This window comes from Nycticebus coucang, chromosome 22 (genome assembly GCF_027406575.1).
Source record: "Nycticebus coucang isolate mNycCou1 chromosome 22, mNycCou1.pri, whole genome shotgun sequence".
NCBI lineage: Eukaryota > Metazoa > Chordata > Mammalia > Primates > Lorisidae > Nycticebus > Nycticebus coucang.
In genome coordinates, this window is record NC_069801.1 from 35,894,390 (window position 1) to 36,182,747 (window position 288,358).

Here is a 288,358-nt window from a genome sequence, read left to right on the forward strand (position 1 = left end):
CTCACCCCCACTAGAAAACATTTGGCAACATCTGGAAACAGGTTTTTTTGTTTGTTTGTTTGTTTTTGTGTTTTTGAGACAGAGTCTCACTCGGTTGCCTTGGATAGAGTACTGCAGTGTCATAGCTCACAGCAACCTCAAACTCTTGGGTGCAAGTGATCCTCCTATCTCAGCCTCCCTGGTAGTTGGAACTACAGGTGCCCGCCACAATGCCCAGCTAATTTTTCTATTTTTAGTAGAGACCGGGATTCACTCTTGCTCAGGCTGGTCTCAAACCCCGGAGCTCAAGTGATCCACACACCTCAGCCTCCCAGAGTGCTAGGATTGCAGGTGTGACCCACTGCCCTGGCCTGGAAACAGTTTTGATTGTCATTATCATGAACTGGGAGATGGGATAGGCCACTGGCATCTAGTGGGCATAGGCCAGGGATGCAGCTAAACATCCTACCGTGCCCCCCACAACAAGGAACAATTCGACCAAAGAGGCCAGGGGTTAGGTGAGCTCTCAGCTCACTCTGCACTCATTGCTCATTCACTCCTTCCCTCCTACTTCCTGGTGCCTGCTCCTTTGTCTGCACCAGTGTTTTCAACCTTTTTTATCTCTCAGCACACTTGAACCTATAGTTAAACTTCCACGGCACACGAGTAAAAAAATATACTTACTGTACTTTGAACTTCTTTTGAAAATTATTTAATTAATGATCTTAATTAAGATCCTCTCACAGGACCCCAGTTGAAAATCACTGATCTACACTGTCAACTGTGCCAATTAGAGACTAACAACCTGGGCCAGGTACAGAGGCTCATGCCTATAATTCTAGCACTCTGGGAGGCTGAGGCAGGTGGATTGCCTGAGCTCAGGAGTTTGAGATCAGCCTGAGCAAGAGTGAGGCCCCTACCCCCATCACTAAAAATAGCCAGGCCTTATTGCAGGTGCCTATAGTCCCAGATATTCAGGAGTCTAAGGCAGGAGGATTGCTTGAGCGTAGGAGTTTGAAGTTGCTGTGAGCTATTATGCCAAGGCACTCTACCCAGGGTGACAGACTGAGACTCGGTCTCAAAAAAAAAAAAAGAGACTAACAACCTACTTAATGCCATCAGTCCAGCAGACGGGTCCTTACCCAGTGGATGGCCAAGCCCGGAGGTGGGGTCAGGGGGAATTCCACATTTGCCTTGGAGGTAGATAGGGAGCCAAATGGCATTTGCCTTGGTCTGTATCCTCCACCTCCAGCTCCCCCACACAGACACACCAAGAGGCTGTGGTATGGAATTCAGTCATTATTTTCATTGAACACTATTGCTGAACATCATTAAAAACCTCTACTCGAGGAAGAAGGGCAGTTCACCAGACCGTGAACAAGCACATTGTTAGCCTGGCCCTGTCAGCCCAGTATTCCTCGCCAGGAGGCAAACTGGAATATGCATGAGACAGTCTGACTTCCCCAGGGAGCTTGACAATGAAGTGCCACCAAGCCTGGGCCCAGAAAACACCAGCGCTCCGCCTGCCTCAACGCCCTTTCCCTCCTCCATTCTCTGCCAGGGAGGCTGGCGAGGCTATGTGACAGCATCACTGAAAGGCATTTATTCTTTAACGCCCTCCTCATTTTAGAAGGTTTGGGGAACACAGCTCAGCACAGAAGGCCCAGAACAACACATTTGTAAATCGGGAAGCTAGACTGAGGTTTGAAGGGACTTCCCCAAGCTCTCCCCAGTGGCCCTCTGAGCAGAAACACCTCCCCCACTCCCACCCTGCCTATGTTCTTTGGGGGGATATTTGGTTAAAAGGCTCTTCCCAGGTCCTGAGAAAACAAGGGAAGTTTCTAGTATGGGGTCTGACCTGCACTGAAAATTTCATTTTTAAAAAATAACTTTTTAGGCTTGGCACCCATAGCACAGTGGTTATGGTGCCAGCCACATACACCGAGGTTGGAGGGTTCGAACCCAGCCCAGGGCCAACTAAACAACAATGACAACTGCAACAACAAAAAAAGAAAAATAGCCAGGCTTTGTGGCAGGCACCTGTAGTCCCAACTACTTGGGAGGCTAAGGCAAGAAAATCACTTAAGCCCAAGCGTTTGAGGTTGCTATGAGCTATGACACCACAGCACTCTACCAAGGGCAACATAGTAAGACTCTATCTCAAAAAAAAAAATAAATAAAATAACTTTTTATTAGGCAGGAACCTAGAAGATCCTGAGTTGAACCACCATGGACCTCCAAGGGCCACCAGTTCCTCACTTGGCAGCTCCTGACTGTTGCTGTTTAGTTCTGTATTGAGGTATAATTGACATACCAACAATGGAGATAGTTAAAGCACACAATCTGATAAGTTTGGACAAATGAGTATACCTGTGAAACCATCACCACAATCAGGATGGTAAACATATCTTTTGCTTCCAACGTCTCCCCAAGCCCATTGGGAAAGCCTCCCTCTCTCCCTCCACCCGAGGGCAACCACCAAGTGGCTTTCTGTTCGTATGGACTGGCTTGCATTTTACAGAACTTTACGTCACTGGAATCACAAAGATACACTCATTTTTTGTCTGGCTTTTTTCACTTAGCATAACTACTTTGTTGTGTGTTCTTTTTATTACTGAGTACTATTCCATTGCCAGGACACAGCAAAATTGGCTTATCCATTCACTCAATGGGCCACTGTGAATATTCATGTACAAGTCTTGCTGTGGACACGTGCCTCCACTTCTTTGGACTAGAAATGGAGGAGGATCCTGGGAATGACCAGGATCATAGGGAAGGTATAATTTTAACTTTTTAAGAAATTCCCAAATTGTGTCCCAAAGCAGCATTCCACGTCACGTTCCTAACAGCATGTGGAGTTCCAGTTGCCCCACATCCATGCCAAAGCTTGGCGTACTCCCTCTTTTTAAATCTGGCTATTCTAGCAGGCACGCAGTATCTCAAAGTGGTCTCAATTTGCATTAAGACCATAAGGATTAGTGTGCTGTCTGTGTGCTTATTTTCCACCCATTTATCTTCTTTGCTGAAGTGTCCACTCAAATCATTTTCTCATTGTTAAAAAATATTTTTTATTTTTTTTTCCTATTGTTGCCTTTTGACAGGACTTCTGTGTATACTCTGACACAAATCCTTTATCAGATATGTGATTAGCAAATATTTTTCTCAGTCCATTTCTTATCTTTACATGCTCTTAATAGCATCTTTTGAAGGACAAGTGTTCTTAATTTTTAATTAAAAAAACACACTGACTTGTTCCGCAGATGTTAGGGGATACTTTAGGACTGCATGTTAGATATTGAAAATGGGGTCTCTCATCCCAAACCAAACTTGTTGAGCAGTCTGCACTCATATGGAGCCTCTCAAGAGATTTCTCTGTGCTTCAGTTTCCTCATCTGTAAAATGAAGATAATAGTAACACTACCTATTTTATAAGTCTGATGAAGGAATTAAATTAGTTAATACATGTACATTGAAAGCTCTTACAACTCTGTCTGGCACTTAGTAAGTGCTAGCTGAGTATTACCCCAGTGTTATTACTTCACACTAAGGATTTCCATGCAGAACAAATACATCACCTTGGGGCAAAGTATCCATAGTCTTAATTATTGTTTCGGAACTTACTAACATTTGTTAATCTCTTACACCCATCCTGGGCTAAGTGCTTTGCTTGGCTTACCTATTGCAACAACCCTAAGAAGGAGATGCAACCATTACCCACAGCTTAACTCTGAGGAAACTGAGACCCAGCATGGTTGGGGAGTGGCTGGGCTAGATTTTAAACTGAGGACCCTCTGGCCCAAAATACATGCTGTAAGTCATCCATTCACGCTGACTTTCCTCCCAAGAAGAAAGTGTGCTAACCTGTAAAATGTGCCATTCCCAAGGCTAAGGCTGTCTCCTGTCTCTGGGCCGTGCTTAGCCACTTGTCCTGATGTGGAATCACAGACCCACCACAGAAAGAGAAAGAGGAGAGGCACCAGCTGTGTGTCCTCTGGGCCTTTTAAAAGTCATGGCTTTTGAGCCATGTTCCTTTGGTCACATGCATGTGAATCTTCAAGAAAGGGGACACTGTAGATGGCCAAGGAATAGGCCCTGTCAGAAAAGGCATGCCCCCAGATGTTACACCGCAAAACCAGAAGAGTCTGCAGTATCATTCAGAGTGCTCTTGGCTTTAAACATATGATTTAAGGGCAAGACTCTTGCCAAGAGAATTTATAGTGGGCTTATTAAGTGCTCTGAGAACCGAGATAACTTCCTAAGACACATAAAGGAAAATGATCTGAGAAAGAAGGAAGCCAAAGAGAAAGGTACCTAAGTTCAAGTGAAGCACCAGCCAGCTCCTCCCAGTGAGGCGTTCTCTGCGAAAAACAAACAGAAAGGAGCCGGAGCTGCTGGAACCTATTCCCTATAGATCCAGGGCTGTATAGGTGTAGAAAAGAAATAAAAGACCTCTAGACTGCAAAACACAGATAAAAATTAAAATCAAACATTTATCGAGCACATTCTTTTTGTCAGTACTAGGTTAGGCATTTGGGGGATGCAAAAATAAATAAAAGACAGTCCTTAACCTTGAATAATGACGGCTTATACTTTTAGAGCTCTTACTATCTGGGAGGCTCCAGGCATGTCCTTCACATAAATTAACTCATTTATTCCTTGGAGCAGCCTATGAGAAGGTTACTCTCATCACCCCCACTTTACAGATGAGGAAACCAAGGCAGAGAGGCATGAGAACCTTGTCCAGGTGTCACAGTCAGTAAGGAGGGAAGCCAGGATTTGGATCCTGGCAGACAGGCTGCAGAGTTCACACCACCTCACTACATGGCCACTTGGGAACTTGAGCTTTGGAGGAAGGTTGAGAGGGAAATGAACTTACAGCTAGAGGATGCATCTGGAGGACAAGCAAGTACCCACTATGTACTCACAAGCTCAGAAGTGTTCCATTGAAAAGGCTGCATACATCTTCTCCAGAAAATGTCACCTTCACTAGATCATTGGTTCAAGAAATGCTCACTTGGCACATACAGGGTGCCAGGTGTGTGATCAATGGTAGAGAAATGGCATGGGCACATGAGACAGGGTTCCTGCCCTTCCAATGGAGAAGACATGTCCAGGCTGAGAATCTCAAAGGGAAGCAGAGGGATTTTGGTATAGTATTGTTGGGAGACGGACCTCCTCCTAGAGTCAGGGTCAGCTTGCTAGAACAAGGGAGATTCAGCTGAGAGTTAGCTATGCTCTGTGGGGAGGGGGCATTCTAGGCACAGGGAAAAGCAAGAGATAAGATTGTGATGATGGAGACTCCTGAAGCATTTCCAATGGAACTAACACAGAGAAAGAAAGTGGCAGTCAGAGGAGGTGGAGCAAGATGGCGGCCAACTAACAGCATCCCTGCAACTGGGCACAGTGAGTCTGGGGAGATAAGACTCCAGGCATCTCTGGCTGGTGGGATCTGCCTATAATCATCCCTTTGAGGATACGGGAGTCAGCAAGGAACTTCTGGACCCCAAGAGGAGGACAAAAACAGTGGAAAACAGGCAAGTGGTTGCGTGTGTTCGATCAACCTAATCCCACCAGAAGCCATAAGTACAAGCAGCAGTGAGACTGCAAACCGGAAAGGCCTTACTTGTGAACTATTTTGGTGTTTTTGGACTTGGCACTCAGTTGAACTGCCTTGGGGAGAGCTTGAGCAGGAGTACGGAGAACTCTGGGCATTGTCTAGGGCTCCAGACTGAGCCACTGAGCCGGACGGAGCTAATAGTGTTCGGCTGTGGGCCGCAGGGAGCCATTGTGAGAGAACTGCCCCGGCAAGCTCCACCCTCAGGGTCGCAGAGTGACTGAGCACCCTAAAGGCAGGAACTGAGCTGCCTTACAGCCTTAACCCTCAGAAGCAGAGGGAGACTGGTTTTGGCACATTGGAGCCTCGGGCTGTTGCCCTGGGTAGAGTGTCATGGCATCACAGCTCATAGCAACCTCAAACTCCTGGGCTTGGCACCGCCTGGACCTCCATAAGAGCTGCTCCATGACCCCTGACCCGAGACCTGTGCCCGCTGGGCCTCCGCATGCCCTGACCAGGAACTGTTGAAGCCATGCAACCCTGCGTCCTCCCTCCTGTACCCTCCCTGCCTCCACACCAGCCCTCTCATCTGGCCAGGGACTCTGGTAGCCGTATGCCCTCCAGAACCCTCCCTGCCTCTGTGCAGAGCCCTTCTCCTGGCCAGAGACAGCTAGAACCTTGGGCTCTCTGTGCCAAAGTCACTGGGCACCAGGAACTACCAGAACTGTGCGCACCATCTCCCTCCCTGTTGCTGGATCTGGGTGTGTCACACTCCAGAGCTGTTTCCACAACCAGAACTCCCTGGCTGGGGCAGCCGCAGAGGAACTACAAAGGGTCACTACCTACAAAGATCCAGCAACAATAGAGTGATCCCGCTGGGATCTAATCTTGGAGAGACACCTCCCCAACTCTGAGGATGGCCAGAGGCAACGGTGAAAAACAATCATGAGGCGAAGTCAACAGAAAAACTCTGGAAATATGAATAATCAGAGTAGATCAATTCCCCCAAGGAGCAATGGGGCAGACACAGCACAAGATCCCATGTACAAACAAATAGCTGAAATGTCAGAAATCAAATTCAGAATCTGGATAGCAAATAAGATCGAATTAGAATTCCAAGCAGTAACCCAAAAGATATCTCAAGAATTCAACAAATTCAAAGACCAAATGGCCAAAGATTTTGACACATTGAGACAAGAAGTTGCGGCCCTCAAAGATCTGATAAACACAGTAGAATCCCTCAGTAATACAATGGAGCAAGCAGAAGAAAGGATTTCTGACATTGAAGTCAAAGCTTTCGAAAGCTCCCAAACTCTCAAAGAGGAAAAGAAATGGAGGGCAAAAACAGACCACTCTCTCAGAGAGCTCTGGGATAATTCGAAGAAAATCAATATTCATCTTATAGGGATCTCTGAAAGTGATGAAGTGGCTTTGCAAGGCACAGAGTCTCTTTTCCATGAGATTATGAAGGAGAACTTTCCAGACATGCCAAGAGATTCCAAAATTCAGATAGCAGACAGTTTCAGAACTCCAGCACGACTCAACCCAAATAAAACATCCCCCAGACACATCATAATCAATTTCACTAAAGTTAATATGAAGGAGAAAATTCTGAAAGCTGCCGGACGAAAGAAAACCAACACCTATAAGGGCAAGAATATTAGAATAACTGCAGATCTCTCTGCTGAAACCTTTCAAGCTAGAAGAGGATGGTCATAGACTTTTAATCTCCTAAAACAAAATAACTTTCAACACAGGATCCTGTACCCAGCTAAACTGAGTTTGACTTATGATGGAGAAATTAAATACTTCAGTTACATTCACATGTTGAAGAAATTTGCCATAACGAAACCAGCTCTCCAGGATATTCTCAGACCTATCCTCCATAAAGACCAGTGTAATCCTCCACCACAAAAGTAAACCCACCCAGAAATTTTGATCAAATTCCAACTTCCACACTCACAAAAGGATTAAAAATGTCCACCAGACTCTCAAAAGGCTTATCAATATTCTCAATTAATGTGAATGGTTTAAATTGTCCTCTAAAGAGGCACAGGTTGGCTGACTGGATACAAAAACTCAAGCCAGATATCTGCTGCATACAAGAATCACATCTTACATTAAAAGACAAACATAGACTCAAGGTGAAGGGATGGTCATCTATATTCCAGGCAAATGGAAATCAGAGAAAAGCAGGTGTTGCAATTCTATTTGCAGATACAATAGGCTTTAAACCAACAAAAGTAAGGAAGGATAAGAATGGTCACTTCATATTTGTTAAGAGGAATACTCAATATGATGAGATTTCAATTATTAATATTTATGCACCCAACCAGAACGCACCTCAATTTATAAGAGAAACTCTAATAGACATGAGCAACTTGATTTCCTCCACTTCCATAGTAGTTAAAGATTTTTTTTTTTTTTTTGTAGAGACAGAGTCTCACTGTACCACCCTCGGGTAGAGTGCCGTGGCATCATACGGCTCACAGCAATCTCTAACTCTTGGGCTTATGCAATTCTCTTGCCTCAGCCTCCCGAGCAGCTGGGACTACAGGCACCTGCCACAACGCCCGGCTATTTTTTTGTTGCAGTTTGGCTGGGGCTGGGTTTGAACCCGCCACCCTCGGTATATGGGGTAGGCGCCCTACTCACTGAGCCGCAGGTGCTGCCCATAGTTAAAGATTTTAACACCTCTTTAGCAGTGCTGGATAGATCCTCCAAAAATAAGGTAAGCAAGGAAATTTTAGATTTAACCTTAACCATTCAACATCTGGACTTAACAGACATCTACAGAACATTTCATCCCAACAAAACTGAATACACATTCTTCTCATCAGCCCACGAAACATACTCCAAAATCAACCACATCCTAGGACACAAATCTAACCTCAGCAAATTTAAAAAATAGAAATTATTCCTTGCATCTTTTCAGATCATCATGGAATAAAAGTTAAACTCAATAACAACAGGAACCTGCATACCCATACAAAAACATGGAAGCTAAACAACCTTATGCTGAAGGATAGATGGGTTATAGATGAGATTCAGAAGGAAATCACCCAATTTTTGGAAAAACACAACAATTAAGACACGAATTACTAGAACCTCTGGGATACTGCAAAGGCAGTCCTAAGACGGAAATTTATAGCACTGCAAGCCTTCCTCAAGAAAACGAAAAGATGAAGTTCATAACTTAATGGAACATCTCAAGCAACTGGAAAAGGAAGAGCACTCCAACCCCAAACCCAGCAGAAGAAAAGAAATAACCAAAATCAGAGCAGAATTAAATGAAATTGAAAACAAAAGAATTATACAACAGATCAATAAATCCAAAAGTTGGTTTTCTGAAAAGATCAATAAAATAGATAAACCTTTGGCCAACCTAGCCAGGAAAAAAAGAGTAAAATCTCTTATTTCATCAATCAGAAATGGTAACGATGAAATAACAATACTACAACAAACTCTACTCTCAGAAATATGAAAATCTGAAAGAAATCGACCAATACCTATAAGTACGCCACCTACCAAGACTTAGCAAGAATGAAGTGGAAATGTTGAACAGGCCTATATCAAGTTCTGAAATAGCATCAACTGTACAAAATCTCCCTAAAAAGAAAAGCCCATGATCAGATGGCTTTACATCAGAATTCTACCAAACCTTTAAAGAAGAACTAGTACCTATATTACTAAACCTCTTCCAAAATATAGAAAAAGAAGGAATATTACCCAACACATTCTATGAAGCAAACATCACCTTGATCCCCAAACCAGGGAAAGACCCAACAAGAAAAGAAAATTATAGACCAATATCACTAATGAATATTGATGCTAAAATACTGAATAAGATCCTAACAAAAAGAATCCAACAATACATCAAAAAAAATTATACACCATGACCAAGTAGGATTTATCCCAGGGTCTCAAGGCTGATTCAATATACGTAAATCTAGAAATGTGATTCAGCACATAAACAAACTAAAAAATAAGGACCATATGATTCTTTCAATTGATGCAGAAAAAGCTTTTGATAATATCCAGCATCCCTTCATGATCAGAACACTTAAGAAAATTGGTATAGAAGGGACATTTCTTAAACTAATAGAGGCCATCCACAGCAAACCCACAGCCAATATTGTATTGAATGGAGTTAATTTGAAATCATTTCCATTTAGATCAGGAATTAGGTAAGGTTGCCCATTGTCTCCTTTGCTCTTTAACATTGTAATGGAAGTTTTAGCCATTGCAATTAGGGAAGAAAAGGCGATCAAGGGTATCCATATAGGGTCAGAAGAGATCAAACTTTCACTCTTCACAGATGATATGATCATATATCTGGAAAACACTAGGGATTCTACCACAAAACTTTTAGAAGCGATCAAGGAATACAGCAATGTCTCAGGCTACAAAATCAACACCCATAAATCTGTAGCGTTTATATATACCAACAATAACCAAGCCAAAAAAAAACAGTTAAGGACTCTATTTCTTTCACAGTAGTGCCAAAGAAGATGAAATATTTGGGATTATACCTAACAAAGGACATGAAAGATCTCTACAAAGAGAACTATGAAACTTTAAGAAAAGAAACAGCTGAAGATCTTAACAAATGGAAAAACATACCATGCTCATGGCTGGGAAGAATCAACATTGTTAAAATGTCTATACTACCCAAAGCAATATATAATTTTAATGCAATTTCTATTAAAGATCCATTGTCATACTTTAAAGATCTTGAAAAAATAATACTTCATTTTATATGGAATCAGAAAAAATCTTGAATAGCCAAAACATTACTCAGAAATAAAAACAAAGCAGGAGGAATCACACTACCAGGCCTGAGACTGTACTATAAATCGATAGTGATCAAAACAGCATGGTATTGGCACAAAAACAGAGAAGTAGATGTCTGGAACAGAATAGAGAACCAAGAGATGAATCCAGTTACTTACCGTTATTTGATCTTTGACAAGGCAATTAAAAACATTCATTGGGGAAAAGATTCCCTATTTAACAAATGGTGTTGGGTGAACTGACTGGCAACCTGTAGAAGACTGAAACTGGACCCACACCTTTCACCATTAACTAAGATAGACTCTCACTGGATAAAATATTTAAACTTAAGACATGAAACTATAAAAATACTTGAAGAAAATGCAGGGAAAACTCTTGAAGGAATTGGCCTGGGTGAATATTTTATGAGGAGGACTCCGTAGGCAATTGAAGCAGTATCAAAAATACACTACTGGGACCTGATCAAACTAAAAAGCTTCTGCACAGCCAAGAACATAGTAAGCAAAGCAAGCAGACAGCCCTCAGAATGGGAGAAAATATTTGCAGGTTATACCTCCGATAAAGGTTTAATAACCAGAATCCACAGAGAACTCAAACGTATTAGCTACAAAAGAATACATGATCCCATCTCAGGGCGGGCAAGGGACTTGAAGAGAAACTTCTCTGAAGAAGACAGATGCATGATCTACAAACACATGAAAAAAAGCTCATCATCCTTATCATCAGAGAAATGCAAATCAAAACTACTTTGAGATATCACCTAACCCCAGTAAGAGTAGCCCACATAACAAAATCACAAAACCAGAAATGTTGGCATGGATGTGGAGAAAAGGGCACACTTCTACACTGCTGGTGGGAATGCACACTAATACGTTCCTTCTGGAAGGATGTTTGGAGAATACTTAGAGACCTAAAAATAGACCTGCCATTCAATCCTATAATTCCTTTACTAGGTTTATACCCAGAAGACCAAAAATCACAATATAACAAAGACATCTGTACCAGAATGTTTATTGCAGCCCAATTCATAATTGCTAAGTCATGGAAGAAGCCCAAGTGTCCATCCACTCACGAATGGACTAGCAAATTGTGATACATGTATACCATGGAATATTATGCAGCCTTAAAGAAAGATGGAGACTACCTTTTTCATGTTTACATGGATGGAGCTGGAACATACTCTTCTTAGCAAAGTATCTCAGGAATGGAAGAAAAAGTATCCAATGTACTCAGCCCTACTATGAAGCTAAATTATAGCTTTCACATGAAGGCTATAACCCAACTATAGCACAAGACTATGAGGAAAGGGCCAAGGAAGTGGAAGGGAGGGGGGAGGTTAGGGTACAGGGAGGGTAATGGGTGGGGCCACACCTACGGTGCATCTTAGAATGGATACAGGCAAAATTTACTAAAGGCAGAATACAAATGTCTACATACAATAACTAAGAAAATGCTACGAAGGCTATGTTGAACAGTTTGATGAGACTATTTCAAATTGCATATGAAACCAGCACATTATACCCCTTGATTGCCCTAATGTACACAGCTATGATTTAACAATTAAAAAAAAAAGTGGCAGTCAGAGGCCAGATCTCTCTGGGATCTTCATCCTGAAGCAGTGAAGAGGGTCAAAAATTAGTAGAACACTTCAATTGGGGTCTGTGAAACTGCTTTTACATATCAACTCCAAATGCACCACCATTCAATCACAGTGGAAATATCTCTCTTACTCATATAGCAGTCCAGGGCTTAGATTCATTCCTGGTTGGTAGGCTGCTTTATCAGTTATCTGTTGTCCTAATGCTGTGTAACAACCAACCACAAAACTTCAGTGACACATAGCAATAAGTGTTTACTTCTCAGGTGTCTGCGGTCAGATGCAGAGGGGTTAGATAGCTCTGCTGATCTTGCTGGGCCTGTTCATGTACCATGGGTCGCTGGCTGAAGGTTGGTCTGAGCTGCATAATCAGAGTGGCTTGACTGCATCCCTTGGTCTCTGTCTCCATCAGAACAGTCAGGAATATTCTTATGGAGCAGGAAAGGGGCAACAAACAGGCAGAACCATGCAGGGTCTTTTGGGATTTAGGGCTGGAACTGACACACCATCGCATTTCCTCATTTTATTACGGTAAGGCATATCCTCCATTGCTTTGGTCAGCGTACCCTCCCCTTCATAGGAGGAGCTCTGAGTTCACCTGGCCAGACACAGATACAGGGACGGGTGAGCTGTGGAACCACATTATGCACTCTATCTACCATGATCCCCATCACAAATGTGTTGATGCAGAGACCCTGGCTCTGTCCCTCTTGTGATGCTGCCATCCCAAAGAGCATTGTCACCATCTGCAACCAATCAATAAAAGGAGAGAATTAAGGATGGAAGACACAAAGCATCCCTTAAGAATCTTGAACTACTAAGCCACACATCACTTCCTCTCACATTCCACTGATGCAAAGGAGTCACATGGCCAAGTCTAGCCACCAGTCCCTGGCCAGACAGCTGCTCTCCAGCCATGACTGGTTAGCATAGAAGGAGACAATGAATTTTGATGGACAATGAGCCATCCCTGCCACAGGAAGAGACCCATCATTGTGCCACCCTAAATTCCTAAGGGAACAAGGATAAGAGTAAATCTTTCTGCTTTATAGCACGGCTCCCAGGCATAAGTGATGGCAAACTTGCCATTGTAGCTTTAATCATCCACCAGATGTGTCAAAAGGGCACCAGAGAACAGTATGCATGCTCAGGCATCAGCCTGTGGGGTTGCTGCAAAGAAGCTCATGTTTGCAGATTCTAATAGAGCAGATAGAGAAGGGACATGTCACATTGTACCTAGGCTTTACATACCCTCCCAAGGACACACTAAGTACCTGGTGGGACTTGGTGAAGAGAATCCCCCTCCCCAGCTGCAGAGTCCCCTCTCCCACCTCCCACAGAGAAGCTTCCAGCTAGCACTTGGCACGCCCAGCTGAAAGGGGAGGGAGAATCCCAGCAACCCCTGCCCTGCCTCCCTGTCAGCATGATGCCCATGGGAGTGTGAGCCTCCAGAAAGCCACGGGTTGGCTTGTCAAGCCTCTCTCCAGAAAACAGAGACACGAAGTGAATGCCAATGATCCCCCACACCCGTGAGGAGGGAGATGCAATTATAGAGAATTCTGCTTACAGTTCAGATTTAATATTTGGAAGGGATAATCCTGAAATAAGAGATTGTCTGATTTCTCTCCCAAGCCTATGAATGGTTCATTAGCTCCTATTTGACATTTGATGGTTCAGTCTGATTGGCTTTATTGTGGAGTTGGACTTTAAGAAGTCCCCAAGACAGAGCAATCAAGTTTCACAATGATCCCCAACTGCAAATTTGAAAACATAAATGGCAGCTGTGTCTTGGACACCAAGCTGATGAATGCTGCAGGGGATTTGTGTTTCATCCCCACTTAATGAAACTCAGTCCTGCTTGGCAAATCAGGGCCCCTGACTCAGCAGTTAGGACCTCCTCAGTGGTTCAGCTGGGGTGCTGCAAACAAAGAACCCCCAGATGCTGTGTATCCTGATCTTGGGGAGGGCCCCTTAGGCACTGGAGTCTTCGGGCCATGTGAGGTCTTTGAGAATGGGAAGGAGGCCACACCCTCTGAGAATGTGATCTCACTGTGGAAGTGGATCGCTTGCACCAAAAAGAGAAGCTATAAAGATAGCAAATGCCCAGCACCACAGTGGGGACCCAGGGCTTGCAGGAGTCCCCAGAAGAGGCAAGCAGGAAAGGCCATGGCCTGGGCTGGCTTCCTGGAAATGGGGTGCTTGAGCAGGACACATACTGATGGGAGGCACCTCAGGCAGGAGAGGCTGGCACAAACTGTCCAGGGCTCCCCTACTGCCTCGCGGGAGGTGGCACCTCCTCTGACTCCCAGCGTCTCCTGAGCCTCCCCCCTCACCGCATCTACACTGCCCTCATCTGTACTCCCCAACCACAGTACTTTGCAAGTCCTGGTACCCAGCGCAAATGTGGAGCTCAGTAAATGTTGGTGGGTTGAAAATTCCTACCTAACCATGTCCCACACCCTCAGTACATTATTCTGATCCCTGGTGGGAATGGTATAATTACATAGACCAACATCCCAGTCATTTCTTTGAGCAATCAGGAATCCAGGGCCCTCTGTGGGGTGGTGTGCATGGAGTTTATGAGAAGGACTGACTCTTGCCCTCAATTGTTTCTTTTAACTCCTAGAAGGGACATTCAGAGGAAAGGAGGGATAAGGGGACACCTCTTAAGGATCTAAAATGTGCCTAGCACTGAGGGGAGAGCTTCACGTCTACTTACCGCACATACAGGCCAGGTGTGAGGTGATCATGACACCAGTAGGGAGCTCTGCCCTTTAGAAGCTGTGTGTTCTTGGGCAAGTTAGTAGACCTCTCTGTGCCCTGTTGCTGTCCTCTATAAAAAAAAGAGGGAGTTCCATACTGCCCAGGGCTATGTGAGGAATCCACCTTGCAAAGCCCTTGCATCAGGGCCTGGCATGTCACAGCCTCCCAGCAACACTTGCTGGCGCTACTGTGCTCTCGTCCCGCCCTCCCTGCTGTCCCCATTCCATGGCTGAGGCGTGCTTCTTCCAGCTCACAACTGGGGGAACTGACACTCAGGGAAGTGAATGACTTACTAAGACTCCACACTAGTGGGACCTCGGATCTACCTAAGTCCAAAGCCACTGTATCTGGGAAGCTGCTGGAGGGAGATAAGGGAGTTGAGGAAGGGAGGGTATTCTGATCTGAGCTGCAAGGGCTGGACACTTTCCTGGCTCCTCATGAATTCCCATCATTAAGGCAGCTTTGAGAAGGCTCCCTTGTCCTCCCCCGTGCTCCTGGCCGCAACACTCAGGAGGCCTCCTCCCTCAGGCCCAGACCTTGCCACCACTTGGCCCTTCTCCCCCACCAAGCATTTGTGGCCTTCCTCCCAGCACCCATGCATACTCACACCCCCTCACCACCCGCACATTCGTGCACCCACACACACAGATCCCAATGACTACACTCACACTTCCATATATAACTCACATGCACACTCACACTTGCTTACACACATCTGCACATATACATACTCATACACACACACACACACACACGGCATACATACAGGTACAAACAGACACAAAACACATTCCCATGTACACATGCTCCCACACACCAACACACCATTTTCATACATGCACTGACACACATGTTCACCCACACGCATGGGTGCACACTCATGCACACATATTCACGCTCTCACATAGATAACACGTTTCCACGCGCATTCTCATACATGTTTGGGCACATACACACAAGCTCACTCACAAACACACACACTCTCATCACATATGCCACTTGACCAGGGTGGGGAAGCCAGAAATGTCAGCAGAAGCCCTCACACGGTCTCCCTCCTCCTAACAGCCCCGGGGGCCCACGCGTGCCAGCCTAGTTCTTCTCTGTATCAGGCTGCACCCTGGCTGCCCCGCGAGACCCTATGTCAGTGCCAGGTCCCACAGTGGCCTGAACTATCTCCTCCCCTCCTCCCCACTGCAGCCGTCTTGGCCATCAGGAAGCCACAGGACTCAGGCATCAACAGGGACTCTGCCATAATGACTCCACACACTTGCCCTTCTGGAACTTCCGAGGAGCATCACTAACGGCGACCGTCAGGGAGATGATGGTAGGGCCTCAGTCAAGGAGACAGAGAGGCTTTTCATGACACCCCAAATCAGAAAGTACAGAAGTCCCATCCCCCCTCGGAGGATGCGCCTGGAGAAATGGATCACTGAACCATCCCCTGTCTCCAGTACCCCGCACCCGCCACCAGAGGGCAGACCTGGTTCACACTTGTGCTAAATACCTATTTACAAAGGCGCGGTGGCTCTGGAGAATACTACAAGCAAACGCGAGACAGGTGCACGTGTGCCTGAATAACAAGATCAATACAAACTAGGTTGGATGGGGAAATGGAAAGTGGGAGCCAGGCTGAATGAGATTCAGTGCAGTTAACAATTTGGGGGCAAAAACTTGATTCTGAGTTTCCCTGTGGCAAGAGCAAAAATAGAATGACTCATTAAGTCACTCACCTCTCCAGGGAAAAAGCCAAGATTAATTTGAGGGCTGCTGAGAAATCCACCACACCTGGGTTTTCACAGTTCCTCCTGCAGGGTCTCCAGGTCAACTCCACTCTGATGTTGCTTCTTAAGATCTGATGTGTTGATCCTTTAAATTTGTCACCGCTCTGTTTTACTCTTTGAATTAAAGTAATTGAAGGCCAGCTTCACTTTTTGTCCACCTATCTTTTCCTGACCCCATTCCAATCAGACTTTCCTCCTTGCCACTCTTGGAAATGGTTTTATCTTGCTCCTGACATACTTTCTTCACTTGGCTTCAAAGACATAAGTCTTTTTTTGGTCTTCATTGGCTGCCCCTTCTCCACCTGCTCTGCTGGCCCCTCCTCCTGTGCCTCGTGTCCAGCTGTTCCTACAACTCAGCCCAGGACTTCTCCTCTACTGGCAGTTGCTGGATCCAGTTTCAGGACTCAAGTACCAAGTACAACATGGGGACAGAGAGGCTTTCTATGGAAGTCTCTGCTCAGCTGTCAAAAGCCATCTCACCCTTGACATGTTCAAGTTACACTCTTGATGCCTGCACCTGGCGCACTCACTCCTGATTCCCATCTCAGTAAATGGCAGTATCCGTTCACCTGGAACAGCCTTATGTCCTATACTCCTCTCTTCATTCACCTTTTTACGCCCAAGTTCACAGAAAATCTCATTAACTCTGACTTCAAAGACTAAAATCCAACCTCTGTTCAAGTCACCAGACTGCTTTACGGACAGTGGCTTTGTCTGTTTTGCTAGTTTCTGTATCCCTTCTGCTAGCACGTAATAGGCTATCAGTAAATATTTGTTGACTAGACTGGTGCTTTGCACATAATAGGCTATCAGTAAATATTTCTTGATTAAATTATTGGATGCCTCTACGCACACAAGACACAAAAAGCATTCCATTTCTCAACAAACAAATGATTTCACAACTATAAAAATAACAAACATTTTTTTTGAACACCTGCCAAATGGCAGGAAGATGCTAGATGAGGTGATTAAAGCTCAGCAAAATAGGAAATTGTCCAAGGCTAGACATCTAGCGCTTGGTGAAACAGATTTTTGGATCATATCCATTTATTCCATTCATCGAATATTTGTTGAGTACCAGTTATGTGCCAGGTACTGTTTCGGAAGAAAAACAAGCAAATTCTTTACTCTAATAGACACGAGATAGTAGAAGAGAGAAAGATGCAAGACATTTACAACCATTTTAAATTGCACACGAACTTTATGGACACCCTGTATATAACAGGTGTTATAAGAAAGCAAGTTAGGAGAATTGGCAGTGATAGAGGAAGCTCTTTGGGGTGGGGTGATCTGGAAAGATCTCTGAGGAAATAGAATTTGAGCAGAGAGACCTGGGTGAAGTGAGGGGTTTGGAGAGACATTGAGGAAGCTTGTGCGGCTGAACCCAGAGAGTGTTTGGAGTTGAAGTCAAAGACTAAAACTTTGCCTTTGTGGGCAGAAGCCTTCATATTTTACCCTGAATGAAGTGGGAAGCCATTAGTAGGTTTGAACAGAGAAGAAAAGCAATCTGATTTATATTTTAATAGACCCCCCTGGCTGCTGTCTGGAGCAGGATCTGAAGAGGGCTAGAAGTTGGTACAGAGAGATCTATTTGGCTGATTTTATATGTCAGCTTGATCAGGATAAGATGTCCAGTTGTTCAGTCAAATACTAGCCTAGATATGTTGCTTTGAAAATATTTTTTGATGTGATAAACATTTCTTTTTTGGGGGGGGGTTCTTTTTATTTATTTATTTATTTATTTTTTATTGTTGGGGATTCATTGAGGGTACAATAAGCCAGGTTGCACTGATTGCAATTGTTAGGTAAAGTCCCTCTTGCAATCATGTCTTACCCCCATAAAGTGTGACACACACCAAGGACCCACCCACCTCCCTCCTTCCCTCTTTCTGTTTCCCCCCCCATAACCATAATTGTCATTAATTGTCCTCATATCAAAATTGAGTACATAGGATTCATGCTTCTCCATTCTTGTGATGCTTTACTAAGAATAATGTCTTCCACGTCCATCCAGGTTAATACGAAGGATGTAAAGTCTCCATTTTTTTTAATAGCTGAATAGTATTCCATGGTATACATATACCACAGCTTGTTAATCTGTTCCTGGGTTGGTGGGCATTTAGGCTGTTTCCACATTTTGGTGATTGTAAATTGAGCTGCATTAAACAGTCTAGTACAAGTGTCCTTATGATAAAAGGATTTCTTTCCTTCTGGGTAGATGCCCAGTAATGGGATTGCAGGATCAAATGGGAGGTCTAGCTTGAGTGCTTTGAGATTTCTCCATACTTCCTTCCAGAAAGGTTGTACTAGTTTGCAGTCCCACCAGCAGTGTAAAAGTGTTCCCTTCTCTCCACATCCACGCCAGCATCTGCAGTTTTGAGATTTTGTGATGTGGGCCATTCTCACTGGGGTTAGATGATATCTCAGGGTTGTTTTGATTTGCATTTCTCTAATATATAGAGATGATGAACATTTTTTCATGTGTTTGTTAGCCATTCTTCTGTCGTCTTTAGAGAAAGTTCTATTCATGTCTCTTGCCCATTGATATATGGGATTGTTGGCTTTTTTCATGTGGATTAATTTGAGTTCTCTATAGATCCTAGTTATCAAGCTTTTGTCTGATTGAAAATATGCAAATATCCTTTCCCATTGTGTAGGTTGTCTCTTTGCTTTGGTTATTGTCTCCTTAGCTGTACAGAAGCTTTTCAGTTTAATGAAGTCCCATTTGTTTATTTTTGTTGTTGTTGCAATTGCCATGGGAGTCTTCTTCATGAAGTCTTTCCCCAGCCCAATATCTTCCAGTGTTTTTCCTATGCTTTCTTGGAGGATTTTTATTGTTTCATGCCTTAAGTTTAAGTCCTTTATCCATCTTGAATCAATTTTTGTGAGTGGGGAAAGGTGTGGGTCCAGTTTCAGTCTTTTACATGTAGACATCCAGTTCTCCCAACACCATTTATTGAATAGGGAGTCTTTCCCCCAAGGTATGTTCTTGTTTGGTTTCTCAAAGATTAGGTGGTTGTAAAATGTTAGTTTCATTTCTTGGTTTTCAATTCGATTCCAAGTGTCTATGTCTCTGTTTTTGTGCCAGTACCATGCTGTCTTGAGCACTATGGCTTTGTAGGACAGACTAAAATCTGGTATGCTGATGCCCCCAGCTTTATTTTTGTTACAGAGAACTGCCTTAGCTATACGGGTTTTTTTCCAGTTCCATACAAAACGCAGAATCATTTTTTCCAAATCTTGAAAGTACGATGTTGGTATTTTGATAGGAAAGGCATTGAATAGGTAGATTGCTTTGGGAAGTATAGACATTTTAACAATGTTGATTCTTCCCATCCATGAGAATGATATGTTCTTCCATTTGTTAATATCCTCTGCTATTTCCTTTCTGAGGATTTCATAGTTTTCTTTATAGAGGTCCTTCACGTCCTTCGTTAGGTATATTCCTAGGTATTTCATTTTCTTTGAGACTAAGGTAAAGGGAGTTGTGTCCTTAATTAGCTTCTCATCTTGACTGTTATTGGTGTACACAAAGGCTACTGACTTGTGGACATTGATTTTATATCCTGAAACATTACTGTATTTTTTGATGACTTCTAGGAGTCTTGTGGTTGAGTCTTTGGGGTTCTCTAAGTATAAGATCATGTCGTCAGCAAAGAGGGAGAGTTTGACCTCCTCTGCTCCCATTTGAATTCCCTTTATTTCCTTGTCTTGCCTAATTGTATTGGCTAGAACTTCCAACACTACGTTGAATAGTAAGGGTGACAGAGGACAACCTTGACTGGTTCCAGTTCTAAGAGGAAAAGCTTTCAGTTTTACTCCATTCAGTAAAATATTGGCTGTGGGTTTGTCATAGATAGCTTCAATCAGTTTTAGAAATGTGCCACCTAGGCCTATACTCTTCAGTGTTCTAATTAGAAAAGGATGCTGGATTTTATCAAATGCTTTTTCTGCATCTATTGAGAGGATCATGTGATCTTTATTTTTGCCTCTGTTAATATGGTGGATAACTTTTATAGACTTGCATATGTTAAACCAGCCTTGCATCCCTGGGATGAAGCCTACTTGATCATGATGAATGACTTTTTTGATGATAAGCTGTAATCTATTGGCTAGGATTTTGTTGAGAATTTTTGCATCTATGTTCATGAGTGAGATTGGTCTGAAATTCTCCTTTTTGCTTGGGTCTTTTCCTGGTTTTGGTATCAGGGTGATGTTTGCTTCATAGAATGTGTTGGGGGAAGATTCCTTCTTCCTCAATTTTTTGGAATAATTTCTGCAGTACAGGAATAAGCTCTTCCTTGAAGGTTTGATAGAATTCTGGTGTGAAGCCATCTGGACAAGGGCATTTTTTGGTTGGAAGATTTTTTATTGTGTCTTTGATCTCAGTGCTTGAAATTGGTCTGTTCAGGAGCTCTATTTCTTCCTGGCTGAGTCTAGGGAGAGGGTGTGATTCCAAATATTGATCCATTTCTTTCACATTGTCAAATTTCTGGGCATAGAGTTTCTGGTAGTATTCAGAGATGATCTCTTGTATCTCTGTGGGATCAGTTGTTATTTCCCCTTTATCATTTCTGATTGAGGTTGCTAGAGATTTTACTTTTCTATTCCTCGTTAGTCTGGCCAATGGTTTATCTATTTTATTTATTTTTTCAAAAAACCAACTCCTTGTTTCATTAATTTTCTCAATGATTCTTTTGTTTTCAATTTCATTGATCTCTGATTTGATTTTGGATATTTCTTTTCTTCTACTGAGTTTAGGCTTAGATTGTTCTTCTTTTTCTAATTCCATAAGATCTCTTGTGAGATTGTTGATGTGCTCTCTTTCTGTTTTTCGAATGTAGGCATCTAAAGCGATTAATTTTCCTCTCAAAACTGCTTTCGCAGTATCCCACAGGTTTTGGTAGCTTATGTCTTCATTGTTGTTATGCTCAAGGAAGTGAATGATTTCCTATTTTATTTCTTCCTGCACCCATCTGTTATTCAACAGAAGATTGTTTAATTTCCATGCCTTTGGGTGGGGTCGAGCGTTTTTGTTAGAGTTCAGTTCCCCCTTTAGTGCCTTATGGTCTGAGAAGATACAAGGCAAAATTTCAATTCTTTTGATTCTGTTGATATTTGTTTTGTGTCCCAGGATATTATCAATTTTGGAGAATGTTCCATGGGGTGATGAGAAGAATGTATATTCTTTATCTTTGGGATGGAGTGTTCTATATGCGTCTATCAAGCACAGTTGTTCTAGGGTCTCATTTAAGTCTCTGATATCCTTGTTTAATTTCTGTTTAGAGGATCTGTCCAGCTCTGTAAGAGGAGTGTTAAGGTCCCCTGTTATTATGGTATTATCAGATATCATATTGCTCAGACTGAGTAAGTTCTGTTTCAAGAATCTGGGAGCATTTAAATTGGGTGCATAGATATTTAGAATTGAAATGTCTTCTTGCTGTATTTTTCCCTTGACCAATATAAAGTGACCATCTTTGTCTTTTTTGACTTTAGTTGCTTTAAATCCACATGTATCTGAAAATAAGATTGCAAGTCCTCTTTTCTTCTGAATTCCATTTGCCTGAAAAATTGTCTTCCAACCCTTGACTCAGAGCTTTAATTTGTCTTTTGAAGCCAGGTGTGTTTCTCAGACAGCAAATGGATGGCTTGTGTTTTTTAATCCAGTCAACCAATCTATGTCTCTTCAGTGGGGAATTCAAGCCATTAACATTTATTGAGATAATTGATAAGTGTTGTAGTATTCTATTCGTCTTATTTTGTGAGAGTCTATTGATTAGTTTTATCTTCTGCATCAGTGTGGAGGTTAGGTTCTGTCCTTTAATTTCTGAGTTCTTACTTTGCTGCTGATCCATTGTGGTGGTCAGTGTGCAGAACAGGTTGAAGTATTTCCTGTAGAGCTGGTCTTGTTGTGGCGAATTTCCTCAATGTTTGTATATCCGTAAATGATTCGATTTCTCCGTCAATTTTGAAGCTTAGCTTAGCAGGGTACAGAATTCTGGGCTAGAAATTTTTCTGTTTAAGTAGATTAAAGGTAGATGACCATCGTCTTCTTGCTTGGAAAGTTTCATTAGAGAAGTCTGCAGTCACTCTGATGGATTTGTCCCTGTAGGTCAACTGGCGCTTACTCCTGGCAGCTTGCAGAATCTTTTCTTTTGTCTTGACTTTGGACAGGTTCATCACAATGTGTCTTGGAGAAGCTCGGTTAGAGTTGAGGCAACCTGGGGTCCGATAGCCCTCTGAAAGCAGTGTGTCAGAATCTTTGGTGATATTTGGGAAATTTTCTTTTATAATATTCTCTAGAATGGCTTCCCTTCCTCTGGGGCATTCTTCTTGCCCTTCTGGAATTCCTATAACTCGTATGTTGGAACGCTTCATAAAGTCCCATAATTCTGACAGTGAACATTCTGCTTTCTCTCTCTTCTTTTCTGCCTCTTTTACTATCTGAGGTATCTCAAAAACTTTGTCTTCTACCTCTGAAATTCTTTCTTCTGCATGGTCTAATCTGTTGCTGATACTTTCCATTGCATCTTTAAGTTCCCTGATTGACTGTTTCATTTCCTTCAGCTCTGCTATATCCTTTTTATATTCTTCATATCGTTCATCTCTTATTTGATTCTGTTTTTGGATTTCCTTTTGGTTATTTTCCACTTTATTAGCAGTTTCCTTCATTGTTTCCATCATTTCTTTCATTGTTTTCAACATGTGTATTCTAAATTCCCTTTCTGTCATTCCTAACATTTCTGTATAGGTGGAATCCTCTGCAGTAGCTACCTCATGGTCCCTTGGCGGGGTTGTTCTGGACTGGTTCTTCATGTTGCCTGGAGTTTTCTGCTGATTCTTCCTCATGGGTGATTTCTTTTATCTGTTTCCTTGCCCTAATTTTCCTTTCACTTCCTCTTGCTCTTTAAGTTCTCATGCCTGTGGACTAAGGGTTACAGGACCAGAAGGGTGAGAAGGTTGAAGAGCAAAAAAGGGATGAAAGAAAGGAGGACCGAGTGATAAGAAAAAATAAATAAAAATAGAGGAAGGAGAGGGGGTGGGTAAAAGGAATATTGACAAAAAGAAGAGAGGCACAGAAAGAGGGAGACAGAGCAATTTAGGTGTACAGTAGGGTACTTTGATACAACCTTAAAAAAAAAAACCACCTTCTGGGGGTGCCCAGTTGGGTGGTTCCCTTGAGGTCAGCAGCTCTTGGCTAACCTGATCAGACACAGTACCCCACCTCCACCAAGAAGAGAGGAAAGACAAAAATGGTATAAATCAAACCAAAACAAGCAAACAGAAAACTTTATGGAATAAAATTGGCTGGAAAAACCAAATAATAGCGGTAGAAACACTAACAAAAATGAAGTTCTAATTATTGAAATAGGCAGCAATGGGAAATTATGATTAAACTAGAAAAATTGAGAAAGGAAAAGGATCTGTATGGAAAAGGTTGAACTTAAAAAACAAAACAACAATCCACAACATCAAAATAACCAAAAAAACAACCAAACCAAAAAAAAAAAAAAACACAACCAAAAACAAAGCAGTATGTATATGTTATTGAATATTGTCTGGGCAACACGTGGTCTTCTGGGGTATGAGATGTTAATCACAGTTCTGATACGACTGGAGGCTGCTAGTTTCTCAAACCCCAGCAGGTAGACACCCTAAATCTCTCTTCAGCCCACTTAAAAGGAACTTTGAACTTGTTCACTTACTGAGCAGAAGCTTTCTCAGGGAAGTGCTTGTCGCTGGAATCACTGCTGAAGTGGCTATCCACTTACCCTGTGTGTCAAAACTGGTCTCCCTCTGCCCCGGAGGGTTAGGGCTGCTAGGCGGCTCAGACCCCGCCCTTAGGCTACTTGGTCACTGGGTTACCAGCTCCCACCCAATTCCAGCTCTGCGACCCTGAGGGCGGAGCTTGCCGGGGCAGATCGCTCACAATGGCTGCCTGTGACCCAGAGCCAAACACTATTAGCTCCGTCTGGCTCAGTGGCTCAGACTCGGGCCCTAGAAAAAGGCCAAAGTTCTCCGCACTCCCGCTCAGGCTCTCCCCAAGGCAGTTCAGCTGAGTGCCAAGTCCAAAGACACCAAAACAGTTCACAGGTAAGGCCTTTCTGGTTTGCAGTCTCGCTGCTACTGAACTTACAGTTGCGGGCGGGTTTAGACGGATTGAACACACGCGACCACTTGCCAGTTTTCCACTGTTTTAGTCCTCCTCTTGGGGTCCAGAAGTCTCTCGCTGACTCCCTGTATCCTCTCAGGGGTGATGATAGGCAGATCCCACCAGCCAGAGATGACTGGAGTCCTATGTCCCCAAACTTACGGTGCCCAGATGCAAGGAAGCTGTTACTTGGCTGCCATCTTGCTCCGCCCACCATGATTAACATTTCTAATCAGGAGACTTTGATTAAGACAGATTACCCTTCGTTATTTGAGTGTGGGCTTCCCATCCAATCAGTTGAAAGCCTTCAGGGCAAATCCTTAATATAAAATAAATAGATGATAGACAGATAATAGATAGAAGATAGATAATAGCATACATATATGTGCTCTCCTGTTAGTTCATTTTCTCTGGAGGGCTCTGCCTGATACAAGGCTGTTGCAATAATTCATGTGACCAATGATAACCTGGGACTCGGTAGTAGCAGTGGAGATTGTGAGACATGGTTAGAGTCTAGAAATAATTTGAAGGCAGAGCCAACTGTATTTGCTAATGAAGTGAATTTGGCACATAAAAAGAAAGAGAGGCATCAATGATTGCTCCCAGATTTTTGACCTGAGCAACTGGTAAATGGTAGTACTATTAACTGGTGTGACGAAGGCATTAATTACTGAGTCTGGACTGAGGGGAGAGGCCAGGCTAGGGAGTGAACAGGGTATTGGTGGCATGAAAATCCTTGAGACCAGCTAAGGTCACCAAAGGCAAGATTATGGACAGAGGAAAGATTTCCAAGGACTGAGCCCAGGTGTTCCCAGGGCATTAAAGAGAAAGATAAAACAACAAAAGAAACTGAGAAGATGGGGTCAATGGGATTGGCAGAAAATTCAGAGAGTGTGTGTCCCAGAAGCCAAGTGGAGAAAGTATTTTATTCTAAGAAAGATGGAGAGGTTCATCTGTGACAAATGGTGCTGGGGAAATGAGGCAGGGAGCATCAGAGGCTCTGGGACAAGCACTAGGCAGAAACTCAGTGTAGAGAGAGGAGAAGCCCAAACACACACATGTGCTGTCACCTGCCTTGAGTCTGTCCAGGCTGGCATGACAGCTATTTCCCATGTCCATAAAGAAGGAAATGGTGGCATTTCCTTGATACCACGTCAAGCATGTAGGAGGTGGCAATGAGGACTTACGTCTGTGACCAAGCTGGTTTTGATAGATGATGGGTAATTCATGAAGAGATTAGGAGGAGGTGGGTTTGAAAAATGAATTTGAGTCATGTTAAGCAGATAGGGAAGTCACACCTGGTTCCCAGGGAAGACTGACACGTGACGAGCTCTGGCTGGAGGAGCCAGGGTCAGAGAAGGGAAGGAGACCATGGCCAAGGGTCCTCCAAACCCCACAGGCTTGCCCCTTATCCCCTAGATGTGGATCCAATGGGATGGGCTTCTTTTGGTGGAAAAAGTGTGGATTTGGGCATCAGGCAGCCTCACAACAACTTCAAACACTGGAGACTGGTCAACTTTTTACAAATAAGAAACTGAGATCACAGGGTGGTGTCACTTGCCCAAGGTCGTACAGTTGGTCAAACCCAGAGCTGGACAGAATGGCACAGCACCAAGTTCAGCCCCTGTAGGTCAGAGATCAGTACTGTTTCAACTGCAGTTTCAGAGACAGCTTGTCAGGGGTGTGCTGTGGAGAAGAAGCGTATGTCCCTGGAGGCCAGGCACGTGCGGGGAAATGCTCAGTTTGGGGATAGGGAGAGTCACAGGTTGTTTATTATTTTCTCCTCTTTACTGGTGAAGAAATGAAGGCTCATAAAAGCTGAGCAATGTACCCTCAATCACACAGCAGCAAGTGTTGGAGTCTGGGTTTGAACCCAGCTCTCCTTGCCTCCATGGCCTGGGTTCCTTTTTCTAGAACACCACAGACTAGGCAGAAGTGAGATGCCACACTGGAAACCTGCTTCCCTCTCTCACTCCCAACAAACATGGTGCCTCATTGAGCCTTGGGTTACTCATCCATACCTATAAGATTCAGTGGAGTTATCACCCATAAAACAACATTGTGCCCAACACATAGTACTCGAGAACTAAGAGCTCTGATTATCTGATGATTATTTTTATTTTATAGATGAGAAGGCATGTCAGATTCCATTAATTTCTTCATACTTTAAAGAGTAAAAGCTGAAATCTGGATTCAAGTAAGATATAGGACATTCCAAAGTTCACGCAAGTTTTTTTTTCCATTTCGGTCCAAGATAAGAAAGAGGAAGATGGACATTTCAGGTAGGTGGAGTGCAAACCAGCAAACACCTGATATGGGAGCAGGTGTGTGTGTGTAGGGCTGGTGTGTGGGAACAAGATGACATCAGATCTAGCCATCAAGTTGGAGTTTTACCTTAAATGCCAAGATGGGCTACCAGGGCCTCAATTTGATGGCATGCACGGGGAGCTGGCCACATGCCAAGGCCTAAGCCTGGCAGAGCTGAGCCCTGGCACAGGCACTGTTTATAGCTGCCTGGTCTGGCAGTGGTGATATTGCCCTTAGAGACTTTGCCCTTTTCTCTCCGACCCAGCCTTTAACCTCTGAGGTAGTGGGTTATGCCTTGCCTAGAAGGCACCTGTGAGATTCAGATGCCCGTTACAGATGGATCATCCAAGGGATTAGGGCACGCTCAGGTCCCCCCCACCACCACAGCAACACTATGCAATGGGCTCTGTGATGTGCATTTGATGGAAGAGAAAACCGGGGCTCAGTCAGACTTGCCCAAGTTCACATAACTATAGCAGGACTAGGATTGGAACCCAGGTCAATCGGTCTTCAAGGCTAGTGCTCTTTCCTCCATGCTGCATCAGGCTATTGGCTTCTGAAAGGCACAGACCATAGGTGGCTCAAACATGGCCTGAGGGCAGCCAGGCATAGGTGGGAGATAGCAGGCAGAGGCAGGGTGAAGGGCTGGTCCAGGACTGGCCAGAAGAGAGGACGAGTGAGAGAGATATGGGTCTTGGGGAAGTGGGATCAGTTGTGTCCAGCCACCTTGACATGGGTCAGCCTGTTTGTCTGTATCCTTCATCCAGAGAAAGAACCAGGGGCTGACCTGGGCCAAAGACACTGGCTGGATGCCATGCTCACCACTGACTGGCTCTGTGGCCTGGGGCAAGTCACTTTACCTCCCAAACTTCACTTTACCTGTCTGTGAAGTAGTCTCCCTACCACTACACTCACATGGGCAAATGGAAAGCACTGTGGCCCAAGGGAGCCTCACGCCACCCAGGCACTGACCTGTGCACACCACATTCCCGCACTCTGGGCTCCTGGCCCCCACCTGGGAACCAGCCCGGGCTTGGCAGAGAGCCAGCCACTGTCAACCCCACCCCACGGGCTAGTTAATGAGTGACCCAAGTTCTGCAGCCTGGTCTATAAGGAGCTGCTAGCTGAGGAAGCAGGTGGGAGCCAGGTGGCCGGCGTGGTGGGAACACGAGGAGCAAGATGGGCTGCAGGGCTGCGTGGGGGCTCCTGTTTGGGGCAGCCGTGGTCCTCCTGGGGCTGCTGCAGAGCACACAGTCAGTCTACATCCAGGTGAGCTCTTCTGGCCAGCTGGCTCTTCACCTGAAGGTCCCCACGGTGGGTGGCTAGACTAGAGAGGGTATGCTGGGAATTCATAAGGTAGGGGGGTAGCACAAGGTTCAGGACTCAGCCCAACACCCATCACCACTCTGGGACCAAGACAGCTGGCAGGTGGGGGCAGCTGGCATTGATGGCAGTGATGATGGTGCCGGCAATAGCAAAGGCACATACTGGGCACAGAGGTCAGTGTGTGGAATGAGACGTGGACCCTGCCCTGGAGGAGCCCAGAAGGAGCTCTGTATATTCACTCATATATGGGTGGATGGGGACAGTCACCAGAACCATTTCCCTAGCAGGTAACCCTCGAGGTGACATTGCAAGATGAGCAGACAGTTGCCAGGGCACAGCACATGCAAAGCCCTGAGGCATGACAGCGAGGGGTTGCAGGTGCTGTTCTGGGTGCCTGTGAGGCCCAACCAGGTCATGAAGTGGGGACTGCCTGCCATGTGGCAGGATGCTGCTGGCCTCACCAAGCTCTGCAGAGAAATCTGGAGCTGGCTGTCGCATCCTGACTCCGGGCAGGAGTCCCAGCAGGGTTTCAAGAGACTTGGCCTCCCCTATAGCCTTGGCCTTGGGGCCTGGCCAGCTTGGGGTTGCTAGCACTTTGCTGTGTACGTTCAGGGGTGAGCTCACAGTTAGTGAGTGTGTGATGGCACCAGCTCCTGATGGGAGAATGCCAGATGAGGGAGCTGGGGCATGTGAACAGTGGTCTTCCTACCTGACACCAAGCCTCATGCCTGACCCACTGTGCTCTGCGGCCTTGCTGCTTCTTCCTTTGCCAGCTCCTTGGCATGGTGGGATGCCAAGGGTATATGGTGGGAGGAGACCACCTCCTACTCCCAGCTGCTCTTTCCAGCATGCTTGGTCTCTCTGTGAGGACAGGGAGGGGCCCAGGGAACCCTGGGTCTCGTGGCAGTGCCTCTGGCTGGGTCTTGATGCCCTCCCATCTCCTCTCGCCAAGTACCAAGGCTTCCAGGTGCAGCTGAAATCTGTGAAGAAGCTGAGTGACCTGGAGCGGCAGTGGGCACCCAGCCCCCGCCTGCAGGCTCAGAGCCTCCTTCCTGCTGTGTGCCAGCATCCAGCACTGCCCCTGGACCTCCAGACTGTCTGCACCTCTCAGGAAGCTACCAGTATCTTCAAGACTTTAAGTAAGAGCCCCAGGTCCCTGCAGAACTTCCTGGCCCTGGTGGGTCTCTTCTCACAGCCCAGCTTCTCTGCACCAGGTTGTTTTTGCTGAGCATCCAGAGGCTGAGGACAGGGACAGTCAAGAAACTCAGCCCCTGTCCCCACCAGGATTTCCTGGTTCGGGCACTGCAAGGCAGATATGCCCAGAGCCTCTTAGTGCCAGAAAGTCCCTCAAGGGCTTCACAGATGGGAGGGAAGGGAGCACAGATGGGTTTTCTCCCCACTTAGAGACCATCGCTAAGGACAACTGTGCAGACCAACAGACACGGTTTCATGGAACCTGGGGAGAGCCGGCTCACATCCAGGGGGAAATAGGTCTGGAAGGCTTCCAAGAGGAGGAGACAGCAGGAACCTGAGGGCTGAAGCAGAACAGGACAGGAGAACCAAGCACCCAGCTGTGTTTACTGAGCACCTGCTGTGTGCTGGACCCTGTGTCTGTCCTGTCGCCTGAATTCTCTCCCTGCAGTAACCCTGTCAGGTTGATGCTGTCCGTTTAGCAGACAAGAAAACTCAGGCACAGATAGTGTGACAGACTTGTCCAGTCACGCTTCCTGCTGGGAAGAAGAGTGCCTGGGACTTGAGCCCAAGCCTCTCACTCGGCCTCCAGAGTTTCATGCTCCTGCGCTGAGAGCAAGATGCCACCCACTCCTACACAGGCCTTTTCAGCCCCCTGGCCAGCTGCACCCCTGGTACCACAGAATGGGGGTTCAGGTCTGCTAATGCATTTTTATCTTCACCCAGAGACCATCGCTAAGGACAACTGTGAGCTATGTGAGAACATTGCCTGTACCGGTTGCCTCTGAGATGGCCCTCAGTGCCCTAAGCCCACCTTGGACACCTTGCCCCGTCAGCCCACCGCCTCAGCAGCCTCCCATCTCTATCCACACTCAGGCGGGGCCCCTGGCCACCACAGTCATCACCGCCCTCCAAAGGCCCAGGCAGCTGGATTTGCATCTGGATCAGACACACGGTGGGAGGAGAGTCTGGTCCCAAGTCAGCTGAACTCTGGAATAAAGATTCTACACCCAGTCGGAGTCTAGGTTTCCATCTGTCAATTCCCAGGAATGATGCATGGGTGGAGCTTTTTGGGAAGCTGGGTGGGTGACTAGAAATACCAGGCAGGAATTTCCCTGAATTTTCCGAGGACTGAGGCGTTGCTTCATCTAACCCCACTTCTTCTTTTTTTTTTTCCTGAGGCAGAGTCTCACTATGTCCCCCCTCAGTAGAGTGCCATGGCATCCTCAAACTCTTGAGCTGAAGTGATTCTCTTGCCTCAGCCCTCCAAGTAGCTGGGACCACAGGCGCCTGCCACAATACCCAGCCATTTTTTGGTTGTAGTCGTCATTGTTGTTTGCCAGGCCTGGGCTGGTTTTGAACCCACCAGCTCCGGTGTATGTGGCTGGTGCACTAGCCACTGAGCTACAAGTGCTGAGCCCTAACCCCACTTCTTATTGGAGAATGTCCAGGCTCAGGGAGGAGATAGAGCACCCAGGATTGCAGAGCTCAAAAGCCACAGACCAACATAGACCCATTGGAGCCCCAAGCTGAGCTCAAACCTTCTCGGCTTCAGAGCAAAAGCATCTGTGCTTCTGATCTGAGGGTGGGCAGGAGTTGAGACTGACGGGGTAGATGAGGGAAGGATCAGTTGAGCCCCTTCCCAGGCTGTAACTGGGGCTGACTCTGCCCCAGGCCTGCCTTAGCCTAATCCTCACTCCCTGACCTCCCTCCTCCCAGCTCCCGGGGGTTATCTGGTCAGCACCAGCAGGAAACCTTTCTCCATCACTGCATCTGGGTGGTGCTGTTTCTTAGGCACCATTCTAAGCACCATTATGAATTCACAGAGTCTTCACAAAAGTCTGATGAAGTGGACACCGCCATTATGACTGTAAACACCCCACCAACAAGGAGAGTCACATACAGAGACACATAACTGGCCCAGGATCACAGACTGAGCAAAGTGGCAAAGCAGGATCCTTCCCAGGTTGTCTGGACCACAGTCTGTGGTCTGACTACCATGTTACTGCCTTCCATGTTGCTGGGCCTGGGCCCATGGTGCATAGTGAGGGGGTTGGTACAGCCATTGTCAGTGCCTTGACTCAGGCCAGGAGCCATGCTGAGGGTTCCCAGGAGCAGGACCTTTCCAGAGGAGGCTCCTCCTCAGCGTTGGCACTGGGCAGCCAGGTAGGGAGAAATCTGGGTGCAAAGGAGCCATCTGAATTCAGCCTAACAAGGCCACAGTCGCTCTTCCAGATAGCTTCCCTCCCTGCCTGCCCACTTCTGCTCACGAGTCCTGCAGGCTCCCAGGTGCCAGCTTCTTTCTCAATCCCACCACACAGGCAAGACTGGCTGGGGGCCTCTGTGGTGCTTCCTGTGGCTCTCTGGGCCCCTTCTCATCACTCACTGGGGCCCTGTGCCACTACCTTCTGTCAGGCCACAGCTCCCTTCCTGGCCCTGTGTCCTGTGGGCTTTCCATGCCCACCATGCCAGAGGAACGCCCCAGCACTGTTCTGATGGTCCCTCTTCTGTGGCTCCAAAGAGCCACCTCTCAAGTCTAACTCCAGCCCAGGCACCACATCTCCCACTGTCCCTACAGCTACGCTGGCTCCCATCTTCCTAGTGGAGACAGCAAAAGGACCTGCCACAGACTGAGCTCTTATCAGGTGCAAGGTACCTTTTTTTTTTTTTTTTAGATTCCACATATAATTAAGATCACGCAGTCTTTGACTTTCTGTGTCTGCAGCATAATGTCCTCCAGTTTTATCCATTTTGTCACAGACAACAGTATTTCTTCTTTTTTAAGGCTAAATGGTATTTCCTTGTGCACATATATCTCATTTTCCTTATCCATTCATTTGTTGATGGACATTTAGGTTAATTCTATATCTTGCCTATTATGAATAATGTTAAAATAAACATAAAAGTGTACATATCTCTTTGACATACTCACATCATTTCTTTGGATATATATACCCAGTAGTGGAATTGCTGGATCATACAGTTCTATTTTTATTTTTTGAGAAAACGTCACATTGTTTCCCATAATGTTTGTATTAATTTACAGTCCTGCCAACGGTGTGCAAAAGTTTCCTTTTCTCCACATCCTCATCAGCCCTCGTAATCTTTTGGTGTTTTGTTTTTAATTTAATTTCTTTTTCTTCTTCATCTTTTTTTCTTTTCTTTTCTTTTTTTTTTTTTTGAGATGGGCTTTCACTATGTTGCCCAGGCTTATCTCGAACTGCTGGGCTCAAATGATCCTCCCTCCTTAACCTCTCAAGTAGCTATAGGTAGGTGCCCCTTTGCCTGGCATCTTTTGTTTTTTGATGAAAGTCATTCTTATAGGTGTGAGGCCATATCTCATCTTGATTTTAATTTGCAGTTCCCTACTGATTAGTGATATCAAGCAACTTTTCATGTAACTGTTGGCCTTTCGTATGTCTTCTTGTGAGAAATGTTTATTCAGGTCCTTTGCCCATTTTTTAACTGAGTTATTTGTTCTCTTACTATTTAGTTCTTTAACTTCAGATATCAACTCCTTATCAAATGTATAGTTTAAAATATTTTCTCTTGTTCCATGGGCTGTCTTTCATTCTGTTGATTTTTTTTTCCTCAGACGTGCAGAAGCTTTTTAATTTGATGCAATCCCATTTGTCTATTTTTGTTTTTGTTGCCTTTGCTTTTGAGGTCATATGTAAGAAATTTTAGCCAAGACCAATGTCAAGATTTCCTTCCATGTTTTTTTCTGGTAGTTTGTTTTTGTTTTGAGGTGAAGTCTTACTATGTTGTCCAGGCTGACCTCAAACTCCTGGGCTCCAGTGATCTTCCCACCTCCCAAGTAACTGAGACTATAAGTGTTCACCACCACACCCAGGCTCTTCTAGTAATTTTACAGTTTCAGGTCTTAAGTTTAAATCTCTCTCTTTTTTTTTTTTTTTTGAGACAGAGTCTCACTTTGTCACCCTCAGTAGAGTGTCATGGTGTCATAGCTCACCACAACCTCAAACTCTTGAGCTCAAATGATTCTCTTGCCCCAGCCTCCTGAGTAGCTGGGACTACAGGTGTCCACCACAACCCCCAGCTATTTTTTAGAGACACAATCTTGCTCTTGCTCAGTCTGGTCTCAAACTTGTGAGCTCAAGCAATCCACCCATCTCAGCCTCCCAAAGCATTAAGTCTTTAATCCATTTTGATTTTATTTTTGTATATGAGGTGCTACAAGTGTCTCTCTTAACTTTTCTACATGCTGCAGCACCATTTATTAAGGAGACTATGCTTATGATCTTAGCACTTTTGACAAAGATCAGTTGACAGTGTGTGGATTTGTGCTGCAACTTTACTGAATTTGTTGGTGTCTAGAAAAGCTATTAATTTTTGTATGTTGATTTTGTATGCTGTGGCTTTACTGAATTTGTTCTCCCTCTATTTGATTCCATTGGTCTTCACTTCAGTACCATGCTGCTTTGATTACCACAGCTTTGTAGTAAGTTTTGAGATCAGGTACTGTGATAGCTCCAGCTTTAATCTTTTTTGCTCAAGATTGTTTTGGCTTATTTGATGCCTTTTGGGGTTCCATATGAATTTTAGGATTTTTTTCTATTTCTATTAAAAATGTCATTGGAATTTTAATAGGGATTGCATTAAAAATCTGTGGATTACTTTGGGTAGTATGAACATTTTAATGATATTAATTCTTCCAATCCATAAGCATGGGATATCTTTCCATTTATTTGTGTCTTAATTCAATTTTTTTCATCAAGTTTTATGTTTTTCAGTGTATAGTTCTTTCACATCATTGATTAAATTCATTTTAATTAAGTTGTTTTTATTTTTGTTGCTCTTGTATTATTTCCTTGATTTCATTTTCATTCTAGTTTATTGTTCGTATATAGAAAAGCTACCAATTTTTATATGTTGATTTTATATGCTGCAACTTTACGGAATTTGTTTATTAGTTCTAATGATGTTTTAGTGGAATCTTTAGGTTTTTAATATGTAAGAGCATGACATTTACAGAGAGTATTTAATCTCTTCCTTCTGAGCTAAATGCCTTTATTTCTTTTTCTTGCCTAACCGCTCTGTTTAGGACTTCCTAACTATGTTGAATAAAAGTGGCAAGAGCAGCCACCATTGTCTTGTTTCTGATCTCAGAAGGAAAGTTTTCAATTTGAGTCTTCTCTCTTTTTTTCTAGTCTAGCTAATTATCAATTTTGTTTATCTTTTCAAAAAGCCAACTGAATTTCATTGATCTTTTTTCTTGTTTTTCTAGTCTCTAGTTCATTTATTTCTGCTTTCATCTTTATTTTTCCCTTCATTCTACTAACTTTAGGCTTGGTTTTTCTTTCTTTTCTCTAGTTCCTTTAAGTGTAAGATTAGATTGTTTATTTGAGGTCTTTCTTTTTTATTATTTTTTCTTTCCTTCTTTTTTGATGTGGGTGTTTATTGCTATAAATTTCTCTCTTTGAATTGTTTTTGGTGCAACTCATAAGCTTTGGTGTGTTGCATTTCCTCATTCATTTATCTCAAGATATTTTTCAGTTTCCCTTTTTAATATCTTACTTGATACACTGGTCATTCAAGACCAGTGGACTTTTAAGAATTTTTCCACTATTACCTCATTTACTCTTCACTCAATTCTATAATGTAGGGATTCTTGTCGTTCCCATTTTACAGACAAGGAAACTGAGGAAAGAACAGACCTTTCTTTCTTACTGCCAAAAGTCACACAGCTATAAAAGGCAGAGCCAGGATTAGGGCATAAAGAATCTGGCTCCTGAGTTAGGACATTTTTGGTTTTAGGTGGAGTCTCACTCTTGCTTGGGATGGTCTCAAACTCCTGAGCTCAAGCCATCTTCCTAAGTCCTAGGATTATAGGTACGAGCCACCACACCTGTTCCAGAGTTAGTAAAATGATTCTACTCCACCTCACATTTATCAAATCCCCTAGCAACTCTGGGATGCTGGATCTGTTGTCCCCACCTTCAGATAAGAGAACCAGGTCTCAGAGGTGCACACAGTTGGTGAATAACAGTCAGGCTCAAACTCAGTCTTGTCTGTTTCCCAGGCTTCACACTATCTTGACTAAACCATTCCAGTCCCTCCGTGTGTGCCTATAGCATCTCTACCTTCTGGAATACCCTCTTCCTCCCTACTTACACAATGGTTTTGAAATTCTATCCATCCCAATGCAAATCCCAAGAGCTATTGAAAACGTACCCCTCTTCCCCTTTTACATAGCCTTCCCAGATCTCAGCCACAAGAGGCCTTACCCTCTATATTCAAAAGCCCTGAGAAATCCTCCCTGAATCCTTCTGTGGTGCACCCCCTGCTCCCATTCAATACACACACCCTCCCCCCAAGAAAGACCCTGGCTCCCTCCTCTTTCTTTCCTCCTTACCTCTACCTTTGCCAACTGGCATTACTTCCATGCCTTACCTCCTCAACCCTGTCTAAGCCTGACCCTAGTCCCCTTTTCTCTGGTTTGTTTTATCATTTACTGAATTCTCTGATGTTCATTGTGTCAAGCCTGGGAGGCAGGAAGTATTCTTATCCCAGGTTACTGACAAGGAGTCTGAGGCACAGATAGGGAAGCTGACTTTCCTAATATTATACACTACTTGGAAGACCTGGGTCTGGAACCCATAGCTAAGACCATGTATCCCCTGCTTTTGCTTAGCCCTGTGTTATATGCTTATGCAATCATCCACGTGGCTAGACCTTGCCAGCTCTGGGGGTCAGAGAGGCTTCCGCAGGCATAGAAGCTATAACAATAGTAGGGTGGCCAAGGCTGTGCAAGTGATAAGGGTGATCACGAAGGACAGAGTGGTAATGTTACCCATTACCGCCCTGAGAACACGAAGGACAGAGTGGTAATGTTACCCATCATCCTCTGTTCTGTGCTTGGGCACAAAGAATTGAAAACAAACCCCAAAGCAGCAAAGCAACGTGAAAGTTTATTAAGCAAATACACCTCCAGACATGGAAGGAGATGTCAAGAAAGATTAGCAAGTGACAGTACAGTCCAAAAGAGCGGTAGAAGTGGGCACACATCACAGCAAGCAGTGGCCTTGGGGTCTCTTAGATCTGTATTTTTCTTTCTTCTGACTTCCTCATCCTTGTGTTGCTGTCCCCCTGGTTAACAAAAATGTTATCTCCTTCATCTGTTGGGTAGGGGAGTTTTTAACTTTATTTATTCAGACTTATCGGTGCCATGGCTTCCAAAATCCATGGGGGAGGAGCTTCAATGCTAATTTATGGTAATGGTGGTATAATGAAGTCAGAGTCATTTGAAGACACTATTGCCCTCCAGCACCTCCTGCAGGACTTTCCCCCAAACTGGAGCAAGCGAGGTGTATCTACAATGGGTACTACTACAGCCCAACCATAGCTTTTATTTTTATTGATCTGTACCCCTGATTCTGTTCCTATTGTTCTGTGCCACCTGTGTTCCCTGTCCTAGTCTTCTGGGGAGATCAGGAAGATGTTTGAGAAGAAGCCACAGAGCAAAGCCTGAGTGGGAGTTTGCCTGGCCAGGAGTGTGGGAAGAGAAGCAATGCAGAGAATATGGCCAGAGGTGGTTTGGGATGGAGTCATGGGGGTGGCAGGAGGCCATGCTGGCGTGATTAGTCAGTGGGAACCAGATCCTGAGGCACCTCGAATACCCAGGAACTTGGCACTAGTCTCCCAGTGGAGTGTCTGTGTTGGTAGTCCAGCTCAGAAGGCTCCTGTGCTCCCCTGCGACTTAGTGACTTTGGTGACCTCAAAAGATGTGAAAGAAAAGCAATGCCAATCCCCACTGATGGTCTGGAGGCTCAGGTTCCCTCCATATCTGTATGCAGTGGCAGCCTCAGGGGATGTAGGTAGCTTAGCAGGGAGATAGAGGTCTTTTAACTTACCACAATAAACCCCAAGCTTCCCAGGGCAGACTGATGGATGAAGGAAAAAAGGAATGCAACACCAAAAGTACTCCAAAACCTGATTTATTGGAGGGTTGCAGTGGATCAGGCAAAGAACAATGTTAAGGATCGGGCCTCCGGTCACCCAGCCCCTCCCCCGGCTGTCCTTTCCTCACTCCTCCATTCTGGGCCAGGGTAGGGTTGAGCTGGGACTGGGAGTATAGTGGGAAGCCCCCGCCCCCCAGCAGGAGAAGGCGCTTCCCTGAGGTGGGGTGGGGAAGAAGGCAGCAAGCAAGTCATCCTAGCATCCGGCACAGGCAGCGTAGGCACAGATCTCACATGTGCTCGGGTCCTCAGCGATGCCCTCTGGACAAGAAAGATGAGCCTTGTGAGAGCCAGTTTCTCCTCTCTCAGACCCCCTTGCCTCCTTTTAGCCAAAGCTTGGACATCTGCCACCCAGCCCCCAGGAGAATCCCTACAGGTGCGTCCTCTCTGACCCACAGGGCTTTTCACCCCAAACCAGGGCACGTGGATAGCTCAAGCCAGTGACCTGAGATCCTACCCAGAAAGGAGATACAGCTAAGACCAGATGGACCAGGCACAGTGCTACCACCCACCTGTCAGAATGAAAACTTTCCTAAAGCCTCACCTGTTACAACTTAAAATTATTTGGAGTGCATAACAGATCCACCAATCAGAGCCAAGGTCCCTAGTCTCACCAATCAGAGACAAATCCCTCCTCAGACTCCTACCAATGAGAGCACACTATTCCTCAAGAGCCACCAATCAGAGAATTCCCTGAGCCCCGCCAATCAGAGAGGAGGCTGCTTACCCAATCTCTGAAGTATCTCCTCAGCGTTTGGCTCCTTGCACAGAGGTTTGAGTTCTTCCGGAAACATCGGGTTGTTACACACTTCGGGGACCACAGATTCACCAGGCGTGGGTTCAAGCTTCCTGAGTTTCCCAGCTCTGGGCTCCTGGAGCTCCCGGAGGTCTTTGAGTTTCTTCACTGACTCCAAAGGAAAGGAGAAATCTCCATCCTGAAAGGGACAGCCAGAGCACATGGGCCAGGTGCCACCTGCTTCCCGGCTGTGCCCCTTCAGGCGGCCCTCAAAAGCACCTTTGTGGCATACGGGAACAGAAACTCCACTGTGGGGCACTGTAGGGGCAGAGCTCGAGCCTCCAATCCTGGTTTTGCTCTGTGACCCTGGGTGCTTTGGAAGCCACAGGCTCTGCATGTGGTATGAGGAATGAAGAAATCCCCAGGGATACAACAGGTGCCTCACAAGTAGGAGCCAGTGTGCTGTTTTTAGGGTGAGGTGCAGGCACCAGCACCCAGGCATCACAGCTCCACCTGGCCACACCAAGGTTGTCTTCCCCACCTCAGGGTAGTTCTGGCTGATTACTGGGCCCCCTCCACCCTGACCTAGTTTTTGTTTGAGAAGCAATAAAGGGCCGCCAGGGGCATGGCTCTGCTAGACAGCAGGCCCCTGCTGGGTGCCAGCCTGTCCATATGATTCCTGGGAGCCAGATGGTGCTCTGGCTGAACACAGAACATGGGAGTAAGGGCTGGATTTGAACGTAGCTCCTTCCAAGCTGTGTACCCATGGCCTGTTACAGAACCTCCCTGAGGCTCAGTTTGCCTCCTATGGAAATGAAACCAATAATTCCATCCTCCCAGGGTGATGATGGGGCAGCAGCAAAGTACTAGAGGAGGAGCCTGCACCTGAGAGGCCCTCAGTAAATTGGCTTTTCCCAAGGCAAGGAAACCCCTTGCCTTGGAAGACCCCAAAGGAAGAGACCCCAAATGGGTCTCTTCTCTCTACCTAGCATTCTTTTTCCTCCAAATTTGAAGAGTTAAAAAAGGCATATGTGTTAGGACTGAGAAAGGGGTCCCTGATGAAGGACAAGCCTCAGAAGGCCCCCCACTCAAGCCCCAAAGTAGGGGTGCTCTTTCAGGGGATAGGCCCTGGGTGCTGGAGGCAGCGAGCTGGATGGGCTGAGGGAGGGACTCACCTGCACAATGACCCCCTCTGCCATGGAAGCCCAGGCTCCCAGGAGGCAGAATGCAGACAGCAGGAAGGTGTTCATGGTAGTGGTGTCAAGGAGAGAGGGTGGCTGGTTGGATGCCAGGGGGAAACAGTGAGACTTTTAAAGAGGGCAGGGTTACTGAGTAACCCAGGAGCCCTTGTCAGTCTCATCTGCTCACCTGTTAGCTCTCATCAGATAAGGCTGAAGGCAGCCCTGGGAGATAAGAGCCTGGCAGGGTTCAGCCACTCTCTGGGAACCCCCTTTGACCCACAGCTGGACTGGGTCCTTCATTCATTCACCAGCCATGTGCATTTGCTAATGACTTTCCTGGACCCATTTGTGCTGGGGTGGATATGCAGACCCTGCCCTTAAGGGAGCCCCAGACCCAGACCTGTGGCCTCTCTCAAGGGGAAGGTCTGCATATCCAAGATGGCTAGGGTGAGGGTGTGTGACAGGGCTGCACTGGGGCAGGGGAGCCTTGAGGGGCCACCTCACACACCCTGGGCAGGGCAGTTCAGGAGGGTTTCCTTAAGGGGGGGGTCATGCTAGTGCTAAACCTGGAGAATGGGTGGAAATTTTCCCAGGGAAGGGGCATTCAGGACAACTAAGAAGTGAGACAGGCCTGGAATATAATTCAGACCAGAGGAGTAGAGAGGGATGAAGTGATTCCAAAGGCAGAGCTGAAGCGCAGACGGGCAGGTGCCAGGCTTGGCTACTATGAACTGAATTTAAATCCCACCTACTGCTCCCTTGTCATGTATTGTGAACTTGAACATGTTTTCCCTTCTCTGAATGTCCTGGTCCCTTTTGTTTTCTGTGGGGAATCAACAATACCCACCTCATGGGGTAAGTATTATTGTTTTTAGGATTAAGCAAGGTTCTTAAAATCCTCATCTGAGTGCCTGGCACACAGAAGGCGCGCGGTAGAAAGCCATTCGGTTATTATTATTAGCAGCTACACCTGGTCCCCTGATGAACCCCTGCCTGTCTGACCCACAGCATGTCCTCATCTTGTACTGGCTCCACTGTCCTGCCTGTCCTTTGACCTAGAATGAACTCCCCCACCCTTGGGGCCCCCTGGCTCTGAAGATACAGTCCCTTGTTGGGTGGGATTATGTGATGTGTGCCTGTGCCTCTCTGGGCCAGGTGTGTTCATTGAGCTGTTGTGAGTGGGGCTCCCCACTACGTCAGAGAAAAGGGAGCCCTGGAACCTTCGCTTTCTACTCTGCAAACCTGGCTGGATGCCAGGACAGCTCAGGGGCGGGGAGTTGGGGTGGGATGGGATCCCTGGGTAGGGAGAGTCAACACTGAGGAGCTGCAGGGAGCACCTGCGGAGAGGGGCGGGGAACACTCAGAGAAAAGCGGGACTTTCCTCCCCTCTCTGGGGTATGTGTGTGTGAGTGTCTGTGAAGGTGTGTGTATTTACTCTAAGATGTGTGTTTTGAGTACACCAAGATGTGTGCATGTGTGTGTGTGCACACTGAGAGTGTGTGCATGTGTGTGTGCCGAGGCCTGCATATATACCCTAAGGTGTGTGTGCACACTGAGGGTGTGTGTGTGCCGAGGCCTGTATATATACGCTGACGTGTGTGTGCACACTGAGGAGCGTATGTGTATTGATGTATGTGTGTTTGTGTGTATACTGAGTGGTGTGTATGTACAGTGAGGTGTGTATATCTGTGTACACTAAGGTGTGCATGTATGCTAAGGGGTGTGAGTTTTATGTGTGCACTGAAGTTCGTGTTTCTGTGCATACTGAGGTGTGTGTATACACAGAGGTGTGTGTGTGTCCTCTGAGGTCTGCATGCAGCTCATCCTGCCACATGGTGGCCCTGCTGGCTTGTGCAGGCTGGAAATGGCTGGGGAATGCTAGGACAGGAAGGGGCTGGAGAGGCTGCATGGACAGGGGTGCTCAGGAAAGGAGCAGTGATCAGGTGGAGTGGGGCCCTAAAGGGAGATTAGAAGGACAGTTAAGGCTTGCAGGTTGTGACACTCCAGATGGAGACGCTCAGGAGCTCTGCATGGTCTGGCAGGACTGGAGCTGGGCTAAGACCAGGACAAGGCTGATGTAACAGGTAGTGGTAGGGCTCAGTGAGGCTTCAAGTTGGGGTCTGGATTCAGGTCAGAAATGGAGTGGAGCAAGGTTGGGGAGGGGTGAGTGCCTAGGGTGGGCTTGTACATGGGGGTGCAAGAGGGACAGGAGGCTGGTCTGGGCTAAGGGAAGGCTTCCCTGGCAGGATTAGAACTGCAGTTGGTTTGCAGCTAAAACTGGAGGTGTGGTTGGGGTTGGGTTTATGATGGGGGTGGGTCTGGGTTTAAGTATGAGGCTAAAGCTGGGTTGGGATTTGATTTAGCATTAAGGTTGGGGTTTGGTGGGGCTGCTAGGCTGAAGGAGCCCTTTTTCTGACTCTATGGTTTTTCAGTCTTTCCCACTTCTAAGGTGTGGAAGGATTAAGGGTGAAGGGTAAAGGTGGGTTTTGGTCCCCAATGCCACTTCCTCCCATAGCTCCCGGCCAGGGCCTGCCTGGTAAGGCAGAGGTGGGGAGTTTCGGAGTGATGTCCCTCCAGGCAGTGGGAAGAAGGAAGTGGCCCTTAGGTGTTGCCCTTTGGGTCCTGCCCTACCCAACCCCACCTCTGACATCTACCCTGGGAAACAGAAACCAACACCCCTTCCTTTGTTCTACCCCTACCCCAGCTGGGACCCAGCTGTGGGTTCAGGTTCCCTCTATCTTCTCTAGAGTACCTGGGACCTCAGAAGCCTGCACTGAAGCTTCTGGAAGCTGGATCTTGAGATCCTACCAGGACTTCAAGGTTCCTGGCCCCAGGCCCACACCTTGAGTGCTCAGGCCTTGGTCCCAGCCCCCCAACCCCTCATTATTCCCATCTGAAACTGTTTGGGTTTCCATTCCCCAGGACCACCTCCTTTGACAAACTCTTGCTGTCTGCATCTTTCCAGCCACCCCAGCTTGACTACCTGTCTGATGCCTGGAAACCCATCAGCAGCCTCTGCTGAGCCCTCCATCTAGAAAGCAGACCAGGAAGTAGTGGCCCAAGCCTGGGGTTCTGCAGGCTACGGAGCTCAGGCTATGGACCCTGTGTTTGGATCCAGCTCCATCATCAAAAAGCTGCATGATCTCTCTGAGCCTCAGCTTCTGCATCTGGAAAGTGAAGACAATAACGGCTACATGGCAAAATTTGGATTTTCTAGAAAAATTTTCTGATCAACACCCACCCCAGCAAGCCTGGGTTAGGACCATTTCCACTCCTGTGTGCCCCACCAGTCCCTATAGCTTTATGATCATAAAACTGACTCTGCTGTCTGTCTTGCCCACTGCTCTGAGTGCTGCTTAAAACAGGGACTGTTATTCCCCATTGCTGAGGCCCCAGTGCTCACAAGATCTGTCTCTTAGTGGAGCCGCTAAGTTGGTGACGGATTAAGAAGGTTGTAGTGTGGGGGCAGTGCCTGTGGCTTAGTGGGTAGGGCGCCAGCCCAATATACCCAGGGTGGTAGGTTTGAACCCCACCCCAGCCATCAGTGGCAACTGCAACAAAAAATAGCTGGTGTTGTGGCAGGTGCCTGTAGTCCCAGCTACTCGGGAAGCCGAGGCAAGAGAATCACTTAAGCCCAAGAGTTGGAGGTTACTGTGAGCTGTGATGCCACAGCACTCTATCAAGGGTGACAAAATAGGACTCTGTCTCAAAAAAGAAGGTTGTAGTGTATGTCATAGTCAACACATTAACAGCAGCAAGTCTCACTCTACACGGGCTCTGGGCTAAACACTTTATGAGTGTGGAAACCTAACTTTCTCCTAAAAGCCTGGCCATCCTCACCCCACTGCTGGCTCTGCCCTGCTGTTGGGTAGCCCTCTGGTCTCTGTGAGGACAGTTATGCTGCCCCTTTAGGCCAACAGGTTGCTTAACTCTTCTGTTAGGTGACTTCATTGTAGTTCTAGTGTGTGCATCAAAGTTGGGTCTCCCGGAGTTTAGTCCTCCCAGGCCTGGCTCCACTTCGCTGAAGGCCTGGAGGTCTAGTCTGACCTTCGTAGGAAGGCCTGAAGACTTTAATACTGTCCTGTGTAACCTTGAAAAGATGTGGCTCACAGTTCACAGCCTTCCTATCCTGCTTGTAAGTGTATCTTGGAGGGTTTCTATGAGAATCCAGAACTTCCTGAGGCAGACATTACAATGTATGCAAACTTCTTAACAGCTCTGGGAATATGTAAGAAATAGCTGCATAACTTCATTTTATAGATGGGTAAACCAAGATGAGAGAGGTAAAGGAACCACAACTTGCCCAAAGGTGCATACAGGGTTGCCATGTATGGTTGTATGTGTTGTGCACTGCACAAGGGCACCCAGCCAACAGAGAGCATAAGTGTGAACACAAATGTGAAGCTACCTCAGCCTAGAGGAAGGCACAGTATTTCATAATCATTGCCAGGTAAACTTGGGGACAGCTTTAATCCCAAAGCTACTAATGCCAGAACACAATCTAGTTTTCTCAAATGCCTAAGAAAAGCCTAAACTTCTTTTCAGTCCATTCCATAGCTCCTACACTGTTCTGCTGATCCCAAGCTCCCACCCTTTTACTCCATTTAGGGAAAGGGAAGAAAAAAGGAGTGGCTGCTGAGTCAGGCCCTGTAAGGTAGGTCAGTGAAGCCCATCTTAGAGAGGAGGAAACTGAGGCTCCCAGAAAGAGAATGCTCAATGTCACAGAGAAAGTGGATGGCCAAGTTGGGATTTGAAGTCTGCCAGCTTAAGCCCAAGTCCAGGCTTAGGTGGAGGGATCCCTCCCTCCCCCAGGACCCAGGTGGGCCAGCGCTTTCCCTTGATGCTCCAGGGGTACAGCTGGGGAGTGGACAAAGGGTGTGTCTGGCTGTTTGCTTAGCAGTGTCATCTCACATCCCATGGCCTGGCTCCATTCACCACCTGCTCCCTACCCAATGGGACAGCAGCTGCCACCTCCTCCTCCTCCAGACCCCCACCTGCTGTGGGCATTGACCGCCAAGGCAACCTACCACAACCTTCCCTGTCCACAGAGAGGACCCCACCACCACCCCCAGAGGCCACACGCTAGATGAAGGGCAGGAGGCAGCAACAAACTCTCTGGGGCTCTGCAGAGAGCATGCTAGGAGCTGAAGGACGGACAAACCTGGAGTCTCTGGTTCTCCTACAGCCAGGTCAGAGAGTGTTTGCCAGATGACATGGCATGTGAAATGGGCCTTAACCAATGAGAAGATCTGGCCCCTTGGGGACAGGAACTGCAAGGCTGAGGCAAGGTGGCAGGAAGCACAGAGGGGAAGGGTGGGTGGGTGGGGGGAAGCAGAGTGTTGAGAAGGCTGTGGGTAAGCAGCCCAGAGAAGGCGGCTTTAAATTCTGGGTTAAGTAGTTTTGCCTTTAGCCTGGTGACCATGGGAGCCCTGGGAGCTTTAGAGCAGGGGAGATCACAATACAGCCATGACTCAGAAAGAGCACCAGGTGTTGATGTCAATAGTGGACTGCTTAAAGTGGCGGCTGCACTAAGCCAGGAGAGAAGGGTGCATCCACCCTGGCAATGCTCCAGGAGTGCAAAGGGTGGATCAGGAGGATAGTGTGGCAGGGGAATCAGCTGGTTTTGGCAACTAGGCAGTGGATGGAAGACAGGCACTCCTTGTGACCCAGTATGTGCCAGGGCCTATGCTGGCTGCTTTCCATCTATCTTCACACTGATGGTCTCATTAACACTTTGAGGTAAGGTGTTAATGTCAACCTCATTTCACAGATGAACAAACTGAGGCTCAGAGAGGGTGCTGTCTTGCCAAAACACAATTCTAAGTCCTTTTACTCCAAAGTCTGCATTCTTCCCATTGCTTCAAATACTTTGCCAGCCTTTGGGGTCTGCAGGGAACTGCCCAACCATAGAGCAGCTTCTGGTGTGGCAAGGGAGCCTTGCACTGGGCAGGGCAGGGCTGTCAGGGGCAGAAGAAGGTATAGATCTGGGGCCCAGCTCAGAGGGATAGGGTAGGGAGAAGGTGACAATGGTAAGGCAGGGACATGAGAAAACAAAAGACCTCATCTGTATCAGTCTTGCAGGGTCTAACCTTGACAGTACCTGTGACCCCCAGCTCAACCAGGCAAATGTCTCCCAGGACATGGGCCCTTGCGGCAGAGGTGGCTACTAAGTTCCCAGATTTGAGTGAAGAACCAGCTCCTTGTCTATTGTCTGCAGATTATGAGCTGACACAGATACACAAAAGCCTAGTCACAACCACACAGGTGAAAAGTCACATACCCAGCCACACGGTCAATCACACAAGCACAAAGTCTTGTGCTCACATGCAGTCTCTCACACACACAGTCACACAAGCTTATGCACACAGACCTGTTCACACAGAACCAGGGCACTGTGCCAGGAAGGCCTCTGCCTATGGACGTCACTCGGGCGTGGGAAGGGTAAGAAGTGTCCTCAGACATCTTTATTGCCATTTTCTGGGATGGGGAGTTGCCTCTCTGATCTCTGGGGGCTGCATTGTGAGAGGGGCGTGTTCATCCGCAGTGACGTCAGCTCAGGCCTGGCTCTGGGGTGGGGTGGAATGACTTGAGGAAAGTCAAGGGCACACAGCGAGTGTTGTGGAACAGACTCATGGGAAGAGCAGGTGTATGACTTGAAGAAGGTCAAGGGCACACAGGGAGTGTTGTAGAAGAGCCTCATGGGAAGAATAGGTGTGACTAAGGTGGACTCCTGTCCTCCTGCCAACCTATCACAGGCTGTGGCCTTGGGCAAATCAATTCCCTTCTCTGAATGGCAATGTCCAGCAGTAAAAGGTAATGGCATCAGCCTCATAGGGCAGTTTGGGTGTGCTAACTCAGATAATGGCCATCAAGTGCCGGGCAGGGACATGGCAGATGGCGGCAATAATCATAACATTTGTGATGGTCAAAGAAGTCAGTGTATGAGCATACAGAGACAAGGCCTGCTTGGGCTCAGAGGCAGGGCTGGGGAGGACAAGGGTAGATGCCCAGTAGCACGGAGTATGGCTGGCTGGACCACAGCCTTCTCCACGCCTGCTGAAACAATGCCAGTGCCTGTTCTCAGGTGGCCACAGAAGAAAAAGGAACAGAGCCTCAGAATTTGGGATTCGATGGTGGGGCATCCTGTCCTCACTCAAACGGAGTAGGGGAGCAGTAAAGCACCAAGAGGCCTGGAGTGAGGCTGCAAGCTCAGAGGCAGCTCTGCAGTGGGCCCCACCAATGTGTTTGCTTCTGAGAACTAGAGGGACTCCTTGGCTTTCTCCAGCAAGCTCAGTCATGGGAGGAGAGAGGAACAGATTCTAAGGGCTGTCTGCTGGGATCCCTACCATCCAGCAGGGGATCACAGAGAAAGGGAGCAGAGCATCAGCTGGCAAGGAGAGAAGACACACAGCTGGCGGATCCACCCTCTGGTGGCCACAGATGCTCACTGCACCTCATGGCAGCACAGCTTCTGCTTAATTTATTTATTTTTTTAATTAAATCATAACTGTATACATTGATATGATCATGGGGCATCATACAATGTAGAATGTAAATGTTTTGGCACAGTAACTGAGATAACGCCGGAAAGGCTATGTTAACCACTGTGATAAAAATCTGTCAAATGGTTTATGAAGCTTCTGCTTAATTTAGTTCCGCCTGGCCGCTCAGGACCCGAGACTGATAGTGTGGCGATGAGTGCAGATGTTGGGGCAGGACAGCCTATATTTGAATCCCAGCTCTACTGCTGCTATTACTCTTATAACCTCTCCCACTTCCAGGCTGCATGACCTTGGGCAAATTGACAGTAACACTGTTTACCACACATAAGTAATATGAAGTAACAAGTACTTGATGAAGGGTAGCTAACTGTCCAAGTCTCCACTTCTGGGGTCAGTGTTGCTTAGGGGCACTGCAGGAGAGTTGATGGTTGAAGCCAGCAATGATCAGGGGTTAAGTTCTGATTCTGTTGTAACCAATTACCAAGTTTGTGTTTTTGCAGATGTTGACTAGTCAGATATATCAAGGGAGGAGTACAAGGAGGTTAAGTTCAGAATCACCTGAAAATCCTCCGGGAAGGCACCACTTTGTGGAAAAACATGTCTCAATAAGCCCAACATGGCTAGTTTTTCTAGTTCTTGATTATCATCTTTTGAGTGTCAGATGAAGCAGCTTGCTTGACCCTTTTGGCAATTTTGTGCAAAACAGGCATATCTTTATCTGCTGGAATCATACTTAGTGAGGAGAGGTTCATGCAGAGAGGTACATGGGAGCCAGTATTAGTTATAATCTCAGATTCGAGTCTTCCATCTCACACTCACTCAGGGGCACATGACCATCACAAGTGGATAGATACTGCACTGTAATATTACTGAAAATTTTCATTCTTCCTCTTTTTAGCCAACTGTGTATAATTGGATTTGCATGCTTTGAATGCATTTAGGATGCAACTCCACTGTGCCTTACCTCTCTGAAGCTGTTTCTTCTTTTGTAAAATGAAGTAGTAGCAGTACTACATCATGAGGTCATTGTGTTTATCAAATAAGACAATGTGTGTAAGAATTTTAAACTGCCAGGTAAATGATGTTCTTCATTCCCCTTCCCCAAATTCTCAAACTAGCTGTGTGACTTTTGAACAAATTGCTTCCCACTCTGGGTCTCAATGTTATCAACAACAAAATGTGTGAGTGCTATTAGATGATTTCTAAGATCCCTTCTAGCTTGAAGCTTTTAGGATAGTTTTGTGACTGCATTTGGATGCAGTCAAGTCTTTAATGAATGCTAACTGATGCTTACATGGTTTTTCCAGTATGGCTTTACCCACAGATAAGGGTCACATTTATAAACAGCAGCCACACACTCCTTAATGATTATACATGCATCTTAATGACATTTACTTTTTTTCATCTGATCAGCAGAGGAGCAACTCACACATCAAAAGGTGACCAGATTTGACTACGCCCCTACTACAGTCCTTCAAAGACACTGTTAATGACCAAAACTTACCTGTGATGAGAGTAAAGCACAGCCTTCCCTCTACCGGACACACATAAACTGGGTGGATAATCACTATCTCTGGATTTGGGAAAATTCCTCTTTTTAGAAAGCAGTCTTTAGAAAGACTGAATTATCCCAGTCGTCTACTACATTGGTGAGGAGGGGTGGGGGGGGGAGAGGAGATGAAGTGGGAGAGAAGTAGTATCAGTGGAAATACCTTCCCTTGTCTGTCCAGGGCCCTTTGAAGACTCAACTTAATAGCCCATATGCACTTCAAGGTTTTCCTAAACCATTTCCCCAATTCCCAGCACAGCTGACTCTGCACTGCAAGAATCTTCCCTTGCCTGGGCATACATTCTGGGTAGCCTCTCTGGACAGTTTCACTAGGCTGGGATCTGCTATCTGTCCTGGGCAAGTCTGTGCTCCCTCATGGAAGTAACAGTGGCCTCCTTATCTTTGGATTTCTCATAGGAGGGCTTTACACAGAATATGTGCTCAGCAATTAAAAAAAAAAAAAAAAAGCCCAGTTGGTGCCCATAGCTCAGTGGGTAGGGCGCTGGCCACATACACTGAGGCTGGTGGTTCAAACACAGCCTGGGCCAGCTAAACAACAATGACAACTGCAACAAAAAAAATAGCCAAGCATTGTGGTGGGCACCTGTAGTCCCAGCTACTTAGGAGGCTGAGGCAAGAGAATCGCTTAAGTCCAAGAGTTAGAGGTTGCTGGTGTGCTGTGATGCCATGGCACTCTACCCAGGGTGACATAGTGAGAGTCTGCCTTTAAAAAAAAAAAAATGCCCACTTTTATTTTTTGGAAATACTTTTCTGGGAAGGCAGTGCTGGGGACAAGACCGGGGGCATGAGTAGAGGTAGGGGAAGTAAGAGACTTACTAAGAGGGGGAGTAAAACAACATGACACTTGGAGCAAATGACCAGAATTCAAACCTCAGCTGTCACTCGCCAACTAAGGGATATAGACAAATTGATATACCTGTGTCTCTGCTGTTTCCATGTTTGTAAAATGAGGATCACAGTATCTACTTAGCATGGTACCTGTTACCTACTGATCACCAGTATGCTTTATGTCCCAGGTGCTATTCTACATGTTTACATATTCCAGTTTACATAATTGGCATCTTATGGTAAAGGTATTACCCACTTTGTACAGGCACTGTAAATGAGGAGAATGACAATCAAATTAGATAACTTCCCCAAGTTCTCAAACCTATCAAGATGCTTAGTAAATGACAGCAATTACAGCTGTGAGGCAGCAATCCAATGGGAAACAATCTCAAAGACCTCAACAGCTTTGGGGTCCTGGTGGTGGGATGTCTGCATCTGGACCAGCTCCAGTCCTACTCCTTCAATTGCAGCAAGTGACAAAGACCAATCGCTGTTGTAAATAGAGTTAACATAATATATTTATTTTAAGTGCCATTCATGCACATCAGTTCTGGCAGCAACAATCCTAATGACACTTGGAATATTTCTTTACAGCACTAAACAGTTACAAAGAATGGGTGCCGTTCATCATAGAGGCAAAATATGAAATCGTGCAATAGCAAAACTGTAGAAACATTAAAACACTGTCTGTCCAACAGCAGTACAGAGAGCAAGTTGTGTTTACACAAAAAGCCAATGCATTTTCATCACATATATACAATATAGATATGTACACATCACCCTCTGAATGAACAATATCAAAATACTCTATTCCATTTGAAATTATCCCCGGATTGATTCCCTCCCACTTCAAAGAACATCTGAGACAAGTATTTACAAGAAACACATGAATACATTTACATTTCAAAAACTGCCACAAATGCCAGTCGGATTATTCTCCTGGACAGAGTGCCCCCATTTGATTACATGCATTTATTATTGTTTTCCCCAAAAGTCTTCAATCAATTTAAAACTTGCTCTACATTAATACCTACCAAGTGAAATGACCACTAGAGGGACTCTCTGCACTTTATCAGGTAGCCCTGTCAGGGCAGGGCCCACAGAGAAGGCCTGTCTGAGGCTCCTCAGCCACCTGAAGAGTAGGATGGGTCTGATGAAAGCTATGCCTCCAGGGTCATTCTTGGTAAGTTTAAATTCTCATAAAAATATTGATCACTGCAAATCAGTAAATGATTGCCAAATGGGAAATTAGCTTCACACAATTTGTAAAATCATTATCAGTGGCTCTACCCAAATCACTCAGTACAAGAGATTGCATTCCAATACCCAAATTGTTTAAAGTGCGCATTGCTACCCAAGCAATTTAAACAGTTTCAAACAGTTATTTTGGTGTCTAGAAAACAGTGACTTGAGCAGACTATTGAAAATTGCCCCCCTTTTTTCAAGCTTTACTCTGCAGGCTGCCATCTCATCTTGCTCTGATCCTTCTAAGAGGGGCCAGTTGGCTGCCTTTCCAGAATCCTCTGATTTTCGTTGAACCAAGGGGCTGGAACTGAGCTTTTTCATGCCAAGCAGGATCCAAACAACAGAGAAACACAAAGCTCTTCCTTTCTCCCCAACTTCACCAGACCTTAACCATGGCTGGCTTCCCAGTGATTCATTCAAGGCAACACTCCATTAAAAAAAATACACACTTTCACACAGACACACACAATCTCTCACAAATGCACATGCATGCATGCGCACACACGCAGAAACACACAGAAACAAAGATGTTTGTTTAGTTCAAGTAGAGATTACTCAACCATAGAATCACTAAGGCTAATTAAAGTGATTTAGCATGGCTGATAGAGACCAGAAATGCTGGTGAGCAGTTATTACTCTTTGATTTAATGGAACATATTTCCCCATTAGAATTAAAAGGGTTTTTTTTTTGTCTAAACCAACTCAAAACCTATTCATTAAAAAACATCTCATTTCTTCAAGTTTTATCATTTCTTGTTTTATTATAAAACTAAAACAATCAATCCATGCAAAGTAATTGTGATATATGAAATAAAATTACTAATAAAAACCCCTAAGAGGTGGGCTGCATTTCAAAGAAAGTGACCAAACGTCATGCACACACAGACACACAGGCGAACAGAAACAACAGGCTACATAATATGGGCACCGGAGACTGAAACAAAAAAATCCACGTGTGGCTCTATCTTCCTGTCAGTGCTACCTAGATGAAAAGAATGAGTGCAGGAACTTGCTTCATCAACACTGCCCTGCTGTTCTATTGCCCAAATGAAATCTGATTCAAATTCCATAAAAATATTACTTAAATAATAAGTAATCCATAGGAATGCTAAGATAGAGAAACATACTCATATGGTAAAAGGAGTGATGATAGAGAATGACACAGTATCCCTCTGATTGTCTTGTCTGTAAACTCTTACCAAGAAAAATAATTCTGTGCTTTGAGACACATTTCCCCATAATGAACCCAACAGAGCTGAGCATTCACAGAAGGTAGCAATAAATATTAAAATAACACTTTTGAATAATAAATACATATGTGAACATGGAAGCACTGATTTGTTTAAAGACCCAAGCAATGTCCAGCTTCTAATCCATAAACAAATTTTAGACCTGTTATAATGCAGATTTAGAAAAACAGACACTGACAGGGTACAACATATACTCTATACTCCCCCAAGCATCAAAACAAATTTGGTCAGTTCTTTATGCTTCTCCGGAATAAACTGCCCCTTTGGATTGTTCGGAGAGTTTCAAAAGCTGGGTTCCTTGACTTACTAGTGTAGAACTCATTACTCACATTTCTGAAAAAGATTAAATGAGAGAAACTGGGCTTTGGAAAAATCTATTTCCTTTCAGTTCCCTACTTCAGTTAAAAGCATCCTGCAGAAAATAGCCTAACAAGGAATAAAAACTGACAATAACTTTCTTTTCAAGACATAATAATCCAATTAGAAAAACTGAAGCCTTTCAATAATTTTTATACATATATTTACACATATATGTCTATAAACTGCTTGCAGCAAAATAGGCTCTGTCTGAAAAATCAGTCTGGCACTTGTGGTTAACATCAAACTGACACAAATATGCAAAAAGCCGTCCAAATCACACAACAGTTAGGAGCTACATAGGGCAGCTGGCAGGGAGACAAACATGTAGTACTTGTTTGGATCAGATAAAAGCAGTAAGTTATCCAGCTAAAATCTTTTTGATTGTCTTCAAAAGAAATTTTGATAACATTGGTAAAGTGATTAGCAAGTTTGTTTTCTCAACTGGATTCTCTTAAACCTTTTCCTTCACTGCACAGAAAGGAAACACTGGGGTCTGGTGTCTTGCAAAAAAAGCCCTACACAATTGAATCCCAATCAAAGTCATCCTGGATGTCATCTGGAGGCAGGGAACGGCGCATCTGGAAGGCTTGGGAAGGCATCATGTGCTGCTGGTTCATGGTTCCATGATGGCCTAGAAGGAAGGAGACAGTGTTAGTAGTGACCTGGGTAGAACAGAAAGGAAGAATAAACCAACCCCTATTGAGCACTTCCTATGTGTCGGATACTCAGCACACATTATCTTATTAATCCACCTTATGCCTTCCAGTAAGTCCTCTTAAGATCCTCATTTTATAGATAAGGGAGATACGGTTTAAGAGGATGAGCAAGTTACCCAAAGTCATACAGCTAGTGGGGGGCAGAGTCAAGTCAGTTCACTTGATTTCAAAACCCACTTTCCCTTCCATATCAGGCTGCAGTAAGGAAGGCATGAAAAAAGTACTGATACAACCATTTCTTTCATAGTCTGTTCTGCTTCCAATACGTGCTTCAGTAACATGAACTGGCTCACACAAAAATGGTAAACAGGAGAATGATGGCAGTACACCAATGAAGTCACACTGGGTCACACTGAATTCTCCCCAGAAAGTTAATTTCTGTGCTACCAAGTAACAGCAAGTGAAAACATCAACACATGTAACATGGTAAACCATGGAGAAGCATGAGTGAACAATGCCCACCCTCTCCATGTGCATCTTCTTGCATCAGTTTGGCCATCTGCTCCCTGGTATCTTTTTCTTCCCATTCTTCTTTCCTTCCCTTTCTTCTCATCCTTTGCATTTTTTTTCTTTTCTTTCTTTCTTTTTTTTTTTTCACGCTCAGGCTGAAGTACAATGGCCTGCTCACACTTTCCTACAATTTTGAACTCCTGGGCTCAAGGAATCCTCCCACCTCAGCCTCTCTTAGGACTAGCCACCTCGCCTATCTAATTTTTGTATTATTATTATTTGGGGGGGCGGGTAAGAGGCAGTAGAGATGGAGTCTCACTATGTTACCAGGCTGGTCTCACAGTTCTGGGTTCAAGCAATCCTATCACCTTATCCTCCCAAAGTTCTTGGATTTCAGGTGTGAGCCAATGTGCCCGGCCTCTACCCCACAATTTCAATGCACTGGGCCCATGTATGCATATCATAACAAACCCCCTTCTAAACCAGCTTCATTTTTTTTTTTTTTAAGTAGAAACTGATATTTACTTGTAGAATTCATTCTTTTTATTAGAAATTAAGCCTATCCTTTTAAATGTTGTGGAATTTTTCATGAATTATTATTGCTTTGTTAGTACTCTAATCACAAAATTTTAAGTAGTCTTCTGCTAATCCTATTTTTTCTCATATGCCCTGAAATATTTCATTGTAGAATTTTACAAAATACTAAAGTTTTCAGTATATCCCAGTATAACAGAAATGCTGGTATTTCTTTGATTAACAAAAACTTAAACATTTTGTACTGTGGGTCGGGTACTAATTTATATGCTTGATATATAAACCTCATTTAATCCTAACAACCCTGGGAGTCAGGTAGTATTACTAGCCCCCTTTTATAAAGAGGGAAGCTGAGGTAGGGGGGTTAATATCTTGCCCGACATCATACAGCCTTTTTAAACGGCAAAACACCAGGATTCAAATACTGGCCATCTGGCCCCAGAGTCTTAACCAACTTACTATGCTGTCTACAAATTACTAGTGAGCACCCACAACTGGTTATATTCCTTTCCTTTCAGCAATGGGCATGTCACTTGGTTGTCAACTTCTATTTCACTACTGTCTGGCACAGTTCTTTCAGAGTTTAAAACTCACCCCCCTGATTCCTTTTGTCTCTTCCTCAAATATCCTGAATAAATTGTGGTGTGGTATGTAAGACAAATAATGGGACTCTAAATCCAGAGACTGGGGCTTGAGTCTTGCTTTGGCTACTCACCAAAGTGGGTGACCTGAGCAAGGTATCTCTCCTTCTGAGCCTCCATTTCCTCACCTAAGGCGATCCCTAAGACTCTTTTCAACACAAGTATGTGCCCTATTCCCCTGGCTAAATGTAACTTTTCTTACATTTTTAGGAACTCAGGGGTAAAAGTCTATGACACAGTAACTCCTGAAACTTATCTCCTCTGTAGTGTACTTCCCTGGAAACTATAGCTGGGGGAACTCCAGTGGAATGAATGGGACAGAACCTACAGGAGCTAATACAAGTAGGTTCTTGAACAAATCCTATCAAAGTCAAACATCCTCAAAAATACCTAAAACCCAGGATAGCTCTATGCCCTCTAAGACCTCTTAAGGCAGCACAGTAATTAGAATAATAGCATCTTGGGCTAAAAGGAACTTTAAGTCGTAAAGTCTAAACACCAACTAATGCTTGAATCTCTCCACCAGAACTGGTATCAAGTGGCTGTCCAGATTCTGTACCTCACTCAGCCCTCCTTAAAAGGGAGTTAGTTCTCTCCTTCCCCTGGCAGCCTCATTCATTATTGAGACAACTAAAGTTTTTCGATATTAAACTCTGTATACCGGACGGAGGGAGGGGGGTGGGGCCTTGGTGTGTGTCACACTTTATGGGGGCAAGACATGATTGCAAGAGGGACTTTACTTAACAGTTGCAAAAAAATAAAAAAATAAAAAAACAACTCTGTATACCAACTATAATACACACACCACATATCCGCTCACATGTTTGTTACCTGCCATCGTTGTTCCTGGAGTGCTGAGGGCCTGTGAGATATGAGGATAACCAGGGGGTGGCATCACTGAAGGAGGGAGATTTTGCCTAGAATCTATGTACAAATTTCCTAATCAGATTTAAAGGCAGAGAGGGAAAATATGTTACCATAAGTAAAACAAACTGGGCATTACAATCTTAACAGCATTGTTATCTAAAAATAAATTAAGAAAGTAAGGAGGAAGAAGGAAGGAAAAATTACTCCTTCAGATGCTAAAACTCTGCCAAAAGGCAGTGCTGGCCTTTTGAACAGAGTACCAGGCTGGCTGTGAGCACAGTGGTACTAATTCTGGTGCTGCCACTAAGTGTAAGCTCACAGCATGTATACTGTTGTCATCATGTATCTAACTTCAAAAGTATTTTCATATCCATTACTTCATCAGACCCCCTCATGAAGTTCAAATGGAAAGCAAGACAGGATTATCCTCATTTTTGCCCAAAGATACGTTAGTTTGACAGTGTGAGGACTAGAATCCAGATCTTCAAACTCATGAGCTCTTTTTACATTACCTACTTCTCCATCTCCCTGATTTTCTCACCCTCAAAGCAGTTCTAACCATGTGTGCCCTTGATGATTAACAAAGTGCCTGGGAGGCACAAAGTTAGAGGGAGATTTGTGCAAGGTAAAAGAGCCATACCGAGCAAAGGTGACTAAAAATGTATTATTTTGGAGTAAGGAGGTGGGAAACACAGATCTCATCCAAATGATATTTCAGAAGGTTCTTAAAGTAACATATATTCATTGAGAGGAGCCATCAACTCTAATACCTCCAAAATGTCAATTAAGCTGTATCATAATGCAAAATAGACAGGGATGGAAAAAACATCATGACCATTCCCCCAATAACTCATGAAGAAGGACCATAAAACTGGTTCGTGCTGGAAGGAATATCTATTTCTCTAAGGTTTTCTAGTGTTTTGCACAAACTACATTTGAAATCTAGCAATACTGTAATGAAACTATAACACAGCAACAATTTTCCCAGAGGAAACTAAAACAGGAAGAAAAATCCTCCCCCTTTTTTAAAGTTAGGGCATTCTGTACTTCATTCCTCCCACACTTTTACCTACTAATGGAAAGCCAGATTGTCCAGACTTGAGACGGCCTTAGGGATGATCTATTCCAACCCCACCTCTGTCTATGTAGATGGTGAAACAAGGCCAGAGAGGAAATGAGACAGAACCAGACACAGAAACTAAGACTTCTGACCCCAGTCAAAGCCTCCCAAGATAACATGCCTTTTTATAGTAAAGTTTACAGTCAAAACTGAACTGTTTGACCAACTAACCATCCTGATGGCCTCGGAAGAAAAGTGAGGAGAAAAGTCATACTAAGCTACAGCTCTAATATTCTTGTGCAGGAAACAATCCTGTTTCCACGTGCTGAGCAGCTTTCACATGCATGGATTGTGTACTCTAATGACTGTACCAGCCTGGAGGGGCCACGTCATTCAGAGTAATATGCTCATGGCTACACACTAACAACTTCTTAGCTTCAATCCTACAAATTTTTAACTTTTAGTCTACACATACTTAGAGTTGAAGTCACAATCAAAAGATATAACTGATTTTTGTTGGAGATTAACCTTTTTATATTTCTTTTTTCATTTTTCTTGGTAGGAGGTAGGAACTAGAGGTAGAAACTAGAAAAGGATTGTGGGAATAAATACAATCTACATTACAAAGCCTTAACTTTCTGAAATTCTACCACATTTCTAACATTTATTTTCATGTAGAAATTCCTATTATTTCTTGTTTTTTCTCCATGTTCTAAATATGGAGACTGAAGTGTCTTTGACTTCCTATGTAATAAATTAACTTCCAGTGTAGTTTCCAGAGATTTTGAAAAACCTATAATGTTTAGAATGTAGTTATGAGAATTAAAAATCTAATTGTACAATTTATTTATTGAAAGCAGACTCTTTTTACCCAATAAATATTTACATAAGAGAGATATAGCTCTATGCACTAGGGATATAGTAATGAAAAACTCCTTGCTTTTTTTTGGAGCACATACTTAGGGATACAGAATAAGGACAAACAAAGTAATTTAAATAGTATGTTGACAGGCTATGGAGAAAAATAAAAAGCAGATGAAGGAGATAATGCGTGCTTCATTGGGTGTGTTTAAACTGGATAGTCAAGGAAAATGTCCCTTGAGTAAGTGCTTTTTGAAGAAAAAATTTTGAATGAGATGAAGATCTACATCATGGGTCCCTCTGGGAAAAGACCACTCCAGACTGTGGAAACAGTAAGTACAAGGCCCTGGGTAAGTGCATCATGCCACCCCATGTATTCAAAAAAGAGCAGGGGACAAGATCATAAATAATGAGAATTAAACCCCCTTCGGTGAATTCTCTCTTGCACTTACACCCTCCGGTAGAAGTGTAGCCCTCAATATACTGCACTTCTTAATGGACCTGTCTCATCTATTAGGTGGTGAACTCCTTGGGATAAGGGCTATTCTGGACTCATTTCTTTATTCCTAGTGCTTAATACTTAGCCAGGCACAGAAACAGTATAAATAATGTCCGCTGAATGAACATAAACCTATCTATATATCTATGACCTTTAAATAGAGTATCATATTAGAAGAGCACTGCTAGAAGACTTAAATTATAAACATAGGTAAAATGGTTTAGAGTAAGAGACTATGTTCTGTTAACACCCTTTTCTCCTTCTCCCTTCCACACTAACATACTACTAATTTCTGGAGTCCCTACAGACCTTAAAGAAGTATTCACCAAAAGGGGGAGTCTTAAAGATGAGAGTGACCCGAAAGATTTGAAGGGGCTATTTTCTGAAAGTCAAGATCTACACCTGAATAAACTTTGTAATTTTAAGCAAGCTACTTTCTTTCTCTGGACCATAATTTCCTTAACTGTTAAATAAAAGGATAAAATTAACCTCTCTCTGAAGTATCCTCTTATACTACAGTTCTAAGAAAATGTGGCAAAGAATTACTAGGATATACTTATGAGGGGTAACTGAGATATGGATTTAATGGATTTAATACATAGGGATGTAAGAAAGAAAAAAATGACAGAAAGAGGCACTTGAAATAAGAGGAAACATGATGGACATATTAAGAAGTAATCTGAATATCTAAAAACAGACATTAGTGGGCATGAAGGATGGACATATGGGGTAACAGGACTGTTCACAGAAAAACTGTTGTCAAAGGCATGGCTTGGCAGGCCTGGCCTGGATGAAATGCCTTTGAGGCAGAAGGAAAGGAACAAGGGGGAGAGAGTCAAAGTTGGAAGAGCTAAATAAACCCTAGAGAAAAATTATAGTTCTTCTACCTGTGCTAGGCTGTAAATTATAGTTCTACCTTTGCTAGGCTATGAGACTAGAGCAGTACTAAGAAAGGACCCTGACAATATAAAGGAAAGATGACAGAAAAATTAACAGAATCACAGAACATGAGAACCAAATAATTAAGGTCAAATGACCAGTTAAGTCTAGGAACAAAGGGTTTCAAGAAAATAACTCAGGCTTTCAGTCCATAGAGAATCTAGAAGGGGTACTTGCCCCCTCTGACATAGGACATGAGCAGAAGGACAGTGCTTTTTGCATGGCCAAAATACCTAGTTCCAAGACCAAAAGGTACACATGGAGCTTTCTTAGAAATTTAGGTCACAAAGTTTAAGTTCACCAAAGTGGGGGCTACTGGCTAATACGTAATATGTACATGGGCCTTTTGAGATAGCCTTCTCTCTAGACAACAGATATCCTCTTCTACTTGTCCGGCCTGAGGCAATAATCTATAAGTAACACAGATACTTCCAAACACCCAAGACTAGTCATGTACAAATAAGCTACTTAAATTCACTTAGAGCTCTTTCAAGGCTGACCAAAATAGAGATGGGTTTATCAAAGAAATTGACTAAACATGGGAAGAAAAGAGGAAAGGAGAAACAAAGGACAAAGAACAGAAGGAAATAGCACAATTGGTTTAGGACTTACGGCAAGTTGGAAAGTGAAAGTGATATACCCTGAAAGGGACAAACTATGGGATTAGAACCTATTCCTATGTTCTTATAAAAACATAAATAGCTATAAGACGACATTCAACTGTTTGATAACTTAATAAAACATCAAGAATCATAGAGGAAAGTTAATTGTAAATAGTCATATATTATAAATCCTAAAAAAAAAAACAGTCTATGCCAATTTTTCTAAGTTATACCTTACACACAAATTATTTACTTTCATTGGTTTCTTACAAATAAAAAGATGTAAACGGATCACTGTCCTATTTGCAACATATCAAGTTGCCTTAGTTACTAAATGTCATAGGAAAGAGAAAAAGAGAAAATCAAGAAGATAACTAAGCACACACCTGTTCCAATGTGCTGGGAAGGTTTTGCTGGATGCATGGCACCATGACAAACATTTTGCTGCACGTTACTCTGTGAGTGGATAAGGCCAGTTTGTGTAAAGAACTGATTAAGAGAAGAACAGAGATCAGCAAATTGAACCTGATCTAAAGACCAGTTCTTGAGATCTGCCTGTCTCATACTCTCCATCAGACCTAGGAGGAAATCATTAGAAATATAATCAGCACAATTCTGCAAATATTGCAAGGAAAATAGAAAAATAACTATTTTTTTTCCAGCCCTCAAAATTTCCACTGGCTCATTCTGAATTATGGTAGTGATTTGATGACGTGATGAAGAATGATATTTTAAAATCACTCCAAGCCCAATTCTTTCACATGTGGCCAAATTTCTTTCAGAACTCCTTTCTGTGACCCTCTGCTACACTGATTGGCCAAAATACTTTATTAGGAATTTTACAAAGTGTTGAAGTTTTTTGTTTTGTTTTTTTGGGGTAGAAGTAGGGCAGGTTGGGTTGGGGCAGAGTGACCTGTGAAGAAAGCAGGCTCAAGACTCAGCACTTACTTGCTCAACTCCCATAGGTCAAGGGGGTGGTAACAGGAGGCCAGGATGGGAGAAGGATGGGTGTGGAGATTTTGGGACTCAAAGCAGAGGGCAGCAAGGATGCATGGGGGCTAGCGAGGCCAGAAAACACGCAAAGAATTGCCAGAGGCTGTGACACCCCACCCTTGCATCCCAAGCCAGGCCATAGGGTAACAACATCAGCAGCAAAGAATGCTTAGGTCTTCCTAAGTACTCAAAGCTACCCTCAATGTCTTACGGTCATCATCTTAGTCCATCCTGGTTGGGAAGCATGTTTAACAAAAGACCAATTTTCAAACCAGGAAACCAAAGCATGGAAGCGTCACAGCCAGTTAAAGATGAAGCCTTCTGACTCCAAAACCCACTCCTCTGTCCCCGGCTCCCCTGACCCATAACTACTGCCACCACTGCCCTACTCTCACACCAAAGCAGAGAGTTGAAAGGGCCATCTGTCTGGCACAAGGGGACAGTGTGGCAAGGAGGGGAGGTAGTTACTGAGGTCCAGAGAGAGAAATAATAGTAGAAAAATACTTGGATTTAGTTGAGGCCACCTCAAACAGTTCTAGCTACTTTCGTAAACCAGCCCTCACCCCAGGGAGTTGGGGGAAGGAGATGCCAACCAAGGGGCTCAGAAGAAGATGCTGCCTGCCACAAAGGGCCAATGTGGGTGCTTCTATCTAGGCTCCCACAAGCAGCTAAGCTTTACCTCCTCCTGGCAAGCAGTGTTACTTGAGTGCTAGAGCTACCTACAGCATAACTCCACAAAGTATTTCTAAGCATACCACCAACTCCAAAAGAAACTATATAAGGACAGGTTTATTTCTACTACAAAGTAACTTACCTACCAGAGAAAACAGGATCATTATGCACTTAGTTGTATGTCAAAAGGAACCAATACTTACCTTGAAACTGTGAAAGGTCTACGTCTGACCAATTAACACTGCTGGCAATTCGACAACTTTCTTTTAGCATATCAAGTGTTGCATACCAATCATTTGAAACACCTGTAAAAGTAATATTGACAAAACTATAGTTCTTGGATCGTGAAAAGGTAAGAAAGTACGGTAAAGGAAGATAATGAGCTGGCCTTATTCCTGATATTGGTTTATCCTTGTCCAGCCTTACAAGGGAATCTGTACCAATAACATCATATGTTGGGGCAATTTGCTCTGAGACAGACAGAAGGGTATTATTTCTCTCCGTATTACAAATAAAGAGAAAGTGAACCCAAAGAGGTGGCATTAACTTGCCAAGATTACCAGAATGAACCTAAAGTTATGAACTAGAACCCAGGTCTTCTAACCTCCCAGTGTGCACCAGCTTGCAAACTGCCACATCACTGAATAATGCCAAAGTTGATACAGCTTTTTACATTTGTATACTACAAATAAATGACCAAGGAGGAAAAGTCATACAAAATAATACATTTCCCCCTATATAAAGTTCATTTTCCTGTCGTATTATGACCTTAAAAGATACGTTCTTCACAAATAATAGAGACAAGTTCACATTTAGAAGCAATGCACAGGATAATTTAATGTACTACTTAAGTAGGTAGATTAGATCATATAGTAAGAGTAGATCTTTTTTAGAAGGCAACCTTAGGAGACAGAAATTTAACACAGGCCTCATGCCAAAGTAGTGAAGAAGAGGGCTGAGACATCTGTTAAGAAATGTTGATGAATCCAGGTCTGGGTATTTCTAGTCAGGAATTTTATCATCTGATATAACATCAGAAGAATTTAAGACTTTCATAGTTCATACGTCAGCAGAGAGGTCAATTAGCCATGTGGCAAGAGTTGCCCTCAATAAGATAGTGCTGATTATTGCCAAGTTACTCTCTGTAGGATCACCCCTGGATGGGTGAAGGTAAGAAGTAATGAAAAGAGTTTTTTGCTACATCACAGACAACTCTTAGCTGTATCAACTACTGGCTATTTCATTTAATATAAGTCTGCCAATTATAAGTTTTTTAAATAGAAAATTAACTAGAGACAACATGATCCTGCCCTCAACCAACTCACAATTTAGGAATAAATTTGTTTGGAGTGGAGGGTGTTAAACTAATGCCCCAACAAGCCACAGACATGCAAGTCTACCAGCCTCAGATCCTCTAGTACAAGAAGAACTTCACAGAAAAGGAAATCAAGGTTCAATGGAATTATATGATTACAGTCACACAGATAACAATAATCTAGATCTCTTGAGGTAAACACAACACAGGTAGTCAAAAGGCCCAGGGTAGTACATAGAATTATGTACTAGGGAACTAGGGTACTCTTGTCACAACTAATTTTCTTTTGTTGGAGGTAGGAGAACAAGGAGGCTCCATTAATAAATGCTGACTTGGCCAATAAAAATAAAGCCAACTACAGAGAGTAGGTGAACAAACCCTGCCCTCTCAATTAATGTCTGCTAATTTTAGTCCTTTTAGAATAATTGGTGTTACAAGTTTCAAAGTCAGGATATAAAACTCAGTTCTACCACTTACTAATGTGAGTGATCTTGAGCAAACTGCTTAAGTTCTTTGATTTGCATTTTTCTTATCTATAAAATATGGTGACTTATACTTGATTTGGGAGGATAATATGAGATAATGAATCTAAGCTGCCTGGTACATAATGGGCATTCAACTTCTGTTCGTTCCATTCCATTCTGTTTCCTCCATTCCTTTCCTGTCAAAGACAACATGTTTAGTCTCAACAAATGATAAGTATAATTCACAGAGACGAATTACTGTCATAGCCACAACGATTATTCCTAATTTCTCAAGGTGGAAGTCTATTTTCCTTCCCTGGCAAGCTACCACTTGTGTAACAGACCAATAAAAGGATACGAGGAATTATTTGCAACTCTAACTGTACTTCTTTCTCCCCTGGAAATCCCTTGACTTCAAGAAAAGAAAGGTATCACTTCTATCGACACTCAATCTCTACTCATTAGTCAATCCCCCAAATCATACTGAGAATAGGCTTATATTTCTGAAGAATATATTTAAAGGTAGGCAATAGTGACTGGATTAATATTAAAAGAATTTGAACTCTATTATTATGTAACTTTTCTCTAGGCATACTAAAAATCATATCAAGATGTTTAGAAAATATTCCATCAAAGCAGGAACTATACACAATTTTCTATTTTATTCTAGAACCTACTTAGTAACCAAGAAAACAAAATCAGTTGGTAAACAAAAATTAAAATATCTATTTATCTTCAAAATATGCATTAAATTTTTCTTGGTGTGTTGGTAAAACAACAGATACTATAAAGACAGCTATAATTTCAAATGTTAAGGCTCCAAAAAACTTAATAAATAATTGTGAGGTAGTGTGATGAAAATGTGTCAAACGGTCTATGAAACTAGTGTATGGTGCCCCATGATCACATTAATGTACACAGCTATGATTTAATAAAAAAAAAATTGTGAGGTGTGTGACATTAACACTTACCAAAGAATTACTAAATTTCAAGTATATGTCTATGCATTTTTTAATCTCTTTTAATTCTCCCAAAAAACTGCCATTATTTTTTTCCATTTTATAAATAAGTTATAAAACAGTTCCAGAAATATTTAAGTTTTATAGCAAAGTCAAAATATAAGAGACAGTATACACTATTTAAACCTTGTTTCCCTGACCATAGTCTAAGTGCCTGAAACCAAAATCCATTTGTAATTGGTGAAAAAGAACTAGCACTGGCTAGTATTCAGAAATTTTTCTTCCAAGATGAAAGTCTCATTAGTGACATAGTGGGTAAATGAACATTCAGGCCAGCTGAGATAAGGACTTGTTCTTTGCATAACTCTGAGGGTCCCCGTTCACCTTGTAGTTTAACTCAAGTCCATGGCATTGAAGTTCCAAAGTACACAGACTGCTGGCCAGAAACCATCAAGATCTATCTTAAAATCAACAGATTTTTTTTTTTTTTTTAAAAGCAGGACATGAAGAACATTTTCTCCTTTTACAATCTATCATTTTAAGATGAAATACTTGGCAGGAATAAGCACAGAAAAGAAGATGGGGAACACTCATGAATACTTAAATACAAAATACGAGGCATTTCATACTCAATTTTCAATATGATCCTGACAACACTGTATACCATGGCAATTTAGTTCCGTTTATGTAGATGAGAAAATAAGGCTAAAAAAGTTAAGCAATTTGCCCAAGATCATAAGAGCCACAATGAGGATTCAAATATACCGACATAAACCTATGTTCTTTTCTTCTATACCACACGGCATCACAAGAGACTGCAGACAGACTCCATTCTTCTTTTGAATGTTCACGAAAATACTTCCAATGGGCAAAAGGACAAAATGAGTTAAAACGAAAACCCACAAGAGTTGGTGTGTTTGTGTTGCCACAATAAATTTTCATCACGAAAGTCTCCAGGTTAATCTATGAATTAAATGAGTTACAACTACAGGATTACAGCAAGGAAATACAAAAGGAGACAGATGAAAAGGGGGTTGAGTAGTAAATGTTACATAAGACCCAAATAACAAAGGATAGATCCTAATTCATAGTTAGCCAAACACAAGCCAGGAGACAAAAACTTACCAGAATTACAGGACACCTGTTGTGGGGGTGGGGGTGCCTGATGTGTTAACGTCTGATGCTGATGGTTCGGATGGTGCTGTATGTGTTGATGTGGAGAGGGGTGCTGGGTGTGAGGGGACTGGAGCTGGCTATGTTGCTGTGGGTGCGGTGCTGGGTGCTGGGGACGCTGTGGATGCTGTGATAAACTGTGTGGTCGATGGGGTGGATGTGAAGATGATTGTGTATGCATCTGGGGATGGGACAGTGAGACCTGTGCAACTGAATTACTGCCTGTGGTGTTGAGGCCACTGCCATGACTGTTGGACAGGCTACTTTGGTTGCTGTGTGGGTGAGTGCTCACTGTATTGTTAGGAGAGTGCTGATAGGAACATGAAGTGTGGGACTGCTGGGAAGATTCAGAAGGGATGTTCATCAAACCTAAAAACAGCCAGAAAGAGTAAGATCATTTATGGTCAGATTTCGGTTGTATTTTATGACAAACATTTGCAAAATTATTTACAGAGCAAAAGTGTACATTGTCAAGAAGTAACATAGGTTCAGTTTGACAAGCCTCGCTATACACGGGGCTCTGAGGTTACTGAGAAAAGTCAGAAACATTATTCCCCACCCTCAAATAGCACATAGTCTAGTGGAGGAGGTAGACATTTAACAAGATTATGTCTAACAACATAAGTACTAAAACAAAAGTACACAAAGGATTATGGAAACTTTGCTCCTTGCCCATTCAGCTAGGAAGGAACTCTAGATATAAGAAAGCCTTTCTTGAAAAGACAATAACTGAGTTGAATATTCAAAGATAAATAAATGGTAGGGGAAAAGTGAGAAAGGTGTTTGTTGACTTAACACTCAGAATGGTTCTCTGCAGGCATGAAGACCAAGGGTTTGACAGAAGAAGGAGGGAGAAATAAAGCCCAGTTATTTCTGATCTCTTATTATTGACTACTCTAAAAACTTTAAGCCCAAAGTGGTTAGGATCCTTAAGACTAAGCAAAGCAAATATTCATCTCTACTACTCTTTGTTATTACTCTTATGAAACATTCCTAATACATATACAGTTTAGTAGTTAAGAATGTTGCAAAGGAGATTAAAGTCTCTGCACAGCCACTTACATATAGTGACACAATTATGTCAAGCATAAAAGGTACAATAACAGCACCTACTTCATAGAGTCATTGTGAAGATTAAATGACATAGTGCAAGTACAAGATGCAGGATGAGCTCAGTAAATGCTAGCTGCTATGATGGTAATTAGGCTGGAAGTGCCTAATGTTTAAAAATTTTATTAAATGAAAAAGAAAATCTCACAAGATAGTGTCAGTCAAAACAATTGAACTTTGTAACAAAGGTAACATTATCATGTCTCTAATAGTAAAAATGTATTTGAGTACATTGTAAAACAACCTTAACTTAAATTTTTATAGGTAGAAGAATTAATAGAAGCTCTTGCCTTGGCCCTGAAAAACTATCATTTACAGAGAATCTATAGGGTTATTACACTAAAATGAAAGAAAGCAGTAATTTCATTATCTATTTCCAAAAAAATACTAGTTTTGTGAGGTTTTGTTTATTTGGTGTTAGTGAGACAAGTTCTCACTTCATTGCCCAGGCTGGACTGCAGTGGTATGATCACACCTCACTGTAACCTTCAACTCCCACCCAGTTTCAAGCAATCTACCTTCTACCTCAGCCTCCAGTGTAGCTGGGACTACAGGTGTGCACCACCACCTCTGGTTAATTTTTGTTACTTTATATTTATAGAGACAGGAATCTCACTATGTTGCCCAGGCTGGTCTCAAATTCCTGGCCTCAATGTTCCTTCCACCTGAGCCTCTCAAGTATTGGGGTACAGGTGTGAGACAGTGTGCCCAGCCAAAATCCCAGCATTTTGAGAGAGGAAACAATATTTCAATCAACATTTTTATCAACATTTTCAATCTCGAATTATTTTTACATAAAATAAACTAGCCATGGCGGCGCCTGTGGCTCAATAGAGTAGGGCCGGGCCCCATATGCAGGAGGTGGCGGGTTTAAACCCAGCCCCGGCAAAAAAATAAAAAATAAAAAATAAATAAAATAAAATAGCCAGGTATAGTGGCTCACATCTGTAATCCCAGCACTTTGGGAGAGAAGATCGCTTGAGGCCAGAAGTTCAATTAACAACCTGGTGAGACCCCCATCTCTTCAAAATATTTTAAAATTAGCCAGGCCTGGTGATGTGTGCCCATAGTCCTAGCTACTCAGGAGGCTCAGGCAGGAGGATGGCCTAGGAGTTGGAGGCTGCAATGAGCTATAATGGTACCATGCAGTGAGCTAGAATGCACCACTGCATTCTAGTCTAGGTGACAGAGAGAGACCCTATCTCTTAAAAAAGATACATAACATAGGGCGGCGCCTGTAACTCAAAGGAGTAGGGTGCCGGCAGCATATGTCAGGGGTGGCGGGTTCAAACCCAGCTCCGGCTATAAACTGCAAAAAAAAAAAAAAAAAAAAAAATTGAAAAAAGATATATAACATAAAATACCTTTGTAAAAGCCAAGGGCTCTGAAGAGAACAATCTGAAAAACCACTGATCTAGTCCAATCATCTTAACTGTACAAATGGGGACACTGAAGTCCAGAGAGATAAAGTTAACTTAGTTTTGGTAGAACCTGGAATAGAACCCAGAATTCCTATCAAGGCTCTTTTTTGTTATAGTGTGATGAAAATGGAATTATAGGTTTCAAAAATTGTCACCATTGTTATTTTGATGGTAGTATTTTTCTATTATCATAACCAAGATTGTGTTGCTTTTATACATAGAAAAGTTAACACAAGGGCAGCGCCTGTGGCTCAAGGGGTAGGGCGCCGGTCCCATATGCGGGAGGTGGCGGGTTCAAACCCAGCCCCGGCCAAAAACCAAAAAAAAAAAAAAAAGAAAGAAAGAAAGAAAGAAAATCAACATTTTCAACAAATGCAATAACTTATCAGGTAAAAAAATAGCAACGATGCTAAAACTAATGTATAAAAATAACCTAGGGAACAAGATTTTACAGTTTCAAAATTTCTCCCTACGAAGTAATTACTAATTCCAAAACGTAAAAGAAAAGTTAACACAAAATTTGAATATATGAATCTTAAACTCCATAGACTAAATATAAAAAATCATTTCATACATATACCATCAATACCCCTCAATATTTTTTTTTTTAAATAGAGTCTTATTTTGTAGCCCTTGGTAGAGTGCTGTAGTGTCATAGCTCACAGCAACCTCCAAATCTTGGGCTCAAGTAATCCTCTTGCCTCAGCCTCCCAAATAGCTGGAACTATAGGTGCCCTGCCACGGTGCCCAGCTATTTTTAGAGACAGGGTATCACTCTTGTTTGGGCTGGTCTCGAACTTGGCCTCCCCGAGTGCTAGGATTACAGGCATGAGCCACTGCACCTGGCCTAATATCTCTCAATATAAACAGCATTAGTATGTAATACTAACTTTCATGGCTAACAATAAGTATTAAATGCAAACTGCATTAAGAACAGAAATTTTGGCTCGGCGTCTGTAGCACAGTGGTTACAGCACCAGCCACATGCACCAAGGCTGGCAGATTTGAACCCAGCCTAGGCCAGCTAAACAATAATGACAACTGCAACATAAAATAACTGGGCGTTGTGGCAGGTACCTGCAGTCCCAGCTACTTGGGAGGCTGAGACAAGAGAACTGCTTAAGCCCGAAAGTTTTGAGGTTGCTGTGAGCTGTGACACCATGGCACTCTCCTGAGGGCAACATAGTGAGACTCTGTCTCAAAAAAAAAAAAAGAAAAGAAAAGAAAAAACTATGGTGCATTTTACAAAGGTACATGTTAAATTTACTAAGTGTAGGGTATAAATGTCTTAACACAATAACTAAGAAAATGAGGTAAAGGCTATGTTAACTAGTTTGATGAAAATATTTCAACTAGTATATAAAACCAGCACATTATACCCCATGAAAAAAAAAAGAAGAAGAACAGGAATTTTGGTATATTTTGCTGACTTCTGTGAACAGGTAAGGTACTACAGTTTAAATGTTTTGTGTCCCTCCAAAATTAATCTATTGGAACTAAACCACAAGGTGATGGTATTAAGAGGTGAAATCTTTAGGAGGCAATAGGGATTAGCACCCTCATAAAAAGGCTCAAAGAAACTAGCTAGTCCCTTTTGCCTTGCCATCTCTTGTGTCACAGGAGGACACAACTTTCAGCTCCATGTGAGAACATAGCTAGAAGGTGCCATCTATGAGGAACGGGCCCTTGCTAGACACCAAATCTGCCACATCCCTGGATCTCGAACTTCCCAACCGCCAGAACTATGAAAAATAAGTTTCTGTTGTTTATAAATTACCCATTCTAAGGTGTTTTGTTATAGTAGCAGGAAAAGAATAAAACATATTAAATCTGCCAAATAAGTAACTAGGAAATGCTTTGACAGAATTCTTAATTTCAGACCAGTATTCTGCAAAGAAAAGATAATGCAACATTTTGATCCTATCATGTGTCTGATTAAAGTGAAACCAGCAGCTAATGGGACATAGACACACAATAGCAACAATCTAGCATCTGGCTGGATGCAATGCTGCACCTCAACTAAAATCACTTTTAGTATTAAAGTCTGACTTAAGTATATGTGTAAAACAATAACCAAAACCTTATCTAGCTTATACATTCACCTGTTAAGTACCACATACACACACACACACAAAAAAAACAAATCACAATTTGGTGTGATCACATTCCAGTAGCTATTTCTTTGCTAAAGAAAGGGAGCTATTTATTTGCTAAAGAAATAGCTACTGGAATGTGAATTTATTACTAGCCAGAATAAATGTAGGACACATCTATTCTTGTGGTGCAACATTCACTACTCAAATACTTTATGGCAGTCTTTTCTATGTAGCATAGATGCAGTGTCAGAATTTCTCAACACAATGCTCCAGAACACGGATTAGTAATCAAGTTGAACTGGTACACAAAATGAAATTTATCTGCCATTTTTGTGCTATGATATAAATATATACACAGCATAGTAAAGGCCCAGGACATAATATGATCATCCAATTAAAATTGTGATGATAATGTTATGAGATTAAGAAAATAGCTGCTGTATGAAAATAATTTTAAAACCTCTTTTCAATAAAAAATCCATGTTATAGAAAAGGTATTAAAAAAAACTCACCTTGTTGACTAAGTGACTGCTCAAAAACTGACTTATAAAGGCTCCGAAATGAGGCACTAAGATCTTCAAAATTATATTCTGAGAAAAGTAGTTGCTTGTCTCGTTCTGGAAGGTTGTATTGTGGCTGCTGCTGAGGAGTTAATGATTGAGAGACTGGTTCTGGATGGTTTGTCACCTAACATTAAAAGAAAACACAACTAATTCAATGGCTGTATTTATAATTTGTTTTTACATAAAATATATGATAGAAAACATTAGTGCCAACATTGAAATTCAAAGGAAATAACTTTTCTACAGAGGCTTTCCCATCCTCTGCTAAGTTAAGTACATATAAAGAAAAGACAGACAGCAAAACCGTTAACTTGGTTCTTAAAGAACTATAGAAATCTAATCTAACCTCCACATTTCACAGAGGAAGGGAAAGAGTTCAGAGAGGTTAAATGACTTGCAAAGAATATGCAAGTGATGAATTAGGATTGGAATCCTCTTAGTTTCTGTAGAATCTTTATCTAGATTTCAATAGTAGCAATTTCATCTCAAACTTCACTATTCTATGAAGCTACTAACATTTCTTTCATTTATCCAATTTATCTTTAACTATATAAACTCAAATACTGTATTTTAAGTCAGATACATGGCACTGCTCAAAGCAACAAGGAACTTAATTAAATAAGCCTAACTCTTCATTTTTAGGAATTTTTTTTTTTTTTTTTTTTTGAAACAGAGTCTGATTTTGTTGCCCTTGGCAGAGTGTCATGGTGTCATTGCTCACAGCAACGTCAAACTCTTGGGCTCAAGTGATTCTCTTGCCTCACCCTCCTGAGTAACTGGGACTACAGGCACTCGCAACAGAACCCAGCACTTTTTTTTTTTTTTTTTTTTAAACAGATGGGGTTTCGCTCTAGTTCAGGCTGGTCTCGAACTCTTAAGCTAGGGCAATCCACTCGCCTGGGCCTCCCAGAGTGTTGGGATTACAGGCGTGAGCAACTGCACCCTGTGGGAAATTTGTTTTTAATGAATTGAAGAGAAAAGAGGCATGACAAATGAAGAGGTTAAAAAAACAAAGTAGATTCTAAGGAAGACAAAATAGATCAGGTCTTTGAGCTACACAAGAGGGGTCTTTGAAAACATTAAAACCAGAAATAAAATTAATAAAAAATGATCAGCTGAATTTCTTAACAATCATATGAAACAGTGATAAACTACCATTTGTTTAATGTTTTGAAGAATTAAGGCATGAACACACACTGGAAACTTACACAGCCATTCAAAATGATGTTCATAGAGAGTCAATAATAATATGGAAAAATATGAATTTTACATGGAAATGTGACTTACCGTTGCCACTCTAGTAAGGTCACATGTCACCACAAAAGCCACACTGGCAAAGCTCCATGACACGATGACCTAAGCCTTGGTGGAACACCCTATAATTATCCTGGAACATGGGATGGCAAGTGATTTTACAAGGAGCAAATTCTCATGTGTCTTCCCTGTGCCTTGCAGGAAGTGGCCATGGGGCAGTTTCTCATCTACCTCTCTATTTTCCAGGTGGTCGCCAAGAAACAGTTTCTTACCTATCACCCTGGATAAGTGAAACATTGAACTTTCTGTATTATTCCTTAGGGTACAGGTACTGCTTAGCTGCACAATGGAATTTGTTCCTTTATTACAAAGTAACCCACTACTTGTGCAGTCTGTCATCTGGTCCTCTGTTTGGCAATGTCCCATAGATGCAGGAAGTTGACACCATGCTGATCAGCTTATGCAGTCTGCATAAGTAATAAAACCATCTCAATCCATGTGAGTTCACTGTGGCCTTAAAGGCTCAATCTACGAACATATAACAACACAACCAACAGCTGCCAACACTGTTGCTTAAGATCTGCTTGACATCTTGTTAAATGAAAATAGCCATCTACAATGTCTGTCTGTCTATCTGTCTATCTATCTATCTATCTATCTATCTATCTATCTATCTATCTATCTATCTATCTATCTATCTATCTATCTATCTATCTAAGACAGGGTCTTGCTCTTGTCACCTAGGCTGAAGTGCAATGGTGTCATCAGAGCTCACCGCAGTCTTGAATGCCTGGGCTCAAACAATTCCCCTGCCTAAGTCTCCCAAGTAGTGGGACTACAGGTGCCTACCATCACACCCAGATAATTTTTCTGTTTTTTGTAGAGATGGGGTCTCACTCTTGTTCAGGCTAGTCTCAAACTCCTGGCCTCAAGCAATCCTCCTGCCTTGGCCTTTAAAGTACTAGGATTACAGGCATGAACCACCCTACCTGACCCCAAGCTTTTACAGAGGAGTTTAAACTTCTTACACTTACTGGCAAAATGAACACGATAGTTCTTATTCAGTCATCTAGTTCTATAAATGTTCCTTTAATTTTCCCTTTTATTACATTTTCTGATATTGGACTCTGTTTTTTTGATTTCTTTTGGTCAAGATTTTTGATTTAAATTATAGCAGCTTAAAATCATTAAATCTTTGCTTGGTTTGCTTCAATGCTCCAACTAGTCTTTTTGTATCGTGATGTCTTCATTACTGGGTCTTTACTTTGACTCACTTCTTGAGCAGTTAAGTAGCATTTTTTCAGGAAGGACACATGAAAACAGGGCAGGATACTTTCTAAACTCTGCATATCAAAGAATGTCTTTCTCTTGTCTTCACAAATAAACTTTTGGCTGGGCATCACATTTGTTATTCCAAACCTATTCCCTCAAAATTCTACATAAAATGCATTATCTTCTGGCACTTAGTATTACTGAAGGGAAGTTTAATTTTGTGTTTCTTTATTTATAACTTACTTCTGCCAAAGTATTTGTATGAGTGATTACTTCTGAAATTTTAAAATTTGCCATTATGTGTCTTGGTATCCACAGAGATTTAATTACAAGGATCCACCCAGGATACTGAAATGCACAGATGCTCAAGTTCCTTATATAAAATGGCACAGTATTCGCATATAACCCATGCTCATCTTCCCATAAATGTCTACATTGTTGACACCATGCTATTCAGCTTATGAAGTCTGTGTAATAAAACCATCTCAATCCATGTGAGTTGGATAAATTTTCCCCACCTTGGGTCTTGCTCTATTGCCCAGACAAGAATGTAGTGCCCAACCATAACTCACTGTAAACTCCAACTCCCAGGTTCAAGCCATCCTCCTGCCTCAGCCTCCCAAATAGCTTGGACTAGCAGCATGCATACAGGGACTTTTCTGTTTTTGGTAGAGACAAGATTTCACTATGTTGCCCAGGCTGGTCTCAAACTCCTGGCTTCAAACAATCCTCCTATCTCAGCCTCCAAAATGCTATAATCACAGCACTTTGAGAGGCTGAGGCAGGAGGACTGTTTGAAGCCAGCCCAACTGCTTTTCACTTAGACACAGGACAGAATAAAGTAGACCAAAATATGTAACAATTCACTGTCATGTATCTAACTTGGTAAAGTAAGTACCAAATTCTAACACTATCAAGGTAAAATCTGCTCTGCGTAAGTGAGAAATATGCATCTTCATTTTTCATTTGCATTCCAATTACATTTGGCTGAGTTTTAAGCACTAAATGAATACCCAACAAAGATAGTAACTTCACCAAGACTTACCGGTGTATAACTATGCACACTTCCAACACTGTTCAAATTAACAGAAGCCAAACTCTGATCTGAGAGGCTGTTGTTAAGGCTACTTCGTGGACTATCACTACCATCCTGATCAGTGTTATACAATGTTACCTAGAATGAAAAGGAAAGACAAAACTGAGTAAGTAGTTCCTAAAAAGAGTTTTGTTTTTTTTTTGTACAGACAGAGTCTCACTTTGTGGCTCTCAGTAGAGTGCCATAGCGTCACAGCTCACAGCAACATCCAGCTCTTGGGCTTAGGCGATTCTCTTGCCTCAGCTGGGACTACAGGCACCTGCCACAATGCCTGGCTATTTTTCATTGCAATTTGGCCAGAGCTGGGTTTGAACCCGCCACCGTCAGTATATGGGGCCAGCACCCTACCCACTGAGCCACAGGCAACTCCACAAAAATACAACTAAGCATGCATGTGGTAGTAAGACATAACGTCAGTGGTCTTTTTATTGGTTCTTACCCCAATACCAGGCCCCTCATCACTAATTCCATGTTCACCATGAAATAATTTTCTTGAAACACTCAAACTAAAGGACAAAGATGCTAAAGGTACATAAATTCAATTTATTACCAGGTATAATTTGTCTAAAAACATTTAACATTTGATAATAGAAGATTATAGTAGTTTTACTGTTAAATATTTCGCTAAAGCATGAATTTATTTTTGATTAGGCCTACTCCATTGAAATCTTAGGCATCAAAAAAAACGTTTTCAAAAAATCATAGGCATCACAGTGTTTTTAATACTGAAAACAGAAAACTCAACTGCCCAACACATTCGCAAAATTATATTTATGACCCAATTTTAAAATATGCTAATATATGCATTAGATGTAGACTATATGCCAAACTGTTAACAATGGTTATTTGGCAGGGGCACAGACTGCTTAAGACTTTTACATTTGATAGTGTGTATTTTTACAGTGCTTGAGTCTGTCTATAATAACCATTATAATTTTTAATTAGAAACTAAAAAAATGGTATTTTTAAAATGAAAACTAGCCTAACTATCCTTCAATATTCTGTTCAGTTGCTACTACCAACTCCTTTCTAATGTCCTACTTCCACCAGCACAATGAATATATTTGATGTTATGGTCTACCTTTCAACTGTTACCTCCTTGAGTTCTCAATAAGTGCTTTCTGCTCAATATATAGTTAATAGGTTTTTTGCTGAATTAAGTAACCAACTGATCATCCTTCTGTCTTTGCTGAAATCAGGATCATGTTCAGTGCTTACTAATATTTGTCAAAAGAAGCTGAATACATGAAAAACTACGCTTATATGCCTCTATACCTAATGCAAACTAAAGTGTTCCACACTGACATCAGCTAGGACCAATTTAGTGTTTAAGAACACACAAGGGAGAAGAGTATAAGAAAAAACAGAAGTGAATAAAGAAAATTCTGGCCAAGACTTTTCTAGTAGATAATTCCAGTGTAAATTTCATAAAAATCAACCTTATGAACTCTGAGGAATACTTAAAGTATTATAAAATTGTATAAAAAATTATAAGCATTCCTTGATTATCTACTTGGCTGCTCATTCTCTCCTAACCATACTCAATTACCTACCTACCTCTCAAGACAGAAATACTCTCCCGTCATCTTAGACAACTCCTCTTTCCTTGCTTTTTATTTTTTTTGAGAAATTATATATATATATATATATACACATATATATATATATATTTTTTTTTTGGAGACAGAGTCTCATTATGTTGCCCTCGGTAGAGTACCATGGAGTCACAGCTCACAGCAATCTCAAACTCTTGGGCTTAAGAAATTCTCTTGCTTCTTTTCTCCCAAGAAGCTGGGACTACAGGCACCTGCCACAATGCCTGGTTATTTTTTGGTTGTAGTTGTTGTTTGGCAGGCCCAGGTTGGATTCAAACCCGCCAGCTCTGGTGTATGTTGCTGGTGCCCTAGCCGCTGAGCTACAGTAGCTGAGCCAATGATAAACTTTTCATTAAGTATAATATATAAAGGAAAGTGCATAAATTATCACAAAATGGGCACATCCATATATTCGCCCAGATCAAAGTATAGAAGAGCAATTCTCAAACTTTGGTCTCAAATCCTTTTTCTATCTTAAAAATTAAGAAGCCAAGGATCTTCTGTTTATGTTTATATATCAATAATTGGTCTATGATAAATTGAAACTCAAAGTTTTTTAATGAATTTATTTTAAAATAACAATTATGAACCCAATTACATTTTAATACTAAATTTTTCCCAAGTAAAATGAGTGGTAATTTTACATTTTTATAAATCTCAAAGTCTGACTTAATAGAAAACAGCTGCATTTTAATATCTATTTCTGAATTCAATCTGTTGTAATATATTATTTGGGTGGAGGTAACAGATAACTGCCTTCTTTGATAAACACCAGAACAGAGATTTAAATAAGGAAAAAATCAGCTTTGTATTTATCCATGTAGTTGCCATTTCTAGTGTTCTTCATTCTCTGGTGTAGATCTAAGTTTCCATCAGGAATTTAAATTATGCCTGTATTAACTTGCTTAAAATTGTCCCCATGGCTCACTAAAGTTTTTTTTTTTTTTTTAACAGTTTTTTTTCTGCCACATTTTGGTCAGCTTTTATTGCTATACCTCCAAATTAACTGATCTTTCCTTCTTTAGTAATGTGTCTACAACGTTTAATCTGTGGCTAATCCTATCCAGTGTACTTTTCAACTCAGACGTTGCAATTTTTATCTCTAAGGGTTTGATTAGGTTTTCTCTTATCTTGTAAGTGTCTGTAACATGTTCAATGTGTCTTTTAGCTTCTTCCTGAAATAGTTCTATTTTGGTGTCTTTTTCTAAACTACGGTAGAACCTCTGTAAGTTGACCAATGAAAGGATTGGAATAAACCTGTGAATTACTAAGGTGGTCAACATAAGGAATTAGGCCTACTGTACTGATACTACATGTGGGACATGTCTGGTCTGTGAAAATTAGGCTAACTTAAGGAAATGGTAAACGTAGAGAGGGGGTCAACTGTGGAGGTTTTATTCTATTTCTATCATATGTCTTTTTTGGATCGGTTATGATTGACTAGTTTTCTCCCCATTATGGGTTTTTTTCCTACTACTTCTTTGCCTGCCTGGTTATTTTTTATTGGCCTGCCAGATTTTTGCTGGATATTTTTGTATTTCTCTAAGTGAGTTTTTTCTAAAATACAGTTAAATTACTTGACACCAGGAACAAAGTACTAACACATGCTATACCATGGATGAACCGTGAAAACCTTCTTAGTAAAAGAAATCAGACACAAAATGCCATATATTATATGATTCCATTTATTTGAAATGTCCAGAGTAGGCAAATCCACAAAGTCAGAAAAAAAATAGATTAATGTTTACCAGGAGATTGGAGAGGGTGGTTAGAATTAGCATTGAGTGACAGCTAACAGATATAGGGTTTTCTTTTTTAAGTGATGAAAATGGTCTGGAATTAGATGATAGTAATAGTTATATGACCTTGTGACTATACCAAAACACACTTTGAATTGGAAAGTTTTAAAAAGGGCAAATTTTATGGAATGTGAATTAGCAAATTACAATAAAATATTTTTTTAAAAAATTCTAATTACTGGGAATAGTTTGATCCTTTTGGAACTTGCTTTTAAGGTGTGACAAAAGGACCAAGGCAGCAGTTAGTCTAGGACTAATCAAGGCAAAAGCCTTCTGAATACTTCACCCAATAGTCTGTGAATTAACAAGTATTCCACTCTGGTGGGAACAGAGACTACATATAACCTTATGAGTCTCAATGACAGTCTACCTTAATCCTTTCAGGCAGTTCTTTACATAGCCCGTGATAGCGTCCTCATTCACGGGCTGTAGGTATCCAATTAAAGACTGAAGAGAGACCCCCTCTTTATCTCTGGAATTCAGTTCCTATTCAGCTCGCACTCTGGTTTTTCCCTGTGAACTCTAGACAACTTGGTTTCTGTGATCTCCCAAGTCTACCTCCTCAACTCATACGGACCTCTGTACTCCTGTCTTATGCTTTGAAAACCTCCAGGAGGTAATCTGGAACAATTGTAAGGTTCATCTTTGTTCACCACTGCTCAGGAATCACTGTCCTTTGCCTTGAAGTCCAATTTCTTGAAAACAATCACTTCATTTTGTCCATTTTTTTTTTCAGTTGTTTTTGGCAGCAAAGTAAATCCAGACCTAGTTATTCCACTATGGCTGGAAGCAGAAATCCCTTATCAACTATATTAATCTTTACAAAAAAAAAAAAACAACTTCTCATTTGTTGACTTTATCACTATTGTATATGTGCTTTCTATTTCATGGACTTCTCTCATTTTTATTACCTTCTACCTTTTCCTCCTTTAAATTTGCTGTGCTTTCTCTTTTTTAGATGCTTAAATCATTAATACCCAATTTTTATTGGAGTGTAGTTTATGTCATGAAGGCTGCTACTTTAACTGCATTAGAGAGGCTTTGATATGTTACACGTTTTTCATCGGTTCAAAATATTTTCTAATTTCTATCATGATTTTTTTTCCTCCATGGGCTATTTATAACTATATTGCTTAACTTGCAAATTTTGAGGGAATTTTCTGATTATCTTTTCACTACGATTTCCACCTTAGCTCCACTGTGTTGGAAAATATACTCTGCATGACATCAGTCACCTGAAACTTGTTGAGATTTCCTTTATGATCTAGCATAGATCAATATCATATGGTTAATTTCATAAATATTCCATGTGTACTTAAAAATACATATATTCTACAACTGTTAGGTACATTACATTCTATAGATGTCAATTGTGTCAAATTTCCTAATTTTGTGGTTCAGTCTTCCATATCTTTAATGGGATTTTTTTGTTTGTTGTGTTGAGTTAGTCTGCTTGTTCTATGGGTAGAATGAGATGGGTTAAAATCTGGCACCATGACTGAGGATTTGTCCATTTCTTTCAGTTCTATTAGCTTTTGAGGCTATGTTATTGGGCATATACTAATTTAGTTGGTAACTTTCTTACCAAATGCTCTTTTTTTTTTTTATTAAAGGAAGAGAAGGAGGGAAAGGATCCAAAATGCTCTTTTTACATAATAAAATATCTTTGATAATCTTTAAGTTGACTATTTAGCACATTTACATTCAATGTAATTCCTAATGTAATTACTTCAAATACTATTTATTTTCCTTTATTTCCCCACCTTTTCTTTGTTCTTTTCTTTCTCCCTTTTGGCCTACTTTTGATAAACCAAGCATTTACTATCTTCCCATACTACTTAAAAATCTTTTAGTAACCTAGAGCAGTGGTTCATAAGGTGTGGAACTATGATCAATTGCATAAGCAGCATCTGAGAACCTCTTAGAATACAAATTTTCAGAATCCAATCCAGAATCAGAAATTCTCAGAGTGGGCCCGGCTGTCTGGGTTTTAACAAGTCCTTCAGACAATGGTGTATACTGAAGTATTAAGAACAACTGCACTACATATTTCAACATGTCCATCCATCTTTGACATAGTACTTTTATCACTTTTCATAGAACACAAAGAAGTGAACTTCATTTATTTTTTTCTGCCTTGCACTAATAGTAACATGTATTTTAATTCTACATGTATTTTAGACTGTAAGGCACTAAGTTTTATAATGATACTGTTGTCATTGCTTTAAAAACTAAATATACATTTAGACTTACTGATGTACATACTCTTTTGGAGGTCTCCATTCTTTCCTGCATGGGACAATTTTCCTTCTATCTGGAAACTAATTCCCTTTAATTTTTTAGAGCTGTTATGCTAGTAACATATTCTCTCACATTTTGTTTTGGTAAAAACATATTCCCTTAATCTTTGCTTTCTACAGAAATTTTCTTTGATTGTGGAACAGATCGCAGGTATTTCCTTTCAGCACTATGTATAAAACTTTCATTATGATGTCTGATTTTCATTGTTTCTTATCCTTTGAAGTTGCCTGTTTTTCTCTGATTTTTGTTTTTTTCTTTCTCTTTGTTTTTAGTAGTTTGGTTTTAATTTCCCTGATGTCATTTTCTTTCTATTAATTCTTCTTAGGGTTCCCAGAACTTCTTAAATCTGTGTTGTGTTATTTTTAAAAATTAAAACACTGCTTCTTCTCTATTCTTTTCTTCCTCAACTCTGGCACACTAATAATAACTTTGCTAGATCTTTTCCATGTGTCCCATATCTCTCTTATTTTCTGTATTTCCTTTTCTGTATTTTTCTTACTTTTCCTTTCTGTGTTTCGATTTGCTTCTTTTCTATTAACCTTCTAGTTCATTAAATCTCTCTGCTGATGTGTATACTCTGCTGTTAAACCCAACTATTAAATTCGGAAAATTTCAGTTATTATAATTTTTTAGTTCTATAGTTTCATCTTAATTCATCCATATAAATTCCAATTCTCTTGTAAATTATCTATAATTCATCTATTGTCTTGAATGTATCAGTCATACTTATTTTACAATCAATATTCAACCACTTCTTGATCCATTTATATTCTCCTACTCCACCACCCTTAATCTTTAATTATTTTGTACTATTTCTTGACATACCTGGGAATTTTGGACTGAATGTTATACCTTACTTATGGAAAATTATCCAGAGCTTTATATAAGCTCTGGATGACATTATCTTTCTCTAAGGAGAGTTTAATTTTCTTCTGGCACGAATAATATTAGAATATCACATTCTAATAACAGTTGAGGCTAATCTATTTTGGTTTGCTCTTACGCATAGAACAAAATCCTCAGATACCAACTTGATAGCCTAGGGTGTTTGCCATGCCTCCGTCCTCTTCTGAAGACCATATTTGTCTCTCCTATCCTATAAGACTGTTGAATTCTGACCAGTGAAAAATCTACTTTGTTTGTCTATGTCTCAGCCCCAGCATACACATTAGGTGTTAGCAAACACCTAATGTGGATATTTCTTACAAAAAGCTGAACTCGGGGGAGATGGGTAGAGGGAAGGGGATTGGTAGGATTACACCAGCGGTGCATCTTACAAGGGTATATGTGAAACTTGGTAAACGGTCTGTGAAGCTAGTGAATGATGCCCCATGAATATATCAATGTACACAGCTATGATTTAATAAAAAAAAAAAAAAAAAAGCTGAACTCAATTCTGAGATTCCTTAGGATCATGGCTCTTCAAGTCCTGGCTATTTGGTAGCCCCAAACTCCAGGTTTTTGTCTCCCAAGTTTAATTACTGTTCTAAGCTACTATTCTCTGGCCCCTATGCCATGCATTGAGAATGGGAAATTTACCAAAGGAAAATTTACAAAGCTAGTCTCAATGTGTTTCTTTTTTCTCTGGGATCTTGGTACCTGAAGTTCTGATGATGTCTTAAGTCTTCAAAGCCTCCCCATTTTGTTTTCATTGGAGTTGTGTTGTCCAGTATTTTATATACATACAAATAGGCAGAAGGGTTAGTCTGATACTAGCTGTTTTATCATATCTGAATGCATAAGTCCAAAAACTCCAGTTCCTTTGCCATCTACATTATTTGGTCATTAAGTCCCAGCATTACTATACCCTAATTGTTTCCTGATAACCACAACTGTCCATGTTTAAGCTTTCAACATCTCTTAGACTACTGCAAAGAATAGTATTAGATATTTCTGATTCTAATCCTTCTACTTCACCAGAAATTACTATATAGATGGGCACCATTAGAAATAATTTTTTAAGGTACAGATTTCTGAGCCCTATTCACAGGACAAAATAACTGATTTGGGAGGACTGCAATGGAATACTAGAAATACAACCACCACCAATCACACGCACATACACACTCTCCCTAAATGATTGTGATGTAATCATCCCACAGATTGCCGATATGAGAAAAAGCATTTTTTCTATACCTCAGCTACCAGTTTTCTTTCTAAATTGGAAATCTGATTATGTTACTCTGATTAAAATATGTCTTCTGTTTATCCGTTACCTTTCCACAAATAAAAGGATCCTATGAGTACTACATTAGTGCAAGTGTATGTATGTTTGTATTTGTGTGTGTGCATGAGAAAGCAGGAAAGATTCAAGAGAGGGAGAGAGGAAAAGAGGTGAAAGCTAGAGGGAGAAAATGGGAACAAGATTGAAAGAGAATCTGTGCATGAAAATAAGGGATGTTTGAAGTACTCACAGTATATTAAGAAATAAAACTGGGGCGGCGCCTGTGGCTTAGTCAGTAAGGCACCGGCCCCATATACGGAGGGTGGCGGGTTCAAACCCGGCCCCGGCCAAACTGCAACCAAAAAATAGTCGGGCGCCTGTAGTCCCAGCTACTCGGGAGGCTGAGGCAAGAGAACCGCTTAGGCCCAGGAGTTGGAGGTTGCTGTGAGCTGTGTGAGGCCACGGCACTCTACCAAGGGCCATAAAGTGAGACTCTGTCTCTACAAAAAAAAAAAAAAAAAAAGAAGAAATAAAACTGAATTCATGAATCTCCCAGAGCCTCATTAAGGGTTTTAAGATCAAAGATTAAAAAATTACCTTGTAAAGAACAGACAACTGTATCCCACTCAGTATCTAATGACATGTCACAAAGGTTTAACTCAAGCATCAAAAAAACAAACAAACAAACAAAAAAGGCAGCAAACTACCAGGATGCACTGTTTCTGAGTATGTTTCTAGACTTGAATATCATGAAAATAGGTAGACCATTATTCCAGTGAACTCTATGATGCTGACCAAATTATTTTGCTGGCTCCCAGAAATCAATGGTCTTTTATTTAACCACATATTTGGAGGGGTAATCAATGGCTTTAAAACAAACCAATTCAATAAAATGTTGGCTGAGAAATTCTATCAATGGGAACCGACAGAGTCAAGAATTTAAATTAGTACAGAATTTCCAATTTCTCCTGAGACTTATCTTCTTCTAATTTGCGCATACCTCAAAGCACTCTGGATTCAGCTTTCAAGCTGCCATGTTAAGCAGTCAAATTTATATTATCTTTCAATTCAAGCATATAGAACTCTATCATTATTATAAAGGCAAATTAAATGTATTACTCAATGACAATTTTAAAATGTTTAAAAAAATGAAATTACTTTGTTAGTCACAGTGTTGATTGCCAGAGTTGGAGAGGCACTTCCAGAAATAATACACTCCATTCCCAAAGAATCTGAATCTATGCTATATGGAGTTGAGGCCTAAAATACAAGAACAAAATAAATAATTATTAGCTCACATATCCAGCAACTTTAACACAGTTTGAAGGGATTTCATTAAATTCTCCAACTGCTGCTTCAGTTCTGTTTCTGAAAATGAACTTAAATCATTATTGAAATCTCTTCTACTCTATTTCAGTATGCTACTGACCTCATACCACAAAGTCCACTGGTATGACTACTCCCTAATAACTCTTCTAATTGATTGCATTTGGCAAACATTATAAACTTCTGTAGTGGAAACTATTATTAGTCCCCTAATGTCCACTCTCCCCTCCTCCCTTTTAGTACAAAACTCCACAGTTAATTGCTCAATGGCTGTTCACATACAGGCTACCTTTCCAGATTCAACTGCAGCTAGATACAGCATTCATGTGACTAAGGTGTGGCCAATGGCATTTGAGCAGGATTAACTTGTGAAACTTCTGAATCATGTCTTTGAAAGAACTTGTTTGTCCACCACTTTATCTTTCCCTCTTATTACAACCTGGAAAACAGATATGGTGGTGGTGATCTTGCTTAACCATAAAGATGAGAGTAATAACCTTGAAAAATACTGGAAAAACAAGATTAAAAGGCATCCCTCTAACCCACCTATCAGCTTGGATTTTTACGTAAGGAATAAATCTCTGTAGTTTAACCTAATTACAGCTTTTTTTTTTTTTTTTTTTTTTTAAGACAGTCTCACTATGTGGCCCTGGGTAGAGTGCTATGGCGTCACAGCTCACAGCAACTTCGAACTCTTGTGCTTAAGCGACTCTCTGGCCTCAGCCTCCCAAGTAGCTGGGACTACAAGTGCTTGCCACAGGGCCCGGCTATTTTTTGGTTGCAGATGTCATTGTTGTTTGGCAGGCCTGGGCTGGATTTGAACCCACCAGTTCCAATGTCTGTGACTGGCCCCCTAGCCTCTGAGCCACGGACACCTGAGCCCATAGCTTTTTTTTTTTAACTTGACTTTTTTTTTTTTTTACACCACATGTACCATCTATATTTGAAATATACTACCTTACAATTATAATGCTGTCTACCAAACTTTGTTAAGAGAAATTTCAATATGAATTAAGGAACTTAACTAAAAATATCTGAATCAGGGTGGCACCTGTGGCTCAGTGGGTAGGGGCCAGGTTCGAACCTGGTAACTGTTTCAAACTCGGCCCCAGACCAACTGCAACAACAACAACAACAAAAATATATGAATCAAAGTTTCCTTCAAAGGGAAAAGCACTGGCTGACGTTCCCCCAAGGCTATAGCCTTTAGGACCCAGCTGCCGGAGCAGCACAATCAAACCAGCAGGTTGCCTGATCCCTCATAGCAGCAAACCTGCTCCCTCCTGGGGCCGCAGATGGCCCATGGTCCCCCTGGTACCTCGGGGCTCCTGTGGGCTGTGGGTGGAGCCCCAGGAGCAAAAGGAACACTTGGGAAAGGCTGGAACGTGTCCCTCAGGGTTGCCAGCTTCTGTCTATTGCGGTTGATTTCTCTCCTGAGCAATTTGACATCACACTCAGTGGACACAATAGCCATCCAGCAGTCTTCAGCTCATCACTTATGGAAGAGGATGTCCACCTGATAAATGGAAGTGGCTCCCTCCAATTCCTGGGCCAGGTCCTCAGCCATCTTCTTATATATGTCTCTTGTCCTTTGAGCATAGTTTACCATCACTGACACGGTGGCAAGTCTCTTCTCTGTCTCCAAGCAGTGGGCTTCCTCCTCCGTGAATTTCCTCTCAACTCCCACCACATGCTGTTGCTCTAAAGCAGGGAGTCTCTGCAGCCTCAGCTCCAGCTCCTGGGTCTCCCTACCCAGCCAGACATTGTCTTCCCAAAGAGATACAGCCTAGGCCTGCAGGGTTTCTTTTTTTTTTTTTATTTTTTTTATTTTTATTAAACCATAGCTGTGTATATTAGTATGATCGTGGGGCACCATACACTTGGTTCATAGATCGTTTGACACATTTTCATCACATTAGTTAACATAGCTTTTGTAGCATTTTCTTAGTTATTTTGCTAAGACCTTTACATTCCACATTTACTAGGATTCACATATACCCTTGTAAGATGCACCGCAGGTGTAATCTCATTAACCCCCCTCCTTCCCCCTCTCTCCCCTCCCTTTCCCTTTCTCCCTATTCTTAGGTTGTAACTGGGTTATAGCTTTCATGTGAAGGTCCTACATTAGTTTCATAATAAGGGTGAGTACATTGGTACTTTTTCTTCCATTCTTCAGATACTTTACTAAGAAGAATATGTTCCAGCTCCATCCATGTGAACATGAAAGAGGTAAAGTCTCCATCTTTCTTTAAGGCTGCATAATATTCCATGGTGTACATATACCATAATTTATTAATCCATTCAGGGATCGATGGGCACTTGGGCTTTTTCCATGACTTAGCAATTATGAATAGGGCTGCAATAAATATTCTGATACAAATATCTTTGTTATGATGTGATTTTTGGTCTTCTGGGTATATGCCCAGTAGGGGGATTACAGGATTGAATGGCAGATCTATTTTTAGATCTCTAAGTGTTCTCCATATCTCTTTCCAAAAGGAATGTATTAATTTGCATTCCAACCAAACCTCGAATAGCCAAGACATTACTCAAAAATAAAAACAAAGCAGGAGGAATCACGCTACCAGACCTCAGACTATACTACAAATCAATAGTGATCAAAACAGCATGGTACTGGCACAAAAACAGAGAAGTAGATGTCTGGAACAGAACAGAGAACCAAGAGATGAATCCAGCTACTTACCGTTATTTAATCTTTGACAAGCCAATTAAAAACATTCAGATTCCCTATTTAACAAATGGTGCTGGGTGAACTGGCTGGCAACCTGCAGAAGCCTGAAACTGGACCCACACCTCTCACCATTAACCAAGATAGACTCTCACTGGATTAAAGATTTAAACCTAAGACATGAAACTATAAAAATACTAGAAGACAGTGTAGGGAAAACCCTTGAAGAAATTGGGTTGGGCGAGTTTTTTATGAGAAGGACCCCCCGGGCAATTGAAGCTGCTTCAAAAATACACTATTGGGACTTGATCAAACTAAAAAGCTTCTGTACAGCCAAGAACACAGTAAGTAAAGCAAGCAAACAGCCCTCAGAATGGGAGAAGATATTTGCAGGTTATGTCTCTGACAAAGGTTTAATAACCAGAATCCACAGAGAACTCAAACGCATTAGCAAGAAAAGAACAAGGGATCCCATTGCAGGCTGGGCAAGGGACCTGAAGAGAAACTTCTCTGAAGAAGACAGGCGCATGGCCTTCAGACATATGAAAAAATGCTCATCATCTTTAATCATCAGAGAAATGCAAATCAAAACTACTTTGAGATATCATCTAACTCCAGTGAGACTAGCCTATATCACAAAATCCCAAGACCAGAGATGTTGGCGTGGATGTGGAGAAAAGGGAACACTTTTGCCTGCAGGGTTTCCATTAGCTTTTCTAACTCTTCCTTCCTTTGGGTTTCTCTGAACACTTGTCCAGCTACTTCTCCAATTTTCTCCTCAGATCTTTCCATGGATACAATTCAGTCATCGTCACTGACACTATTTGGAGGGACTTCAGGCAGGGAGGCTGGGCGACCAGCCTGTTCTGCTTTCTTCTTTCCTTCCACTTCCCCCTCTATGTCCCCATCCTCTGTGTGGTCACTCACCAGGCTGTGCAGTTGCAGAGGGCTGAGCAGAGTGTGGACCAGGGATGACCATCTCCTCACTCGACCACTCTCAGCCTGGTTAATTCCTGCCTTCATCTTTTCCAGCTTCCCCTTCTCCTCATACTGCATCTTTGCTTCTGTCTAGCAAGGACTTGGTAGAACTGTTCCTCACACCGCTGGTGAAGGTCACAGATGTCATCCAAACCCACTGTGGTCTTCCTCTGAAGATATCCATCATACTAGACACAAATTCACTTAATTCTGAACATTCTGTGGGTTCCATTATTATGTTGAGATCAGTAATAGCAGAAGATAATCTTTCCTTATCCTGAATTTCCAGAATCTGAAATTCAAGTTGAAATGTAACCAGGCAGCAATTTCCTAACAATGGATGTCTCTGTAGGAACTTGCTTTACACTCTTTTCTGCCACCTCAGTGCTTGGTAGGTACTCCGTCTTCATAGAGTAATTTCTTATATTGATGCCAGTAAGGATATTTAAAAATGAAAATTCTGATTCTAAACATCCAAGCTGACTTCTCAGATATTTTGAAGATTTCCATCCTCTAGAATTTGGTATATTTCTTGAAATGATTTTTGACCTCAGTGCTTGGTAGGTCCTCTGTCTTCATAGAGTAATTTCTTATATTGATGCCAGTAAGCATATTTAAAAATGAAAATTCTTATTCTAAAAGTCCAAACTGACTTCTCAGATATTTTGAAGATTTCCATCCTTTAGAATTTGATTGGCATATTTCTTGAAATGATTTTTGAACTCGGGGCATCTCTTCCCAGGGCACTGGCCTCTCTTAACAGGCCCACAAAAAGGCTGCAATCTCAGCTTGCAAGGCGCGCACCTCGGCCCGCTTGGCATCCATAACGTGGAACTGACGCGAATCAGTTCTGAAGCGCCGCAGTCACCTCCAAACAGGTGCATTAACTTGACTTTTTATTGATACAAATCAGATGTACATATTCTTGGGGTACATATAATAATTAGACATATTCATATAATCAAATCAGGGTAATGCGGATCCCGCTCACCATAAATATTTATCTTTTCTTTAGGCTAGGAACATTCAAATTATCCTCTATTTTGAAATGTACAATCAGTGTTAACTATTGTCACCCTACTGATTTATCAAACACTAAGTCTTACTTCTATGTAAGTGTATACATTACATTACTCAGTGTACAGTACATTACTATACTCATTAATCAATCTCTGTTCATTCCCCCACCTCCCTACTCTTCCTAGCCGCTGGTAACCACCAATCTACTCTTTACCTTACTACTTTTTTAGTTCCCATACATGAGTGAAAACATGTGATACATGGGTGTTTATCTTTCTGTGTTAAGTCACTTATAGTTTTATTTTTCCTCTTTTGTCTATCAGAACAAGTGAACAATATCCTAAATACAACTTTATATGCATTGTTTATAGAGTTAACATGGTGTCAAAAACAATATAGAAGGTTTTCTGCATTTAGAACTTTTGAATATATACATTGTGACAACTCACCTATCTCTTCCAAGAGATGGTTTTTACTGCTTTGGTGAGCCCTCAAAAGTTCAACTTCAATGATGAAAGTTAAATAAGGGGAAATATAAATAATTTATGGCTCTGAAGCCAGTTCTTCTTTTTTTTTTTTTTTTTTTTTTTAGAATCTCTCATTTTTGTTTTTTTTTTTATTAAATCATAGCTGTGTACATTAATGTGATCCTGGAGCACCATACACTAGTTTCACAGACGTTTGACACATTTTCATCACACTGGTTAACATAGCCTTCCTGGCATTTTCTTAGTTATCATGCTAAGATATTTACATTGCACATTTACTAAGTTTCACATATACCCTTGTTAGATGCACCGCAGGTGTAATCCCACAAATCCCCCTCCCTCTGCCCACCTCCCCCCTCCATCCCCTTTCCCCTATTCTTAGGTTGTAACTGGGTTATAGCTTTCATGTGAAAGCCATAAATTACTTTCTTAGAAGGGCTGAGTACATTGGATACTTTTTCTTCCATTCTTGAGATACTTTACTAACAAGAATATGTTCTAGCTCCATCCATGTAAACATGAAAGAGGTAAAGTCTCCATCTTTCTTTAAGGCTGCATAATATTCCATGGTGTACATATACCATAATTTATTAATCCGTTCGTGGATCGATGGGCACTTGGGTTTTTTCCATGACTTAGCAATTATGAATAGAGCTGCAATAAACATTCTGGTACAAATATCTTTGCTGTGATGTGATTTTTGGTCTTCTGGGTATATGCCTAGTAGAGAAATTATAGGACTGAATGGCGGATCTATTTTTAGATATCTAAGTGTTCTCCATACATCTTTCCAAAAGGAATGTATTAATTTGCATTCCCACCAGCAGTGTAGAAGTGTTTCCTTTTCTCCGCATCTACGCCAACATCTCTGGTCTTGGGATTTTGTGATATAGGCTAGTCTTACTGGAGTTAGATGATATCTCAAAGTAGTTTTCATTTGCATTTCTCTGATGATTAAAGAAGATGAGCATTTTTTCATATGTCTGTAGGCTGCGCGCCTGTCTTCTTCAGAGAAGTTTCTCTTCAAACCCCTTGCCAGCCTGCGATGGGATCACTTGTTCTTTTCTTGCTTATACGTTTGAGTTCTCTGTGGATTCTGGTATTAAACCTTTGTCAGAGACATAACCTGCAAATATCTTCTCTCATTCTGAGGGCTGTTTGCTTGCTTTATTTACTGTGTTCTTGGCTGGGCAGAAGCTTTTTAGTTTGACAAGGTCCCAGTAGTGTATTTTTGAAGCTGCTTCAATTGCGGGGGGTCCTCCTCATAAAATACTCCAGGCCGATTTCTTCAAGGGTTTTTCCCTGCACTCTCTTCTAGTATTTTTATAGTTTCATGTCTTAAGTTTAAATCTTTAATCCAGTGAGAGTCTATCGTAGTTAATGGTGAAAGGTGTGGGTCCAGTTTCAATCTCCCACAGGTTGCCAGCCAGTTCACCCAGCACCATTTGTTAAATAAGGGAATCTTTTCCCCACTGAATGTTCTTAATTGGCTTGTCAAAGATCAAATAGCAGTAAGTAGCTGGATTCATCTCTTGGTTTTCTATTCTGTTCCAGACATCTACTTCTCTGTTTTTCTGCCAGTACCATGCTGTTTTGATCACTATCAATTTGTAGTATAGTCTGGGGTCTGGTGGTGTGATTCCTCCTCCTTTGTTTTTATTTCTGAGAAATGTCTTGGCTATTCGACACTTTTTCTGATTCCATACAAAAAGAAGTATTGTTTCTTCAAGATCTTTAAAGTATGACAGTGGAGCTTTAATAGGGATCGCGATAAAATTATATATTGCTTTGGGTAGTATGGGCATTTTAACGATGTTGATTCTTCCCAGCCATGAGCATCGTATGTTTTTCCATTTGTTAACATTTTCAGCTATTTCTTTTCTTAGAGTTTCATAGTTCTCTTTATAGAGATCTTTCATGTCCTTTGTTAGATAAACACCCAAATATTTCATCTTCTTTGGCACGACTGTGAATGGGATAGTCCTTAACTGTTTTTTCAACTTGACTATTGTTGGTATACATAAAGGCTACATATTTATGAATGTTGACTTTATAACCTGAGATGCTGCTGTATTCCTTTATCACTTCTAAGAGTTTTGTTGTAGAATTCCTCGTGTTTTCCAGATATACAATCATATCATCTGCGAAGAGCGAAAGTTTGATCTCTTCTGACCCTATATGGATACCCTTGATTGCCTTTTCTTCCCTAATTGCAGTGGCTAAAACTTCCATTACAATGTTAAAGAGCAATTGAGACAACAGGCAGCCTTGTCTGGTTCCTGATCTGAGTGGAAATGATTCCAATTTAACTCCATTCAATATGATATTGGCTGTGGGTTTGCTGTAGGTGGCCTCTATCAGTTTAAGAAATGTCCCTTCTATACCAATTTTCTTAAGTGTTCTGATCATGAAGGGATGCGGGATATTATCAAAAGCTTTTTCTGCATCGATTGAGAGAATCATATGGTCTATGTATTTTAATTTGTTTATGTGCTGAATTATACTTATATATTTACATATATTGAACCAGCCTTGAGACCCTGAGATAAAACTGATTTGGTCATGATGTATAATTTGTTTGATGTGTTGTTGGATTCTGTTTGTTAGGATCTTGTTGAATATTTTGCATTTATATTCACTAGTGATATTGGTCTATAATTTTCTTTTCTTCTTGGGTCTTTTCCTGGTTTAGGGATCAGGGTGATGTTTGCTTCATAGAACGTGTTGGGTAGTCTTCCTTCTTTTTCTACCTTTTGGAAAAGGTTGAATAATATAGGTACTAATTCCTCTTTAAAGGTTTGGTAGAATTCTGACGTGAAACCATCTGCCCAGGCTTTTCTTTTTAGGGAGGTTTTCTATGGTTGATGCTATTTCAGAACTTGATATGGGCCTGTTCAACATTTTCACTTGATTCTGGCTAAGTCTTGGAAGGTGACGTGCTTCCAAATACTGATCAATTTCCTTCAGATTTTCATATTTCTGAGAATAAAGTTTCTTGTAATATTCATTAAGGATTTGTGGATTTCTGAGGAGTCTGTTGTTATTTCGTCTTTGTCGTTTCTGACTGATGAAATTGGAGATTTTACTTTTTTTCCTGATTAGGTTGGCCAGAGGTTTATCTATTTTATTGACCTTTTCAAAAAACCAACTTTTTGATATATTGATCTGTTGTAGAATTCTTTTGTTTTCAATGTCATTTAATTCTGCTGTAATTTTGGTTATTTCTTTTCTTCTACTCGGTTTGGGGTTGGAATGTTCTTCCTTTTCCAGTTGCTTGACATGTCCCATTAAGTTGTTAACTTCCTCTCTTTCCGTTCTCTTGAGGAAGGCTTGCAGTGCTATAAATTTCCCTCTTATGACTGCCTTTGCATTATCCCAGAGCTTCTGATAATTCCTGTCTTCATTGTCGTTTTGTTCCAAAAAGTTGGCAATTTCCTTCTTAATCTCATCTCTGACCCAGCTATCATTCAGCATAAGGTTATTTAACTTCCATGTTTTTGTATGAGTATGCAGATTCCTGTTTTTACTGAGTTCAACTTTTATTCTATGGTGGTCCGAGAAGATGCAAGGAATAATTTCTATTCCTTTAAATTTACTGAGGTTAGACTTGTGACCTAAGATGTGATAGATTTTGGAGTATGTTCCGTGGGCTGATGAGAAGTACGTGTATTCAGTTTTGTTGGGCTAAAATGTTCTGTGGATGTCTGCTAAATCCAAATGTTGGATGGTTAGGTTTAAATCTAAAATTTCTTTGCTCAGCTTCTTATTGGAGGATCAATCCAACTCTGCCAAAGGAGTGCTGAAATCTCCGACTATTATGGAGCTGGAGGAAATCAAGTTGTTCATGTCTGTTAGAGTTTCTCTTATAAATTGAGGTGCATTCTGGTTGGGTGCATAGATATTAATAATTGAAATCTCATCATATTGAGTATTACCCTTAACAAATATGAAGTGACCATTCTTATCCTTCCTTACTTTTGTTGGTTTAAAGCCTATTGCACCTGCAAATAAAATTGCAACACCTGCTTTTTTCTGATTACCATTTGCCTGAAATACGGATGACCATCCTTTCGCCCTGAGTCTATATTTGTCTTTTAAGGTAAGACGTGACTCTTGTATGCACAAAATATCTGGCATGAGTTTTTGTATCCAGTCAGCTAACCTATGCCTCTTTAGAGGACAGTTTAAGCCGTTCATATTAACGGAGAATATTGATAAGTCTGGTAAAATTTTGGGTATCGAGTTTTTCAAAAGTCCAGTGGACATTTTTAATCCTTTTCCCAGTGTGGAAGTTGTAGTTTGATCAAAAGTTTCTGAGTGAGTTTACTTTTGTGGTAGAGGATTCGGTTGTCATTATGGAGGATAGGTCTGAGAATGAAGCTAAGTTGTATGTATATTTCTTCTCTGGCAAAAAATTATTTGTCCCACATATAATCTCAATTTAACATGCATTTTTCAAAAGATCCTACTATATCAGCAAAATGCCAAACTCACTGAGAAACATCTCTAAGATTAATCTATCATTTAATTCCTCAGCATTTCTTTTATCAGATGATCTAATCAACCTATGATTAGAGAACAAGAATCTTGATTGAAATGGGGGAAATAAAGGAAAAGATCATAGCTACCCCCTCAAGCTAGAATCCAACACTTACGTGATAGGTATACATTGAGAGTGAAATGAAAACTGAAATGGGGTTCAGAAATAGAAGTGGAAGAGCTACAAAAACAACTTTCTCTATGTCTCAATACTGGTGCCAGACAACTGAAGTATATCTCAGTTAACACATAGGATTACTTCAGAAAGTGGCAAATCTCAGGATTCCCTAACTCAACTCGTCATTTCAGTTCGAACTACAGGTTCACTAATTCTTACTCTTATCCACTGGTAGGAAAAAGGGTTGTTGTACGGTGGGTTTCATGTAGTTTCATACTCGATCTTTATGCTTGTTTCCTCATCTATAAAAAGGAGATTATTTAGAGGTTTATTACCAATCCCAATGAAATGATTTATGTAATAAAGCACTTAGTACGGTAACTGAAACACAAAATAAATGCTAGTTACTATGATAACCACTAGAACATACCTGCTATTGATGCCAATGATCTGCTAATACAAAGGAATACTTATACTCAACAAAATACCTACAAGCTGTATTCGATAGTACATTAAAAGGATCATTCACCATAATCAAGTTGGATTTACCCCTGGGATGCAAACTTGGTTAAATATTCACATATTGATAAATGTGATTCACCATAGCAACAGAATAAAAGACGAAAAGCATGATTATCTGAACGATGCAGAAAAAGCATTTGATAAAATTCAACATCCTTTCATGATAAAAAAATTCTCAATAAATTAGTTATAGAAGTTTCCTCAACATAACAAAGGCTATATATAAGCCCACAGCTCATATCATACTCCATGATAAAAAGTTGAAAGCTTTCGCCCTAAAATCAGGAACAAGACAAAAATGCCCACTCTCATCACTTCTGTTCAACACAGTAGCAGAATGCGTAGCCAAAGCAATCAGGCCACAGCAGAAGTTGCCCAACTAGTGATAAACATATATACCAATAAACCCATCATCAACCGAAGATACTGTAAGTTAAAAACACATTTCATACACCTAACCTACCAAGGATCATAGCCTATCCTACCACAAATGCACCCAGAACATTTACATTAGTCTGCACTTGGGCAAAATCATCTAAATGCTGGGAGGCCTAATGCAACCACTCATGAACCCTTTACCCTTCCCTTCCTCTTGTCCTCCTCCTAAGAAAAAGACACAAAAGATCTGGCTAGCCCAGCCTTTGAGAAGTTTGAGGCCAAAAGACCCTAACTTTCCAGGCAGGCATGGAGTTTGCCCATCCCCTATAGCCCCATATAAAAGTGGTCTCTAACCACCTTTGCACTGTCCAGGAAGGTCATCTCCCCTTTCAGTAAACCTGACCTGAAGATGGCCTTGTTTCTGGGAACCACTGTTTACACCACGAGGTACTCAAATTACGGCCCGCGGCCACATGCAGCCCACCAAGGACATTTATCCGGCCTGCGGGGTGTTTTTGCCATAGCTGTCTGTCCTGCTTAGCAGCTAACTCGTCCCAGCCCACTGGGTGTGTTTGCTGCCCTACCTGTCCTGCTTAGCAGATGATTTGTCCTGGGCCACGGTGCACATGTGTTGAATGTGCGCCAACTCTCCGACTCCACTCCTTCTCTCTGTCTCTCCCCGCCCCTCCTTCTCTCTGTCTCCTCCTGCTGGGTGTTTTTGCCATCCTGCTTAGCAGCCCACTTGTCCTGGCCCGCAATGCGAATGTGTGGAATGTGCCCCATACTCTCCGACTCCCTTCCTTCTCTCTGTCTCTGGTGTAATCGGAGGAGTCACCAGGTTGCCTGTGCAGAGCCTGCTGCTGCCTAAGGACAGAGGTAAGAACAAGTTAGGATTTTTTTTTTCTTTTTTGAAGTTAGGTCTATTTCTTTTTTTTTATTTTGCAGGTAGTAGGGCCTTTTTTTTCTAAAGTTAGGAGGTCTTTTTTTTTTTTTTTTGCAGATAGGGGACACCATTTTTTTTTTTGAAGTTAGAAGAGCCTTTTTTTTTTGAAGTTAGGAGAGCACGTTCTTTTTTAAGTTGCTTAGTTGGTTGGGGGTGGTTTCTAGGGGGGTTGCATCAAAGTGATAATGCAAATAGTCAGCAGTCAGTGCTAATGCAAATTGTCAGAGCTCAGAGGAAATGCAAATGTTAGCGCTCAGTATTACTGCAAATTTTCAGCAGTCAGTGTTATCGCAAATGGTCAACAGTCAGTGTTAATGCAAATGGTCAGTGCTCAGTGTCTCACTGGGGACCAAAACTGGTAATCTGCCTAGGGTCCCATGGGAACTTAATCCAGCTCTGCAGACAGCCAAAGAGTAGGAAACCCAATTTAATTGGGTTTAATTTAATTGACAGTAAGTGCATTTATATTCTGATTGCTATTCAGTTGTGTATGTTGTTATGTTGTGTGCTGTATAAGCCCCGGTTCACACTGTTGTGATTTCTGAGCATATAAGCATATGGCTGAACTCGCATTAGATTCAGAAGAAAAAAGGCATACGTGCCTTCTTTCTTCCTGCAGTGGAATCTGATCGCAAGGGTCTTCTCACCCAGCAATCAGATTCCTGTGTGAGTTCACAGATCGCATAAAGGTGTGCACTGGAAAGGTGGTAGAGGACCCAGCTCTGTAATCCTGCCTGTTCCCGCACCGCACCACTGTAAGCCTGAGGTAAAAGTGGAGTTTCACCATATGGGCACTGGCAAGGCTGAAATGATGTGGACTGGCAAGGTTGCATTGATGGACATTGATCAGACAGCATTGATGGGCAGTGCAGTCTATATGTCTCTGTTACTGGGCAAAGTTACTGCTGGTATATGGTTTTCGGAGCGCTGTATATACATATTGGTATTTTACTAATAGCAATTTTGAATCCCTGGGAAACAATGATATCAAGAAAGAGAAAAATTGAGTTGAAGTGTAGGATATTCAAAGAACAGTGGACTTATGATTACGTTTTCGTACAGTACAAGAAAATAGCTGTGTGTTTGATGTACCAAAATACAGTGTCTGTGTTCAAAGAATACAATTTGTGTCGACACTATTAAACTCAACATAAAGATAAATATGATTGTTTGGTTGGAGAAGTGAGAAAAGATAAAATATTAAAACTGAAATATACATTGACAACTTAGCAAAATACTTTTGTGAAGCAGAAACAGCTAAATACTTCATCACTGAGAGCAAGTTTTCAAGTTGCCAAGCTAACAGCGTGCACTGGCAGACCATTCGTGGAGAGAATTTGTTAAAGAATGCCTTCTCTCGGAGAGCAAGATGGCAGCCGAGTAACAGCTTCCTTGCATCTGGGCACCATGAGTCTGGGGAGATAGGATTCAGGCATCCCTGGCTGGTGGGATCTGCCTATAATAATCCTTGTGAGAATACAGGGAGACAGCGAGAGATTTCTGCACCCCAAGAGGAGGACTAAAACAGTAGAAAACGGGCAAGTGGTTGCGTGTGTTCAATTAGTTCAAACCCTCCAACAACTGTAAGTAAGTACAGTAGAAGCAAGACTAGAACCCAGAAAGGCCTTACCTGTGAACTGTTTTGGTGTCTTTGGACTTGATACTCAGTTAACTGCCTTGGGGAGAGCCTGAGCGAGAGTGCAGAGAACTCTGGCCGTTGTCTAGGGCCCCAGTCTGAGCCGCTGAGAGAGACGGAGCTAATAGTGTTTGGCTGTGGGCCACAGGGAGCCAGTGTGAGTGATCTGCCAAAGCAAGCTCCGCCCTCAGGGTCGCAGATCAAGAATGGGGGAGAGCTGGTAACCCAGCGACTGAGTACCCTAAGGGCGGGGTCTGAGCCGCCTTACAGCCCTAACCCTCAGGGGCAGAGTGAGACCAGTTTTGGCACACTGGGTAAGTGGATAGCCACTTCAGCAGTGATTCCAGAGACAAGCACGTTCCTGGGAAAGCTTCTACTCAGCGAGTTTACAAGTTCAAAGTGCCTCTTAAGAGGGCTCAAGAGAGATTTAGGGTGTCTACCTGCTGAGGGTGGGAGAAACTGCAGCCTCCAGTCGTATCAGCACTGTGATTAACGCTCATACCCCAGAAGACCACGTGTTCCCCGGACAATATTCAACAACATATACATACTGCTTTCTTTTTGGCTGTGTTTTTTTTTTCCTATTTTTTTGGTTTGGTTGGTTTTCTGTTTATTTTGATGTTGTTGATGTTGTTTTGTTTTTTAATTTCAACCGTTTCCGTACAGATTTTTTTCTTTCTCAACTTTTCCAGTGTAATTATAATTTCCAATTGCTGTCTTTTTCAATAACTAAAACTTCATTTTTGCTAGTGTTTCTACCGCTATTATATGGTTTTTCACCCAATTTTATCCCGTAAAGTTTTCTGTTTGCTTGTTTTGCTTTATTTTATAGCATTTTTGTCTTTCCCCTCTACTTGGTGGAGGTGGGGTACTGTGTCTGACCAGGTTAGCAAAGAGCTGCTGACCTCAAGAGAACCACCCAACTGGGCACACCCAGAAGGTGGGGTTTTTTTAAGGTTGTGTCAAAGTACCCTACTATACACCTATATTGCTCTGTCTCCCTCTTTCTGTGCCTCTCTTCTTTTTGTCAATATTCCTTTTACCCACCCCCTCTCCTTACTCTATTTTTTTTTCTTTTTCTCTTCGCTATTTTCTCCTTTCTTTCACCCCTTTCTTGCTCTTCAACCTTCTCATTCTTCTGGTCCTATACCAAAAGGACTCATCGAAACCTTAGTCCACAGGCACGAGAACTTAAAGACCAAGAGGAAGTGAAAGGAAAATGAGGGCAAGGAAACAGATAAAAGAAATCACTTATGAGGAAGAATCAGCAGAAAACTCCAGGCAACATGAAGAACCAGTCCAGAACAACCCCACCAAGGGACCATGAGGTAGCTACTGCAGAGGATTCCACCTATAAAGAAATGTTAGGAATGACAGAAAGGGAATTTAGAACACACGTGATGAAAACAATGAAAGAAATGATGGAAACAATAAAGGAAACTGCTAATAAAGTGGAAAATAACCAAAAGGAAATCCAAAAACAGAATCAAATAAGAGATGAACAATATGAAGAATATAGCAGAGCTGAAGGAACTGAAACAGTCAATTAGGGAACTTAAAGATGCAATAGAAAGTATCAACAACAGGTTAGACCATGCAGAAGAAAGAATTTCAGAGGTAGAAGACAAAGTTCTTGAGATAACTCAGATAGTAAAAGAGGCAGAAAAGAAGAGAGAGAAAGCAGAACGTTCACTGTCAGAATTATGGGACTTTATGAAGCGTTCCAACATACCAGTTATAGGAATCCCAGAAGGAGAAGAAGAATGCCCCAGAGGAATGGAAGCCATACTAGAGAATATTATAAAATTTCCGAAATAGCACCAAAGATTCTGACACACTGCTTTCAGAGGGATACTGGACCCCAGGTCGCCTAGACTCTAACCGAGCTTCTCCAAGACACATTGTGATGAACCTCTCCAAAGTCAAGATAAAAGAAATGATTCTGCAAGCTGCCAGGAGTAAGCGCCAGTTGACCTACAGGGGCAAATCCATAAGAGTGACTACAGACTTCTCTAATGAAACTTTCCAAGCAAGAAGAAAATGGTCATCTACCTTTAATCTACTTAAACAGAACAATTTCCAGCCCAGAATTCTGTACCCTGCTGAGCTAAGCTTTAAAATTGATGGAGAAATCAAATCATTTAGGGATATACAAACCTTGAGGAAATCTGCCACAACAAGACCAGCTCTACAGGAAATACTTCAACCTGCTGTAAACACTGACCATCACAATGGATCAGCAGCGAAGTAAGAACTCAGAAATTAAAGGACAGAACCAAACCTCCACACTGATGCAAAAGATAAAACTAAGCAATGGACTCTCACAAAATAAGACAAATAGAATACTACCACACTTATCAATTATCTCAATAAATGTTAATGGCTTGAATTCCCCACTGAAGAGACACAGATTGGCTGACTGGATTAAAAAACACAAGCCATCCATTTGTTGTCTGCAAGAAACACACCTGGCTTCAAAAGACAAATTAAACCTTCGAGTCAAGGGTTGGAAGACAATTTTTAAGGCAAATGGAATTCAGAAGAAAAGAGGACTTGCAATCTTATTTTCAGATACATGTGGATTTAAAGCAACTAAAGTCAAAAAAGACAAAGATGGTCACTTTATATTGGTCAAGGGAAAAATACAACAAGAAGACATTTCAATTCTAAATATTTATGCACCCAATTTAAATGCTCCCAGATTCTTGAAACAGGCCTTACTCAGTCTGAGCAATATGATATCTGATAATACCATAATCACAGGGGACTTTAACAATCCTCTTACAGAGCTGGACAAATCCTCTAAACAGAAATTAAAGAAAGATATAAGAGATTTAAATGACACCCTAGAACAACTGTGCTTGATACACGCGTATAGAACACTCCATCCCAACGATAAAGATATAGATTCTGCTCATCACCCCATGGAACATTCTGCAAAACTGATCATATCCTGGGTCACAAAACAAATATCAACAGAATCAAAAGAATAGAAATTTTACGTTGTATCTTCTCAGACTATAAGGCACTAAGGTGGAACTCAACTCAAACAAAAACGCTCGACCCCACACAAAGGCATGGAAATTTTTTCTTTTTTTTTTTTTTAGTAGAGACAGAGTTTCACTGTACTGCACTTGGGTAGACTGCCGTGGGATCACAGGCTCACAGCAACCTCTAACTCTTGGGCTTACGCGATTCTCTTGCCTCATCCTCCTGAGCAGCTGGGACTACAGGCGCCCACCACAATGCCCGGCTATTTTCTTTGTTGCAGTTTGGCCGGGACTGGGTTTGAACCCGCCACCCTTGGCATATGGGGCCGGCGCCCTACTCACTCAGCCACAGGCGCCGCCCTAGGCATGGAAATTAAACAATCTTCTGTTGAATAACAGATGGGTGCAGGAAGAAATAAAACAGGAAATCATCAACTTCCTTGAGCATAACAACAATGAAGACACAAGCTACCAAAACCTGCGGGATACTGCAAAAGCAGTTTTGAGATGACAATTTATCGCTTTAGATGCCTACGTTCGAAAAACAGAAAGAGAGCTCATCAACAATTTTAGAAGCCATCTTATGGAATTGGAAAAAGAAGGACAATCTAAGCCTAAACTCAGTAGAAGAAAAGAAATCTCCAAAATCAAATCAAAGATCAATGAAATTGAAAACAAAAGAATCATTCAGAAAATTAATGAATCAAGGAGTTGGTTTTTTGAAAAAATAAATAAAATAGATAAACCATTGGCCAGACTAAAGAGAAATAGAAAAGTAAAATCTCTAGTAACCTCTATCAGAAATGCTAAAGGGGAAATAACAACTGATCCCACAGAGATACAAGAGATCATCTCTGAATACTACCAGAAACTCTATGCCCAGAAATTTGACAATGTGAAGGAAATGGATCAATATTTGGAATCACACCCTCTCCCTAGACTTAGCCAGGAAGAAATAGACCTCCTGTACAGACCAATTTCAAGCACTGAGATCAAAGAAACAAAAGACTTCCAACCAAAAAATGCCCGGTCCAAATGGCTTCACTCCAGAATTCTATCAAACCTTCAAGGAAGAGCTTATTCCTGTACTGCAGAAATTATTCAAAAAAATTGAGGAAGAAGGAATCTTCCCCAACACATTCTATGAAGCAAACATCACCCTGATACCACAACCAGGAAAAGACCAAAAAAAAAGGAGAATTTCAGACCAATCTCACTCATGAATATAGATGCAAAAATTCTCAACAAAATCCTAGCCAATAGATTACAGCTTATCATCAAAAAAGTCATTCATCATGATCAAGTAGGCTTCATCCCAGGGATGCAAGGCTGGTTTAACATATGCAAGTCCATAAATGTTATCCACCATATTACCAGAGGCAAAAATAAAGATCATATGATCCTCTCAATAGATGCAGAAAAAGCATTTGATAAAATCCAGCATCCTTTTCTAATTAGAACACTGAAGAGTATAGGCATAGGTGGCACATTTCTAAATCTGATTGAAGCTATCTATGACAAACCCACAGCTAATATTTTACTGAATGGAGTAAAACTGAAAGCTTTTCCTCTTAGAACTGGAACCAGACAAGGTTGTCCTCTGTCACCTTTACTATTCAACATAGAAGTTCTAGCCAATACAATTCGGCAAGACAAGGAAATAAAGGGAATCCAAATGGGAGCAGAGGAGGTCAAACTCTCCCTCTTTGCTGACGACATGATCTTATACTTAGAGAACCCCAAAGACTCAACCACAAGACTCCTAGAAGTCATCAAAAAATACAGTAATGTTTCAGGATATAAAATCAATGTCCACAAGTCAGTAGCCTTTGTGTACACCAGTAACAGTCAAGATGAGAAGCTAATTAAGGACACAACTCCCTTCACCATAGTTTCAAAGAAAATGAAATACCTAGGAATATACCTAACGAATGAGGTGAAGGACCTCTATAAAGAAAATTATGAAATCCTCAGAAAGGAAATAGTAGAGGATATTAACAAATGGAAGAACATACCATGCTCATGGATGGGAAGAATCAACATTGTTAAAATGTCTATACTTCCCAAAGCAATCTACCTATTCAATGCCATTGCTATCAAAATACCAACATCGTACTTTCAAGATTTGGAAAAAACTGATTCTGCGTTTTGTATGGAACCAGAAAAAACCCCGTATAGCTAAAGCAGTTCTTAGTAATAAAAATAAAGCTGGGGGCATCAGGATACCACATTTTAGTCTGTACTACAAAGCCATAGTGGTCAAGACAGCATGGTACTGGCACAAAAATAGAGACATAGACACTTGGAATAGAATTGAAAACCAGGAAATGAAACTAACACCTGACAACCACCTAATCTTTGATAAACCAAACAAGAACACTCCCTATTCAATAAATGGTGCTGGGAGAACTGGATGTCTACATGTAAAAGACTGAAACTGGACCCACACCTTTCCCCACTCACAAAAATTGATACAAGATGGATAAAGGACTTAAATTTAAGGCATGAAACAATAAAAATCCTCAAAGAAAGCATAGGAAAAAAACTGGAAGATATTGGCCTGGAGGAAGACTTCATGAAGAAGACTGCCATGGCAATTGCAACAACAACAAAAATAAACAAATGGGACTTCATTAAACTGAAAAGCTTCTGTACAGCTCAGGAGACAACAACCAAAGCAAAGAGACAACCTACACAATGGGAAAGGATATTTGCATATTTTCCATCAGACAAAAGCTTGATAACTGAGATCTCTAGAGAACTCAAATTAATCCACATGAAAAAAGCCAACAATCCCATATATCAGTGGGCAAGAGACATGAATAGTACCTTCTCTAAAGATGACAGACGAATGGCTAACAAACATATGAAAAAATGTTCATCATCTCTATATATTAGAGAAATGCAAATCAAAACAACCCTGAGATATCATCTAACCCCAGTGAGAATGGCCCACATCACAAAATCTCAAAACTGCAGATGCTGGCGTGGATGTGGAGAGAAGGGAACACTTTTACACTGCTGGTGGGACTGCAAACTAGTACCACCTTTCTGGAAGGAAGTATGGAGAAACCTCAAAGCACTCAAGCTAGACCTCCCATTTGATCCTGCAATACCATTACTGGGCATCTACCCAGAAGGAAAAAAATCCTTTTATCATAAGGATACTTGTACTAGACTGTTTAATGCAGCTCAATTTACAATCGCCAAAATGTGGAAACAGCCTAAATGCCCACCAACCCAGGAACAATTTAACAAGCTGTGGTATATGTATACCATGGATTACTATTCAGCTATTAAAAAAAAATGGAGACTTTACATCCTTCGTATTAACCTGGATGTAAGTGGAAAAGATTATTCTTAGTAAAGCATCACAAGAATGGAGAAGCATGAGTCCTATGTACTGAATTTTGATATGAGGACAATTGATGACAATTCAGGTTATGGGGGAGAGGAAAAGCAGAAAAAGGGATGCAGGGAGGGGGGTGGGGCCTTGGTGTGTGTCACACTTTATGGGGGCAAGACATGACTGCAAGAGGGACTTTGCCTAACAATTGCAATCAGTGTAACCTGGCTTATTGTACCCTCAATGAATCCCCAACAATGAAAAAAAAAAAAAAAAAGAATGCCTTCTCTCTGTTTCCAAAGAAATGTGTCCAGAGAAGGCCGATTTATTTAGTATAGTGAGTCTTTCAGGACCCTCAATTACATGAAGGATTGAAGAAATGGGAGACAATTTGCGTCAGCATTTTCAAAACTCCGCAAAAAAACTTTCCTATGTTTTCTTGGTACTCAATGAAAGCAATGATGTTTGTGATTCTGCACAACTTCTAATTTTTATTCGTGGGATGAATGACTAGTTTAAAGTCATAGAAGAGCTTGCTGCACTGCGAGGCATCAAAGCAACAACTGCAGGAGAGGATATCTATGCAAAGGTTTGCCAAACTGTGAATAGTTTGGAAACTAGCCAGTGTGACAACTGATGGTGCTCCTAGCATAGTGGGGTCTAAGAAAGGAGTAATTGCTCGTATTAACCAAGAGATGGACAAACATAACCATTCTCATCCAATAGCCATACACTACCTCATCCACCAACAAGCGCTGTGTAGTAAATCACTGAAGTAGGACTCTGTTATGATAACTGTGGTATCTTGTATTAACTTCATTAGCGGTAATGCACTAAACCACAGACAATTTCAGGAATTTCTGTCTGAACTAAATGTTGCCTGTGAAGATGTTCCATACCGCACAGAAGTCCGTTGGCCGAGTAGAGGTAGAGTTTTGAAACCTTTCTATGACTTACTTCCACAGATTACAGCTTTCTGCTTTCAAAAAACAAAGTAGTACCAGAGATCAATGATGCAGAATGGAAATGGCACCTTGCCTTTCTGACAGATGTTAACAGAGCTACTCAACAGTTTCAATGTGCAACTTCAAGGAAAGGGGAAGCTCATCTGTGATATGCAATCACATGTGAAAGCATTTGAAGTAAAATCAGGCCTCCTCATCAAACAAGAGAAGGGGAGGAAAATTTCTGCCATCTCCCCACAACTCAAAATTTGTTAGCGGAAAATCCATTGGTTGCATTCCCAAATAAAACGTGTGGATTCACTGAAAAAGTTGCAAAAGGAGTTCTAATTTAGATTTAAAGAGCTTCATCTCCATGAACAAAACATATAGCTTTTCCATAACCCATTTTCTATTGACATTGAAAATGTGGATACGATTTACCAAATGGAACTGGCTGAACTGCAGAATTGTGACTCTCTAAAAGACTCATTCAAGTCAAACAGCCTTCCTAATTTCTATGCATCTCTCCCCTCTGAGACATATCCTAATCTCAGGAACCATGCATTCAAAATGGTAACCTTCTTTGGCAGGGCTTATGTCTGTGAACAGACTTTTTCCAGAATGAAACATCTGAAATCTCCAACCAGATCTAGACTAACTGATGCACACTTGCATCACTTGTTATGACTAGCAATGACAAATATGGAACCAGACATTGACCATCTCATTAGCCAAAAGCAGGCCCACAGTTCCCATTGAAATACTGTAAGTTTGTTGATTTAACTTTACTTGTTCTTCATTTTAAATATTGTATTTGTTCCTGTTTTGTTTTTTTTACTTCAAAATAAGATATGTGCGGTGTGCATAGGAATTTGTTCAGTTTTTTTGTTTGTTTGTTTTTTAACGATAGTCCGGCCCTCCAACAGTCTGAGGGACAGTGAACTGGCCCCCTGTTTAAAAAGTTTGAGGACCCCTGGTTTACACCTTTCACTAACACAAAGCTTATTTTATGAAAAAGTGTTGAATACTTCGTGTAATTTATTGAATACTATACTGAAAGTTAAAATAGGTACTTTAAGCACAATTTCTACTGAGTACAGTTTGCTTCAGCACCATTGTAAAGTCAAAAAAACAAAAGGAGAACCACTGTTAGTTGGGGGATCAGCTGTAAAAGGTATCCAAGTAGAAAAAGATGATGTGAAATTGTCTCCGTCTGCTAATGCCATGATCTTAATGAAGTATATACGTGTAGACAATCCTAAAAGACTCCACCAAAAACACTGTCAGAACCAATAAATGGATTCAGTAAAGCTGCAGGATACAAAAATCAACTTACAAAAATTGGTAGCATTTTTATATACTGAAAATGAAGATCTAAAAAAGAAATTAAAAAAACAGTCCATTTATAACAGCATCAAAAAAATAAAATACTTAGGAGTAAATTCAACCAAAAAAGTTAAAGATCTGTATTCTAAAAACCATAAAACAGGCCAAGCAGGATGGCTCACAACTGTAATCCTAGCACTGTGGGAGGCCTAGGCAGGTGGATTGCTTTAGCTCAGGAATTCAAGACCAGCCTGAAAAAAAAAAACAACAGACCTGTCTCTACCTAAAAATAGAAAAAACTAGCTGGATGTCATAGCAGGGGCTTATAGTCCCAGCTACTTGGGAGCTGAATCAAGAGGACTGCTTGAGCCCACAAGTTTAAGATTGCTGTGAGCACAGCACTCTATGTAGGGCATCAAAGTGAGACTCTGTCTCCTAAAAGACAAAACAATACACACATAAAACATTACTGAAAGAAACTGATGACACAAATAAATGGAAAGATATTCAATGTTCATGGGTTCAAAGAATAAATACTGTCAAAATGTCCATACTACCCAAAGCAATCTACAGATTCAGTGCAATCACTATCAAAATTCCAATGACATTCTTCACAAAAATACAAAAAACCCTAAAAGTCACATAGATTCACAAAAGATTCTGAATAGCCAAAGCAATCCTGACCAAAAAGAACAAAGTTGGAGGAATCACGCTACAGGATTTCGAAAAATGTTACAGCACCATCCTAATCAAAACAGCACAATACTGTATAAAAAAACAGACACATCAACCAATAAAATAGAATAGAGAACCCAGAAATAAACTCACGGATTTGAGATCAACTGATTTTCAGCAAAGGGGCCAAGAACACACAATGGGGAAAGGACAGTCTCTACAATAAGTAATGCTGGGAAACTGGACAACCACATACAAAGGAATGAAAATGAACCTTTATCTCATACACAAGAATCAACTCAAAAATGGATCAAAGTCTTACATGTAAGACCTGAAACTTTAAAACTACTACAAGAACATGGGAAAAACTCCTTGACATTGGTTTAGGCAGTGATTTCTTGGACATGACCCCCAAAACAAAGGCAGTGAAAAGTTTGATAACTTAAAAGCTTCTACATAACAAAAGAAACAATAGAGTGATAAGATAACCCACAGATTGGGAGAAAATATATACATATCAGCCATCAGATAAGGGAATAGTATTCAAAACATATCAGGTACTCAATATTCAAAGTACTCAATAGCAAGAAAACAACCATAAGGCCAGGCAAAGTGGCTCATGCCTGTAATCCTAGTACTCTGGGTTGGGGTGGACTGCTTGAGTTCAGAAGTTCGAGACCAGCCTGAGTAAGAGTGAGATCCCCATGTCTAAAAATAGCAAGGCATTGTGGCAGCACCTGTAATCCCAGCTACTACGGATGCTGCCACAACAGGATTGCTTGAATCCAAGAGTTTGAGGTTGCTGTGAGCTATGATGCCATAGCACTTTACTGAAGGCAACAAAGTGAAGCTCTGTCACAAAAAACAAAAAACAGAAAACAAAAATTTAAAAAAACTTACCATATTTAGGAATGGAGCTGGGCACAGTGGGTCACAGCTATAATCCCAGCACTTTGGGAAGCTGAGTAGGGAGGACTGTTTGAGGGAAGAAGTTTGAGATCAGCCTGGGAAACATAGGAAGCCCTTCTTTCTACAAAAATAAGGAAAAATTTTTCTGGGCACAACGGCAAGTGCCTGTAATCCCAGCTACTTGAGGAGCCAAGGCAGGAAGATCAGTTGAACCCAGCAGTTTGAGACTGCAGTGAGCTATCATCCTGCCTCTGTACTCCAACCTGGGCAATAGGCAAGATCCTATCTCAAAAAAATTAAAAATAATAAAAAGAATGGGAAAAGGACCCAAACAGACCTTCTCAAAAGAAGACAAATGGCCAACAGATATATGAAATCTCTAGTAGTTAGAGAAATGCAAATTAAAAGCACATCGAAGTATTGCCTCACACCTGTTATTAACAAAAAAATGAAAAATAAGCGTCCATGAGGATATGGAGAAAAGGAAACCCTTACACACTGTTCATGATATTTCAAATTAATACAGCCATTTGGAAAACAGGATGGAGGTTCCTCACGAAACTAAAAACAGAATTACCATATGATCCAGCAATCTTACTACTGGATATATACCCAAAGAAATTTTAAAAAGCATGTTGAAGAGATAGCTGTACTTACACGTTCATTACAGCATTATTCACAATAGCCAAGTATATAGAAATAACCTTAACCTAAGTATCCATCAATGGATAGACAGATGAAAAGATGTAGAGTGCATGCGCACACACACATACACATACATACATACATACACACACACACAGTGGAATACAGCCTTAAAATACCAAAAGAACCCCAGGAAATTCTATCATTTGTGGCAAAATGAGTACCTAAACCATTAACCCTTAACCATTATGTTAAGGGAAATAAGCCAGACAGAGAAAGATACTGTATAATCTCACTTATATACGCAATCTAAAAAAGCCAAACTCGAAGTAAGAATGTGGAATGATGGTTACCAGAAGCAAGGTGGTGAAAAAAAGGAAATATTGGTCAATGGATACATAGTACAAAGTTTCAGTGAGAGAGGAAGGAATAGGTTAACTACTGTTAATAATAATGTATTATATATTTCAAAATAGCTTAAAGAGGGTTTTAAATGCTCCCATCACAAAGAAATGATAAATATTTCAGGTGACAAATATTCCAATAAGCCTGATTTAATCATTCCACAGTGTACATAATGTATTGAAACACCACACTAAACCCATAGGTATGTAAAATGTATAAAATTGTCAATAAAAAAAAAACCTAAAGAATACTCAATAGTAATTAAGAAAGGCGATGGCTTTGATATGAGGCTCTGTATTCCCACATGGATTCACAACTTTAGCTATTATAATTAATAGAATTTTTAAAAATCTTGGAACTAGATATTTTTTCATGAATACTTCAGCTCATTTCAATTTAGAAAGTAAAGGGCACTCTTTTTTTACATACTTTGATCACTCAATGGTACAGTATATATTTTTACTTGTAGGTGCACTGATTCTGTTACTAATATGCAGTAAGTAGTGTAATTAAGTAAAGATAGTGCATCTAAGCACCCCAAAGTGTATTTGGATAACTTATTACTGCAGCCATAAACCCAAATTCTGGCAAAGAAAATATTACTGAATCTAATCAGGAGGCTCCAGTCACCCTGTGAAAAGTCCTTTCTGGAGTTTCCTTTTACTCCATGTCAAAATCATACCCATTCAAGTTTCACTTCTAGTAGGGCAGTATAATGCTACTATAGACCAACTTTCTGGTGATAACAACTACAAATTATTTTGCTGGGGAAAAGTCAAAACTCGGGAAAACTAGCATCTTACTGGACTGTTTGTTTACAGCTTTGCCCCAAGGTTGGGCAGTAGATGTAGAGTATGGAAAAGCTAAAGCTGACATTCTGTCAGAAGGAACTGGGGAAAAGTAAACAGTCAGCCACCAGAGAGAAAACAGAATCCCATAGGAGATAAAGTTGAAAGCTATTTCATAATCCTGAGTATGAAACACCACAGAAGTATCAGGCTGACCCATGAACCAGGTATACATAGATGTGCATCAAAGCAGAGGCTTAAAGAATCAAACCGAAATTGGAACCACTGTCCACAGAAGGTAAAAGGGAGAGCTTACACTTTGACAGAGTTAACTGACAGCTAAAATTAAAATATCAATATTCTATAGAAAATTATTAGAGAACCAAGAGTCTATGAAAATTTAACATTCATAACGTTCAGGATATAAGCCAAACTTACCTGACATATAAGTAACATGAAAATGTAGCCGATTCTCAGGAGAAAAGGCAAACTATAGATGCCCATTCCAAGAATAATGAACTGTTAGAAATATGAGATAAGGACTTTTTAAATTAAGGATTTTAATTATGCTCAGTGAAATTAAAAAAACCCTTGAGTGAAAACATAATGGAAGAAATTTCAGTAGATACATACGGGAACAAAATCAAAATTTTAGAACCCAAAAATACAGCAGCCAAACAAAACCCCCAGGATATCAATAGATAGGCTTAATATTAGAATGGAGATGAAAGAGGAAAGAATTAATGAACACAAGACAGATCAATATCCAATCTAGAGAACAAGAACGCTCTGGGACAATCTCAAAAGGTTCCTAATATATATCTGTAATTTCCAGAAAGAGAGAAACCAGCAGAAAAAAATATGGAAAAAGTGACTACTAAAACTTGGACAATTTAATGAAAGACAAATTTACAAATTCAAGAAATTCAGTGAACCCCAATAAAGATAAACTGAAAGAAAAAACATACTTTGGTACATCATAATCAAACTCTTGATAATAAAAACAAAAAATAGTCAAACAAAAGCAATGTATCAATCCAGGGCATCGAATGGGAAATGAGTGTGGGTTTCTCATCAGAAATGATGGAGGTCATAAGACAGTGAATATCTTCAAAGTGCTAAAAGCAAAAGTACTGTCAACCTAGAATGTATATCTAATGAAAGTATTCTTCAAGAATGAAGGTAAAATAAAGAAATTTTCAGAAAAAGAAAAACTAAGTATTGCCAGGTGACCTGTATTATAAGAAGGTTTTTTAGGCAGAAGGGAAATTACTATATAGCAGAGAAAAAACTTGGACCTTAAGAAATAACTTAAAGCACCAGAAATAGTACACATTCAAGTAAATATAAAAGACTACTGTATTCTTCTTAAGTTTTAAAAAATCACACGACTGTTTAAAGCAAAATTTACAATACTGTCTTATGAGATTTACAACATATACTATATAATACATATTAAAACTATGAGGAATAGTGAAGCAAGGGGCAAATATGCCTTCCCTCACTATAAGGTCAGGAGAGTTCTAGATTTTATATGAAGTGGTACAACAATAGCTCTCAGTAGACTGTAAAAGGTTAGGGAATGTATCCTGAAGTCTCTAGATATAAGTAAAGAGAATGGCTAAAAAGCTAATAGGCAAATTAAAATGGAATATTAAAGTATATACAAATAATCTAAAAGAGGATAGGAAGAGCAGAAGAGATGAACTAAAACACAGAGGTCAAACAAAACAAAATGCAGACCTAAATCAACCATATTAATGATTTCATTAAATAATAATGTAAATGATCCAATAAAATGGCAGAGATTATCACAGAGGCAAGACTTAGCTAAATGCAGCTTATAAGAGCCACAACTTCAAATATATAGATAGGGAGGAAAAAGAAAAGAAAGGGACAGGAAAACTGTCTCTATTTACAGATGATATAATTGTTTATACATATATAAAATCTTAAGGCATCTTCAAACAACTATTAGAATTAGCAAGACTATAGGATACAATGTTGATACACAAAAAATTAATTATACTTTTATATACTAGCACAAGCAATATATACAAAATGTTATTCAGAGTAAGGTGATAAAATATTGTGTAGTCCCACCCCATACCATCTAGTATGCAAATCATCCCTTTGTCCATCATATCTCTGCTGTACACACTAACCAACCTGTTAGCCTTCTTGGTTAACAGATCAACTGTCGTGGCATCATTCTATTTTATTATTACTTATTGTTGTTAATATCTTATTGTACCTAATTTATACGTTACAGTTTATCACAGGTGTGTATGTACAGAGAAAAAAACATAGTATATACAGGGTTCAGTACTATATGGTTTCAGGCATCCACTATGACTTTTGGAATGTCTTTCCCCACCTTAGGTAAGGACAGACTCCTAAACCATTTCCCCCCAAACTTGTGTTTAATAAAATGACACTTCATAACTTTATAATTTAGCTTTGCTCATAATTTTACTGTGTTTGTATACAATAAAACCATAATCTAAATGGAGAACATTATATCCTTACATATTGCTAAAATACAGCACAACCTAATGTTTTGAAGTTTTTTTTAGAATTTCCATTTCCTACCACTGGCAGCCCCTTTCCTCACCCCCAGCTTTAAAATGTTGAAATTTTACATTTCAGATAGGTACATTATTTCAGACCCAGAACTCTTTCAAAATATCTTACTTTATGCTAAACACAGTAAACATCTGACCTCACTACCCATAAGCAACAGTCTCACACAGCTTATTCAATTTATTCTGTGCCAAATATGTCACTTATATTTTTTAACTCCGATTGTGGCACTTAAGCAAACACTAAGCAGTGACCAGGAACAGATTGTTTTCCATTCCATGAGACAATACAATATGAAAGATATACCTTCAGTCCACTGATTTAAGAGCAACAGTTGTGCCCAAACACACCTAACAAACAAATACATAAACCAATAAAGTTATCTTTTAAGGATTTCCTAGGTTGGGAATCCAATTTAAGAAATAGATCAACTGCTATGAAAATCCAGGAGATTGTGAAGGAAAAAAAAAAAAAAAACAAGAGGAACACAAAAGGTCTGAAAATAAATTCCACCAAGAGAAAAAAAAAACACTGTCAGAACCCTCCCATTTCCCCACTGCATTCATTTCTAAACCTTTGAAGGTTGCTTAATGCAAGTATCTTTAACTCCCTGCCAGAGGGTTTTTCTGGCTGGGAAACATCAGAAGTGCTAAAAAGCTAATCTCCCTAGAAGCATTAATCAATGAGGGGAAAGAGTTGATGGATAAATATCCCATTCACGGCCCATAAATTCTAAACTGCCTTCCACAGTCCCTAGTGGGATTGAGTAGTAGGTGCTCATTGGTAACTGATTTGACAATGTGCCCTTTGTTGACTTCCTTCCCTGCCCCGATTCATTGCTCTACTTTCCAAGAATCACCCCTTCAATAAACTGTGTTCAATCCCTTATCTACTTCTGTGGAAACACAAACTATGGCAGACCTCTTTTCTCAAAAGGAAAAATCTCCTAGCACAGATAAAAAAAATCTTCTTTTAACATAACAGTTATCGGCTCAGTGCCTGTAGCACAGTGGTTACAGCACCAGCCACATATACCAAGGGTGGCAGGTTCTAACTCAGCCCAGGCCAGCTAAACAACTGTAACAATGACAACAAAAAATAGCTGGGCATTGTGGGGGATACCTGTAGTCCCAGCTACTTGGGAGACTGAGGCAAGAAAATTGCTTAAGCCCAAGAGTTTCAAGGTTCCTCTGAGATGTGACGCCACGGCACTCTATCGAGGGTGACATAGTGAGTCTCTGTCTCAAAAAAATAAAAATAAAAAAAGAACAGTTCTCCAACTTTTTGGTCTCAAGACCCCTATACACCATTTAAAAATATTGAGAATCCCAAAGAGCTCCTATTTATATATTTACCTATTAGAAATTAAAGCTGAGATTTCATTTTTATTAATTTAGAACCAATAATAAACACATTAACATAAATATTTTGTACAAAAAATATATTCTCCAAAACAAAAAAAAGCTAGTGAGAAGAATGGCACTAATTTTATCTATTTTTTAAATAATTTAATATTGGCTTTATAGAAAATAGCTGGGTTACTGTAACCACCCCTGCATTCAAACTATGGAAAAATCACAGGTCGTACAGCCTCTAGAAAATTTACAAAATAATGAATAAAAAAGTCAAATAACATCTTAGTTTTTTTTGGGGGGGGGGGCGGGGTGGGTGGTGGTGGTGGTGGTTGTTTTGAGATAGAGTCCTGCTCTATCTCCCCAGCTAGACTGCAATGGCATCATTACGGCTCACAGCAACCTTAAACTCCTGGGTTCAAGTAATGTTACTGGGTTCACGCTCCTGAGTAGCTAGGACCACAGGCACATACCACTATAGCTGGCTAATTTTTTTCTGTATTTTGAGATCATCCTTGCTCTTGCTTAGGATGGTCTTGAACTCCCAGACTCAAGCAATCCTCCTGCCTTGGCCTCCCAGAGTGCTAGGGTTTCAGGTGTGAGACATCATACCCAGCCTCTTAGTATCATTATGAACATATTTTTGGCATCATGTACTCCCTGAAACAGCCTTACACATTGAGAACCACTGCTTTAGCATAGTATATTCCTATAAGCAAAGAATAACATAGGAAAATAGCCAAGACACAAGATTTAAGATGGGGAGAGGGGAATCAAAGAATGAACAGGAAATATGATTATGTGATTATCAAAATGATAAAAGATAAAACTACACTGATAATTCGGAGCACTCATTGTTTCAAGGCATTTCTTTAACAAAAAATTACTTAAGACCTAAGGTTTCCTCTTCTCTTACACACCAGTTCCCCTGGAATAGTTTTAATAGCTTGCCAGTCTTCAAAACACTCTACAGATAATATCCAACTAACTTTGCTTTTTTTCTATCCTAAGCAGCTTCCAGTGGACAGAGTACTTACATAAATAAGTAATATATCTTTTGGCTGAAATGAACAAGCAAGGCCAAATAAAAAAGCAAAATGCAAAAACAGTTCAAAAAGAATATTTGTTAATTACAATAAAAACAATACTAACAAGGATTGGGAAAATAAAAAATAAGAAATTACTGTCTATCCTGGACTTCAGGCTCAGGCATACTGACCTGTCAGGAGGTACTCTTTTTTTACCAGCAGGTTTTCACATTCCAATCCTACTTATCTATTTCTGTTCATCCATCAGGCCCTTCCACAGAACATCACTTCTTCAAAGGACCTTTTCTGACTTCTACAGTAAGTATGCCATAAAGGCCCATGGTTTTCAAGACCCTTATGGTGACCACATAATTCATCATCCAAATGCTATTTTGAGAATGAACAGAGAACTAGTAGTTACAAGACAATAAGCAACACTAGAAATACACATTCATCCTACTTATCAGTTTATCTTCCCTGCTTCAGTAAGAGCCTCGTGAGGAGAGAATGTGAGTCTGTATTGTATTACAACCATTAAAATACTTTGATTTTTTTTACATAAAATTCTGATGTTTACACATGAACAAAAGAATCACAGATTTCAGAAATTTGATAAGGAACTTTTAGGAATGTCAATGTATTTGTCTAAATTTAAAGATCCTTTTAACTTTAAAAAGTTTTCAACTTATGGGTCATGTCTATTTTTCTGACTATTTGACTGTTCAAGGCATTTCCTTAGATAAACCCAATGGTTACTTGATATATAACCTCTAACCTAATAAAAATGCTATATAACCTCTTGCTCCCCTCCCAGTACTCTCTCAACGAAAAATACAGACACATCAATTTAAAAGCACAGGAAATTTTGCTTCCTTTACAATGTTAAATAGTATCTGTCCCCCCAATTACATGTACTTTGCTGGCTTCCTTTTACAGCTTCCTCTCCTATAATTACAACCAATATACAGCTCAGGCTAAAATAAGTATCAATATTACTAACTGAAAATCCTGGTACTGTTATGAATATTGTGTGGAACCATACCACAAAGGGAAATTTTTGATGTTTTTACATCTTAAACTTAAAAAGAAGATAAAAAAAACAGAAGCAGTAGAAAATGAATATGAAAGTATATGTCCAATATGTATATTCAAGAACACACTATTCTAACATGAATCCTGTATTTCTTCAGACTTCTACTAAAGTAGAAGAGACAATATTGTCAATAAATAAAACTGACGATATAGTCTTAAAAAAAGAGAAGTTTCTCAAAAATAAAGAGGAATTGCTCTAAAAACTATACAATAAGGTAACAAAATAAAATACAGGCTTAATAAATGCATAACTGACAACCCCATTCCAGATTCCAAAAATAAATGAAGTTGTAGGAACTTCAGAAGAAGAGAGCAAATGGTAGAGAAGACCACGATTCTTCAGCCCTTCAAACTATATATCCTTTCCAAGTTGCTTAATGATGCTATGGATTAAAAAAAAAAAAAATGTGTATTTTTCTCCATAAAATTCTAGCAATCAATAACCAAATGCTTCATACTTCACATTTTCATACAATGTCCAAATGCTAACTTTGTTTTAAAGGGCAAAGGCAGGAGGGCAGAAAATGACATTCATTCCCTCTCAAACGACTACATTTCTAAGCTTACCAACATTTCAGCCTTAAAACTCTAGTTCTGTTACTGAAAGACTGTGTTAACAATATTAAACTTCAATTTCTTACACTTTGGTTTATGTAAAGTCAAAAATTGTTCTAGTCTAAGAGTTCATTCTCACACTTGATGAAGATACCTTGATAACTGGACTTAATAAATTCTGTCTGCTGGCTCCCATAAATCTTTCTGGCTAAATCTCATTAGTGCCATATATCACAGAGTCACATGATCCCAACATGACCCCAGTATGAAGTTCTTATCTTCAAGGCTCAAAAGTTTTATCCCTTTAACAAGAATGAGAATAGAACAAGTTCATTTGACCACACATTTTACTCAGTTTCCTTCATATCATTCTATTCTCTTTTCCCCAATTTATTCTGCAAACGTACTGATATCCATTATGTGGTGCGAAAATCATAACACTGGAGATACAAACATTAAGTATTTTCTCTGCCCTTATGGGGATCACAGTCCAATAGAGGTGGCAAGTATGAAAACCACTAATTTCTATAAAATATGAAGAATTCTACAAAAGAGCTTTATAAAAATTCTACAAGCGTGTAAACAAAAAAGGGAGGAAACACTTCACAAAGTGGTTAACATCCAAAATAGGTTCATGAATGTCTTAAAGAACAGTAGGATAGGATGGGTGTGTGCTTGTGTATTTTAGTTGAGATGCTGGCAATGTAGAAAGTGTGAGGATAGCTGAAGGGTAAGGCTAATGTCTGTTTGGCAGCCTAAATGTTGACTAAAACACTACTAAATTGCATAATTTAGGGTATCAACTATAGCTCCTTTGTTCATTCATTCTTGCAAATTAATTTTAACCACGAATTCACAAGTAAGAATTACCTTACAAACAATACACACACAACTTAAGAGATTTTAGTGTACAAAGTGACTACTATACGCATGTAAGCAGGAAAGGGCATTTTGAGAACAATGAAGAAAATTCGATGTAACCAGACTAATCATCTGCTATGGAAAAGGAATAGTTGTGGTATAAAAAATTAGTCCTCAACATTGAGTACTAAAAAAGAGTACTAAATTAAAACTCACAGTGAGCTAGATTCAGTCTCAGACAATGGCTATACCCTAATTATGACAAAACCTTTTCCTTAATTCCTAAACTGCTCACCTCACTCAAGATCAAATAAGACAATGGGTCTAAAAATGTTTTGAAAAATGTAAAATGCTACACAAAGAAAATCCTACCTTCATTATGATTATACTTGCCATTAAAATGAATTTTATAATCTATATTTCTGACATATTCATACCAACTTTATTATAAAAAGCTCTTACCCGTTCTACAGATCGCGCCCTCTTCTTTGGCCGAGTAGGCAGCGCATCTTCCTTCGGATTGGTGTCTATTGCCCAATAGGACCCCTAAAGGTAAAGAAGTAAGTTTCTATTAGCAGAATATTATAGTAATCCTATTAACATTAAAATGGATTTTTATAATCATCTGCTCCAAAAGCAAACATTTTGCAAATATAACAAACAGAATAAGAAAAAAGACTAGTTTTGAACTGAGAAAAGTAAAGTTGATATGAGGGGAAAAAATCCACTTATAACTAGATTAATGAGAAAACCCAAGTTCAAGAACTTCTGTCACAGCCAATTTAAAAGAAAAATAACCAATTACATTTTTAATAGATAGTAATTCTCAATTAAATCCATGTACCTACATCATGAAACTTTAAAAGAATTTTATGCTAAGGATACTGTAGTTTCTCTGCCCTGGGACCTCATTGCTTGAACACATTATATATAATAGGTGCATCCTGAGAAGCAATGATCTGTACATAAATCTTGTACTGTTTACTGTCACAATTTAACTATTCTCTTTTATTTTTTGATACAAGTTCTCATATCATTCATTCAAAAATACATATTAAACACCTATAGTGTTCCAGGCATTCAGAAACAATGACTTGAAAAAAAATGTTTTTCACAAACATAGATCATATACTTTGTACATATCATACAGATGAGAAAACCGAAGCTCAGAAAGATGAAGTGGTTTGTCCTACCAAGGATATGAGAGCCAGGACCTGAACCAAAAGGTCTTAATTCTTATCTCCATCTCCCTCAATTACCCTACCTCTCTCTAAAAACATACACATTTGGGAGAGAACAGCGAAAATGGAATTTGAGAAAGAGGAAGAGGGAAAAGAGGGAGATATGCATTTCAGAAACAGAAATACAATCTCCAATCAAACAGAGCTTCTCCAAGACACACTGTAATGAATCTATCCTAAGTCAAGACAAAAGAGAAAATTCTACAAGCAGCCAGGAGTAAGTGCCAGTTGAACTACAGGGGCAGATCCATTAGGGTAACAGCAGACTTTTCAGCTGAAACTTTGCAAACCAGAAGAGAATGGCCGTCTATCTTTAACCTTCTTAAACAAAATAATATTCAGCCCAGAATTCTGTATCCTGCTAAACCAAGCTTCAAAATTGGAGAAATCAAATCTTTTGCTGATATGCAAACATTCAAATTCACCACAGAGATACCAGCTCTACAGGAAACACCAACTCTCAATACTGTCCATCACAATGGACTGCGAGCCAAGTAAACACCCAGAAACTAAAGGTCAAAACAGCTTCCATAATGGCCCAAAGGATAAAACTATGCAACGGACATTCACAGAATAAGATGAATAGAACTCCGCCAACTTATCAAACCTCTCAATAAATGTTAATGGCTTGAATGCCCCACTGAAGAGGCACAGGCTGGCTGATGGGATAAAAAAAGCACAAGCCATGCATATACTGCCTCAAAGAAATGCATGTAACCGTGGAAGACAAATCAAGATTCAGGCTTAAGGGATGGAAAACAATATTTCAGGCAAATGTAAGTCACAAGAAAGGAGGGGCTGCAATCTTATTTTCATATACAAGTGGATTTAAAGCAACTAAAATTAAGAAAGACAAAGATGGTCACCATTACATACTGCTCATGGAAACAACACAAAAAGAGAATATTTCAATTCTAAGTATTTATGCACCCAACTTAAATGCTCCCAGATTTATGAAATAGACACTGATTAATCTGAGCAATATGATATCCCATAACACTATAATAACCGAGGACATTAACACCCCTCTGACAAAACTGGAAAGATCCTCTAAACAAAAACTAAACAAAAATACAAAAGACTTAAATGTGACCGTAGAACAAATGGGCTTAATGGCCATATACAGAACACACCATCCCAAAGCTAAGGAATATACATTCTTCTCGTCGGCCCATAAAACATACTCCAATATAGATCATATCCTAGTATACAAATCAAACCTTAACAAAATTAAAAGAATTAAAATTATACCTTGTATATTTTCAGACAACAAGGCAATAATGGTAGAACTCAATGTACATCCCCACACAAAGACTTGTACATCCCCACTCACTTACACTGAGTGATGGTTGGGTCAAGGAAGAGAGATAAAGGTGGAAATTGTTAAATTCCTCAAACATAACAACAATGAAGCTACAAATTACCAAAACTTGTAGAATACTATAAAAGCAGTCTTAACAGGGAAATTTATTGCAATAGATGCCTACATTTGAAAAACAGAAAGAGAGCATATCAACAAACTAATGAATCATCTTAAGGAAATGGAAAAAGAACAATCTAAACCCAAACCTAGCACAAGAGAAGAAATAACCAAAATTAAATCAGAGATTAATGAAATTGAAAACAAAAGAATCATTCAGAAAATTAATGAAACAAAAAGTTGATTTTTCTTTAAATATAAATAAAATCAATAGACCTTTGGTCAGATTAACTAGAAACAGAAAAGTTAAATCTCTTATGACCTCAATTAGAAATGATAAAGGAGAAATAATAATAATAACAGATATCACAAGAGATCATCTCTAAGTACTACAAGAAATGCCCAGAAATTTGACAATGTGGAGAAAATGGATCAACATCCACAATCACACACTTTCCCTAGACTTAACCAAGAAGAAATAGATCTCTTGAACAGACCAATATAAAGCACTGAGATCACAGGAACAATAAAACAATCTTCCAACAAAAAAAAAAAAAGTGTTTGTGCAGATGGCTTCACTCCAGAATTCTATCAAACCTTCAAAGAGCTTATACCCATACTGCAGAAATTATTCCAAAAAACAGAAAAAGAAGGAATCTTCCCCAATATGTTTTATGAAGAAAACCACCCTGATACTAAAACCAGAAAAAGTCCCAACTTCTGTAGAACTACAGACCAATTTCACTAATTAATATAGATGCAGAAATACTCAAAAAAATCTTAGCCAATAGGTTATAGTTACACCTTAAAAAAGTAGAAAAAGCCTACTTATGATCAAGTAGGCTTCATCCCAGGGATGCAAGGCTGTTTTACCATAAGCAAATCCATAAATATAATTCACCAATATCAACAGAAACAAAAACAAAGACCATATTATCCTCTTAATAGATGCAAAAAAAGCATTTGATAAAATTCAGCATCTTTTTCTAATAAAAACACTCAAGAACATAAGCACAGGTGGCACATTTCGTAAACTGATTGAAGTCATCTTCAACAAACCAACAACTAACATCCTACTCAATGGAGTAAAATTGAAAGCTTTTCCACTTAGAACTGGAATCAGACAAGGATGTCCTCTATCGCCACCATTACACAACATAGTACTGGAAGTTCTGGCCAATGCAATCAGGCAAGAGAAGGATAAAAAGGACATCCAACTGGGAACAGAGGAAGTCAAACTCTCACTCTTTGCTGATGACCTACTTCCCCTACAAGGGTGCCATGGTGCTCTCCTGCCAGGTATAAAACTGTATATATTCTCTACCTGCAATTCTGAGCTACCAGCAGTCCCCTCCACTCTTACTCTCAGGTCTACAGGCCTGTCCCCCAGAAGTCCAGATTCTTGGGTGGTTTCTCAAGAGGTGTAGACAGGGCCTGGACTCCTGCTGGCCAGTGCTGATTCTACAGCATGGGAGTGAGGAGAGGACGGTTGGCTGAGAGGGAACCACACAAAGAGCAGCGGTGCCCTGCGGTGCAGAGCAGCAGCTGTTTCTGACAACAATGGGCTTACCCCTGGATATTCCGGAGTCATACCCCGTCGCTCTGGGAAACCAGAGGAGGCTGAACATCTTCTCAGGTGGCAACCACCGGCAGAACACATCTGGGACGGAAACACAGGCCCCGAGAGTAAAGAGTTTGCCTGAGGCAGTACCAGCCTGGGTGGAATGCGGGGACTAGAAAATGCATGCGCACTGCCGGCAGACTCCCAGGGCAGGGCTAACCCAGAGGACCACTTTACTGAGCCCAAGATGCACCCGGGCCCCAGGGGATCATCAGCCTAGACAAAGTAGGACAGGAGGCTAGAATTGACAGCTAACCATGCTGTGAATACAAACTACACCTGAAAAGCAGCACAGACAGGGCCTGAGGCACAGGTTCTGAGAACTCAAAACAGCTTCTCTTCTGCAGGAGAATTTAGCCAGGACAGAAACAAATTCCGCAAAGTTGTTCTGTTCTGTCAGTAACATCAATCAGGAGCACGGCTGGAAATGAGTGTACAGCCCCAGCCTCAATCAAGCACCCAAGGTTATCAGGCCTCACCTCTCCCTCCTGGATAATGGCAGAAAGCAGCAGCCTGGCTGAGGAGACACAGATCTACTTGTGATTCAGGCAAGTGCAAACCCCCTCCAATCGCTCATTGGAGGCAAGTGGGTCACAGCCCTGCGGGGTTATCAGTGACTGGGTGTGACAGAGGTGCAAGGTGGGAAAGGAGGCATCAACCTTCCCAGAATAATCTCTTTGCTGGGTGGGTCCTCCTGACCTCACGGAGCACCATAGCAAGTCATAGTTCAGTTGTCAGCAGACCTCTGCCATCTAGTTGCCAGAGACCTTTTAAACTATCCAACCTGAGACAGGTGCTGACTGAGACAATTGATTTGGACCTTTTGAATTGAGCCAATTGCCCGATGACTATCCAAGTGGTGCCCCAGGTGTGTGGTTGTAGGAAGGTTTGATTTTCCTTTTCCAATTGTTGCCTGTGGGGGGCGGGGTGACTTAATTGCTAGTATTTCTCCACAGCTCAGACTTCAACCTGGACTAACTGTTTCACTAGGGTTGGACAGAGACCAGCTGAAAACAAAACAGAGCCACTTAGCCCCACCACACCAAGCAGGTCCCAACTTTCTCACGCTGAAGCACTGTACGGGTCCTCGGCAAAGCTCCAGGGGAAAAGGTACAGACACCAGTCCCAGCTTTTGGGCAAAGGAATGGATAACCAATACGCCTAGAGCCCCGAACCCAACTTATTTTATCCACACATCTAGTCAAACGGTGTAAATAATCATGGGGCAGATTCAGCAGAAAAACTCTGTAACATGATAAAACAGAGTAGCTCCACCCCCGCAAGGAAAGATATGGCAGATATACCTTAAGATCCCATTCATAAACAGCTGGCCAAGATGTCAGAAATGGAATTCAGAATTTGAATTGCAAACAAGATTAATAGAATGGAGGAAAACTTGGAATTAAAAATTCAAGGAGTAATTCGAAAGTTGGAATTAGAAATCTGACGAGCAATTCAAAAGTTGCGGCAAGAATTCAACAAATTTAAAAACAAAACCACGAAAGATTTTGACACACTGAAGCAAGAATTTGCAGCCATCAAAGATCTGAAAAATACAGTAGAATTCATCAGTAACAGAGTGGAGCAAGCAGAAAAAATGATTTCTGACATTAAAGATAAAGTTTTGAATGCTCCCAAACTCTCAAAGAGGAAGAGAAATGGAGAGCAAAAACGGATCATTCTCTCAGACACCTCTACGTTAATTCAAAGCACGCTAATATCTGCCTAATTGAAATCCCTGAAACTAATGAAGTGACTTTGCAAGGCACAGAGGCTCTTCTCCATGAAATTATGAAAGAGAATTTTCCAGACATGCCAAGAGATTCTGAAATTCAGATAGCAGACAGTTTCAGAACACCAGCACGATTCAACCCAAATAAGACATCCCCCAGACACATCATAATTAACTTCACTAAAATTAACATTAAGGAGAAAATACTGAAAGCAGCCAGACGCAAGAAATCCATTACCTACAAGGGGAAGACTATTAGAATGACTGCAGATCTCTCTGCTGAAACTTTTCAAGCCAGAAGAGGGTGGTCATCGACTTTTAATTTCCTAAAACAAAATAACTTTCAACCCAGGATCCTGTATCCAGCTAAACTGAGTTTCATTTATGATGGAGAAATTAAATACGTTAATGACAATCACATGTTGACGAAATTTGCCATAACCAAACCAGCTCCTCAGGATATTCTCAGACCTGTCCTCCACAATGACCAGCCCTGACCTCAACCACAAAAGTAAACTCGCTCAGAAAATTTGATCAAACTCCAACTTTCACAGTGGCAAAAGGATTAAAAATGTCCACTGGACTTTCAAAAAACTTGATAACCAAAATTTTACCAGACTTATCAATATTCTCCATTAATGTGAATGGCTTAAACTGTCCCTCTAAAGAGGCACAGGTTGGCTGACTGGATACAAAAACTCAGGCCAGATATCTCCTGCATACAAAAATTTCATCTTACTTTAACGATAAATATAGACTCAGGGTGAAAGGATGGTCGTCCATATTTTAGGCAAATGGAAATCAGAAAACAGCAGGTTTTGCAATTCTATTTGCAGATACAATACGCTTTAAACCAAAAAAAAATAAGTAAGGATAAGAATGGTCACTTCGTCTTTGTTAAGGGTAATACTCATCATGATGAGATTTCAATTATTAATATTTATGCACCCAAAGACAATGCACCTCAATTTATAAGAGAAACTCTAACAGACATGAGCAACTTAATTTCCTCCAGGTCCATAAAATAGTCGGGACATTTTAACAATCCTTTGGCAGTGTTGGATAGATCCTCCAATAAGAAGCTGAGCAAAGAAATATTAGATTTAAACCTACCCATCCAACATTTTGATTTAGCAGACATCTACAGTATATTCATCCCAACAAAACAGAATAAACATACTTCTCATCAGCCACAGAACATACTAAAAAAAAGATCACATCTTAGGTCACAAGTCTAACCTCAGTAAATTTAAAGGAATAGAAATTATTCCTTGTATCTTCTCACATCTTGCACCATGGAATAAAAGTTGAATTCAGTAACAACAGGAATCTACATACTCATATAAAAACATGCAAGTTAAATAACCTTATGCTGAATGATAGGTGGGTCACAGATGAAATTAAAAAGGAAATTGCAAAATTCTTGGAACAAAACAACAAGGAAGACACAAATTATCAGAACATCTGGGATACTGCAAAGGCAGGCCTAAGAGGGAAAGTTATAGCACTGCAAGCCTTCCTCAAGAGAACTAAAAGAGAGGAAGTTACAACTTAATGGGACATCTCAAGCAAATGGAAAAGGAAGAATATTCCAAACCCAAATCCAGTAGAAGAAAAGAAATAACCAAAATTAGAGCAGAATTAAATGAAATTGAAAACAAAAGGTCAATACAACACATAAACCTTTGACTAACCTAACCAGGAAAAAAAGAGTAAAATCTCAATCAGAAATGACAAAGACAAAATAACAACAGACTTCTCAGAAATTCAAAAAATCCTTAATGAATATCACAAGAAACTTTATTCTCAGAAATAAGAAAATCTGAAGGACAGTGACCAATGCTTGGAAGCACATCACCTTCCAAGACTTAGCCAGAACCAAGTGGAAATGTTGAACAGGCCTATATCCAGTTCTGAAATAGCATCAACGATATAAAATCTCCCTAAAAAGAAAAGCCAGGGACCAAATGGCTTCACGTCAGAATTCTACCAAACCTTTAAAGAGGAACTAGAACCTATATTACTCAACCTGTTTCAAAATATAGAAAAAGAAGGAATACTACCCAACATGTTCTATGAAGCAAACATCACCCTGATCCCCAAATCAGGAAAACACGCAACAAGAAAATTGTCACCAATATCACTAATGAATACAGATGCAAAAATTTCAGCAAGATCCTAACAAACAGAATCCAGCAACACATCAAACAAATTATACATCATGACCAAGTCGGTTTTATCCCAGGGTCTCAAGGCTGGTTTAATATACGTAAATCTATAAATATAATTCAGCAGATAAACACATTAAAAAACAAAGACCATATGTTTCTCTCCATTGACACAGAAAAAGCTTTTGATAATATCCAGCATCCTTTCATGATCAGAACACTTAAGAAAATTGGTATAGAAGGGACAATTTTTAAACTGATAGAGGCTATCTACGGCAAACCCACAGCCAATATCGTATTGAATAGAGTTAAATTAAAATCATTTCACTCAGATCAGGAACCAGGTTAGGTTGCCCACTGTCTCCATTGCCCTTTTAACATTGTAAAGGAAGTTTTAGCCACCGCAATTAGGGAAGAAAAGGCAATCAAGGGTATCCATATAGGGTTAGAAGAGATCAAACTTTCGCTCTTAGTAGATGATATGATTGTATATCTGGAAAACAGCAGGGATTCTACAACAAAATTATTAGAAGTGATCAAGGAATACAGCAGCTTCTCAGGTTACAAAATCAACATTTGTAAATCAGTACCCTTTATATATACCAACAATAGTCAAGCTGAAAAAAAACAGTTAATGACTCTATTCCATTCACACTAATGCCAAATAACATGAAATATTTGGGAGTTTATCTAACAAAGGATGTAAAAGATCTCTATAAAGAGAACTATGAAACTCTTAGAAAAGAAATAGATGAAAATGTTAACAAATGGAAAAACATAACATTCTTCTCATGGCAGGGAAGAATCAACATTGTTAAACTGTCCATACTACCCAAAGCAATATACAATTTAATGCAATCCCTATTACAGCTCCACTGTCATACTTTAAAGATCTTGAAAAAAATACTACTTCGTTTTATATGGAATAAGAAAAAACCTCGAATAGCCAAGACATTATTCAGAAATAAAAATAAAGCAGGAGGAATCATGCTACCAGACCTCAGACTATACTATAAATGGATAGTGATCAAAACAGCATGGTACTGGCACAAAAACAGAGAGGTAGATGTATGGAACAAAATAGAGAAACAAGAGATGAATCCAGCTACTTACCGTTATTTGATCTTTGACAACCCAATTAAAAACATTGAGTGGGGAAAAGATTCCCTATTTAACAAATGGTACTCGGTGAACTAACTGGATGGCAACCTGTAGAAGACGGAAACTGGACCCACACCTCTCACCATTAACTAAGATAGACTCTCACCAGATTAAAGATTTAAACTTAAGACATGAAACTATAAAAATACTAGAAGAAAGTGCAGGAAAAACTCTTGAGGAAATCGGCCTGGGAGAATATGACCCCCTACCACCCCCAGCTCCAAAAATACACTACTGGGACCTGATCAAACTAAAAAGCTTCTGCACAGCCAAGAACACAGTAAGTAAAGCAATCAAACAGCCCTCAGAATGGGAGAAGATATTTGCAGGTTATGTCTCCAACAAAGGTTTAATAACCAGAATCCACAGAGAACTCAAACGTATAAGCAAGAAAAGAATAAGTGATCCCACCGCAGGCGGACCAAGGGAGTTGAAGAGAAACTTCTCTGAAGAAGACAGGCACACGGCGTACAGACATACCAAAAAATGCTCATCATCCTTAATCATCAGAGAAATGCAAATCAAAACTACTCTAAGATATCATCTAACTCCAGAAAGGTTAGCCCATATCACAAAATCCCAAGACCAGAGAGGTTGGCGTGGAAGTGGAGAAAAGGGAACACGTCTACACTGCTGGTGGGAATGCAAATTAATACACTCCTTTTGGAAAGATGTTTGGAGAACACTTAGAGATCTAAAAGTAGATCTGCCATTCAATCCTATAATTCCTTTACTAGGTAATACCCAGAAGACCAAAAATCACATTATAACAAAGATATTTCTATCAGAATGTTTATTCCAGCCCAAGTGCCCATCGATCTACAAATGGATTAAAAAATTGTAGCATATGTACACCATGGAATATTATGCAGCCTCAAAGAAAGATGGAGACTTTACCTCTTTCATGTTTACATGGATTGAGCTGGAAAATATTCTTCTTAGTCAAGTATCTCAAGAATGGAAGAAAAAGTATCCAATGTACTCAGCCCTACTATGAAACTAATTTATGGCTTTCACATGAAAGCTATAACCCAGTTATAACCTAAGAATATGGGGGAGGGGAAGAGGGAGAGGAGGGGAGTTGGGAGGAGGGGGGGATGGGCAGGATGGGCAGAGGTGATTGGTGGGATCACACCTACAGTGCATCTTACAAGGGCAAATGTGAAACTTAGTAAATGTAGAATATAAATGTCTTAACACAATAACTAAGAAAATGCCAGGAAGGCTATGTTAACCAGTGTGATAAAAAATATGTCAAATGGTATATAAAACCAGTGTATGATGCCCCATGATCGCATTAATGTACACAGCTATGATTTAATAAAAAAGTAACTAAATAAAAAATAATAAAAATCAAAAAATAAATAAAATAAAAATGAACTTTACATAAGCATATTTAAACAAATATTAACATATACCTTTCCTATTACCTTCTTTAAAGATGACATAATATTTTAGGCAACACAGTGAGAAAATCAAAAGTAATCGTGATAGAGGGCAGAGCATGATGGCGGACAGGACGGACGTGTAGCCCACCTCTCCCAAGCCATCAGGTGAGAGGAAAGGCAGTCTGGACGTTCCCTGTGTGTGGATTACTGGAGTGGACAGACAGCTGGAGACGCCCAGCGAACTGGCGGATTGCTATATATGAGGGGTAATTTAAAATCACAGACTCTGTTGTAGAGATTCTTCCCTGCTCGGCAGTGCGGACCAGCAGGCCCCTACCCTACGGAGGTCAGGAGGTCAGCAGCTTGTAAATGCTGACAAAACCCAATTGACAAATAATTATTCCTGAACTGAGGGAGGCATCCGAAAGGAGAGCCACTCAAAACCCCAGGGAGCTGGGCAAACTGTTGGACAATTGAAGGGAAGGGATCCTGCCCGGGAAACACATTTTGAACTACCCAAAAGGGCGGGCACCTTTACCCCAGGCGTTGGAGGGGGCTGGCGGTTTAGGCTGTGCGGCGAACTGCGGGGGGAGCCCATCCAAAAGGGAAATTCTGAACCATAAAACGCAGAATAAGTCCCCCAAATGCTCCAACCACGGGACCCGGCTTTGGCTGCTGAGGCCGCAAATTTGGCTTCAGCCCCGGGAGCCAGCTAATGCAGATAAAACTGCAAGCCCCGCCAACAACCACGCTAAGTCAGCACCACTCCCCCTACAGCCGATTGCAGTCGCCAGTTTGCAGGAGAACCTGGGTACAGAGTGGAAAGACTTGAGAAGCGTGGACACCTGCACTGAGTGGGAAGGTTGGTCGCCAGTGCTGTCTGGAAAAGAACAGCCAAGTTTACACAATTCTTAGGCGACAAACTTTTGCACAAATTCCAAAAAGGCGATCGGCCATGGTTACCATGGTAACAGTATAAACTGTAAATCAGGTATAAGCCTCGGAACCACTCACAGCGCCACCTGGTGTACAGAAAGTATACCGCGGTATAAATATATTCCTACGAAAGTTGATCTCTACAGCAGACATATAGATATATATAGGTATATTTCTACATGGAAGAATATTTTTGTACTTGGTGCCTTTTTTTTTTGGTTTGTTTTGGTTTGTGGGTGTTTTTTTTTGTTTTCATGGCGTTTTTTGTTTGTTTTTGTCTGTTTTTTCCTCACCATTTTCTTAGAGGAGATTTCGATAATTTTTTATTATTACCTTTTATATAAACATATTTTTTATTTCTACGTCCTCTAATTTTAATTTCTTCTTTCTTCTCATTTAACATTCCTACTAACACCACTTTTTTCTCTCTTTCTTTTCCTTTCTTTCAATAATTTTACGATCATCACCATTTTTATTGCAGTTGTTCTTATATTGCTGTTGTCAAGGCTGTTAACCTGTATGTCTATGTATTTCCATCTGTCTCTGTATCTATGGGCCCGTGTGCCTAGTAACCTTTGTATCTGTTTACTTGTTCATTTGGTCTCAATGAGCTTGGTGTTACAACCTGCAACTCTGAGCTCCTAACATTCCCCTCCACTCTCACTCCGTGATCTGGAGACCTGCCCCCTCAGGACTCCAGATTCTTGGGTCAACTCTCGAGAGGTGCAGATAGGACCTGGACTGCAGCTGGCCAGTGCTGACTCTGTAGCAAAGGAGTGAGAAGACGACAGTCGGCTGAGAGGGAATTACACTGGAGCGGTGGTGCCCCGAGATGCAGAGCAACAGCCGTCTCCAGCAATAACAAGGCCCACCCCCAGATATCACATAGCCTCTCCTCCTATATTCCTGGGCAACCAGATGAGGCCGAGCATCTTCTCAAATGGCAACCACCATGGAACAGACCTGGGACTGAAACACAGGGCCAGTGAGTAAAGGGTTTGCCTGAGGCAGCACTGACCTGGGTGGAACACGGGGATTAGAAAACACACCCGCAGAGCTGGGAAACTCCCAAAGTGGGGCTGATCCAAAGGACCGCTTGACTGAGGCTAAGATGCACCTGGCCCTCAGGGGATCACCAGTCTATAGACAAAGGAGGCCAAGAGGCTACAGCCGACAAGGGATCGGGCTGCGAATACAAACCCACAGGACTAAAGACAGAGCCTCAGGCACAGGTTCTGGGAACTCAAATCAGCCTCTGCTCTGCAGAAGAATCTAGCAGGGTCAGAAACAAACTCCCACAGGGTTTTTCCGTTCACCCAGTAACATAAATTAAGGGTGGGGCTGGAACTGAGTGAACACCTCCAGCCTCCATCAAGTACCTGAGGTTGAGAGGCCACACCACCCCCTGCTGGATAAAGACAGACAGTAGTGGCCTAGACGAGCAGACACAGACTACGCTGTGACTTAGGCAGGTGCAAACCCCTGAAGTATCTTCTTACTGCAGACAACTGACTGGGTCACAGCCCTGTGGGGCTAGCAGCAACTGGGTGTGACAGAGCTGCAAGGTGGAGAAGGAGGCATCAATCATCCCAGACTAATCTATTTACTGGGTGGCTCTTCCTGACTCCACGCAGCACTGGAGCAAGCCATATTAGAGCAGTCACCAGACACCTGTGATCTAGGTCCCAGGGACCTCTTGAACTCTCCCACCCGAGGCAGCTGCTGACTGACACAAATGATTTGGAACTTTTGAACTGAGCCACTCACCTGGGGACTATCCAGGTGGTGCCCTGGGTGAGTGGTTGTAGGAAGGTTTGATTTTCCTTTTCCATTTGTTGCCTGTGGTTGGTGGGGTGACTTAATTGCTGGTATTTCTCCACAGCTGAGACTTCAACCCAGAGTAACTGTTTCACTAGGGTCACACAGAAACCAGCGGAAAACATGAGAGAACCACTTAGACCCTCTACACCAAACAGGGCCCCAGTTTCTCAGGCCACAGCACTCTACGGGTCCTCGACAAAACACCAGGGGAGAAATCAAAGGGAGTAAAACAATCATGGGGCGGAATCAGCGGGAAAACTCTGGTAACATGAATAACCAGAATAGATCAACCTCCCCAAAGAAAGATACGGCAAATGTAATTGAAGATCCCATTCACAAACAACTGGCTGAGATGTCAGAAATCGAATTCAGAATTTGAATGGCAAACAAGATTAACAAAATGGAATCAGGAATTCGTGGAGAAATTCAAAAACTGTCTCAAGAATTTAACGAATTTAAAGACAAAACCACCAAAGACTTAGACACACTGAAGCAAGAATTTGCAGCCCTGAAATACATGAAAAATACAGTAGAATGCCTTAGCAACAGAAAGGACCAAGCAGAAGAAAGGATCTCCAACATCAAAGATAAAGCCTTTGAATGCTCCCAAACTCTCAAAGAGGAAGAGAAATGGAGAGCAAAAAAGGATCACTCTCTCAGAAAGCTCTGAGATAACTCGAAGAAGGCAAATACCCGACTCATAGGAATTCCTGAAACAGATGAAGTGGCCTCACTGGGCGCAGAGGCCCTTCTGCATGAAATTATGAAAGAGAATTTTCCAGACATGCCTAGAGAACCTGAAATTGAGATAGCAGATAGCTTCAGAACCCCAGCACAACTCAATCCCAATAAAACATCCCCAGGCATATCATAATTAACTTCACTAAAGTTAATATAAAGGAGAAAATTCTCACAGCGGCCAGGCAAAAGAAAACTATTACCTTCAAAGGGAAGAACATTTTTCTGACTGCAGATCTCTCTGCTGAAACTTTTCAAGCCAGAAGAAGGTGGTCATCAACATTTAATCTCCTCAAGCAAAATAACTTTCAACCCCGGATCCTGTACCCAGCTAAACTGAGTTTCATTTATGATGGAGAAATTAAATACTTTAATGACATTCATATCCTAAAGAAATTTGCCATAACCAAACCAGTTCTTCAGGATATTCTCAGACCAATTCTCCATAATAACCAACCCAATCCTCTACCACAAAAGTAAACTCACTCAGAAACTTCTGATCAATATCCAACTTCCACAATGGCAAAAGGATTAAAAATGCCCACTGGACTTTCGAAAAACTCCATATCCAATATTTCACCAAACTTATCAATACTCTCCATTAATGTGAATGGCTTAAACTGCCCTCTAAAGAGACATACGTTAGCTGACTGGATACAAAAACTCAGGCCAGACATTTGTTGCATACAAGAGTCACATCTTAAAGTAAATGACAAATACAGACTCAGGGTGAAAGGATGGTCATCCCTATTTCAGACAAATGGTAACCAGAAAAAAGCAGGAGTTGCAATTTTATTTGCGGATACAATAGGCTTTAAACCAACAAAAGTAAGGAAGGACAAAAATGGTCACTTCATATTTGTTAAGGATAAGACTCAATATGATGAGATTTCAATTATTAATATCTATGCACCCAACCAGAATGCACCTCAATTTATAAGAGAAACTTTAACAGACATGAGCAATTTGATTTCCTCCAACTCTATAACAGTCGGAGATTTTAACACTCCTTTGGCAGCGAGGGATCGATACCCCAACAAAAAGCTGAGTAAAGAAATTCTAGATTTAAATCTAACCATCCAGCATTTAGATATAGCAAACATCTACAGAACATTTCATCCCAACAAAACTGAATACACATACTTCTCATCAGCCCACGGATCTTACTCCAGAATCAATCACATCTTAGGTCACAAGTCTAATCTTAGTAAATTTAAAGGAATAGAAATTATTCCATGCATCTTACTGGACCATCATGGAATAAAACTTGAGATGAGTAACAACAGGAATCTGCATACTCATACAAAAACATGGAAGTTAAATAACCTTATGCTGAATGATAGCTGGGTCAGAGATGAGATCAAGAAGGAAATTGCCAAATTTCTAGAACAAAACGACAATGAAGAAACGAACTATCAGAACCTCTGGGACTCCGCAAAGGCAGTTCTAAGAGGGAAATTTAGAGCGCTGCAAGCCTTCCTCGGGAGAACGGAAAGAGAGGAAGTTAGCAACTTAAGGGGACATCTCAAGAGACTGGGAATAGAAGAACACTCCAACCCCAAATCCAGTAAAAGAAAAGAAATAACCAAAATCAGAGCAGAACTAAATGAAATTGAAAACAAAAGAATAATACAACAGATCAATAAATCAAAAAGCTGGTTTTTTGAAAACGTCAACAAAATAGATAAACCTTTCGCCAACCTAATCAGGAAAAAAAAGAGTAAACTCTCTAATCTCATCAATCAGAAATAACAAAGACAAAATAACAACAGACTCCTCAGAAATCCAAAAAAATCCTTATTGAATATTACAAGAAACTTTATTCTCAGAAATACAAAAATCTGAAGGAAACTGACCGTTACTTGGAAGCACGTCAAGACTTAATCAAAATCAAGTAGAAATGTTGAACAGGCCCGTATCAAGTTCAGAAATAACATCAACCATACAAAATCTCCCCAAAAAGAAAAGCCCGGGACCAGATGGTTTTACGTCAGAATTCTACCAAACCTTTAAAGAGGAATTAGTACCTATATTACTCAACCTGTTCCAAAAGGTAGAAAAAGAAGGAAGACTACCCAACACGTTCTATGAAGCAAACATCACCCTGATAGAAAAGACCAGGAAAAGACCCAATAAGAAAAGAAAATTATAGACCAATATCACTAATGAATATAGATGCAAAAAAATTCAACAAGATTATAACAAACAGAATCCAGCAACATATCTTTTTTTTTTTTTTTTTTTTTTTTTTGGCCGGGGCTGGGCTTGAACCCGCCACCTCCGGCATATGGGACCGGCGCCCTACACGTTGAGCCACAGGCGCCGCCCGCAGCAACATATCAAACAAATCATACATCATGACCAAGTCAGTTTTATCCCAGGGTCTCAAGGCTGGTTCAATATACATAAATCTATAAATGTAATTCATCACATAAACACATTAAAAAACAAAGACCATACGATTCTCTCAATCGATGCAGAAAAAGCTTTTGATAACATCCAACATCCCTTCATGATCAGAACACTTAAGAAAATTGGTATAGAAGGGACATTTCTTAAACTGATAGAGGCCATGTACAGCAAACCCACAGCCAATATCATATTTAATGGAGTTAAATTGGAATCATTTCCACTCAGATCTGGAACCAGACAAGGCTGCCCATTGTCTCCATTGCTCTTTAACATTGTAATGGAAGTTTTAGCCACCACAATTAGGGAAGAAAAGGCGATCAAGGGTATCCACATGGGGTCAGAAGACATCAAACTTTCGCTCTTCGCGGATGATATGATTGTGTATCTGGAAAATACTAGGGACTCTACTACAAAACTCTTAGAAGTGATCAAGGAATACAGCAGCGTATCAGGTTACAAAATCAGCATTCATAAATTGGTAGCCTTTATATATACCAACAATAGTCAAGTTGAAAGAACAATTAAGAACTCTATCCCATTCACAGTAGTGCCAAAGAAGATGAAATACTTGGGAGTTTATCTAACAAAGGACGTGAAAGATCTATATAAAGAGAACTATGAAACTCTAAGAAAAGAGATAGCTGAGAATGTTAACAAATGGAAAAATATACCATGTTCATGGTTGGGAAGAATCAACATTGTTAAAATGTCCATACTACCCAAAGCAATATATAATTTCAACGCGATCCCCATTAAAACTCCACTGTCATACTTTAAAGATCTTGAAAAAACAATACTTCGTTTTATATGGAATCAGAAAAAACCTCGAATAGCCAAGACATTACTCAAAAATAAAAAGAAAGCCGGAGGAATCACACTACCAGACCTCAGACTTTACTACAAATCGATAGTGATCAAAACAGCATGGTACTGGCACAAAAACAGAGAAGTAGACGTCTGGAACAGAATAGAGAACGAAGAGATGAATCCAGCTAATTACCGTTATTTAATCTTTGACAAGCCAATTAAAAACATTTAATGGGGAAAAGATTCCCTATTTAACAAATGGTGCTGGGGGAAGTGGCTGGCAACCTGTAGAAGACTGAAACTGGACCCACACCTCTCACCATTAACCAAGATAGACTCTCACTGGATTGAAGATTTAAACCTAAGACATGAAACTATAAAAATACCAGAAGAGAGTGCCGGGAAAACCCTTGAAGAAATTGGGTTTGGCAAGTTTTTCATGAGAAGAATCCCCTGGGCAACTGAAGCTGCTTCAAAAATACATTATTGGGACTTGATCAAACTAAAAAGCTTCTGTACAGCCAAGAACACAGTAAGTAAAGCAAGCAAACAGCCCTCAGAATGGGAAAAGATATTTGCAGGTTATGTCTCTGACAAAGGTTTAATAACCAGAATCCACAGAGAACTCAAACGCATTAGCAAGAAAAGAACAAGGGATCCCATCGCATGCTGGGCAAAGGACTTGAAGAGAAACTTCTCTGAAGAAGACAGGCACACGGCCTTCAGACATATGAAAAAATGCTCATCATCTTTAATCATCAGAAAAATGAAAATCAAAACTACTTTGAGATATCATCTAACTCCAATGAGACTAGCCTACATCACAAAATCCCAAGACCAGAGATGTTGGCGCGGATGTGGAGAAAAGGGAATACTTTTGCACTGCTGGTGGGAATGCAAATTAATACATTCCTTTTGGAAAGAGATATGGAGAACACTTAGAGATCTAAAAATAGATCTGCCATTCAAACCTGTAATCCCTCTACTGGGCATATATCCAGAAGACCAAAAATCACATCATAACAAAGATATTTGTATTAGAATATTTATTGCAGCCCTATTCATAATTGTTAAGTCATGGAAAAAGCCCAAGTGCCCATCGATCCACAAACGGATTAATAAATTATGGTATATGTACACCATGGAATATTATGCAGCCTTAAACAAAGATGGAGACTTTACCTCTTTTATGTTTACATGGATGGAGCTGGAACATATTCTTCTTAGTAAATTATCTCAAAAATGGAAGAAAAAGTACCCAATGTACTCACCCTTATTATGAAACTAATGTAGGACCTTCACATGAAAGCTATAACCCAGTTACAACCTAAGAATAGGGAGAAGGGGGAAAGGGAGGGGAGGGCGAGGGGTAGGTAGGTGGAGGGAGGGGGAGTAATGGGATTACACCTGCAGTGCATTCTTATAAGGGAATATGTGAATCCTAGTAAATGTGGAATGTAAAGGTCTTAGGAAAATAACTAAGAAAATGCCACGAAAGCTATGTTAATCAGTGTGATGAAAATGTTTCAAATGGTCTATGAACCAAGTGTATGGTGCCCCATGATCATAATAAAGTACACAGCTATGATTTAATAATAAATAAATAAAAAGGAGTGAGTGGGAAGTGTGTAACATGTGAGCCACATGTGCTAAATTGTTTTGCAAAAATAATGTAATAGAAAATATTTTCTTCTTGTCTTTGAGAAAACTATATCTCAGAATGAAAAGTTGGCAAAGAATATTAGCTGAAAAATATAAATTTTCTTATTGTTTCCTTGAGAAAAAACAAAAGTAATAGTGCTGATTTCATTATTGAATCATCCTTCTAGGTCATTCAATCATTCCCCTGCATTATTATTTTAATGTTAGGGTACATTACAGAAAAATTAATGAGTAATAATGAAATCATTCTAGGAGAATGAAATAATTTTAAACTATAGGAAAAATAAGATCACTAAGATCCCAAAATGTATCTTAGATTTATTATAGTAATTGTAAGATAAAATCAGTTTTATTCAATCTTTTAAAAATATATAAAATTTAGGCCAGGCGTGGTTGCTCACACCTGTAATCCCAGCACTCTGGGAGACTGAGGCAGGCGGATTGCCTAAACTCACCAGCTTATGACCACCTTGAAAAAGAGCAAGACCCCGTCTCTAAAAAATAGCAGGGCATTGTGGTGAGTGCCTGAAGTCCCAGCTACCCGAGAGGCTAAGGCAAGAGAATCGTTTGAACCCAGGAATTTGAGGTTGCCATAAGCTATAACACCATAGCACTCTACCAGAGGTGACAAAGCGAGACTCTGTCTCAAAATATAAATATACAAAATTTTATTTCGTTATATGCAAGACTTATAAGAAAGAATAAAAAGCCATAAAATATTAATCTTTAAAGACAGAACAGCTCAAAATAGATACTGCAAAACTAAATTGGATCCAACGCACCCTAATAAGTGTATACTGAGGATTAAGCAAAATATGAATGAAAATATTATTTCCTCCATTATTTGACTTCATATTGTTTTGCATTAACCATATCGTATTCCTCTTTCTCATCAACTACAACTTCTATCAAAGAGCAAGAGCACAAATATTTGTCAAATTCTAAATTTTAGGGTTGAAAGAGGCCTCTGAAATAATCCACTACAACTTTTATTTTAAAATAATAATTACTTCAGACAATTATGCCTAAAAAAGTAATTAGCCTAATCACAAATGTTTCATTTATCATCTGCTGCACTCCTATTTTAAACAAAAAAAGGTAAATGACAATAACAGTAGAAAAAAATATTTTTAATGAGGCTTATCATCAAAATGGAAATGCAAGGATAACAAGCTATAGCTGGACATATCCTGAATTTATTCCAACCCAACAACATTACACATGTTGAATTAAACTGGTTAAGCTTCTCGAGCTTTGGGCAAATACCAGAAAGATAAACAACCCTTCTCTTAATGACAATTAATTAAGGGTTGACCATGTACCAGGCAAAATTCTAGCACTAGAAATACAGATTTAAAACAAAGAAAATCTCAGTCTTTAAATGTGGGAGGAAGACAGAAAAGATAATCCGCATGGTTAACTCACCACATTTATGCCATTGCTCAATATCACTTTCTCAATGATCCTACCTTGCTCACTCTTTTGAAAACTGAAATACACATCAGACCAAACCTTATCCTACACTAGATTTTTTCCACAGCTTTTTTAATTGTGTAACATTCTATACAATTTATGTATTTGCATTATCTGTTTTGTTTGCTGGTATAGTGACAAGCACATAAAAGACAAATATATAATCACCTTACGATACTAAGTCGAGCATTAGCTTAAGAATAAAAATAATTTTAGGCAAAGAAATAGGCTCATACTCAATGAGCATTGGTTGCTCTTTTTTGTGGGGGGGGTGGGGCGGGGATATACAAGGTCTCACCCTGTTGCCCAAGGTAGAATGCAATGGCATCATCATAGATCACGGCAACCTCCAACTCCTTGGGCTCAAGCGATTCTTGTACCTCAGCCTTCTGAATGGCTGTGACTACAGGTACACAACAACTTATTGTTTTTTTGTAGAGACAGAGTTTCACTATCGCCCACACTAGTCTCAAATTCCTAGGCTCAAGTAATCCCTCCATCCTGGCCTACCAAAATGCAAGGATTATAGGTGTGAGCCACAACACCTAGCCTCAAAAAGCATTTTTAACCTGGGGTTCATGAATTCCTAAGGGGTCCATGGACAGAACTCAGGAACACTATGAACATGGATAAGGGAAAAATGATGAAAATCAGCATTTCCTTCCATTATGAATGTAAAGAACAAACCACAGGAGTTATTAGCAACACCTGAAAATCAGTTTATTTCCTAACACATTAACAGCCTTTCCAAATATCTCAAAATGTCATTTACGGTTCATTACCACTTAGGATTTTTGTTATTAATGTTACCAAGGAAGCATAAATTACAATATCATAAACTTCTTTTGAAAACTTTTGTAATTTTTAATATAATTTTTGACTTTTTAATCCTGCATATTGTAGTTTATGTCTTTAAAAATATTGTTCTGAAAAGAGCACCAGGCTTTAGAACTCCCAAATGAAGCCAGGGCATAAACAATTAATTATTAAGAAGAATTAGGAGAGAATATAAGACATTAAGGAAACTGTTCATCTGACTAGGTAAAAAGGACATGGTAAGAGAAAAGTTCATAGAACTAAAAAGAATTTAATACAAAAATTTATTTTTTGCTTTACTTAAATGACATTTCCTCCAATATTTAGGTGGCATGCTGATTCAAAATTTTATTTATTAATTCATAAATCTTGAAAATTCACTACAAAGATGTTATTGATATCAAACAATCCACAGTTCAAAATCTTATAAGCCTTTATACCATTTATTTATTTTTACTACTCTACAAGCTATCTCAACTAGACAACACTGAAGAGTTGGGCTTACATACTCATACTTTATCATACTTTATAATCACTTATTTATTAGAAGCTTTACAATGATGACATGCAGGCCAACAACTCTCAAGAAATCTCGATTTTTGCACATGATATGCTATACTGAAATTTTCTACTTATAAGTCTGATTTCCTCAGCAGACAAGAAGTTCTAATGACAGTAACATCCCTGTCTTTCCAAAGCCAAGCTTAGTGTCTGGCATGAAGCGAGAACATAAATACATGCTAAACATAACCCCAAAGAATATCTCATTTAAAAAACATATTAAAATTCATTCAGAACACCCAGAGCTACATGGACCTGTAGATACACCACTCTACTTTTCTTCATATAAAACCAGCATTTTCAGTTTAAGTTAAAAAATGAAAAAAAGCATAAACAGGGATTGCATATTCCTTTTCTGGAAACCAAAAGCAGGCATGAGTGGATATATATGTATATAAACAGACGTAAAACCTAAAACAGTAAAAAGATGGGAGGCTAAGGCAGAAAGATCACTTGAGCCAAGGAGTTCAAGACTAACTGGGAATATGGAGGAGACAATCCAACATGGCGGCCGAGTAACGGCCTCCCTGCAACAGGGCACAGTGAGTTTGGGGAGATAAGACTCCAGGCATCTCTGGCTGGTGGAATCTGCCTATAATCATCCTTTTAATGATACGGAGAGTCAGCAAGGGACTTCTGGACCCCAAGAGGAGCATAAACAGTGGAAAACTGGCAAGTGGTTGCGGGTGACCAATCGACCTAACCCCACCAACAGCCATAAATACAAGCAACAGTGAGACTGCAAACCAGAAAGGCCTTACCTGTGGACTATTTTGGTGTTTTTGGACTTGGCACTCAGTTGAACTGCCTTTGGGGAGAGCTTCAGCAGGAGTAAGGAGAACTTGGAGCATTGTCTAGGGCCCCAGACTGAGCCGCTGAGGCAGAAGGACCTAATAGTGTTTGGCTGTGGGCCATAGGGAGCCATTGGGAGAGAACTACCCCGGCAAGCTCCGCCCTCAGGATTGCAGAGCAAGGATAAGGCGGGAGCTAGTAACCTAGTGAATGAGCAGCCCAAAGGGAGGGACTGAGTGGCCTTACACCCTTAACCCAGAGGGGCAGATTGAGACTGGTTTTAGCACATTGGAGCCTCAGGCTGTTGCCCTGGGTAGAGTGCCATGGCATCACAGCCTCAAACTCCTGTGCTTGGAGCCACCCGGACCTCCACAAGAGATGTGCCATGATCCCCGACCCACGACCCGCAACGGCCAGGCCTCCGCATGCCCTGACCAGGAACTGAGGAAGCCACGCAACCCTGCACCTTCCGCATATACCCTCCCTGCCTCCACACCAGCCCGCTCATCTAAACACAGACTCTGGTAGCCGCGTGCCCTCCCAGAGCCCTCCCTGCCTCTCCGCAGGGCCCTTCTCCTGGCCAGAGACTTATAGAGCCTTAGGAACTCTGTGCCAAAGTCACTGGGCACCAGGCACTACCCAGAACCGTGCACACCACATCCCGCCATGGTGCTGGATCTGGGTGTGTCACACTCCGGAGCTGCTTCCACAACCACAACTCCCTGGCTGTGGAAGCCCCAGAGGAAGTACACAGGGCCATTCCCTACAAAGATCCAGCAACAATAGAGTGATCCCACTGGGGTCGAAATTTGGAGAGACACCTCCCCAACTCTGAGGACAGCCAGAGGCAACAGTGAAAAACAATCATGAGGCGAAATCAACAGAAAAACTCTGGCAATATGAATAATGAGAGTAGATCAACTCCCCCAAGGATCAATGAAGCAGACATAGCACAAGATCCCATGCACAAACAAATAGCTGCGATGTCAGAAATCGAACTGAGAATCTGGATAGCAAATAAGATCAAATTAGAATTCCAAAGAGTAAACCAAACGATATCTCAAGAATTCAATGAATTCAAAGACCAAATGACCAAAGATTTTGACACATTGAGACAAGAAGATGCAGCCCTAAAAGATATGAGAAACACAGTAGAATCCTTCAGTAATACAATGGAGCAAGCAGAAGAAAGGATTTCTGACATTGAAGACAAAGCTTTCAAACGCTCCCAAACTCTCAAAGAAGAAAAGAAATGGAGGGCAAAAACAGATCACTCTCTCAGAAAGCTCTGGGATAATTTGAAGAAAACTAATATTCATCTTATAGGGATCCACGAAAGCGACAAAGTGGGTTCACAAGGCACAGAGTCTCTTCTCCATGAGATTATGAAGGAGAACTTTCCAGACATGCCAAGAGATTCTGAAATCCAGACAGCAGACAGTTTCAGAAGTCCAGGAAAACTCGAACCAAATAAGACATCCCCCAGACACATCATCATCAACTTCACTAAAGTTGATATGAAGGAGAAAATTCTGAAAGCAGCCAGACGAAAGAAAACCATCACCTACAAGGGCAAAAATATTAGAATAACCACAGTTCTCTCTGCTGAAACCTTTCAAGCTAGAACAGGATGGTCAACTTTCAATCTCCTTACACAAAATAACTTTCAACCCAGGATCCTGTACCCAGCTAAACTGAGTTTCGTTTATGACAGAGAAATTAAATACTTCAATGATATTCACATGTTGAAGAAATTTGCCATAACTAAACCAGCTCTCCAGGATATTCTTAGACCTATCTTCCATAAAGACCAGCATAATCCTCCACCACAAAAGTAAACCCACCCAGAAAATTTTAATCAAATTCCAACTTCCACAGTAGCAAAAGGATTAAATATCCACTGGACTCTCGAAAGGCTTAGCAACATTCTCAATTAATGTGAATGGTTTAAATTGTCCTCTAAAGAGGCACAGGTTGGCTTACTGGATACAAAAACTCAAGCCAGATATCTTCTGCAAGAATCGCATCTTACATTAAAACACAAATATAGACTCAAGGTGAAGGGATGATTATCTATACTCCAGGCAAATGGAAAGCAGCAAAAAGCAGGTGTTGCAATCCTATTCACAGACACCATAGGCTTTAAACCAACTGAAATAAGGAAGCATAAGGATGGATACTTCATATTTGTCAAAGGTAAAATTCAGTATGATGAGATTTCAATTATTAATATTTATGCACCCAACCAGAATGCACCTCAATTTATAACAGAAACTCTAACAGACATGAGGAACTTGATTTCCTCCAGTTCCATAGTAGTTGGAGATTTTAACACCCCTTTAGCAGTTCTGGATAGATCCTCCAAAAAGAAGCTAAGCAAAGAAATTTTAGATTTAAACTTAACCATTCAACATCTGGACTTAACAGACATCTACAGAACACTTCATCCCAACAAAACTGAATACACATTCTTCTCTTCAGCCCATGGAACATACTCCAAAATTGATATCCTAGACCACAAATCTAATCTCAGCAAATTTAAAAAAATAGAAATTATTCCTTGCATCTTCTCAGACCTTCATGGAATAAAAGTTGAACTCAACAACAACAGGAACCTGCATACACATACAAAAACATGGAAGCTAAACAACCTTATGCTCAAGGACAGATGGGCTATAGACAAGATTAAGAAGGAAACCACCTGATTTTTGGAAAAAAACAACAATCAAGACACGAATTACCAGAACCTCTGGGACACTGCAAAGGCAGTCCTAAGATGGAAATTTATAGCACTGCAAGCCTTCCTCAAGGAAACGGAAAGAGAGGAAGTTCATAACTTAATGGGACATCTCAAGCAACTGGAGAAAGAAGAACACTCCGACCCCAAACCCAGCAGAAGAAAAGAAATAACCAAAATCAGAGCAGAATTAAATGAAATTGAAAACAAAAGAATTATACAACAGATCAATAAATCACAAAGTTGGTTTTCTGAAAAGATCAATAAAATAGATGAACCTTTGGCCAACCTAACAATGAAAAAAAGAGTAAAATCTCTAATTCCATCAATCAGAAATGGTAACGATGAAATAACAACAATACTACAAGAAACTCTACTCTCAGAAATATGAAAATCTGAAAGAAATCGACCAATACCTGAAAGTACACCACCTACCAAGACTTAGCCAGAACGAAGGGCAAATGTTGAACAGGCCTATATCAAGTTCTGAAATAGCATCAACTATACAAAATCTCCCTAAAAAGAAATGACCAGGACCAGATGGCTTTACCTCAGAATTCTAGCAAACATTTAAAGAAGAACTAGTACCTATAATACCAAACTTCTTCCAAAATACAGAAAAAGAAGGAATATAACCCAACACATTCTACGAAGCAAACATCACCTTGATCCCCATACCAGGGAAAGACCCAAAAAGAAAAGAAAATTATAGACCAATATCACTCATGAATATTGATGCTAAAATACTCAATAAGATCCTAACAAACAGAATCCAATAACACATAAAAAAAATTATAGACCATGACCAAGTGGGATTTATCCCAGGGTCTCAAGGCTGGTTCAATATACATAAATCTATAAATGTAATTCAGCACATAAACAAACTAAAAAATAAGGACCATATGATTCTTTCCATTGATGCAGAAAAAGCTTTTGATAATAACCAGCATCTTTTCATGATCAGAACACTTAGAAAATTGGTATAGAAGGGACATTTCTTAAACTAATAGAGGCCATCTACAGCAAACCCACGGCCAATATCGTATTGATTGGAGTTAAACTGAAATCATTTCCACTTAGATCAGGAACCAGGCAAGGTTGCCCATTGTCTCCATTGCTCTTTAACATTGTAATGGAAGTTTTAGCCATTGCAATGAGGAAAAAAAAGGCGATCAAGTGTATCCACATAGGGTCTGAAGAGATCAAACTTTCACTCTTCACAGATGACATGATCCTGTATCTGAAAAACACTAGGGATTCTACTACAAAACTTTTAGAAGTGATCAAGGAATACAGCAATGTCTCAGGCTACAAAATCAAGACCCATAAATCTGTAGTCTCTATATATACCAACAATAAAGAAGCCAACAAAATAGTAAAGGACTCTATTCCTTTCACAGTAGTGCCAAACAAGATGAAATATTTGGGAGTATACCTAACAAAAGACGTGAAAGATCTCTACAAAGAGAACTATGAAACTTTAAGAAATAGCTGAAGATGTTAACAAATGGAAAAACATACCATACTCATGGCTGAGAATAATCAACATTGTTAAAATGTCTATACTACCCAAAGCAATATATAATTTTAATGCAATTCCTATTAAAGCTCCATTGTCATATTTTAAAGATCTTGAAAAAATAATACTTTGTTTTATATGGAATCAGAAAAAACCTCGAATAGCCAAAACATTCCTCAGCAATAAAAACACAGCAGGAGGAGTCACGCTACCAGACCTGAGACTGCACTATAAATCGATAGTGATCAAAACAGCATGGTATTGGCACAAAAACAGAGAAGTAGATGTCTGGAACAGAATAGAGAACCAAGAGATGAATCCAGCTACTTACAGTAATTTGACCTTTGACAAGGCAATTAAAAACATTCATTGGGGGAAAGATTCCCTATTTAACAAATGGTGCTGGGTAAACTGGCTGTCAACCTGTAGAAGACTGAAACTGGACCCACACCTTTCACCATTAACTAAGATAGACTCTCACTGAATTAAAGATTTAAACTTAAAGTCATGAAACTATAAAAATACTTGAAGAAAGTGCAGGGAAAACTCTTCAAGGAATCGGCCTGGGTGAATATTTTATGAGGAGGACTCCCCAGGCAATTGAAGCAGTATCAAAAATACACTACTGGGACCTGATCTAACTAAAAAGCTTCTGCACAGCCAAGAACATAGTGAGTAAAGCAAGCAAACAGCCCTCAGAATGGGAGAAAATATTTGCAGGTTATACCTCCAATAAAGGTCTAATAACCAGAATCCCCAGAAAACTCAAACGTATTAGCAAGAAAAGAACACGGGATCCCATTTCAGGGTGGGCAAGGGACTTGAAGAGAAACTTCTCTAAAGAAGACAGAAGCATGATCTACAAACACATGAAAAAAAGCTAATCATCCTTAATCATCAGAGAAATGCAAATCAAAACTACTTTGAGATATCACCTAACCCCAGTAAGAGTAGCCCACATAACAAAATCACAAAACCAGAGATGTTGGCATGGATGTGGAGAAAAGGGCACACTTCTACACTGCTGGTGGGAATGCACACTAATACGTTCCTTCTGGAAGGATGTTTGGAGAATACTTAGAGACCTAAAAATAGACCTGCCATTCTATCCTATAATTCCTCTGCTAGGTTTATACCCAGAAGACCAAAAATCACAATATAATAAAGACATCTGTACCCCAGAATGTTTATTGCAGCCCAATTCGTAAGTGCTAAGTCATAGAAGAAGCCCAAGTGCCCATCGACCCACAAATGGACTAGCAAATTGTGATACATGTATACCATGGAATACTATGCAGCCTTAAAGAAAGATGGAGACTTTACCTTTTTCATGTTTACATGGTTGGAGCTGTAACATATTCTTAGCAAAGTATCTCAGGAATGGAAGAAAAAGTATCCAGTGTACTCAGTCCTACTATGAAACTAAATTATAGCTTTCACATGAAGGCTATAACCCAACTATAGCATAAGACTATGAAGAAAGGGCCAAGGATGGGGAATGGAGAGAGGAGGTTACTGTGGAGGGAGGGTAATGGGTGGGGCCACACCTACGGTGCATCTTAGAATGGGTACAGGCGAAACTTACTAAAGGCAGAATACAAATGTCTACATACAGTAACTAAAAAAATGCCATGAAGGCTACATTGAACAGTTTGATGAGAATATTTCAGATTGTATATGAAACCAGTACATTGTACCCCTTGATTGCACTAATGTACACAGCTATGATTTAACAATAAAAAAAAAAAAAAGACTAACTGGGATAACATAGCGAGATGTCTTTAAAAAAGCTAAAGCAAAATGCTAAACAGAGACAAAGAAAATCATTTTATATTGTTCACCAAGTGGATATAAAAAATATAATATGCCCAACACTGCAGCACCAGATATATAAATCAAATACATATTAGATCTAAAGGGAGAAATATATTATGATACAAGAATAAGTGGGGACTCTTTAACACCATACTCTCAGTATTAAACAGATCACCCTATGAGAAAATCAACAAAGTAAAACATTGGATTTAAACCACACTTTAGAACAGATGGACCTAAAAGCTACCTACAGAACATCTTATCCAACAGCTGCAGAATATATATTCTTCTCATCTGCAGGTGGACAGACCATACATTTATGAAAAAGCTCTTTACAATTAGGGATAGAAGAAATACATCTCAACATAATAAAAGCCACATGAGATAAACAGCGAACAAGACAAAGACGCCGTTTCACCACTCTCATTTAACACGGGAAGTCCTAGCCAGAGGAATCCTGCAAGAGAAAAACATGAAAAGTATTCAAGCCAGGCACAGTGGCTCATGCCTGTAATCCCAGTACTTTGGGAGGCTAAGACAGGAGGACCACTCGAACTCAGGAATTCAAGACTACCCTGAGCAATATAGTAAGATCCTGTCTCTAAAAAAGAATAGAAAATTTAACCAGGTGTAGTGGCATGCACCTGTAATCCTACCTACTTGAGAGACTGAGGCAGGAGGACTGCTTTAGCTCAGCTTTTTGATGTTATAGTAAGCTATAATGATACCACTGCACTTTAACCTGGGCAACAAAGTTTGAGACCCCGTTTAGCAAGTCTCTAACTAAATAAATAGACAGACAGATAAATTTTAAAAGGCATCCAAATTGGAAAAGAGGAAGTCACTGTCCCTGTTTGCTGATGACATGATCTTACATTAAAAAAAAATCCTAAAGATTCCACCAAAAATCTCGTCTTATAAACACAATCAGTAATGTTGCAGGATACAGTAACCAACGTTCAAAAAGCAGTAGTGTTTCTATATACATCAAAAATAAACCAGCTGAGAAAAGAAATAAAAAAGGACATCTCATTTACAATAGCTATAAAAAAAAAAATGCCTAGAAATAATTTAACCAAGGAGGTGAAATACCTCTACAAGAAAAACTATGAAACACTAATGAAAGAAACTGAAGAGGACACACAAAAAAATGGAAAAACACTCCATGCTAGTGGATCAAAAGAACTGATACAGTTCTGCAGACCTTGGCCACATAGCATCACCACCTGAGCTCTGCCTCCTATCCCATTCCCTCCTGCACAACTCCCAAATTTTAGGGACCACTGCAATAGTTAATATAACTAAACTACTCAAAGCAATCTACATATTCAATGCAGTCTATATGAAAATGCCAACGCCATTTTTCACAAAAATAAAAAAAATCCTAAAATTTGTATGAAACAAAAAAGCCTGAACAGCCAAAACAATCCTGAGCAAAACAAAAGAAAACAAAACAACCCCACAAAAAAAGCTAGAGGGAATCACATTACCTGACGAAGGCTAGAGTAACCAAAACCAGCATGGTATTGGTACACTGGGGGATGAGAGGAGCCTTCAATATTAGGTGCTGGGATAAGTGAATATCTATATACAAAGAAGGAGACTAGACCTCTACCTCTTCACATATACAAAAATCAAGTCAAAAATGTGTTCAAGACCAAAACTAACAGAAGAAACAGGAGAAACACTCCGGGGCATCAGTCTAGGCAAAAATTTTATGACTAAGACCTCAAAACACAAGCAATGAAACCAAAAAATAGACAAATGGGACTGTATTGAACTAAAAACTTTCTTTGAAGCAAAGGCATCAACAGTGTGTGGAGACACCTTAATGACTGGGAGAAAATATCTGCAAACTACTCATCCAACAAGGAACTAATATCCAAAATATATGAAAAAAAAAATGTCAGCATCAATAGTCATCAGGGGAATGCAAATCAAAACCACACTAAGCTGTCATCCTACCCTAGTTAGAATGGCCTTTATTACAAAGACAAAAAAATAACCGATGCTGGCAGGAAGAAAAGGGAACTCTCATATACCATTGGTGGAAATGCAAATTAGTACAGCCATTATGGAAAACAGCATATTGATTTCTCAAAAAACTAAAAATATAACTACCACACAATTCAGCAATCCTACTAGCAGGTATTTATCCAAAGGAAATGAAATCACTGTGTTAAAAGGATATCTGCACCCCATGTTTACTGCAGCACTATTAACAATAGCAAAGATACGAAATCAACCTATGCCCCTCACCAAATGAATGGATCAAGAAAATGTCGTATAAAGCTGGGTGAGGTAGCTCACAGCTATAATTCTAGCACTTTGGGAGGTCAAGAAGGGTGGATCCCTTGAGCTCAGAAGTTTGAGACCAGCCTGAGCAAGAGCTGGACCCCATCTCGTCTAACAATAGAAAAACTAGTAGGGTATTGTGGTAGGTGCCATAGTCCCAACTACTCAGGAGGCTGACACAGCACGATCTCTTGAGCCCAAGAGTTTGAGATTGCTGTGAACTATGATGCCATGGTACTCTATCCAGGGCAACAGAATAAGAAAGACAAACAAGAAAGGAAAGAAAGAAGAAAATGTGGTATATACACATAATGAAATATTATTCAGCCATAAGTAAGAATAAAATCCTGTCCCTTGGCGGCACCCGTAGCTCAATGGGTATGGCGCTGGCCACATACACCCAGGCTGGCAGGTTCAACCCCCACCCGGGCCTGCTAAACAACGACGACAACTGCAACAAAAAAATAGCTGGGCACTGTGGCAGGCGCCTCTAGTCCCAGCTACTGGGAGGCTGAGGCAAGAGAATTGCTTAAGCCCAAGAGTTTGAGGTTACTGTGAGCTGTGACGCCATGGCATTCTAGCAAGGGTGACACAGTGAGACTGTCTCAAAAAAAAAGAAAAAGAAAACCTGTCCCTTGCAGCAATATGGACAGAATTGGAGGTCATTATGTTAAACAAAATAACCCAGGCACAGAAAGATAAGTACATGTTCTCAACTTATAGGCATAAGTTTAAAAAGTTGATCTCTGGCTGGGCGCCTGTGGCTCAAACGGCTAAGGCGCCAGCCACATACATGAGCTGGCAGATTCGAATCCAGCCCAGGCCCACCAAACAACAAAGACGGCTGCAACCAAAAAATTGCTGGGCATTGTGGCAGGCGCCTGTACTCCCAGCTACTTGGGAGTCAGAGGCAGGGGAATCACTTGTGCCCAGGAGTGGGAGGTTGCTGTGAGCTGTGATACTACAGCACACTAGCCAGGGCGACAGCTTGAGGCTCTGTCTCAATTAAAAAAAAAAAAAGTTGATCTCTTTTAAAGTAGAGAGTAGAATGTTACCAGAGGCTTAAAGGGGGGTGAGGGTGTTGAAAAAAGGTTAGCTAATGGGTTACAGATATAGTTACATGGAAGAAATAAGTTCCAAAGTTCAATACCAGGGTAGGGTGACTTACATTGACAACAACATATTGTTTATTTCAAAAAAGCTAGAACAGGGACTTGAAATGTTCCTGGAACACTGAAATTATAAACAGTAGACATGATGAATACACTATATCCCCCGACTAGATCATTACACATTCTATACATGTAACCAAATACCACATGTACCCTACCCTGTACAAGCAAATATTATGTATCAATAAAAAAAAATTTTTAAAGCAAAAAACATACCAACCACACAATGAAAGGAAAAAATATGCAAATTATATAATAGCGGTAAGGGACTTACATCTAAAATATACAATAAACTTTTACAACAGTACGACATCCCTGTTTAAAACAGGCAAAAACATCTGAATAGACATTTCTCCAAAGGAAATACACAAATGGACGATAAGCACATTAAAATACAGTCAACATCAATTGCCATTACGGCAGTGCAAATGAAAACCATAATAATTCCCTGGAAATTAAAAAAATCCTTAATGAATATTACAAAAAAACTCTATTCTCAGAAATGTGAAAATCTTGAGGGAAACAGACCAACATGGAAGCATACCACCTTCCTAGACCTAGCCAGAAAAAGTGGAAATGTTGAAATGACATCAACTATAAGAATTATCCCCAAAAAGAAAAGTCCAGGACTAGATGACTTCACATCAGAATTCTACCAAACCTTTAAAGAGGAACTAGTACCTATATTACTCAACCTTTTCCAAAACATAGAAAAAGAAGGAATACTTCCCAACACATTCTATAAAGCAAATATCACCCTGATCCCCAAACCAGGAAAAGACCCATCAAAAAAAGAAAATTATACACCAATATCTCTAATGAATATTGATGCGAAAATATTCAATAAGATCCTAGCTAACACCATCCAGCAACACATCAAATAAATTATACACCACAACCAACTGGGTTTTATCCCAGACTCTCAAGGCTGGTTCAATATATGTAAATCTATAAATACAATACATCACATAAACAAATTAAAAAACAAAAACCATATGATTCTCTCAATTGAGGCAGAAAAAGCTTTTGATAATATCCAGCATCCTTTCATGATCAGAACACTTAAGAAAATTGGTATAGAAGAGACATTTCTTAAACTGATACAGGCCATCTACAGCAAACCCACAGCCAATATTGAATGGAGTAAAACTGAAAATATTTCCACTCAGATCAGGAACCAGGCAAGGATGCCCACTGTCTCCACTGCTTTTTAACATTGTAAGGGAAGTCTTAGCCATTGCAATCAGGCAAGAGAAGGCAATCAAGGGGATCCATAAAGGATCAGAGGAGATCAAACGTTTCACTCTTCACAGATGATATGATTGTATACCTGGAAAACCCCAGAAACTTGACTACAAAACTCTCAGAAGTGATCAAGGAATACAGCAGCATCTCAGGATACAAAATCAATACTCACAAATCAGTAGCATTCATATATGCCAACAAAAGTCAAGCTAAAACGACAGTCAAGGACTCTATTCCTTTTATAATAGTGTCAAAGAAAATGAAATATCTGGGAGTATACCTTAACAAAGGACATGAAAGATATTTATAAAGAGAACTATGAAACTCTGAGAAAAGAAATAGCTGAAGATGTTAACAAATGGAAAAACATACCATGCTCATGGCTGGGAAGAATCAACATTGTTAAAATGTCCATACTACCCAAAGCAATCTACAGATTTAATGCAATCCCTATTAAAGCACCTCTATCATACTTTAAAGATCTAGAAAAACTAGTACTTCATTTTATATGGAACCAGAAAAAAACTCAAATAGCCAAGACATTACTCAAAAATAAAAACAAATCAGGTGGAATCATGCTACCAGAATTCAGACTATTAAATCTATAGTGATCAAAACAGCATGGTACTGGCAAAAAACAAAAGAGAGGTAGATGTATGGAACAGAACTGGAGAACCAACAGATGAACCCAGACACTTATTGTCATTTGATCTTTAATAAGACTATCAAAAATATAAATTGGGGGAAAGATTCCCTATTTAACAAATGGTTCTGGGTGAACTGGCTGGCAATTTGTAGAAGACTAAAACTGGACTCACATTTTCACCATTAACAAAAATTGACTCTCACTGGATAAAAGACTTAAACTTAAGACATGAAACTATAAAGATTCTTGGAGAGGGTGCAGGGGAAACACTTAAAGAAATTGGCCTGGGAGAATACTTTATGAGGAGGACCCCGCAGGGCAATTGAAGCAATACCAAATATACATTACTGGGATCTGATCAAACTAAAAAGCTTCTGCACTGCCAATAACACAGTAAGTAAAGCAAGTAGACAGCCCTCAGAATGGGAGAGGATATTTGCAGGTTATGTTTCTGACAAAGGTCTGATAACCAGAATCCACGAGAACTCAAACTTATTAATAAGAAAAGAAGAAGTGATCCCATTTCATTGTGGGCAAGAGACTTGAACAGAACCTTCTCTGAAGAAGACAGGCGCATGTTCTACAGACACATGAAAAAATGCTCATCATCTTTAATCATCAGAGAAATACAAATCGAAACTACTTTGAGATACCATCTAACTCCAGAAAGAATAGCCCACATAACAAAATCTCCAAACTACAGATGTTGGTGTGGATGTAGAGAAAAGGGAACACTCCTGCACTGCTGATGGGAATACAAGCTAATACGTTCCTTTTGGAAAGAAGTTTGGGGACCACTCAGGGATCTAAAAATAGACCTGCCATTTGATCCTGCAATTCCTCTACTAGGAGTATACCCAAAAGACCAAAAATTACTTTGCAACAAAGATATTTGCACCAGATTACCCACTGCAGCTCAATTCATAATTGCCAAGTCATGGAGGAAGCCCATTGACCCATGAATGGATTAATAAATTGTGGTATATGTATACCATGGAATACTATGCAGCCTTAAAAAAGATGGAGAGACTTTACCTCTTTTATGTTTACATGGATGGAGCTGGAACATATTCTTCTTAATAAAGTATCTCAAGAATGGAAGAAAAAGTATCCAATGTACTCAGTACTTTTATGAAACCAATTTATATTTACTCACACTTTCTTATGAAAGATCGATCACATCTGTAGCCCAGGATGAAGGAGAAAAAAATGAAGGGGGAAGAGGGATGTTTGATGGAGGGAGGGTAAAGAGTGGGACCACATCTATGGAGCACATTGCAAGGGTACAAGTCAAATCTATCAAGTACAGAGAATAAATGTCTTAATACAATAATCAAGTAACTGAGGTGAAAGCTTTATTAATTAGTTTAGTGTAAGCACTCCAAATTGTATAAAAAATCAACGCACTGTACTCCACAAATGCATAAATATATTCCACAAATGCATAAATGTATTCATGATCTGTATGTATATGACTTAATAAATGGGTAAAAAACATAATAAAATGAGATATCACTTCATAACCACAAGGATAACTACATTAAAAAACACACAGTAATAAAAACTATTAACAAGGATATGGAGAACTGCAACCTTCATAATTGTGGAATGTAAAAAAAAAAAATACAGCTGTTTTGAAAAATAGTCCGGCAGTTTCCCAAAGATTAAACATATGACGTAGCAATTCTATTCCTAGAGATATGAAAACACCCTCAAGAGAAATGAAAAACCACTCTGAATAATGTATACAACTGATCACACTAGCATTTTTCATGATAGCCCAAAGTGGAAACAACTTAAATACCCACCAGCAAGATGAACAGATAAACAATTGAGGTATACTATACAATAGCACATCATCCAGTCATACAAAGGAATGAAGTATTATTACACACTATATAATGAAAACCTTATGCTAAGTGAAATAAGCTCAATGCAAAAGCCCACATATTGTGTAATTATTGTATATGACATCTCCAGAATAGGCAAATTCATAGAGACAGAAAGTAATGTAGTGGCTGCCAGAATATTAAGGTCAGGGAGATGAGGCACGACTATTAACAGGCAGGAGACTTTTGGGGTAATAAAAAGAAAATGTCTTGGAATCAGATCTGCACTATAAGAAATGCCATTAAATTTTGTTAGGCTGAAAGTAAAAAAGACCAGAAAAAAACTTGGATTTAACTAAGAAAATATTTTCTTCAACACAATTTCCTTAAAAGACAACTGTTTAAAGCAAATAACCCAAATCCTAAGATGGGATTTATGATGGAAGTAGAAGCACAAGATATGACAACAGCACAAAGAAAGGGATAGGTAGATAAATGGAATTACTCTGATGTACTTACATTTGTGAAATAAATGGCAAGAAGTAGAGAGCAGATGGTATGACATAAGGTGTAAAGTGAAAGGTGGCATAATATGATCTCCAAACACACTTTGATTAAGTTAACGGTAAATATTATTAACATCCAGAGTTGACTACTAAAAATTTAATTAAAACAGCATAGCTAAGAATTCAATAGAAGAAATAAAACAAAATCTATAAATAGTATCATTAACCCCAAGGGTTGCAGAAATGAAGGAACACACACAAAATAAGAAACCGTATCAATAATCATACCAAATATATGGCTTGGCACCCATAGCACAGTAGTTACGGAGCCAGCCATATACACAGAGGCTGGCAGATTCAAACCCAGCCCGGGCCAGCTAGACAACAATAACAACTGCAACGAAGATAGCTGGGCATTGTGGCAGATGCCTATAGTCCCAGCTACTTGGGAGGCTGAGGAAAGAGAACTGCTTGAGCCCAAGAGTTTGAGGTTGCTGTGTGCTATGACGCCATAGCACTCTACCTAGGGAGACATAGTGAGATTCTGTCTCAAAAAGTAATAATAGGGTGAGATTAAAGATGGCGGCCGAGTAACAGCTTCCCTGCAACTGGCAACAACAAGTATGGGAAGACAAGACTCCAGGCATCTCTCGCCAGTGGGATCTGCCTATAATCATCCCTTTGAGGATACAGGGAACCAGCAAGGGACATCTGGACTCCAAGAAGAGGACAAAAACAGTGGAAAACTGACAAGTGGTTGCGTGTGTTCGATCAACCTAATCACGCCGGCAACCGAAAGTACAAGCAGCAGTGAGACTGCAAACAGGAAAGGCCTTACCTGTGAACTGTTTCGGTGTTCTTGGACTTGGCACTCAGTTGAACTGCCTTGGGGAGAGCTTGAGCAGGAGTGTGGAGAACTTTAGGCATTGTCTGGGGCCCCAGACTGAGCCACTGAGCTGGGCGCAGGAAGCCACTGTGAAAGAACTGCCCCAGCAAGCTCCACCCTCAGGGTCTCAGAGCAAGGATTGGGCCGGTGAGAGTAACCTACTGACTGAGCAGCCTAAAGGCGGGGACTGAGCTGCCTTACAGCCTTAATCCTCAGGGTCAGAGTGAGACGGTTTTGGCACACTGGAGCCTTGGGCTGTTGCCCTGGGTAGAGTGCCGTGACGTCACAGCTTATATCAACCTCAAACTCCTGGGCTTGCTACCGCCCAGACCTCCATAAGAGCTGTGCAGCGACCCCCGACTGGTGACCCGCACTCACTGGGCCTCCACATTCCCTGACCAGGAACTGTGGGAGCCACGCAAACCTGCGTCCTCCCAGCTTCCAAAATAGCCCATTCATCTGGACAGGGACTCTGGTAGCTGCACGCCCTTTGGAGCCCTCCCTGCCTCTGCGCAGAGCTCTTCTCCTGTCCAGAGACTACTGGAGCCTTGGGCTCTCTGTGCCAAAGTCACTGGGCGCCTGGCACTCTGAGAACCGTGGGCACCACCCCCAGCCCTATTGCTGGATCTGGGTGTGTCACAAACCGGAGCTGCTTCCCCAACCAGAACTCCCTAGCTAGAGCAGCCCCAGAGGAACTACACAGGGTCACTCCATACAAAGATCCAGCAACAATAGAGTGATCCCGCTGGGGTCTAATCTTGGAGAGACACCACCCCAACTCTGAGGACAGCCACAGGCAATGGTGAAAAACAATAATGAGGTGAAATCAACAGAAAAACTCTGGCAATATGAATAATCAGAGTAGATAAACTCTCCCAAGGATCAATGAAGCAGACACAGCACAAGACCCCATGCACAAACAAATAGCTGAGATGTCAGAAATTGAATTCAGGATCTGGATAGCAAATAAGATCGAATTAGAATTCCAAAGTTATCTCAAGAATTCAACGGATTCAAAGACCAAATGACCAAAGAATTCGACACACTGAGACAAGAAGTTGCAGCCCTCAAAGATCTGAGAAACACAGTAGAATCCCTCAGTAACAGAATGGAGAAAGCAGAAAAAAGGATTTCTGACATTGAAGACAAAGCTTTCGAACACTCCCAAACCCTCGAAGAAGAGAAATGGAGAGCAAAAACAGACCACTCTCTCAGAGAGCTCTTGGATAATTTGAAGAAAGCCAATATTCGTCTTATAGGGATCCCCGAAAGCGACAAAGTGACTTCACAAGGCACAGAGCCTCTTCTACATGAGATTATGAAGGAGAACTTTCCAGACATGCCAAGAGATTCCGAAATTCAGATAGCAGACAGTTTCAGAACTCCAGCACATCCCAACCCAAATAAGACATCCCCCAGACACATCATAATCAATTTCACTAAAGTTAATATGAAGGAGAAAATTCTGAAAGCTGCCAGACGAAAGAAAACCATTACCTACAAGGGAAAGAATATCAGAATAACTGCAGATCTCTCTGCTGAAACCTTTCAACCTAGAAGAGGATGGTCATCGACTTTTAATCTCCTAAAACAAAATAACTTTCAGACCAGGATCCTGTACCCAGCTAAACTGAGCTTCATTTATGACGGAGAAATTAAATACTTCAACGACATTCACATGTTGAAGAAATTTGCCACAACTAAACCAGCTCTCCAGGACATTCTTAGATATATCCTCCATAAAGACCAGAGTAATTCTCTACCACAAAAGTAAACCCACCCAAAAAATTTTTGATCAAATTCCAACTTCCACAGTCGCAAAAGGATTAAAAATGGCCACTGGTCTCTCGAAAGACTTACCAATACTCTCAATTAATGTGAATGGTTTAAAATGTCCTCTAAAGAGGCATAGGTTGGCAGACTGGATACAAAAACTCAAGCCAGATATCTGCTGCATCCAAGAATCGCATCTTACATTAAAAGACAGATATAGACTCAAGGTGAAGGGATGGTCATCTATATTCCAGGCAAATGGAACGCAGAAAAAAGCAGGCGTTGCAATCCTGTTCGCAGACGCGATAGGCTTTAAACCAACTAAAATAATTAAGGATAAGGATGGACACTTCATATTTGTTAAAGGCAATATTCAATATGATGAGATCTCAATTATTAATATTTATGCACCCAAACACAACGCACCTCAATTTATAAGAGAAACTCTAACAGACATGAGCAACTAGATTTCCTCCACTTCCATAGTAGTTGGAGATTTTAACACCCCTTTAGCAGTCCTGGATAGATCCTCCAAAAAGAAGCTAAGCAAAGAAATTTTAGATTTATACTAAACCATTCAACCTCTGGACTTAACAGACATCTACAGAACATTTCATCCCAAAAAAACTGAATACACATTCTTCTCATCAGCCCACGGAACATACTCAAAAATCGACCACATCATAGGCCACAAATCTAACCTCAGCAAATTTAAAAAAATAGAAATTATTCCTTGCATCTTCCCAGACCTTCATGGAATAAAAGTTGAACTCAATAACAACAGGAACCTGCATACCCATACAAAAACATGGAAGCTAAACAACCTTACGCTGAAGGATACATGGGTTATAGATGAGATTAAGAAGGAAATCACCTTATTTTTGGAACAAAACAATCAAGACACGAATTACCAGAACCTCTGGGATACTGCAAAGGCAGTCCTAAGAGGGAAATTTATAGCACTGCAAGCCTTCCTCAAGAAAACGGAAAGAGGGGAAGTCAATAACTTAACGGAACATCTCAAGCAACTGGAGAAAGAACACTTCAACCCCAAACGCAGCAGAAGAAATAAAGAAAATCAGAGCAGAATTAAATGAAATTGAAAACAAAAGAATTATACAACAGATCAATAAATCCAAAAGCTGGTTTTTTGAAAAGGTCAATAAAATAGATAAACCTTTGGCCAACCTAACCAGGAAAAAAAGAGTAAAATCTCTAATTTCATCAATCAGAAATGGTAATGATGAAATAACAACAGACCCCTCAGAAATTCAAAAACTCCTTAACGAATACTACAAGGAACTCTACTCTCACAAATATGAAAATCTGAAAGAAATCGACCAATACCTGGAAGTATGCCACCTACCAAGACTTAGCCAGAACGAAGTGGATATGTTGAACAGGCCTATATCAAGTTCTGAAATAGCATCAACTATACAAAATCTCCCTAAAAAGAAAAGCCCAGGACCAGATGGCTTTACGTCAGAATTCTACCAAACATTTAAAGAAGAACTAGTACCTATACTACTAAACCTCTTCCAAAATATAGAAAAAGATGGAATATTACCAAGCACATTCTATGAAGGAAACATCACCTGGATCCCCAAACCAGGGAAAGACCCAACAAGAACAGAAAATTATAGACCAATATCACTAATGAATATTGATGCTAAAATACTCAATAAGATCCTAACAAACAGAATCAAACAACACATCAAAAAAATTATACCCCATGACCAAGTGGGATTTATCCCAGGGTCTCAAGGCTGATTCAATATACGTAAATCTAGAAATGTGATTCAGCACATAAACAAACTAAAAAATAAGGACCATATGATTCTTTCAATTGATGTAGAAAAAGCTTTTGATAATATCCAGCATCCCTTCATGATCAGAACACTTAAGAAAATTGGTATAGAAGGGACATTTCTTAAACTAATAGAGGCCATCTACAGCAAACCCACAGCCAATATCGTACTGAATGGCGTTAAATTGAAATCATTTCCACTTAGATCAGGAACCAGGCAAGGTTGCCCATTGTCTCCATTGCTCTTTAACATTGTAATGGAAGTTTTACCCATTGCAATTAGGGAAGAAAAGGCGATCAAGGGTATCCACATAGAATCAGAAGAGATCAAACTTTCACTCTTTGCAGATGATATGATCATATATCTGGAAAACACTAGAGATTCTACTACAAAACTTTTAGAAGTGATCAAGGAATATAGCAATGTCTCAGGCTACAAAATCAACACCCATAAATCTGTAGCCTTTATATATACCAACAATAACCAAGCTGAAAAAACAGTCAAGGACTCTATACCTTTCACAGTAGTGCCAAAGAAGATGAAATATTTGGGAGTATACCTAACAAAGGACGTGAAAGATCTCTACAAAGAGAACTATGAAACGCTAAGAAAAGAAAGAGCTGAAGATGTTAACAGATGGAAAAACATACCATGCTCATGGCTGGAAAGAATCAACATTGTTAAAATGTCCATACTGCCCAAAGCAATATATAATTTTAATGCAATTCCTAGTAAAGCTCCATTGTCATAATTTAAAGATCTTGAAAAAATAATACTTCGTTTTATATGGAATCAGAAAAAAACTCAAATAGCCAAAACATTACTGAGCAATTAAAACAAAGCAGGAGGAATCACGCTACCAGACCTGAGACTGTACTATAAATCCATAGTGATCAAACAGCATGGTACTGGCACAAAAGCAGAGAAGTAGATGTCTGGAACAGAATAGAGAACCAAGAGATGTATCCAGCTACTTACCGTTATTTGATCTTTGACAAGCCAGTGGGGAAAAGATTCCCTATTTAACAAATGGTGCTGGGTAAACTGGCTGGCAAGCTGTAGAAGATTGAAACTGGACCCACACCTTTCACCATTAACTAAGATAGACTCTCAATGGATAAAAGATTTAAACTTAAGACATGAAACTATAAAAATACTTGAAGAAAGTGCAGGGAAAACTCTTCAAGGAATCGGCCTGGGTGAATATTTTATGAGGAAGACTACCCAGGCAATTGAAGCAGTATCAAAAATACACTACTGGGACCTGATCTAACTAAAAAGCTTCTGCACAGCCAAGAACACAGTGAGTAAAGCAAGCAGACAGCCCTCAGAATGGGACAAAATATTTGCAGCTTATACCTCCGATAAAGGTCTAATAACCAGAATCCCCAGAGAACTCAAATGTATTAACAAGAAAAGAACACATGACCCCATATCAGGGTGGACAAGGGACTTGAAGAGAAACTTCTCTAAAGAAGACAGATGCACAATCTACAAACACATGAAAAAAAGCTCATCATCCTTAATCATCAGAGAAATGCAAATTAAAACTACTCTGAGATATCACCTAACCCCAGGAAGAGTAGCCCACATAACAAAATCACAAAACAAGAAATGTTGGCGTGGATGTGGAGCAAAGGGCACACTTCTACACTGCTGGTGGGAATGCACACTAATACGTTCCTTCTGGAAGGATGTTTGGAGAATACTTAGAGACCTAAAAATAGACCTGCCATTCGATCCTATAATTCCGTTACTAGGTTTATACCCAGAAGACCAAAAGCCACAATATAACAAAGACATCTGTACCAGAATGTTTATTGCAGCCCAATTCATAATTGCTAAGTCATGGAAGAAGCCCAAGTGCCCATCGACCCACGAATGGACTAGCAAATTGTGGTACATGTATACCATGGACTACTATGCAGCCTTAAAGAAAGATGGGAGACTTTACCTCTTTCATGTTTACATGGATGGAGCTGGAACATATTCTTCTTAACAAAGTATCTCTACTTAACAAAGTATCCAATGTGTTCAGCCCTACTATGAAGCTAAATTATTGCTTTCACATGAAGACTATAACCCAACTATAGCACAAGACCATGGGGAAATGGCCAAGGAAGGGGAAGGGAGGGGGGAGGTTTTGGTGGGGGGAGGGAAATGGGTTGGGCCACATCTATGGTGCATCTTAGAATGGGTACAGGTGATTGCACTAATGTACACAGCTATGATTTAACAATAAAAAAAAAAAAAAGAATGGAAGAAAAAGTATCCAATGTACTCAGCCCTACTATGAAACTAATGTATGGCTTTCGTATGAAAGCGAAAACCCAGTTATAGCCTAAGAATATGGGGAAGTGGGAGAGGGAGGGGAGGGAGGGGGGAGGATGGGCAGAGGGAGGGTGTTTGGTGGGATTACACCCATGGTGCATCTTACAAGGGTACATGTGAAACTCAGTAAATGTAGACTATAAATGTCTTAACGCAATAACTAAGAAAATGGCAGGAAGGCTATGTTAACCAGTGTGATGAAAATGTGTCAAAATGTTTATAAAACCAGTGTATGGTGCCCCATGATTGCATTAATGTACACAGCTATGATTTAATAATAATAAAAAAAAAGAATGGAAGAAAAAGAAAAAAATAAATAAAATAAAATAAAAAGTAATAATAATAATACCAAATATAAAGACTAAGTATCCTAATTAGAACGCAGGGATCAATAGGCAATTTATTTATTTATTTTTAATTGAGATAGAGTCTCACTTTGGTACCCTTGGTAGAGTGCCGTGGCGTCACAGTTCACAGCAACCTCAAACTCTTGGGCTCAAGTAATTCTCTTGCCTCAGCCTCCCTAGTGGGTGAGACTACAGGTGCCCGCCATAACACCCAGCTATCTTTTGTTTAGCAGGCCAGGGCAGAGATCAAACCTACCAGCCCCAGAGCATGTGGCTGGTGCCCTAACCACTGAGCGATGGGCGCCCAGCCTCATTAGGTAATTTAAAAAGCAAGCACTAATGGCTACATGCTGTTTACAAGAGACACATTTTAAATACAAAGATATTTACAGACTAAATAAATATTAATTTGAAATGAAGCATAGACCTAAATGCAAAATCTAAAACTGTAAAAGTTGCAGAAGAAAACAGGAAAAATCTTTATGATCTTGGTAGATTTCTTGGACAGAAGACAATGATCACTAACCATAAAATTAAAAATTTATATACTAGGCTTCATCAAAATTCAAAACGTAAACTTTTTCAGATACTACTATGGAAACACAAAAGCAAACCACAGTGTGAAAAAATATTTAGGCAACATAAATCTTAAAACAAATAAATGCATCCAGTACATATTTAAAAAAAAAAAAACTCTTACAAATCAAAAATAATGACTATTGATTTAAAAAAAAAAAAAAGGTAAAAGACTTTCAAAGAACCACTGGAAGAGAAGACATATGAATGACCAGTAAGCACACAAAAAGATGCTCAACATCTCTGGACATGGTGGCTCACGCCTGTAATCCTAGCACTCTGGGAGGCTGAGGAGGGTGAATTGCTCGAAATCACAGGTTCAACACCAGCTTGAGCAAGAGCAAGACCTCGCCTCTAAAATAGCCCGGCACTGTGGCAGGCGCCTATAGTCCTAGCTACTCAGGAAGATGAGGCAAGAGAATCACTTGAGCCCAAGAGTTGGAGGCTGCTATGAGCTATGATGTCACAGCTCTCTACAGAAAGTGAAAAAGTGCTACTCTATTAAAAAAAAAAAAAAAAAAAAAAAAGATGTTCAACATCAATGGTCATGGGGAAAATTCAAACTGAAACCATGATGAGATAACCACTTCGCACTCAGCAGAATGGCTAACGTTAAAAAGATAGTTAATAAAGAACTGTTGGCCAGGAGATGGAGCAACTAGACTCTTATAGATTGCTAGGGAAATGCAAAATAGCACAACCACTTTGGGGAAATGTTTGGCAGCTTCTTATAAAGTTAATCTCCCACCTATCCTCTGACCCTGCATTTTTCTATTATTCAAGAAAAATGAAAGCATATGTCCATAGAAAACTTGGACAAGAATTCCCTAGTCTTTTAAATAATAGCCCAAAATGGAAAATACTCCAAATGTTGATGGGTAACAGTATAAATGTATGAACAAATTGTGATATACTCAAACAGAATACTACTTAATGATAAGAAGAAAGCAGTTGGTGATACATGTAACATAAACATTATGCTGAATAAAAGAAGCAGATATAAAATAGACCTTCCATTTGATCCTGCAATCCTATTATTAGATATCTACTCAGAAGAAGAAATACATTTTATTATAAGGACATTTGTACTAGATTGTTTATCGCAGCTCAATTTATAATTGCCAAGATGTGGAAACAAGCTAAATGCCTATCAACCCTAAAATGGATTAATAAACTGTGGTATAAGTATACCATGGACTACTAGACTACTATTCAGCCATATAAAAAGATGGAGACTTGACTTTATCTTTTGTATTAACCTGGATGGAGGTGAAACACATTCTTCTTAGTAAAGTATCACTAGAACAGAAAAGCAAGTATCCAATTATTCAATACTAATATGAAGCCAGTAGATGATCTAATACATTCCCACATAAGAGAACAACTCAATTCAATTCAAGTGGGGGAGAGAGGGAGAGAGAGGAAAGGAGGAAGGAGGGAGGAGAGAGGATTGAGGTATTCCCACTTAATGGGCACAACATAAGGGTATATGGCAGACCTCTTAGGTGCAGGACACAACTACAATAGGGACTCTACCTAACAAATGCAAACACTGTCACCTAATTGTTTGTACCCTCACATTCATCTGAAATTTTTAAAAAAGGAAAGAAGCAGATATTAATCAGTATACATTGAATAATTTCACTGATGTGAAGTTCCATGATATCGAATTTATGTGAACATATGGGAAAATCTACTGTGGACTCAAAGATCACTATCTAAAATAAAACTAGAGTTTGACCACAAGCTTGTTTTGAGGATCAAGATAATGCATGAGAAACAGCAATACACAAATACAGACATTATTAGTTCATATCAATAATGTCCTTTTGTAAGAGAAAACTGCAATTGCTTACGTCAGAAGTGGGAAATCTGCAGCCTTAAGGCTATATGTGACCTTCCAGGTTCTTAAGTATAGTCTCTTGACTGTATCCAAATTTTACAGAACAAATGTTTTTATTTTCACTCATACATTTTTGTTCATCTTTTATATTTTTATTTTATTTTTTAAATGAATGTATCTGAAATACCAAAGAATAAAATAAGTTTCAATGAAATAATCCTCCCAGATTGACTGGCATAATTAGAATATTAGTAAGCCATAGAGCTAAACTGATGGCTGGTATGCTCATGATTTAGTTCTAAATGTGTCCCCTCTCCTTCCCAACTGGCACCACTACTGTGTAAAGCTGGCTGCCTGTGTTTATGGGAAGTAAGTATGCCAGTCTTTGTTAATCAGCTTCTCACAATGTGCACTGTGTTTCTGTTTGAAATGGAATTTGTGAATAGGTGCACAGCTCAACAGTATTTTTTAATTTTATTTGCTTAACAGCCCATCATGTCAAAGAAGACCAAGAGAAAGCTAAAAGAAGAAAATAGATTTTTAAAATAAGGATTGGGAATTGCAATGCCATCTTGTTTCTGCTAAAGATAAGACGATTTGCTTGCTTTGTGAACTGTAATATCAACATTAAAGAAATCCAATGTTCATCAACATTCTAACACTTATAAGGACGACAAATATTTTAAATTAGAGGGAGTGGTACAAAAGGTTGTATTGCAGAAATTGAAAGATGAAAAGTAAAAGCAAAAACAATTCTCTCAAGCAGCAATAAGACCTGGAAATAATGCCATTGAAGGAACTTAAATAGTTTATATGCTTGGGAACAAAGAAAAGCCATTCAGTGATGTAGAAATTGTGAAAGAATGCATCATAAATGTTATGATGTTTCAAAGTACAAACAACTACCTTTCAAGGAGAACCTTAATTGTTTAGAAGCACAAATTAACCTTCAACTTCAAAGAACAACTTCATGCAATACGTCAAAAGGAAAATTATAGTATTCAATAGCTTTAGATGAATCAACTGATACTACTGACCCAGCAGATTTTATACCTCATTCAAGTCATAAACAGAAGATTTCCTTTGCTACAAAGAGTTACTTGCTTTGAGCACTCTTGTGAACTGAACTCAGAGAATAGGTATCTTTAACAAATTTCAAGGTAAATGTCATGAAGTTGGACTGAATTTGGTAAATCTAGTGAGTGTATGTATAGATGGTGCACATTCCATGATAGGTTAACAAGAAGGATTTATTACACAGATTAAAAAAAGTATTAATAGATCCAGATGCGTTCATTTCTTTTCATTGTACCTTGCCTCGGCAAAGTCTCTATGCTAAAGCTACTATTTTAAGTGTAATTTTGCAACAAGTTATAAGTATTGTTAACTATATTCCTATAAATACAACATGGCATCCTCAATTTTGTAACATGCTAAAGTTGAATGATGAGGTATTCAATGTAGACTTGCCATATCAATCAAAAGTATGTTGGCTATCAGACAGACAGGTGTTAGCCAAAATTTTATCTCTGCAAGAATAAATAAATTTTATGAGGAACAGAATCAGCAGTGTGAATTACTGAAAGAAAATTTCTATAGAAATGCAGCATTTCTGCATGACATCATGTGAACATTTTCCCCAGTTAGCAAATGTCATTGATGAGCAGAATGAAATATGCAAATCATCTGAATACACAGCTGTTACAGACCTATTAATTGGAGAATACTGTACAATGAAAGGTTCACTGACTGTGAGAATCATGATATCACACTCAAATGAGCATTTCAGCCTCACATAGTTGATATCACCAAGGCATCTAAGTAACTACAGATGGAATTGATTAAGCTCTCAGTAAATGACATTTTATAGTGATGGTTTAATGCTAAGAAAGATGCAACTGAAATATGGACAATTACAATAGAATACCCACACCTTCTACAACATGCCTGAAAAATGTTCTCTTGCTTTTCAACTACTTACTGCTGCGAATCTATATTCTCTATCTAACCCAAACCGAAATGCCCTGAAGGTCACAAAGGTCACAAATGACTGATACTCATATTTAGAAGATCAACTGAAACTGCAGCCCTCCATGCTGCAACCAAATATTCAAATACTTTCCAACAAAATGCAGACACAACCAAGTCATCAAAAGATTACCTTTAAAATTAACAGTTTTCATTAACAGAAAGGAAGAAAAAAAGATACCCTAAACAAAGGTTAATTCTATGGGAGAAAAACATGGCATCCATCTGAAAGCTAGACAGTATTCTTAAACAGAAGACAAACAAATAATACCAATAATTCATAAACTTTAAGAAAATTAAGTTAATCAAGATATAAAAAATGCATCAGAAATGACGATGTGTTAACCAACAGACTAAATGTCTTTATGCCCATAAAATATTTATTACTACAAATAAAATGCATTTTAATCATTTCAGTACTCTATTTAGTTGAAACTTCATGTCAACACAAAGTACCCTGCTTTATCACACACTTCTTAAGAATACACAGGTTGAAAATGGCCTAATAGTCTCGGCACATGTAGTTCAGCGGCCAGTGTACCAGCCACATACACTGGAGCTGGCAGGTTCGAACCCAGCCCAGGCCTGCCAAACAAGAATGACAACTGCAACAAAAAAACAGCCAGGCCTGTGGGGGGTGCCTGTAGTCCTAGCTACTTGGGAGGCTGAGGCAAGAGAATCACTTACACCCAAGAATTGGAGGTTCCTGTGAGCTGTAACGCCATGGCACTCTGCCGAGGACAACATAGAGAGACTCTGCCTCAAAAAAAAAAAATAAGAAAGAAAGAAAGAAAAGAAAAGAAAATGGCCTACTAAACATGCTATTCCCTAAGCATAAACAAATCCAACAGGCTAACATATGAACATTATGTTTGAACTAATCCTACTGTCAAGAATATATGCACATTGGTGAAGTGAATCATCATTGACAATTCTCTGCTCTTCCTTAGCTCTCAATGCCCACCCATTTCAGGAGCTGCAGACACAATGACACATCTCTTTTTTCCCTGACTTTCTTGACGTCAGATCATGCCTTAATCTTTTTTGCTCTCCCAATTTGTATTTGGCCGTCCAACTTCAAAAAACTTCTTCACATTGCTTTCCCCCAGCATCTAGAGATGCTGTTCCTGATAACTACTCAGAATTCCAAGGCACACCATTTGCATGCACCACAGATAAAGCAACCATATTTCCCAGTTTCAGTCCCAGTTTATTCATGTTGTACAAATATTATTAAAAATAATACCCCATTTCATTCTTAGAATTTTCTAGCTAAGACAATAGGTTGAATAGTTACTCAGCCCACAAAAATGGGACTATGAATGGTCAAACACATAGTAGGTACGGAAAGGAGCACTGCTTGCCTGACTAGTTGCCTGAATGAATGCAGCGGTAACTATTTCAATGCCAGCTCAGGTCTCTGAAATATCCTTTTTGAACATACATAGGTTTTTTATTACTTTTAAATACACTGATTATCAAATTAAGTACTGGCCGAATTAAGTATCTCTCTCAATGAGAGATCATTAAAAAGTTTACTCTTAATCAGTGAATTAAAAATAATATACAATTGGCATACTAAATATAGTAAATAGCTCCTATAAATGTTAAAGACACTTAAAAGTGTCTTCCAGATTGGCGCAGTGGCTCAGACCTGTAATCCTAGCACTCTGGGAGACTAGGAAGGACTCAGACCTGTAATCCTAGCACTATGAGAGATTAGGAAGGACTGCTTAAGCTCAGGAACTCAAGATCAATCTGAGTAAGAGCAAGAATCCATCTCTATTAAGAACAGAAAAATTAGCTGGGAGTCATAGCATGTGCCTGTAGTTCCAGCTACTAAGGAGGCTGGGCAGGAGAATCACTTAAGCCTCAGACTTTGAGGTTTCAGTGAGCTATGATGGTATCACTGCACTCTAGTCAGGATGACTGAGCAAAAACCTTGTCTTTTTTTTTTTTTATAAGTGTCCCATTAAGGAATTTGCAATTAGATATATTTTGCTTTTAAATTATCAGTGCCTTAACCCAATTCTTAAGTAGGAGATAAATAAGGTTTCACTGTATCACAATGAATTTCCAAGAAACAGTTCATCAATATTTAATATAATTTACTCATAAAGCAGCTTAACATGACTAGTATATCAGTATTTTAGCATGGCATATGAGTATTTTTCAAATTAATTATTGAGACTAAGCCTAAAAGAAAAGAAACTGATGGCCAAATAAATTTAAGACTAGTAATAATCCACACATTCTTCAAATGGTGATTAAATTGTGGTAAATCCATATAATGGAATATAAACTATGAAATGGAACAAAACTGCCAATACCCCCAACAACATGGATGGATTTCAAATAAGTTAGGTTAAATGAAAGAAGCCAGATTTAAAAGGCCACCTACTATGTGAGTCCTAATTACATGATATTCTGGAAAAAACAGATCAGTAATTGCCAGGGCCTAGGGTTAGCGGTACTGGTTAACTATACCGTTCTATATCTTTATCGGAGTGATGGTTACGTTCTATTTGTCAAAACTACTAGAATCAAACACCAAAGAATGAATTTTACCATATATAATTTTTAAAATTTAATTTCTACAGGTAAATTTTATTTTTTTTAGTTTAGATCTGGAGAAGGAAGAAGCAGCCAACAATAATAAAACGTTCTCTTCCATCCTTAAGAAGAGAACAGGAAACACAGCATATGCAAATAAAAGGCAGCTGCAACTACACTGCTGGACCAACAGTGAGAGGCTCCTAACAGTGAGTCAGAGCTCTAGGCTGGCATTTCTTGCTTCTGCAGTGTTATCTCCCTGTATTAGACCCTCATTTTATCTACCTCAATCTTTCTAACCCTCTGAACATTCTGGCTTTCTAACCTTGGTTTGTCTAATGGACTGTCTCACATTGTTAATCTACCTCTATCTTGACAATCACTTGTGACACTAATACCTTTCTTCACTCTTGGATCTCATGTCAGGACTTATATGTGGGTCACTATGAAAGTTTTCAGTTTCATTTGGGCTACATTTGTTTCCATCTGTGCTGATTTTACTTCTTGAGTTTTGTGTATCTGAAAACTTTTGTAATGACCCAAAATTAATTCCCTTAATTCTTGATTCTAACCCAACTTCATTCTGACTGGTCTCTCAGCTAAACTTGGTCATGTCCTCGTCCTAACCTTCAACTGAGGTTCTTCCATCCACCATGAGTTAAAACCACAAAGGCTAACAATTTCATCTGTTCAAGGGCTTCAGAAGTAGCCAACTCTTAAAGTCTCTCGTGGGAACCAATACCAGTGATTGTTTTAACTTCAATAAATATGGTATCATTTTTGTCCAACCAAACTCTTGCTTATCCTTAAGTTCTACTTCCTGTTTAGTTGTGTACAAAGATACAGATAAGCAGTCAAATTCTTCCTCACAAAAATCATTCCTTTACTTTAAGACTAGTATTAAAATTGCACCCTGATCTTCCTTCTCAGGGTAAATATCTTTGATTCCTAGAACACTATTCATCACTTATGTTCTCTCACATTATGTTCTTTCAAACGTCTCCACTTTTTCTATACTTCTTTTTAAACTGAAGTGACTAGGCTGGCACACTGGCTCATGCCTATACTCCTAGTACTTTGGGAGGCTGAAGTAGGTGGGTCGTTTAAGCTCAGGAGCTGGAGACCAGACTGAACAAGAGTGAGACCTTGTCTCTACTAAAAATAGAAATACTAGCCAGGCATTGTGGCAGGTGCCTATAGTCCCAGCTACTTGGGAGGCTGAGGCAAGGGGACTGCTCAAGCCCAACAGTTTGATGGTGCTGTGAGCTGTGACACCACAGCACTCTACCCATGGTGACAGACTAAAACTCAGTCTCCAAAAAATTAATTAACTAATTAAAATGACGAAAGTGGGATACTAGAAAATAGATAATTTAAAAATAAACACAGCACAATATTAACATGGCCAAAAAAAAAAGATACTGTTTGAAAATAAAGAAATCAGCTGGCTCCCACTCTCACAGCCACTACAATACACTGAGCTCCATACAGACAGTGCTAGGGCAAGTGAGAATCGGACGGGCACTGGGCCTCACTAAGGAAAAATAACTAAACATAGGCAAAGGAGATCTTAAGAAGCCAAGAAGCAGAATGTCATCATATGCCTTCTTTGTGCAAACTTGTTAAGAGGAGCACAAGAAGAAGTACCCAGATGCGTAAGTCAATTTCTCAGAGTTTTCTAAGAAGTGCTCAGAGAGGTGGAAGACACGTCTGCTAAAGAGAAAGGAAAATATGAACATATGGCAAAGGCGGACAAGGCCCATTATGAAAGAGAAATGAAAACCGATATCCCTCCTAAAGGGAAAACAAAAAGAAGTTCAAGGATCCCAATGCACCAAGAGGCCTCCTGTGGCCTTTTTCTTGTTCTGTTCTGAGTGTCACCCCCAAATCAAAGGAGAACATCCCAGCCTATCCATTGGTGATGTTGCAAAGAAGCTGGGGGAGATGTGGAATAACATTGCTGTGGATGACAAGCAGCCTGATGAAAAGAAGACTGCAAAGCTGAAGGAAAAATACGAAAAGGATATTGCTACACACCAAACGAAAGGAAAGCCTGATGCAGCAAAAAAGGGAGGCAACAAGACTGAAAAAAGCAAGAAAAAGAAGAGGAAAATGAAGAGGATGAGGAGGAAGAAGATGAAGAAGCTGAATTAAGTTGGTTCTAGTGCAGTTTTCTTTTCTTGTCTATAAAGCATTTAACCTCCCATACACAATTCACTCCTTTTGAAGAAAAAAACTGATTGTGAAGCTGTGTAAGATTTGTTTTTAAACAACAGTGTCTTTTTTTGTACAGTTAACACACTACTGAATGTGTCTTTAGATAGCCCTATACGGGTGGTATTTTCAATAGCCACTAACCTTGCCTGGTACAGCATGGGGGTTGTAAATTGGCATGAAAATTTAAAGCAGTTTCTTGTTGGTGCATAGAACAAATTAGTTATATATGGGGATAGTAGTTTTTCATCTTCAGTTGTTGCTGATGCAGTTTATACAAAATAATTGTTCTATTAACTGAATACCACTCTGTAATTGCAAAAACAAAAAGTTGCAGCTGTTCTGCTGACATTCTGAATGCTTCTAAGTAAATACAGGGTTTTTTATTTTAAAAAAAAGCAAAGAAAGAAATTAGTCAACTGTGTTATGGTCCCTTACACTAAGCTAGAGAACAGAAAACAGAAAAAAAAAATCACAATCTCAGAACTTTCAAGTTACTTCTCTAGGAGAGAGTATCTTGTTTCCTTGCAAATCAGAACACCCCAATTTTTGCAGCCATTGTACCTTTATAACTTCCCACTCCTAAGCAAGACAAAGCTTCCCTAATACCACCCAAATAGCCCTTCTTACTATGAATTAACTGCAGTTTTCTCCCCAGGACAAGCAGGTGGCCTCCATGTGGTTTTTAACTTCTTAGCTAATGTCTCAATTTTAGTAGAGTCCATTGCAATTGCTTATGCAATTGTTAGTAATATCCCCTACAATCCTTAGTTCCTTTCAAGTCAAAGTTATCATTTTTCTGAACTGAAGAAAGAGAAACAAGTTTAAGAAAAGATTAAACTGCAAAGCAAAGAAAAAGAATTCTATTTTTTAAACTAAATTTAGCCAATGAATTAGTTTTTCCAATGTGAGCAAAATATTTGCATTTAAAATAATTAAGTAATACATGTGAACTGCACCATAAAGAAATTTCTACAAAAAATTAGATTAAAAAAAAAAAAACAGACAAAAACAGAACTAATGAGATCAAAAACAGAAATTTTTAAAGTGGAGATAAACAATTACAAAATGCATATATAGAAAGCAGAGGGTTATAATCAAGGGAAAAGAAAATAAAATCTGTCCTCCAAAAAGCAACAAAGTTATAAAGGCAAGATACAATTTTATTTTGTGTTTCTTCTTAAAGAAAGCAATAATGTGGTTGCTTGAAATTAATCATAACAAAGAGAAAAAAATGAGTATCATACCATCAATGTACATGGAAAGGTACCAAATATCAAGGGCTTTTATGAGAAAGTCTTCTGGAAAATGGTGGATTGAGTAAGGAATAAATAGGCACATAAAATCCTCTGTTATCAACAATATACTCCAAGTTCGTGGGTCTTCACACCTCTCTGGGAATACAATGAACAGAAAGCTATACCATGAAAATGCAGGGAAAATGCTGTATGAATTACTTCTAGATTTTGGACCTGAGTCAGGGCAGTAGCTAGCAAAATTCTAAGGGGTTAAAGTCCACCCCATACCCAAGACCAAAATCTACTCCCACCCCACCTTGACTCAATGGTTTTCTCCCACTGTGGTGAGGATGGTTTTGGAAAAGCTCCTCAAATGCCAGGAAACACTGTAATACAAAAAGAAAAAACAATTCATAAGTACCAAACCTTAACTAACATTCTGGCCTCCCTCTCAAGGAAGATTGATATAACAGAAAATACACTAGTCTAGGATTTAGAAAACCAAGTGTATTTTGCTTATTCAGCATTCATTCTAAAACTTTTGCTCTAATTTCAGGTGACTGAGGGTGTGTGGGGTGGATAATAGGCAATCTCTGCTAAATGTTACTAAGCTGGTAGGATATAAAAGCCAGAAACTGCTGGTGGACATCTCTACCACTAATTGGGCTGAAAATGAAGCCATCAGAGAAATTAGCAGAGCTAAGGAATGGAAAGAGACATTCCTGATGATACAATTTAAGAACCCAGCTCCAGTTCTTCCTAAAGTATGTTTCCCCCTACAGTTAAGTTGTATTAGGTTTCTATGACTGGCAAGTAAGTCTGACGAAGACTCCTGGGTTCTAATTCCATACTGAACCTGGCAAGCCACTCCCAATCTACTGGCCTTAGTTTCCTCTTTTATAAAAAAGGCTAGATCTGGGGGTTTTCAAAGCTTAATGCAATGGAATTTTGCATTTTTTAAACAAAATACGATTTTGCTATCAAAAATAAAAATGTCTTTATTAACATAAATGTATTTTATAAGATCAAATTTAGAACATCTACTTTTGACCAAATCAATGAAAACAATGGGTACTTAACTTTTGAGATTTTAAATAAAAATGACTATTACCATAAATGTATTTTATAAAATCAAATGTATAATATTTACTTATTATGACCAAAATCAATGACAACAATGAACGGTTCTGATATATACAAAACTTTAAAACTGGATACTAATGGGAAAAGCCGAACGCTTTCTTTAGCCTCTCAAGATTCAATTTATTTCTATATTTTGTTTCAGTTGCACATTATTGAGAATTCTGATTAAAAAAAAAAATTGCAAAGAGGAACATATGTTTTCCACATCTGCCTTACCCCACATACTACTTAATTAAGGATAAAGAAAACCTTTAACTTCTGCACAAAAGAAAATTAACTTGACAAGTTTTTTTAAAGGGTCTCTAATTGGTTGAAATTTAGTACATAAGCATGTATGTTGATTCTAAGTGTGTGTGTTGATTTTTAATTTTGTAATAACTTACAATTCATTTAAAAACCAAATCAGAATTAAAATGTTTACAAAATCCGATCAGTACCTGCACAGAACTCTAAAAGATAAATCTCTGAAGTATTTTAAAAATATTTTTTAGTCTGACTCGTATACACTCCTTGGATTATATAGGATATTGTAATGAAGTATACAAAAAATTCTAATTCTGACTTGGCACCCACAACACAGTGGTTACGGCGACCACCACATGCACCGGGTGACAGGTTCGAACCCGGCCTGTGCCAGCTAAAACAACAATAACAACTGCCACAAAAAATAGCTGGGCATCGTGGCAGGTGCCTGTAGTCCCAGCTACTTGGGAGGCTGAGGCAAGAGAATCACTTAAGCCCAAGAATTAAAGGTTGCTGTGAGCTGTGATGTCATAGAACTCTACCAAGGGCAATAGAGTGAGACTCTGTCTCAAAAAAAAAAAAAAAAATTCTAATTCTTTTTTTTTTTAGTATTATTATTATTATTATTATTATTATAAGCCTGTTTTAAAGGAAAGAAAAATTTCACCAATTTCTATTCAGGATTTTAGAGAGTTTTAAATATAGACAAATAAGTTTTTTAAAGTATTATATTAATCTATTTACTCTGAGAACCAACTTGATGAAGGAAATCACAGAAAGTTCTATGAAATGTTTATTACATAGAACATTTAAGATACAAATAAGTAATTCTTCATCTTTAACCGCAAGAAGCTAACAGTCTAGTAGAGGATACAACATATTCATTCATTCAATGTGAGTGTCTCCTCAGTACTACTAGCCACTGTGTAAACAACTGGGACTAAACAGTGAACAATTATACACATGATCCCTGTCCTCATAAATTTAGACTTTAACCTAAGAGCAGTAGACAACCAATGAAGAGTTTTTTTAAAAAGACTATTAAGATTAGATTAACATTTTTGAAAGACTAGTGGCTATGATGTCGAAGTTACTATAAACTGGACAGATCAAGACCCAACAGCAGACCAGTTAGGAGCTACTACAATGATGACAGTGGCTATAAAGTAACAGGAACTCAAAAAGGGCAACAAACTTAGTTGAAGTATAGGGAAACAAAAAGGCTCGGAGAAGTAACGCTGCAGCTCAAAATTGTAAGACAAGGAATAAGCCAGATAAGTAGAGGAAGGGAATTTGTGCAGTAAGACCATATGAATGGCATGTTTGGGAAACATCAAGTAGTTCTTCACAGTGGGTTTTGAGAAAGGGAAGGAGGGAGGGCATGAGGGGTCAAGAAATAGGGTTCACCTTTTGGAGGCGGGACACAAATATAAGAGGATCCTTATCTAACAAAAGCAATTAATGTAACCTGCTTCTGTGTACCCTCAATGAATCTCCAACAATAATAATAATAATAATGTATATTTTATGCCAAAGTAAACACCTCCAGGACATTGAGAAGTATTTTTAAGCAAGGTGTTTACATGCCTACGCTTTCATTTTAGAAAGATTCTTCCAGGGAGAGTTAGCCTAAAGAAGAATACAACAATGAAGAATAAAGAATGCAAGCCAACACATAATATCTCAAAATCCTAATCTAGAAACTTATCTTGCTTGACAATCAAGTATGGTACAACCAAGTACTCTGAGCTTTAGAAACAAAACAACTAGTACCAAGTTTAGGCCATGCTGTAGTGGAGAAAGAGGGATGGAGGGAGGAGGGTGGGGCCTTAGTGTGTGTCACATTTTATGGGGGCAAGACATGATTGCAAGAGGGACTTTACCTAACAATTGCAATCAGTGTAACTGGCTTATTGTACCCTCAATGAATCCCCAACAATAAAAAAAAAAAAAGAAAAAAAAAAAAAAATGAGGGAGAATTTATAGAAAAAATACTAAAAATGTAATGATGACAGGAGATAGAGTGAAGAAGAGAATACAAAAACTTAGAAAGTGGGGTATTAACAGAGAAAAAGGGTTAAAAATACTCACACTGGTTGCCAATACACAGAGATTCGCCCCTTATATGTAATAATTAACTAATTAATGGTGTTTTTTTTTTTTTTTTTTGGCCGGAGCTGAGGTTGAACCCACCACCTTCGGCATATGGGACCGGCGCTCTACCCCTTTGAGCCACAGGCGCCACCCTTACTGGTGGTTCTTAACAAACAATTCAAATGCCAAATTTAATTTAATACACAACACTTAAGAAAGCAACCAAAGACTAGATTAGAAACAGCAAACTACAACAGAGGACCAGCACTACACTAGCTAGTTTCCCACTGGTTAAAAGAAAGCTCTTGGCTGGGAGTGGTGGCTCATGCACCTGATCCCAGCACTTTGGGAGGCCAAGGCTGAAGGACAATTTCAGTCCAGGAGTTTGGAGACCAGTCTGGGTAACATGGCCAAACCTTGTCTCTACAAAATACTGTTTTTTGTTTTTTTAAATTAGCTGGGCATGCCTATACTCCCAGCTACACAGGAGGCTGAGTTAGAGGATTGCTTGAGCCCAGGAGTTTGAGGTTACAGTGAGCTACCATCATGCCCCTGCACTTCAGCTGGGCAACAGAGCAAGCCATGGGGCAGGGGAGATTCTCCCTAACTGTCTGGTCATTAAGCATATCCACTAAACACCAGGGGTGGAATAGGACTAACGGGATGGGGGAGGGGATTTCACTATTTCACAAAGGTTTCTAATTATATACTGGACAAGATCTTAATTGAAATATAACATACTGAAGAATCCATCTGTTTTAAGAAGATGAATCCTACCTTTCCGGGGTCATCCTTGGATCGAGGCACTTTAAGGAAACACTTGTTTAATGACAGATTATGTCGTATAGAATTCTGCAATTAAAGAAGAAAAGCCAAAGGGTCAAAAGAATCCAAAAACCAAAATCTACCTTTAAAAACAATCAGAAACACAAATAACTCTATACATCGGAATACAATTACAAATAGAATAAGCCTTTAAAATGAACTTCAAATTTAAACCTTTCTGACTTTTGAATTATGAATGCTGCAAAGGAAAATAGTTCTTAGGAAAGTATTTCTAGTAATTCCATAATGATGTAACATATGCAGCATTTCAAATGTTTAAGACCTTTTAATAATGCAGGAAAATACCTGTGATGTATTATTAAATGTCAAATATAAAACTGTACTCATTTTATGACCTCAGCTACGGTATGTATTTTTTAATTTACTTATTCTCACAAATAAGCCAAAATGCAAAATGTCACATGTTATTTAATGTGGAATTTATGGGTGATGACTATTTACTTCCTTTTATTTTTCTGCAAGTAAACCAAATGGTCTGCAAGGCACATGTTATTACCACTTTCAGTTTTAAAAAGATTTTAAAAATTCCATTAGTCGCCAGGCGCAGTGGCTGACATCTGTAATCCTAGCACTCTGGGAGGCTGAGGCGGGTGGATAGTTTGAGCTCACAAGTTCAAGACCAGCCTGAGCAAAAGAGACACCCCATCTTTACTAAAAATGGGGGGGGGACAAGCAAGACGATCGCTTGAGCCCAAGAGTCGGAGGTTGCTGTGAGCCATGATGCCACAGCACTCTATCCAGGGTGACAGCTTGAGACACTGTCTCAAAAAAAAAAGAAAAATTCCATCACTCTATTACAAATGCATATAGAAGCCAAGCAAGGGCCTGGCATGGTGGCTCATGCCTATAATCTAGCACTCTGGGAGACCGAGGCAGGTGAACTGCCTGAGCTCATGAGTTTGAGACCAGCCTGAGCCAGAGCGAAATCCTGTCTCTAAAAAAAAAAATAGCCAGCTGGGGTGGCGCCTGTGGCTCAAAGGAGTAGGCGGTGGCCCCATATACCAGAGGTAGCAGATTCAAACCCGGCCCCAGCCAAAAGCTGCAAAAAAAAAAAAAAAATTGGCCAGTCATTGTGGTGGGCACCTGTCATCCCACCTACTTGGGAGGCTGAGGCAAGAGAATCACTTGAGCCCAAGAGTTGGAGGTTGCTGTGAGCCACAGCACTCTACTGAAGGTGACAAAGTGAGACTCTGTTTCAAAAAAAACCCAAGGAAGTTCTCACCACAATCCATAAAATAGAAAACTACAAGGAAAGATACCAGCTACAAAAAGATAGGAAGAAAATCCAGATTCATAAAAGCAGCAAGAAAGAATAGTCAACTTAAGTAGCAGCAAAGTGCCCTTGGAGACCTGGAGAGACCATGAAACAGAAAATACAATCATGAATAAGGAAGACTATATGACAATTCTTACAGAATCCCCCAAGTCCATATCTCAATTAAATGCTCTAAAATCTACTCCCAAATAATTGTTAGTTCCCAAATAGCCATTATACAAAGGATGGGGGGGAGGATCCAACTGCATTTAGAAATGGCACCCATCAGGGTCATTTTTAAAAATGCCTATGTTAAAGCTTCCCTCTCACATCTCTCACAGTCACAATATAAGAATTTAAAATGTTTTCAAAAGATGACCACAGAATATAAATTCAAATCTATCTTATTATCAAGCAGAAATTAAAAACTTGTGAATAAGAATTCTACTTCATTTAAGTATGGGATATAAACAGCTATGTTTATAAACAATAATGCTCCCTCCCAAACAATGAGAAAACACCAGGTAAGCTTTAGAAAACAAAACAAAACAAAAGGACTATTTTTGAGCAGTATCAGAGAGCTCAAACAACGCTAACTAGACACACAAACTGTCTCACCTTTGGCAGATCATGGAGAAAATGAGCTGGCAACCATCCAAGCAGTTAAGAAAAACATAGCTAACATGTTAAATGCCAAATATAGGCCAGTTTTGTCAGTTTAGAGACACATGGTGCCTAGATACAAGAGAAGTTTAACTGAGAGCTTGTTAACTTTCAGCTCTTCTTCATAGGACTAACTTCACCATGTGCTTGTAAGAAAGAATGCAGGGTGGCGCCTGTGGCTCAGTGAGTAGGGCGCAGGCCTCATATAACAAGGGTGGCAGGCTCAAACCTGGCCCTGGCCAAACTGCAACAAAAAATAGCCGAGTGTTGCGGTGGGCGCCTACAGTCCCAGCTACTCAGGAGGCTGAGGCAAGAGAATTGCCTAAGCCCAAAAGCTGCAGGTTGCTGTGAGCTGTGATGCCAACATTACTCTACCGAGGGCTACAAAACAAGACTCTGTCTTAAAAAAAAGAAGAAAGGATGGGGATAGGGCAGGAGACCAAAGAAATTCCCTCTCGGTGGCACAAACAGGAAAGACATGATTGACAGTGGCAGGAAGAACAAAGACAAAGCCCACTAACCTTTCTTAAATCCTACAAACCAAATCCTCTCACCTATATGACTCTGACAAAGATTCACGGCTTCCAGAGGAAGCAAAGAAACAAAACTTTACTGCCTTTAGAGAGGGATAGAAAACCCTTTTCCAGGATATGAACAAAGATGATCTGCAGCTGGAAGAAAGGTAGAAACAAAATTCCTTTACGTCTGGGAGAAGCGCAGGAAACTATTTGGGGTCCAGGACCCTACACTACTACAATGCAGAAGTCTTGCTACAATAAGGGAAAGGGCAGGAAACTTCCACCCGAAAGTAATTACAGATACAAGACTAATTGGCTGAGGGAAAGAAACACCAAAAAAGCCCTGCCCCCAAGTTCTGGCTTGTGTAAAACTAGGGCCAACACAACAGAAAAATCCTTGCCTCTACCAAAAGCCCAGCAGTGAATAACAAGCAAAACCAGTCTACTGATAGGGAAGGGACAAGAGCATTGAGAGAGACCCTCATTGGTAATAAGCTGGGCAGAGACAATTATAATGTGAAGAGATGAAAAGAATCCTACAGCACCAAGCACAAAATAGCAGGAACCTATTGCAAGAGAAATTAGAAAGTCTGTTATATACTGAGGATAAAGATACCAACAACAAAAACCAAATCCAGCTCAACTTACTGAGAGACTAACTCAACCTCCCACCTCTGAATGTCCTTTTGCATGTATAAATACAATTTACCTCAATCTCTACCATTTTTCTATACATTTATTTGATATTCTGTCAAAAATTATAAGACACAGAAAAGCAAGGGAAAAACTCACTGTCCAGAGATAAAATAAGTGATAAAACCCAACTAAGAGAAGACTCAAGTGTTAGAAATATTGAACAAAAACTTTAAAATAATTATGATCTAGCAGAAAAAACTGGACAACTTGCATAAAGGAAAGGGGAATTTCAACAGAGATGTGGAAGTTACAAGAAAGACAAATGTAAATGATAGAAATAAACACAAAGATTTTCAAAAATCTTCAAGTAGGCTCATCAGTGAACTGGACACACTGAAAAAGGGCTCAGAAAACTTAAGGACAGATCAATAAAAATCACCCAAACTGAGACCAGCACACATGAATGCAAAAATTACCAAAAGTAACAGATCATCCAAGAACTGTGAAACAATACAGGTAATACAAATCCCAGAAGAAAAGAGAGAAGGGAGCAGATGAAAAATGTGAAAAAGTCAAGAATCTTCCAAAAATAATGCAAGAAACAATTCACATATGCAACAATGTCAGACAGCACTAAGCAAAATAAATTAAAATCCACACCCCTACATTCATTATAGTTAAAGTACTAAAAACTAAAATGAAGACAGCATCTTAAAGGCAGCCAGAGAAAACAGAAAGATTTAGAGGAATAAAGGTAACAATTACAATGGACTTCTTAAAAACTATACAAGCCAGGACAACGGAGTGACATCTTAAAATATTGGGGGGGGGGAGGGGTGTGTGAATTATATACACAGTGAAAATATAACTCAAAAATGAGGGCAAAATGAAGTCTTTCAAACAAACACAAGCCAAAAGAATTCACTTCAGCTGGATGACAATGTTATAAAGAAGTTCTTCAAGCAGAAGTATGAAACCAAGTAAAAACTTGCATTTACAAACAGAAATAAAGAGTGCCAGAAATGATAAAAATGAAGGTGAAGTTTACAAATATTTTTTCTTATTTGTAATGCTTTTAAAAGATAACTGTGTAAAGCAAATATAACAATTTATTTTAGGGTAAAATAACACAGGAAAAAAAGAAAAAAGCATCAAACTACAGTTCATCTACCCTTCTTAAAAGTTCAAGACTGTCAAAAGAAGTAACTATTATTTTGTAAATGGCTCAGCAGGAATTCATCACTCTCTGTGGTCTTCCTCCTCTACAAAAAGCTGAAATGAGCTGGCATGATAGCTCATGCCAGTAATCCCAGGGTTTTGGGAGGCCAAAGTGGGAGGATTGGTTGAGGCCAGGAATTCAAGACCAGCTTGAGCAACATAGAGAGAGCCCAATCTCCACAAAAATACATGTGCCTATATATACAGTCTCAGCTAATTGAGAAGATAAGGCAAGAGGATCATCTGAACCTAGGAGTTGCAGGTGGTAGTGCGCTATAACGGTGCCACTCCACTACAGCCTGGGTGACAGAGAAAGATCCTATCTTTAAAAAAAAGAGTTTAAATGTTAGAACTCTTCGAGGTTCTGCCTTGTCCTTTCTTCATTTCTACATTTGCTGCCTAGCCAATCTCATCTACAGCCATAGCTTCAATGACCATCTGTGACACCTAAATCTGTCTAGATGGCTAACACAGACACTTCTCTCGAGTTATTAAATGTATTTCCAACTATCAACTGAACATCTCGAAAAAACCCTCAAACTCAAAATATTTAAAACTCAATTAATTCAATTTTTATGTCCAAAGTCATCTTCCACATGGTGGCAATTATGTCTTCACAATGCAAATTAGATGCTACCCCTTCACTTAAAACCGTTCAATGACTCTTCATTGCACTTAGGATAACATCTAAAATTCTTAAACCTCCAAAGACTCTTCATAGTCTGAACTTACTTGCCATCTACATTCAACAGCTTCAATGTTCTCTCTTTCAAGGCTTTCCATAAATTGCTACATCTGCAAAGATTACTGCTCCCAACCATACTCATCCTCTTCACTTAAATGAATCTACCCAACTTTGAATTAAACATTGGTTCTTCAGGAAAACGCTTTCTGACATTCATAGATTAGGTTAGGTCTCACTATAATAAACTTAATCACTCTGTTTTTCTCATTACACTTGCAATGATTTAATGGTCTTCCTTCTCCATCTTACATTCCCTACCAAAATGTAAATAGTCCCATGACAGTAGAGACCTATCAACCCAAAACCCAGGATGCAATGCTTTTCATACAGTATTCATAAATCTGGGGGAAAAAATACCAAAAGCATATTTAAAAAGTAAAAATATTGGCTCGGTGCCTAAGGGTGCCAGCCACATACACGGGGGCTGGCAGGTTCAAACCTGGCGGGGGCCAGCTAAACAATAATGACAACTACAGAAAAAAAAAATAGCTGGGCATTGTGGCGGGCACCTGTAGTCCCAGCTACTTGGGAGGCTGACACAAGAGAATTGCTTAAGCCCAAGAGTTTGAGGTTGCTGTGAGCTGTGGCAAGACTGTACTCTACTGAGAGTGACAAAATGAAACTGTGTCTCAAAAAAAAAAAAAAGAAAGTAAAAATACCCAAAGACACACACAAACCCAAGACATGTACATACACAAACACACCACAGAGAAAATAATAGATTATTTCAGACCTTATGGCTCAGGTAGTCTTTATCTCAAATAAACCCAAGAAAAGAAGTAGTAGAGAGATAAAAATACAGTAGAATCTCCATAGCTGACCACATCCCTCCATTGACCAGACATGTACCACATTTACTCAATGAAAGTTCTTATGTTAACTATCTCTGTATGTTGACCAGTTTGTTACAGTGGCCCAGGGGTCAACTTATAGAGGTTCTACTGTAACTAGGATTAAACTGATCAAGATGTATTGACTGGCCTTGAAAACCCTATCCCCAAAAGCAGTACTCAAAACTACAGTTTACCTGCACTAGAATCACTTGAGATGTACTTTAATGCAGATTCCTAGGCTCCATCCTGTGGGACTAATTCACTATCTCTGGAGTTGGGACCCAGGAATCTGAATTTTAAAATCATTCTAACTAATTTTTATTTTAAACTATCACCTCCACCAATCCAATCGAGCACTGCATTCCTATCCTATTTGTATCTTTCTTCTACTGTGAGAGTTCTGGTCTCCACCCTCATTCTCCCCAAATCAATATATTTATTCATTTGTTCTACCCTGCCATGCAAATAAAACACTGTCAGAATTGCTTCTAACTTTCTAACTTCTTCCCTCCCAACATTTTCTCTTAGAAAAAAAGAAAAAAAAAGTGCTCTGCACTTGTGAAGCACCACTACCAAAGACAAATGTACTAACTTAAAGATTTCTTTGTCATTATTTTTGATCTTGGAATGTATCCCATGAGGGTATACAATTAAGAGTGTTCTGATCAAAGGTTTCTCCAACCATTTTTTTTTGGCGTGACTATTACTAATCTTATATTATGATAGGTTTGTTTCTGCTTGTACTCAGCTGTAGTGTTTCCTTTTGGCAACCCTTTTGATTTTTAAATATGTAAGACATGTACATGGTTCAAAAATATATTCAAAATTTATTAAAAAGTATACTTAAAATCTTATTCCCTTCTATATTCCCTCTGCTATGGTTCCATCCATTTTCTATAGGTAGTAATATTATATTTCTAGTCTATATTTCTAAATTTCTGTCATAATAAGCAAATACATAATATATACTTTCTTTTTACTCCACACAAACATTAGCATAATACACCCACACACACCACTATCACTGTTTTCATTCTTTTATTACCCTAAACTCCAATAATTTAATGGGTTAACTTTCCTCAATAAGATGAATAACACAAAAATTTAAATTCCTTTTCCTCTGGTTCAGAATACAAAATTACTCAATTATAGGATACTCAAAGAGTTATATTTAATATGTAATCTCCTTTCAATGCCTTGACACAAAAGGGAGTTTTAATTTAAAGCTGTATTTGATTCCTTTTAAGGAATCATGGCAACATTTTCTTCTCCTGGTAGCTTTTGTTGATGGCACTCTAGCTTGGGCAACAGATTGAGACTCTGCCTTTAAAAAAAAAAAAAAAAATGAATGTAACATGCACAGAGACAAAGAAAGTAAATTGAATTACTTGTTGCACAAGATAAATTAGCTAACTCAAATGTGACGATACATCAAAGGACATCTTAAAGAATTCGTTAATTCTAGGACAGTGGTAAGAACAATACAAAATAATACTGGTACATATTGTGGTGCCAAAAAGCAAGAAAGTGCTAAACAAACAAAAAAAAATAGGCCCAACCTATAAGATCTCCCAAAGGCCAAAGCTGCAACAATTTGAATGACAACAGTGCAAAGAATGAAAGAAATATCCATGAGTGTATACTATTTTAAATAAATGACTAAATTTTTTTAAAAAGGATAAAAAGGAACTCTTTCTTTTTTTTGGGGGGGGGGGGATTCATTGAGGGTACAATAAGCCAGGTTACACTGATTGCAATTGTTAGGTAAAGTCCCTCTTGCATTGTTGTCTTGCCCCCATAAACTGTGACACACACCAAGGCCCCACCCCCTCCCTCCTTCCCTCTTTCTGTTTCCCCCCCCATAACCATAATTGTCATTAATTGTCCTCATATCAAAATTGAGTACATAGGATTCATGCTTCTCCATTCTTGTGATGGCTTTACTAAGAATAATGTCTTCCACGTCCATCCAGGTCAATATGAAGGATGTAAAGTCTCCATTTTTTTTAATGGCTGAATAGTATTCCATGGTATACATATACCACAGCTTGTTAATCCATTCCTGGGTTGGTGGGCATTTAGGCTGTTTCCACATTTTGGCGATTGTAAATTGAGCTGCATTAAACAGTCTAGGACAAGTGTCCTTATGATAGAAGGATTTCTTTCCTTCTGGGTAGATGCCCAGTAATGGGATTGCAGGATCAAATGGGAGGTCTAGCTTGAGTGCTTTGAGGTTTCTGCATACTTCCTTCCAGAAAGGTGGTACTAGTTTGCAGTCCCACCAGCAGTGTAAAAGTGTTCCCTTCTCTCCACATCCACGCCAGCATCTGCAGTTTTGAGATTTTGTGATGTGGGCCATTCTCACTGGGGTTAGATGATATCTCAGGGTTGTTTTGATTTGCATTTCTCTAATATATAGAAATGATGAACACTTTTTCATATGTTTGTTAGCCATTAGTCTGTCGTCTTTAGAGAAAGTTCTATTCATGTCTCTTGCCCATTGATATAAGGAATTGTTGGCTTTTTTGATGTGGATTAATTTGAATTCTCTATAGATCCTACTTATCAAGCTTTTGTCTGATTGAAAATATGCAAATATCCTTTCCCATTGTGTAGGTTGTCTCTTTGCTTTGGTTACTGTCTCCTTATCTGTACAGAAGCTTTTCAGTTCAATGAAGTCCCATTTATTTATTTTTGTTGTTGTTGCAATTGCCATGGCAGTCTTCTTCATGAAGTCTTTCCCCAGGCCAATATCTTCCAGTGATTGTCCTATGCTTTCTTGGAGGATTTTTATTGTTTCATGCCTTAAATTTAAGTCCTTTATCCATCTTGAATCAATTTTTGTGAGTGGGGAAAGGTGTGGGTCCAGTTTCAGTCTTTTACATGTAGACATCCACTTCTCCCAACACCATTTATTGAATAGGGAGTCTTTCCCCCAAGGTATGTTCTTGTTTGGTTTATCAAAGATTAGGTGGTTGTAAAATGTTAGTTTCATTTCTTGGTTTTCAATTCAATTCCAAGTGTCTATGTCTCTGTTTTTGTGCCAGTACCATGCTGTCTTCAGCACTATGGCTTTGTACCACAGACTAAAATCTGGTATGCTGATGCCCCCAGCTTTATTTTTGTTACAGAGAACTGCCTTAGCTATACGGGGTTTTTTCCGGTTCCATACAAAACGCAGAATCATTTTTTCCAAATCTTGAAAGTACGATGTAGGTACTTTCATAGGAATGGCATTGAATAGGTAGATTGCTTTGGGAAGTATAGACATTTTAACAATGTTGATTCTTCCCATCCATGAGCATGGTATGTTCCTCCATTTGTTAATATCCTCTGCTGTTTCCTTTCTGAGGATTTCATAGTTTTCTTTGTAGAGGTCCTTCACCTCCTTCGTTAGGTATATTCCTAGGTATTTCATTTTCTTTGAAACTATGGTGAAGGGAGTTGTGTCCTTAATTAGCTTCTCATCTTGACTGTTATTGGTGTACACAAAGGCTACTGACTTGTGGACATTGATTTTTATATCCTGAAACATTACTGTATTTTTTGATGACTTCTAGGAGTCTTGTGGTTGAGTCTTTGGGGTACTCTAAGTATAAGATCATGTTGTCAGCAAAGAGGGAGAGTTTGACCTCCAATGCTCCCATTTGGATGCCCTTTATTTCCTTGTCTTGCCTAATTGTATTGGCTAGAATTTCCAGCCCTACGTTGAGTAGTAAAGGTGACAGAGGACAACCTTGTCTGGTTCCAGTTCTAAGAGGAAAAGCTTTCAGTTTTACTCCATTCAGTAAAATATTGGCTGTGGGTTTGTCATAGATAGCTTCAATCAGTTTTAGAAATGTGCCACCTAGGCCTATACTCTTCAGTGTTCTAATTAGAAAAGGATGCTGGATTTTATCAAATGCTTTTTCTGCATCTATTGAGAGGATCATGTGATCTTTATTTTTCCCTCTGTTAATATGGTGGATAACATTTATAGACTTGCGTATGTTAAACCAGCCTTGCATCCCTGGGATGAAGCCTACTTGATTATGATGAATGACTTTTTTGATGATAAGCTGGCTAGGATTTTGTTGAGAATTTTTGCGTCTATATTCATGAGTGAGATTGGTCTGAAATTCTCCTTTTTGTTTGGGTCTTTTCCTGGTTTTGGTATCAGGGTGATGTTTGCTTCATAGAATGTGTTGGGGAAGATTCCTTCTTCCTCAATTTTTTTGAATAATTTCTGCAGTACAGGAATAAGCTCTTCCTTGAAGGTTTGATAGAATTCTGGAGTGAAGCCATCTGGACCAGGGCATTTTTTGGTTGGAAGCTTTTTTATTGTTTCTTTGATCTCAGTGCTTGAAATTGGTCTGTTCAGCTCTATTTCTTCCTGGCTGAGTCTAGGGAGAGGGTGTGATTCCAAATATTGATCCATTTCCTTCACATTGTCAAATTTCTGGGCATAGAGTTTCTGGTAGTATTCAGAGATGATCTCTTGTATCTCTGTGGGATCAGTTGTTATTTCCCCTTTATCATTTCTGATTGAGGTTACTAGAGATTTTACTTTTCTATTCCTCGTTAGTCTGGCCAATGGTTTATCTATTTTATTTATTTTTTCAAAAAACCAACTCCTTGTTTCATTAATTTTCTGAATGATTCTTTTGTTTTCAATTTCATTGATCTCTGACTTGATTTTGGATATTTCTTTTCTTCTACTGAGTTTAGGCTTAGACTGTTCTTCTTTTTCCAATTCCATAAGATCTCTTTTGAGATTGTTGATGTGCTCTCTTTCTGTTTTTCGAATGTAGGCATCTAAAGCGATGAATTTTCCTCTCAAAACTGCTTTTGCAGTATCCCACAGGTTTTGGTACCTTGTGTCTTCATTGTCGTTATGCTCAAGGAAGTTAATGATTTCCTGTTTTATTTCTTCCTGCACCCATCTGTTATTCAACAGAAGATTGTTTAATTTCCATGCCTTTGGGTGGAGTCGAGCATTTTTGTTAGAGTTGAGTTCCACCTTTAGTGCCTTATGGTCTGAGAAGATACAAGGTAAAATTTCAATTCTTTTGATTCTGTTGATATTTGTTTTGTGCCCCAGTATATGATCAATTTTGGAGAATGTTCCATGGGGTGATGAGAAGAATGTATATTCTTTATCTTTGGGATGCAGTGTTCTAAATGCGTCTATCAAGCACAGTTGTACTAGGGTCTCATTTAAATCTTATATCTTTGTTTAATTTCTGTTTAGAGGATCTGTCCAGCTCTGTAAGAGGAGTGTTAAGGTCCCCTGTTATGATGGTATTATCAGATATCATATTGCTCAGACTGAGTAAGGTCTGTTTCAAGAATCTGGGAGCATTTAAATTGGGTGCATAAATATTTAGAATTGAAATGTCTTCTTGTTGTATTTTTCCCTTGACCAATATAAAGTGACCATCTTTGTCTTTTTTGACTTTAGTTGCTTTAAATCCACAGGTATCTGAAAATAAGATTGCAACTCCTCTTTTCTTCTGAATTCCATTTGCCTGAAAAATTGTCTTCCAACCCTTGACTCAGAGCTTTAATTTGTCTTTTGAAGCCAGGTGTGTTTCTTGCAGACAGCAAATGGATGGCTTGTGTTTTTTAATCCAGTCAAACAATCTATGTCTCTTCAGTGGGGAATTCAAGCCATTAACATTTATTGAGATAACTGATAAGTGTGGTAGTATTCTATTCGTCTTATTTGGTGAGAGTCCATTGCTTAGTTTTATCTTTTGCATCAGTGTGGAGGTTAGGTTCTGTCCTTTGATTTCTGAGTTCTTACTTTGCTGCTGATCCATTGTGGTGGTCAGTGTGCAGAACAGGTTGAAGTATTTCCTGTAGAGCTGGTCTTGTTGTGGCGAATTTCCTCAATGTTTGTATATCCGTAAATGATTCGATTTCTCCGTCAATTTTGAAGCTTAGCTTAGCAGGGTACAGAATTCTGGGCTGAAAATTGTTCTGTTTACGTAGATTAAAGGTAGATGACCATCGTCTTCTTGCTTGGAAAGTTTCATTAGAGAAGTCTGTGGTCACTCTGATGGATTTGCCCCTGTAGGTCAATGGCACTTACTCCTGGCAGCTTGCAGAATCTTTTCTTTTGTCTTGACTTTGGACAGGTTTATCACAATGTGTCTTGGAGAAGCTCGGTTAGAGTTGAGGTGACCTGGGGTTCGATAGCCCTCTGAAAGCAGTGTGTCAGAATCTTTGGTGATATTTGGGAAATTTTCTTTTATAATATTCTCTAGTATGGCTTCCATTCCTCTGGGGCATTCTTCTTGCCCTTCTGGAATTCCTATAACTCGTATGTTGGAACGCTTCATAAAGTCCCATAATTCTGACAGTGAACGTTCTGCTTTCTCTCTCTTCTTTTCTGCCTCTTTTACTATCTGAGGTATCTCAAAAACTTTGTCTTCTTCCTCTGAAATTCTTTCTTCTGCATGGTCTAACCTGTTGCTGATACTTTCCATTGCATCTTTAAGTTCCCTGATTGACTGTTTCATTTCCTTCAGCTCTGCTATATCCTTTTTATATTCTTCATATCGTTCATCTCTGATTTGATTCTGTTTTTGCATTTCCTTTTGGTTAATTTCCAGTTTATTAGCAGTTTCCTTCATTGTTTCCATCATTTCTTTCATTGTTTTCAACATGTGTATTCTAAATTCCCTTTCTGTCATTCCTAACATTTCTGTATAGGTGGAATCCTCTGCAGTAGCTACCTCATGGTCCCTTGGCGGGGTTGTTCTGGACTGGTTCTTCATGATGCCTGGAGTTTTCTGCTGATTCTTCCTCATGAGTGATTTCTTTTATCTGTTTCCTTGCCTTAATTTTCCTTTCACTTCCTCTTGCTCTTTAATTTCTCGTGCCTGTGGACCTGGAGAACTGTTTATCCAAAAAGTATTTCCAATTCTGGCAATGTGTTCCCTTCGAAATGTGGTGGAGAGTGTTCTCTCTTCTTTCTTGGCCTTTAAATCACACTTTCCCAGCAACGACGTTGTGCCCAACTGCTGAAATAAGAGAACGACTCTGTATTTTCAGGACTCAGGAGGCACAGAGTCTTCCTGGTGGGACTGCGCTCTGAGGCAGCCTCGCAAACGCCGGTGCGCAGCCCGACCGGCACCGCAGTGCCCCGCCGCAGCGGTGGGTGCAGGACGAGGAGCTGCGGCTCTGCACCAGCCGCCTCAGCTCAGCCGTGCCTGACACCCGGCACTGGCCTCGGCGCACCGCCCTGAGACGGTGGCGGCAACTGAGGCTGCAGCCCCCGCACAGACCTACCGCTACTGCTGCCGCTGCCACCAGCCCCAGAGTGTGAGCCCCTGGCGCGTATCTCCGGCTCCAAGGGAATCACGGCTCAACAGGAAAGCCAGTCCGAGAGAAACCGACGTGCCGCCACGGGCAGACCGCCAACCTTCTGCCAATGGGCCGGTCGCATCGTGGGCGAGCGAGCAGGCGGGCGGGCGGGCACCGCAGTCCACTCTCACCGCTGGGCCGCAGAGGATCAAAAAGGAACTCTTCTTTACATAAGATTATCAATTAATAAATGGTTCAGCACCTGTAGCTTAGTGGTTAGGGCACAGGCCACATGCACGGGGCTGGTGGGTTCCAACCCAACAAGGGCCTGCTAAACAACAATAACAACTACAACAAAAAAACAGCCAGCCTTTGTGGTGGATGCCTGTAGTCCCAGCTCCTGGAAGGCTGAGGCAAGAGAATCGCTTAAGCCCAAGAGTTTGAGGTTACTGTGAGTTTTAACACCAAGGCACTCTAGCGAGGGCAACATAGTGACACTCTTGTCTCAATAAATAAATAAATAAACAAACAAATAAATAAAATAAACCTAGAAAGAATGAAAAGAGAAAATTACCATTAGAAAATAACAAAATCTGCTACACTTAAGACCTACCAATTAATACTAAAATTAATAGTAAATTAATGGGCAAAAATTTAAGAATACAGAAGGTATAGTTAAGTCCTCACTTATCATTGATAGGTTTTTGAAAACTGTGACTTTAAGTGAAAACAGTATCAGAACATCCTCAAATGTCACTTCATTACAATGTTGGTGAGGGAAAAAATTGGTTTTTCATTATAGAGGGCATCTGTAAAATTCATGTGCAATTTTATTTTACTTTTTTGGAGATGGAGTCTCATTTGGCCACCCTGGGTAGAGTTCCATGGCATTATCATAGCTCACAGCAACTTCGATATCTTGTGCTCAAGTGATCTCTTGCTTCAGCCTCCCAAGTAGGACCACAGGCGCCCACCACCAATGGGGTCCTGCCCTTGCTCAGGCTGGTCTTGAAGGAGGACCACCCACCTCAGCCCACCAGAGTGCTAGGATTACAGGCATGAACCACCATGCCCAGCTAGTGTTCAATTTTATATGTATATCATCTTAACTAAAGTTGCAGTTTCCAAGAATCTAACATCATTAAATGAGGAGTTATTGTATTTGCATACCCTCAACCCCCCAAAAAACATTTTATTATTTACAAGTGATAAATAGTAACTTTGTAGTAGAGAAACTGGGCAGACATCCCCTTAACCAAAAAACCTTGTTAACAGTCCCAATAAGACAACACACTGACATCAAGCATCCCGATATGACATGCACAGAAGGCCACATCATCTCTGTTTTTATTCCCCAAAATGCATTACCTCAAGCTAAGTACAAAACATTAGATAAATTCACACTGAGGGAAATTCTACAAAATATCTGACAAGTACTTTTTAAAAGTGTCAAGATCATAAAAGACAAGAAAAGAATGAGTCATCTTTACAGATGGCAAGGGAATGAGGAAACATGACAATAAAATGCAATATGGGATCCTGGATTGGATCCTGGGACATAAAAGGACATTAATGGGAAAACTGATGAAATCTGAATAAAGTCTATAATTTACTTAGTAGTTAATACTACTGCTTAGTCAACAGCATTGTACTCACATTAATTGCTTAGTTTTGGTCACTGTACAAACATAAGATCTTATATTGTAACATAAGATGTTAACATTAAAGAAACCTGATAAAGTACATGAGAATTTTCTATACTACTTTCTTAATTCTTGTGTAAATCTAAAATTCTTCCGAATTAAAAAGTGAAAATAAAAAAAATACATGGCAATTGCAAAGATATGGAATCAACCCAGGTGCTCATCAATTCATGAGATTAATAAAATGTGGCATATGTGTACAAAGGAGTATGACTCAGCCATAAAAAAGGATGAATTAATGCCTTTTGCAACAATTCAGATGGAATTGAAGACCAATGTCCAAGTGAACTGTCTCAAGAATGGAAAAACAAATACCACATGTACATACTATTAAACAGGAACTAACCAATGAGCACACATGTGCACTGAGCGAAGTAAAACCCAGTAGAAGACAAAGAGGGAGAGGGGATAAAGTGCAGAGGGGCAAAAACTACCTAATGGGTACAATGTATATTAGTTGGGTGATGGGGACACCTACAGCTGTGACTCAAACATTATAAAAGTAATTCAGGTAACCAATATTTATACCCTCTTAATATTTTCAGGTATGGAATCTTGGATGATGAATACTGCAAAGTATGCTATTTTTTACCTCAAACTAACTCACTGTCAACTTACCTGAGCTGTAAGGGGAAAGGGTTTCCAGTGAAGGCTAGATTATCTCTGCTCTTAAACTTCATGCTATGTCAGTACCATGACATAATAAAGCTCTAAAAAATAGTCTACTAAAAAAAAAGTTATTCACCTAAATTTAAAACATTTAATTTCCATTTCTGACATTCTAAAAATAGTGATCAGAATTTTATCTTCAATGATGAATCTCCACAAAGCTTCATTTTTAATAGAAGTCAATATTATCATTGCTTACTGCATAATAGTAACAATTTAAATAAAATTCTTACCTTCCAACCACTGCCAGCCTCTCTATAATACGGGAAGTTATCACAAATCCACTGATAAATCTCACTTAAAGTCATTTTCTTTTTCGGTGAGCTATTAATTGCAAATGTAATGAGGCTGGCATAACTGTATGGAGGTTTCCCATCTTTATGCTGTTGGACTTCTTCCTGGTCCAGAGTTGTATTTGGGTCAAGGAGTGCATTCTTCTTAGAAATTCCTGTTCCATGTGCATTTTGTGTAGCATCAGATTTTTGGATGGCTGCTCTCATGGTGAGCTGTGGTAACCAGTCCATAGATGTTAGGCTGCTCTCCAGTTCAGATGTCATCCTGAAGGTAAATAGACTCCTTAGTCAATATCAAGGAAAGAACCCCCGCTTCTCAAAATATCCAATATTCACAAATCTAGGTGTTCCAAAGTGAGGGAAAGCCTGAGTTAAATCTGGAGGAAAAAGATTGAGTATGTTAATGAGCAAACAAAGTATTTAAGGGATCAACATTTCCTATCTTTTTTCTTAAGTTTTTTCCTCTCTAAACACAGCACTTGGTTTTAAAATGTTTAAAATACAGAATACATACTATACACAGTGATTCTGATGCCAATATTTATTAAAAAAAAAAAAAAAGGACTATCACATTAATAGGGCAACAGGATCTTGGCATAAAAATCTCAGTTAGCACTGCAACTCTTTACTCACCAACATCACAAGCCCTTAAAAACTTAGGGCTGTACATCTGGCATTTCTCTTACACAAATTTTTAGGAGAGTCATACAAACAAAACAACATGGAAAGTAAAGGGGAGGCAAGAGGTCAGAGAAGTAATTGAGAAATAAGCACAGGAATTTGCATAGAGGGAAAAAGGTAAAATTTAAGTAGGCGGGAAGTAGGAAGAGCAAAGCAACATAGACAAGAACAGCATGGAGACAAGCTCACTGGGGGAGTTGACTGAAAAGAGGAATGCAAAGTCAAGGACACTAATGAGTGAGAGAAAAGGAAAAAAGGTAGTACCAGAAAGTTACTTTTTAAAAAACAAGTCAAGGAACAATTATGAAAACTAAAGACTTAGCAGTACAAAATATAATGTATTAAATCATAGAAATGGCCAGCAAGAAAAGCAGCATTCGAAGATCAAGGACAGGCCTGAGCAAACCTCTAGTGATTTGGATTTTGTAATGTATTTCTCTCCAAGGCTGAAAAATGCAGACCATTACTACCCAAAGGAAAAAAAACCTGAGTCTACCAGGTTAACATGGTAGATTATAACATACATATATAAGATATGTATATATGTCTATATGTGTGTGTGTGTATACATTAACCTGGTAGATTATAATATATATATGCATATATATATATACACACACACACACACACACGTTAACCTGATAAGATTCAGGATATATGTGTGTATGTGTATGTGCGTTCTAGAAAAGGAAGGAAGATGTTCTAAGAATTGCAGATGAGAATATAGAAATAAGAGGGTGCAGGGTGTTCACACCTATAATCCTAGCACCCTGGGAGGCCAAGGTGGAAGGATCACTTGAGCTCAGGAGCTCAAGACCAGCCTGAGCAAGATCAAGACTCCGAGACCCCTTCTCTACTAAAAATAGAAAAAATTAGCCAGGAATTGTGGCAGGAACCTGTAGTCCCTTTTATTCAGGAGGGTGAAGCAGGAGGATGGCTTGAACCCAGGAATTTGAGGTTGCTATGAGCTAGGCTGATGCATAGCACTCTATGCAACAAAGTGAGACTCTGTCTCAGAAAGGAAAACATAATAATAATAATAATATACATACATATATATATTTTTTTAACATACATATATAGATTGACACTTCACACTGGAACTATTAACTTTCAAGCAGAGGCCTCAAATCCTTCTATCCTGCAATCAAAAAAGCAAGAATAGTGACCCAGACAATAAAGTACAGAAGAATGAAAAGACTACTAAGTGATATCAAAATAAAGGGGAAAGGCAATCAAATTAAAAATTTAGAAGGTACCTCAGTCAAAAAAAATGTTTATAGCTTTAAAAAAAATCCTATACAGCCCTTCCTCCTACATGGCTCCTGACAAAAAGTAACCTGGAATATCATGGATAGGAACTGGACTTCTGGGACATAATACAGAACTGAAAAAAAAAAAAACATAAGATATGGAGTCAGAAGACCAGAGTTCCAAGTACTGATTCTAGTAATTACTAGCTATGGAAATGTAAAAATGTTAATTATTTCTAAACTCTACTTTCATTATAAAATGAAATAGTAATAGTACCTACACTTAAAATATTACTTTGAAAATTAAGTGTGATAACATATGCACAGAAGAAACATTTCAACAAGGATTACTATTATGTAATCCTTGTAAAGTCTAGGATTATCTCGGGAGGGTACTAATACACTATCAAGTAAACCAGATTAAGCAAAAGCAATCATAAATCAGAGGATAGCCATGAGGATTCTATTAGTATTGCCAGTAAATAGAGTCCTATTATCTTGTTTTTCAGATGTGTTAATTTACAATTTTACTTTTCTCATTTTTTCAAATTCCCTCCATCTCTACCGCATGTACTCCTCTGAAAGCTGAACTTTAAATTCCTCTATATAGCACCTTCAGAGATTTTTTTTAAAAATCCAAACTTACCATCCTATCTACAATCTCAGCCAGAAATGCTATTGCCAGCATGAAGTTGTAAGGATTTGTAGAATAAGGAAATAGGATAATTCAGAGATCACACAATGTCAAAAGACTAGGGAAAGTACCCTAAAAATTAGAGACTAATCCCTCTAATCCGAGATGAAAACTTCAGGTTCACTCAATTTCACATAAGTAGTTAACAGACCTAAAACCAGAGTCCAGATCTTCAGACACCAATCCACCAGTTTTGCTACCATACTTCATCTGTAAAATGAGGATATTTTACACAGATCAGGGCCAGGTTAAACAGTAAATACTAAATACACAAATCAGAGCCAGGTTAAACAGTAAATACTAAATAAATGTTAGCTACTATCGGTGGTGGTATTATTCACATTTCATCCAATAAACGTTGGCTATAATTATACCATGCTGTCATTCTATTTACTTCAATCAAGTCTCCACTGAGTAGAGCTTTGGTTTGTTCAAATTCCCAAAGCAGCCAGTTACATGCATTTTCAATGTAAACATACAAGCATGTTCCAAATTGGAATACAATTGTTATTGCAGATGCCCCCTACTGAGAACCATCTTTACCTTCCAGTTACAAAGGTCAGACACAGGAAAGAATTGAGGCTGGGAGTAGTGGCTCACACCTGTAATCCTAGCACTTTGGGAGGCCAAGGCAGGAAGATTGCTTTAGGCTAGTAGTTCAAAACAGTCTAAGCAACATAGCAAGACCCTGTCTCTCTAAAAAAAAAAAGGAAATTAGGGCGGCACCTGTGGCTAAAAGGAGTAAGCCACCAGCCCCATATGCCGGAGGTGGTGGGTTCAAACCCAGCCCCAGCCAAAAACTGCAAAAAAAAAAAAAGAAAGAACGAAAAGAAAATTGGACTGGACTGTAGGTTCCTAGGGGATAGGAATTTTATCATATGTCCTGTGTGTGTGTGTGTGTGTGTGTACTCTAGTATGGCTCTGTATATATGTGTAGTTATATATTCTTATTAAATGTTATAACATGTAATAAATAACTTACTTGCATGTTTACATTACCGAGATTCATAAAGTCTTATTACTGGCGCTGGTGGAAGGGAACAGAAGAGAAAAGATGGTTCTCAGTAGGGGGCATCTGCAATAACAATTATATTCCAATTTGGAACATGGAAAATTTAACCAGGTATAGTGAGGCACACCTACAGTCCCAGCTACTCAAGAGGCTGAGGCAGGAAGATCACTTGAGCCCATGAGTTTGAGGCTGTAGTGAGCTATAATCATGCCACTGCACTTTAGCTCAGGCAACAGAGAACAACCCTACCTCAAAAAATAAAATAAGATAGAAAGAAAAAGAAAGGAATGAAAGTGAGCTGAGCTTTGAGTGCTATACAGGTTCAGAAAAGGGACAAAAAAACATGGACTGCATCCTTTAGAGAAAGATCTTCAGCCACGTCTTGAAGAAAGTTAATATTTAAATAGGCTAAAAAGAAAAAAGTCCCTAGTCTTTCAAAAACAACATGTGTAAAGATTATTCTGTTGTTGCACTTATATTCATCAGTTCTGTTAGAGCAGATTTTAAGTACACTATAAAATATCTCAAATTCAAACTCTAATAAAAGTGGACTTTCTGTTTTGTTTGCAATTCTATTAAATTTTTTTTTTGTTTTTTGCAGTTTTTGGCCGGGGCTGGGTTTGAACCCGCCACCTCCGGCACATGGGGCCGGCGCCCTATTCCTTTGAGCCACAGGCACCGCCCAATTCTATTAAATTTTATATACAGTATTCTTGATAGTAAAGCAAAAAGTGCCTTCATTGTTTATACTTAGGCTGGCAGCTGTAGTGACTCTCCATTAAGCGTGGAGAACACAAAAGATGACTATTAGATTTAGCCAAATCACTATTAACTTTAGAAAGAAACCTATTAATGGAATGGTGATGACAGAAGTCCACTTATATAAGAGAACAGATGGTGATAAATTTAAAAACAGCATGGGAGGCTCTGAGGAATCTAGTTATAGAAATCTGGTTAAGAAATGTCAGGCCCTCATTACCTCACCTCATTCCAAAAGCTTCCTAGCTGGCCTCCTGGACACTGATTTCTCACCACCCCTCTCTGTTAATCACCTCCAATCCATGCATACACTCTAAGAGAAATCTAACAGCACTGCTTTCATGTTTTTATGCCCAAATACTTTCTCCTATTCTACTAAGTCTAAACTCTTCATTTTTAACTACTTTAGCGTTTATTAATCTTTTATTAATCCTTCTCTAAATTCCTAGAGCAATAACAACCTCAGTTTGTCATTTAACATGCAGCTTCATATAGATAATTACATTGTATGCCTTCATCTCCTCTCCCCCCACCATTAGGGATAGTGACCATACATTAGTATTTTTGATGAATGCCATGTAGTATCATTCTAGGCACAAGTGATCTGAAAAATAACATAATAACTGGACAAGGAATACAGCCTTCTTTTCTGGAATATCTTTTCCTTCTCACTCTGCTTGGCTAGCTTCTACTTTTTCTTCAAGTCTCAGACCAAACACCTCCTACAGAAAGCCTGGTCAATCACCTCTTTTCATTCTCCATCTCCTAAACTAAACATGATCTTACTCCTATAGTAGAATATCAATACACCTATCATTTATAGTATATTGTCATTATCTTTCTCTTTCTCTCCTGCAAGCCTTGGATCTCCTTGAAAGACAAATGTTTCATGACTGAAATAGTGATTGTTCATTTAAGGTGTGAGCGTGCTCCTCTCCAAACAAGTGAGACCACAATACATTTAGAAGCTAAAAGGGGTCAGGCATGGAGGCTCATGGCTGTAATCCTAGCACTTTGAGAGGCTGAGATGGGAGGACCACTGAAGTCAGGAGTTCAAGACTAGCCTGAGCAACATAGCCAGACCCTGTCTCCACAAAAAAAGTAGAAAAATCATCCAGACATGGTGGTGGAGGCCTGTAGTTCCAGCTATTCTTGGGGCTGAGGCAGGAGGATCACTTGAGCCCAGGAGTTCGAAACTGCCGTGAGCCCAGGAGTTCGAAACTGTGATGTTGACATCACAGACCTCACACTGGGGCAACAGAGCAAGGCCCTGACTACAAACACACACATACATACACATACACACACTAAAAGTTAAAGTCAAAAGAGTAGACTCAACAATATAAAGGTACTCACAAGAACAAAGTCCTTCATAAGATTAAAAAAAATATGACTCAGCACAGACTAACAGGTAGCATTACAAAGTATTCTACTGGAATAGCAGAGAAAAATGAGATGATGAAAGCACATATGAAAAGAACATAAAGTTACTTGTGGAAGAAAGCAAAGAACAGAAAGGAACTTACGTCTGAAGTTCTTAAACCTATGATGATAACTGTTGCTCAAAAGAAGCTCCATAAGGAATTTTTTCTGCATACAAGTAAAGGGTAACGAGCACCAAGATGTTACAATTCAAACTAAATCATAACATGGGGTTAAGGAGGGGGTTCTAATCCCACTTTATGAAGCACTGTTTGGCCTCCGTCTTCAACTTCCCCAAATCTGAAAAAGTAGCAAAAGCTTATTTAGAAAAAGTTTTCTGGTTGCAACAATATCAAAAGGGGGAGGGGGGCAAAAAGATAGAGATATTGTTAGCTCTCCAAATGAAGGCAAAAAGAAGACACCAAGGAAAGCAAAAGGATTTTAAGAATAGTAAGGGTAATAATATTGTGACCCAAATATTATTGAATCTTCCCACTTCCTTCCTGGTAATTGGGATTTCATCTTAAGACCTGGTATCACAGAAGAACTAAGTAATCAAGAACTCAGAAGAAATCCTTGTAACTACCATCGCAGTGATTATTGGATGCTACTGGTCCCATGCATCTTTGGAGGTCAGTATGTGCTATCACTCCTTTTACGGTGTCTGAGCACTCAAGGCAACCAGAAGCAAGGGCTCTGGCAAAGACCACTAACTGCCACCTAATAACCTGTTGTTATTACCTTCCTCCTTAGGAATAAGTCCCAATTTACTGGGATGGTGTTGTGCCTTTTGTCCTTCTGCTCTCTGGAATGTGCAAACAATAACTATTGCTCTAGCTGTTACCTTATACCATAATCTTGAGAATGGTAGCCACATAGTGAGGATATGGGAGCAGAGAGAAGAAAGCTGGGTCCCTGATTTTTTTGGTGAAACGGTTTGTGAAGCTTCCATTCCACCCCTGGACTACCTACCTTCCAGACTTTTTATGTTTAACTACTATAAAAGAGTTTCCATCAGCAGGTCAATGCAATTCCTAAAATACAAAATTTGAGATGTGACAGTAGAGTGGTACAAGTAACAGAACCTACTACCATTATTCCCTACTACCATGATGATTTTCCCCACATGCATGAATACAGAACAACTCAAATTTCTCCACCTTTCTGTAAAAAAAAAAAAAACCTACTGCCTTCTGTAACAAGATCTTTTTTTCCATTTTAAACAATATTTTTACTTTTTTTTTCAATTTCAGTATTCCAAAATTAAATCATTGGTTTTCCTATTACTTTTTTCCACAGTCTCCTATATTGATATTTTCCTTTTGTACTTATTTTATAGCACCTCAATTAAACGGATATTTGTTTGGCAGCCTTCATTTAAGAAAAGTCTCAAATTATAATAAATTGAAATAGCCAAGAGACAATAGAGTCTAATGATTAAAGATCATTAGCACTAAAGCAATACCTATATATAAATCCTAGCTTTATCCCTAATTAGCTGCATGTCCCTGAGTTGCTTCCTCAGTTTCCTCATTTGTAAAATGAGAATAATAGTATTGACCTCAAAGAGATGTTGGGGGAACTAATACACTTAAAGCACTGAAATAACATCTGGTCTAGTAGTAAGCACACAATTAATGCTACCTACCAAAATCAGTATGCCATCACCAAAGTAACTTTTATAGTATGTCAAGTCAAAAAATAGTCAATGGTATTCCTCAAACCTCCATTTGGAAATGGAGATTCTTAGATCAAATGTTAAATTTTTTTATAGCACCTCAATTAAAAGATGATCTAGGACCAGGTTGTTCAACAGAACTTTCTCCAACACTAGAAATGTTCGTGTGCTGTCCAATATGATAGGCATAGGTGGCTAGTATAAAATGTGACCACTGAGACTAATGAACTGAATTAATTTTACCTATTTCTAATTAAATTTAAATAGCCGGGCGGCGCCTGTGGCTCAGTAGGTAAAGCGCCGGCTCCATATACCGAGGGTGGCGGGTTCAAGCCCGGCCCCAGCCAAACTGCAACCAAAAAAATAGCCGGGGGTTGTGGCAGGCGCCTGTAGTCCCAGCTACTCGGGAGGCTGAGGCAAGAGAATCGCTTAAGCCCAGGAGTTGGAGGTTGCTGTGAGCTGTGTGAGGCTCACCGAGGGCCATAAAGTGAGACTCTGTCTCTACAAAAAAAATAAATAAATAAAAAATAAATGTAAATAGCCACATGAGGCCACTAGCAACTATATCAGTTCAAAAATACATTTTTTAGAAAGTTTATGTAATGGCCACATTAAGGATTTTCTTATAATTCATAATTGGTACATATGATATCTAAACTAGTAAATTAATACAGATTTTGCTAATTTAAAAAATCAATAAAAATTATAATAATCACAAATATAACATGATAATGCAAAGGCTATTTCTGCCACTATGTGGGGCAAACCTAAAAGAGTAACATTTTAACTATGTTAAATACAAATATTATTAATGTATAATATTAAATGTCAGAACATCCTTAGCCTGAAGGCCAGCTGCAAACCTGAACACTATTAATAGATACTCTAGAATCTACAAATATAGGATGAGGGAAAATAGAAGAGAGAAAGAAATCATCTTCTACCGCATGTTCTTGAGCTGACAGAAAAAGATACCAATTTGTCCCATTCCCTCTTTTATTCTAAAAATGATGAATCTTTTTACTTTATAGTATCAGAAAACAGAAAAGAATATCTGTGCCAGATATTTTATGTAATATTTAATCCCATGAACCCTAACAGAACAGTGAGGTTAAGCATTAACAACCCTATTAAAGCAAAATTAGAAAGAGTAAGTTGCCCAAGAATACATGGCTAACATGTGGCAGACAGAGATCCGAACCTGTATTTACCTGATTTTAAGACTATACACCAGAGTGGCCTTATCAATATCAAGCCTGCAACTAGAAACAAGGCAGCAAGAAGGCTTAAAATAAACTTACCCACTTCTCATAGTTCTAAACAGCAGGGTCATCAATACCAAGAGAAGGGAAAAGAGGAAACAGATGGACAGGAAATTCATCGGCACTAATACGAGTTTCTCTGGCACTAAAATATCCCTATGTGTTCCCCAGTATATCCTAAACAGACAGATTAGATCAATAATAAAAGACGTCACTAAAGGAGAAGCATAACAGAAAGGAAAATGAGAAAAGGAGATAAATATGGCACAGCCAGAGGAGAGCAGTGGACAGCAAAGCTTCACCTGTATTTAGAGAAGCTTCATTTGTATTTACAGCCACTCCCCATTGCTTGCATCACCATATGACCTCCACCTTGCCAGATCCCTCATCCCGCCCCCACCCCTTGGTGTAGGGAAAAATTGTCTTCCATGAAACCATCCCTGGTGCCAAAATGGTTGAGGACTGCTGTTCTAGAGAAAGTTTGGAGATTAAAGGAAGAATGACTATCTCCAGGAAGAAAAATTATTTTCAGACTTTTACAAGTGTCCCTTATTTGGGGACACTCCAGCAAAGGAGAAAGCAATCTCTCAATCTATTTCCATTGTAAGATGGATGCATTCTCATGAAAAGACGTGTCATACTGGTATAAGTAAAGCTTTTCCACTGAGGAAGAGGATAGCCAACCCTCCTATGAGAATTTAAGAACATAAAAACAGGCAATGTCACTGTTCACTTTTCATTTGTGACATTCTAGACAACCAGAATTTCTCTCAAGCCTAGGGATACCTTATCTTTACATTCATGGCTCTAGCAATTCTGTATCCCTCCTCCCTTTCCTTTTGCCCTTCAAAGCTGAGCAATTACAACTCTCCTCCTCATGTACACTGTGCTAACCACAGTGAGGTCCTCCTTTTCCTCAAAAGTACAAGGCACCCTCCTGTCTTAGGACTTCCTGCAGTCCCTCTGCCTAGAATGCTCAACTTCCACATACCCAATATGGCTATTTCATCACTTTTTCAGGTCTTCATTCAAATGTCCTTTAGAGGGAAGCTTTACCTGGCTAGCCTCTCTAACATATAACTCTGTATTTCTTGCTCTCCTTCCCTATTTTACTTTTCTCCTTAGCCCTTATCACTGTCACTATCTAACAAATACTTCTATTTATCTTGTTTATTAATTGTCCCTCCACCAGAATTCAAACTCCATGATTACAGGATTCACCTGCTAGGTCTACCGCTATAGCCCTAGCATTCATAATAGTGCCTGACAACATATTAGGTGCTCAATATGCTCAATATGCTGAATTCATACAGTTGACTGCAAAATCACACGTAACTAGAATGGTCCTGCTGTAAACACTTCATATTTTAATCTGAAAGATTTCAATTAACAGATTAGGTTCAGATTATTTTTCAACCTGTACTGTCAGAACCAAAGCAATCCCCCAGGCGCCAGTGCTGAGGGTAGAAGCTTAAGCAAGCAGAAAAGCCCCACATGTATCTGCTTCATTTATGTGACTTCACATAAGATTTGATTTGTAAAAAGGGTATGATGCCTTTAAAAATCTGAAACCACTAAGTTGTATAAAACTTAGTTCTTACTTTTTACATTGTACTTGTTTTATTTATTGTAAATGAGGGTAAACTAGATATTATGCTTATACCATCCTTTGGAAAGAATTAAAATTAACATCTTCAGTCTTATTTAATAATCTGCTACAAAGGCAATCAAAAATTTACTATTTTCTACTTGAAACAAAAAAGATTAGTTTTAAAAAAAAAAACAACAAAATAACATGTTTTTTCATGTACAAATTATCACCTCACTATATTCACTTAGTTTGCTAAATAGGGATTAAGAGTGAATCCAAACCCCATTACCACAAAAATTTCTGTAAGCAAAAATATCACTCCACTACACCAAATATTTTATTCTGAATCTCACTGTAAAATGACTTCACCAGCCTAATTTTAAAATGTTGTATGTTCCAATAAAGAAAAAAAACATAGCACTCACCTTAATGAAGTTACAGATGGACAAGTTTGTCCATACAAACCCATCTGGCCACAAAGAGATCTGAAAAGTAAATAACTGTTAGTTATTAAATGTTCCTAAGTAAATTAATCTATAAATCACACTACAGTTCTAATTAAAACTCTAAAAACAAAAATGGAATGCTAAAAGAATCAACATTTCAGAACACAAACCCACATAATGCAAAATGCTGAGTGATAAAGAGAGATTACACTGAGGAAGACAGACATACCAGGAAACATAAGCGAAATAAGTACACACTATGACTAACATCCCAAGAAGCTGAGACTCCATAAAATTTAACAAATGGTTAGCTACAGGTACACAGATACATAATAGAGTGTGTCCAAACTGTTTATTAGCAGAGTTCTAGGGATTCCAGAGAGATGCCAAAAAGCTACCACAGAGTTGAGCATGCAAGTAGGTTCCCATTCCTCCTACCAATTTGCTCTTCAATCAAAGCAGTTCTACCATTATTGGTTTTATATACTGGACTAAGACTTCCCCTTGATAAACAGTTCTTAACTTTAAGAAAAACGTTAAAAGTAGCACAGAAACAGAAGGAGCTGTGAATTCAAATTCTAGGTTTTAGGTTCAAATTCTAATTGTGAAACTAATGAGACCTTTAAGAATTTACATAACCTCACTAAACTCAGTTTCTTCATCAGTAACTTAGGGATAATATCAGCTACATAACTTTATTCAGCAGAGATAAACTGTAGGTTTGTTCACCAACAAATGTCAAAGTGTCTATGAGTACTACCACCTGGCACACAGGAGAGTGCCAATATTTTCATTAGGTATAAGGATAATCCACACATGCCTAGGGCTAACATAAATAAGTTGAAATAGGTGTAAGTGTATACATAGGGGTACACTGCCCAAGCGGTGGAAACTGTGAGCAACTAAAGAGAGCATTATGGGCCCAATATTGTAAGAACTTCCAATTTTTCAAGAAAAACAAAAAATCCAAAATCTTATTTGAAATCTTTTTATTTTCTTTTGGATTTTCCTCTGAGTTTGTAACCTTTAATTTAGAGGCTCACTAATATCTCTGCATTTAATTGTCCTCTATATATTCTAGTAGACTAAAGAGAGAGACAGATACTTTTATTTTTGCTAGAATAAGATGAAGGATGGCTTGATCACTGTACCCCTGAAAATAACTAAAATGCTAAGTAAAGTATTTTAAAATCTTTATAAATAAAAAACCTGACAGAAGCTATGATCAGAGGCCAAAACTAAGTGTAAGAGGGAGACTAGAGAGTCTGAACTGTCCCAGTGGCAGGTGGAGATGAGAGGTTTAGAAAATTAGCCAACTCAACTGGCTCTTAAACACATTCTACAATATCAGTCTATCAAAAACAAAGGCAACTCCTACAATCCTGCACTGAAATCAGCTTTCCTTCACTTTAGGACATTTGCCAAATCCTATGAATTTCAGCTTGCAATTCCAAGATCTTTTGGGACCCAAGATACAAGAGGCAAAGTTCAGGACTTAACCAAGAGAACTGCCAGGAAAACTACTTTTTAACCTGGATTTTATTTATTTTTTTTTTTTTGTAGAGACAGAGTCGCACTGTACCGCCCTCGGGTAGAGTGCCATGACATCACACGGCTCACAGCAACCTCCAACTCTTGGGCTTCTGCAATTCTCTTGCCACAGGTGCCCGTCACAACGCCCGGCTATTTTTTTGGTTGCAGTTTGGCCGGGGCTGGGTTTGAACCCGCCACCCTTGGCATATGGGGCTGGCGCCCTACTCACTGAGCCACAGGCGCCGCCCTTAACCTGGATTTTAAATACTCCCAAGGAGATGGAGAGACGTGACAGCAGAGTCTCCCCCTGATACTTCAACCCCACAAGCTGACTCACACCTAGAACTGTGTTTAGAGTAACCCTAGAATGGGAGTACCCACCCAATCCTGACAGAAGCAAATGCAAAATTCTCTCCAGGAGAACTCACCTTTGATCTAGATCTGGAAATATTCCTAGAAGTAAGGTTCCAAAATGAATTCACAATTTAAAAAAAAGCATAAATCCCAGAAGGAAATATGCCACCCATCATAACATACAGTATAAACATGAGTTAGCATATTAAAAACCACAGTTTAGACATAAGAATTACTAGACATCTTTCTCTACTGTCTTACTTTATGGATGATTTACTAGTCCTGTCATTGCCTATAAACAGCTGAATCTCATATCTTCATCTTATTAATCTCCTGTTTTCCAAACATAGTCCGTCCTAGAAATGCCAAATTTACCATATCCAAAACTAATTTCATTATCTTCCCTTAATATATTCCTATCTTGATAAAATGGCACACCCTTTTTAATCTAACAATGGCTTTCAGGTTTATAGCTTAACTCTTAAACCTTTTGTTAGAGCAGAACACTTCTTTCCAACCCTTGATTTCTATGAAGAATGACTTCTCTAAACATTTCCTGGCCTCTTCACATATTCCTCTCCAAAGAGCTAACTTGGTTAGCAAGCAAAAGACCTGAGCACCAGGAATTCAGTCTCTTTTTCTTCCTATCAATGATCTGAGTACGTATGCTATGCTGATCCTAACATCCTCCAGAATGAACTGTCCCAGTGGCAGGTGGAGATGAGAGGTTTAGAAAATTAGCCAACTGGATAGGAAGAAGATTAGCCAACTCAACTCTTAAACACATTCTACAATATCAGCTCTATCAAAAACAAAGGCAACTCCTACAAAAATTAAACAGAGTTACCATAAAACCCAAAAATTTTATTTATAGGCATATATATCTCCAAGAGAATGTATATATTCCTACAAAAACTTGCACACAAATGTTCACAATAACATTATTCACAACAGTCAAAATCAAATAACCCAAATGTCTTATCAGCTGATGTCAGCTGATGAATAAACAAAATGTGGTATTATCTATATGATATCCATATAACATACAACGGGTATTATTCAGCCAAAAAAAGGAATGTGGATTTTTTGTAGCATGTAAAGTGAAAAAGTCAGACACAAAAGGTCCTATAAGACTCCACTTATACAAAATGTCCAGAAGAGGAAAATCTATAGCAATAGAAAGTAGATTGGTTGTTGCCACAACAAGGGGGAAGGGGAAGATGGCAGATGGGAAGTAACTACAGAGAGGTTTATTTTTAGAGTGATGAAAATGTTCTGACAGTGGTGATGGTTGCACACCTTGTGAATTTATTAAAAACCACTGAATAACACTTTAAAATGGTAAACTTTATGTGAATTTTATCTTAATAAAAAGCTAATCTTTAAAATGGTCCATCTTATTTCTTCATGTTCTTATTTTCTCAGTTCAGAACTCAGACAAGGGAAAATGATCTTACATACTGAGCTGCCCAAATCTCAAACACCTTTATAGGACCCCCTATCCATTACCATTTGCTAGCAATTTTAGCTCGTAGTTGTCTTTCTAAACTGTGCTAGCCTCAATGCCTTAGTTAACAGTTTTCTAAATTTTTCATCTAGACTATTGCCCCTAAATGACATCTTGAACCCCAGGCTTGTTAACTGAAAGAACAAACACCTATCAATCTTCTCCCTATCCAGGCAACTGAACAGCAACATAGGTATCTCACAAAAGGCGGTTAAGGCTCACACTCAAGTTAGGAAATGTGTCCTGCAAGTTACAAACTCACATCTCTGCAATACTAACTATAACTGAACAATTATATTAACTCATTCAATTATATCTGTAATTTATATGGTTTAATTGGTGCAAACAGCATCTAGAAGTATTTTCTCCAAATCCTTTCAACATCAACCTGGATCAAGGCTCGATGCCTGTAGCTCAGCGGCTAGGGTGCCAGCCACATACACTGGAGCTGAAGGGTTCGAATCCAGCCCAGGCCTGCCAAACAACAATGACAACTACAACAAAATAGCCAGGCATTGTGGTGGGCGCCTGTAGTCCAGGGAAGTTTGAGTACAGTGATATAACCAGAATATCGGTAGTAAATCCACTAATTCACTAATGAGTATGCTCCAGTATAAGCTATTTACTGTATTCCATTACCAACAAAAGAATGTGGAATTCCTTTTAAAATAAGCAGTGTTCAAATGTAAATTAAACTCATTTACAAACTATTCACATTTAGAAAACAGCTGTTATAAAAAGCTAACAGTTGTATAATAATGCATTATTTGGGGGTATGGGATGAAAAGAGACCAAGCATTTTGAAAAGCTACCAAGTAATTCCCATAAGCTTTCTCTCCCATCCCACCTACATCATTCATGGCTTTGAGTCTGAAGACCTATTTTAGAATCCAACTCTGATGGTTACCGACCTTGGAACTTCTCTGAGGCTTAATTTCCCCCAGTATTAAAAAAAAAAAAAATCATGCCTCAGGTACGATGACAGTAGCTTGACTAAAAGCATCACACAACACCAGATAAAGAGTTAAAAATGTGTTGATAAGTGTTACAACACTGGAGTTTGGGTGTTTTTGTTTGTTTGTTTGTTTGTTTTTTGGAGATGGTTGCTCTGTTGCCCAGGGCAGTAGCAACAACATAGCTCAATGCAACCTCAAGCTCCTGTACTCAAGCAATCTCCTGCCTCAGCCTCTCAAGTAGCTGAGACTACAGGTACATACCACCAAGCCCAGCTAATTTTTCTGTTTTTATTAGAGACTGAGTTTCACTCTTGCTCAGACTGGTCTCCAACTCCTATCAAGCAAACTTCCCACCTCAGCCTCCCAGAGTGGTAGGATTACAGGAGTGAGCCACGGTGTCCGGCTTTTTTGTTTGTTTTTCAACTTCTGAATTCTACCCTATCTTTCAAAAAGACTTGAAAGTAAAAACTCCAATAACATCCATTAAGGAACAACCTCTTTGATTCTGGTTACTTGACTGAAGTAACAAGTATGAATTGTTATACTATTAGTCACAGGTAATCATTACAGCAATCATGGAAGCAGCCTGTGTCTTAATTAGCCTGAATAGGAGAAACCTGCCACAAGGAAGACTAAAGGGAAAAGAATCCTGCTGAGTGAGTAGCAATCAGCAGTTCATCCCAGTTTCTCTAGCTAAACCTGAAGGCAGCTTAAGCTAAGAAGTCACCTGCTTTCAGAAAGTGATTAAAATCATGAGGATCCTCAATTCACCACAGAGTATTAGGAGAGTCCAAATAGATAATTAAGAAAAGAGAAACTGGTTTAGCAACAACAAAATCTTGAGCAAATTGTACTGCAGATAGCAAGTGATTTAAGAGGTAGAAATGCCACAGTGTTAAATGTAGATCAAAATGGACATAACTGAACAGAAAATATTGGCTTTAAATAGAAGGTAATTAATACCTACAGAGGATGGTTCTGTGGAACAGTGACTGAAAAACTTAACAGTGCAAAGGGCTTCAGAATTAGGAGTAAGACAAAAATAAAAGTTTAGCCATAAATTGTATAAAGTGAAATTAAGTAAAAGTGCAATGAAGTCAGAGAGAAGAGGTACAGACAAAGAATTCAGAAAAGTAGCAAAGTCAGAGGGAAGAGGTATAGATTAAGAATTCAGGCTCGGCACCTGTGGCTCAAGCAGCTAAGGCACCAGCCACATACACCTGAGCTGGCAGGTTAGCAACCAGCCCAGACCCGCCAAACAATGACGGCTGCAACCAAAAAACAGCCAGGTGTTGTGACGGGTGCCTGTAGTCCCAGCTACCGGGGAGGCTGAGGCAGGAGAATCACTTAAGCCCAGGAGTTTGAGGCTGCTGTGAGCTGTGACACCATGCACTCTACCCAGGGCGATAGCTTGAGGCTCTGTCTCAAAAAAAAAAAGAATTCAGGAAAGTAGCTTCCCTGGTCCAAAGTTCCCCCCTCACTTCTTGGACCCCACACCCAGGGGCCCAGGGTGTGCACACGTTCTGGGTGTACCCTGGCTGGCCGAGATCTCACCTGTCACTGCTTATGGAGAATGGTGGCGTCTCTCTGAGTAACCACGATCCAGGACTACATCAATATGAACAAACTGCAGTGGCACCATGTGGTCCCCAGGCCTGGTCATGCTTAGCTTCCCCTGAAACCAGTTTGGGCATCAGGAGAATGCCAAGAACCAAGAACAGATTCTGAATTCCTCAAGTTCATCTGACCCAGTGACAAGTACGAGTCTAACTTCACTCTCTTTGAGAAGTGTGAGGTAAATGATACAAAGGCGCACCAGCTCTTAGCCTTCCTGCAGAAGCCCTACCACAACCCAACGAGGACACCTGCACTCAAGACTGACCCCAAGTTCATCAGTCTCCAGTATGCTGCAAGGACACTGAGTGGAACTTTGACAAGTTCCTGGTGGGTACTGTGTGCCCGTGAGCGGGTACAAGACATCGCTTTCCAACCATCCACATGGGGCCCTGCTGTCCTAGGGCGCCACTCCTACACAAGCTGCCAGGCAGCAGCAGCACTGCTCTCTGCGGGGTTTCATTTTCCCTCTAAACCTGCATAGAGAACAGCTGATCCCTGGGAAAATCCCCCGAGATGTGCACTGGTCCTGTCCATCCCAATCTTCCCTCTGCCAGACCAAGGCGAGTTTTCTCACTAATAAAGTGTTAAGCATCAGCAGAAAAAAGAAAGAAAAAAAAAAAAAAAGATTTCAAGAAAGGTGAATAACATGTAAGAACTTTCATCACATTATATACTTCATAACTCTTGTCACTACCTGCACATGATTTTTATTTGCTATTTCTTCCCCCACTAGAATGAAAGCTCCATGAGAGCAGGAATTATTTTATATTCCCGAAAGCTGGTATATAGTCTGCACTCATATTTACTCATGAATGAATATATCAGGTTCTTTAAAAGCTGGACAAAATAAACTTAAAGTAAGATCTGACTGAAAACTCATTTACTTAATATGGATTATCAAGTTAGCTCCACCTCAAGCAATTTAGGAACAATCCACAGAAGAATTAAATTAGGTATCCAGAAAATATAAAGAACTCGTGTAACTCAAAAATCAAAAGACAAATAGCCCAATTAAAAAATAGGCAAGGATTTGAACAGACATTTCTACCAAGAAGATATATGAATGCCCAATAAACACATGAAAAGATGTCCAACATCTTTAGTCACTAAGAAATGTAAATCAAAATGAGATACCAAAAAGACAAATGTTACAAAGATGTGGAGAAACTCAAACTCTCATACTAGCTGAAAGGTAAAATAATGCAACTACTCTGAGAAACAGGCCAGTCTGACAGAATGTCAATCGTAAGAGTTACAATATTACCCAGCAATTCCACTCCTAGGGTATAATATCCAAGAAAGAAAACATACATCCACAGAAAAATCTGTACAAGAATGTTCACAGCAAAAAAAAAAAAAAGAATATTCACAGCAGCACTAAATCATAATCACAAAAAAAGTCGAAATGATCCAAATCCCCGTCAACTGATGAATGCATAAATGTATTTTATACATACAATGGAATACTGTTTAACAATTAAAAAGGAAGGATATATATGTTACAACATGTATAACACTTGAAAACGTTATGCTAAGTGAAAGAAACCAGTCACAAGAAAATTACATTCCATTTATATCAAATGTCCCAAGTATGAAAATTTCAATTAGTAATAAGATTGTAGACAAATTAGAATGATTGTTTCTTAGGACTAGCAGTGAAAGGAGAAGAGGTAATAAAAGAGCAAGAATTGACTGCTAGTGGATATGGTATTTCTTTTAGAGGGGGAGGGAAAAGTTCTAAAACTACAGGGTAGCAAGGGTTGTACAACCCTGTGAATTTATTTTAAAACAATGAATTCTACACTTTAAATAGGTAAATTGTATGTGGTATGCGAAGTACATCTTAACAAAGTTGTTACAAAAACAAAAGAGCAAGTTCAAAATAATACAAATATTCTTATTCTATCCTGTTCCTGCTTCTTCCCTCACTAGTGCCAAAGGATCTATCCCCAACCCCCAAAGAAAAAAAAAGGGTAAAAGTTAGTAACCTCACCCGAAAACAACTTTAGTAACAGCAGTTATTTTCAAATCTATAAACCCTTGAACCATTAAGTCAAGTTTATTTTCTGGTGACATCCACTATTTTCAAACCACTGTTTATTCATTAAACATGTTTAATGAAGATACATGTATGGTTTATAAAAAAGGTTTCATACACCTGGAAAAAAATTCTAAAGGAAACCACTTTACCACTTTCTACAATTCAATTACTTACGCTATAGGTACTATATCCCCTCCTCCTAAAACAAGATCAGGGCCAGGAAAAGACTAACAGAAGATGAAAAACCATGCTAATCAACAATCAGTTTCAACTTTTTGAGACTGTTTTAAGAGCAGGAAGTTTAAGTCTGAACTAACTGCCTCTTTTCTCTCCATATTTTAGGACTAGCATCCATAAAACAGGTGGTGAATGTGGGGGAAGGGAGCTTTCTGGCCAAACATCACAGAGTTGTAACTTCTTCCAAACCCCAAACCTTACTTCCTGCAATTTATGTAAACAGATCACAGGCCACCCTCTTCAAACTAAATCATAACCCAAGCAAATAGCACATGATTCTATTTCTGGGTCTGCCATTAACTCACTGGATAATCCTGAAGCTTCAGTTTTCTCTACTTTGCTCAATAACCACAATATCTGGTTTCAAAATCATACCATTTGGTCTAATAAAGAACTTTTTCCAACTTACAGATTAATCGTTATGGAAAATCAGAGGTATACAAAGTTAAATCACATTATATGTTTAAATCCCCTTTACTGAATAAATATGAAATATGAAAAATCCAAAAGATTATTTTTAAACAACTTTTTTTTTTTGAGACACAATCTTACTTTTGCACTCCGTAGAGTGCCATGGCATTATAGCTCACAGCAACCTCAAACTCTTGAGCTCAAGCAATTTTCTTGCCTCAGCCTCCCAAGCAGCTAGGACTGGGGCATCTGCCACAACACCCAGCTATTTTATTTTATTTTATTTTAGAGATGGGGAGTCTCGCTCTTTTAAAGGTATTCACCCGGGGCAGCGCCTGTGGCTCAAGGAGTAGGGCGCTGGTCCCATATGCCGGAGGTGGCGGGTTCAAACCCAGCCCCGGCCAAAAAAAAAAAAAAAGAGAATCGCTTAAGCCCAAGAGTTGGAGGTTGCTGCGAGCTGTGATGCTATGGCACTTTACCTAGGGCAACATAGTGAGACTCTGTCTTAAAGGTATTCGCCCAACAAAGATGGAATAAGCTTTTGGAGGGCTGAAGGGTTTTAAGGCTTTCAATTTGAGTTTAGTTATATTTAGAATACCAAGATGCCACCTCACTGGATCCTGTATCTTTATCTTGGGCATTTGATTCGTATGCTTTGCCTGGTGTAATTCAAAGCAAGAGATCCTACCATACTGCTAAAAAGTAAACTGAACTTATCAGAACTGATTGGTTGTCAGAGGAATGAAATACTGTAATGTAACTGAGAAGATAGGAAGCTATAAAGTATCCATTGCCAGGGGTGATTAACAAATAAAAATAATCTGCGTGGTCCCCAAAGTCAGTCTACAAACCACTGCTGACTTCCTAAGAATCATTTCTATTCCATTCCTGAAAATCCTGATTTAGGAGGCTAGAGTGAAACTAGGAAATCTATTTAATTAGAAATTATCTCATATGATTCTGATACACAGTTTAATTCTGGAACTACTGATTTAGGACAAGGACAGATTTCATATCATTTGCCAATCATGCTCCATATGTAGTGGCTGACTGAAGAGCTACAGTGAGACAGTTATGTCTAAGTACAACCAGAAATCAGTCTGCCATGGACAAAGTGATAGAAGAATAACATACAAACCATGTATTTTGTCATCTTTGATTCAGTTAGACCACTGAATGGACTTTTTAAGGAGACTTCTGAGGTTAAGAAGAGACTCGGATCTGAATTATTTAACTGGCAGAAGCTCCAACTGACTCTAGGAGAGTAGCAGACAGGAAAAGAATAGGCCTTGGTTCTTCCAAAAGTGCTTATTAAACTCTCAGAACTATACAGAACAAGAAAACAACATGATTTCTGCTTGCAAGATGTTTGTAATCTTGTTGGAGAACAAAATTCTACATGATAATATAAACTTGCTTTATTTAAAAAAAAAGAAAAAAGATGTTTGTAATTTGAGGAAGAGTTATACTTTGGGTAATGGTGGGTGTCAGTGGAAGAACTGAGCAACAAGCCAAAAACAGTACAATTAATAGTCTGGATTGACTCAGGAGGGAATCAACTATGGGTTCCTAATCTGTAACATGTTTAAAGTGATACATTAAGAAGATTCCAATGGCAGCATTTTCCAGAGCAGAAAAATGGGAGGTTACTATAATCAAGGCATGACCCATTAGAGGGCAAATAATCCACTTCATATTGTTTCTGTAACATGTCTCTACCACTGGAATGCTGGCTCCTAGTGAGCCAGATACATCTCAAATAGACCTTTTTAACTCCCGCAAGGCCCACCACTTGTTTTGTACATAATATTTCAAAATGCCTATTGAACTGTTGTGAAGGAAAAAAAATCTGATAGCTATTTCAAAAGGAACAGTAACAGAATTTAGCACAGATAGAGACATGAAGGGTCCAAGGAGCAGAAAGAGTCAAATTATACCAAGAAAGGAGAGTGGGGGGCCTGTGGTATAAGATTTAAGAAACATAACTAAATGGAATGTATGTACTCTGTCTGGATCTTGATTCAATTAAAAATCAACTGTAAAAAGCCAATTTTAAATAATTAGGACATTTGATTATAAGGTAGACATTAGTTGATACCTAAGAAATATTGTCAATTTTGTTAGATACAATGATGGCAATTTTGTTAAGATACAGTGTGGTTTTTTTCTTTAAAATATTTCAGCAAAAAACATATTCACAGCAATGCAGCAATTATCTTAATTTGCTAAATCTCAATGATGAGTAAAGGAAGGTTCACTATGTTAGTATTTTATATTTTTCATTATACTCAGAAGAGCAGTTGGATTTAAGTCTTCCGGTGTTAGTTGCTCAAGTCTAGCAATGTACAATTAATTCTTTTTCTTTTCCTTCTCAGATTTCAGGAATCTAAGAATGACTAGTACTTCTGAGAAAACAGCCTAGACTCAATCAGAAGAAAATGAGCATTCATTTGTTAGCTCAACTAATAGGAAATATCTCTGAATCTACTCAAAGAACTTTTTGTAAATTAATATAAGAACTGAATATGAGCCAAGAAAGTGACTCAGCTGCTAAAACGAAACAAAATACAATATTAGGCTTCATTAGAAGAATATCCAGAAAAGAAGGGCAACAGTACCACGTACTCTTCACTGGTTAGTTCATAACTGGAATCTTGTGTTCTGTTTTGAGCACCACATTTTAAGAACATTTACAAGCTAGAATTCTTACAGGGAGGGTTATCAGAGTGGTGAACAGTTTAAAACCAAATGTCCAGCATAGAATGACTGAAGAAATTTGGTGTGTTTCTCTTGGAGAAGAAAACACTTTTCAGCCCTCCATCTCACCTTTACAGACCAGCAAAAAATATTTTCTAGATTTCAAGAGTTAATGAGCATTCCACAGTCAAAGAAGTTTGAGATGGACTTATCAAAGTGTTCAATATCCTAAACTGCTTTGTAAATGTTCAAGAAAAGGGTATTCAGTTTCCCAAACGTGTGACAATTTATTCATTCATTCAACAAATATACACTGAATCCAATTGTCTGCCAAACACTCCTCCAGGTGCCAGGGACACACAGAACTACAACAATGAACACTTTTAATATTCTGGAGGACAGTTTGGGAAGCAACCAACCTGGGTCTCTTCCTACCTCTATTTTTACATTGTGCATCCTGATCTCTTTGATGATGCTCTCTCAGCCCAGAAGGCCCTAATCTCTATCTTAATTCAAACACTATCTTCTCCATGAAATTTTCTTGATCATAAGCAAACACACTTTTTCTTCTCAGTAAACCCGTGGCTCTTTATTTGTACCCATTTCTTAGGAACAGACTATGTCTCTCAATTATCCTTGGATCTTTCACAATGTCCAAAACAGTATCTTACATGTGTAGGTACTCAAGAAATATTTGCTGAATGGATAATCACCTTCAAATATTTGAAGAGGTATCTTGTGAAAGAAGGCAGACTAGGTTGTCTAATGTTCCACAGGGAAGAACTTGGAAAAAAGAGACAAAGTTAGAAGCAAATTTTGCCTCAATTACAGCCAATCAATCAACAGGCTACCCGACCACTATTAGTGAATAAAGGTATTCTAAAAGTAGCCAAATGACTCTATATCAAGTGTTTCACTGGGATATATACTTCACTGGCCTGTATGATTAACTCTTGACAGTCTAGGAAATACTACACATCTCATTATATTAAACAAAAGATAATTTTTGATACATGTAGCAATATTGAAATTCTTAAAAATAAAATGTCCTGGGTGGTGCCCATAGCTCAGTGGATAGGACACCAGCCACATACACCAAGGCTGGTGGGCTCGAACCTAGCCTCGGCCAGCTAAAACAACAATGACAACTACAACAAAAGAAAGCTGGCTGTTGTGGCAGGGCCTGTGGTCCCAGCTACTTGGGAGGCTGAGGCAAGAGAATCGCTTAAGCCCAAGAGTTTGAGGTTGCTGTGAGCTGTGGCGCCACAGCACTCTCTATCCAGGGTGACAGCTTGAGACTCTGTCTCAAAAAAAAAAGAAAGAAAAGAAAAAGAAATGTCCTTTCATGTATTAGTAAAGCCACACATTACTTAACAATGAAAACACTCTGAAAAATGCATTATTAGGCAATTTCATTATGTAAACATCTGGCATGTACTTCTATAAACTTAGAACATATAGCCTCTACTACATGGCTAGGATAGAGAATATAGCCTATTACTCCTAGGCTACAAACCTGTAAAGCCTGTTACTGTACTGAATATTGTAGGCTGTGGTAACACAATGGTAAGTATATGTGTATCTAAATAATAGAAAAGGTACAGTAAAAATATGATATAAAAGATAAAAAATGGTGTGGCTGTATAGGGTGCTTACTATGAAAGGAGACTTGCAAGACTGGAAGCTACTCTGGGTGAGTCAGTGAGTGAATAGTGAACGAACACGAAAAACAGTATCTTAAAGAAGTATTAACAATTTGGCTTTTCTTCCTAGAAACTTGTCAGGTGATGGGAGCATATAGGTAGTACATTACTGTACAGCCCTATAGACTTTTTAAAAAATAAAATAATTGTGCTACAACATTATGATGGCTATGGTCACTAGGCAATAGGAATTTTTCAGCCCATTATAATACTTATGAGACTACCCACTATAATTATGTGGCCCATACTTGACTAAAACGTTATATGGCACATGACTGTATAATCAATATATAATGATGCCTGTTATGTCTTATATAGTGTTAAATGTAGAGGATAAAAGAAGAAAAGACAGTGTCTTCATCCAAGGACAGTCGATACAAAATTTTTAAATTATGCTCCCAAAGCAAACCTGACATGAATTTGAATGTCTAGGTCATCTACCTCAAAAAGAAATGCTCCTTAGATAAAATTATCTTAGAGCGGGCGGCGCCTGTGGCTCGGTCGGTAGGGCGCCGGCCCATATACCGAGGGTGGCGGGTTCAAACCCCGCCCCGGCCGAACTGCAACCAAAAAATAGCCGGGCGTTGTGGTGGGCGCCTGTAGTCCCAGCTACTCGGGAGGCTGAGGCAAGAGAATCACTTAAGCCTAGGAGTTGGAGGTTGCTGTGAGCTGTGTGAGGCCACGGCACTCTACCGAGGGCCATAAAGTGAGACTCTGTCTCTACAAAAAAAAAAAAAAATTATCTTAGAGCAATGATTTTCAATATTACACAGTCAAGAGGAATAACCATGAAGCCATCAGCTCCTCTTAAAGCCATCTATCCACATCCTTAAATGCAAACCCTTAAATGTTCTTCAAACAAACGAGATAATCATTTGGCCCTTCTAGTTAAAAACGAGAAAGAAGAGATCACAGGAGACTTCCAGTCCAGATGCTAAGGATATCTCCGTGATGTTTCTTCCAAACGAAAAGCTGTAGTCTTTACTCACAAGAACCCTGCCCTTTGCTTGTGCCCCCAATATTCAGCATAGTGCCCAAGACATAGCAGATGATGAATACATGAGCAAATTAGAGAAATGAATAAGTCCATTATCCCTGGATGAAAAATATACATTAAAGAAGTTTTAGCAATTTGGGTTTTCTTTTTTTTTTTTTTTTTTAATTTTTTTTTATTGTTGGGGATTCATTGAGGGTACAATAAGCCAGGTTACACTGATTGCAAGTGTTAGGTAAAGTCCCTCTTGCAGTCATGTCTTGCCCCCATAAAGTGTGACACACACCAAGGCCCCACCCCCCTCCAATTTGGGTTTTCTTATTAGAAACCTATCAGGGAATGGAAGCACATCAGTAGATACTTATTAAATCAATATTCAGGGTTAAGTTAGAATGCTATTTCTAGATCATTTATTGCTAAATAATTACTGTAAGCAAATTTAAGGTCTTGCTTGATTCCAGAGGACTAAAATTAATTTCTTGATAGGCAGAGCTAAAGGACCAAATTCTAATGCAAAGAAAGATTCAACCCATTTAATACACCCACAATTTCACCCATAAGATTATAATCAAGTAACTTATCAAACTGATTTGTTAACATAATTATTTAGAAAGCAAAACACTTTAATAGCATCAAATGTTTAAACTGCTCTTTGAAAGTCTTAAGATTCACATTTTTCCAAATTCTCATTTGAACCATAAAAATTATATATTGTACATCTTTTCTTTTTCTGACTATAAAATGATTTATGCTCACTGTAGAGAACTTAGAAAATACAGACAGGTTCAAAGGAGAAAATTAGGGCTGGTTACTATGGCTCATACCCATAATCCTAGCACTCTGGGAGGCCCAGGTGGGAGGATTGCCTGAGGTCAGAAATTTGACATCAGCTGTGCAAGGGCAAGACACTGTCTGTGTCAAAAATAGCTGGGTGTGGTGGTGTGCACCTGAAGTCCTAGTTACTCCAGAGGCTGAGGCAGGGCTGCTTGAGCCCAGGAGTTTGAGGCTGCAGTGAGCTATGATGATGCCACAACACTCTGTCCAGGGCCAGAGAGCAAGACCACATCTCGAAAAAAAAAAAAAAGAAAGAAAGAAAGAAAATTAAAATTACCCATTGTGATGCATTCTCTACCAGTCTTTTCTATGCAGTTATAACTTTCTTATATACTCTCACTTTTCCTACCCACCAATTAAGGGACAGTTGTTCTCCCACTGTGGTAGTAAACTAAGCACCCTCAGGAGACTCATGCATGGTCTAGACATAATTTCTCAATGTCTAAATTTTACAGATGTGTACTCCCATAAAATGAAAACAAAACTGTTCAGTAATTCTTCATATGCCCCTCCCTGCCATACCTCCAGAATTCTACAAAGACAAAAATGTAGATTCTAGTAAAAATGCTTCCAATAACTAGAAATGGACCTAAATTTAACAAAAGAAGTTATTTCCACTAGTTTTGCATCCCCAACATCACTACTATCACAACATATGTTCTGCTCCAAGTAGCCCAGGTCCGTTGGGATCTATAAACTTTCACTTTTACTTCAAAAATCCAAAGTGTGCACCTCAAAATTTTGTCAATTTTCTACTAAAGAGTACAAAACAAGAAGGAGAATGCAGGGTCGGGTTGTAGTATCTGCTCCAGTACTAAATAACTGAGTGACACTGTTTTGGCTTGTATCTCATTTTCTCCATTTGTCATTAAAAATATTAATTGCCCTACCTATATCACAAGGCTATTGTGAAGCGCCAAAATCCAACAGATCAGAGAAAATGCTTTTGAAAAAATATTCAAATGTAAGGTGGAAATTTTTTGAAAATATACATCCTCTATCATAAACACTATAAAACATGACTTCCTCTGATATGCGTAAGTGCCATTTCTAGTGGTGATTGCTATCCATGAATACATGGTGGGACTATACCATCAGAAGCTCCTTACACAGGGCAGACAGGTAAAGGGTGTCAATGACTCACAGATTCAACCATTAACAGAAACTGATGCCATGTATCATTTCACCTTCTGTCATGACAGTCTGCATCCTCTTCATTCACAAGAGCCAACCCTCTCCTGACTGCTGAGTATGTGACTGCATTGCCTGTAATTAATTTCCCAACATTCTCAGAAATATTTTAAAGTTACTTTTAATAATTTAACAAGCACCTATGTGCCCACCAACCAAAGATCTTAATAACCTACTTCTGCCATATCACAGCATCTCTATATAAGTCAACAGAATGTGAAACTGTTGTTCATGCAATCTTTCTGTACACACCCCCCAACAGATTTATGTTTCAACACACAGTAATTGTTAGAAACAAGGTATCAATGTAAGGCCAGATCTCAACCTTAGGAAAAAGCTAATTTCAACTTCTAAGGTATTTTATAAGGTCACATTAGCACCATATTCTACCAATCAATCAGAAGATCGATCTTATTTCTTGATAACCACCAAGCAAGATTCTATCTAGACAAGAGAATCCAGGACAGCTTTGTGCTTTGTACTCCAGGTGAAAACTTTGGCTGAAATCAAGCTATTGGGTAAAATCTCCTTCAGACACAGGGTCATCCTGGAATAGTTGGTCAATTCTTCAATGACCCTCTCTACAGTGATTTGAAGATAATGAAAAACTGCCAACGTGCAATTTCTGGAGGCTCTCTCTAAAAATTCCCACCCAAGGACTTCCCTATCCCCAAAGTGTTAGCATTAACTCAAAAGAAGAGACTTTTCCAACATTTTGTTCTAATAAAATTATTGTGCTGTATAAGTCTGAGTCCCACTCTGTAAATCTGAGTCCATTACAGACTACTTCATCCACTGATGAAGCCAGAGTGTATACCGTTAATGTACTTAAGTCTTATTATACTAAAATGAAATCACTTTAGATTTATGGTAAAATTCTTGAAACAACTGAAGGGGCTTAATTATTACTAGAAACTAGACCTCTATTAATGGTGTCAAAGTAAGAGTTCTTACTAAAAATAGGGTCATTACCCCAGATCACATATACATATTTGCCCTATACTTTACCTTGTTATTGTACTGAAATTCAACACCATGAGTCTCATTTGCTTTTCCTCAACTGTTTTGTCCTGATCTTCTAAAAGAGTAATAACCACTTTGGAAAACATCACATTCTCAGGTTATCAATTGATACATATGTCAAAGCTACTTCCATATCTCAACAGATGGCCCACAGTAATAATGCTCTGCTGATCTGATTATAACAAATTCTATTAAATCAAAAATCCTGTACAGCAGATGCCTCTTCCAATTTCACTATAAGTCAATCTCTTTAACCAAAACACTGTGCTTTGGTTCTTATTTGTGCACTAAAATCCAATTATGCCAATTAAGACGGTCAAATTTTTTGACAGTTGTTATAAAACACCACTGTTGTGTTTTCTGAGTTTTGGGGTGGATGCAGTACAGAGTATCTCCCTCTAAGACTGAAAGGCTGTTTAAAATGGAAAACAAAAAGTCACAGTTAAAGGAAGACCGAAGAGAGAGGTAAAAGTGAGCTTTAGCTGTCTCAAGCCAAGATTTCTGAATAGTAGCAATGTGGAAAACTAAGTGACTAACAAAGCCAACAATCAAAAGTAAAAATGATGTAATTTCTGAATTTAGAGGCTATTAGCAAGGACAAACAAAAAAATGTGCCTGAATGTCTAAACAACATGTATCTTTGTACACTGTAGTGATAGGTCCTTTTTTAAAAGAAATGTAGATACAATGCCAACTTAACTTTGCTGTTTAACTATAAATATATTCAAAATTGAATCTTCATATTCTGGTCATGCCCTTACTTGAAATACTACTCTCTATTAATTCATGACACAGTAGACAACAGTGTAGTGAATAAGAGCTAATGAGTTCTGAAAACAGGCTGCAGGGGTTCAAATCCTGGCTCTTTCCATTCCTAGCTATGCACCCTTAGGCAAGTTACTTAACCTCTCAGTGCCCATTTCCTCATCTGTAAAACTACGATAATAATAAAATCTACTTCTTAGAGGGTGCTGTGAGGATATGAATAATAAGTGTAAAGTACTTAGAACACTTTTAGGTCCATAGTAAGGCATCAAAAATGTTAGCTATTATTATCATCACTACCATTATTATCACCCTATTAGCATCATTTAAGTATTGAAAGAAAAGGCAAAAAGTATGTATGACTTGTCTAAAACAGCAAAAGAGTGCCAGAATCTGCTGAGAAAAATCTTCATTTTTAAACCTCAAAGAGCCATTAAAAATGAGTGATTCCCCCAAGTAAATAGATTTCCCAGTCCTGTAAGTCTCCAGGGATTTACACAGGCAGAGATTATAGCAAAAACACAAACTAAAATCAATCTGCTCCACCACTGCCTTAAGTTTGCAATCTCAAGCAAGTCACCTAAACTTCAAATTGCTCACCTTAAAAAATGCTTTACCTATATCACAGGGTTATTGAGATCAAATTAGGTATGTATGAGAAAATGTACATAAACCATTAAGACATACGAACGCGTTTAAGATGTCTTACTCATCTTTATATCCTTTTTTTTTAATTTATTTATTTTTATTGTTAAGTCATAGCTGTGTACATTAGTGCAATCAAGGAGTACAACGTGCGGGTTTCATATACAATCTGAAATATTCTCATCAAACTGTTCAACATAGCCTTCATGGCATTTTCTTAGTTACTGTATGCAGGCATTTGTATTCTGCATTTAGTAAGTTTCGCCTGTACCCATTCTAAGATGCACCATAGATGTGGCCCCAACCATTACCCTCCCTCCTCATCTTTATATCCTTACCTTAATGCCTAGCAAAATGCATCACAGAGGTTATAATCTAAAAGAAAGGCCATTGGAGTTGGGGCGGGAAGTGGGGGGGTGGGGGGAACAGCGTGAAGATTAGGTAAAGATGGGAAAGGGTTTAAAAGAGAAAAGAAACACAAATGTTTATCAACTGATGAATACATAAAAATGTAGTGTATCTGTAGAATGGAATACTGTTTGGCAATAAAAAGTTTTAAAATACTGACACATGCTACAACATGGATGAGCCGTAAAACATAGCTAAGTGAAAGAAGTCAGACCCAAAAGACTGTGTGTTCTACAAAATGTCCAAAACAAACAAATCTGTAGAGAACGTAGGTACATTAACAGTTGCCTGGGACTATGGGAGTCAGAAACAGAAGAGCTACAATGATTATGAGTTTTTTTTGAATGATGTTCTAAAAATGATGGTGGCGATGTCTGCACAACTTAGAATATGCTAAAAACCACCGAATTGTATACTTTAAATGGGTGCATTGCATGATATGAGAATTATATCTCAATAAAGCTGTTTTTTAGAAGAAGAAGAAGAAGAAAAGTTTGAGAGAACTGTTAAAGTATAATATCACTGGCTTTAGAACACAAGTCTGCTTCTTTTTTAAAGAAAAAATAGTGAATTTTCTAATATTTGAGTAGATCTGACATGTGAATGAGACTAAACAAAGCATTAGCATCAAAAACTATTAAGAACTGCCACACCAGACCATAATGTCTCTACAAATCCTATGAAAAACAAATCTGGCATCTGTTCTAATTTTTTCTTTCAAAATTCTCTCAAGGTTACAAATTACCTTCTCTGGTCTACTTGGATAGTCTTTTCATCACAGTCCTTGTTTCTGTATTTGACACTGTCAACAATCCTACCTGGCAGAAAATCTTCCTATACCTGGCTTCTACAGCACTGATGCACGTCCTGGTTCTTCACAGGATGCTTTCTTTACCTATTAGCCTATTATGTGAACCAAACTTAGGAACCTCCAGGCTCTTTCCCCATTATACTACTTCCTTCACAACACACATCTGTGTCTTATTACCATCTATAGCCTTGGTCAGTGCAAAATCTACATTTCATCTGACTTTTATGAAAATGCATAAAGCTAAGTAACTTGCCCAAAGTCTCTTCATGATTATTAAGACCTTCTTAGGAAGATTTAATGAGTTAAACACATATGAAGAGCTTAGAACAATGCCTCATATCCAGTAAGTACTCAATAAATCTTAGCTATTATTTTATTCCCACAACCACTATCTTATGTCAGACCATCATCCACCTATTCTTAAAACTTTTAAAAAGCATTCAAATCAGTTTCCCCACCCCCAGCACACTCAGCTGATAAAATGACATGCATTACCTTACTCTCATTCTGTAGAATCCATTGAGGTACCCTATCAAACTAAACCCTCTATCCTTGTGTGATTCTCCACCAACACCTCCTCACCAATCCTAAACTCATTTATTATCATTCACCAATACAGTTTCTCTGTGACAGTCAAGCAACTTCATAGCTTTTGTACTCTGCCACTTCTCTGCCTTTGCACATGCCCTTTAGCTCTCCTGGAATATACCTCTTCCCCTTTGTAAATTAATGAATTTAATTAATTTGGTTTCTCAAATGTCACTATGTTTCTCCATCACAAGAAACAACTTCTGTCTTCTTTCAATAGAAGTTAAAGCTTTCTAAGAGACCACATAATTTCATTCCCTGTGTCTCTTCACACAGACTACTTCATGCACAGGAGAGAACTTTACAGAAGTGCACAAATGCTGACAGACTAAGAAAATGTGCGTCAGAATGTATCAGAACAAGATTTTTTATTTTCCACTGCCCCACCCATACTTAGTATAATGAAAGTAGATAGAATCCATATTTAGATATTGTTATTCTACAAAGGAAAAGGAAAACTATACTAACAATTGTACCAGACAAAAGTGGGAAAAAAATTCAAAAATATACTCAAAAAATACACAATGTGGAAAGTAAAGTTAGAATGGTGATCACCTAGGAATCTAAAGAGTGACTTCGACACAGTAAAATTTTTTATCTCCCCCAAGCTAATGAAGAAAAAAAGGGCCAAAATAAATGTGTCCTGGCATCATCCAAAAAATATCTAACAAAGACATGAAAAACGCTCCGTAACTTCAGGATCACAAAACCAAGAACAAGACTCACCTCAACTCAAAGATACGATACCAAAAAGGGAAATCTCACATTTACCTAAGAAACCAAAAAATTCAATCACATCTACAAATGCCACCCAGACAGAAAAACGGAGAGGAGTTACTGCTTTTCTATAAATATTTTCTAAGGACTAGGGAGAATAAAAGGGTCCTCTTACTGCTACTGTAAGGGGAGCAATCTGTGGTCTCAAAAGAGCAAAACACAGGAAGACAGAAACCTTAATCTGGAAGAGACATTAAGGGAAGAAAAAAATACTCAAAACACATGTTTCAAAGCCAGTTTCAAAAACCTCGCAGTCCAATGGTACTCAACAGAAAGAGAGAAAAACTGTAATAGAATGGCTTCCACAAAATAAGCAGCCTACTAAGTGAAACGATCCAGTACTGCTTTGCAATAAAACAGCTATTAACACACCTAGGACATGCGCGCTTTTCATCAGGAAACAAAATAGAAACGAAAAAGGACAAATAAATGTCAAGAAAAGACAAAAACAAAAAAAAGATGCCCACCAATCTCTGACTTTCTGGCTCTAACTCATTCATGAGTCCAACTAGGAACAACACAGACGTGGACTGTCTGAACACAGAATAGAAAAACGTTACCAATCATACCCAAAAAGTTAATCAGAGAAATGAAAACGGTACATCTCAACGCATCAGTAGCATGTGTTTATCCTCTCTTTAAGTATTAACCAGTAGAGAAAAGAACAAGAGCAGCTAATGAGAAAGGAGAAAACATGTCAATGAAACTAAGCCCTTTTATGTCCCCTACCGGTCTCAATTTCAGAATACAACTCTTGATTCTTCCATCTAGTCAACAGTCGGCCTCAGCAAAACAACTGACCATAACCCCTTCCACGCCACCCGGAGAAAATCACAGAGAAACAACCATCCACTTACCCTCCCTCCTCACCAGCTGCAAAAATGGAAGGGGCGATACCCTACCACTTAGACAGGATGCAACACACAGGACAGAAACACGTACGCATGGAACGGCTGTCTTTGCCCTAATGCCAGCAAAGGAGACAGCAACAGGACGCGCGGGAACGCAGGCCCCTCGCACCGGCCTCCTCACCCCAAAGGGCAACCCTGAGGCGTGAGCTACAGCCCGCCTTGCGAGCTGAAAAGTGCCCCAAGCTTGAATGGAAGAAGCTGCATTGTGCCAGGGTCGAGGGCTAGCCCAGGCTAGGGGGCGGTCACGGAGAGAAGACTGTCCCTGTTCTCAGACTCAAGACCCCCGGGATCTACGTCTGGTTCCCCGGGGCCCGGCCTGGGGGAGGGGCGGGAGGCGCAGAGCCGCGGCTTTCCGGCTGAGGGGCAGCAGCAGCTGAGGAGAAGCGCCGCGGGGGAGGGAGGGATCCAGCCCTTGCCGCCTGCGGGGCCCCCAGCCAGGCCCAGACCCCCGGCCCCGGCCGCCGCCCACCCAGCAGCGCGGCCCCGACAGACAGAAGGGAGAGGACGTCTCGCGGAGGGCAGCCCCAGCCTCTGTCCCGGGAGATGCCCCAGCCCCGCCTCCTCGCCCGCCGCCCCGACTCGGCCTCCTCGGCGTGGACACTTACCTCAGGCTGCGCAGGCCGGGACGGCCCGGCCGAGCCCCCGGCCGCTACGTGAGTCTCCGCCCCCGGAGCAAGATCCCAACGGCGTCTGGTGCGAACGACTGAGGCCCCGAGCAGCGCCGACAGCGGCGGCGGCAGCGGGAGCAGCCAACATCCGGGGCCGCGCACCCGGAACTACTTCCCGACCAGTTCCCCCTCCCGCCTTCGTCCCTCTGCCACTGCTTCCACCTCCTGCGACGTCGCTGCGCCACCGGACTGGCGTCAGCGACGTCACGGTCCTCCGCGGTCGTGGCTTCTTCGATGAGTGCGGATCCCTCCGCTGGGACAAGTAGTGCCGCGGGACTTCCAGAGATCTACCTCCTTGCAGCCCGTGTCAACCCGCGACGGGCGATTCCGAGTGACTTGAAGTCACTGCGGCTCAGACTGGCTTCTGGGGTGCAAGGGCGGCAGAGACAGCCTTGCAGTTGAGGACAGCAGAGACCGGTGGCCCTGGACCCTGCCCACGGATATCAGGGGCCTTGGCGCCGGAGGCGTGGTGCCTCGTGACCTCCCCGCCCCCAACCTCCACCACCTCTCGGTAGCAACAGGCACTGTAACTTGTCCAGGAAACCTGGCCTGCTTTTGGATCTGGCACCCCGCGCATTCTAGAGACCCCTACAGAAGCGCCATGGACCGTCAGGACATCCTTTCAGAACTTCACGAGTCCCAGGTTCTAGACTCATCTCTGCCGAGGCCTTTCCCGTGCCTAGTCTGTCCTTCTTAAAACAAAAGAGTTGGAACTCTAAAGGCCCACGGATTCTCAGGGTAGCTGCCCTATGGTCCTGCTATCGACAGGTGGAGCATTTAGAAGGGTGGTTTGGTGGACTAGTGAACTTTGTATTCTTTCTCTGAACTATTAGCACTGATAATCTGTCCTGTAATTTCGCACTTAATTCTCCTCCGACGTATTTGCTCTTGCTTCATTTGCACCACTCACATATTCCACTACAGCACCAAACGTGCCCAGTATTTGGGTACTCGGGATATTTGTTAGATGAATACTAGGTCGGCTGGATTAAAGGAAAAGGAGAGGCAAGAGTGAATTGGCCCTGAAATGTTTTTTGACGCAACCGCATCCTCTGGTAGTTAAAAATATGAGCACACAATTCCTTAAGCAAACATTGAATACCTGCTATTTGCCAAGCATTTCTAGGCACTGGGAAAGCAAAGTATCAAATATTCTTTATCTATATAAGACTCCGAAGATTCATTCACTCACTCATTCAACAAATATTTGCCATTCACTACTAAGGTTGCCAGAGACTGTTAGTGCTTGGGGTGTGTCAAGTAACTGAAGAAAAGGAGGGGAAAAATGCCTTTCCCTCTCGGAGCTTTCATTTTAATATGGGTAGAAAGATGATAAACATAGTAAGAGAATTATGTTGTATGTTAGAAAGTATTTAGATACTATGGGGGAAAAAATAGATCAGGGTAAAGACTAGGAGGAAAAGTGGAGGAAGAAAGGTTGCAATTTAAAAAAAAGCCTCAGGATGATTTAGTCAGACACCTGAAAGAGGTGAGGGGGTGAGCCATGCAGTTGTCTGAGGAAGAGGAAGCAACTGGTGGAAAGTCCCTGAGGTGAACACATTCCTAGAAATGTTAGGAATAGTTAAGGAGTCCAGGATGTCACAGCAGGGTAACCAAAGGAATGGACAGATCAGGTTGGACAGTGGGATCTTGTAGGGAACTGTAAGGCTTTTTTCTTTCTTTTTTTCTTTGTTTGTTTGTTTGGTTTTTGTGTGTGTGAGAGACAGAGTCTCACTATGTCACCTTGGGTAGAGTGCCGTGGCATCACAGCTCACAGCAACCTCAAACTCTTGGGCTTAAGCGATTCTCTTGCCTCAGCCTCCCAAGTAGCTGGTACTACAGGCGCCCACCACAATGCCCGGCTATTTTTTGGTTGTAGTTGTCATTGTTGTTTGGCAGGCCTGGACTGGATTCAAACCCACCAGCTTCAGGGTATGTGGCTGTTGCCCTAGCCTCTGAGCTACAGGCATCAAGCCAGAACTGTAAAGCTTTTTAAAGACAGAACTACTACAGGGCTTTGAACAGAGGAGGGATAAGATCTAATTCACATTTTCAAAACATCACTGTGGCACTAACAGTAGATGGTGATAGGACAATGGTGGAAGCCAGAGGCTTCATTATCAAAGTACAGGATAGTGGCTTGAACCAGGATGGTAGCAGTGAATGGGATAAATAAAATACATTCTCAGCTGGGCATGGTGGCATGCACCTGCAATCCCAGCTACTGGGGAGGCTAAGGCAGGAGAATCACTTGAGCCCAGAAGTTCAAGGCCAGACCAGGAAACAGCGAGATGCAAAACCCACCCATCCCCCTGCCCATTATCTCTAAAAAAAAATGTAAAAATATACAGTGTCTATATGTGAGATTTTGTAGTCTACCTCAAAGCAAATAGATTAGATAGTTAGAATATACTGTGACAAGGAAAACAGAATCCTGAAGAGGAAAACAAATTTGCCAGCTTTCCTTAGAGAGGGTAGAAGTTCCCAGAGCTCCAAGTTGCCCAAGGAATTGAAATTTCTGGTTATTTGTTGGGCCACTGGGTGGATCCTTCATAACATACCTAACACTATTCTTCCCAGCCTTTCAGGCCTCAAAACCCACCATACTCTTGAGGGCAGCTATAGGAGGAAGGGTACTAAAGAACAGCGTTGGTCATATATTTAAGGAGATGGGCAAAGCTGACGTTTTCCCCATTTGTCAAAAGAAAAAATTGAGGCCAATAGTCTCCAGATTTTAACCTGAGACTGGAATCAAGGTCATAAAGGTCTCAAACCAGGCATCTCTCTGAGCCACTTGAGTGGAGTCAGCCAGATGATGGAGTGAAAGAGCAGAAAGACTCTTTGGATTCAGCTCCCCAAGTCTGGAGATTATTGGCTCCCGAACATCATCACCTCTCACAAGCCTTAGATGGCTTATCTCCTCTCACTTGTCTGAGATTCTAAGGTGCTTCTCGAAAGGGCTTGTTCTGTGCTAGGTGGGGTAGAGCTAGAAAGGGGTGGAGAGCTGTCAGAATGGGGTGAGGAGATGGAGATCAGTAGCCTTTGGAAACAAGCATAATCTCCAGGGAGTGAAAAGGTAAAGGAGCAATAAAATTGTATTGCATATGGGACCCATGCTAAATGAGATTTTAGCTGCTCCTGACACACAAACAACAGAAAGAGTAATTAATTAGATGGATACATTAATTTGCTTACCAGTGGTAACCTTTTCACTACCTATATATATATCCTGTATTATGTTGTGTACCTTAAATATACACAATAAAATTTATTTTAAAAAAATTGGGGGTGGGGGGGTGCTTGGCGCCTATAGCTCAAGCGGCTAGGGCATCAGCCACATACACCAGAGATGGCAGGTTGAAATCCAGTCTGGGCTCACCAAAAACAATGACAACTACAACCAAAAAATAGCTGGGCATTGTGGCAAGCGCCTGTAGTCCCAGCTACCTGGGAGGCTGAACAAGAGGATCGCATAAGCCCCAAGAGTTTGAAGTTGCTGTGAGCTGTGATGCCACGGCACTCTACCCAGGGCGACAGCATGAGACTCTGTTTCAAAATAAATACATAAATGAAGGAGAGAGGATGAAACATTAAAAAATATATATATATTTTTAAAACAGTCTCACTTTGTTGCCCTCGGTAAAGTAACACGGCATCATAGCTCACAGCAACCTCAAACTCTTGGGTTCAAGGGATCCTCTTTGCCTCAGCTTCCCAAGTAGCTGGGACAATATGCACCAGCCAAAACGTCTGGCTAATTTTTCTATTTTTAGTAGAGATGGGTTCTTGCTTAGGCTGGCCTCAAACTCCTGAGCTCAAGCAATCCACCCACCTTGGCCTCCCAAACAGGCATGAGCCACCTCGCCCTGCCCTAAAAAAATTTTTTTGGAGACAAGCTCTTATTCTATCTACCAGCTGGAATGCAGTGGCATCATCATAGCTCACGGCAACCTCAAACTCCTAGGCTCAAATGATCCTCCTGCCTCAGCCTCCAGAGTAGCTGTGACTACAGGTACATGCCACCATGCCCAGCTAATTTTTTAATTTTTTGTAGAGACAGGGTCTCACTCTTGCTCAGGCTGATCTCTTAACTCCTGACATCAAGCAGTCCTGCCTTGGCCTCCCAAGTAGCTGGGACTCAGGTGTGCTTACAGGAGTGAGCCATCATGCCTGGCCTAAAAAGATTTTCATGAGGAAGAAAAGTCTAAAGCCCACATTGGAAAGGCAGGGCCAGGCTCAAATCTAATATTCCATAGCTTGCTGCTTTTGTGCCCACATGAAGTTATTTAGTTTCTCTTAGTCTCTGTTTCCATGCCTATAACATGGAAACTATAATCATAGCAACTCAGAAAAAGAGGTTGGGCCCAGGCTGCCAAAAATTAAGGCCCCCAAAGACAGCTGTTATTATTATTTACAAGGTCCAGTATCAGCACAGAAAAAAGTACAGTAGTTCACTAACTTGGGAGAAGAAGGGTGCAGGACAGGAGAGCCCTCGAAGAGGACATAGTATCCAAGTCAGGGGACAGATATTAAAAAAAAAAAAAAAGATTGATCAAAACAATAAGATAGAGGTTTTATTGTTCTGTATTCTTTAAAATCTTTCCCAGGTTTATCTGGACTATATGTTCCCTGATGGGAATACAGCCCAGAGCTGGGCTGCAATATCCCTGCAAAATGATACTGATTTGATACTGGCAGTACTTCGATAGCAAGGTGTTAGATACTTCACATGACCCACAGTCACTTAGACAAATAAGACTTTATCTGGTCCTTTTCTCTCTCTGTATCTATTGTAAGAGGAAAGCAGAAAATGAGAAAGGAATTTAAAATGAGCCAGGATCTGCAAGAGGGAGAGAGGAAAACACGGAGAGCCTCTCCTATCATTGTAAGAGCTTTCCAGATTTCCTGGGTATCTTTATATAATACATTATAACTCATTTATTAGATGGTGGGGGGGGCTATACATAGGCCATGGAAAGCTGTCAGCACCAGCTCCACTGACTGCTGTTTAATGACAACACTTAGGGTTTTGTCACTATTCCTACTTAAACAACATTTAGTAATCATTTATCAAGCATCTACTCTATACCAGGCACTGTGCTAAATACCAAGGAATCCAAAGAGAAGCAGACATGTAAACAATTAATCCCAATGCAACTTCGTAGAAATTTATACTTGTGTCATGGAAAAAGAGAAGCAGCAAGCCATAGTCCTGTCAGATTAGATAGGGCAGGGAGAAGTGTAGGCATAAGAGCCAAAGAAAGCTTCACCTTTAAAAAGTAACGTTATGGTTAAGTCTTAATAAATGAATAGGAATTAGCCATGTAGAGAAAGAAGTAAGGCTGGAAATAGGGAAAGATCTGGAGCAGAGAACAGCTTGGGCAAAGTCAAAGAGGTTGGGTGGGTATAAGAAAAGTAGAGGCCATGGAAGTTATAGTCTTATAAGTGGTCATTATAAGTGGCTGATGGGACTAATTCATGAAGCGAGACCACATATCTCTATGTAAATCATCCCTAAATTTTGTTCCTGCCTTCTGGAAGCTTGATGTTAACTTCAGCCATAAGTTGACAACATGTAATCTTTGCCAAAGACTTTACTGCTTAATCATTCTTGGTGGAAAAAGAGTAGCACAGAAGTAGCATAGAGTAGCATTTTCCCCCAGTAGAAGGTAGTAACCTAAAATATTTTTTTTCCTCAACTCATCCATGTTCTTGTAACTACCTGGCTCAAAACTTGGCTTACCTCCACTCTCAGAATCAACTGGGCTAATAATTTTTTTTTTTTTTTTCTAAGACAGAATCTCACCCTGTGGCCCTGGGTAGAGGGCCATGGCATCCTATAGCTCATAGTAACCTCAAACTCTTGGGCTCAAGCGATCCTCTTGCCTCAGTTTTTCTATTTTTAGTAGAGACAGGGTCTCAGTCTTACTCAGGCTAGCCTCCCTGGCCCAACTGAGCTAATTAAAGCCATAATGAAAGACAAAAAGGCATGAAGACAGCTGAGCAAACAACCAATGGGTAGAGAGTCAATAAAGTATTTATATTAGGTGTAAGCAATGGTTCAGATGAAACTTGGGTGGCATTTGGAAGAGTGAGTCAGAGGATATTCAAATAGAGTGCAATCGGGAAATCTCTCTATCAGTTAGTTAGCAGTATCTTTTGAAATGATATAATGTAAAGAGCCTGGTTAGCAGGAAAAAGCAACCAAGATTTTCAGCCCAAAGGTCCCTGAAACTCTGGGTGCAAACTCGTTAGTTAAGAAACAAGTGTAATTTCAAGTTGTCAGTTATTGGCTTATTTAGTGCCTAATGAGCTAAATAAGAACCATCAAGAAACTCCAATGCTGAAAGAAGATTGATAGATGAATAGCTAATATTTACTGAATGTTCCTCATGTGCCAAGCAGCATGATACTCTTTGTATGTTTTCATTTAATCTTTACAGTAAAACTACCAGGTAATTGTCTCCATTTTAAAGAGGAGGAAACGGACCAGGCACGGTGGCTCACATCTATAATCCTAGCACTTTGGGAAACTAGGGCAAGAGGATTGCTTTAGGTCAGGAATTTGAGACGGACCTGGGCAACACAAGAGACACCATCTCTACAAAAAAATTAACCAGAATCAGTGGCATGCACCTGTGGTCCCAGCTACTTCAGAGGCTGAGGCAGGAGGATCACTTGAGCCTAGATGTTCAGGGTGAGCTTCAATCATGCCACTGTACTCTAGCTCAGGTGACAGAGCAAGAGAGATTGGGGGCGGGTGGGGGGGCCACAAAGAAACAGAGCTTAGTAGTTTGAGAGTGACAAAGTCAGGATTTGAACCCAGAACTGACCAATTCTAATCCATCTCTATTCTGCCCACTTCCAAAAACTCCCTGGACCAGACAGGGTTGATTATATTGATTTGAGAATTGTGATCTTCTGGGTGCTAGCTATTTCAAGAGGGCCAAGAGGGCATATTCATTAAAATATCACAAATAAAGGAACTCTGTGGACGACTATACAATTGTTCCTAAACATTTACTTTGCCTCCCAGAGTTGGATTGTACCTTCCCATTGACAGTATGTTTAGCTGTGTGACTCACATCATCTAATGAAATGTGAGTGGCTATATGAGCCACTTCCAGCTGGTGGAAGCTTTCAATCAGTGTGCTACACCATATTTTCCTTTCCTGCTGCCCTGATGACCAGCAACTTTCAGAAATACAGGCTGATCCAGCAGCCTCAGTCCCAGAGTGAAAGTAATATGCAGCAAAGCCACAGCTGACTAGGAAGGACACAGCATAAGTGAGAAAAACAGCCTTTGCTGATTGGGCTGCTGAGATTTGGGGTTTGCTGCTATAGCATAACAGAGCCTGTGCTGACAATGCAGACACCTTCTGAATCTCTCTCTTTAGTGATCCAAATTTCTGATGTCATTCTCAGGTAGAGGTTGCTTGGGCATACAAAATATAGAAAATGGGGTGATTCGCGGTCATGTAATGAAAGGCTTTAAAATACGGGATTTGAAACTCACTCTTGGTCTTTGGGTATAGGTGTCATGAGCCATGTTGTATCCAGGAACTAAAGAACTTACAAAGAAGATTAAGATTTACCTTACTTACAAATAACTGTGCCTCTTTTGAGACAAGGCCCACACTTATTTATTTCTAAACCTAGAAACTCATCAGTGTACCTGTCACTCACTAGGGACTGAACAAGTTTTAATAATGTTTGTATCAAACATTATTCCATTAATACTGTGGAATGATCTACAGCAGTTCTCAACCTGTGGATCGCGATCCCTTTGGATTAGGAAGGATGAGAACCGGCATTAGGAAGGTTGAAAACCACTGACCTAGAATATAACGCAAGTCTCCTAACTCCCACAAAAGCTCTTCCTATGTTGTGGTGTATTACCAACTTCGGTTAACCAATTATTATTAGCTAATTGTTATATAATGATTTACAATATATGTGCATCTCATTTACTTGAAATGCTGCATCAATGGAAAATATCCAGAACATCAGGTTCTACAGGACCTGGAGCATAGTAGGCATTCAATAAAGTACACAAATCTGCCTGTAGAAAGCACAGAAAGTAGAAAGCATCGGACAGCCTAGAGGACTTGGCAATAAGAAGTGTGAAGTGCACAGAGCATCGAGTTTTTTAAGGGGTCAGGTTAAGAAAACATGCAGTTGAAGGTTAAACTCAGACAGACATAGGCACAGATCCTTAAGGCTTAACATTTTCCAAGCATTTCCAAAGAGTACAGGGCAGTAATTGAAAAGCCATCCATGGCCTGGTGCAGTGGTTCACACCTGTGATCTTACTATTCTGCGAGGCTGAGGCAGGAGGAACCCTTGAGCTCAGGAGTTTGAGACCAGCCTGAGCAAGAGGGAGACCCTGTCTCTACTGAAAATAAAAAAATTAACTGGGCCTGGTGACACATGCCTGTAGTCCCATCTACTTGGGAGGCTGAGGCAGGAGGATCACTTAAACCCAGGAGTTTAAGATTGCAGTGAGCTATGATGATGCCACTGCACTCTACCTGAGGTAAAAGAGCGAGACTGTTTCAAAAAAAGAAAACCTTCCATAGAATATCCTTAATATAAGCAAGCATTGAAGAGAATCCTGAGAACTAATTAAAACTACCTAAATCTGTGGGCTAGTCCTTCCACACCAGGAAGAGATTCAACCTGTTATCACTACTATTCACTGAAAAAATTAAGATACTGCAGGCTGAGCATGGTGGCTCATCCTTGTAATCCTAGCACTTTGAGAGGCCTAGGTAGGAGAATTTCTTGAGGTCAAAAGTTGGAGACCAGCCTGGGCAACTCATGTCTCAAAAAAAAAAAAAAAGAAAGACCAACAACAAAACAACAAAAACGTTAAGATAATGCAAATACATATAACATACATCTAATACTGAAGTATAATAGTATTGGGTATAATTAGATGATTTGAAAGAATAAAGCAAAGCAGAAAACTTAAAATTTATCCAGTGAATTAAGGTTAACTCTAATCGTCAAACTGAATAATATGCACAAAAATATTCTTTATGTTTTGGTCTGGAGATTACATTAGAGTTTCTTTTGGTATAAATAAATAAATAAATAACAGAGAGGCAGGAGGGTGGCTTGAGCTCGGGGATTTGAGGTTATAGTGAACTATGATCATGACCTAGCACTCTAGCCTGGGAGACAGAACACAACCCTGTCTTGAATAAAGAAAGAAAGAAAGAACAGAAATCCTTGTAGCTGGAGTATTTAAGATGAACTAAAATGATGTCTTGGATTTGCTTCAAAATACCCAGAAAAAAATTGTATAAGAAATAGATGAACCAAGACTGGAAAAATGGCTATAAAAGGAAACAACAACTTCTCTCAAGAACAAGGGATGGGAAAATTAAGTAATATTTTACCTTAATAAATCCCCATAATGATGCTGGAAGTTGGAGATTATCTTCCCCATTTTCAGGCAGAGGATACTGAGGTCAGTTTGCTAGTGAATGGCAACAGGAAGACTTGAGCCTTGATTCATTACTTTGAAAACCTTCCTTTTGCTAACATCCCACACAGACTCCTTAAAAATGTCTTCTCATATTCTGATATTTTTGTGAAAATGGAGAGTTGTTTTCCGGTATAATGGAAACTCATTTGTAATTACTGTATCTTTCACCTTTCCTTAAAGGTTCTCATTTCCACCTTTTAGCGACAATTTGGAATACTTACTGACTCATGAAGTTGTTTTCATTGCATTAATCTGAATTCATGATTCACCTATGGTTTGTTCCCACTATTTAGCATGGTAGAATGAATATAGATGATTTTCAAAGCAAAGAGATGATGAACACAAACACAAAGCTTCTGTTTAAGTACCTAAGTACAATGTTTCCCTTTTTAACCATTTAGCAACTATAGCCAGCTACGGCCACTGTCCATTTTCTTTTTCTGCCATGTTAAGTATATCCAAGTTTAACTCTTCTATTGGAGTTTCTTGTTCTTTGCTACCATGAAATATGCTACCTCTGTGTCTATAAATTGCACCTGGGTTTGATCTGTTTCTAAAATGAAATTTTCTAGAAATGCTGACAAAATGAATATTTACTGATTCCGTAAATATTTATGAAATGCTAACTCTTAGCTAGGTCCTGTGCTAAGGGTTGGAAGTACAAAGATAAAAGCAGCAGCTAGGGGGCAATATAGCATAATAGTGATTGACAGTATTCTCTCTTGCCTGGGGTTAAATCGCAGCCCTGCTACTCACCAACTCAAAGACTTTAGTTGGGCAAATAGCTTAATCTCTCTCAGCCTCAGTTTCCTCATCTGTTAATGGGAATAATGATAAAGACAGTCCCAACTTATGATGGTTCAACTTAAAATTTGTCAACTTTATGATGGTACAAAAATGAGACGTATTTAACACAAATCAAACTTGGAATTTTGAATTTTGATCTTCTCTCAGGCTATCAATATGAGGTACAACATTTTGACATGAGATATTTAACACTTTAGTAGACGTTAGATGACTTTACCTAAGTGTAAGCTAATGTATTAGGTTATTAAGTATAAAGTCTAATTTCCTTCAGTACTAAGTTTGACAGTTATCTCTAACATTTCAGTTCAATAATTCTTGTGTTTTTATTTATCTATCTATTTATTGTGTGTGTGTGTGTGAAGGTACATCCTCATTCTTTCAAACATGCGTATTTTGGCTTGTGATTATTTTTCAAATTTTTTTTAGAGCAATTTTTGTGAAACCATGGATAAGTCAAAAATTTATGTTATTTTTGAATGTGGGTTCCATCATGGAAACAGTGCAACACAAAGAGCTCCAAATATCAATGAAGTATTTGGGAAGGATATGGCCAGTGGGTGCACAGTATGACAGTGGCTTGAGAAGTTCTGTTCTGGTGACTTTAATCTGGAAAGTAAGCCAAGGGGGCAACCTAAGTCCAAGATGGATAATGATGAGCTGAAAGCTGTGGAAGTGAATCCACCTCAACCTAGTCATGAATTAGTAGCAAAATTTGATGTTACTGTTCCAACAATATCAGACCATTTGAAACAAATTGGCAAGGTAAAAAAGCTGAATAGATGTATTCCTCATGTATTAAACAAGCATCAGAAGAAAAATCATCTCAAAGCTTGCCTTTTTTTGCTGTCACGAGATAAAGACAAAACATTTCCACATTGTATAGTCACAATTGAAAAATGGATTGTTTCTGACAATCACAAGCATTTGACACATTGGTTGGGTAAAGATGAAGTGCTGAAACACAGTCCAAAACTAAATATTCATCAAAAAAAAAAAGCTGCTGGTATCTATTTGGTGCTCCAGCACTAGTATTATCCATTACAGCTTCATGAAACCTGGTCAATCAATTACAGCAGATGTCAAATGCCACCAAATATATGAAACAATGAGGATTCTTTTTTTATTATTATTAAATCATAGCTGTGTACATTAATGCGATCATGGGGCACCATACACTGGTTTTATACACAGTTTGACACATTTTCATCACACTGGTTGACAAAGCCTTCCTGGTATTTTCTTAGTTATTGTGTTAAGACATTTATATTCTACATTTACTAAGTTTCACATGTACCTATGTAAGATGCACCACAGGTATAATCCCACCAATCCCCCTCCCTCCCCTCCCTCTCCCCTTCCCCATATTCTTAGGTTATAACTGGGTTATAGCTTTCATACAAAAGCCATAAATCAGTTTCATAGCAGAATGATGAGGATTCTTGAGATTAATCAGCCAAGACAGGTAAATAGAGACAGGCCAATCCTCTTGCAAGATAATGCTGCTGCATAAACACTTGCTGAAACTACAGAAGCTGGACTTGGAAACTGTCATCTACTGTACTCACCAGATCTTGAACCAGCTATCACTTCTTCCAGGATTTAAACCACTTCTTGCCAGGAAAAATTTTCAGTTTCAACAGGCTGTGGAAGATACCTTTTGCTATTTCTTCAATGCTGGCTCTCCAGGCTTCTTCTTCTTTTTTAATTTCAAGTTAATATGGGTGTACATATGATAAGGTTATATAGTGTGATTTTGTAAGATTAAAGTCAGTGTTGTAGTTGTGTCCCTCACCCAGGAAGTACAGTAGTACATATACCCATGCAATGTACCCATTGGGTGGAATTTACCCAACCTCTTCCTCCTCCTCCTTACTTGAATCTAATCGAGTTTTTCTCAGTTTGTGTGGTGCTTGTTTTTCCATTCTTGTAATACTTCACTTAGGAGAATGTTCTCCAGATCCATTCAGGTTGTAGCAAAAGATACAAAATCTCCATCTTTTTATGACTGAATAGTATTCCATGGTACATATACCAGTTTATTCAACCATTCATGTGTCAAAGGGCACCTGGGTTGTTTCCACATCTTTGCAGTTGTGAATTATGCTACTAGCTCCAGGCTTCTTTCCTGTTAGCATAAATAAGCTACAATTAAGATGGCAAAACTGTGTAGTTTAGGCACACACTTGGACTAATTGCACAACTTCTTGAGACATACTAAACTAAACTTTTGATTCTAAATTGGACATTTCAGGTTTAATGACCTATTAATTGCTCTGAGCACATTAAAGAGAGGCTAGGCTAAGCTATGGTGTTCAATAGGTTGGATGTATTAAATACGTTTTTGACTTGCTGATCTTGTCCAACTTAAGATGGGTTTCTGAGGACATGGCCCCATTGTAAGTTGAGGAATGGCTATACCTACTACATAGGAGTGTTGTGAGTTAACTGAAAACATACACATGTACAGTGCTTAACACAGTGATCACACATAAGAAGTGTTATAAACGTTAGCTCTTCCTATTCCCTGTATGGTTCATGTAGGAGGGATAGTGGAGGAAGGAATTTGATCTGACTAGAAATGGGTATTTGAAAGAAGAGTTTGCAGTTATAGAAACATTTGAACTCAACCTTGAAAAAGGGGTTCAAAAACAAGATGAGCAGGAGGGTGATTCCCGGTATAAAGTCCTGGCTTCATCCTTCAATGTGGGACATATTTGTAGGGCAGCTTCCATCTTCCAAGATCCCTAGGGGTTGAGTGAGGTAGGATCAGATGAGACATTAACATGTATGGCAGCTGTGTCATTCAACTCCATCCTCTGCACATCCCTTTTTGCTTCACTCCCCCACTAGGGTTGATCACAAAAGCACATCCTCTAAAAAGAAACCTTCTTGTCCACAGAAGTCCCTCTCAGATGTTTTTCAAAGCATCTAACCTAATGATACCAAGTATAATTTGAAATGTAAAAAATATCATTTGTGTATACAATATAGAAACCTCACTATGAAGGACTAGCTAGGGAAAATATACATTAATTTATTCATTAAACCATTACAATGTATTTGTACAATAATATACTAAGAAATGTTATGTATTTCCTTACATCTAAGTCATAATGTACATACAATCTTGGGTAGGTACACTTAAAGTTTTAAGTATGTGATTCCTCAGCTGGGTAATCCCAGCACTTTAGGAGGACAAGGCAAGAGGATTTCTTGAAGCCAGGAGTTTGAGACCAGCCTGGGCAACATAGCAAGACTCCATCTCCACAATCAATCAATCAATATTTATTTGTCCTTAATCTTTTTCAAATTTTTCATTATTAAGAACTTCAAACATAATGCAAATTACAAGAAATATAATGAACCCTCATAAACTCATCATCCAGTTTCAACGATTATTAAGTAGCAGCCAATCTTATTTCATCTCTATCCCTGCCCTACCTTACATTGCCCTTTCTGTGTTACTTTCAAACAAATTCCAGACATCATACTACATCAAAACACACATATTTTTTAAATATTCCTCCAAAAGAGAAGGACTCTTACTTTAAGAAAACATAATCATGAAATTATTATCTTACTTAAAAATTAGTGAGAATTTCTGAAGTCGTGTATTAAGACATATCTTTGATCCATCCTGTCAGTGTTTAAATTTCCTGCTACTTTATGAAGTTTTGAAAATTTTATTTGAAGGGCAGCACCTGTGGCTCAGTGAGTAGGGCACCATCCCCATATACTGAGGGTGGTGGGTTCAAACCCAGCCCAGCCAAACTGCAACAAAAAAATAGCCGGGCATCATAGCAGGCACCTGTAGTCCCAGCTACTCAGGAGGCTGAGGCAAGAGAATCGCCTAAGCCCCAGAGCTGGAGGTTGCTGTGAGCTGTGATGCCAGGCAAGAGAATCGCCTAAGCCCCAGAGGTGGAGGTTGCTGTGAGCTGTGATGCCATAGCACTCTACTGAGGGCAACAAAGTGAGACTCTGTCTCTAAAAAAAAAAAAAAGAAAGAAAGAAAATTGTATTTGAAACAAATTTACTTGTTTGAATCAAAGCTCAAATAAGATCCACACATAGAAATTGACAAGTCCCCTAAATCTTTTCTTTTTACTTCATAAGATCCTTTTCACTCTTTACTTCTTGCAATGTGTTTATTGAAACTACATCATTTTTCCTATAGTATTTTCACAATATGGAGTTTGCTGATTGCTTCCCTGTGGTGATGTTTAACATGTGCCTCTGTCCTCTGTGTTTTCTGTAAATAAGTAGTTGGATCCAGAGGCTGGATCAGATTCATATATGATTGTTTTTCTGGCATTACTATTTCATTGATAGTATCTTCTTCCATCAAGGAGACATGAAAAATCTTGTTATCACTCTTCTCATTTTTCTTAATTAAATCCATGGAAGTTTTTGCTCTCAAGAAGTTACAATTAGCATAACTTGGGTTGCAAGTTAAGAATGGAGCTGATGGCTGGTCCACTTTAGAGCAACGTATCTTCAAGGCGTCCTAAAATTAATTCTAGTCCTACTGTTGTCATGGTATCATTTCTCATCACCATCTTACCGCTCGTCAGGCTTTACTAAGTACTAATCATGGCATCCAGGATTGGACTAGGAATCGTGTTTTAATAACTGAAATTATTATTGAGTTCCTCCTATATGCTAGCTACTTCATTTAGGTTACCTCTAAGCATCATAACAACACAACAGTCCAAGCATCATGACCCCCTTTTTTAACAAAGAAAACTAAATCTGAAGATAAAATGATTTTCCTAAGGCCACACCATTGGCAAGTGACAGAAGCAAACCTGTACATAACTCAGATTTGTCTGGCATCCAAGAGTCAGCCTTTTTCCACTAACTCTCAGTCCTTTGAAAACACACTCAATTATAAGAATGATCTCTGCCTTCAAGGGGATTACAACTGTTCAGGAAAAAAAAAGATAACTTGCTAAAACAATTAAAGAATATCAGATGAGAAAGCACTATTTAGAAGACGAACAATGAAATGTGTGCATTTTGAATGCAATAACTGCTATAAATGAACAGTAAGGAGAAGAAGGGAACGTTCATGTTGATTAAAGTGCCTGGGGATTGGGGGAGGAAGTTTCATCAAGAAATGAAGAAATAATTACAAATGTAAAAGCTTTACCAATGAGCAAAGGGTCCTTTGCACAAGAATTCTCTCCCTTGGGATCCCTGTCACACTGACAAAAAGATTTTGTCACCATAGCAACTGGTCATTGGACCAATGAAATAATCAGTTGTCATGGTAACATGATCTCCATTTTACTCTCACCAGGCACCTGTTCTAAATCATCACATCCTCCAACAACCTTGTGCCACCTTAATGCTCTTTTCTTCTTTCCTTTAGTCACCCTGTTATCCCCAGACACCTATGTGGGAGCCCTTATATTTTTGTTTAGATGGATATATGAGACTGTGAAAGCCAGAACAAATGAACATGACTTTGTAGTGTAGAGCTAGCTGCACTGCAGACAGGGGAAAAACCTCTCAAAGGTAGGAGTTGAATGAGCCAGAGCACTGAAGAAAGTGTTTGATATTTCCACCCTACATTTCCCTATGTAAAATTCCTTTGGATTTTGAGACATTGCACTATCCTGATTGGCTAATCCTATCTCTGTCTCTTCCTGCACTGGCTCAATTTCCTCCTTCTGTCTCCTAAATGCAGGTGTCTTTCAGGGCTCTGCCTTTTGTATCTGCTCTTTCTTTAAAGTGTACTGTCCAATATAGTAGCCACATGATAGCTATTGCGCCCTTGAGATTAATAATACATGTGCTGAACTGTGTTGTTAGTACAAAATACAGACTGGATTTTAAAGACTTCATACAAAAAATGTAAAACATCTTATTAATTAATTTTATATTAATTATATGTTGGAGTAATAATAATTTGCATATGTTTAGTAAAATAAAATATATAATTAAAATTTAATTTCACCTGTTTCTTATGTTTTATAATGTGTTTGCTGAAAAATTTAAATTGCATATGTGGCTTGTATCCATGGCTTGTGTTATATTTCTATTGTATAGCAGTACTCTAATCATTTTCCCTAAAACTAACTCATCCATGCTTTAGGTGTCAAGTATACCCTCTACGGCCCCAAGTCTCAACTTCTTTTCTGATACTCAAACCCATGTTTCCAAAGGCTTACTAACCTTTCACAGATAACCATCAGCTCCTCAGCTCAATGTGAACAAAGCTATGAACTTTCCTTCAAAATCAGTTTTGTTTTGTTTTGTTTTCAAGATAAGTCTGTCTCTGTCTCCAGGATGGGTTGCAATGGTGTGGTCATAACTCACTGAAGCCTTGAACTCCTGGGCCCACCTCGTTTTTCTCAGTATCTGGGACTATAGGCATGTGCCACTGTACTAGGGCCAAAACCTGTTTTTCAATGCTCTTTGGTTTTATTTAAACCTCTGTATTAATTCTTGTTGCTGCTATAACAAATCACCACAAAATTCATGGCTTAAAATAATACAAATATATTACATTATAGTTTGGGAGGTTATAAGTCTGAAGTGGGTCCCACTGGACTGAAAACAAGGTGTTGCAGGGTTGCATTCCTCTGGCGGTTCTAGGAGACAATCTGTTTCCTTGACTCCTCCAACATCTACAGCAGGGGTCCTCAAACTGCAGCTTGCAGGCCACATGAGGCAGTGTAATTGTATTTGTTCCCATTTTGTTTTTTTACTTCAAAATAAGATATGTGCAGTGTGCATTGGAATTTGTTCATAGCTTTTTTTTTTTTAACTATAGTCCGGCCCTCCAACGGTCTGAGAGACAGTGAACTGGCCCCCTGTTTAAAAAGTTTGAGAAGAGGCTGCCAGCATTCTTTGGCTCATGGCCCTCTTTCATCTTAAAGATGAAAGCCAGCAAAGGTCTAGTCTTTCTCATGCTGCATCACTCTGACACTGCCCGGCCTGCCTCCCTCTTTCAATTCTAAGGTGCACTGGCCCTCCAGACAATCCAGGATAATCTCTCCATCTCAAGATCAGTAATCCTAACTATGGGGTCTGACAATCAAGTTCATGAATTCATCCTAGAAAAAGTGCTACATACCTCAATGTTGAATAATACTAGTCACCTTTGAAGTACTCCCCTTGGGAAGCTATGCCCTGATGCCAGCGCCTAGTCCACCCTTCAAAGCAACATTAGAACTCTTTTTCTGAGATGGCCATCAGAGCTGTCATTGTATTACCCTATGTGTCCTGAATGTCATCAAAATGTCTTCCTTTCAATATTTACTTTATCTTCAGGTAGAGAAAAAAGTCAGTGGGGGTCAGATCAGGTGATTAGGGAGAGTGTTCTGATACATTTTTTATTTGTTTGGTGGCTAACCTCCCTCACAGACAGTGCCATGTGAGATGGTGCATTGCCATGATGCAAGAGCCATAAGTTCTTGGCCAAGATTTTCAGTTAAGATTTTCCTGTTTCTTTAACAATGTTTGCTCGATCTGCTGTGCTTCTCATGGTCAGCTTCCAATTTCGACATACAATTCAACAAGTTTTTGCAATGTTTTTGTCAGTTCTGCTCATTACTGGCTGCCCTGACCTCTCTTCATCAGCAACACTCTCCTTCCCTTCAGAAAAACATTTAATCCACTGTACACTGCGGTTTTCTTCATGGCATTATCCCCATAAACTTGGCCTAACATGTCCATGATTTCACTTCTATTTTGGCCAAGTTTAGCAAGAAATTTATGAATGTTTGTTCATTACTCTAACTCAAGCTCTGATAGTCTCATTACAGCACACAAAAACATGCAACAATAATAATGAACACCACTCAGCAAGACACCACCACATGTCAACACAAACATAACTATGAGACACTGATATACCACGTTTATGAACCTTTACTGAGATGTCTGTACAGTGCTTCCAATGTAAGTTCATGGTGGCAAGTTCACAAACTTTATTGTCAGATGTACCCATCCATAATCTTAATTCTCCTTTGCCATTTACCATAACATATTCACAAGGCCCAGGTATTAGAGTATGGGTATCTCATCTGAAAGGGGTGAACAAGAGAGAGAATCTATACAGAAGGCTAACAAGAAAAGAAATGATAATCATAGCAGTTTAGAGGGTAGCTCTCATAGATTGCTGACAGAGCAGTCAAAGGAGCTGGCTGGTGACTATCACTGGTCTAAACTTCTTCATGGTTCACTATATAATCTACCTTCTCTAAGACTTTCTTGACTACTCTTCTCTCAGAGTCATACTTTTCTTCCATAATCCATAACTTCTGGATTTCCTTGGACATCTGTCTTACTCTGTTTTATATTATGATTATAAATGTACATATATATTTTTTGAGACAAAGTCTCACTCTGTGGCCCTGGATAGAGTGCCATGATGTCATAGCTCATAGCAACCTCAAACTCTTGGGCTCAAGTGATCCTTGTGCCTCAGCCTCCTGATAGCTGGGACTACAGGTGCCCACCACAATGCCCGGCTATTTTTTTTTTAGAGATGGGGATCTCACTCTTGCTCAGGCTGGTCTTGAACTCATGAGCTCAAGCAATCCACCTGCCTCAGCCTCCCAGAGTGCTAGGATTACAGGTGTGAGCCATGCACCTGGCCTTATGATTAGATAATGAAGCACTTTGTCTTAATCTCTCTACTAGGCTGGAAATTATTTATGGATAGAAGCTATTTGCTTCACATTGGCATTTAGCCATGATGCCTAACATGGTACCTAATGTATAGTAATTTCTCTATAACTATTTCTTAAATTTAGTTGAATTGGAGGCAACTCATGTTGATTCAGAGTGTAATTATCATGACAGCCCCAATTTCCTAAAACAGTGGACACTTTCTTAGTTGACTTCCACTAACTGACACTTTCCCATCTCTCTTTAAAAACCATCAGTGTGAAACCTCATTGGTAATGGGCTTTTGTGCACTGGAGTTTTATGCTCATCCAGAGTCAGTTGTATTTTATTTTATAACCTACTAATGCCATGGGTAATTGACATTATAATTATATAATTTAATTTAGTTGTATAAATCAATGTTATATAAATATCAAAAGAATGAAAGTTGTTTCTACAAAGATGGAATTGATTATCTTAAAACTACAAGGAAATGCGATATCCTAAAACATTGATGTTGTATACCACTATAGCAGATCAAAGAAGAAAAACCATTATCATCTCAATCAATACAGAAAAGCAGCAACAAAACGTAACACTCATTCATGATCTTTCAACATCTTTAAAATTGGGTTTAGAAACCATGTAATTGTCCTTATATGTATATAATATGATTGATTACCTACAAAATCCTAAAATAATCTACAGAAGAGTTCTATTTTATCTTCCGTTAAAGCAAATAAGAGATAAGCAAATCTGTCATGTTCAAGACCAAAATGAAGAATTCAGTAGACTTCCAATATCAGTGAGTAATTACAACCTGCAACAAGAATGATGATCATTCAGGGTAGTGATGAAAATAATAAGATTATTCAGAATCAATCTAACAAAAAGCATGTAAGATTGTTGTGAAGAAGATCACAAAACTGAAGGATAGATACACAGGCACCAGGTTCATGAGTTGGAAGTTTCAATATCAAAATGATGTAAATTATTTCCAAATTTGTCCTTAAGTTCAATGTAATTCTAAGTAAAATCCATTTATGAATTTTTATGGGGCTGGAAAATCTAATCTTATAGTTCATTTGGAAGTAGAAAAGGAAAAGATCATTTTGGAGATGTAGAATAAAATAGATTACTCCACCAGATATCAGCTTATTTTAAAGTTATAGCATTTAAGATGGTATGGCATTTAGGGATAGATAAACTGGTGAACAGTGTGGGAAAGAGTCCCTATATAAATTCGTTAGTGGTATATAAAGAGAACCATGAACAAATGCAGACTTGATAATTTCAAATGTGGCATCACAAATGTAGAGAGAAACAGCCAAATGCAGTTGTTCACACCTGTAATCCCAGCAACTCAGGAGGCTAAGGTGGGAGGATCACTTGAGGCCAGGAGTTAAAGACCAACCTGGGTAACATAGTGAGCTTCCCTTCTCTAAAAAGAATAAAAATAGAACAGTTAGCTAAGTGTGATGCCACATGCCCCTAGTCCTAGCTACTCAAGAGGTGGAGGCAGGAAATTGTCAGATTGATTCCGCTTGAGCCCAGTTCAAGGATACAGTAATCTGTGACTGGGCCACTGCACTCCAGCCTGAGAGAGACAGAGTGAGACCCTGTCAGAAAAAAAATAGAGGGAAAAAATGAACTAATCAGTAAATGAGAAAATCGGTTGTTATAAAGAACTCAAATAATACACCTGCTCCCTGGAGATCCCCAGTGGCTACTGACATTCCTTCATCTCCTAACACTTCTCAATCTCCCTGTGGAGTAAGAGCCTGGCTTTGGTGTGACCTCAATAGAGCGAGAGACCATGAGTCTGGTTCCCAGTTCCTACCCTACCAGATTCACAGAAGCTCGTCCCATCACTGTCAGGTCCAGATAAAGCACTGAGCACCATTTAATAGCACTGGAGACTGGTTTGCCAACTGGCTACCCAAAGAAACTGTATAACACAACCCAGAAGTGAATTAGCTCCCTACAGAGTGAACTTCAACCAAGAACAGAGAGAAATGGAGCCTGATAAATTCGCCCTTTCTCTTCTATCTGATGGACTGTTCTCAGTGGTGGTAAATCCACAAAACTTGGTTGATGTCCTGGGTGACCAAGTTATGGGTTGGGCTTCCTTTGGAAGCTGTGGCCAGCTTGGTAACATAATGTCCTGAATTTGCTTTCTCTTCTTCTGTGCCTCACTTCCCTTATCCCTCATTCTTGCTGCCCTGGAATTACACTTCTTAATAATTGAGTATGTAGGTGATGCCTCAGGCTGTTTTTTAGAGGACCTGGGTAAGATAGTTTTATATATAGAAAAATAAGAAAGGTAGGTCTCCACACCATACCCAAGAACATATATAAGAGGAGTAAAAACCTAAATATGAAAAATAAAGCCTTAAAACCTAAATATGAAAAAATAAATCCCTTAAAAAGGGCTCAGTGCTTGTAGCTCAAGTGGCTAGGGTGCCAGCCACATGCACCGGAGCTGGGGGGTTTGAACCCAGCCCAGACCTGCCAAACAACAATGACAACTATAACCAAAATAAAAATAGCCAGGCATTGTGGCGGGCACCTATAGTACCAGCTGCTTGGGAGGCTGAGGCAAGAGGATCGCTTAAACCCAAGAGCTTGAGGTTGCTACGGGCTGTGACGCCAGAGCACTCTACCCAGGGCAACAAGTTGAGACTCTGCCTCAAAAAAAAAAAAAAAAAAGAAATTTTTTTTTTAGAAGAATGTAGGTGGTACCCGTAGCTCACTGGGTAGGGTATTGGCCAGCCACATAACACCCAGGCTGGTGGGTTCGAACCCAGCCTGGGCCAGCTAAACTACAACAACTGCAACAAAAAAATAGCCAGATGTTTTGGCAGGAGCCTGTAGTCCCAGCTACTTAGGAGGCTGAGGCAAGAGAATTGCTTAAGACCAAGAGTTTGAGGTTGCTGCAAGCTGTGACACCACAGCACTCTACCAAGGGCAACATAGTGAGACTCTATCTCAAAAAAATAAAATAAAATTAATTAATTAAAAAAATGTAAAAGAAAGGATGGATGTGGTGGCTTATGCCTGTAATTCTAGCACTCTGGGTGACTAAGGCAGGTGGATTGCTTGAGCTCAAGAATTTGAGACCAGCCTGAGCAAGAGCAAGACCCTGTCTTTAAAAACTAGCCAGGTGTTGTGGTGGGCTCATGTAGACCCAGCTACTTGGGAAGCTGAGACAAGAGGATTGCTTAAACCCAAGAGTTTGAGGTTGCTGTGAGCTGTGAAGCCAAGGCACTCTACCCAGGGTGACAAACATGAGACTCTGTCCTCCCCACAAAAAAAATGTAAAAGAGAACCTTTCTCTCAGCATAAGGAAATATTTCTTAAACACAAAAAAGCATGCATAACTTCTAATATCTGATGTTTATTAAACTCTACTATGGGCAATCAAAAATGGATAAATAACAATGAGGAATGAGTCAGTGCCTGACCCCTCCCCCTTTTTCCAGGAGAATAGGAAAGAAATTTATCATATGATGAGTTTCTTGGTTTTGAATTGCTTTGAATGCATGGTTTTTGTTGCTGTTCCTTTAGACTTGTAGTTCTCCTACACTGACAGCACTTTAAAATCTTTGCCTGGGCCTCTCTCTTGAGAGATTCTCATTTAATTGTTTCTGAGGTGAGCCTTGGATATAGCTATTTTTTTAAGCACCAGTCTTCTTTCTCTTCATTCCTCTAAAGTGCAGACAGGTTTGAGAACCACTAGACTAATGGTAGTATTTTCCTGTTTAAAGGAGATAACTAATTTGAACTGAAGCAATATTTCTTAATTAGCTTTGGTTTTTTGCTCTGTTGATGGCTTTGTAACAACTAAATTATTGTTTTGTTATTACTGTTTCATTGTTAAAGAAATAAAGTTAATAATTTGTGTTTGAAAAAAACACAAAAGCACAAACCATGAAAAAAAAGACTCATAAATGTGACTACCTATAATTTAAAAACATCCATTTAACAAAAGATGACAATGAACAGAGATAAATGACAAACTGCACTCTGAGATAAGATATTTGCCATTCATTTAATTGACAAGACTAGGTATGCAGGATTTATAGCAAAATTCCTACAAATCAAGAATACAAGATAAACAGTAGAAAAAATGGGCAAAGGACAGAAACAGGCAATTCCTAGAAGAGGACTCTGGATAGCTAATAAATATATGAAGGAGATGAGCTAGTGAATCATGTTATTGACTAGGCAAATCAAAATAAAATCATGTAGGATACCCTTTCACACCCATCTATCTGAAAAAAATATTTTAAGAATGATAATATGACTGTTAGATACTGAGCAATGAACTCTCATATATTTCTGGTAAGAGTGTAAATTGTTACAACCATATTAGAAAATAATTTGATGGTATGCTTGTGAGGGTGAAGGTGTTCATGCCCTTTGACTCAGAAATTCCATTTCTTTGTATTTGCTAGATCAGAGAAGCCCTCGCATATAAGGAGGCAGAATAATAATCACAGCAGTGTTGTTGATAGGAGGAAAAAATGGAAACCACTCAGATATTCAACAAGAAAAAAGTTAGTAGGTTCACAAAATAGAAGACTCTTCAGCAATTCAGATGAATTAACTAGAACTGTGTGTATCAACAAGGATAAATCTCAAACATAACAATGAGAGCAAAAATAGTTGCAAAGTAAAGCACACAGTATAATATCATTCACATGTAGATCTAAAATATGAAAAACAAAGCCATATATTTATGACACACATAAGTAATAAGTATAAAAATACATGTGGGAAAACTAAACACTAGATAATTGTTATGAATGGGAGAGAGGGATTGAAATGAAATCAGCATGACGTGTGTAGATTTTACCTCTATCTGTCATGTTTACTTCTTTTTAAAAAATCCGAAACCAGCATGGCAAAATTTTAGCATCCATACAGCTGAGTGTGGGAACAGGTGTCTGTTCTGTTTTTTTTTCTTTGTTATGTTTGTAACATTTCATTTTTTTTTTAACTGAGTGGAATGTCTTGGAAAGACTCAAAGAAGGCTGAATTACTAAAAAACAAGCCAACAAAGAAACAAAAGAACAAAACTTGTGTTGAAATAAATGTGGGCAAAACAACAGTAAAAATGTACGTAAATAATTTTAAGTAATTTGAAGTCCTACACACAGATTTCTTCCCAGGTAGATTAAAGTTCTTGCTCTAATTTAAAGAAAATTAAACTGGGGAATCATAAAAATGCATGTTGTGAATTAGTATAGACATATAGAATTAGTATAGACATATTTGCATACTATGATCAAGAAAGGTAACACAGAGTTCTAACCAGTGAACTGTTCTCAAAGAAACAACCTTGCCTTACATCAAAAGATCTGTGAATGTATGTGTATAAATATATTTGAAATTAAATACAATATTTAAAATTAGTATAGATCACGTTTTATGATCCCCTGCTTTAACAAAATTATTCCACTTCTGGTCTTGATAGCATTAGATCAGAAGGCTTCTTCTGGAGTCATTCCAAGATCCCTTAGCATGTATTAAAGGCCTCCATGGGATGCATTGAACTAGGTGCAGATGGTTCTGAAGGACTTGAGTGAACCACATAAGGGTATATGCATCCTGGGCAGAGGAAAACATTTGAACAAATGCAACAAAACATTAATAGGGAATACAGCATGCATTTATTCTATGGGGGGTATAGGAAGAAGGGAGGGTTAAGATTGAGAAAATAGGCTATGATAGGATGGAAAAAAAAGTACTTAAATTTAGTTTAATCTCAATTTTTACATACTGGCTCTCTCAGGTTTGAGAGAGATCAGGGAGAAATTTCTCATAGGTTTAGGAAACACTGTTGCTAAATAATTTCAAGCTCTGCAGGACTGACATACATTCAAAGCTGACTTTCTCTCTCGGGGCACATTTGTGGAATCTGCAGAAGCCCCGGTAGCACTAGAAGATAGGACTAGAAGATAGGATAGAAGAAGAACTTCTATCTTCTATAATGCAGGTGATGCCACCTCCCTTTCATTGCCTGCTTTTGTCTCAACCTCTGGTTTTTGGTGGCCCATTTTAAATGGGGGCACTCAGTTGTCAGCCCTGTGTCTCTTCCAGACAACTTTCTTGGGCAAGATTTAAAAGAATTCAAGCCAGCTCTCCTCCACAAAATCTTCCACCCTGACAAGCTCTTGGAGTGCAGGCCACTTGGTATAATCATTCCACCTTCACTCCTGTGGTTGGGACAGCTAGCCAGTCTATCTGTACCTTTTACATGTTCTAGGTGTTAGTCAGACAGTGGTTCAATGTGTCCCTGTAACCTCGTAAGAGTTACATATCAAAGTGTCCAGATGGTCCCACTGAAATGGCTGCCTCTTGACTTGAGAAGAATGAGATGGCACCCCACCCCTGCTCATTGGAAGAGGAATAGATACACTCACAGCATTGCTCTCTCCAGAAAAGTCCTCTTCACAGAGCCCTTCACATCCCTGATGATGAGGGAGGTGAGAATTGTACATATGGATTTTGATTATCTGCTTTGAAACTCCTACAGAATAGTCTGCTGATAACATTATTACCTAATAAACATTGTTACCTTATATCTACGGCTTTAGGGCTTCTGGCTGAAATTTTCTATTTGAAATCCTATCGCACTTGGCATTTGTGCACTACGTGATACTTAGATGTGATGTGTTATTCTTTTACTATTCTAATGGATTAAATTTGCCAATGTTTTATTTAATATTTTGGAATCTATGTTCATAAAGGAACCTGACCTATATAGGTGCTCTTTTTTTTACAGACATTGTGTCATGTAGCTGAATAGAAATTTGCATACTATGACTCAGATGTGCAAAAGGATGTAACATTGGTTGCTTTCTGTAACGAATTTTTAGACTCAAGTCTTCATGCTAACAACAGGGGAAAATATTTTAATTATGTTTAAGTCTCTACGAGTTTAAATTAAATTCAGTCACATCTCAATACCTGTAATCCCTGCACTATGGGAGGCTGAGGTAGGTGGATTTCCCAAGCTCAGGAGTTTAAGACCAGCCTGAGCAAAGCAAGACCCCTTCTCTACTAAAAATAGAAAAACTAGCCAGGCATGTGATGGACACCAGAAGTCCCAGCTACTAGGGAAGCTGAGGCAAGAGCATCACTTGAGCCTAAGAGTTTGAGGTTACTGTGAGCTATGACCTCACAACACTCAACCTCAGCGTGACTGAGACTCTGTCTGAAAAAAAATAAATACAAATAAAAAAATAAAATAAAATAAATTTAGTCAACATTCACACTCCCTGACAGCTGTTTTCTCCCTTATGATCATAGGCAGAAGAACACTATGCTGTCCCATGGGCTTTTTTGAGTTGTCCCTTGTCCCACTGTTGAATTCAGCTGGGGGAAAATGGGCTTCCCTTATCTCTTGGGGTGTCATTCTGATGTCTGCTACTGAGACATATCATTCCTGCACTCTCTACTCTCCTCATGCAACCAAGACCTTCTGCAGACAGGGGGTTTCTCTTAGCACCTATCTGTCACAAGGAATCCAAGGAACTCTTGACTAATTTCTCCTCAACACAGTGTAGTAGTGGGATTCTAGCAGGGTCCTCTCAGACCTCTCCTTCAGTCACTGCTAACTCTCTCATAATGACCATAATGACCAAACACAATACAAGGATATTCAAGAGACCTACAAATTCCCAGACAAAATCTAAGAAGTGGGCACCAGGCACATTTTGGGATTTCACTAACTGATACCCAAGTCATCTGTTCCTTGCCTCCCACTCTGCTCTCTCATACACGCTTACTCTCCTACATTATTCAAATAATTTTCTACTTTCTCTTTCTGTCTTTCAGGAATTCCTCTACCACATATCCCTTTTCCTTCCTGGATGGCGTTTTCTCTACCCTACTTTGAGTCAGTAACAGTACAAGTAAGGGAGCAGCAGAGAAATAATCCAAAGTCTTAAGAGAAAATGCATCAGGAGATATTTTCTACAAATACTGTAACTAGCTTACTTACATTTAAATACAAGACATTTATTGGTCTTATGCTTTTGCTACTAAATCAAGGATCCGATCACATGTAATATTCCTCCATTATACTAGCAAAGAAGCAGGCTACTTATTTCCTCCAAGTGGTTAGTATAATGTTTAAAAAAAAAAAACACCTACATTTCCCATTTCTCTTGCAGATAGGAGTGGCCAATTACATGTTAACAGAAGTCACTTCTTAGAAAGCTGTTAAGTGAGTAAGACTTCCAGGAAGCTTTAGTTGCTCATCTTCCCTTCATCCTTCCTGCTTCTTGAAAGGCAGATGAGATGGCTAGAACTTCAAAAGCTTTATCAGACCATGAGTGACCTAGAATGTGGTGGTATATACCACAGATGGTAGAGCACATGGAAAGGAGGAACCTGGACACTTAGTGATCAATGAACCACCACACCAATCCTGAACTTCTTACCTCTGCCCTTCTTTATTTTGAGCAAAAAATAAGCCTCTTTCACATTTAAGTTGCTTTAAGATTTTGTTTTTGAGACAGTCTTACTCTGTTGCTCAGGCTAGAATGCCCTGGTATCATAGCTCACAGAAACCTCAAATTCCTGGGCTCAAGTGATTCTCTTGCCTCAGCCTCCCCAGTAGCTAAACTACAGGTGCCGCCACAATGCCTGGCTAGTTGTTCTATTTTTAGTAGAGTGGGGTATCACTCTTCCTAAGGCTGGTCTTGAACTCCTGAACTCAAGGGATCCTCCCTCCTCGGCCTCCCAGAACGTTAGGATTATAGGCATGAGCCATGGTGGCTGGCCCATTTTCTTTAATTGTGATCTTTTGCAAACAGCAAAACATAATTCCTTATAAATTATTCAGTTAAGTGACATATACAACTAGTAAGATGTTCATATTCAGATTTACATACCTCCAAAGTCCATATTCTTACCCCTACAGAAGTAAGTTTGTCTTTTATGAGGTGGTAATAGTATCCTTTTGTAAAATATCTCCAATACAATGAAAGAAATTGAAAATGGTTTCACCATATTTAGGGAAAGATACTTATTTGTTACATCTGGAATTCTTTATGTGATAAAGCATTTAGGCTAGAAAAATATTTCTCTATTAGATGTATGCAATATGAAATTACAGAAAAGCACCATGAGCCATCAGACTAGGTATGATTTGTTATTTCCTATACCCAACATTTTCTTTTCCTTTTTAAAAAATTTTTTAATTATTTTTTATTAAATCATAACTTTGTACATTGATGCATTTATGGGGTTCAGGATACTGCTTCAATATACAATGTGAAATGCATACATTGAACTAAGTAACACATCCATCACAATTATACTCATTTCTTAATAGTTTTGAAATGTACCATTGCATCATGCACATTAGGTGAGGTCCCCCCAAATACCCTCCCTCCTCCCATATTCCCCCTCCGCTCCCCTCTTTCTCCTCTTCCCTTCTACTTTCTGGATTATAATTATATTTTGCCCTTCATATGAGTGTTTAGGTGATTATATATTGATTTCATAGTAGTATTGAGTACACTGGATTCTTTTTATTGCCATTCTTGAGATACTTTACTAAGAAGAATATGTTCCAGCTCCATCCAGGTAAACATTAAAGATGCGAAGCCTCCATTTTTTTCTTATGGCTGCATAGTATTCCATGGTGTACATATACCACAATTTTGTTAATCCATTCATGGGTTAATGGGCACTTGGGCTGTTTCCATGTCTTGGCTATTATGAATTGGGCTGCAATAAACATTCTGGTAGAAATGTCTTTGTTGAAAAATAATTTTTGATCATCTGGGTATATACCTAGTAGAGGAATTGCAGGATTGAATGGGTCTACTTTTAGTTCCTTGAGTGTTCTCCAAACTACTTTCCAAAAAGGTCATATTAACTTGTATTCTCATCAGCAGCGTAGAAGCATTCCCTTCTCTCCACATCCACGCCAACATCTGTAGTTTTGGGATTTTGTGATGTGGGGTAATCTTACTGGAGTTAGATGATATCTCAAAGTAGTTTTGATTTGTATTTCTCTGACGATTAAGGATGATGAGCATTTTTTCATGTGTTTGTAGGCCATGCGCCTATCGTTATCAGAGAAGTTTCTGTTCAAGTCTCTTGCCCATATAAAAATGGAGTTATTTATTCTTTTCTTATTGATTAGTTTGAGTTCTCTGTAGATTCTAGTTATCAGACCTTTGTTGGAAGCATAACCTGCAAAAATCTTCTCCGATTCTGAAGGTTGTCTGTTTGCTTTACTTACTGTGCTCATGGCTGTGCAAAAGCTTTTGAATTTGATCAGATCCCAGTAATGTATTTTTGGTGTTGCTTCAATTGCCTTGGGGGGGGGGTCCTCCTCATAAAGTCTTCTCCCAGGCCAATTTCTTCAAGTGTTTTCCCTGCACTCTCTTCTAGTATTTTTATAGTTTCATGTCTTAAGTGTAAATCTTTTATACAGTGAGAATCAATTTTTGTTAATGGTGAAAGGTGGTGGTCCAGTTTCAGTCTTCTACAGGTTGCCAGCCAGTTCACCCAGCACCATTTGTTAAACAGGGATTCTTTCCCCCACTGAATATTTTTAATAGGCTTGTCGAAGATCAAATGATGATAAGTAGCTGGGTTCATCTCTTGGTTCTCTATTCTGTTCCATAAATCTACTGCTCTGTTTTAGTGCCAGTACCATGCTGTTTTGATCACTAAAGATTTATAGTATAGACTGAAGTCTGGTAAAGTGATACCTCCTGATTTGTTCTTATTTCTGAATATGTATTTGCTATTCGAGGTTTTTTCTGATTCCATATAAAACGAAGTACTATTTTTTCAAATTCTTTAAAGTATGACAATGGTGCTTTAATAGGGATTGCATTAAATCTGTAGATTGCTTTGGGTAGTATGGACATTTTAACAATGTTGATTATTCCTAGCCATGAGCATGGTATGTTTTTCCATTTGTTAACATCTTCAGCTATTTCTTTTCTTAGAGTTTCATAGTTCTCTTCATAGAGATCTTTCACATCCTTTGATAGGTAAATTCCCAGATATTTCGTTTTCTTTAGCACTATTGTAAAAGTAATAGAGTCCTTGATTGTTTTTTTCAGCTTGACTATTGTTAGCATATATAAAAGCTACTGACTTGTAAGTATTGATTTTGTATCCTGAGATGCTGATGGATTCCTTGATCACTTCTAAGAGTTTTGAAGTTGAGTCCCTGAGATTTTCCAGGTATAGGATCATATCATCAGCGAAGAGTGAGAGTTTGATCTCCTCTGACCTTTTTTGGATACCCTTGATTGCCTTCTCTTGCCTGATTGCAATGGCTAAGACTTCCATTACTATGTTGAATAGCAGTGGAGACAATGGGCATCCTTGGCTCGTTCCTGATCTGAGTGGAAATGTTTTCAATTTTTCACCATTCAATATGATGTTGGCTATGGGTTTGCTGTAGATGGCCTCTATCAGTTTAAGAAATGTCCCTTCTGTGCCTATTTTCTTAAGAATTCTCATCATGATAGGATGCTGGATATTATCAAAGGCTTTTTCTGTGTCAATTGAGAGAATCATATAATCTTTGTTTTTTATTTTATTGATGTGATGTATTATATTTATAGATTTGCACATGTTGAACCAACCCTGTATCATATTTTTGATAGGTTTGTTGAAAATCAAATGATGATAAGTAGCTGAGTTCATCTCTTGGTTCTCTATTCTGTTCCATAAATCTACTTCCAGTTGAAAACCAACTTCATCATGGCAAATAATTTTTTTGATGTGTTGTTGAATTCTATTTGCTAAGATCTTATTGAATATTTTTCCATCGACATTCATTAATCATATTGGTCTATAATTTTCTTTCTTTGTTGGATCCTTTCCTGGTTTGGGTATCAGAGTGATATTTGCTTCATAGAATGTGTTGGGAAGTATTCCTTCTTTTTCTTTGGAAAAACGTTGGATAATATAGGTACTAGTTCCTCTTGAAAGGTTTGATAGAATTCGGATGGGAAGCCATCTGGTCTTAGACTTTTCTTTTTAGGGAGATTTCATATTGTTGATGCTATTTCAGTGGTTGATGTAGCATCAACAATACGAAATCTCCCTAAAAAGAATTCTTCCTGATTGAGTCTAGGAAGGTGGTGTGCTTCCAGGTATTGGTTCGTTTCCTTCAGATTTTCATATTTCTGAGGATAGAGATTTTTGTAGTAATCATTGAGGATTTTTTGAATTTCTGAAGTGTCTGCTGTTATTTCTTCTTTATTGTTTCTGATAGATGATATTAGAGATTTTACTTTTCTATTTCTGGTTAGGTTGGCCAAAGGTTTATCACTTTTGTTAATCTTTTTTAAAAAATCAACTTTTTGTTTCATTGATCTTATGAATGATTCTTTTGTTTTCAATTTCACTTAATTCTGCCCTAATTTTGGTTATTTCTTTTCTTCTGCTGGGTTTGGAGTTGGAAGCCTCTTCCTTTTCCAGTTGCTTGAGATGGTCCATTTAGTTGTTAGCTTCCCCTTTTTCTGTTTTCTGGATGAAGGCTTCCAATGCTATAAACTTCTGTCTTAGAACTGCCTTTGCAGTATCCCACAGATTTTGATAATTCGTGTCTTCATTATCATTTTGTTCCAAAAATTTGGTGATTTCCTTCTTAATCTCATCTTTGACCCAGCTATCATTCAGCCTAAGATTATTTAGCTTCCATGACTTTGTTTGAGTATGAAGATTCCTGTTGCTGTTGATTCAACTTTTATTCCATGGTGGTCCAAGAAAATAAAAGGAATAATTTCTATACTTTTAAATTTGCTGAGGTTAGACTTGTGTCCTAGGATATGATCTATTTTGGAGGATGACCCGTGGGCTGATGAGAAGAATGTATATTCAGTTTTATTAGGGTGAAATATTCTGTAGAGGTCTGTGAAGTCCATTCGTTCTAGGGTCATGTTTAAGTCTAATATTTCTTTGATTAGTTTCTTCTTGGAGGATCCATCCAAAACTGTCAAAGGGGTGTTAAAATCTCCAACTATTATAGTGCAGGAAGATATCAAGTTGTTCATATCCATTAGAGTCTGATTTATGAATTGAGGATCATTCTGGTAGGTACATAAATGTTAATTATCAAAATCTCTTCATGTTGGGTGTTTCCCTTGACAAATATATAGTGACCTTTCTTATGTTTCTTTATCTTTGTTGGTTTAAAACCAATTGTATCTGCTACTAAAATTGCAACCCCTGCTTTTTTCTGGTTTCCATTTGCCTGTGTTATACAAGTGCATCCTTTCACACTGAGTCTATTTTTATCCTTTAAGGTAAGGTGAGATTCTTGTATACATCAGATATCTGAGTTTATATATTCAGTCAGCTAGCCTGTGCCTCTTTAGAAGACAATTTAAACTATTCACATTAATTGAGAGAATTGATAAGCCTGGTTGTGTTTTGGGTGTCATGATTTTCAGATGTACAGTGGACATTTTTAATCCTTTAAACACTGTGGAAGTTGATTTTTGTTCAAAAATTCTGGGTGAGTTTACTTTGGAGGTAGAGCATTGTGCTGGTCGTTGTGGAGGTTGGGTCTGAGAATATCCTGGAGAGCTGGTTTAGTTTATGGCAAATTTCTTCAACATGTCTATGTCATTAAAGTGTTTGATTTTCCCATCACAAATGAAACTCAGTTTAGCTGGATATAGGATCCTGGGCTGGAAGTTGTTTTGTTTTGGAGACTGAAGGTCGATCACCATCTTCTTCTGGCTTAAAACGTTTCAGCTGAGAGATATGCAGTCATTCTGATATCTCTCCCTGTGTAGGTGATTCTTTTCTTATATATGGCTTCTTACAGAATTTTCTCCTTTGACTAAACTTTGGTGAAGTTAATCACAATGTGTCTAGGAGATGCTTTATTTGGATTGAGTCTTGCTGGAGTTCTGAAACTGTCTGCTATCTGAAGTTCTGTATCTCTTGCAATGCTAGGGAAATTCTCCTCCAAAATCTCTTGGAGTAGAGCATCTGTACCCTTAGGACCATGCTCTTCTCCTTCGGGAATTCCTATAAGATGAATGTTTGATCTTTTGGAGTGATCCCACAACTCTCTCAGGGAATGATCAGTTTTGCTTTCCATTTGTCTGCCTCTTTGAGTGTTTGGGAATGTTCAAAAGCTTTGTCTTCAGTTTCAGAGATCATTTCTTCTGCCTGATCAACTCTATTACTGAGGGATTCTACTGTGTTTTGGAGCTCCTCAACTAACTTTTTCATTTCCTTGAGCTCTGCTATCTCTTTTCTCATTATGTCCATATCTTTGGTGACTTGGGCTTTGAATTCATTAATTTCTTGAGACAACTTTAGAACTATTTTTTCAATTCAATTTCTATCTTTTCTTCCATTCTATTTATCTTATTTGCAATCCATATTCTGAATTCGATTTCTGACATTGCTGTCATTTGCCTATGCATGGCATCTTCAGTTGTACCTCCTTTGTCATTTCTTTGGGGTGGGGTTGATCTACTCTGGTTATTCATATTGCCAGAGTTCTTCTGTTGGGTCCACACCATGTTTATTTTCCACCATTTGGTTATTAGAACTGGTAGGATGAGATTGAATTGTGGTTCCCAGGTAGTAGAGATAGCCCCTTACCATAGCTCTAGGCTTTGTAACTGTGGCTTATCTCCTACAACCTTAAAAAGGCCCCTTTCAGAGTTTTGGCCAGAGACGCTGGGGACCTACTTGGTGAGATAGCACAAGCTAGCTCTGTTTTGATATCAGCCAACCTCTACCCTATCCTAAGAAACCACGGTATTGGTTTAAATCTTGACTGTGAAGAGATACAAACAGCTGTGGCAGCCAGCCCCCACCCTTCAGTTCTTTTCTTCTACAGAACTTCAGAATATCCCCAAGGGGACAGCCCCAGACACGGGTTCCAACCAAATTGTCTCAGGAGGTGAAAACCCTGCCCAACAGAGAGAGATTCAAGGGTCTCCAACAGAACAATTGGAGCCAAGGATCCACACTCCCTCCCGCAAGACTCAGTCTGCACAGTTCTCTGCTCACAGGGCCAGCTGGAGCCAGGGGCCACACCCCTGCCTATGGGTCTCAGTCCATACCCAGCTAGCCTCTGCTTGCAAGAGTAGTTAGAGATGGGGGCCATGTCCCTGCCTGCCAGTCTCAGTCCACTGCCTGGCAAGCCTTTGTTCATAGGCTCTGTTAGAGTCAGGGCATCACACTCGGCCCACCACTGCTCAACGGTTCTGTTGGAATCAAGGGACTACGCCCTTGCTCTCAGATTGCAGTCCATGCCTATCAAGCCTCTGCTCACAGGCCCAGCAGGGGCTGGGGACCAGCCCTGTCTGCTGAACTCAGTCCATATGAGGCAACCACTCTCCTGCTGTGGGTGCTGTCAGAGCTAGTGGTTCTGCACCCCATCCTGCGAGACACAGCCCAAACCGAGGGTCAACACTACCACTGGCCAGGCATAGTCATAACCAGGGGACTGCTCCTTCTCCTGACGAGTGTCCCTTTCTTCCTACACCCTCTTTCTTCCCCCTTAGTCACAGATTCCATCCTGATGGTTGGCCATCCACACTATGCCCAGATTTCTCAGGACAAGACCAAACACTCCTTGCTCTGCAGAGGGCATAACTTCAGACCTCCATGTGCGGGGGAAGGGGTGGTCTGGGAGTTTGGACTTATTGGGGAAACTATCTGTTCAATTTTATGCCTGGCAGGGTGGTGTCTAGGTTCATACGTGGGACCTCCGTGAAGAAAGAGACTTGGAGTTTAGTGGCTCTCTCCAGCAAGGTAAAATGAGAGGTCTTTTTTCCCTGCTCCTTCGCAGATAGCCTGTGGCAGACCCCCTGCCTGGGGGAGGGGTCTCCCATCCTGTAGTCAATAGGCTTTGTACCTGTAATTTGGTTTCTGGAATGCTCTTCCTTGGAGTTACAGTTTGCCAAAGCTCTTTCTTGGCTCAGCTCCCCATCTTTGGCTTAATAGAGTCCTATTCTGTCCAGTTTTTCTTCCTCTGCTCAAGAACCTCTGCTGAGGGTTGCTACCATTCGGCCATCTTCCCCCCTACATTTTCTATTAATATTAATGAGCTTCTTGTTTATTTCTTTTGTTGTCAGCTAGCAGGCACTGACAGAAAAGAAGAAGGAAGTACCAGTGCTGAGGAAAGTTAATGGAGAATCTTTTTGAAATTTATAACATTCTATTCATTAATATAAATATTTTCCATTTGGAAAAAATCTGCAATTACTCAACTTCAAGTCTAACACTTTGGGTCCACCTGTGGCTTGAGTTCTCTAGTCTATGTGATTGCTTCATGAGGTCTTACACAATCAGGATGAAAAAGACTTGTAGTAACAGGCTTGGAAAGCCACCATGAAACTCTAAGCCTGGATAAAGGTTTTAGCTTTTCGTGTTTAGAGATCATTTGATTAGAACAGGAAATTAACCCACCCCTTCTAGATTGCTAGTGGAGAAAATACCACTAGAATAAATGAGGAAAATTGTGATACGTTTTTGGAAAAAATGTCAAAAATCAAACATAAGTTTTTTAGGAGAGTTTATTAAATAATACTGTTATTATCTCCTTTTGGGAAAAGGAGAAATGACTATTTGAGGCTGTTGAAAACACAGATTTAGAAAGTCCCATGTGCTATAAAGGAAGTAAATATGACTATGATTTATCAGCAGACGCCACTCTTTGGTTTTAGGGTTTTGTGGTAAAAAGAATAATCATCACTCTCCCGCAACTTACAAGATTTACACATTTGAATCCTCAGAACCTGTGAATATGATACCTTACATGGCAAAGGGGATTTTGCAGATGCAATTAAGTTAAAGGTTTTAAAATAAGGATATTATTGTGGATAATCTGAGAAGACCCAATGTGATAACAAGGGTCCTTGAAAGATGGGAAAGGGAAGCTGCAGAGAGAGAAAGGAGATGTGACTATAAAAGCAGAGGTCAGAGTGAAGTCATTGCTGGAAGGGGGCCACAGAGTAAGGCAGTCAGACAACCTTTAGAAATTGAAAAAGGCAAGGAACAGACTCTGCCACAGAGCCTCCAAAAGGAATATGGCCAACGCTTGATTTTAGCCCAGAAGATGCACTTTCAGACTTCTGACCTGCAGAACTATAATAAATTTGTGTTGTTTTAAGCCATGGAGTGTGTGGTAATTTGTTACAGCAATGGTAGGAAATGAATACAAGTTTCAAACTTTTATTTGATCAAGCAAGGTAAGATAATTGAATCAAAGAGACATGAATGTGTGTGTGTGTGTGTGTGCAAGAGAGAGAGAGAGAGAGAGAGAGACCAACCATTCTATTCCCAACTTCCCCTACCACTTTCTGATGAGTTTGCTTTAGATGTAAATATGCAAATGAAAGAATGAACCCAGGTCATAGGACAGGAAATACACAAGAGCAAAGCATCTTATAGTGCCAGAAAATAAGGACATGCTATAAAAGAAGATAATACCACAAAAAAAAACTCCAACAGCTTAAATGATGGGTGTGTCAAAGGGAGCAAGGCCCAACTAAAAGAGCTCCTAATGGCCAAAGCTAGAACAATTTGAGCAACAAAATAAGTAAGTTAGTATTGGATTGTAATCCAATGTATAAAATAAATACCCGTGAGAATCCATTGTGATTCTCTTTTTCCAAACTCTGAACAATATGCCCGGATAAAAAACTACATTTCTGGCTTGGCACCTGTGCTCAGTGGTTAGGGCACTGGCCACATACCCTGGGGCTGGGAGGTTAGAACCTGGCCCCAGGCCTGCTAAACAACAATGACAACTATAATGGAAAAATAGCCAGGCTTTGTGGCAGGTGCCTGTAGTCCCAGCTACCTAGGAGGCTGAGGTAAAAGAATCACTTAAGTCCAAGAGTTTGAGGTTGCTGTGAGATGTAATGCCACGGCACTCTACCAAGGGCGACATAGTGAGACTCTGTCTCAAAAAAAAACAACAACTATATTTCCAACTCCTCTAGCAGATAAGAGAAGGCAACTGGATGGAAGTGGAAGTCACTGAGTGAAATAAATGATCAAATAAGATGTAAATAGGAGAGAAATCACCTGTGCAAAAAAATGCAAAATAATTTATGTAAATACTCTTCCCTCACTACTTAGTGTGGGTTGTGCATTGAGACTTTCTTTCAAAGAGTAGCATATGAGGCAAAGAGCCATTTTCACTACATCACATCAGGGGCATAAGACTTATCACTGAAATCCCATTTGTTTATTTTTGTTGTTGTTGCAATTGCCATGGCAGTCTTCTTCATAAAGTCTTTCCCCAGGCCAATATCTTCCAGTGTTTTTCCTATGCTTTCTTTTTTTCTTTTCTTTCTTTCTTTCTTTCTTTCTTTCTTTCTTTCTTTCTTTCTTTCTTTCTTTCTTTCTTTCTTTCTTTCTTTCTTTCTTTCTTACTTTCTTTCTTTCTTTCTTTCTTTCTTTCTTTTTCTTTTCAATTTTTATTGTTTCATGCCTTAAATTTAAGTCCTTTATCCATCTTGAATCAATTTTTGTGAGTAGGGAAAGGTGTGGGTCCAGTTTCAGTCTTTTACATGTAGACATCCAGTTCTCCCAACACCATTTATTGAATAGGGAGTCTTTCCCCCAAGGTATGTTCTTGTTTGGTTTATCAAAGATTAGGTGGTTGTAAGATGTTAGTTTCATTTCCTGGTTTTCTATTCGATTCCAAGTGTCTATGTCTCTATTTTTGTGTCAGTACCATGCTGTCTTGACTACTATGGCTTTGTAGTACAGACTAAAATCTGGTATGCTGATGCCCCCAGCTTTATTTTTATTACTAAGAAAAGGATGCTGGATTTTATCGAATGCTTTTTCTGCATCTATTGAGAGGATTATATGGTTGTTATTTTCGCTTCTGTTAATATGGTGGATAACATTTATGGACTTGCATATGTTAAACCAGCCTTGTGTCTCTGAGATGAAACCTACTTGATCATGATGTATGACTTTTTTGATGATAAGCCAGGGTTTTGTTGAGAATTTTTGCATCTATATTCATGAGGGAAATTGGTCTAAAATTCTCCTTTTTAGTTGGGTCTTTTCCTGGTTTTGGTATCAGGGTGATGTTTGCTTCATAGAACATGTTGGGGAAGATTCCTTCTTCCTCAATTTTTTGGAATAATTTCTGCAGTACAGGAATAAGCTCTTCCTTGAAGGTTTGATAGAATTCTGGTGTGAAGCCATCTGGACCAGGGCATTTTTTGATTGGAAGTTTTATTATTGTTTCTTTAATCTCAGTGCTTGAAATTGGTCTGTTCAGGAGCTCTATTTCTTCCTGGCTAAGCCTAGGGAGAGGGTGTGATTCCAAATATTGATCCATTTCCTTCACATTGTCAAATTTCTGGGCATAGAGTTTCTGGTAGTATTCAGAGATGATCTCTTGTATCCCTGTGGGATCAGTTGTTATTTCCCCTTTATCATTTCTGATTGAGGTTACTAGAGATTTTACTTTTCTATTTCTAGTTAGTCTGGCCAATGGTTTGGTGTGATTCCAAATATTGAACTGAAAATCTTCTGTACAGCTAAGGAGACAACAACCAAAGCAAATAGACTACCTACACAATGTGAAAGGATATTTGTATATTTTGAATCAGACAAAAGCTTGATAACTAGGATCTATAGAGAACTCAAATTAATCCACATGAAAAAAGCCAACAATCCCATATGTCAATGGGCAAGAGACATGAACAGAACCTTCTCTAAAGAAGACAGATAAATGGCTAATAAACACATGAAAAAATGTTCATCATCTCTATATATTAGAGAAATGCAAATCAAAACCACCCTGAGATACCATCTAACTCCAGCGAGAAGGGCCCACCTCACAAAATCTCAAAACTGCAGATGCTGGCGTGGATGTGGAGAGAAGGGAACACTTTTTTTTTTTTTTTTTTTTGTAGAGACAGAGTCTTACTTTATGGCCCTCGGTAGAGGGCTGTGGCCTGACACAGCTCACAGCAACCTCCAACTTCTGGGCCTAAGTGATTCTCTTGCCTCAGCCTCCCGAGTAGCTGGGACTACAGGCGCCCGCCACAACGCCCGGCTATTTTTTGGTTGCAGTTTGGCCGGGGCTGGGTTTGAACCCGCCACCCTCGGTATATGGGGCTGGCGCCTTACCGACTGAGCCACAGGCGCTGCCCAGAAGGGAACACTTTTACACTGCTGGTGGGACTGCAAACTAGTACAACCTTTCTGGAAGGAAGTATGGAGAAATCTCAAAACACTCAAGTTAGACCTCCCATTTGATCCTGCAATCCCATTACTGGGCATCTACCCAATAGGGAAAAAATCCTTTTATCATAAGGACACTTGTACTAGACTGTTTATTGCAGCTCAATTTACAATCACCAAAATGTGGAAACAGCCCAAATGCCCACCAACCCAGGAATGGATTAACAAGCTGTGGTATATGTATACCATGGAATACTATTCAGCTAGTTAAAAAAATGGAGACTTTACATCCTTTGTATTAACCTGGATGGAAGTGGAAGACATTATTCTTAGTAAAGCATCACAAGAATGGAGAAGCATGAATCCTATGTACTCAATTTTGATATGAGGACAATTAATGACAATTAAGGTCATGGTGGGGGTGGGGGAAGGGGAGAGCAGAGAGAGAAAGAAGGAGGGAGGGGTGGGGAAAAGAAGAGCAGAGAGAGGGAAGGGGGTGGGGCCTTGGTGTGTGCCACACCTTCTGGGGGCAAGACACAATTGCAAGAGGGACTTTACCTAAAAAATGCAATCAGTGTAACCTGGCTTATTGTACCCTCAGTGAATCCCCAACAATTAAAAAAAAAGACATCACTACTGATGTTGACCTTGATCACCTGACCAATGATTCTTGTCTTATTTATTATTTGGTTCAGAATGTGGACAGAAAAGAGTATTATCAATCATCCTCAGAATGCATAAGATTTGGGGATAATTGTCCCCAAGGAAGCCACGACCATGGTATATTGAGTTCAACTGAAAGTAAGTGATTGCAATAGGATAACTGCTAGACTCTTTTTATTGGGACATAAGACTTGCTACATAGGCAGAGATTATTTCTTGGAAATGGTAGCATTCAGAAAGACTTACTAAGTGGCTCATATGGCTTGTCTGCCATCTCTGGAGATATGATGTAGATAGACTGAGCCTTATCTCCTATAAACCAGGACCCTCTCCTGTTCTTGTAGAGCATCTACATCTATTAATGGACCATCTAGAATCTAAGCTATGATATCAACAAAGTACAGATCCTATCTTATTAACATAAACAACACCATAGATCAAACAAAACCAGGAGTTAGCCAATAACCTTTGGGTCACATTTTGGAACTATCCAGAATAGCTACAACATCATAATTCTTTATGCTAGTGTTACCACTGGTCTGTTATGTTTGCACAGCCTCTATAAGAACTTTACTGTGTCTTTTGAAATATGATATATATCCCTAGAGATATAACGGTCCTCCCCCCCCCCAAAAAGAGCAAGTTACATGGAGCTCCACTCCAGGTTGCAAGGAACACTTGATGAACCCATGACTAAATTATTTTCCCATCACTCTCTGTCATTGCCCCTGTGCCCAGCCACCACATACCTTCCTGAAAAACAGGTACACTCTTTTCATCTATACTTCTGGTTTTTACCAGCTTGGACCATTTCCTCTTGGTATTTGGCCCCATTTGGTGAATTTTGCCCTTGGCCCCTGGTATTTGTCTATACGTTTCTTGAACAGTTCAGGGACACTTCCAATGAGACTATGGAATTACTGCGTTTTAGAGCTGGCCTTAGAGGTTTATCTTATTTAATATCTTTCGTTTTGCAGATAAGGCTAAAGAGGTTTAAATAACTGGATCTCCCAGTTCAGTGAGTTTTTTCCTACTACCCTCTTATACAGTCCACTTAATCTGTGCTGTATACAGTACACTCTGTTTTACTTGACATAACTAAATTATCTTATGTTGTTAAATAACAACCATTCCTAGGAGCCCTCAGCTGGCTTCAGGATTAAAGAAACAAAATTTGAAGTCTTCAGCAAGACATGACAAAATAAATACCAATTTATTTAAATACCAATTGCAAATATTAAATATACCAATATTTAATATTTATTTAAATACCAATTGCATGTTGTCAACTTCCCAGGCAAGAAGGAACAGAGCCAATTACTATTAATTTTTCCAAGTAATGGGTGTAAGTCATCTACCTTTTGCTTTTCACCAAGGGTTTAGATCAGTAGGTACAGGACTGGCTCTCAGTTGGCAGATCAGCGTGAAAGTCAATTATTCAAAGTGGTTTTACATTGTCGAAATTATTTCTCTCTTTTTTTAGAGACAGAGTCTCAGAAGTTGAGTGCCTATTCACAGGTATGATCATAGTGCACTATAGCCTCACACTTCTAGGCTCAAGCAATCCTCCTGCCTCAGCCTCCAAAGTAGGTGTTTGCCACCACACTTACCTTGAAATTATCTTCTTTTCACAATTTTCTATTTTCTTTCATCTGTGTGGTCACATCTAAGTTCCTGTGGTCAAGACCAATTACCTCATAGTCTTCCCAATGTCTATAGATTAGTTTATTGATTCATTCAGTAACCACCTCAGGACACATCCTTTCTACACCTTCTTATCCTTGTACAGTCCTTTGGGTAGAACCCTATCTGATTCATCTTATTAAGGAGAAGAACAAGAGAATGTCTCTGGGTGTCAGATTATGAAGCCCTCCTCCTTCTTCAGTTTCATGTCCTTCTGTCATAGAGTCACAGTGTTACAGACACAGACTGAGAAATGTGCACATATGCCTGGGTGCCTTTGACTTCTAGAGGATGCATCAGGTGACAACAGTGGCTATATTTACTTGTATTTCTATAGAAGGGAATCCCCACTGGGATAAAACTGGGGTTTGGATATTGCTGGGGCATAGTGAGATGGCACTTCTTCCATATTTCTGTTGCACCCTCTGTTTTGCCTGATCATTGAGGAGCTTTCTGGGAAAAGAACTCAAACCATATCCACAATTCCTAGACGGCTATATCTGAGGAACCAGGATAATGAGACAGAGGGAGGGCTGATAGAAGCAAATTGCAGATCAGGACCCCAGATTCTTACGACAGCATTCATTACAAAGAAATGGGTGTGACATGACCAGCCAAACACAGCAACAGGGCTGGAGGACTGGTGACCCTGGTGTTTCAAGAGCCAACCTGGTAGCTTATTACCTAAACCTGTCCAGACTCTGCTGTTCCCTGCAGGTGTCTTATATCTGTTGAGGGAAGAGAGAAGAGCAGATTTAGGTGAATACAATACTGAAAGGCCAGCCTTTGATACACCTGAGAGCCATCATAGCCCAACTGTGTGATTACATGTGAATGTGGAAACTTGGATGTGGTAATGGGTGACATCTCCATGAGATAATTCTCATCATTTTTCTTAGCTTTTACTTTCTAGTTTAATTAAAAATTTTCCAATTTCAGAAAACATAAAGACCAACTTGCTTTACAATCCACACACCTGGTTTTTGAGTGCTATGAACAGTTATGTCACGTTTGTGAAGACTTTCATTATTTTTGCTCTGACATATTGGGAAGGCTTATGAAGATGCTGTATTGGATAATGGGGTGCTCTGTTCTGAATGTCTGTGTCTCTCCACAATTATTATATATATTTTTTTGAGACAGAGTCTCATTCAATTCCCCTGGGTAGAGTGCTATGGCATCATAGCTCACAGCAACCTCAAACTCTTGGGCTTGAGCAATCCTTTTGACTCAGCTTTCCAAGTGGCTGGGACTACAGGTGCCTGGCACAATGCCCAGCTAGTTTTCCTATTTTCATTAGAGACAGAATCTTGCTTTTGCTTAGGCTGGTCTGGAACTCCTGAGCTCAATAATCCATTCACCTCGGCCTCCTAGAGTGCTGAGATTACAGGCGTGAGCCACTGTGCCTGGCCTCCCCAGAATTTTTATGTGGAAACTAATCACCAATGTGACAGTGTTAGGAAGTAGGGCCTTTGAGAGGTCATTAGGTCATGAGGGCAGCACCCTCATGAATGGAATTAGTGCCTTTATAAAAGAGACTGCTGTTTCCAGCTTGTGGGGGCACAGTGAGAGACCATCCACAAATCAGGAAGTAGACCCTCAAAAGACACCAACTATGGGCTTCTCAGCCCCCAGAACTATGAAAAATAAATTTCTAGGGATGCAAGGTTGGTTTAACATACACAAGTCCATAAACGTTATCCACCATATTAACAGAGGCAAAAATAAAGATCATATGATCCTCTCAATAGATGCAGAAAAAGCATTTGATAAAATCCAGCATCCTTTTCTAATTAGAACACTGAAGAGAATAGGCATAGGTGGCACATTTCTGAAACTGATTGAAGCTATCTGTGACAAACCCACAGCTAATATTTTACTGAATGGAGTAAAACTGAAAGCTTTTCCTCTTAGAACTGGAACCAGACAAGGTTGTCCTCTGTCACCTTTACTATTCAACATAGTGCTGGAAGTTCTAGCCAATACAATTAGGCAAGACAAGGAAATAAAGGGAATCCAAATGGGAGCAGAGGAGGTCAAACTCTCCCTCTTTGCTGACGACATGATCTTATACTTAGAGAACCCCAAAGACTCAACCACAAGACTCCTAAAAGTCATCAAAAAATACGGTAATGTTTCAGGATATAAAATCAATGTCCACAAGTCAGTAGCCTTTGTATACGCCAATAACAGTCAAGATGAGAAGCTAATTAAGGACACAACTCCCTTAACCATAGTTTCAGAGAAAATGAAATACCTAGGAATACACCTAACGAAGGAGTTGAAGGACCTCTATAAAGAAAATTATAAAATCCTCAGAAAGGAAATAGCAGAGGATTTTAACAAATGGAAGAACACACCATGCTCATGGATGGGCAGAATCAACATTGTTAAAATGTCTATACTTCCCAAAGCAACCTACCTATTCAATGCCATTCCTATTAAAATACCAACATCGTACTTTCAAGATTTGGAAAAAATGATTCTGCGTTTTGTATGGAACCAGAAAAAAACCCGTATAGCTAAGGCAGTTCTTAGTAATAAAAATAAAGCTGAGGGCATCAGCATACCAGATTTTAGTCTGTACTACAAAGCCATAGTGGTCAAGACAGCATGGTACTGGCACAAAAATAGAGACATAGACACTTGGAATCGAATAGAAAACCAGGAAATGAAACTAACATCTTACAACCACCTAAACTTTGATAAACCAAACAAGAACATACCTTGGGGGAAAGACTCCCTATTCAATAAATGGTGTTGGGAGAACTGGATGTCTACATGTAAAAGACTGAAACTGGACCCACACCTTTCCCCACTCACAAAAATTGATTCAAGATGGATAAAGGACTTAAACTTAAGGCATGAAACAATAAAAATCCTCAAAGAAAGCATAGGAAAAACACTGGAAGATATTGGCCTGGGGAAAGACTTCATGAAGAAGACTGCCATGGCCATTGCAACAACAACAAACATAAACAAATGGGACTTCATTAAACTGAAAAGCTTCTGTACAGTTAAGGAGACAATAACCAAAGCAAAGAGACAACCTACACAATGGGAAAGGATATTTGCATATTTTCAATCAGACAAAAGCTTGATAACTAAGATCTATAGAGAACTCAAATTAATCCACATGAAAAAAGCCAACAATCCCATATATCAATGGGCAAGGGACATGAATAGAACCTTCTGTAAAGATGACAGACGAATGGCTAGCAAACACATGAAAAAATGTTCATCATCTCTATATATTAGAGAAATGCAAATCAAAACAACCCTGAGATATCATCTAACCCCAGCGAGAATGGCCCACCTCACAAAATCTCAAAACTGCAGATGCTGGCGTGGATGTGGAGAGAAGGGAACACTTTTACACTGCTGGTGGGACTGCAAACTAGTACAACCTTTCTGGAAGGAAGCATGGAGAAATCTCAAAGCACTCAACCTAGACCTCCCATTTGATCCTGCAATCCCATTACTGGGCATCTACTCAGAAGGAAAAAAATCCTTTTATCATAAGGACACTTGTACTAGACTGTTTATTGCAGCTCAATTTACAATCACCAAAATGTGGAAACAGCCCAAATGCCCACCAACCCAGGAATGGATTAACAAGCTGTGGTATATGTATACCATGGAATACTATTCAGCTAGTTAAAAAAAATGGAGACTTTACATCCTTTGTATTAACCTGGATGGAAGTGGAAGACATTATTCTTAGTAAAGCATCACAAGAATGGAGAAGCATGAATCCTATGTACTCAATTTTGATATGAGGACAATTAATAATAATTAAGGTTATGTGGGGGAAGCAGAAAGAGGGACAAAGGGAGGGGGGTGGGGCCTTGGTGTGTGTCACAATTTATGGGGGCAAGACATGATTGCAAGAGGGACTTTATCTAACAATTGCAATCAGTGTAACCTGGCTTATTGTACCCTCAATGAATACCCAACAATAAAAAAAAAAATAAAGAAAAAAGAAAAATAAATTTCTGTTGTTTATAAGCCACTCAGTTTATGTTATTTATTATTATTTGCCCTGAATAAAGTGAGACAGGTGGAGTGGGCTTGTGCCCCTTCTTGCTCTCCTATTGTCCATCTGTGGTAGTAACATCCCCCTGATACAATGGCAAGAGAGATGACCTTATATTTTCAGAGCAAACAGCAAGATATGTGCTGCTGCTAGCATACAGGGAGACTTTGTCTAATTTACTTCTTTCTTTCTGAGACAGAATCTCACTATGCTGCTCTCAGTAGAGTACTGTTGTGTCACAGCTCATGGCAACCTCCAACTCTTGGGTTTAAGCGATTCTCTTGTCTAAGCCTCCCAAGTAGCTGGGACTACAGTTGCCTGCCACAACAGCCGGCTATTTGTTGTTGTTGTTCTAATTGCCATTGTTGTTTGGCAGGCCCAGGTTGGGTTCAAACCCTCTAGCTCTGGTGTATGTGGCTGGTGCCCTAGCCACTGAGCTACAGGTGCCAAGTCCTAAATTTTTTTTATTTATTTAGTTAGTTATTTTTAGACGGAGTCTCTCTTTGTCACTCTCAGTAGAATGCCACGGCATCATAGCTCACAGCAACCTCAAACTCTTGAACTTGAGCAATTGTCTTGACTCAGCCCCCCTAGTAACTGGGACTACTGGCGCCTACCACAATGCCCTGCTAAATGTGTGTCTTCTTCCTGGGGAACACGTGTGGGCAGGTGTATAGCTGAATGAGCTGAATTTCATATTAGACCCTAGTCTCCAGGTGTGCTCTCACGGGAGGCCCTTATACACTGAACAACCTGCATGACTGTTGATGATTATACAACCATATGCACTGTCCCTGTCAGAGCATCTGGGAAGCTCACGGGCACTTTTTATTTTCAAATAGACCAGGAAGAGAACGTCCAGGAAAGAAAGTCAGCACAACCAATGGCCTGAGCATTGTGGCCACCAGAGGTCCAGCCAAGTGATCTTAGTGTTAAGTGGCAGTGTAAAGGAACCACCAAGCAGGGCTCTATGCAGAAAGCAAGCAGTAGTCAGTGTGGAACATCAAGAGTAGAAGCAAGTAGAAATATAAAATGGGAACATATTAAATATTTACTGGAAAGTCTCAAGCATTAGAAAGGACAATGTGATGGATATCCCTTTTTTTTTTTTTCAACGAGGCAAGAATTTTATTTATTTATTTATTTTTCCTGGCATTTTCTTAGTTATTGTGTTAAGACATTTACATACTCCATTTACTGAGTTTCACATATACCCTTGTAAGATGCACCACAGGTGTAATCCCACCAATCACCCTCCCTCCGCCCACCTTCCCCATTTCTCCCCTCCCCCCTTCCCCCTATTCTTAGGTTGTAACTGGGTTATAGCTTTCATGTGAAAGCCATAAATTAGTTTCATAGTAGGGGTGAGTACATTGAATACTTTATCTTCCATTCTTGAGATACTTTACTAAAAGGAATATGTTCCAGCTACATCCATGTAAACATGAAAGAGGTAAAGTCTCCATCTTTCTTTAAGGTTGCATAATATTCCATGGTGTACATATACCACAATTTATTAATCCATTCGTGGATCAATAGGCACTTGGGCTTTTTCCATGACTTAGCAATTATGAATTGGGTTGCAACAAACATTCTGGTACAAATATCTTTGTTATGATGTGATTTTTGGTCTTCTGGGTATATACCTAGTAGAGGAATTATAGGATTGAATGGCAGATCTATTTTTAGATCTCTAAGTGTTCTCCAAACATCTTTCCAAAAGGAATGTATTAATTTGCATTCCAATCAGCAGTGTTCCCTTTTCTCCACATCCACGTCAACATCTCTGGTCTTGGGATTTTGTGATATGGGCTAATCTTACAGGAGTTAGATGATATCTCTAATTAGTTTTGATTTGCATTTCTCTGATGATTAAAGATGATGAGCATTTTTTCATATCTCTGTAGGCTGTGCGCCTTTCTTCTTCAGAGAAGTTTCTCTTCAAGTCCCTTGCCCAGCCTGCAATGGGATCACTCATTCTTTTCTTGCTTATACGTTTGAGTACTCTGTGGATTCTGGTTATTAAACCTTTGTCAGAGACATAACCTGTAAATATTTTAAACCATTCTGATGGCTGGTTTACTTACTGTGTACTTGGCTGTGCAGAAGCTTTTTAGTTTGATCAGGTCCCAGTTGTGTATTTTTTGAAGCTGCTTCAATTGCCTGGGGGTCCTCCTCATAAAATACTCACCCAGATCAATTTATTCAAGCATTTTCCCTGCATCTCTTCTAGTATTTTTATAGTTTCATGTCTTAAGTTTAAATCTTTAATCCAGTGAGAGTCTATCTTAGTTAATGGTGAAAGGTGTGGGTCCAGTTTCAGTCTTCTGCAGGTTGCCAGCCAGTTCACCCAGCACCATTTGTTAAATAAGGGAATCTTTTCCCCACTGAATGTTTTTAATTGGCTTGTCAAAGATCAAATAATGGTAAATAGCTGGATTCATCTCTTGGTTCTCTAGTCTGTTCCAGACATCTTCTTCTCTGTTTTTGTGCCAATACCATGCTGTTTGATCACTATCGATTTATAGTATAGTCTGAGATCTGGTAGCATGATTCCTCCTGCTTTGTTTTTATTTCTGAGTAATGTCTTGGCTATTTGAGGTTTTTTTCTGATTCCATATAAAATGAAGTATTATTTTTTTCAAGATCTTTAAAGTATGATAGTGGAGCATTAATAGGGATTGCATTAAAATTGTATATTGCTTTGGGTAGTATGGACATTTTAACAATGTTGATTCTTCCCAGCCATGAGCATGGTATGTTTTTCCATTTGTTAACATTTTCAGCTATTTCTTTTCTTAAAGTTTCATAGTTCTCTTTATAGAGAGCTCTCATGTTCTTTGTTAGATAAAGTCCCAAATATTTCATCTTCTTTGGCACTACTATGAATGGAATAGAGTCCTTAACTGTTTTTTCAGCTTGACTATTGTTGGTATATATAAAGGCTACCAATTTATGAACGTTGATTTTGTAACCTGAGATGCTGCTATATTCCTTGATGACTTCTAAGAGTTTTGTAGTAGAATCCCTGGTGATTTCCAGATATACAATCATATCATCCACGAAGACTGAAACTTTGATCTCTTCTGACCCTATATGGATAGCCTTAATCGCCTTTTCTTCCCTAATTGCGGTGGCTAAAACTTCCATTACAATGTTAAAGAGCAATGGAGACAATGGGAGCCTTGTCTGGTTCCTGATCTGAGTGGAAATGATTTCAATTTAACTCCACTCAATACGATATTGGCTATGGGTTTGCTGTAGATGGCCTCTATCAGTTTAAGAAATGTCCTTTCTATACCAATTTTCCTAAGTGTTCTGATCATGAAGGGATGCTGTATATTATGAAAAGCTTTTTCTGCATCAATTGAGAGAATCATATGGTCTTTGTTTTTTAATTTGTTTATGTGCTGAATTATACTCATAGATTTATGTATATTGAACCAGCCTTGAGACCCTAGGATAAAACCGACTTGGTGATTATGTGTAATTTGTTTGATGTGTTGCTGGATTCTGTTTGTTAGGATCTTGTTGAATATATTTGCATCTATATTCATTAGTGATATTGGTCTATAATTTTCTTTTTTTGTTGGGTCTTTTCCTGGTTTGGGGATCAGGGTGATGTTTGCTTCATAGAACGTGTTGGGTAGACTTCCTTCTTTTTCTACATTTTGGAACAGGTTGAGTAATATAGGTACTGATTCCTCTTTAAATGTTTGGTAGAATTCTGATGTGAAGCCATCTGGTCCAGGGCTTTCTTTTTGTTGATTGATGCTATTTCAGAACTTGATATGGGCCTGTTCAACATTTCCACTTAATTCTGGCTAAGTCTTGGAAGGTGACATGCTTCCAAGCATTGGTCAATTTCCTTCAGATTTTCATATTTCTGAGAATAAAGTTTCTTGTAATATTCATTAAGGATTTTTTGAATTTCTGAGGAGTCTGTTGTTATTTCGTCTTTGTCGTTTCTGACTGATGAAATTAGAGATTTTACTCTTTTTTCCTGATTAGGTTAGCCAAAGGTTTATCTATTTTATGGACCTTTTCAAAAAACCAACTTTTTGATTTATTGATCTGTTGTAGAATTCTTCTGTTTTCAATTTCATTTAATTCTGCTCTAATTTTGGTTATTTCTTTTCTTCTACTCAGTTTGGGGTTGGAATGTTTTTCTTTTTCCAATTGCTTGAGATGTCCCATTAAGTTGTTAACTTCCTCTCTTTCTGTTCTCTTGAGGAAGGCTTGCAGTGCTATAAATTTCCCTCTTGGGACTGCATCTGTGGTATCCCAGAGGTTCTGATAATTTGTGTCTTCATTGTCGTTTTGTTCCAAAAATTTGGCCATTTCCTTCTTAATCTCATCTCTGACCCAGCTATCATTCAGCATAAGGCTATTTAACTTCCATGTTTTTGTATGAGTATGCAGATTCCTGTTGTTACTGAGTTCAACTTTTATTCCATGGTGGTCCGAGAAGTTGCAAGGAATAACTTCTGTTCCTTTAAATTTACTGAGGTAGACCTGTGACCTAAGATGTGATCGATTTTGGAGTATGTTCCGTGGGCTGAGAACATACATGAGAAGTATGTGCATTTAGTTTTGTTGGGATGAAATGTTCTGTAGGTGTCTGCTAAATCCAAATGTTGGGTGGTTAGGTTTAAATCTAAAATTTCTTTGCTCAGCTTTTTATTGGAGGATCAATCCAACACTGCCAAAGGAATGTTGAAATCTCTGACTATTATGGAGCTGGAGGAAATCAAGTTGCTCATGTCTGTTAAAGTTTCTGTTATAAATTGAGGTACATTATGGTTGGGTGCATAGATATTAATAATTGAAATCTCATCATATTGAGTATTACCCTTAACAAATATGAAGTGACCATTCTTGTCCTTCCTTACTTTTTTTTGGTTTAAAGCCTATTGTATCGCAGATAGATTTGCAACACCTGCTTTTTTCTGATTACCATATTTCTGGTGAAATATGGATGACCATCCGTTCACCCTGAGTCTATATTTTTCATTTAAGGTAAGATGTGACTCTCGTATGCACAAAATATCTGGCCTGAGTTTTTGTATCCAGTCAGCTAACCTGTGCCTCTTTAGAGGATAGTTTAAGCTGTTCACATTAATGGAGAATATTGATAAGTCTGGTAAAATTTTGGGTATCGAGTTTTCCAAAAGTCCAGTGGACATGTTTAATCCTTTCCCGACTGTGGAAGTTGGAGTTTGATCAAAAGTTTCTGAGTGAGTTTACTTTTGTGGTAGAGGATTGGGCTGGTCATTATGGAGGATAGGTCTGAGAATATCCTGAAGAGCTGGTTTGGTTATGGCAAATTTCTTCAACATATGAATGTCATTAAAGAATTTAATTTCTCCATCATAAATGAAACTTAGTTAAGATGGATACAGGATCTGGGGTTGAAAGTTATTTTGCTTTAGGAGATTAAAAGTTGATGGCCACCCTCTTCTGGCTTGAAAAGTTTCAGCAGAGAGATCTGCAGTCATTCTAATATTCTTCCCTTTGTAGGTAATGGATTTGTTACATCTGGCTGCTTGCAGAATTTTCTCCTTCATATTAACTTTACTGAAGTTAATTATGATATGCCTGGGGGGTGTCTTATTGGGATTGAGTCATGCTGGGTTTCTGTAACTGTCTGCTATCTGAATTTCAGAATCTCTTGGCATGTCTGAACATTCTCTTTCATAATTTCATGGAGAAGGGCCTCTGTGCCTTGCGAGGCCACGTCATCACTTTCAGAGATTCCAATGAGGCAGATATTAGCTTTTCGAATTATCGCAGAGCTCTCTGAGAGAATGATCCATGTTTGGTCTCCATTTTGCTTCCTCTTTGAGAATTTGTGAGCGTTCAAAGGCTTTGTCTTCAATGTCAGAAGTTTTTTCTTCTGTTTGCTCCACTCTGTTACTGAGAGATTCTACTGTATTTTTCAGATCTGTGAGGGCTGCAAATTATTGCTTCAGTGCATCAAAATCTTTGGTGGTTTTGTCTTTAAATTAGTTAAATTCTTGATACAACTTTTGAATTTCCCCTCAAATTTCTAATTCCGACTTTTGAATTGCTGCTCAAATTTCTAATTCCAAATTTTCCTCCATTTTTTAATCTTGTTTGCAAACCAAATTCTGAATTTGATTTCTGACATCTCAGCCAGCTGTTTATGAATGGGATCTTTAGTTACATCTGCCATATCTTTCTTTGGGGGGGTTGATCTATTCTGGTTATTCATGTTACCAGAGTTTTTCCGCTGATTTTGCCCCGTGATTGTTTTACACTGTTTTATTTTTCCCCTGGAGCTTTGTGGAGTACCCATACAATGCCTGAGAAACTGGGGACCTGTTTGGTGTGGTGGGGCTAAGTGGTTCTGTCTTGTTTTCTGCTGGTCTCTGCTTGACCCTAGTGAAACAGTTACTCTTGGGTGAAGTCTCAGCTGTGGAGAAATACCAGCAATTAAGTCACCCTGCCCCCCACAGGCAACAATTGGAAAAGGAAAACCAAACCTTCCTACAACCACAAACCCAGGGCACCACCTGAATAGTCCTTGGGTGATTGGCTCAGTTCAAAAGTTCCAAATCAATTGTCTCAGTCAGCACCTGTCTTAGATGGGAGAGTTTAAAAGGTCTCTGGCAACTGGATTGCAGGGGTCTGGTGACTACTCAGATATGGCTTACTCTAGTGCTCCGTGGAGTCAAGAGGACCCACCCAGCAAATGGATCAGTCTGGGAAGGTTGATGCCTCCTTCCATACCTTGCTCCTCTATCACACCAAGTCACTGATAGTCCTGCAGGGGTTTGACCCAGTTGCCTGTAGTGAACAGATACTCTAGGGGTTTACACCTGCCCGAATCACAAGGAAATCATTTCTGCTCAGCCAGGCCGCTGTGCTCTGCCTCTATCTAGCAGGGGGAGGTGAGGCCTGATAACCTTGGGCACTTGATGGAGGCTGGGGAGTGTTCACTCAGTTCCAGCCCTGCCCCTGATTGATGTTCCTGACAGAACAGAACAGAACAGAACTACTTTGCGGGAATTTGTTTCTGTCCCTGCTAAATTCCCCTGCAGAAGAGAAGGTGTTTTGAGTTCCCAGAGCCTGTGCCTCAGACCCTGTCTTTGGTCCTGCAGGTTTATATTCGGTTACCTGTCAGTTCTAGCCTCCTGTCTTCCTTTGTCTATAGGCTGATAATCCCCTGAGGGCCGGGTTCATCTTAGGCTCAGTAAAGTGGTCCTCTGGGTCAGCTCTGCCCTGGGAACTTCCCGGCTCTGCACGTGCTTTTCTAGTCCCCACTTCACCCAGACTGGTACCTCAGGCAAACTCTTTACTCATGAGCCTGCGTTTCTGTCCCATATCTGTTCCATGGTGGTTGCCACCTGAGTAGATGTCCAGCCTCCTCTGGTTACCCAGGGAGATAGGGCGTGTGGCTTCGGAATATCTGGGAGTGAGCCCTATTGTTGACAAAAGACGGCTGCTGCTCTGCACTTCAGGGCACTGCCACTCAGGTGTGGTTCCCTCTCAGCCAACCGTCCTCTCGTCACTCCCGTGCCCCAAAGTCAGTACTGACCAGCTGCAGTTTAGGCCCTGTCCACACCCCTCGAGAAATCACCCAATAATCTGTACTCCTGGGGGACAGGCCTCTAGACCTCTGAGTGAGAGTGGAGGGGAGTGCTGGGAGCTCAGAGTTGCAGGTAGAGAATATATACAGTTTTATGCCTGGCAGGAGAACACTGTGGCACCCTAGGAGGGGAGGTAGGTCCAGTTTTTAGAGGGTCTCTCCTGTGGAGTGTAGCGGGAGGAACTTTGAACTCTGCTCATTTGTTTGTGGAGCACTTCAAGCTGTTCTCATGGGGTAGGGGACTCCTGTCCTCTTGGTGATGGATTTTGTACATTTTGTTTGCATCCTTGGGGTCACAGCTTGCCTCAGTGGGGTTGATGTGCATTCTTCAACCTTCTTTCTTGGTGCAGCCCTAATCCACCAGGTTACTTGCTAAATTTATGTCCTCTAACTCTCCTTCTGGATGGGACCCTCTGTGGAAAGCTGGCTTCAGTCAGCCGTCTTGTCTCCGCCCCCAAGAATTTTAAATATGGGGGGAAAAGCTCTTGGGAATTAGAATTCCATGTTATGTCTTTGCTGGCGAGTTTGGTTCCTCGACTCCTGGGCTCCATTTCCTCCTGTTTTGTCTACCCAGATCCACTGGAATCACAAAAGTCTGGTGAAGCTGCTAATTATACTACATACCACCCCAGTTCTGAGACAGAGAGTCCAGCCAATCATATCTTGAATTTTTTTTTAATTTATTTATTTTAATTTATTTTTTATTATTAAATCATACCTGTGTACATTAATGTGATCATGGGGCACCAAACACTGGTTTTATAGACCGTTTGACACATTTTCATCACACTGGTTAACATAGCCTTCCTGGCATTTTCTTAGTTATTGTGTTAAGACATTTATATTCTATATTTACTAAGTTTCACATGCACCCTTGTAAGATGCACCGCAGGTGTAATCCCACCAATCACCCTCCCTCTGCTCATTCTCCCCCCGCTCCCATCCCTTTCCCCTATTCTTAGGTTATAACTGGGTTATAGCTTTCATGTGAAAGCCATAAATTAGTTTCATAGTAGGGGTGAGTACATTGGATACTTTTTCTTCCATTCTTGAGATACTTTACTAAAAAGAATATGTTCCAGCTCCATCCATGTAAACATGAAAGAGGTAATGTCTCCATCTTTCTTTAAGGTTGCATAATATTCCATGGTGTACATATACCACAATTTATTAATCCATTCGTGGATCAATGGGCACTTGGGCTTTTTCCATGACTTAGCAATTATGAATTGGGTTGCAATAAACATTCTGGTATAAATATCTTTGTTATGATGTGATTTTTGGATTGAATGGCAGATCTATTTTTAGATCTCTAAGTGTTCTCCAAACATCTTTCCAAAAGGAATGTATTAATTTGCATTCCTACCAGCAGTGTAGAAGCATTCCCTTTTCTCCACATCTACGCCAACATCTCTGGTCTTGGGATTTTGTGATATGGGCTAATCTTACTGGAGTTAGATGATATCTCAAAGTAGTTTTGATTTGCATTTCTCTGATGATTAAAGATTATGAGCATTTTTTCATATGTCTGTAGGCCATGTGCCTGTCTTCTTCAGAGAAGTTTCTCTGAAGTCCCTTGCCCAGCCTGCGATGGGATTGCTTGTTCTTTTCTTGCTTATACATTTGAGTTCTCTGTGGATTCTGGTTATTAAACCTTTGTTGGAGATATAACCTGCAAATATCTTCTCCAATTCTGAGGGCTGTTTGCTTGCTTTACTTACTGTGTTCTTGGCTGTGCAGAATTCTTAGGCACAATAACTAGTCCGGGGTGGAGTGTGACTTGAGCCAGACCAAAGTCTTTCCTGGAAATGATTTCATTTGAAGGTAGAAGAATAGTCCCTTGGCCTTCCTGATAAAGAATATTAAGGGTATGGATTGGGGCTATCTTCCCTGCCTTTTGGAGGAAGGTCATTCCTACAGAAAAGAATGGGATTAAAGAATAACGAGAGGGGGCAGGATGTGGGGAAGGATTGAAAGAATGAGAAAAGCCAATCTGGAAAATGTGTCCTAGTCCTTAGGTCTAGATGTGACTGAAATTCATTCCTAGATGTCCACGGATCATGAGCCAGCATACTCCCTTTTTGCTTATGCTAGTTTATATTGCATTTCTGACTTCTGTAAATGAATGACTCATAACTAATACTGGCAGGGAAACTTGGAAGGGTTCTAGACACTTTATCTACCCAGGTGGGATCTATCTACAACTCCTAGTGACCTTTTGGAATTGAGACTTCCATGCATTACAAATTGCCACTAGGAGTGTCCAACCTTTTGGCTTCTCTGGGCCACATTGGAAGAAAAAGAGTTCTCTTGGGTTACATATTAAATACACAAACACTAATGAAAGGTGATGAGCAAAAAAAAAAAAAAAAAGTCCATTTAGGACTTGGCACCTGTAGCTCAATGGCTACAGTGCCAACCACATACACCAGAGCTAGAATTTTCATGATATCTGCCACCACACATAAGCAAAAAAATCCTCACATAATCCCCATGTGACACACAGACTGCAGTTTAGATGACCCTATTGGTAAGTTCTTTTAATTATCTTACTCATTCCTTGATTTTTTAGGGTTAAATATCCTTGCCCTGACCATAACTTTGATATAAAAAGGAACAGATCATGTAGTTGCTCAAATCATCCATCTCATATGGGAATTCTGCTTTGACAAACAATTACTATGTTATACCAGTAAAGATAGAAATTAATTCCTAAGATCTTACTAGTAAATGCTTTCATAAAATAAAGAACTTTTGCAATCTGAGTAACCTCAATATACTGGTTTGCATGCTTGGATATTCAGATTTTTAAGCACACTATATATACATACACGTATATTCATCTGAAGAAAGTCTACACAAATTACATTTTGTGCCAGTGAAATGTCACAAAACTGAAAATCCATTCCCATCATGGTCCAATTAGTTTCAAATAGTAGATACCAATAATACTTATTAATCCTAAATTGGGGCCAGGTATGGTGGCTCATGCCTATAATTCTAGTACTTTGGGAGCCCGAGGCAGGAGGATTGCTTGAACCCAGGAGTTTGAAACCAGTCTAGGCAACATATCAAGACTCTATCTCTACCCACCCACTCCCCCCAAAAATTATCCAGGCATGATGGCATGCACCCATAGTCCCAGCTACTAGAGGGGCTGAAAAGGGAAGATTATTTGAGCCAAGGAGTTTGAGGCCACAGTGAGCTATGATTGTACTCCATCCTGGGTGACAGAGTGAGACCTTATCTATTAAAATTTTTAAAATCTTAAAATGGGCAAATTTTATCACAGGTCAGTCCTGATAGTCTTAGCTGTGACAAGTGGAAAATGACCAGAGCTCCGTAGGAGCAGAACTAAGACATAACCTAGCCAAAGGACACTTGTCAATGTCTAAAGACAAGGTATAAGCCAGGACTAAGTTCCAGCAGGTCAGATGTCAGTATCACTGAGATCCCATAGGAGGTGAAGCTTAGCAGCAGGAGTTTTCAAGATCAAAGGTAATACATGGCCATCATGACCTTTAAAAGCCAGCTCCGGGGAGTAACAAAAACAAGGCTCAGGCACCTCAGAGCAGGGAATTCACAAGGACTGGTGAGAGAAGCAATAGTCTCAGGACAGCGCTTCCCCCCAAATGGGAAGAATGACTACTAATACAGCCTGGCCATTACTGATGAAAGCTACAACTCGGTGAGTGTGCAGGGGTTCAGGTGATGGTGCAGCTTCTGCCCCCAACTGGTAGGCAAAAGCAGTGCAGCTCAAAGTGGTTCTAAAGGTACAAACATGACTATAACATAGCACATTTGCTCTCAAAGAACTTAAACTCTCCATAGACACAGAGCCGTAAAGAGATAATTTCAAACTTGTGCAGGTAGTTGGGGAATCTGACAAGTTCCAAAGGAGAGGAATGCATGGTGTGCTATGAGAACACAAAGATGGGTTGCTTACCCCAAACTGAGGTTTAGGAAGACTTCCTGAAGAAGATGCTACTTAAACTGATTTCAGCATGAACGGTCATGCAAGTGAGACACAGCACAGCATGTTCGGGGCATTTCAAGTATTAGCTATAACTAGAGGGGAAAGCTGAAGGTCCCTAGGGTCTCTTGTGTCAAGCTAAGAAGTTTATTCCTCAGGCTATAGGGAGGTATGGTGGAAACTCCTTATCCTCCCCTTTACTATTGTCCTCTTCCTTTTAGTAGTAGAAGCCCTTCTCTCTTCCACTAAATTTTAGTTGAGTATTTACTACATATCTATCCAGTTGGGAAATATATTCTCGAGTCTCCCTTGTACTAGATGTGACCATGTGACAAGGTTCAAGCCAATGGGAAGGGAATGGAAGTTAGGAGTACAGCATTTGTGTGACAGCATTAAAAGAAAGCCGCTTGGATCGGTGCCTGTGGCTCAAGGGGGGGGGCTAAGGCGCCAGCCACATGCACCTGAGCTGGTGGGTTCTAATCCAGCCCGGGCCCGCCAAACAACAATGATGGCTTCAACCAAAAAAAAATTAAAAAAATAAAATAATAACCGGGCATTGTGGCAGGCACCGTCCCAGCTACTTGGGAGACAGAGGCAGGAGAATAACTTGAGCCCAAGAGTTGGAGGTTGCTGTGAGCTGTGATACCATGGCACTCTACCCAGGGCGACATCTTGAGGCTCTGTCTCAAAAAAAAAAAGAAAGCCGCTTGCTCCCCACTTTCTTATTCCCCTCTTTCTTCTTCCTGAGGTCTGGAACACAGATACGGCCAAGTGAGCCAGTCTTGAACATGCAAATGATGACCACACCCTGGAGTGAATGACACCCTAAGATTAAAGGAGCCAGTCCCAGGATGAACAAGTGGAGCAGAGCTATCTCTACACCCCAGACATCCACCTTACTGAGCTATTGAGAGGGCAGTGAACTTCTTGTGGGGTCACTGACTTTTGGGGGTCTCTGGTACAGCAGCATAGCCCATATACTAACATGGCATGGAGGGAAATGATGTTGAGGCTTCTGAGATAATTCCTGACTTGGTGAGAAGTGGCCAACGGCCTAAGAAGGGCTGAGAGAACAAACGTCTACCTTTAATGAATATAGCCGCGTGAGACTAGGGCTGACAGATAGCAAAGACAAACAATTATATAGCCTTGTCTTAAAAGAGATAGGGAAGCCCCTTGGAATCTATAAACTGGTTCTAGGAGCCAAGTTTATCCAGAGCAGGACTGGACTGCAGCCAGCAACCACCTGAACACCTTCCTTACATTCCACCTTGCAAAGGTATGTCTGCTGCCACCTTCAGAAGCTGACTCCAACAAACGTGCTAGTGAAGACCTCCATGGGCTAACCCCACTTAGTTATCCTATATTATGTTTTCAGAAAGGAAAATTTACTTATAATCCTCCTCTGCTTCCTAAAGAGGATGGGTCCTTTATCTGGAAGACCTTCTGAAATGTATTCCTCTGAGAAATAAAAGGTTGAGGAATCTGCCAGGTGGTCTGGAAGGGAGAGTTAAGAGTAGCAAGCCTGCAGACTTAGGTGTGGAGAGGAGTAGAAAAACTCTCCTATGGTGGCAGAATGAGAGAAAGAGAGAGAGAGACAGACAGACAGAAGGGGATGGGATTGCCCAGTGAATTGCTTTACAATGTAAATCATATCTGCCCCTCAGTGAATTCTGCCTTCTTCACTAGGGCCCTGGTATGAGAGGGCATGGGTTGTGTGAGCTTGAATAAGAGGATCAGACTGACATCTGGATTTCATACAGCATCTGAAGAAAGAAAAAACTAGAGCAAGAAAAGTCAGAAACAGTGCCAATGATTAAAAATTCTAGAATTTCAGATACTTTCCTTTATTTCATTCTATAATTTAAAATTATATAATTTGCATTATCATAATCTAAGAATAACATTATAAAATTATATAATTGCATTACCATAATCTAAGAATAACATTATATAGTTTGCATTATCATACTCTAAGAATATGCATAATCTTAGAGTATGATAATGCAAATTATATAATTTTAAATTATATATTTATATAATAATAAATGTTCATTCTTAGATTATGATAATGCAAGTTACATAATTTTACCCAATAAACAATTAGTGAGTGCCCATTACTGGAATAATTGTTTGCAGGTATTAATTGCTTATGAGAATTCAGAAATGGAGCCCTTTCTTGTAGCTGGAGGAAAAGACAGGTTTTAGGGAAGGCATCATGGGAGATGCTGTATTTGAGGGTCTTGAAAAGTGGATAGGCATTGGTTATGCAAAGGCTTTTCAGAGGAAGGGAATGGCATGGAAGTAAAGTCAAACATACTTTTTTTTAGTAAATGTGTATCAGTATCCACCATGTGCCAGACACTATGCTAGGTTCCAGAGATGGTTAACTTGGCCTCCAGGGAGTCTGTTAATATAGTCCCCACTTTCTCTATGCATTCCATATTGGTTTGCCACATCTATCAGGTCTTTCTTGGCCACATCTCTGTGTGACTGATTTTTCTCTTGAATTCTATGTTTATGTGATGCTTCTTTTGCTTCTTAATTTTGCTACTTTCCATTTATTCTAGTGCATTTTAATACACTATTGATGACCATTTCCTTAATTTACTGAGGTAAATTGAAGCTTGATTTTCTATATACTTGGAAAATCCATCTGCTTGGGGTCATGTCTAATATTTATAAAGACCCTCTTTCCACTCTCCAGACCCACATCTCGATACTCTCTACTACTAGAAAGGAGTATTGAGATGTGGGTCTAGCCAGGGGTCCTCAAACTGCGGCCCGCAGGCCACATGAGGCGGTGTGATTGTATTTGTTCTCGCTTTGTTTTTTACTTCAAAATAAGATATGTGCAGTGTGCATAGGAATTTGTTCATAGTTTTTTGTTTTTAAACTATAGTCCGGCCCTCCAACAATCTGAGGGACAGTGAACTGGCCCCCTGTTTAAAAAGTTTGAGGACCCCTGGACAGTGAGCAGTGAACCTGACAGAGAGGCAAAAACTATGGCCTCAGAATCCCATGTTATAAAAGCCTAATATCTCTGCATTGGCTACAGTTTTGTCAATTGAAATTGCAATGATGTTTCTTAAATGACAGTCAAAGTTGTTATCAACAGATATCTGAGTATCTACCACATATAAAAACAGTACGCATGATGTATTGGGCCCTGTTCTTTTTTGTTCCCTTTCTTAGAAAATATTAATAGAAACTTTGTCGCATATATGTGTGTGTGTGTATGTATCTTTTTTTTTGAGGCAGGGTCTTACTGTGTTACCCTGGCTAGAGTGCAGTAGTGTAATCATAGCTCACTGCAACCTCAAACTTGTGGGCTCAAGTGATCTTCTTGAACTGACCCCTGTTGTAGAGGGTTTAGTTTAGATGGGGAAGCAAATAGACAATGCACATACATTTGTTTGGTAGGAAACTTTTCCACTCATCTTCCCAATGGACTAAAAGAGAACAAAGTGTGAGAACATAGAAAGGAATTCTCTCCTCCTCTGCCCTGTCTTGTTACTGGCTACCTTCAGAAGGGAAGTTATTAATCCTGGGCTGGGTGTGGTGGCTCATACCTGTAATCCTAGTACTCTGGGAGGCCAAGATGGGTGAATTACTGAGAGCTCATGAGTTTGAGCCAGAGAGAGACCTCATCTCTAAAAAATAGCCAGGCATTGTTGTGGGCGCCTATAGTCCCAGCTACTTGGGAGGGTGAGGCAAAAGAATCACTTATGCCCAAGAGTTTGAGGGTTTGAGGTTGCTGTGACACCATGGCACTCTAACAAAAGCAACAAAGTGAGACTTTGTCTCAAAAAAAAAAAAAAAAGAGTTATTAATCTGATTGGCCAAAGGTCAGGCAAAAGGAAAAAATATTTCCCTATGCTCATACAACACTTCTGACATCGGGCAGTGCCTGTGGCTCAAAGGAGTAGGGCGCCAGCCCCATATGCCAGAGGTGGTGGGTTCAAACCCAGCCCCGGCCAAAAAACTGCAAAATAAATAAATAAATAAACAAACCACTTCTGACATCAAATGTGCAGGTCTCTTACATACCAAGCAATTCTCTAATTTTCTGCAGACACTAATTGGGTATCCTACAATTCAATTTAATTCTGACACTATTTATTTACCTATTGTTAGTGTCAGATCCCACAAGTTAAGGGTTCAGTCTCACAGACTGCCCTCGCTTCAGATGCTAGTCAAAAGTCAGGTCTTCCTGGGGACAAAGGTCAATATCCTGACACATCAGGACATTAAGTATTTCTGATTCACTGGCTATAAGTGGGGGGTTCTCACAACCCTTCAGTCAGGTTCAATAATTTGCTACAATGACTCACAGAATTTAGAGAAATATCTTACTTAGTGGTTTAATATAAAGGATATAATTTAGAAACAACCAAATGGAAGTGATATATAGGGCATAGTATGAAGTGAGCAACAGAACTTCCAAACTTCCATACTTCTGCAGATGCACCACCATCCCAGTACCTTGATGTACTCAGAACTATGCACTATAAAATTGGTCACAAGTTGGGAACTGAGGGCCTGAACTCTGAAAAGGTATAGGCATAGTAAAAAAAATAAAAATAAAAATAACCAGCCATTGTTCCCTAGCTTGCTTTCCTATAATTGTTCACTACTCAGGAGTCTTGTAACTGATGGTCCTAAGATTAGCAGATTTCTTAACCAATTCTATAGATAACAACATTATTGTAAAACCTAAGACTGGTCTTTGAGATATTTTCCAGACTCTGCATTCAAGTGGACCACCTGACACCAACCAGACCAGTGGCCATATTTAGTAACTCACTCAACAGGTCTTGCAACCCTTTACTGGGAATTGACTCAGCAAGAGGACAATTTCTGCTTCCCAACCTTATGAGTTCATCCTCAGACAATTAGCAGACCCAATTTCCTAGCCCTTTGTCTGCCAAACTAACTTTAAAAAACTCTGCCCCTAAATTCTTAGAGAGATGGATCTGAGAAATTTCTCCCATCTCCTTGCATGGTGTGCTGCGATATTAAACTCTTTTCCCAACCCCTGCGGTGTCAGCATATTGGCTTCTTTCTGTGCAGCAGGCAATATAACTTGGTTGTGTGGTGACATAGTCACCAACCCAGAAGCCCTCTGAATTCTGTCCTTAGGGTTTTATGAAGGCTTTTAAAAATTGATTTATTACATCATTTGCCACTGATGATCAACTCAATCACAGCTTTTTCCACTCCCCCCAAGGACAGGATGGGTGTATAGGATCTCCAACCCTCTAACTCAGTGTCTTTCAGCCTTTTTTATCTCATGGCACACTTGAACCTGTAGTTAAATGGCACACTTAAATTATGCTGGTGTATGTGGCTGGCACCCTACACACTGAGCTTTGGGCCCCGCTTAAATTATGTTGATCAAAAAAAAAAAAGAAAATACTATGCTTTGAACTTCTTTCAAAAATAATTTAATTAAAGATCTTTAAAAATTTTCACAGCACACCAAAGATCCTCTCATGGTACACCAGACTGCTGTGGCCCACCGGTTGAAAATCACTACTTTAATCACTTGGTTGGTTTTCCTAAACCAGCATTCACCCTTACAGGCTTTCCAAAAGTCACCTCTTTAACATAAATTCAGATGCAGGAGAAAAGGTCTTGTTGTGAATAACAAAAGATGATCCCTTCACCTTTATCACTCTTGTGCTATTTGCTGAATCCAGGGACCAAACCAAATATTATAACAAAAGATGCTTCTATGGCTCCTATCACTTAAGAAATTACAAGGGGTGGTGCCCAAAGCTCAGTGTGTAGGGTGTCAGACACATACACCAACCTAAACAACAATGACAACTGCAACAGAAGAAATAGCCTGGCATTATGGTGGGTGCCTGTAATCCCAGCTACTTGGGAGGCTGAGGCAAAAGAATCATTTAAGCCCAAGAGTTTGAGGTTGCTGTAAGCTGTGACACCACAGCATTCTACCCAGGGTGACATAATAAGACTCTGTCTCAAAAAAAAAAAAAAAAGAAAGAAAGAAAAGAGAAGAATAAAAAATTAGAAGGGTTTTAAGAGCTGTAGCCAGAAGCTGGGGACAAAGATCAAAATATATATTGTACTTCTTATTTTACATGTATCATAATATCACATCAGGACATTAATTAGTCCACATTTTACTAGGGGTTGGAGATACTTTTTCTTTAGAAAAAAAGGTCATTCCGCTTTTCCTACTGGGTAGGCCCAGCACATTCTCCATGTAGCACACACTTAGAAGGGTAAAGCTGGTCTGCTTTGCAGATCTAATCATTATCCTCTCCTTTCTGCAGACACGCCTAAGCATACTGGTCCCAAAATTCACAGAGGTGGAGGAAGAGAACGGAATTTGGAAGCTTCCCTGTAGCCCTAAATGTATGCCATGTGATTCAGCTCCATCTTTTTTGGAAGAAGTCTACTCTAGAAATTATTAGGTCCTAGCTTAGCTAGGAATAAAATGATTCTTTGGTTTCTATTCTAATTTCTTTCTTGTGTATGTGAATTGAAATAAAATCTTAAGCCTTCTAGTTGACCGATGCATCCCCTCTTGGCCAAGGGAACTCAAAAAAACCCTAAAGCTCAGTTGCTGGCCCTGAGAAAGGAGGTCAGACAGGCTTCATCATGTCTCTCTCCTTTTTGGAAAATTTCCTTCCTAACAATGAGATGGTAAATCATCAAACAGACCTAAGGGCGTATAAGACAATGCTTAAACCACACCTGCAGGCCATCAATTCACTTAGATCACTTGCCTTTCAGTAAAAGTCCAGTGGCTTGACTCAGATTAACAGACATTCTTTTTTTTTTTTTTTTGTAGAGACAGAGTCTCACTTTATGGCCCTCGGTAGAGTGCCGTGACATCACACAGCTCACAGCAACCTCCAACTCCTGGGCTTAAGCGATTCTCCTGCCTAAGCCTCCTGAGTAGCTGGGACTATAGGCGCCTGCCACAACGTCCGGCTATTTTTTGGTTGCAATTTGGCCGGGGCTGGGTTTGAACCCGCCACCCTCAGTATATGGGGCTGGCGCCCTACTGACTGAGCCACAGGCACCACCCCACAGACATTCTTAAGTTAAAACATTCCAAGCCTTTAGACAAAGCTTCATTTCTTTAATCAATTATAAATCAAAGAATCTCTAAACCCATCTACAACTTGTAAGGCTCCCCTCCCACCTCTAAGATGCCCTGCTTTGGAGGGCCAAACCAAAGTACACTCTCCAAAGGCCAAACCAATGTGCACCCTCCACATATTGACTGAGGGTCTTTCATGTAATTCCTGTCTCATGAATGTATAAAACCAAACTGTAACCCAGCTACTAAGGGCCAATTTTCTCAGGACCTCTTGGGACCATGTGTGCTAGGCTAGTCACACACATTTGGCTCAGAATAAACCTCTTTCAATTATTTTACAGAGTTCAGGTCTTTTTCCATTAACGTGTATAATTCCCTTAGGCACCCTAAGGAGTGGAGAGATGATTAGCAAAGCAGGATTTGGGTATTTTCAGTCTTCAATTGTAGTCAGACAATATTTTTGGTCCCAATTTGTCACAAATTTTTGCTCCCCTTCTCAAGGAAGAATTATACTTCCCTACCACATTAACATCAGACTTTGTCAGGTGAACTTTTCTGGCCAAGAAAATGTATGTGCATCTAATATGTGTAAGTCCCAACCAGAAGTTGGGAGCTAGCGTGTGCTCACCATAATGACTTTTCTTCTTCCATGAGACACCCACGTTGTTCCAAATAAAGATTAGTCTATTGGCCTGGGGTCCTAACATGAAGATGACCTAGAGAAGCGGTTCTCAACCTGTGGGTTGTGACCCACAGGAACTATATTAAAGGGCCGGGGCATTAGAAAGGTTGAGAACCACTGACCTAGAGGATAGCCAAGTTGTCCCGT

General features: G+C 39.8%; 3 protein-coding genes and 1 pseudogene across 9 annotated transcripts; 1 reads left to right on the top strand and 3 right to left on the bottom strand.

Moving 5' to 3' along the window:
• Positions 1-28,065: 28,065 nt before the first annotated feature.
• GUCA2B (guanylate cyclase activator 2B) lies at positions 28,066-30,452 on the top strand. 2 transcript variants are annotated; one of them, XM_053576818.1, is made up of 3 exons: positions 28,066-28,196; positions 29,206-29,392; positions 30,171-30,452. In XM_053576818.1, exons 1-3 carry the CDS (start codon positions 28,107-28,109, stop codon positions 30,230-30,232), a joined length of 339 nt encoding a protein of 112 aa, XP_053432793.1. In that variant the 5' UTR covers positions 28,066-28,106; the 3' UTR covers positions 30,233-30,452. The 2 variants fall into 2 exon arrangements, with proteins under 2 accessions (XP_053432793.1, XP_053432792.1); XM_053576817.1 differs by lacking the exon at positions 30,171-30,452 and adding an exon at positions 29,658-30,115.
• Positions 30,453-37,438: 6,986 nt separating this feature from the next.
• On the bottom strand, positions 37,439-44,542 carry GUCA2A (guanylate cyclase activator 2A). Its single transcript, XM_053577346.1, has 4 exons — positions 44,502-44,542; positions 39,335-39,436; positions 38,151-38,358; positions 37,439-37,684 (listed from the first exon to the last, which is right to left on the bottom strand). The coding sequence occupies exons 2-4, from the start codon at positions 39,407-39,409 to the stop codon at positions 37,620-37,622; spliced, it is 348 nt and encodes a 115-aa protein (XP_053433321.1). The 5' UTR covers positions 39,410-39,436; positions 44,502-44,542; the 3' UTR covers positions 37,439-37,619.
• Positions 44,543-49,740: 5,198 nt separating this feature from the next.
• Positions 49,741-224,405, bottom strand: FOXJ3 (forkhead box J3). 6 transcript variants are annotated; one of them, XM_053576408.1, is made up of 14 exons: positions 223,313-224,404; positions 200,684-200,743; positions 192,686-192,744; positions 189,847-190,171; positions 174,015-174,089; positions 116,110-116,193; positions 82,670-82,771; positions 73,602-73,730; positions 69,980-70,154; positions 64,793-65,209; positions 61,133-61,234; positions 59,651-59,842; positions 55,268-55,375; positions 49,741-52,726 (listed from the first exon to the last, which is right to left on the bottom strand). In XM_053576408.1, the coding sequence occupies exons 3-14, from the start codon at positions 192,742-192,744 to the stop codon at positions 52,611-52,613; spliced, it is 1,884 nt and encodes a 627-aa protein (XP_053432383.1). In that variant the 5' UTR covers positions 200,684-200,743; positions 223,313-224,404; the 3' UTR covers positions 49,741-52,610. The 6 variants fall into 6 exon arrangements, with proteins under 6 accessions (XP_053432383.1, XP_053432388.1, XP_053432384.1 ...); XM_053576413.1 differs by lacking the exon at positions 59,651-59,842 and having other exon boundaries at positions 223,313-224,405; XM_053576409.1 differs by lacking the exon at positions 192,686-192,744.
• LOC128575438 (centromere protein P-like) lies at positions 86,572-87,367 on the bottom strand (annotated as a pseudogene).
• Positions 224,406-288,358: the final 63,953 nt, after the last annotated feature.

Excerpts from the sequence above, each read along its gene's own strand:
- GUCA2A (XM_053577346.1), bottom strand. The coding sequence starts at position 39,409 with ATGAACACCTTCCTGCTGTCTGCATTCTGCCTCCTGGGAGCCTGGGCT. Across the intron at positions 38,359-39,334 it reads CAGAGGGGGTCATTGTGCAG|GATGGAGATTTCTCCTTTCC; the intron begins GTGAGTCCCTCC and ends TGTCCCTTTCAG. Across the intron at positions 37,685-38,150 it reads GGAGATACTTCAGAGATTGG|AGGGCATCGCTGAGGACCCG; the intron begins GTAAGCAGCCTC and ends TTTCTTGTCCAG.
- GUCA2B (XM_053576817.1), top strand. The coding sequence starts at position 28,107 with ATGGGCTGCAGGGCTGCGTGGGGGCTCCTGTTTGGGGCAGCCGTGGTC. Across the intron at positions 28,197-29,205 it reads CACAGTCAGTCTACATCCAG|TACCAAGGCTTCCAGGTGCA; the intron begins GTGAGCTCTTCT and ends CCTCTCGCCAAG. Across the intron at positions 29,393-29,657 it reads CAGTATCTTCAAGACTTTAA|AGACCATCGCTAAGGACAAC; the intron begins GTAAGAGCCCCA and ends CTCCCCACTTAG.
- FOXJ3 (XM_053576408.1), bottom strand. The coding sequence starts at position 192,744 with ATGAAGTATGGTAGCAAAACTGGTGGATTGGTGTCTGAAGATCTGGAC. Across the intron at positions 82,772-116,109 it reads GGGCGCGATCTGTAGAACGG|GCCTCAACTCCATATAGCAT; the intron begins GTAAGAGCTTTT and ends CTTGTATTTTAG. Across the intron at positions 59,843-61,132 it reads AGACCTTTCACAGTTTCAAG|GTCTGATGGAGAGTATGAGA; the intron begins GTAAGTATTGGT and ends ATTTCCTCCTAG.